We start from the raw sequence: 217,949 nt of genomic DNA, 5'->3' as shown, positions 1-217,949 counted from the left end.
TGGATTCCAACATATCCTTATCTCAACAAGTCTATCAGAGCCAGTTATTTCCTCCACTATTGGAAACAGACCTCTGTTTATTTAGTTGATCACTGGATGAAATAATTGGCTTGAGTCTGGGAGGCCCTGTTGTAGTCAACCAAGTATTTACTGAACATTTTATTTCTAGACTCTAGAGATATCCCTGTTCTCAAGGAGTGTACATTCCGAGGGCAGCAGGGGAAGATGACAAACAGTAAATACAGAATTTTATATGCTTTTAAGTGCTATAAAGAAAATTAAATAGGGTAATTAGTGTGTATAACTGGTAGTGGTGTTAGTGACAGTGGGGCTACTAATGCTACAATGTTCAGGGAATACATACCTCTCTGAGGAGATGGATGACATTTGAGATGTAACATGCAATAGAGAACATTGCAAATAGGAGCAATAACAAGTGTAAAGATCCTGGGAATCTCTGGTGTGTTTGGTCACAAGCTTGGTATGTTTAGACAGAAGGCCATTTTGACCAGAGTTTGGTGCTTGAGAAGGAAGGTGAAGAGGGATGAGATCAGAGAGGTAGGCAGTAGCCAGATTATATGGGACTTAATAGACCATGGCTAGGAGTTTGGATTTTATTCTGGTTCCAGTGGGAAGCTAGTGGAGGAGTTTAATCAAGGGAATTATATGACCAAATCCGTTATTTAGGAAGATTAGTCTAACTCAGAGTTTCTTAACCTCAGTACTACTGACATTTCAGGCTGAATAATTCTTTGTTGTAGGGGGATGTCCAGTGCATTGTAGAATGTTTAGTAACATCCCTGGCCTCTCCCCATTGATACTAGTAAAACCCTCCTCCCTAGTTGTGACAACCAAAAACGTCTCCAGACATTGCCAAATGTCCCTTTGGGGACAAAATTACTGCGCTGTCTGTACAAAACGTAGGTGTGTTTATTTTAATTTTATATGTGTATATATATATATATGTATGTGTGTATATATATATATATATATATATATATATATATATTTTTTTTTTTTTGCTGCCACACTGCTTGGCATGCAGAACTTCCCTGACCAGGGATTGAACCCACGCTCCCCTGCATTGGAAGCACAGTCTCAATCACTGGACCACCAGGGAAGTCCGGTATGTGTGTTTAAACACAGTGCAATATTCACATTAGGAGAAGCATAATGTCTCCTATTTTATGTGAACTCTGGAGCATATGATGACCTTCAGAGGTGTTTTGTTTTTGCTAAGTTCATGTGGTTGAATACAGGCAAGTTAAATACTCATGTGCTATGACTACTGGGTTTTTTTTTTTTTTTTTTTTGGCTGCGTTGGGTCTTTGTTGCTGCGCGCAGGCTTTCTCTGGTTGCGGTGAGTGGGGGCTACTCTGTTGCAGTGCGCAGATTTCTCATTGCGGTGGCTTCTCTTGTTGCGGAGCACGGGCTCTAGGCTCGTGGGCTCAGTAGTTGTGACTTGCAGGCTCTAGAGTGCAGGCTCAGTAGTTGTGGCACACGGGCTTAGTTGTTACGTGGCATGTGGAGTCTTCCCGGATCAGGGATCGAACCCATGTCCCCTGCATTGACAGGCAGATTCTTAACCACTGCGCCACCAGGGAAGCCCATGACTACTGTTAAATGTGTCACAGCAGACATCTATAAAAGGTTTTCTTGGGTGCAAAAAAGGGAGTCTACCCAAGGGAAGGTAAAGAAAAGAAGGTCAGGAAAAGCTTCTTGAGGCAGGAAGGAGATGGGTGATCTTTGAATTGAGTCTTAATAGATTCATAATTGTTAAAAGGCAGGCAGTGCTTTCTAGGCAGAGGCAGCATGAGGAAAGGGTCTCTGGCCCTGGAGGTCCTTGTATGTCAAGAAAGAAGGACAAATTGAAAGGATGAAGTGGGAAATCTAGTGGTATCTACCTGAATAGACTATCGGATATTTGGGCCTATAGCTCAGGAAAGTGGGCGGGAAATAGGAGGTTTGGAAAATAACCTCTCAAGCTGATAGTTAAGGCAGAGGGAAGGGTGGGGATGAGATCACCTAGGTAGTGATATAGAGCAAAGGAGTAAGGACAGGCTTCTTAGGGAATGCTTAAATTCCAGAGGTCTCCAGGCAGATTGGACAGAAAGGCCCAATATTTTCCAGACCGATTGGTGAGAGCTGGGGATGTAATGCTGGGTATCCAGAGTGTTGTGCAGTTTTGTTTAAATTTGGCAGTGACCTTTCTCAAGTACCTTCCACTTCACCCCTGTTTTAGGGCCAAGTATATCTTGCTTTTGCCACTTAAAAATTTAATCCACCCTATCCCACCCCCATGAGGAAGGTTTTGGGTAGAAAAGCATGTGGAGTAATAGGTTAATAGTTCTCAAACTTTAGTGTGCATAGAACCACGTGGAGGGCTTGTTAAAACAGATTGCTGGGCTTCATCTCTAGAATTTAATTCATTAGGTCTAAGGTGGAGCCCAATGAGTTGCATTTCTAACAAGTTACCAGGTAATGTGGTGGCTGCCAGTCTGGGGACCACAGTTTGAGAACCACTGTAAAAGGTAGCCAACTGGTTCTTTGCTCTGGAATATAAACTTTCTTAATGAGTTTAAGATACTGGTCTGGGCCCTTGAAATTGCCTCAAATGTTTAATGGTAGGGCTCTAGTGTGAGGGGAGCCTGGAATCACCTAACAACTCCCTTCTGGAGTGGTTTTGATTAGTGCATCTCCTGTTCCCGCTATCTAGGAGCCTCATAAATATTAATTCAATTCACAAGGGAATAATAAAAGACACCGTCTTTGTCCTCAGAAGATAGGGAGGACGGCACATCAGGCGGAGAGGCTGCCCCTGGCCTCCCAGTTTCGAGCCCTTCTTTGCCGCCCACCACTGAAGGGGCTTCGGGATTCCTCAGGACGGCTTCAACTTCCCAAATGGCTTGAGAGAGCCCAGAAGGAACTGTGATAAAACTGGCTGGTGCACCCGAAGAGAGCGTCTTCTCGCAGGTGGGGCGGCGAGGCGGGGCGGAAGGGAAAGCCGGAGCAGCGGCACCGACAGCCGCCTGGACTGGCCCTGTCGGCACCGCCCCCTGCGATCCTAACGGCCTCGGGCGGCGGCCCTCGGCGCCCCGCCCTTCCCGGGCCCGCCCCCGGCTCCATCTTGCCCGAGATCAGTTTGGGACGAGACGCTGCTCCACCGGGTCAGGTGAGGAACGGCGTACCCTACCGTTGCCACCCTTCGTCCCCCTCGGTCGCCTCGCCCCGGCCTGCTCTGAGGCCTGCCAGCCGGGAGAGGGCGGGGCCCCGCGTGTGTCCCCGAGCAGGGGGGCGCTGGAGGAGCCTGTGGGCCCCGGGAGTGGCCGGCGACTCGGTGTGCGCGTTTTGGGACCCGGGCTGCCTGGTGGGGGCGTTCGGGCGGGGGCGCATTAGGGCGGGATCGGCGAGGCGGCCGGGCAACGGGAAGTCTTGTTCGCCGGTCGTCTGTGCCCCTTGGCTGTCCGGAGGTCCGAGGGAGCTCACTGCCCGAGGGGCCTCCCGCGCAGGCAGGTGGACCACAGGTGGAGGGGTTGAGGCCAGAGGATGGCCCTGCTGAAACGACCCCAAGGAGGGCTGCGTAGGAAAACCGGTGAGCAGCACCGAAAGCTAGGTCCGGCTGGTGACTAGACTTCCTGGTGACACAGCAAATTTAGGGAAACTTGGGACGTTTGTACTTGCTTAGTGAACCTAGGACAGAATGCGGAAGCCTAAAACTGTACACTGGTTCAGGTTTATAATTCTTGGGAACTATTCAGGGAAGTGGCATTCCAGATTTGATTCCTAGTACCTTAGCAGCAGCAAACGTGCTGATTTGAGCCCAACCTGTGTGAACAATTCTACAGAAGATGGCTGATGTCTACCATAAAGTGACAGAAATGAAAAGAAGTCGTCCAACTGCCTTTAAACTCTCTAATTTCTGCCAGCTGGTGGGGAGCTGATCTGATAATCTGTCCTAATTAGATAATGAGTGTAATGAGTTACCTATCAGGCAGGGAAGGAGTTCAAGTACTAGACAGGGAGGTAGAAGAGAGAATTTTGACCACTGCAAAGTGAAGCCTCCTTTCAGTCCTCACTGGTGGTGACTGCCTACCCTGTCCATGCAGAGCCTAGTCGTGCCTCCAATTCTTTATTGAAGGGCCCTTGCTGACAGATTTAAATGGTCTTTCCCAATCAAGAGGCAGGTTTTGGAAAATTGTAGTATCTGCTGTTGGCCATCTTCATACACCCTTTCTATTTTGTATTTGTTTCATAAATTTGCAACAGCTGCCTCCTGTGTTCCTGGGCTTCATGCCATCTCTGAGACTTGAATAGTGAGACCCACCCCTTTTAGTAGTTGACTCACTGGGTGGAGATGGTTTGGAAAACCAAGAATGCTTTTCTAGTCTTTTAAAAGTAGTTGCTGACGGAGGATGTTGAAAAGGAAATAAAAGTTCTGGTTCATTGGTATAGTCTGATTATTCCTTGGGCAAAGTTGAGTAGTTTGTTGAGTCACCAAACTCGGGTTTGTTTCAGCTTTTTACAAAAGCTTTTTCAATCTGCGTTTTGAATAGATGATACATGCATAATTCCAAAAGGACACTTAGCCCTTTTTTTTTAGTACATTGAAAAATCTCCTTGTTATGCCCCAGCTCTCCTCTCCAGAGGCAGCAGTGGAGTACTGTTTCCTACTTTCTTGAGTATAGTTTCAGGGATATTCTTTCTATATACAAGCAAATAAATGTAATTTTTACACATTTGGTTGCAAATTATGTAGTTTTTCATCTTGCTTTTTTCCCACTTAATATGACTTAGAGTGGTTTCACATATGAGTAAAAAGAGAGCTGCTCATTTTTAATAGTTGCCTAACACTTCATTGTATGGCTATCCATAATCTGTTTTACCTGTTCCTTATTAATGGACTTTTAGATTGTTTTTAACCGTCTTTTTTTTTTTTTTGGCCATGCCACTTGGCCTGCGGAATCTTAGTTCCCTGACCAGGGATTGAACCCAGCCCATGGCAGTGAAAGCACTGAGTCCTCTCCACTGAACTGCCAGGGAATTCCCAACCTTTTTCTGTCACAAATAGTGTGTAATGAATAGCTTTGAACGTATATAATTTTGCATTTGTGTAAGTATTTTTATGAGGTACATCCTGGAAATAGAATTGCATTCTAGTCTTTTATATAATTATACTTCAAAATGTACCCAGATTCATTTTCTTAAAGTTGCTTTAAGTTTTCTCATGTACGGATAGTCTTTATCTTCATTCTGTTCAGAAACTCTTGTTGACGTAATTCCTCTAGTGCCTTTAAAGTTAAGATTTAATGTAGTAGCTAAAGGCTGTAGAAATAGGACTTTGTCACTGGAACAGTTCCTGAGATTTAGAAATTTAAACTGTTTTTGTAGTCTTTGGTGCTATAAAACTTGTTGCCTTTAAAATTATTATTGGGCTTCCCTGGTGGTGCAGTGGTTGAGAGTCTGCCTGCCAATGCAGGGTACACGGGTTCGTGCCCCGGTCCGGGAGGATCCCACATGCCACGGAGTGGCTGGGCCCGTGAGCCATGGCCGCTGAGTCTGTGCATCCAGAGCTTGTGCTCCGCAACGGGAGAGGCCACAACAGTGAGAGACCCGTGTACCAAAAAAATAATAATAATAATAAATAAAATAATTATTAATTTCTCCCATAAATTATTTTCAGACTTTTTCACTTTATTTTGACCCTGACCTCTTTTACCCTTGGTCCATCTGACTGTTCTTGGATGATATTGTTTCTCCTTTACTCCTTTTTTTTTTTTATCAACTGGGCTTGGGGAAGAAGATAGCAAAAAATGATTTAACGTCCTTTGCATCCAGGTCTTTGGATTCCAAATGACTGTTTTAAAACTGACTGGATCAGTTTTCTTATTTTCTTTCAACTTCGACTAAATATACGCCCATTCATTCTCAATTTAGCAAGTTTTTAGCTTCTATACTGTGCTTATGTCATAAGGAGCACTATAATAACTTAAATTTATTTTCTCATTTTCCTCCCCCCATCTCTGTATCAGCACCTAGGACAGTGCTTATTAAATAGTGGGCTTTTGTAAATGTTGAACTGGATTTGTTTGGGGTCCTTTATTAAAAAATTTTTTTATTGGAGTATAGTTGATTTACAATGTTGTGTTAATTTCAGGTGTATGGCAAAGAATCAGTTATACATATACATATATTGACACTTTTTTAGATTCTTTTCTCATACAGGCCATTACAGAGTATTGAGTAGAGTTTCCTGTGTTATAAAGTAGCTCCTTATTAGTTATCTGTTTTATATATAATAGTATGTATATGTCATTGTTTGGGGTCTTGATAAAAAAGAAATACAAATCATTTGTAGCTGTATTGGGGAGACGAGCCAAAACACATATTGAAAAATTTGGCAAATTAGGTGGTAGATTCAGAAATGCCAAAACATTCTGGTATCAAAATATCATTCACAGACCAGCAGCAATAGCATCACCTGGAAGCTTAGTTAGGAATACAGAATCTTGGGCTCCATCTCAGAACTACTGAATCAGTCTGCCTGCTAGACTCTTTTGAAAGAAGGTGTGTTTTGATTAAACCCTATGACAAAATATATCTTCAAAGGCCTTAATCCTTATAGGAAATTACAGAAGACATTTTTTATTGTTGTTGCAGAATGTCGTACCCGGGCTATCCCCCCACAGGCTACCCAGCTTTCCCTGGATATCCTGTAAGTATTGCCACTTATGATACTAAAATAGCTCATGTCCTTGGCACAGATCTTGTATAGAACTAGCCAGCCCATGACAGATCTTACAAATATGCTAGAGCAGGGGTCATAAATTCAAATGGCCAGAAGTACTGAGTAGAGTTCATGAGTGAAGGCAGGTGTTGTGGGGAACTACAGGGACTTGGCTCACCTGAGGAAAGGCAGCAGTTAGTCAGGTTAAGCCGCATGTGTCCATGCAGGGAGGCTGACCCAGTGTTGCTGGATAATTCCATATCTTCAAGTAAAGCCAACAATCTGGATTTTATGTGAAATTGCCCAATTTTTAAAATTGGGAAATGAATATTTTAAAATGTTAAATGCTGTATGATTCAGTACAACATGTAGGTAAGCTAAATCGATCCTATGAGTCACTGGGGTTTGTTGTTGTTGTTGTTTTTAAGTATTTATTTATTTTTGGCTGCGTTGGGTCTTCGTTGCTGTGCGTGGGCTTTCTCTAGTTGCAGAGATCAGGGGCTACTCTTTGTTGTGGTGCGTGGGCTTCTCATTATGGTGGCTTCTTTTGCTGCGGAGTGCGGGCTCTAGGCACGCCAACTTCAGTAGTTGTGGCGCACGGGCTTAGTTGCTCAGCGGCATGTGGGATCTCCCCGGACCAGGGATCGAACCCGTGTCCCCTGCATTGGCAGGCGGATTCTTAACCACTGTGCCACCAGGGAAGTCCTGAGTTACTGGTTTTTAATCTTTGTGTTAGAAGATTTAAAATAACTTAAGAGGGGGCTTAAGAGAAAGCCCTCGCACAGAAACGAACCCAACACAGCAAAAATAAATTAATTAATTAATAAACTCCTACCCCCAACATCTTTAAAAAAAAAAAACTTAAGAGGAGCTTGACTCATAGGTAACAAATTGCAGTGGATTAGAGGTCCCTGGATTAGTACTTCTGAGACTTTTAGTATTTAGAGTGCATGTTATAAATGTGCTACCAAGTTCTGCCTTGTTGATGTCTATACTATTCTGAGGACTAACCTCATAGCTGAGGCATAAGTAAGAATTGTGTTTCAATTTTATGCTCATAAGTATGCAGGGCTTCTTTCTAACTCTGGGAGAATAGAAAGAGGGGCCTATACAGATTAATGATAATGTGTATATTCTTATGTAAAGTGAATATATAGCTCTCCTGAATTTATCATTGAAGAGATGAGAATTATGAATATGTTCCCAGGTCCCTATGTACTAAACTAGACTCTGACCACCATTTCAGTCAATATCAGCTAATTGTTAAAACAGACAACCCTAACATCCCAATGACTTAAAGCAATAAAAACTTATTACTTGCTTACTTCAGTCTCCTGGAAGTCAGTGGTGGGGGTGGCCGGGGGAAGGGTGTGGTGGGGAGCTAGGAGGCTTTGTTCCATGTCGTCTTGCGGGTTCCCAGGCTCCTTCCATCCTCTAGTGCCTTGGTATATTGGCTCTACCATCCTCTAGTGCCTTGGAGTCCTCCACTGGATCTTCTGCTTCCAGCTGGCAGATGAAGGAAAAGAGAGGGGAAGAGAGAGCTTAGAGGATTGGGCAGAAAGTTAAGGGGACCAGGCTGGAAGTCGTGTATGTTACTTCTGTCCACATTCGTTTACCAGTATTCAGTCATATGGTCCTATTTAACTGTAACGGGGTCCTGGGAAATGTAGTCTAGTTTTGTGGCCTGGGAAAAAGTTTAGTGAACATGTAACAGTCTCTCCACACTTAGACATTGTGTGATCTGAACTGAGGTCCAAAATGTCACACCCAGTGTATGACTCAGGTCACCTTTTTTTTTTTTTCCCCCTGTTATGCACAGGTCCAGATGTGTTGCAAGAAAGCCATGAATTCTTCTCTTTAGGGTAGAGAGGCAAATCTTCCTATTATTTCCAGGTGCTAGGAAAATGAAGGAACTAATGAGCTTTGCTAGTTGTTCCTGAAGGCTTGAGGTTTGGAAAGAGCCTGGTTCTTACTCCCAAATAGAGAAACAGACCCTTCTTGCCTAACACAGGTAGATTTATATATAACTGAATTCTGACAAACAGGTGTCCTGAAAAACTAGTATACTGATAAACTAGTATGAGATACCAGGACTTCTAATGGGCTTTTTAATATGTAAAAGAATAAGCTAGACCTTAACAGTTATCTTTGTTTGTTTCCTTAGCTAGGTTCTATTTCTCGGTGATCACATTCATTTGAAAATTTTTCTGGTTTTTCAGCCTGCGGGTCAGGAGTCATCTTTTCCTCCTCCTGGTCAGTATTCTTATCCTAGTGGCTTTCCTCCAGTGGGAGGAGGTGCCTATCCACCAACACCAAGTAGTGGCTACCCAGGAGCTGGAGGCTACCCAGGAGCTGGAGGCTACCCTGCCCCTGGAGGCTATCCCAGTGCCCCACAGCCAGGGGGAGCTCCATCCTATCCTGGAGGTGAGTCCTGGGTTGTGGAATTAGTATAGCATTTTTTTTCTTCTCTCTTTAATCCTCTCGGTTCCTTCTTGTTTTGTACGAGGTCAGAGTTGCTCTTAGCCTACTTTCTACCTTAGACAGTAAGGACCTAGCTGGCAAGATAGAAGGATAAAGGTTCTCAGGAGGCATGAAAGCTGGGAGCAGTCTCCAAAATTCTGTTGTGAAAGGAATTAGAATAAATCTCATGGTAATAAAGGACCAATATATAATGGTTTGGTTGATAATTTGTAATCTTAAGAACTGATTAAGATATTTCATTTGGTATGATTGTGACCTTAGGACAGCTTTGTCCACAGTATGTAAAAAACCAAACCAACCAAGCAAACGAACAAAAATCTTAGCACTTTTGTATTATAAGTTATTAAGGCAGATGAATGAAGTAACCTTTTTTTTAAATTTATTTTTTAATGGGGAAGGATTTGTTGAGAAATTGAATTTAGACCAAAAGGGACTACTGCTATAGCATTAATAGTATATTTTCTTCTACTGTTTCTAAAGTTTTCACTTCAATCATGAGAACTGTCACTGTAGTTTGTTTCTTTTTTTCTCTTGTTCTTCCTCCAGGCCAAGGGTTTGGAGCCCCACCAAGTGGAGCAGGCTTTTCTGGCTATCCACAGGCACCCTCACAGTCTTATGGCGGGGGCCCATCCCAGGTCCCACTACCTGGTATGTACTAACTCTCCAGAGAAAAACAGTAGCTTGATATTTTGAATCTTGCAGTTGCTGTTGAAGGAACTTTGTAGTTTATGTTTGGGATCGTCTTTAGTAAACGTTTATACTAAATACTTCTTAGGTAGTATATGGTTTCATGAAGTGTATTAATTTGATGAAAAAGTTTAATCAGCAAGATGGTAATAAGGACCTATTTTTTCAATCAAAAAAATTTATCTGTCCTGAAGCCAAAAAGCAAAACCTTCAGGAACTTCTCTGCTCATTAGTATAGCACAAAGAAAACAACCCCCAGAACTATGTCCTGTCATCCTTTCCAGATGGAATCAGAATTTAATCTGGTTCAAGTGTTTTGTTCTTTTTTTAGAGTATTGTTTATAAAGAAATTATGTTAAATTATTTTAAAGAAATTAGGACATGGAATATTTTAAAAGGTCCTTGTGACCAAAGTTGGTTTTTGATTCAGTAAATTATAAAACTTAAAAATTATCCTAGTGAATAAATAGTGTGAATATTCTCATATGTTTCCATATTCATAATAAATCAGTGCTGTTTTGAAAAATTAAATCAGTTAAGACCTGATTGCTGTATTTTTTCTTAATATGTAGGTGGTTTTCCTGGGGGACCGATGCCTCCTCAGTACCCTGGAGGACAAGCTCCTTACCCTAGTCAGGTATTTTTTTTTTTCCTACCATTTAAATTTAGTCTGGGTAACTGGATAATGCTAAAGAAGGGCACTACTCCTTTGCTAACATTAGAGGTTTCCATGAAGCAGAGGAGATGGTCTAAAACAGTTCACTTAAGACTTTAATCTTTGCTTCTGTTAGACTCCATGCTCTTTGGTCCACCTGCTTTTAAGTACTGTCCTGATGACTTTAATAAGACAAACATAGGTCCCTTCTCACAGGTGATGACACCCATACTCTTTTTCATAGTGATTCACTTGGACTCTTGGCGTTGGTTTTAGTTCTTTTTCCTCCTCCCTTGCTGGCAGTATAACTATGAACTCAGGTGACTGGGTGGTTGATATTTCTGGCAGTGTTTTATGAAGTATGGTTTTGTTTTCCTTTTTTACCTTTATATCTTTCCACTCTTCTTTCAGATCAATACAGAATCCTTACCTTCCTATCCTGTTTTCTCTCCTGTTTCTGTGGATTATAGCAGTGAAGTGAGTAAGGTTTTTTAATGTTCACTAATCACTAGATCTCCTATATATGCCTTCATTTGTTTCTAATTTCTCCTGTATTTGTCTCTCACCACTTCTTTGAGGGCTCATTGTATCTGTTTTTATCTTTATGTCCCTGTAGTGCTTGGCAGGGCTTTAAATACAGTAGTCAATTAATGTCTGTTAAATTGATTTTTCAGGAGTCTCAGAAGGTCTCCCGTATATCAAATCTTTGCCCTATCTCAATATAGCTCCTTATTTTAATATTAAGTTTTATTCTTTAATTGACTTGTTAATTCTTTTATATCCTATGCAAGTTACTAGGAACATAAGCAGTTTTATGTTTACCTTATCTTGATTTTCTCATTTCATATTGTCTATTCATAAAGATCTAGCATTTTAAAGCTTTTTTTAGGCTGGGATTGGTAAGGGGTTACAGAATTGGAAGAAAAACAACTTAGCCATTTTCTGGCTTCCTTTCCAGATTTGAGGAATTTTTGAGCTCCAGAGAGGCCACACAGCTAGTGAAAGTCAAAGCTGAGACTAGATCCTAGCTCTTCTGCCTCTCAGACCAGTGGTCTCTGTTATACAGTGCTACTTTGCTGATACAGTAAATGATATTCCTCCAAAGCCCATAGTAAATTGCTTTCAATCCTTTTTTAAAAAAATTGTTGATTATTAATCATATTATAAATCTGTAGTTATTCTAATCATTTGTTATGAGAATTTTTATTTTATTTTAGTTTAAGCATGCATTTGCTTTTAAAGACATCATTTTATGACTGAATATAAAAGATTTTTAAACATAAAAACACTAAAAGTAAAACACACATACACATGCAGCTTATCTTGCATAACAATTACGACCCTAAATTGAAACCAGGAAGTTACAGAGCAGTAGATTTTGGGAGATGGAAAGTGGAATAGATGGAAGTGAAATAGACTACCTTGTGAGGGGTGAGCTCCCTGTCACTGAAAATCCCCTGATAGAAGTTGGTGTGTGTGTATGTGTGTGTGTGTGTGTGTGTGTACAGGAAGATGTAAAGAAAGTTTTTGTCTTGGGGCCAGGTGACCTCTCCTGATTGACCCAATTCTAATTCTATGGCAGTTTTTCAGCAGGAAGATTGGAATGAAATGGAAGGCAAAGGGTGGCACTTTTGGTGGCAGATAGTATGGGCTTTGCTGTACTGAGAAATCCTCTGTAGTTAGAGTTTTGACCTCAAGAATATAGACCCTGATTTCTTTGAGTTCAGTATAATGCCTGCAGAATGATAGTATTCTTGATGAAGATTCACTTCAAACTTAGACTTTCAACAAAGAATAAAACAAAACCATTTTTCCCTCCAGATGAAAAATGGAATAAGTCTTTTGGTGGTTGTTCGTTTTTAGAAACAAGAGGATGACAGAAAATGATAGTCGTCAAATAGTGCATGATGAGGGTTAGTTTCTCTTACTGTCTAGTTCAGTGTATTATAAACAGAAGCTTCTGCCCTGCTTAGGATTTTAGTGACAGTGGTTACATCAAAGAAAACTTTCATCAGTGCTTGATACATTAAGCCTCATGTAAAGGCAATATGTTGAAAAATTTTTTCTGCTTGAATATTTGCTACAAGTAGAATAATTTTAGTTTTTCCTTAAAACCAATATACAAATATTTCTTGTTAGTTCTCTGCTTACATTCCTGGCTTAGAAACTACTGAAGGATGATTGTTAGGGCTTATTGGTAGAAGAAAATGTTGGCGTGAGAGTAGAGATGAGTGGGAGGAATTACCGACCATAAAAATGTTTGTCGAAGGGTCTGGTCTCCTTCTCCCCAATCACTTTGCCCCTACAAAGGGGCATATTGGTTGGCATATTGCTGTTGCTGTATTCAATGGGTATAACTCGAAATACCGTTTCAGTTGCCTAGAAAGCAACTGAATCATTTTATGTTTTGAAATGATGTTGATTGCATCTTTAAATGATATTTTAGAGATACTTGGTTAAATAAAATATATTATTAAAATTAAATTTAAAAAAATGTGATGGGGGGACTTCCCTGGTGGCGCAGTGGTTAAGAATCCACCTGCCAATGCAGGGAACACGGGTTTGAGCCCTGGTCCGAGAGGATCCCACATGCCACAGAGCAACCAAGCCTGTGCGCTGCAACTACTGAGCCTGCGCTTTAGAGCCCGTGAGCCACTACTTCTGAGCCCGCGTGCCACAACTGCTGAAGCCCACGTATCTAGAGCGCATGCTCCATTAACAATAGAAGTCACCGCAGTGAGAAGCCTGCGCACCGCAACGAAGAGTAGCCCCTGCTTGCTGCAACTAGAGAAAGCCTGTGTGCAGCAACGAAGACCCAACACAGCCAAAAATAAATAAATTTAAAAAAAAAATGTGAAGGGATATCATCTTGCTGTATCCCATCTCTCTTAAACCCTGATTCGAATATTTTAAGAAAACTAATGAATTGTTTCATAGCTTTGTATTTAAAATTTTTTAAACTTAATTTTGTAATAATTTCAGACTTATAAAAAAGTTGTAAAAATTGTATACAGAATTCCTGTATACATACAGTTTACTCAGATTCTTACATAAATACAGTACAGGAAATAACAGTTTTATAATACTATTACCCAACCTTTAGACTTCATCAGTTGTCCCAGTAATGTCCTTCTGGTTCAGGATCAAATCCAGGATGAAACATTGCATTTGTTGTCATGTCTCTTAAGTTTCCTTTAATATGAAATAATTCTTCAGTCTTTGTTGTTAATCACCTTGATACATTGGAAGAATACTACCAGTTACTTTGTGAAATATTCCTTAATTTGTGTTTGTCTGATAAGTCCCCCTGATTAAATCTAGGTTATGCCATTTTGGCAGGAATACCACAGAAATGATGTCGTGTCCCTAGTGAATCATATCAGGAGGCACTAGTTGTTGATTTACCCCATTCCTGGTGATAATTGGTTTTGATCATTTGCTTCAGATGATGTCTGCTAGGTTTTCTGCTGTAATGTTACAAAGTATGCAAATATCTTGGTTCTCATTATACTTTTACCCACTGATTTTAGCATCCATTGATGATTCTTGCCTGAAACACTTAGTACTGTGGTCTTTGTCATATGGTGATTTTTAAATTTCTTTATAGATTTGTATTTAAAAACATATAGTCCTTGTTTTGCTTTCTGGTTTATTTCCTTATAAAATCGATGAAGAATATTGTAACTCCCAGAGTCTGTAGTCATCAATTTCATTTTCATGCTTTTCTTATTATAAAATGTTTTATGTCTAATAATCAGGGCCCGTACAGGAAATGAAGAGCTATTACCAAAAGTATATTGCTTGTTTGAAATCTCATTGGGCAAGTCTGGCTCTACCTCACTAAAGCCATTATTGTATTCTTTAAATAAAACACTGCCACTCGCACTACCCAGGGATCAATCTCTTTTTTGCCCTCCTGTTCTACCAAGAAGGAAACCAAGGCATGGAAAGATTGTGACTATCTTCACAAGCTTGACTCTCTTGTTTCCTGAAAGTTTGGTGTCTGGCTATCTTTTGGTGGGAGAAGGATAGTCTCTGTCTGTTCCAGAATGAGCCATGAAAATAAATATCCTTATCCTAAAACCTAAGTACTGGCTTCCATGCCTAAGAGTGATGATCAGAGAAGTCTTTTTTTATCCCCCCAATATTTATTTATTTATTTTGTCACACCAGGTCTTAGTTGCAGAAGGCAGGCTTCTTAGTTTCAGCTCACTGGCTCCTTAGTTGTAGCACATGGGCTCCTTAGTTGCGGCAGGTGGGCTCCTTAGTTGTGGCATTCAAACTCTTAGTTGCAGCATGCATGTGGGATCTAGTTCCCTGATGAGGAATCAAACCCGGGCCCCCTGCATTGGGAGTGTGGAGTCTTATCCACTTCGCCACCTGGGAAGTCCCATAATCGGAGAAGTCTTAAGTTGTCTTCCTGTAAGCAGAGAAACCGGAGTTGGCTTTTTTTTTTAAGTTAGTATTTTTTTTAATAAGATGTTGAACATTTTTTCATATTATTTTTCTTCCAGTTTTTTGAGACCCAATTGAAATATAACACTGTATTAGTTTTAGGTATACAACATGTTGATTTGGTATATGTATGTATTGTGAAATGATTACCACAATAACTGATTTGGATTTTATGCCTCTTGTTCTCAGCCTGCTTCGATGACTCAGGGAACTCAAGGAACAATCCAACCTGCTGCCAACTTCGATGCCATGAGAGATGCAGAAATTCTTCGTAAAGCAATGAAGGGTTTTGGTGAGGAAAACATATATTTGTCTCATTTACAATCAAATTCAAGTGATTGAATGTAGAGTAAAAATAAGCTTTATATCATAAACCAAGTTTATATGTGAGCCTGTGTGCACATTCCTCAATTTAATCTGGCACCAGACACCTTGTAAGCATCTAAAAGATGTCATCAAGGAGCACCCCACACAGACCTCATCCTTACTTAGACATGTATGGTTCTTTCAGGTACAGACGAACAGGCAATTGTAGACGTTGTGGCCAATCGTTCCAATGATCAAAGGCAAAAAATTAAAGCAGCTTTTAAGACCATGTATGGCAAGGTATGTTTTGTTTCCTTTTCAGGAGTGAGCATGAACAGTGGCCTTACGCCCTGCATTCTGTCAGGTTGGTTACCATCTTTTTACTCGTACTGGTGAGTACAAAGAAGAGCCAACAGATTTCAGAGACCCCAGGAGAGGTGTATTCAATATTTCTTTCTTTCTTTTTTCTTAAATAAATTTATTTATTTATCTGTGGCTGCGCTGGGTCTTCGTTGCGGCACGTGGGCTTCTCATTGTGGTGGCTTCTCGTGTTGCAGAGCATGGGCTTTAGGTACACGGGCTTTAGTAGTTGTGGCTCGTGGGCTCTACAGTGCAGGCTTGGTAGTTGTGGTGCACGGGCTTGGTTGCTTCACGGCATGTGGGATCCTCCTGGACCAGGGCTCGAACCTGTGTCCTCTGCATTGGCAGGCGGATTCTTAACCACTGCGCCACCAGGGAAGTCCCATCAATATTTATTTCTCTTAGAAGGCTTTCCAATTCTAGAGTAGTCCTTGATCTCACAGTCATACCTATTTACTATGTCTGGTAGGTGACACATGTTCAGTAAAAAGTAGATTATGACCACAATCCTGATCAGTAGCTTGGTTCTCAATCTGCTCCTTACAGTTGGATTCAAGGACTTCTTATGTAGCCCTTGCTTATTTTTGGTCCCTGGTATCATCTTTCACTCCTCTCCCTCCCTCTAAACATATCTTGTATTATGACTTTATAGAACTTCTTGCCATTCCCTGCACACATACTTCTGTGTTTGGTATATGTTGTTCTCTTGTCCTGGAACAACTTTTCCTTTTTTCCTGCATGGCAAACAAATTCTCCAGGATTTGTCTTGATTAAGCTACTTTGTGAAGTTTCTCTCATTGCTCTGGGCATAATTTGGCTGCTTCTTCCACTGTGGTCCCATAGCACTTTGTAAAACCTCTGCTGTAACTAATGTCACTGCCCGCTCCCCAAAACTGTGAGCTCCCATCAGGCAAACCATGTCATATTCATCTTTGTATTTATAGTACCAAGTACAGGAACACTAACAGATAGCCACTTAAATATTTGTTGAGTGGATGATCAGTGACTAAATCCAGCAAGATTCTGTGGCTGAAAGGTGTCATCGTTTCTTAAATATAAAGGGCAAGACTGGGTAGCATTGGTTTGCCATTTAGATAGGAATCCTAAACATTTTCCGATATCCTCTGAATCCAGTTTACTTTTCTCAGAATGGAAGTAGAGTTCCACTGGCTGGTCCCACCTCATCTTTTCTACCTTCCCTGCCCAACCCAAAATCCACTTCCTTAGTCTTAAGGCTGATTAAGTGACACAAACTCAAGTTTCTCTTAGGGTTCAACATCAGACTCACTTTTCTCGCAAAAGTATTTTCCACATTATGAATTTCTTTAGTTCACATGTGGTCTGTGCTTTGTTGTCCTGAATTTTCTCATACAGCACCTTTGAATTAAAACTAAATTCCCAGCCTATTTTCCTTACCCACAGCCACCTTTTCTCTTGACTTCTTATTAATAAAAATACTATTCCTCTAGCCTGCCTTGGAGTCTTCTTTGATGCCACACTCTTCTTTGTCAATTAATCAGTGAATATTGTTTCAGTGCCTACTGTATGCCAGGCACTGCTTTGTCCTAGCAACTGGTTATTGACTATGTCTTGTTGATCTAATCTGTAAAAGAGCTCTTTAAAAATGTGTCTTCTGTCTCCTTTTTTTCTTTCCACCACTCAAGTCCAAGCCTTTATTACTTCTTACCTAAATATTCCAGTAGCCTAAATTTCATTTATAGCCTCTGTCGTCATAGTCCGTACTGCCTGTTGATACTGCCTGTTATTGCTATATCAATGCCATTTTCTTACGTAAAAGTTTCCAGCAACTCCTCCCAACATGCAGAATCAAATCCACACTCTTTAGCTTGGTATTCAAGGTAATAATCCAAGCATGTAGTTACAACTTTGTTTTACTAATCTCTGAAAACATTACCCTCTAACAAAATTGGTTGTCTTGTTGTTCCATTGAACAAGCTTTGCTCATTCTTGCCTCTATACTGTTGATTCTCAATCTTAGCTGAGTATCATAACCTCTTTTCAAACTTAAAAACACACGCAGAATCTCTGGGTATTCATTCTTGACGTAAGTGTTGTTTGTGTTTTTTTTTTTAGAAAAATTCTGCAGATGATTTTAATGCATATAGCCAAGGCTGGGAACCACTTTTCTGTTCTTTGTTTGTGTTCTTCCTCCTTGCCTGAAATACCTTTCTTCTTTCTCTTTGCCTGCTAATTTTTACATATTCTTCAAGATCTGGACTAAAAGTTTTCTCTGAGCTCTCTAGCCCACTTTAACTTTTCCTATTTCAGCTTATTTCTGTGCTACTTACTCATCTCATGCTGGAGTACAGGCTGCTTTATATTAACTTTTTAAAAATGTTTATCTTATCTTTTCAAATAAGAACACGATGATGACAATTTCTATTTCCTCATAGAGTAAGAACAGTTTCTTATACTAAGTAAATATCTGTTTATCATTTTGTTAATTTGAATTATTCTTTGTTTCCTATACCTCTTATTTTGTACCTAGTGTAGTGGTGGAACTATAATAAATTTATTATTAAGTGTTTATTGATAGAATGAGTAAAATATATCTGCTTGAGTGTAATAAACTTAAATATTTATTCCTTAGTATATAATATTCAGAACAGCAATTGAGGCTTTCATATAGCAATTCAATTCCATTTTTTCATATTGTCCTTAAAAAATTTAAGCAAAACAAAATTTGGAGAGCACATATACTTAGTTTGTATTTGTAATTTAACAGGATTTAATCAAAGATCTTAAGTCAGAGTTAAGTGGAAATATGGAAGAACTGATCCTTGCCCTGTTCATGCCACCTACGTATTATGATGCCTGGAGTTTACAGAATGCAATGAAGGTACTATATGGCATTTACTTTGAGTATTTTATCCTATTTCAAATGTAAAGCCCCATAAATTTTGGCAGTTCTGAATTTATAGTGATAGCTAAATCAGTACATTATTTTATATCATCTGAATATATAGAGCTTTTCAGGTCTGGAGGCCAAAGAAATATTTGATGGAACAGTAAGATTTAACTACTTTCAGAAATTTCATGATTTGTTGTATAATTCTCCCTTTCTTCACTTCACATAGGGAGTAGGAACTCAGGAACGTGTATTGATTGAAATTTTATGCACAAGAACAAATCAGGAAATCAGAGAAATTGTCAGATGTTATCAATCAGAATTTGGACGAGACCTTGAAAAGGACATTAGGTCAGATACATCAGGGCATTTTGAACGTTTACTTGTATCCATGTGCCAGGTGAGTATAGCATGAAAGTTTGGGTGTTGGTGGAGGGAACATTTTTTACTGCCTATTGCCGGTGGCCATTCTTTATTCCTTTTAATATTTAGCCCCCTTGGAATCTTGACATCTTTAAGAGGGACAATGCAGAATCCACTGTACAGGTTTCTTTGTAGTCACTACTGAAATTTATTTCTGCAAATCTGGCCTTTGTAAGGAATCAGAAATTAACCTCTTTAAGGTTGTATGAAATCAGAAATCAACTTGAGGCTCTGTGTCTTAGAATGGCGATGAATCTGTACTTTTGAGCTTAGCATTGTACTGCCAGTTAAGTCGGACCATCAACTGAAGGTATGTAGGTCCGCCATGCAAGTGCTACAAGAGTGAGGACTGTGAGGAGAGCCAGAAATGCAGAAAATGTTTCAGCGTTCACAGTACTTAGTACTGTGGGTACTGTGCTTAGTACCCTCCTTGTTCTGATTCCCCAAATGTGCTGGAAAAGTGGCAGAAAATTCTCCAAATAGGGTATTTGGAATGATACTACAAATACACTTAGAATGAGATAATCAGGGTATATTTGAAAGAGATGAGGCAAAATACTAGCACACTGATTCAGTATCAGGAGTTGTTGGCTATCCTGCTAGTGCACAGGTTGGACAGTCTTGAAGATTCTAAAAGTAGAGGAGAGGCTCTTCACAGCAAAAGGAGGTAGTTGCAGAAAAGACAGTGTGCCAAAGTGCATGGGTATGGAAATGAGAAAAGAAAGCAAATGGATGGGAGGACATTGAATTTACCCACAACAGAGTAACAGAGCAGGGGAGTAGGTTAGCATGAAAAGAAAATCAGGACCAGAGAGTTAATGCTAAAAAATGATTATTAAGACTTTAATGAGGTGCTGAATATTTCTTTATGCAGGGTTCAAGGCCCAGCCATCTTTCAAAGTAAAGGTCCCTATTCCAGGGAGTGGCTTCCTAGGAAAATGGGACTGCATTGTGTGCTTGAATCCAAAGGCAATCATCTGGGGAGTTGTTCCTGAGCTCCTTTGCCTGTGCTGTGTTCAGTAGCCCATTTAGAATATGCTTCTACACATGCCTTGTGCCCAGTGCTCTTCAGGAGACAGTTTCTCACCTTCAAGGAACACCTTTCCATTTTGTTGCTCAGACAGACACTGAGACTCCAGAGGGCAGCCTTTCCTTTGTTTGGGTTTGTGTTTCTATTGATATTTTTGAGAGAAACCAACTACCCATCTAAGCTTTACTCTTGTTCAGGCCCAGGCCCTCCCTCTCTTCTTCCCAGTGAAGAGTTTGGTCTATAAATTGGTACAGGCTAGCAGTACTTGAGTTATTTATAACTTCTTCTAAAAGGCTCACATGTCATTTTCATGTATACATTCATAATAAATACGTGTATATTAATATTACACTTGGATGAATGAAAGGACGTTCATGAAACCTCCATATTATATACTCCCTCCTTTGACTTAAATTCCTTGAGGGGAGGGGCCCTGTCTTTCTTGTGTCCCCACCACTTAGCACATCCTGTTGTTTCTGTTCCTCTGGAGAACCCTGACTAATACAGCCTGGTACAAAGCAAGTGCTCCATACCTTACAGTTATATGGATGAATACAAAGCGGAACTCAGTATAATGCATATTGATCTTAAATCCCAGCTAAGCAGACTCATAATTTATTTGAGTGGTAGTTTATATCTCCTATTAGAGGAGGTCCTCAGCGTGGCTCAGAGGTCGCTTCATCATGAGAAATCTAAAGTTACTTCAGACCCTGGAGTTCAGGGATATCCAGCCTCCAGGAAACCTCAGTGCTTCTCTCTCCGAACTGAACAGGGGACGGTGCTTATTGGCTCAGAACATGAACCGATAGAAGTAGACCCTATCACAAGAGAAGTGAAAAATGAAATTCCTTTGGTGGCAGAAGGCTTTCTCCCGGAGGATAGAAGTGGCTGCATTGTTAGTGTTCAGGACTTGCTAGATCACGAGTGTGTGTGTGTGGCCACAGCCTCTGGAGGTGTCATACTTTGCAGTCTCAACACACACCATTCTGTTTCTCCTGGCCCAATTACCACCCTTCAAGCCACCTGCTCAGAGAAGCATTCTTGGACTCTCCTGGGCCATTTGTCATTCCCTGCTCTGAGCCCGCACTTAATTCCCAGAGACCTCAGTTATAACCCTAATCCCATTGTGGAGGCATCTTTTATCTCCTTAATGGGAGGAATGGAGTGGCCATAGTCACTTCCAGTCCTTGTGGTTTCTATCATGCCTAGTCTCTTAATACCTGTTAATAAATGTTTATTGAATAAAAACAAAAACAAAAACCCCAAAACTTCTAAACCAAGGACCAAACCCTGAAGAGTAAGTTTTTTAAGAACCCCTTTCTCTTGGTGTACCAAGAGAAAGCTTTTTAAAGTGAATGTTAATAAAATTTTCCACACTTTCAAAAATAAAACGTGTGTGTGATTTTTCATGGAAACCTTTTCTGATTTAATTTAGCTCTCAAAGCCCTGAAAACCTCTCATTTTAATATAACCTCATTAAACCATGGTCATATAAAATCCAAAGTTGGCAGTGTAATAAAGTACTAGTTACACTAGTATAGTTTCTTTGGAAATGAAAGATAAGTGTGACAAACTTTATGCATTAATTTTTAGTAAATTGTTCCTTTAAATCCAGAAGTGACTAGATTGGAAAAACTTTTTTTTTTCTTTTACAATTTTATTTTACTTTTTTGTCACATGGCATGCAGGATCTTTGTTCCCTGAGCAGGGATCGAACCCGTGTCCCTGTCATAGGGACCTGTCCCCTGCAGTGGAAGTGCAGAGTCTTAACCACCAGACCACCAGGAAGTCCCAGAAAAAAAATTTTTTTTTTTTTAATAGAACTTGTATCACCTTCTTCTAATTCCTGCCTTCCTCTTTTGCAGGGAAATCGCGATGAGAACCAGAATGTTAACCACCAGCTGGCTCAGGAAGATGCTCAGCGTCTCTATCAGGCTGGTGAGGGGAAATTAGGGACAGATGAATCTTGCTTTAACATGATTCTTGCCACAAGAAGCTTTCCTCAGCTGAAAGCTACCATGGAGGCCTATTGCAGGGTATGAGCTTTTCTTTTGAAGATTTGGCTTCTATTTTAAGGTGTGAAAATATTTTAACCACTATACTTTTTGTTTACAGATGGCTAATCGAGATTTGTTAAGCAGTGTCGGCCGTGAGTTTTCTGGAAGTGTTGAAAGTGGTTTGAAGACCATCTGTAAGATACTTTAGTGTTTTGCTTTGTTTTGTTTGTAAATGAGTGAGGCTTTGAATAGTTGTTCCCATTAAGTGGTGATTATTAATATAGCCTCCCTGGAATCTGCTTAGGCAGAGGCCAAGCTAACCCTCTGTTTTTATATGCAATTCTCTATGAATGGTTGGTGGTGTGATCAAATAGGATTGTTTTGAAATTATTTGGTCTTTATTCTCTATGCCCTTCTTGAGGACTATACAAAAATATATGATAGATTGTAGCATTTCCATTAAGGTGAATAGGAAAGCCCTAAGGAACTACGGAGTGCCACCACACAAAGCGTCATTTTGAGCTCTCCAAAACACCTTTCAAGTACTTAGCCCAATGAGACCCTTTTCCATTTGGAAATTAAAAACCCAGTTTTTGGTGTCCTGACATTCAGATGTTTAATGAAATGGAAATTTCATTCTCATGGAGAATATAATACTAAAGAGACTATTAGTAACACATTGATATTAGCAATTGAATATCTTACAAATACTACTATAGTAATTGTAGCTAACGTAATGATGTATAGTTAGTACATCTCTACCATCTGCAGGAAGAGACTTTGCTAATTTAATTTTCCTAAGAGAAAACATGTCAGATTTCTTATTATCATTCTCAAATCTTTGCTCAAATCTGTGATTTCTTTTTTTATATTGGAGTGTATCTTACATCCTTCTCTCAGTCAAATGATATATTTGACATCTAGAATTCAGATTTTAGTCATTATTCCTTTTAAGTAAGATATTACCAGGGCACAGTTGCTACAGATTTTCTCACTTTAACGGGGAAAATGTTAAGAAGCTAATGACTGCATCTATGGAGAGAAAATGGGATTTTTTGGCCAGAGGGAATCTTGTAGAATTGAAGGTAGCCTGTCTGATGCTGCTGGAAAGAAAGGTGGAGGCTGAGAAAAATCAAGGGGAGAATATCTTCAGCTCACCTCAGATTTCTGAGATGATTACATAGAAAATGATCAAAAGCATCTAGAAGTGATAGATGGTGTGTGCACACCTTTTTCAAGTCATTTCACGTCTGAAGCGTCTCTCACTTGCAGTGCAGTGTGCCCTGAACCGCCCTGCCTTCTTCGCTGAGAGGCTGTACCATTCTATGAAAGGTGCCGGCACAGATGACTCCACCCTGGTCAGGATTGTGGTCACTCGAAGTGAGGTGAGGCTTTCTCTGTTTGTCTGATCTTACTTGATTTTGAATGTTGATCCTTTTTTCTTAGCAATATTAAACACATTTTTTTCTTCTAGTTTTATTGAGATATAATTGACACTGTATAAGTTTATAATCGGCACTGTATAAGTTTAAGGTATACAGCATAGTGATTTGACTTATATACGTCATGAATATTTTCACAGTAAGTTTAGTGAACATCCATCATCTCATATAGATACAAGATTAAAGGAAGATGTTTTCCCTTGTGAAGAGAACTTTTAGGATGTAATCTCAACAACTTTCATATGTAATGTAAAGCAGTGTTAATTATATTTATCTCGTTGTACATTACATACCTAGTACTTACTTATCTTATAACTGCAAGTTTATACCTTTTGACTGTCTTTCTCCAATCTTCCCTCTCCAACCCCTCACCTCTGGTAACCACAAATCCGATCTCTTTTTGTATGAGTTTGTTCATTTTTGAAGTATAATTGGCCTATAACACTATGCTTATTTCTGTTATACAACATAGTGATTCGATATTTCTATACATTTCAAAAGGATCCCCATAATAAGTCTAGTTATGACATGTCACCTTACAAAGATATTACATAGTTATTGACTATATTCCCCACACTGTACATTTCATACCTGTGACTTACTTATTTTGCAACTGGAAGTTTGTACCTCTTACTTTCCCTCACCTATTTCTTTCCTTCCCCCAACCCCCTCCCTTCTGGCAATTACCTGTTTGTTCATTGTGTCTATAACTGTTTCTGTTTTGTTATGTTCATTCATTTGTTTTTTTACATTCCACATATAAGTAAAATTGTACAGTATTTGTCTTTCTCTGTCTGACTTAGAATGTTAATTTCTTAAAAGTTCCTTAGTTGGTTGTCAATCCCTCAGGACTGACATTAAGAAAGGGCTCTCTTTCTCACGGCTGGTAGCGATTGTATAAAGCACAGTGTTCACTTTCCTCATGCTGTGAGAGAGGCTTGCTTAAGTGAAACAGACCGCCAGGGAACTCCAGATGTTTATTTTTTGGTTTTCATTTTGCTTATGTAAAAAACTGTATGAGGGAGTTCCCTAGTGGTCTAGTGGTTAGGATTTGGCACTTTCACTGCCATGGCCTGGGTTCAGTCTCTGGTCAGGGAACTGAGATCCTGAAAGCCACGAGGTGCGGGGGGAAAAAAAAAGAACTGTATGAAAGACCTATGCAGATTAATCCCATTGGACATAAAAATTCTTAAAATTTAGCATACACTTTATTATGAAATAACTGTAAAAAATTTTATATTTATCTTTTTACCTAAATATAGCCTCAGATGTATTCCTTTCTTTGACTTTGTTTATTTAGTGGACTTCTTTTTAATCAAAAGAAAACATATGCTATGAAATTATATGAAAGAAGGTAAATCATTTTTTAAAAGAGAACCGTAATACAGTATTTGGAAAAACCTTCTTGTGTATTTGTTTTTAGACTTAAATTTTCTAAGCAGGATCCCTTTTTCTTTAATTATAATAAAATATACGTAACACAAGATTCCCATTTTAATCATTTTTAAGTGTACAGTTCAGTGACTTTAAGTACATTCACATTGTTGTGCAACCATCACCACCAAAACTTTTTCACCTTACAAAACTGAAAACTCATTAAACAATAATTCACCATTCTCCTTGCTCCCCAACTCCTGGCAACCACCATTCTGCTTTCTGTCCTATGTATTTGACTACTCTAGATACTTCATATAAGTGGAATCATACAGTATTTGTCCTTTTTAACATCTTCAAGGTTCATCCACATTGTAGCATGTGTCAGGATTTCCTTCTTTTCTAAGGCTGAATAATGTTCCATCGTATGCATACACAACTTTTTGTTTATTCATTCATCCGTCAATGGACACTTGGGTTGCTTCCACTTTTTGGCTGTTATGATTAATGTTGCTGTGAACATGGGTGTACAAATTTTGAGTCTCTGCTTTCACTTTTGTGTATACCCAGAAGTGGAATGGCTGTATTATATGGTAATTCTGTTTTTATTTTATTTTTTTGAGGAATTACCATACCATTTTCCCGTGGCAGCACCAGTTTACATTCCTACCAGCAATGTACAAGAGTTCCAACTTCTCCACATCCTTGCCAACACTTGTTATTTTCTGTGTTTTTGATAATAGCCATTCTATCAAATGGTTTTTAAATGACTAATATATTTGGAATAGTAGATGAAACTAGTATCACCCTTATTCAATATCTTTACAGAACAGTGAATCAGACATTCACTGGGTGACGCTAGTACTGGTATGAATGCTAGCTATAAAATGCCAGTCATCTGGTGTTTTTTCCCCTCTGCTTTGGTTATAATTAGGATCTTTTCACTATTAAAGAATAATTCTAATATCAGTTTTCTTTAACAGCTGTTTTCTAATATAAAAATATCATGTCTTGCATGCAGATTGATCTTGTACAAATAAAACAGATGTTCAGTCAGATGTATCAGAAGACCCTGAGCAAAAGGATTGCAAGTGATACGAGTGGAGATTACCGAAGGCTTCTTCTGGCCATTGTGGGCCAGTAGGAGAGATTTTTTTAAATGAGTGAAGCTATTCAGAGCTTATCCTTCAAAGCAATGACTGACCTGCATGCAGCAACATCAATCCTCACCTAACCAAAAGAGCTTTGTACTAAAGACTGTGTCAGGGTATTGTGCTTGGTTTGCACATGTGGTTATTGCCTTAATTCCAATGTTATTTTTTTCTCTATATACGATCAAGTAAAGCCATATCACAAATGATGAAGTAATAATGCAATGTTTGTAAAGCATAATTCTCACTGCTCTTATTCTAAATAGGATACCAAATTGAATAAAAGTCACAACAGTCTGTAATTCTGTGTAATAATATTGAATAAAAAAATTCAATATTGAATAAATTTGAATAAATATTGAATTTAAAAAAAACCCTTGCCTTCCATTGGACAGTTATAGTTGGTAATATGTCAAAACTGTATTATTTTTTTAAAAAATTCAGCTCTTTTGACCTAGAAGAGCAATTTGCATCTTACTTTACATAAATAGGTATTCTATATTCATAACACTAAACTTCCCACATAGAAAATAGTTTAGTATTGCCTGTAATAACTTTTAAAAGAGGGATTATGTGTTTATGTGCATAAAATATATAGCCTACTTTTACGTCTACTGAGACTACCTAGAGATCTTTATTGGCCCTTGATTTTTAAAAAAAATTTATGAAAGACTTTAATTTTAGTTGCAATTTAATCATGATTCAAGACAGTGAAGCTTGACACATAAGAGGTGCTGAATTAATGAATAAACGAGGCTTAAATCATCTTCCTGGGAGACTGAATACTAGCTCTTTGGAGAAGTAGTTCAGGGAGTCAGTGATTTCAAACCTGGCTTTATTCCCAGTACTGAGCAATTACTTATCGAGTATGTTGAGCATTACAGTAGGCTAGGGAAAGTATCAATACAAAGGAAGGAGGTTTGTAATCTAGTGGGGGGTTCTAAACAAAAATTAGGATACAAGGAAATTGTAAATGTTAGATTATAAATTCTGCTGAAGGTAATAACCCTATTTGTTCTTTGTGTTGAGCTCCCCGGTACAAAGCAGATATTTAATACAGATCTGGTGAATGATTGTACTAAAAATTGAGGGGGAGAATAGTAATTATCAATTATATTTCGATAAACATTTGTTTTGTGTAAGTACCAAGGGACATACATACAAGGTGGTATAAGACACAACTTTACTCTTAGAGAGATAGACCTATGTACAACTGTAGCGCAGGGCAAAAGCAAGATACATAGGTAGAAGGATCACTGGCTAAGATAGATTTTTTTTTTTTTTTTTTTTTTGCAGTACGTGGGCCTCTCACTGTTGTGGCCTCTCCCGTTGCGGAGCACAGGCTCTGGACGTGCAGGATCAGCGGCCATGGCTCACGGGCCTAGCCGCTCCACGGCATGTGGGATCTTCCCGGACAGGGGCACGAACCCGTGTCCCCTGCATCAGCAGGCGGACTCTCAACCACTGCGCCACCAGGGATGCCCTAAGATAGATTTTTGATATAGGTTTTGGAAAAGTAACAGTGATGGGATTTGGTAAAGGTGAGAAAGAGGGGTGTAAGGTACTAGGGAAAGATATGGGCTATATATTTTTAAACTTTTAAAAATTGAAGGCTTCCCTGGTGGTGCAGTGGTTAAGAGTCCGCCTGCCAATTCAGGGGACACAGGTTCAAGCCCCGGTCCGGGAGGATCCTGCGTGCCGTGGAGCAGCTCGGCCTGTGCGCCACAGCTGCTGAGCCTGTGCTCTAGAGCCCTCGAGCCACAGATGCTGAGCCCATGTGCCACAACTGCTGAAGTCTACACGCCTGGAGCCCATGTTCCGCAGCAGTAGAGGCCACCTTAATGGGAGGCCTGCGCACCGCAGTGAGGAGTAGACCCTGCTCGCTGCAAATAAAAAGAAAGTCCGCACACAGCAGTGAAGACCCAGCACAGACATAACTAATTAATTATTTTTAAAAATTGATATATAATTCATATATCATACGATTCATCCTTTTAAAGTGTACAATTCAGTCGTTTTTAGGATATTCATGCATTTGTGCAATAATCACCACAATCAATTTTTGAACATTTTCCTCACCCAAAAAGAAAACTTATACCCATTGGCAGTCATTCCCCCTTTCCCCTCCTCCTGCCCAGCCCCTGGGAATCACTAATCTACTTTCTGTCTCTCTGGATTTCCCTATTGGGGCTTTTCATATGAATGGAATCATACAATGCGTTGCCCTTTGTGTCTGGCTTCTTTGAATTAGCATACTGTTTTTAAGATTCACCTGTGTAGTAGCGTGAATCAATACTTCATTCTGATTTGTGGCTGGATAATCCATTGTTGGATATACATTTTGCTTGTCCATTTATCAATTGATGGACATTTGGGTTGTTTTCACCTATTGACCGTGATGAATAATGCTGCTATGAACATTCATGTACAAGTTTTTTCTGTGGACACATGTTTTCAATTCTCTTGGCTATAGTACTATGAGTGGAATTGCTGGTACATACAGTATTTTTATGTTTAACTTTTTTTTTTTGCTGCTCATTAGAACATTTATTTCTCAGAAAATAAGTTTAAGACAGTCATATTACAGTAAGTAAAACTAACTTCTGTATTCTTTACAAGCATAGATTTTTCTCTTTATTACCTCTCTTATACCATCTGTTACAAACAATTCTAGAAAGCAAATAAAGTCACTTTCTACAATAAATAGAGCATCGTGTGCTTCACAGCAGACGTGACTGAGACATAAGCCCCATGCCACAGCAGGACCTGAACCGTTTCCCGTTCTAAAAGAGCAGTTTTAAAAATGAGACTCAGAGAGAGACTGAAAGATTCAAAGAGGCTGAAAAAAAAAAAGGGAGAGAAAGAGACTAAGAAAGTGTTGGGGGGAAGAAAGAGACACACAGAGAGAGTATGTTTAACCTTTTGAAGATCTGCCAGACTATTTTCCACAGCAGCTGTATGCACCATTTTACGATCCTACCAGCAATGAAAGAGGCTTCCAATTGCTCCTCATTCTTATCAACACTATCATTGTCTATTTGAATATAGCCATCCTAGTGGATGTGAAGTGGCATCTCACGGCGGTTTTGATTTGCATTTCCCTAATGACTAACGAGCATATTTTCTTGAGCTTATTAGCCATTTGCATATCTTTGGAAAAATGTCTATTCAAATACCCATTTTTAAATTCGGGGAACTAGGATCCTGCAAGCCTTACAGCGAAAAAAAAAAGGTATGTGTGCACAAGGTAGGATAGTTATTTCAGCGCAGATTCACTCACAACCCTCACTGGGGAAAAAATCCAGAGATAAATGCCTTACTCAACAGTTGCATAGTTTTATTTTGAGAACTGTTATGACTTATAACACTGCAACTTAAAAAAATCTTTTTCTTAATTTTTATAATTTTAATATGTTTATTAGCAGAAATACAATTTGTTTTTAAATTTTGGCTCTGGTAATTGTATCCTAAGCAGAGTTTCCATGGGGAGTAGTGTGTGGGTGTGTGTATAGTTTAATAATTTCTTTTGAAATAGTTTCAAATGTATAGAAAAGTTGCCAGAACAGTACAAAGAACTTCCATGCTCCTATTTCCTCTTCACCCAGATTCTCATATAGTTAACATGTTGTTGGTTCATTGCTCACTCTTGAGTATGTGTGTGTGCGCATATATCCTTTGTTATTAGTCTTTTTCTGAAACTTTTGAGGGTTGAGAGAGCAAACTGCAGTCATGATGTCCCATCACTCCTAAACACTCCAGTTGGTATTTTCCCCCAAACAGGGACACTCTTCTACATAACAGCAAACAATCTTCCACACCAGGAAATCAGTATTGGTACAACACTACTACCCAATCTACTAAGCCCATTCAAATTTCGCCCACTATCCCAACAATGTTTCTTTTCCTTTCTGGGTCAACATGCTATACAGGAATAAGTATTGCATTTAGTTGTTGTGTATCTTCAGACTCCTTTAATCTGCAAGAGTTGCCAGTCTTTCATGGCCTTGACAGTTTTATTAAAGGGTACAGACCTTAGTTTCTACAGGACGGCTTACAACCAAGGTGCCTTGTTTGCAGGAGTACCACAAAATGATGTTTTGCTTTTCCCAGTGAGTCTCATCAGGAGGCACAAAATGTAGACTCCCTCCCGACACTGGTGATGTTAACCTTGATCACTTGGTCATGCTGGTTTCTTAAATTCACTGTTTTTCCCTTTGTAATTGATTAGTATTCCAAAATCATGCCAGTATCCTATTCCTCATCAAAACTCCACACACCAATCTTACCACTGAAGACTCATGTCTAAATCATCCACTTCTATAGTTGGTGCCAAATGGTAATTCTCTATTTCCATCATTTCCTCTCCATTATTGGGCTGGCATTCTACTGTTAGAAAGAGCTTTCCTTTCTCTTCATTTATTTATATCAATGTGAACTTGTGTATTCCTATTTTATTCAATGGATTGTAATCCATTATTATCATTGTTTATCTTGATCCTCAAATTGTCTGTGATTTGGCCAGGAGCCCCTTCAAGCTGGCTCTTAGCAGTGCAACATTTTAAAGTTGTATACTTCTAAGATTCATCCATGTTGTGAAGAGCTGTAGTTCATTCATTTTGACTCCTTTGTAATATGTGATATTGTGAATATATATCAGTGTATTCATCCACTCTTCCGTTTGAGTTGTTTCCAGGCTTTTGCCATTGTATTTTGCCATTCCAACTCTAAAGTAATGTTGAATTTCAAACGTATTAAATTTTTGCATTAACATCATATACTTTGAGTCTGTTTATTGTATAAATATTTAGCACTAGAAGCAGTGCGGTTTTGCATCCTCCCCAACAGTGTGTGAGACACAGGCTCCCTTTTAAAGTATTGTCTTATCTGCATTTTTCACGGAGAAAGGTTTAAATGACCTGTTTTCAAAACCGTTTAATAAAGGCTTTTATCTTTAAATAAATTTGCTTTTGGTTTTTCTCCTATTTATGGAGAGATACTGAAAGAAAGGGGTCGAAAAAGCAAACTCGAGAGGTGGAAATCTTTGTACTTAACCAACACTTATGCCAAGGGAAAGTGGCATCGGCGAAAACACAAGTGACCGCAAATACAGAGGCTGTCGCTGAGGAGCACGGTTTCCGGAACTCACCTTGCGCCCCGTCCCCCTTTCCCTCCCGGACAATGTTATCGCGAGTCTTGGGTTAAACTTGCGGTGATTGTGGAGACAAATTTCTCGCGAGATGTAATTGGTTGCTATAGTTGCAAAAAAACCACACCTCTGCGGCTAAGTCAGGTAAGTCTGCTCTTACTCCTTAGAAAACTGTCTCTTCCCGGCCTCCCCACCCCGGTCCTGCGGCCACACCGTGTTACCTCAGTTTCTTCTCCCTAAGCTTCGGCCAGGCTGAAACGCACACGCCGCATCCCTGCACTACTGTACTCCCGTACAGACTCGAACGCCACCGACCCCGCTACGCGCGGACGCTCTCGCCAAGCCCAGGCCTCCCACCCATAAGCCAGACTGAGACCCCACTTCCCACTTTGCGCCGAGATTCCCCTACAGTAAGCGCAGACTGCGCTCCTGTCCCCAGACCACTCCTAGTCACATCATCTCCTTCACCTAAACGATTTCTTTCTTTTTGTTTTTTGGGGTTTGTTTGTTTAAGCTATTTTTTGTTTTTCTAATTTTTTAAATTAAAAAAATTTTATTGGAGTATAGTTGATTTACAGTGTTGTGCATCTAACCATTTTCTAATCTGACTTTTCCCCTTCTTCTGAGCAGATGACAAGAAATGCGTGCCTTGTCAGCGGCAACAGGAGCCCCCACTTAACTGCCTTGACCATAACTTTTAACTAGCCAGATTTCTTGCACTCATTGTTCAACAGATATGCTGCTAATGCCTCTTGCGGGCAAGGCATAGTGCCAGACACTCGGGGACTGCAGAAATGTATGATAGATTACTTGTCTCTAAAGATATAATTAAGCATTCAAGAAACGTAGTGCTTATTAATAACACCATTTGTGCGGTGCTTCATAGGTTAAGCAGTTTTACTGTTTTAGTGGATATTTGCAACAAATGTGAAACAGGTCAGAAGTTATGTTATCTGTTTTATAGAAGGTGAGACTGAGGCTCAGAGAAGTTAAGCATTTGTCCAGGGTCAGGCTAGTGAAGGCGTAATTCACATGCTATTATTGAAAAGGAAAGGAGACTAATGTAAAAGATCATTTCAAATGTAAACTTGATAAGAAAGTTGTCAGGGCCACTTAGGCCCTTAATGAGCCTGGAGACATAACGTTGAGCAAGTGATCTGAGACTTGTAGGTAACAGGGAAAATGAGGGAGTTGCTAGAAAGATGCAGAATACTTATAAAGCTTGGAGACAGCAAGATATCTCTTTCTTTTTTCTACCACCAGTCCTAGACACACTTAGCATAGTAGAGCCGATGTAAATATTTGAATTGCATCAAGTTCCACTTTGAATTGAGTCAGAAAACATGACCTTTTTTTTTCCTTAACATATATCCAATTTATTTTTGAAGTTGTATCCTTAGTGTTGTAAAATAATTTGAAAATACCTTTGATTAAATAAGACATACATCAGGACTTTTTCCAGTGGACTAACATTCTGTGGGGCTGCCTCTTTCTTGTTATCAAAATATATTTTTCTAAAACTGAGAGGTTAAGTAATGCTTGAGGGGAGTTTTGCACATCACAAAGAAAAAAAAAGCTACCAAAAAACACTTTGAAGGAGGTGAGGGATGGGAGGTGGAGTGATGGCATTCCTACCCTCTTTGCCTTGTGATAATTTGTGCTTAATGGGTTAGTTACATGTATAAGAATCTTTTTAGCACTAACCAGCAGAATCATCCTTGTGACCAGGTCCCTAAGGCACTGCCTATCTGGCAACAAAGGTTGGAAAGTGCACAAAACAGTGCTGGACTAGGGCATTTCTCTAGGTTCTCCCCTGGTATTGGTTATGATGTAATGTGGATACTTTTGCAACTATGGTATATAAGGGGACAGGTTCGTTCATTATGTTCACAGAGATCAAAGAAGACCAGAGAGACTTTGCCCAGGTGCTGATATGGAGCAGGTGTCATCAACAGGCAGACCCGTGCAGATCACTGTGACAGATGGATATGACTTGGTAAAGTTATTTTTGGGAATCCTGGAAGTCCTTAGTTTATTCATTCTCCTTGAATGTACTTTTGTCTTTGGGCTCAGGTCTCCCTGTCAGTCTTCCAGTTGTGGCTTGGGGAAGATGTGTTGGGAACGTTAGCAGGAGGCATGGAGTTCTGCATTATTCTGTACCACCAAACCTCCTGGCTTTACATAGCAATGGCACTTCCTTCTCAGTGTTCCTTATTGTTAGTCTATAATCAGCAAGTCATATTAATGTGTAAAATATCTGGCAATTTGAATACTAAATTTAATGGGGGTGAAACAACTGGTTTTCATTTTCCTAGACAGCAGTTCCTTTCTCCTGAAAAGGATCTGAATTCCTCCAGAACTTCTCTTGTGATTAATTTCATTTGATGAATTTAAATAATAAAACTACAATATGATATAAGTATTAAAATTTACAAGAATAATGAAACGTCAAAATATTCATTCAGGGGCTTCCCTGGTGGCGCAGTGGTTGAGAGTCCGCCTGCCGATGCAGGGGACACGGGTTTGTGCCCCGGTCTGGGAAGATCCCACATGCCGTGGAGCGGCTGGGCCTGTGAGCCATGGCCGCTGAGCCTGCGCATCCAGAGCCTGTGCTCCGCAACGGGAGAGGCCACAACAGTGAGAGGCCCTTGTACCGCAAAAAAAAAAAAAAAAAAATTCATTCAGTACTATGAAGTCAAAAAGCTTATTCCAAAACAGGATGTAATAAATGACCTCTACTTTCTTTTAAAGGGTATATATAAAAATGTATATATAAATGTGTGTGCATATATATATATATATATATATATATATATACACACACACACACACACAGCAAAACACTAGAAAATATATTATTACAGGTAATGTCTTCCTATGTGCTTTCCTCACTTTTTCAAATCTTCCACAATTATATAATCATATAAACACAGTTACTGTTATTTTTCAAAGCTTCCAACTTAACGGCCTTTAAATAGAATGTTGCATTTAGCTACAACTAGATTTCTTTAATGACTTTCTACTTCCCCCGTTTGTATTTGTAACATAGCTTGTTAGGAAAACGTGCAAAATGCTATATAAAGTCAAAATGGGTTGCCAGATATGTAGGAAAATTCTCTATTTGAATATAATTGTAAAGTATTTTTCTGTCAACAGAAAGGTTTTAAAGGAGATACTCCAGTTACCTTTATCCGTGCAGAATTCAATCAGGTGGTTCTGGGAGACTCTGCAAAAATTGCTGTTTCTCCAGAAGGAACTGCAAAATACAACTTCACTTGCAGTTTTGAGTTCAATCCTGAAGGAGGAGTCACTTTACATGACCTCGCCCACAAACCTGTGTTCTGTAAGTGCTTGGGATTCTAAATATGTTAATTACATGTGTGATCAGGATATTGTGAGATATTTAGTAGCTGTTGTAGGGACAGATGAACACACCTTACCTTTTTAATCTGGGAATAACACAGTATACTTTGAGTCCCACCTGGTTCTGGCAGCTGTCACCATGACCTACTAATTTTAATCAGTTTGTATTGAAGACCTTTTGACACATAACTGAACTTTAAAAAAAAAATTTTTTTTTATTTTCCAAATTGACTTTATTTTTTCCAGCAGCTGATAGTAAAACATACATATGATCAAAAAAAAGAATATTTATACAATTTTGAAGAACAATAAGCAATAACATGAAGCAAACATGCTCTTTTATGGAAAAAACAGCCCCCAGTTTGAAACAAGACCAATCATATATAGATAATTTGATCTATTCATGTGTACAACTCATTTTAATTTCCCTAAAAAATATTATTTAATAACTTTTTAGTAACTAATCAATTCTTATTAACAGTCAAACAAGTAAGAATGTAGATAATGCTCAATTCAATCCATGGGCGTATATGAATAGACATATAACTGAAATTTGCAGCCTTCGTCTCCTAAGCTGATTTGTGAGCTTTTCCTTTGTATTCCTATATTTAAGGTTGCCAGATTTAGGGGAAAAAAACAAAACAAAGAAACAAAAAACCCAAAAACCAAATTTGGGACATACTTACACTAAAAAAATGATTTGTTGTTTATCTGAAATTCAAATTTAATTTGGCATCTTGTATTTTACCTGGCAGCCCTATCTGTACTTCTGTATATTCACCAAACTGTATAGCAATTATTAATTCGCCTCCCTTGTTAGAGGAGACACTTTTTGAAATCAGGGCTGTATCTTATTTATTTCAGAATTTCTAGTGCTTAGAAATATCTGGGATAGAAAGGGGCTCAAAAAATGTTTGTTGAATGAATGAATGGATAAATAGATGGATAGTTTCTGTATTCACACTTTTACAGTTTCTAACTACATAATATTATCTCTGAAATACTTTGTTCCTAAACCTGTATTCTAGGCTATTTTTTTGTTTGTTTTAACCCATACTCTTTTTTATTTTTTGGTAGTGTGGTTTTTAAAAATTTATTTATTTAATTTATTTTTTATTGAAGTATAGTTGATTTACAGTGTTGTGCTAATTTCTGCTGTACAGCAAAGTGGCTCAGTTATACACATACATACATTCTTTTTTAATATTCTTTTCCATTACGGTTTATCCCAGGGGATTGGATATAGTTCCTTGTGCTATACAGTAGAACCTTGTTGTTTATCCATTTTAAATCTGATAGTTTGCACCTACTAACCCTAAACTCCCAGTCCATCCCTCTCCCTCACCCCTCCACCTTGGCAAGCACAAGTCTGTTCTCTATATCTGTGAATCTGTTTCTGTTTTGTAGATAGGTTCATTTGTGCCATATTTTATTTATTTATTTTTGTTTTGTTTTGTCTTTTTATTATTAACATTAGTAACCTCGAGATATGTTTAAATTAGAATTGTCATTTTGAATGTTCACATTAAGATATACTGTAATTTGACTTATGAGGACTTTTTTTTAATTAAAAAAATTATTTTATTGGAGTATGGTTGGGTTACAATTTTGTGTTAGTTTCTGCTGTACAGCAAAGTGAGTCAGTTATACATACACATATATCCACTTTTTTTTCTGCCATATTTTAGATTCTACATATAAGTGATATCATATGGTATTTGTCTTTCTCTTTCTGACTTACTTTACTTAGTATGATAATCTCTGGTTACATCCATGTTGCTGCAAATGGCATTATTTCATTCTTTTTTATGTCTGAGAAGTATTCCATTGTATATGTGTACCATATCTTCTTTATCCATTCATATGTTGATGGACATTTAGGTTGTTTCCATGTCTTGGCTATTGTGAATAGTGCTGCTATTAACATAGGGGTTCATGTATCTTTTTGAATTATAGTTTTGTCCGGGTATATGCCCAGGAGTGGGATTGCTGGATCATATGGTAGTTCTATTTTTAGTTTTATGAGGAATCTCCATACTGTTTTCCATAGTGGCTGCACCAAGTTACATTCCCACCAACAGTTTGGGAAGGTTCCCTTTTCTCCACACCCTCTCCAGTATTTGTTATTTGTAGACTTTTGACGATGGCCATTTTGACTGGTGTGAGGTGGTACCTCATTGTAGTTTTGATTTGTATTTCTCTAATAATTAGTGATGTTGAGCATCTTTTCATGTGCCTACTGACCATCTGTATGTCTTTGGAGAAATGTTTATTAAGGTCTTCTGCCCATTTTTCTATTGGGTTGTTTGCTTTTTTGTTGTTCAGTTGTATGAACTGTCTGTATATTTTGGAGATTAAGCCCTTGTTGGTTGCATCATTTGCAAATCTTTTCTCTCATTCTGTAGGTTGTCTTTTCTTTTTTTTTCTTTTTCTTTTCTTAATATTTATTTATTTATTTTAATTTTTTTAAAAAATATTTATTTATTTATTTTTGGCTGTGTTGGGCCTTTGTTGCTGCACATGGGCTTTCTCTAGTTGTGGTGAGCGGGGGCTACTCTTTGTTGCGGTGCGCAGGCTTCTCATTGCTGTGGCTTCTCTTGTTGCAGAGTATGGGCTCTAGGCGCATGGGCTCAGTAGTTCTGACTCATGGGCTCTAGAGCGCAGGCTCAGTAGTTGTGGCGCACAGGCTTGGTTGCTCCGCGGCATGTGGGATCTTCCCAGACCAGGGCTTGAACCCTTATCCCCTGCATTGGCAGGTGGATTCTTAACCACTGTGCCACCAGGGAAGTCCCAATCTTTATTTATTTATTTATTTAATTTTTGGCTGTGTCAGGTCTTAGTTGCGGTACACAGGATCTCTGTTGCAGCATGTAGGCTCTTTCGTTGTGGTGCACGGGCTTCTCTCTAATTGTGGCTCGTGTGCTCAGTAGTTGTGACACACGGGCTTAGTTGTCCCCCAGCATGTGGGATCTTAGTTCCCCAACCAGGGATTGAACCGACATCCCCTGCATTGGAAGGTGGATTCTTAACCACTGGACCACCAGGGAAGTCTCTCTCTCTTTTTTTTTAATGGTTTCCTTTGCTATGCAAAAGCTTGTAAGGGTGATTAGGTCCCATTTCTTTATTTTTGTTCTTATTTCTATTCCCTTGGGAGACTGACCAAAGAAAACATTGGTACAATTTATGTCAGAGAATGTTTTGCCTATGCTTTCTTATAGGAGTTTTATGGTGTCTTGTCTTATGTTTAAGTCTTTAAGGCGTTTTGAATTTATTTTTGTGCTGCTGTGAGTATGTGTTATAACTTCATTGATTTAATGCAGCTGTCTTAACTTTCCCAGCACGACTTGCTGAAGAGACTTTCTTTTTCCCATTGTATATTCTTGCCTCCTTTGTCGAAGATTAATTGACCATAGGTGTGTGGATTTATTTCTGAGCTCTCTATTCTGTTCCATTGATGTGTATGTCTGTTTTTTGTACCAATACCATGCTGTTTTGGTTACTGTAGCTTTGTGGTATTGTCTGAAGTCTGATAGAGTTATGCCTCCTACTTTGTTTTTTTCCTTAGTATTGCTTTGGCAATTCTGGGTCTTTTATGGTTCCATATAAATTTTTGGATCATTTGTTCTAGTTCTGTGAAAAATGTCTTGGGTAATTTGATAGGGATTGCATTAAATCTGTAGATTGCTTTGGGTAGTATTGCCATTTTAACTATTAATTCTTCCAGTCCAAGAGCATGGGATATCTATTTCTTTGAATCATCTTTAATTTCCTCTATTAATGTTTTATAGTTCTCAGCACATAAGTCTTTCACCTCTTTGGTCAGTTTATTCCTAGGTATTATTTTTTTTGGTGCGATTTTAAAAAGCTTTTTTTTTTTTTTTTTTCTTTTTTGGCCGCACCAAGTGGCTTGTGGGATTTTAGTTCCCCAACCATGGATGGATTGAAACCAGGCCCTCTGTAGTGAGAGCATGGAGTCCTAAGCACTGGACCACCAGGGAATTCCCAAAGGTATTGTTTTTTTACATTCCCTTTCTGATATTTCATTGTTAGTGTAAAGAAGTGCAGCCGATTTCTGAATGTTTATCTTGTATCTTGCTGCTTTGCTGAATTTATTAGATCTAGTAGTTTTTGCGTGGAGTTCTTAGGGTTTTCTATATATAGTATCATGTCATCTGCATATAGGGACAGTTTTACCTCTTCCCTTCCAATTTGGATACCTTTTATTCCTTTTTCTTGTCTGATTGCTGTGGCTAGGACTTCCAATACTATGTTGAATAGAAGTAGTAAGAGTGGGCATCCTTGTCTTGTTCCAAATTTTAATGGGAAGTCTTTCAGCTTTTCACCGTTGAGTATTATATTGGCTGTGGGTTTGTCATAATGGCTTTTATTATGTTGAGATATATTCCCTGTATACCTACTTTGGTAAGAGTTTTTATCGTGAATGGATTAGGTGCATATATGTTGACGAGTGTAAAATCCTCTTCTTGTATTCATCCTTTTACCATTATATAATATCCTTCTTTATCTTTCTTTATGGCCTTTATTTTAAAATCTATTTTGTCTGATATGAATATTTCAGCTCCTGCTTTCTTGTCATTTCTGTTTGCATGAAACATCTTTTTCCATCCCCTCACTTTCAACCTGTGTGTGTCCTTTGCCCTAAGGTGTGTCTCTTGTAGGCAGCATATTGTAGGCTCTTGTTTTTTTAATCCAGTCTGCCACTCTTTGTCTTTTGATTGGAGCATTCAGTCCATTGACATTTAAGGTAATTATTGATACATATGTATTTATTGCCATTTAAAAAAATAAATTTATTTATTTATTTTTGGCTGTGTTGGGTCTTCGTTGCTGGGCACAGGCTTTCTCTAGTTGCGGCGAGTGGGGGCTACTCTTTGTTGCAGCGCGCAGGCTTCTCATTGCGGTGCCTTCTCTTGTTGCAGAGCACAGACTGTAGGCTTGCAGGCTTCAGTAGTGGTGGCATGTCGGCTCAGTAGTTGTGGCTTAAAGGCTCTAGAACGCAGGCTCAGCTGTTGTGGCGCATGGGCTTAGTTGCTCCGCGGCATGTGGGATCTTCCTGGACCAGGGCTCGAACCCATGTCCCCTGCATTGGCATGCGGATTCTTAACCACCGTGCCACCAGGGAAGTCCTTTATTGCCATTTTAAACCTTGTTTTCCAGTTGATTCTATGTTTCTTTTTTGTTCCTTTTTCTTTTAGTTTTTCTTTTTGTGGTTTGATGATTTCCTTTTATTTTATGCTTGTGTTCTCTTCTTTTTGGGTTTAGTAATCTATTGTATATTTTTGATTTGTGGTTGCCCTGCTTTTCAAGTATGGTAACCTCTTCCTATATCTGCTTGCTTTAGACTGATAGTCATATAGGTTCAAACACATTCTAAAAAAAAGAATCTACATTTTCTTACCCTCCTTTCCCACATTTTAGGATTTTGATGTCCTTTTTTACATCTTCATGTTTATCCTTTTTCTGTTCCTTGTGTTTTTCATCACTTTCACAAATAAGTTTTTTTTTTCTTTTTGATCTGTATACTGACTAATTTAAGTGATTTACTTTCCAACTGTAAACTGTGATTTCCTCCTTCCTATATCTTCTTGTTTCTTTTCTATTTAGGGAAGACCTTTCAATATTTCTTTTAGGATAGGTTTAGTATTGCTGTATTCTTTTAGTTTTTGCTTGTCTGAGAAATTCTTTATTTCCCCTCCTATTCTGAATGATAATCTTGCTGGGTAGAGTATTCTAGGTTGCAGATTTTTCCCTTTCAAAACTTTGAATATATTTTGCCACTCTCTTCTGACCTGCAGCGTTTCTGTAGAGAAATCAGCTGATAGCCTTATGGGAGTTCCCTTGTAATTAACTATTTGTTTTTCTCTTGCTGCCTTTAGAATGCTCTCTTTATCTTTAACTTTTGCCATTTTTATTAGAATATGTCTTGGTGTAGGTCGGTTTGGGTTCATCTTGTTTCGGACCCTCTGTGCTTCTTGTATCTAGATATCTGTTTCCTTCTTTAGATTTGGGATTTTTTCAGCCATAATTTCTTCAAATACATTTTCAATACCCTTTTCTCTTTCTTCTCCTTCTGGAATACCTATTATGCATAGATAGGCATTCTTTATATTATCCCATAGGTCTCTTATATTGCTTTCTTTTTTTTTTCATTTGGTTTTCTCTCTGCTGTTTTGATTGGGTAATTTCCATTATTCTATCTTCCAGATCCCTTATTCTTTCTTCTGCATTATTCATTCTGCTATTCATTGCCTTTAGCTCAGCTTTTGTCTTGGCAAATGAATTTTCTAATTTTTCTTGGCTCCTCCTTGTAATTTCTAGTTCCTTTTTACCGTAATCTGCGTTTCTGCCAATAGCCTTTCTTAATACTTTCAGTATTTTCATTACCTTTTTGAACTCAGTGTCTTAGACTGAAGAGGTCTGTTTCCTTGTTTGTTTCTTCTGGGGAATTCTCTTGGTCTTTTAACTGGGAGTCAAAGAAGCAATTTAACTGCTTCTTCATTTTGCTTATATTTCTCTTACTCTGTGAGTTTAGGAGAAATGGTTATCTACTCTCGTCTTGGAGGGCTATTTATATGTGGGAATGTCCCTGCATAGCTTGTGTGGGTTAAATATATTTTTGGCACGAGGGCTGTTTTTGGTTTGGATGCTTGCTGTCTCTTTCCACAGTTTGTGCTGGCCGTTATCCCCTTGATAGTGGGTGTGCGGGTGCGCAGCCTGAGCACACTCCCAGGAAGGCAGCGGTTGGGGCAGCGGTTGATGCCCAGTTGTGGGACCCTTGGTAGTGGCAGCAGTCTGCGCCCACCTCTGGAGTCCGAGATGGCAGTGGCGGCTCGTACCTGCCCCTGGAGCTCAGGTAGGCAGTGCCTTGCCACCTGAGAGTGTGTGTGGAGAAAGAAACTCCTATGGAGGTCCCGCCTCTCTCCTCTCGCACCCCCAACAATGGCGTCTTGCCTCTCTCGTGGGCCCAGGCTTCTTCCTGTACTCCCTTGATTGAGGCACACCACACCCTAGCCCCCTCAGGCTGTCTGCACGCAGCCAACCCCAGTCCTCTCCCCTGGTCCGACCTCCAAAGCCTGAGCCCCAGCACCCAGCCCCCGCTCACCTCAGTGGACAAGCGTATCAGGCTGGCGAGTGCCGGGTGGTGACACCAACCATCTGTGCAGGTTTCTCTCTGCTTTGCCCTCTGCAAATCCGGTTGCTGCACTCTCCTCTGAGGCTCTAAAGCTCCCCCTCTGTTCTGGCTGATCTCCCCACCAGTGAGGTGACTTCCCAACGTGTGGAAACTTTCCCTCTTTCACAGCTCCCTCCTGGGGGCGCAGGTCCCATCCTGATTCCTTTCTCTCTTTTTTTTTCTCTTTTCTTTTGTTCTCCAAGTTATGTGGAGATTTTCTTGCCCTTTTGGAAGTCTGAGGTCTTCTGCCAGCATTCAGTAGATGTTCTGTGAGAATCATTCCACATGTAGATGTATTTTTGATGTATTTGTGGCAGAAGGTGAGCTCCCCATCCTATTCCTCTGCAATCTTGATCCAATTGATGACCCATACTTGTTATTTTTTGTTTTTATTATTTTTTAGTGGCACATCTCCTAAGGTGCGTGCGAAAACCCACAGATTCCAAGATCCCAAACCCGGAGAGGTGGACCTGAGAATCTATACAGTATTCTAGAGCAATGCTTTCCAGACCTTTCTTTCCATAACAGTCACCTGAGAGAAAGTAATCTGGGAGAAAATAATCTTCAGGGTCCAACCCCATACCACTAAATTCACAATTGCCATGGGAAGAGCCTAGGTAGCTGTACCTTGGGAAAAAAATGTCTCAGGTGATTACTGGGAAACACTGTTCAAGAGCAGTGATTCCTAGCTCTGGCATAGGTGGGAATCAGTCAACCACGGAGGCATCCATCTGACCTGCACTCTTTTATCCCACCCACTCTCTTCTACTTCTTTCTTCTTTCTTCTGTGCTTCTCTGTCACCCCAAGTAATAGTTGTATCTCAATTGCCTTCTTCCCTAGCATACTGGATAGGAAAGGCAATACTGGACCCTTATTTTAAGCATGTCACTGAACTCGTGAGAAAGAAATGGTAGTTCCTTTGTTCCAGAAACAAAACAGAAACTGAAACCTGGAACTCTTGAACAGCTGCCGTTGGTGTGTGGTGGTGTGGAGGGAGAGGGCAGTATTCTAAAACCCAGGGGCTTGGATTTTAATGCTCTTACAGAGACAGAGACTTGGGCTGCTGTAGATGGGAAGTTGAGAGTGAGACCACCTACCTTGTCGTAAGCCGAGACTCTCAAAAAGATTGGACTAGAAAAAAAGTTGACTCACCATCATATCTGTCTAGGTGCTGGGTAGACAAAAAAAATTTCTCTAAGAATTAGTAATCATAGAGTTATGTTGATCATTAAATAATATGTATTTTCTTAAAACATGCAAGGAACATTTGTATAATAAAAGCTGGCCACTTACCAGGCCACAAAGCAAGTCCTGCCATATACCAAAGAATCAATAGCATACAGACAAAGCTTTCTGACCAAAATACAACAGTCAAAAAAATAAGAAATAATAAATATATAGCAAAAATTATTATGAATAATTCATGAGACAAAGAAGAAATCATAATAAAAACTGCAAAGCAGTTAGAATCAAGTCAACAGTAAAACACCAAATACCAAAACTGTGGGATATAGCTAACGTAGTGCTTAGAGATACATTTGTAATCTTAAGTACAGTCATTAGAAATCAAGAAGAATTTTTTTTTTTTTTTGCTGTACGCGGGCCTCTCACTGTTGTGGCCTCTCCCATTGCTGAGCACAGGCTCCGGACGCGCAGGCTCAGTGGTCATGGCTCATGGGTCTAGCCGCTCCGGGGCATGTGGGATCTTCCTGGACTGGGGCACAAACCCGTGTCCCCTGCATCGTCAGGTGGACTCTCAACCACTGTGCCACCAGGGAAGCCCATCAAGAAGAATTTTAAACAGAACTTCTGCCTCCAAGAAGATGGACTAGATATACTTTCCTCTATTCCTCTCAGAGCTATAAACCCTGGACATTATTTATATAACAGACTCTGAAAGGTAGAGAGAAGAAAGAAATGAGACTTGAGGAAAGACAGTATGAGTTCCTTGGGTTTTCTTTTCGCCTCATCTATCCCAAACTGTATGCTGAAGAAGCCAGCAGCCTGGAAACAAAAATGGGTACAGATCAAACCAACCAACCACCAACAAAAGTGCTCTCTCTAATCAAAAGACCAGGAAAGGGGGCAGCCTAGCATGACAGAAAACATTTAGACAGAAACTGCTCTACTCCAGTCAAATGCCCAGAAAAAAAAACTGTGGCCCCACCCATACCCAAGCCAAGTGGGGAACCTAGGCTTACACACGCACAAAGCTGAAATAACATGCCTCAACACCCTACTTGAGTGGTGTCAGAGAAGACCAAGTAGGAAGCCAGGACTTTTGTGCTCTATGGTAATGACCCCCCTCTCTCAACATGTGTTTTTTGTTTTTTGTTATTTTCCCTTTGGCCATGCCACGCAGCTTGTGGGATCTTAGTTCCCTGACCGGGGATTGAACCTGTGCCCAGGCAGTGAAAGCACCAAGTCCTAACCACTGGACTGCCAAGGAATTCCCTCAACATGTGGTTTTTTTTTTTTTTTTTTTTTTTTCCACATGTGGTTTTAATGGAGACCACACAGGGAGCCAGGGCTTCTGCCCCAATCTGACAGTAATGAGGTGCTCCTCCACTCCCCACTGGCGTGTGTCAAACGGGGTCTAGTGTAAAATCAAAACTCACCATCACCTAGTGGTAATGCATCTACACCCACTATAGTATCAGTAGAGAACAAGTAAGGAATCAGAACCCCCATTTTCCCTCAGCAGTACGGAGGAGCTGCCCCACTCAGGTATTAATGGAGATTGAGTGGGGAACCTAGACTTCTATCTCCACCTGAAAATAATGAGGCATTGCCTCTCCCCTTCCTGTGTAGGAGCGGTGTCAAAAAATGCCAGCAAAAAAGAAGGTTTAAGTATGATTCAGATTTTCATAGCATAATATAAAAATTCCAGGTTTCATTTGAAAATCACTCATTATACTAAGAACTAGAAGATCTCAAACTGAATTAAACAAATAATCAGTAGATGGTAACACCAAGATGATAGATATGTTAGCATTATTAGACAAAGATTTTAAAGAAGCCATGATAAAAATGCTTCAATGAGCAATTGTAAACATGTTGGAAACAAATGAAAAAACAATAGATAGACTCATAGGGGAAATAGAAAGTCTCAGTAAGAAATAGAAGATATAAAGAAGAATCTAGTAGAAATTTTAGAACTGAAAAATATATTAACTGCTATGAAAAGCTCAGTGAATGGGCTCAACAGCAGAATGGAGGAAAAAGGGGAAAGAATCAGTGAACTGGAAGATAGAACAATAGAAATTACTCAATCTGAGTAATGTAGAAGAAATAGACTAAAAGAATATGAACAGAACTTCAGAGTCCTGTGGGACTATGCCAAAAGATTTAACAGTGTTATTGGAGTATCAGAAGGAGAGAAGAAAGAGAGTGAGGCTCGAAAAATATTCAAAGAAGTTAAGCCTGAAAACTCCCCAAATTTGGCTAGAGACATAAACCTACAGATTCAGGAAGCTGAGCAAAGTCCCAACAGGATAAACCCAAAAGAAATCTGTACTAAGGAACACCATAGTAAAACTTCTGAAAACTGAAGACACAGAAAAAAAAAATTGAAAGCAGGAGAAAACAACTACAATGGTATCAGTTTCTCATCAGAAAACATGGAGGCCCAAAGGAAATGGAACAATATTTACAAAGTGGTAAAAGAACTGCTCACCTAGAATGGAATACCTAAATAAAAGATATGAAGTGGAAATCAAGATATTCTCAAATGAAAGAAAACTAAGAATTTGTCACCAGAAGACCTACCCTAAAAGAATGATTGAAGGAAGTTCTCTGAACAGAAAGGGAGTGATAAAAGAAAGAACCTAGAAACATCAGGAAAGAAGAAAGAATATGGTAAGCAAAAATTTGGACAGATAAAATAAGCTTTCCTTCTCCTTGAGTTTTCTAAATTGTGTTTCACACTTGAAACAAAGCATAACACTATCTGATGTGGTTCTGTATATTGAGAAAGTATTTTTGGCAATTATAAACAGGGAGGGCAAGGGACATAAAGGGAGGTAAGGTTTCTATACTTCATTCAAACTAGTGAAATGATGACATCAGTAGATTGTAATAAATAGTATATATATAATGCAATACCTATAGCAATGACTAGAACATCTATACAAAGAGATATATTCAAAAGTATTATAGATAAATAAAAATGGAATTCTAAAGAATGCTCAGGTAATCCAGAGAAAGGCTGAGAAAAGAAAACAGAGAAATGAAAAAGAGGGGCCAAACAAAACCCAGCAGACTTAAGCCCTAATATATTAATAATTACATTAAATATATCAAGACACAGAGATTACAAATTCGATAAAGAAATACACTATATACAAGAAACTCAAAATATAACCATATGGTAAGGTAAAAAGTAAAAGAATAGAGAAAGATATATCTACATAAATATAAAACTACAAAACACTGCTGAAGGAAATTAAAGATGACACAAATAAATTGAAACATATCACATGTTCATGGATCGGAAGATTTAATATTGTTAAAATGTTAGCACTTCTCCAAGTGATCTACAGATTCAGTGCAATCCCTATAAAAATTCCAAAGACATTTTTTTGCAGAAATAAAAAAAAAACCCTTTCTATAATTCATATGAAATCTTAAGAGACCCCAAATATCCAAAACAGTCTTAAAAAAGAACAAAGTTGGGGGTCTCATACTTTGTTTTCAAAACCTACTACAAAGCTACAGTAATCAAAACAGGGTGATATTGACAGAAACAGAGACATACAGAACAGTGGAATAGAATAGAGAGCTGAGGAATAAACCCTAACATATATGGTCAAATGATTTTTGACAAGGATGCCAAGACCATTCAATAGGGAGGGTAAGTCTTTTCAACTAGTAGTGCTAGGAAAACTGGATATCCACATGCAAAAGAATGAAGTTGGACTCTTACCTAACACCACATTCAAAACTTAATGCAAAAATGGATCAAGGACCTAAATGTAAGTTCTAAAACAATAAAGCACTTAGAAAAAAACATAGGTCAAAACTTCATCATATTAGATTTCTCATTGACTCTTGGATAGGATAGCAAAGGCACAGGTAACAAAATACAAAAATGGACAAATTGAACTTCATCAAAATTTAAAACTTTGGGGCATCAAAAGACACTATCCACAGAGTATAAAGACAACCCACAGAATGTGAGAAAATATTTACAAATCATATATCTGATAGGGGGTTAATATCCAGAATATATAGAGAACTCCTAAAATTCAATACCAAAAATACCCCAAACAACCTAATTCAAAAATGGGAAAAGGATTTGAATAGACTTTTTTCCAAAGATGATCTACAAATGGCCAGTAAACACATGAAAAAATAGTCAACATCACTAATTAGGGAAATGCTAACCAAAAATATGAGATACAATCTCATACCCATTAAGATGGCTTCTGTCAAAGAAACAGAAAACAAGTGTTGGCAAGGATGTAGACACATCGGAACCATTGTGTACTTTTGGTGGGACTGTAAAATGGTGTGGTTACTGTAGGAACTGGTGGTTCCTCAAAAAATTAAGAATAGAATGACCGTATGATCCAGCAATTTCACTTCTGGCAATATATACAAAAGAATTGAAAGGGTCTCAAAGAGATATATGTACACTTATGTTCATAGGAGCATTATTCACAAAAGGTAAAATGTGGAAGCAATCCACATGTCCATTGACAGATGAATGGATAAGCAAAATGTGGTATATACGTACAGTAGAATATTGTTCAGCTGTGAAAGGAAGGGAAGTGTGACATATGCTATACCGTGGATGAACTTTGAGAACATTATGTTAAGTGAAATAAGCCAGTCATGAAAAGACAAGTACTGTATGATTTCACTTATATGAGGTACCTAGAGTAGTCAAATGCATAGGGATAGAAAGTATCCTGGTGATTTCCAGGGGGAGGGGAAAATGGGGAGTTATTGTTGAACAGGTATAAAATTTCTGTTTTAGAAGGTGAAGAGTTATGGAGATGGATAGCTGTGATGGTGGCACAAAAATGTGAATATACTTAGTACCACTGGACTGATACTTAAAAATGGTTAGGATGATCAACTTTATGTAATGTGTATTTTAAAACAATTTTAAAAAGACATAAAAAAGAATATTCTGCCATTACTCATGAAAACTGATAAAATGGACAATTTAGAAAACCTAAAGAAATGGAAAACACATCAGTAGAGTGAAGGAGACTTAAGAGACACCAGCTAATCACAATGTGTGGACCTTATTTGGATCCTGATTCAAAGAAAATGCTGTTGAGAGGTATGAGGTGGAACAAAAGGAAAGGCATACCATATTAAACAGGAATGCTCAACATAACAAAGATGTCATTCTCCCTCAGTTTACCTATAAGTTTAACATGATCTCTATAAATCTGCCAACACTATTTTTTTAATTATAGAATGCTTACAGAAAGAAGTTTTTTTTTAAAAATTTATATTTTATTTATTTTTGGCTGCATTGGGTTCTCATTGCTGCACATGGGCTTTCTCTAATTGCTGCGAGCGGGGGCTAGTCTTTGCTGCGGTGTGCGTCCTTCTCATTGCAGTGGCTTCTCTTGTTGCGGGGCATGGGCTCTAGGCAAACGGGTTTCAGTAGTTGTGGCACACAGGCTGTAGAGCGCAGGCTCAGTAGTTGTGGCACACAGGCTTAGTTGCTCCGTGGCATGTGGTATCTTCCCGTACCAGGGATCGAACCCATGTCCCCTGCACTGGCAGGAGGATTCTTAACCACTGCACCACCAGGGAAGTGCCCAGAAAAAAGTTTTTAAAGTAAGAATAATCAGGAATTTCTGAAAAAGTTAATGAGGGATTATTAATCCTACACGAGAGTAAAACATAGTGTAAGACCATAATAAAACAATGAGGTGTTTGTGCATGCAGAGACTTACAGATTATTAGGACAGACTAGCAGGTCCAGAGATCGTCACCAGTACTTCTGGTAAGTTAGCATCTGATTAAGATGACATTTCACATCAGTAGGGAAAAAGGTGGTCTATGTAATCAATGGTGTAAGGACACCTGGGTAGCTCTCTGGAAAAAGATGTAACTAATATCTCAGAATTACACCAAAATAAATTCTAGGTGGATAAAAATGTGTACAAAGTTAAACCATGTAAGTAGGTACCATAAGAAATCATGGAATTAAAACAAATAAACATAGGGACTGGGGACTTCCCTGGTGGTCCAGTGGTTAAGAATCCTTCCAATGCAGGGGACATGGGTTTGTTCCCTGGTCGGGAACTAAGATCCCACATGCCACGGGGCAGCTAAGCCCGTGTGCTGCAACAACTGAGTCCACACACTCTAGAGACCACGTGCCACAGCTAGAGAGAAGCCCCCACGCCACAATGAAGATATTGCGTGCCGCAACGAAGACCCAATGCATCCAAATAAATAAATATTTTTTAAAAAAAGGAAAAAGGGACTTTCAGGTTCCTTCTTTATTTTATTTTATTTTTAAAATTTATTTATTTATTTATTTTTGGCTGCACTAAGTCTTCATTGCTGCACGTGGGCTTTCTCTAGTTGTGACGAGCGGGGTCTACTCTTAGTTGTGGTGCACGGGCTTCGTGTTGTGGTGGCTTCTCTTGTTGGAGAGTACAGGCTCTAGACGCTCAGGCTTCGGTAGTTGTGTCATGCGGGCTCAGTAGTTGTGGCTCACAGGCTCTAGAGTGCAGCCTCAGTGGTTGTGGCACATGGGCTTAGTTGCTCTGCGGCATATGGGATCTTCCCGGACCAGAGCTCGAACCCGTGTCCCCTGCATTGGCATGCGGATTCTTAACCACTGCACCACCAGGGAAGTCCCAGATGATGATTTTTAGTCTTTCCTAAAATTGATTGAGGGAGTCATGACCAGTAATTTCTTATACATGAAATAGAATAGAAAATACCTAAGGATTTTGAGCTAAGGATGAATATTACATGAAACTTTGTTATAATCATATGTATCAGTAAGTTTATACATATGTGTGTACATGATTATGATGTAAAAATCCTTTTTAAAAATAACTTGCATGCAAAAAGATTAATAAGTCACTGAGGAGGTCCAGTATCTTCCACTGGAAGTCACTAGTAATGGTGCCTTCTCAAGTTTCAAGTTCATTTCTCTTAACTTGAATTTCTCTGACAATGATTTGTTTGTTGCACCTTGGTTATCTGATGTGTGAGCTAGACATGTTCTCATTTTCTTTGTTTTGATTTTTCTAGTAACGATGACTGAAGTTTTACCAAAGGAAAAGAAACAGAAAGAGGAGAAGACCATGATTCTTGGTCAAGCTGTGGTGGACCTTCTTCCTTTACTGGAAGGTCAGATGTGTGATTTGCTCAAAAGCAGAAATAAACTTATTTCTCATAAAACTTAGTTCCAGAGAAGTGCAAAAATCAGCCTCAGTGAGTTTGAGGGATTCACTGAAAGATGAGCACAGTTATTTCTGCCTAACCCTTCCTTCTTTGGCTTGACTTGGCCTTCTTTTCGCAGGAGAGAGTTCGTTTGAAACGATGGTCCCATTGCACCCTGTGCCAGGCTCGCCCTTGGAAGCTCTTCGATCAGGTATTAAGGTAATTAGAGTTTTAACTCTTAACATATCAGCCTGATATTCAGTCAAGCCTGTCTGCTCTTAAGGTTAAATTTAGTTGAGTCCAATTCATCAGGCACCTTCTTTTCACAGGCACACATAGTGCTAGGTTCTGGGAAACAAAGATGAATAAGGAAACTCCTACTTTAGGAGTTCATAATCTACACATCAGAGGTTATGACCAGTGTGATTAAATGGTGGGTTGGGGCATATGGACACAGAGTAGGTATCTGTTACTTTGCCCAGGGGTAGATGCAGGGAAGGCTTAACCATGGAAATGCCTCTTTAACTATGACCTGTTGAATTAAATTAAATAGTATATGAATGCATCTAACACACTTTCTGGCATGGTAGCCTGCCTCTGGTCATTGGAGGAGGGGAAGCATGAATTGGTAGGCTGTGTTACTGGTTTGTGTTCTGGACTTTGTTTCCCAGTTCCTCCTGGGATCAGTAGCTTCTTGGGGCACTGCTTTTGCCACTCTTGTGCAAGTACACTCACTCTCAGCAGATACCACAGCTGTCTTCAGGTTTGCACAAGTAAGACCCAACTGCCCCAACTATTCTGAATGCAGTTCCTTACTTAACTGTTGATGTAAGCCCCTTCCTGATTCTTGTTGATTCTGACCTTCGAGCTGCCACAATCCACTCCTACATCTGCTGTGATTCTCTCCTCTTATTTTAGGATGTGATTGGTTTCTTCTAGGTTTTTTTGGTAGATCTGATTTAATTTGCTTTCTGTCTTTCAGTGATTCCTAAAAATGTGTAGTCCAGTGATGGCATTTCTTGTTTTCCAGGGCTATTGTAGCATTATTGTTTTATTGGATATAAAGATAATCATTTAATATCCTTCTGTCATTCCATGTGATTTGTGCTGGAAAGAGGTAGATATCTGGGCTCTATCTGCCTTCCTTGGTCCAGTGTCCCAGTCTATGTACTGTTGATTTCCCTTAGATCTTATAGAAGAAGAGAAGGGAAGGGCTCTAGCTTAGGGATAAGGTTCTCTTCTTGGATTTATCTCTAACTCATGGGACCTTAAAAAAGCTATTTGAATCCTCTGTATGGAAATAATTAAACCTGACCTTCTTACCTTGAGCAATGATGTGAGGTTCAAATGAGATAATGTGAAAAAAGGGAGGCCTCTAGCATTTTCAAATGTCTGCGTAATTTTATTCTTATACAGCAGTGCAGTCTTGAAGTTAAAGTATTTGTGGCGGAGCCCTTATTGACCACAGCCCAGATCTCAGGAGGCAATCTCCTGAAGGTCACATTGGAGGCTGCCTACTCTGTGCCTGAATCCTTCATTCCAATGGGGCTGCTGCAGAACTTCATGGTTGGTCTGCAAGTTCCATCAGCTGGAGAGGTAAAGACTTACAGCAAGATATTTATAGAGATTTAAACACTCATATGGTCATCTCTTCCTCACCTTCTAAGATTTCATTCAAAGCAGGCTCTGTTAATGGCTGAGATTTATTTTAGGCTCAAAAACATAAAGTTTACTTCTGTTTTATACATGCATGTTAATATTTATAGTTTACATGTTATATACATGTATATATATATACTACATATAATTTATATCAATACATACATATTTATGATGGAAAATATATAAAACATTTAAAATCTGACAATTTTAGATGTAGTATTTCTTTTTTTTTTTTTTGCGGTACGCGGGCCTCTCACTGTTGTGGCCCCTCCCAGTGCGGAGCACAGGCTCCGGACGCGCAGGCTCAGCGGCCATGGCTCACGGGCTCAGCCGCTCCTCGGCATGTGGGATCTTCCCGGACCAGGGCACGAACCCGTGTCCCCTGCAGTCAACCACTGCACCACCAGGGAAGCCCTGGATGTAGTATTTCTACACAGATTACTTTTATGCATATATTTTATATAATGTACTTTATTATACAAAACTTTCTTTTAATTCCAGGTTATTTTCTTAGTCCAGATTTCTATAGAATGCTTGTGTATGGGTCTTTTGAGGCTCTTGAGATTTCCAAATTGCTTGCTAAAAAAATGTAATTAGTTAATACTCTTACCTGCTTTATTGCCATTTTACATTTTTCGTATAGAAATCTCCAATTCTCCTTCACCATTTAACATTCCCACCTGCAGTACACAAGGGTTCCAATTTCTCCACATATACCAACACTTGTTATTTTCTGTTTTTTGATAATAGCTATCTTAATAGATGTGAAGTAGCATCTCCTTGTGTTTTTGATTTGCATCCCCCTGGTGACTAATGATGTTGAGCATCTTTTCATGTGCTTATTGGCCATTTGTATATCTTCTTTGGGGAAATGTCTATTCAAGTCCTTCGCCCATTTCTGAATTGGGTTGTTTGTCATTTTGTTGTTGGAGTTTTAGGAGTTCTCTCTATATTTTAGCTATTACTCCCTTATTAGATATGTGATTTGCAAATATTTTCTCCCATTCTATTGGTTGCCGTTTTTACTCTGGTTAGTATCTTTTTTTTTTTTTTTTTTTTTTTGCGGTACGCCGGCCTCTCACTGTTGTGGCCTCTCCCGTTGCGGAGCACAGGCTCCAGACGCGCAGGCTCAGCAGCCATGGCGCACGGGCCCAGCCGATCCGCAGCATGTGGGATCTTTCCGGACCGGGGCACAAACCCGTGTCCCCTGCATCGGCAGGCAGACTCTCAACCACTGTGCCACCAGGGAAGCCCAAGTTTAGTGTCTTTTTAAAATAATTAATTTATTTATTTGGCCGTGCCGTATCTTAGTTGCGGCACATAAATTCTTCGTTAGGTTGCCACATGTGAGATCTTTTAGTTGTGGCGTGTGGGATCTTTAGTTGCAGCATGTGGAATCTAGTTCCCTGGCCAGGGATCGAACCCCAGCCCCCTGAATTGGGAGCATGGAGTCTTAGCCACTGGACCACCAGGGAAGTCCCTGGTTAGTGTCTCTTGATACCCCAAAATTTTAAATTCTGATGAAGTTCAATTTGTCCATTTTTTTCTTTTGTTGTTGTAACCAAGAAATCATTGCCAAATCTGATGTCACAAGGCTTTTCCCCCTGTGTTTGTGTGTAAGAGTTTTATAGTTTTAGCTCTTATGTTTAGGCCTTTGCTCCATTTTGAGTTAATTTTTGTATATGGTGTTAGGTAAGAACCAACTACATTCTTTTGCACGTGAATAACTAGCACCTGCTTAGCACCATTTGTTGAAAAGACTGTCCTGTCCCTATTGAATGGTCTTTTGTTTTAAATAAATTTATTTATTTTATTTATTTATTTTTGACTGCATTGGGTCTTTGTTGCTGCACGTGGGCTTTCTCTAGTTGCGGTGAGTGGGGGCTACTCTTCATTGTGGTAAGCGAGCTTCTCATTGCAGTGGCTTCTCTTGTTGCGAGCATGCGCTCTAGGTGTGCAGGCTTCAGTATTGTGGCATGTGGGCTCAGTAGTTGTGGCACGTGGGCTCAGTAGTTGTGGCTCATGGTCTCTAGAGCGCAGGCTCAGTAGTTGTGGCACACGGGCTTAGTTGCTCTGCAGCATGTGGGATCTTCCCGGACCAGGGCTCTAACTTGTGTCCCCTGCATTGGCAGGCAGATTCTTAACTGCTGCGCCACCAGGGAAGCCCTGAGTGGTCTTGGCATCCTTAATTTTGACAATTTTTGCTGGCATTGGTTTTTTTGGGTTTTTTTAGAGGAGCAGATTTTCAAAGATTCTTACTCTGCTATTCTAGAAATGCCCCTCCTTCACAGAAGTTTTAAAACTTAACCCAAAGAACTAGAATAGTTGAGTTACAGGTTATGCCAATTTTACTTTTTATAAGAGGCTACAGAATTGCTTTCCATAGTTGTACAAATTTACACTTCCATCAACTATGTATAAGCATACCATTCTCTTCACAATGCTGTCAACACAATATTTTCAGACTTTGACTTTGCCCATCTACAGTTTAAAATAGTATCTCATTGTTTTAATGTGCATTTCACTTATTATTAATGATTTTTAGCATGTTTTTATTTAAATGTTGGATTTTTGAATTTCTCTTTCTATAAATTGTCTGTTTATAACTTTATCAATTTTCTATTGCAAGTATATTTTAGATAAATTACAGATATGAAAATGCCTATATTTTTAGCCCTTTGTCAGATTTGTTTATTTTTTAAAAGATAAGTTTTAAAAAGGTACATCATGACTCTCATATAAATATAAAATGACATAAAGTGTTTAAACCAGTTCAGAGGAGAATCTAGGGACTTCCCTGGTGGTCCAGTGGCTAAAGACTCTGTGCTCCCAATGCAGGGGACCCGGGTTCTATTCCTGGTCAGGAAAGTAGATCCCACATGTGGCAACTAAGAGTTTTCATGCCACAACTAAAGATCCCACATGCCACAGTGAAGATCCCACATGCTGCAACTAAGACTCAACCCAGCCAAATAAAGAAATAAAGAAATATTTTTGAAAAAGGAGAATCTGAACAAATGACCCATATATACAAGCAACTAGGAATCTTGAAATATATTTGCTAATAATTCAAAACTTATCAGCCATAGTGCAATGATCAATTATATCTCCACTGGACAAAATACATGTCCATATCTATGGACAAGAATAATTTGCATTATTATCAATTTTCTATAAATTATGGAATTATAAAATAGCAAGACAATGAAGGACACAGGCCCCTCTTTAGAAACAGATAATCACAGAAGGATCTGTTAGACAACACCTGGCATTCCATTGAAAAGACACTTCAGTAATCTTTTTTTGTCCACTTCAAAGTCTTTCACAAAATTTCCTGATACATGGTATTTATTTCTGTAGAAAGACTATCCCATTTTCTTCAAGAATGGAACTCTGAAGCTTGGAGGGGAAAGAGAACCTGTTCCTCGGCCCAAAAAATGGCCTATTGCCAACATTCTGGCTCCAGGAGCTAATAACATTCCTGATGCTTTCATTGTTGGTGGGCCCTATGAGGAAGAAGAAGGGGAACTCAACCATCCTGAGGTGAGAGAATTAGGCGGGTTTGGTGATAATCTCAGTGCACTGACATATGATAAAACATATGTTTACAGTTTGTAAATCACTGTAATTCATATACATCCATCACCTCTTAAAATAAAACAGGTGTATGTCAAAATAAAACAATTATCTATAAAGTTCTGATTAAAATATTTCCTGACTTCTTAAGTCCAACAAACAAAATCATTGATTTAATTCATATTTATTCTTTATTTTATTTGAAATTTATTTATTTATGAGTAGGTTATAATACAGTTACAGGTCAAAATAAAACATTAAGAGATATGCAGTTAAAGTCTCCCCCCTCCTCCATGTCTCTTCTTCCTAATTCCTTCCCAGATCATCACCCTGGTAGTTAACCTTTGTTATAGTTTCTTGTGTTTCCTTCTGGTTACATTTTTACACATATAAAAGCAAAAGTAAATAGTCAAAAGAAGACTCAGAAGCAAAAACATTTAGAAAAGTAAAGTTTCCTCGAAAAGGATGCAAGGGAGTCAGATTTCAGAAAGACTGGCTCAAAGACATCAGTGTAGTAAAAGTCAGGGATCAAATTGTTTTTCTTTAGGGAGTCCAGATTTATAGGAAGTATTCAAAGTCTTGCTGTTTTGAGATCTAGAACCTGTCAAGAAGACTCTGCTATTTTTGCTTTATCTCAAGAGTGAAATGTTTATTTATTTCTTTTTAATTGAGTATATATAAGTGCTTAATCATATTGGAAGTAGGGAAAATGTGTTTTTTCTTCACATACCCATACACACGTATACCTACACGTATTCTTTCCCTGTCATTTTTTTTTTCACAAATGGTGGCATACTCACACACTTCTGCAACTTGCTTTTTTCGCTTTATAGTGTATCTTGGAGATTTCTTCCACATTCTTTTTCTTTCTTTATTTGTACTTGTATAACAGAGCAGGACCCTATGGGACCTTCTGGGGACAGGCCTTTCCCCCAAATCCTCTGCTTTAGCTCCTCTCTGAAGTACCTAGATAATAATATTTGAGGCACATTTCCTGAGCTGTTTTACAGATGTGAAAACCCCCCACCAAATGGAAGATGACCATAAGCACATAGGCCCAGGCCTCCTGGAGCCTAAGTACTGAAAATGTTAACCCCTGTGACACCACCCTGTTCCCTCACCATCAGCCAATTAGAGAATTGTGCATGAGCTGATCACATACTTTGCGACCCCCCTGCCCCCCCCACACCGGGCTTTTAAAAATTTTTGCTGAAACTCTTCAGAAAGCTTGGGGTTTTTATGGCATGAGCCACCCGTATCCTTGCATGGCCCTGAAATAAACCTTTTTTTCTCTGCTCCAAACTCCAACGTTTTGGTTTGTTTGGCCTCGCTGTGCATTCGGCACACGAACTTGCGCTAACACTTGCTTTATGATATACTTTTTTTAAAGTATAGACATACTTTAACTTGCTTAACCAGTCTCCTGTTGGTGAACATTTCAGTTGTTGAAATTATTTTCTTCTTGTTCCTTCCCTTCCTCTTTCTTTCTTTCTTTCTCTTTCACTCTTCACATTTTTCTACAACCTATGTTTGTCAAGAGCATAGAAAATGCTGTAAACACATTTGCAAATGTATTTTGAATGAGCTGATAATCATTAGTGGAAACATTCAATAAAGTAATTTTACAATGAGTGGTTGAATTACTTTCAGTATCTGATTCTAAATATTTTAAATAGGGATAAGGCTAGCAATATTTTAAAAACATTGTGCAGTGTCTTTTCTCATCATTGTGATTACTAAAAATTCATGCTCTTCTTACATTAATGTTTTCATTTAGATCAGATATTTTATTTTAGATATTTAGATTTTATATTGCATTTTAATTTAGATAACTAGTTCTCAACCCTGGTTGCTCATCACAGTCACCTGGAAAGCTTTTAAAATAGTAACCATGGCCAAGCTCTAACCCAGATCAATTACATAAGAATTTACTTTTAAAATAATACCAATGCCCAGTTTTTGATTTTTTTTTTATCAGCTCCCAGATAATTCTAATATGCATCCACGGTTGAGAATCACTGATTAAGGTTATGTGAGTGAATATTTGGCAGTTAGTATTAGATTGATATAAGGATAATATAAGTATTTTATTTTATATACTGTATTAATAGTAAAGTACCCTAAAATTTAAGATGTGGTAGTATTTTCAGTAGTAGTCATACTTATAGTAGTATTAGTAGTAGTAATAAAAGTATTGTGACCAAATCCATTAAAAGAATGCCCCACAGATGGAGCAGGAGACAACCATGGCATACTGAGAGAGTAAAAGTCTCTGTCTTATGATTTTATAGGACAGGGAATTTAGGAACCAAGCAGAGTGCATAAAGAAAAGGATTACTTGGGACTTGGAAAGTCGCTGCTACCTTGATCCTCCTGCAGTGATCAGGTAGGAAGAGGGAGGGAATATGTCTAACCAACAGAGATGTAGGTGGGAAGAAATGTTACTTTTGTTTATTTATATTTGAGTTAAGGTGATCCTGAGGTTCTCTTCCACCACATCTGCTAATAGCAGGCTTCTAGTGATGGTAGCTTAACCATGGGGGATTCTTGTTTCGTTCAGAGCTGGTATGTGTGGTGGCTCTACAGTATTATTAGATATCCAGGCTCAATCTTCCTCTTTGCTCTACCTTCTTTAACATGTACGTTCCATCCACAAGGTTGTCTCATGGTTCAAGATGGCTATTGGAGCTCCAGCCTGCACTTTCACATTCCTGTCAGAATGTTGGAAGAGGGGAGTGCTTATGGATTAAAAAAGGACACATGCTGGCTGTATTAACCCCTCTTATAGAACCTTCCTGGAATCTGACAACCCCTGTTTACATCTCATTGGCCATCTCTCGATGCAAAAGAGGCTTAGGAAATAATGGTTTTGTTGGACACATTGTCACCCAGACTAGATCAGGATTTATATACTAAAGCAGAACATGACACAGTTTTGTGTGGGTAACTATCGGCCTCTGTCACAGTGACCTGGAGATTAGGGAGAGGTGAGAAATAGAGGATTATCAATATATGTATAATCTGAATGAAAATCTCTGTTTTTTTCAAATAATAGACTATTTTTTAGAACAGTTTTAGGATTACAGAAAAATTGATCAGATATTTCAGAGTTTCTATATACCCAATTTGACAGTAGTATATAATATTAATGTACATTGTTGGATTTGATTTGCTGATATGTTATTAAGGACACATTGTTACTATTATTACTTTGAACAGTTATCTATTTGACTAATTAAAAATAAGAAAAAAATTTTAATTTATTTTACTTTAATCTGTTTCATTCTCTGATTTTCTTCCTTTCTTTATGTAGATCCACGTTTCTGGCCCACATCATTTCCTTTTCTCTGAAGACTTTTAGCATTTCTTTTTTTTTTAATAGGCATTTAAAAAAATTAAATTTATTTGTTTTCATTTTTGGCTGTGTTGGGTCTTTGTTGTGTGTGCAGGCTTTCTCTAGTTGCGGCGAGTGGGGGCTACTCTTCATTGCAGTGCGTGGGCTTCTCATTGTCGTGGCTTCTCTTGCTGGGGAGCACGGGCTCTAGGCATGCGGGTTTCAGTAGTTGTGGCACGTGGCTCAATAGTTGTGGTGCACGGGCTTAGTTGCTCTGTGGCATGTGGGATCTTCCCAGACCAGGGCTCAAACCTGTGTCCCCTGCATCGGCAGGCGGACTTCCAACCACTGCGCCACCAGGGAAGCCCCCAACTTTTAGCATTTCTTGCATGGCAGGTCTACTGGCCACAAATTCCTTCCATTTTTGTTTGACTAAGAAAGTATTTTTCCTTCACCTTTGAAGGATAATTCCACTAGATACAGAATTCTAGGTTGGTGGTTTGTTTCTACACCACTCTCTTCTTGCTTGCATGATTTCTGAAAGGAAGCCCAATGTAATTCTTATCCTTATTCCTCCATAGGTGAGGTGTTTTTTTCTCTGACTTCTTCCAAGATTTTCTCTTTCTCTTTGGTTTTCTGCAGTTTGAGTATGATATACCTAGGTGTAGATTTTTTTTTTTGTATTTATTGTGCTTGGTGTTCTCTGAGCTTCCTAGATCTGTGGTATCTGCCATTAATTTGGTAAGATTTGTAGCCATTATGACTTAAGATATTTCTTTTGCTTCTTTCTCCCTTTCTTCACCTTCTGGTATTCCTGTTATACCTTTTGTAATTGTCCCACAGTTCTTAGATATTCTGTTGTGATTTTTAAATTTTTTTCCCCTTTCCATTTCAGTTTGGGAAGTTTTTATTGGCTCAGTGGCTTCAAGATCACTGAGTCTTTCCTCAGCTATGTCCAGTCTGTTGATAAGCCCATCAGAAGAATTGTTCCTTTTTTTTAGTGTTTTTGATTTCTAACATTTCCTTTTGATTCTTTCGTAGAATTTCCATCTCTTTGCTTACATTACCCATCTGTTCTTGCATTTTGTCTGCTTAATCCATTAGAGTTCTTAACATACTAATCATAGTTATTTAAAATTTTCTATCTGGTAATTTCAAAATCTGTGTCATATCTGAGTCTAGTTCATATGCTAGCCTTGTTTCTTCAGACTGTATTTTTTCTTGCCTTTTACCATTCCTTGTAGTTTTTTATTGAAAACTGGACATTATGTTTTGCGTAGTAAGAAATGTGGTAATTAGGTTTTTTACTGTGAGTTTTTATGTTAACCTGGCTAGGAGGTAGGCTGTGTTTAACACTTGCTGTAGCTGTAGATGCTAGAGGCTTCAGTGTCCTTTTGCTCCTTCTCTGTTGTCTTTGGTTTTGCTAAGAGCTCTTTCCTAAACAGGGTTTGTGTTTTGCAGATTCTCAGTTATAATTCACTGTTATTATACTGGATCCTGTTGATGTGTGGCGGTAAGGTGTTGGGGAAGGGAAGTGTTCTATAATCCTGTGATTAAATCTCAGTATTTTAATGGGTTTGAGCCCGTAGGTTGTGACTTCATAAGTGTGTAATAGTCTTTTTTTCTTCCTCTCTTCGTGTGAGACAGGAAGGCTAAATAGGACTGGAGTTGTCTAATTGCCCTTTCCCTGGGTCAGATAAAACTCTGGTGAAGTAGTTTCCCTTACAGAGCAGGCCTTTGTTATGGAGAATACTCTGGACATATTTTAATATGGTTACCTTTCCTTTCTCCCTGCCTAAGGCTATTCTCTTGCTTTCACAATGAGAGTCTGATGGAGCTCCTTGATTTAAAACCCAAGAACGTGTGGGGACCCCCTAAGACTGGGCACCCAGGAGTTTTTAACTCTCTGGTTAGTTCACTCTCAGCCTCCAACAATCTTTCAAAATTATCATTAAAGTGTTTCTACCAGTTACTGGCTCTAATGGCTTCTGATGCCTGTAAGCTGATCTCAGCTGTGATTCTCTGTACTTGCCTGTTTCTCTAAACTTCCAGGTGGCAATTTGCCCTGTGAACTTAATTCTTAGATGGATCTAAGAAAAGTCATTGATTTTCAGTTTGACCAGCTTTTTTCTTACATATGCCTTTATTTTTTTAATTAATTTATTTGTTTGGCTGCATTGGGTCTTAGTTGAGGCACGCAGGCTCTTTGTTGCGGCGTGTGGGCTTCTCTCTAGTTGTGGTGCGTGGGCTCAGTAGTTGCTGCGCACAGTCTCTCTAGTTGTGGCGCTAGGGCTCCAGAGTGCGCAGGCTCAGTAGTTGTGGCGCACGGGCTTAGTTGCCCTGTGGCATGTGGGATCTTAGTTCCTCCACCAGGGTTCGAACCCTCATCACCTGCATTGGAAGGTGAATTCTTAACCACTGGACCACCAGGGAAGTCCCTGACCAGCTCTTTTCTTGTTGTGAGGACAGGAGTGATAGCTTCCAAGCTCTTTATGTGTTTGAGCTGACAATGGAAGTCTTACTATGATTATTTTCACAGTAGAAATAAATGTACTTTATACTATTTGCATACTTGTCTGATTATTTCTTTAGAATAAATCACTAGAAGTGGAATTTGTGGGTCAAAGGCTATGAACATTTTAAAGACTTTTGATTCATGTTGTCAAACTGCTCTCAAAAATATACAATTTGCTTCTGCTAGCAGTATAGTAGAATTATTTTTGGAATTTTATTGCTATGAGAAGGTTTTTTTGTTTTGTTTTGTTTTTGCAGTACGCGGGCCTCTCACCGTCATGGCCCCTGCGGTTGCGGAGCACAGGCTCCGGACGCGCAGGCTCAGCGGCCATGGCTCACGGGCCCAGCCGCTCCGCGGCATGTGGGATCTTCCCGGACCGGGGCACGAACCCGTGTCCCCTGCATCGGCAGGCGGACTCTCAACCACTGCGCCACCAGGGAAGCCCTATGAGAAGGTTTTAAAAGCCCACACGCCTAATAAAAATTTTTACATATGTGTATTCCATTACTTTTTAAGAGAGGAATACTTCCTTTTGACCTAAATTATACTAACCCCATTTTTGCATGTAATGCTAATGGGCTGATTTTTGATCTGCAGTTTTCAGAAGCGAATTGCTGATTGTCGATTTTGGCCTGTAGAGATCACAAGGGTTCCTCTGGTTACTGTACCCAAAGGGAAATCTGCTAAATTTGAGAAGGTAAATTAGTTTACTTAAAAATATTTATATAAGAAATGCTGGGTCAGACCCAACCTGTTTTTCTGCTTCTAATTCTGATACCAAAGGAAAGTATGAACTGTGTGGCTGCTCCCTAGGGTGACCAGCTCATCCTGATTTGCTTAATAGTTTCTCGGTTTTAGTGCTGAAAGTCTCATATCCCAGGAAACTCCCTTGTTCCTGGCAAATCAGGATGACTGGTAACCCTAGTTCCCTATTGTCCACTAACAATTATTTAGGCTTTATTCTCAGTTATCCTGTTTTCCTCTAGCTCTTTATTATAGTTTTAACATGGGTAAAACCATGAAAAATAGCTTTTTTTTATGCTTTTCTTTTCTTTTTTTAAAAAAAATTATTTATTTAATTTATTTATTTTTGGCTGCATTGGGTCTTCGTTGCTGTGTGCGGGTTTTCTCTAGTTGCGGAAAGTGGGGGCTACTGTTTGTTGCAGTGTGCAGACTTCTCATTGCGGTGGCTTCTTTTGTTGCAGAGCATGGGCTCAGTAGCTGTGGCTCGCGGGCTCTAGAGCTCAGGCTCAGTAGTTGTGGCGCACGGGCTTCGTTGCTCCACGGCATGTGGGATCTTCCCGGACCAGGGCTCGAACCTGTGTCCCCTGCATTGGCAGGCAGATTCTTAACCACTGCACCACCAGGGAAGCCCCCAAATAACCTTTTAATACATCAAAAGTAGTTAAATATTGGCAATATGGTTCAACCTACTACATCTTTCTAAATTTATTTTAGACTTACCTACTTAAATTGTTTTAGCCCACTAATTAGAGTAATAGGATTCATAGGTGTACTACTATTCTGAAAAGATACAGCTTTGATGAGCCTAGAAAAGTTCTCTACTGTATTTTGTTTGTTTGTTTATGATAAAAATAAATGCATTTGTCCAAATGACTGTGTTTTCAGTTCATCCCACTTACTATGCCAACAGTTGCTTCCTATCATGCTGAAGAAGAAAACCATGGGAAATAGCCTAAGAAATGTCCCCTGCAAAAAGTCTTTTTTAAAACTTGAAATATAGTTGTTGCACAATATTATTAGTTTCAGGTGTACTACATAATGATTTGACACTTGCAAACATTATGAAGTGTTCACCATGATAAGTCTAGTAACCATCTGTCCCCAAAGTTATTACAATATTATTGACCACGTTCTTTATGCTGTATATTATATCTCTGTAACTTATTTGTTATATAACTGGTGGTTTGTACCTCTTAAGCTGCTTCACCTGTTTCTCCCACCCCTTCCAGCAACCACCCGTTTTTCTCTGTATCTCTGAGTCTGTTTTTGTTTTGTTTTAGTCTTTTTTTTTTTGATTCCATGTATAAGTGAGATGACATGGTATTAATCTTTCTCTGTCTGACTTATTTCACTTAACATAATACTGTCTAGATCTATCCATGTTGTCACAAATGGCAAGATTTCAATTTTTATGGCTAATATTCCATTGTGTGTATATATATATATACATACCACATCTTCATTTATCTTTTGATGGACAACTAGGTTGCTTCCATATCTATTTTAAGTAATGCTGCAGTGAACATTGGAGTGCATATATCTTTTCAAGTTCATGTTTTTGTTTTCTTTGGGTAAATGCCCCAAGGTGAAATTGCTAGATCATATGGCAGGTCTATTTATAATTTTCTGTGGAACCTCTGTAGTGTTTTCCATAGGATCTTACCAATTTACAATCCTACCAACAGTACATGAGGCTTCCTTTTTCTCCACATCCTCGCCAGTGCTTATCTGTTGTCTTTTGATGGTAGCTATTCTGACAGGTGTGAGGCGGTATTTCATTGTGGTTTTGATTTGCATTTCCCTGATTGTTAGTGATGTTGGGCATCTTTTCATGTGTCTGTTGGTTATCTGTATGCCTTCTTTGGAAAAATGTCTATTAAGGTCTTCTGCCTGTTTTTAAATCAAGTTGTTTGTTTTTTTTGATGTTGTATGAGTTCTTTGGATATTAACCCCTTTTTAGAAATATAGTTTGCAAATATTTTTTCCCATTCAGTATGTGGCCTTTTCATTTTGTTCGTAGTTTCTTTCACTGTGCAAAAACATTTATTATTTTTTAAAATATTTATTTATTTATTTAGGCTGCACTGGGTCTTAGTTGCAGCACATGGGATCTTCATTGCGGCATGTTTTAGTTTCTTTATGCAGGATTTTTAGTTGTGGCACATGGGCTTAGTTGCTCCGTGGCATGTGGGATCTTCCCAGACCAGGGATTGAACCCGTGTCCCCTGAATTGGCAGGTGGATTCTTAACCATTGCGCCACCAGGGAAATCCCAATGATGCATTTTAAAATGGGAATGTTTTCTTAATTTCTCTTTCTGCTAATTTGTTGTTAGTATATATAAATGCAACTTATTTCTGTATGTTAATTTTGTATCCTGCAAATTTATTGAATTCATTTATTCTAGTAGTTTTTGGATGGTGTCTTTAGGATTTTCTATATACAATATCGTGTTGTCTGCAGTGACAGTTTTACTTCCTCCTTTCCAGTTTTCCTTTTATTTCTTTTTGTTGTCTGATTGCTATGGCTAGGACTTCTAATACTATGTTGAATAAAAGTGGTAAGAGTGGGCATCCTTGGGACTTCCCTGGTGATGCAGTGGCTAAGAATCCGTCTGCCAATGCAGGGGACACGGGTTTGAGCCCTGGTCTGGGAAAATCCCACATGCCACAGAGCAACTAAGCCCGTGCGCCACAACTCCTGAACCTGTGCTCTAGAGCCTGCTAACCACAACTACTGAGCCTGCGTGCCACAACTACTGAAGCCCAAATGCCTAGAGCCCGTGCTCTGCAACAAGAGAAGCCACTGCAATGAGAAGCTGGCGCACCGCAACAAAGAGTAGCCCCTACTCGCTGCAACTAGAGAAATGCCCGTGCAGAGCAACGAAGACTCAATGCAGCCAAAAATAAATAAATAAATCAACAAATAAATAAAAATAAATGTTAAAAAAAAGAGAGTGGGCATCCTTGTCTTGTTCCCAATCTCAGAGGAAATGCTTTCAGCTTTTCACCTTTGAGTATGATGTTGGCTTTAGATTTGTCATATATGGCCTATATTATGTTGAGGTATGTTCTCTCTATACCCAGTTTGTTGAGAGTTTTTATCATAAATGGATGGTGAATTTTGTCAAATGCTTTTTATGCATCTATTGAGGTGATCATATAATTGTTATTCTTCAGTTTTGTTAATGTGGTATATCACATTGATTGATTTGTGGATATTAACCCATCCTTGCATCCCTGAGATAAATCCCACTTGATCATGGTGTACGATTCTTTTAATGTATTGTTGAATTCAGTTTGCTAATATTTTGTTGAGGAGTTTGGCATTTATGCTCATCAGGGATATTGGCCTGTAATTCTCTTTTCTTGTGATATCTTTGTCTGGTTTTGGTATCTTTGTAATATATAATATGTATTGGCTAACATTCCTTAGATTTCTAAAGCAATATAATGTTATCACATGAAGATAGGGCTTTTAATCTAATTTCTAATTATTGTTATAATCAGCTAAATCAAAGAGATTACTTTTTTTTTAAAGATTTTTTTTTGATGTGGACCATTTTTAACATCTTTATTGAATTTGTTACAATATTGCTTCTTTTTTTATGTTTTGGTTTTTTGGCCACTAGGCATGTGGGATCTTAGCTCCCCAACCAGGTATCGAACCCTCACCCCCTGCATTGGAAGGCGAAGTCTTAACCACTGGACCACCAGGGAAGTCCCTCAAAGAGATTACTTTTAACCTTGTAGAAATTAACTGTGTTTTCTTTCACTAAACTGATTTTTTTCTTTCACTAAACTTTCTTTCACTGATTTTTTTCCTTATAAAAGTTTTCTATGGCAAACCATACAACCATTAAAAATTATGTTAAAATATATTTACTGACATGTTCTTCATCTTTGTAATGAGAATTTAGATGAGATTAGGGTTGGCAAATACATGACAGCAGACTGTCAGTCATCCTCCTTCATCCATGGCAGATATTACTGATCAATCAAAGCATTCTTTTCTTTTGAACCCAAATAAGGACACAGAATCTTTCTCAACACAGTATTCTAAAACACCTCCACTAATTGGTTAGAACTTAAGCATAAATTAAATCGTATGTGTCGTCACTGATGCAGATGATTTGTAAGGCCCCTCTCATTCGTATGAATCTGTAAACTAAAGCTAAGGCCACAATCTGTTTTCTTTTAAGCTTTTGTTGTTATTACTGATTTTTGCAAAGCTTCACTTTTTTCTAAGAAGCAACATGGTGAAATTGACATTTTGGTTGAATATATATTATTAATTAGTTTGCATATGTGTTGATCCAACTATTATCTTTACTGTTCATAGTGTTAGTATACGTTATCTCAGAGATCATGGTGTTTTTAAACCCAATTATAAATAAATAGATAAATGAGCAGAGACCCAAAATGTCTACGTAACTGACCCAAATCAAGTAGCTCAGCTAGTCCTAAAGTCAGGTCTTTGAACTGCTAAGTCAGAGTTCCATACTTTAGCTACATTACTCTGTAGCATTAACAGCTCTCTGTTTTTATTCCTTTAGACTGATGATGAAGGTCGACTTTCATTTCATGGTGTGGCTTATGTTAATATGGTGCCATTGCTGTATCCAGGTGTGAAGAGAATTCGGGGAGCTTTTCATGTTTACCCTTACTTAGGTAGCACAGTCTATGAAAAGGTAAGAAAAATTTGAAGAGAAGGTATCATCCTAATTTATTCTTATGTATGTGTTTACCTACATCTTTAGCACACATAGCTTTGCAATTGATATTTGGAACCAGCTGGTATACTGGGATGTTAAATATGGAACCTTGAAGTCTTCTGCCCTTGAACCTTAAAAACTTTAGGATAATGAAATCCAAAAACTGGAAACAACCCAAATCTCCATCAATAGGTGAACAGAAAAACAAATTATATGGTATAGCCATACAATGGAATACTACTCAGCAATAAAAAGGAATGAGCTATTAACACGTGCAACATGGATGGATCTCAAATGCATTATGATAAATGAAAGAAACCAGACGAAAGAGAGTACATGCTGTATACTGCCAATGAAATACAATTATCAGAAAGTAGTGGCAGAAAGCAGATCAGTGGTTGCTTGGGGACAGGGATAGAGGGAAGAATGGACTACAAAAGAAATATGAGGTAAGTTTTAAGGATGATGGAAATACTGGTTATTCTAATTGCAGTAATGGCTTCACATGTGTATACACATGTCAAAATTGATCAAATTGTATACTTTAAATATGTAATTTATTATACAGGCATACCTCATTTTATTGCCCTTTGCTTTATTACTCTTCACAGATATTGCATTTTTTTTTACAAATTGAAGGTTTGCGGCAACCCTGAGATGATGAGCAAGTCTATGGGTGATATTTTTCCAACAGCATCTGCTCACTTTGTGTCTCTGTGTCGCATGTTGTTAATTCTCACAATATTTCAAACATTATCATTATTGTTATATTTGTTATTGTGATCTGGGATCTGTGTTGTCACTAGTGTAATCATTTTGACCTTTTTTAGCAATAAAGTATTTTTAAATTAAGATCTTTACTTTTTTTTTTTAATTTTTGGCTGCATTGAGTCTTCGCTGCTGTGTGCCAGCTTTCTCTAGTTGTGGCGAGCGGGGACTACTGTTCGTTGCGGCGGTGACTTCTCTTGTTGTGGAGCACAGGCTCTAGGCGCATGGGCTTCAGTAGTTGTGGCACGCAGGCTCAATAGTTGTGGCTCGCAGGCTCTAGAGCACAGCCTCAGTAGTTGTGGTACATGGGCTTAGTTGTTCATGGCATGTGGGATCTTCCCAGGCCAGGGCTCAAACCCATGTCCCCTGCATTGGCAGGTGGATTCTTAACCACCGTGCCACCAGGGAAGTCCCTGTACATTGTTTTTTAAGACACTGCTATTGTACACTTAATAGATTACAGTATAGTGTAAGCATAACTTTTATGTGTACTGGGAAACCAAGATAACCATTATTTGCTTTATTGCAGTTATTTGCTTTATTGAGGTGGTCTGGAACCAAACTTGTAATAACTCCAGAGTAAGCCTGTATTTCAACTTTACCTCAATAAAGTTGGAAAGAAAATCTTCCAAATAATGAAGTATTGTGTGTTAAGTATGCAAAAACTTAAATATATGTACTGATTAATGAGCTATAATATAGTTCTTACAATTTTCAGATGTTAAAATGTTAAAATACACATTATTTATTTATTTATTTAAGCAAAAAATCAACTTTATCATGTTTCTTCTTAGGAGAAAGTGAGGCTTTGTAAAACACAACAGTAATAACAACAAAAACGTATTACTATTTTATCATTATTAGGACAAGTATTTCTCAATAACAGAGTCATGAAAGATCCATCAGCTATTTGAAAACCAACTGAGTCATAAACTCTATATAAGTATCCTTTGAATCAGAAATCAAACTTATAGGGATTTGTCTGAAATAAATCATTTAATAGGATCAAAACCCTCCTATTCATGAAAACTTTGGGGGATCAATAATAGCAAGACTAAAATTAAGATTAAATGTCTAATAATAGAGAAAGGATTAATAAATTATTGTAAATAAAAATGGTGGAATATGCATCCATTAAAAAGATAATCATTAATGTTTTGTAGATAGTTAAATGAAAAAAAGAAAGCAAAAATTTTACATATAGCATAGATCATGATAAATTCCAAGTGAGTTTATTAAAATAAGTTAAATGTGAAGTCTATAAAAATAGAAGTGTCTATTAATTAAAGATATGAATTAAGGGAAGACTTCCTGTGCTTGAAAACAAATCAAAGATATAAAAGATTTAGATTGCCAAAAAATAAAAATCTTCTATACATAGAAGAAACCATCATTAACAAAATTATAATGTAACTAAAAAATTGGGAAAAATATTTGAATACATATCAGAAGATGGCTACTATTTCTAAAATATAAAGCACTTTATTATATCAGTCATATCAAGATATTTTTGGTGAATCTGAGGGAAACAATATATTAATTGAAAGGTTATAGGCTTTGATGTCAGGCAGTTTCTAGACTGAATTCTGGAACTGTCAGACAGGCTGCCATTTACTGACTTTGGGCAAGTGACTAAATTTCTCTTAACTTTATTCATCAGTAAAATGGAGACACTGCTTGTTTCCTAGAATTGTTTTACATATTAAATGAGATAAAATATGTAAAGAACTAGGGATATAGTTGACACACAAACATTTTTGCCTGTTACTTTTATTATACCCATATGAAGGAGAATATTGTGCATATATTAAAAATTATTCTCATGAAAACTTTGAAAACAGACGATGCATGTGATAGTCTGTTAAATGAAAAAGGATATAAAACTACATCCACTATGATCACAACTTTTTAAAAATATATAATCATAATTTTTTAAATATATGAAAAATACTGGGGAGGAAACATTTCTGGGTATGTCTGAGTGAGGAGGTTGTCAAATTTTCTCCCCCTAAAAGCAACTGTAAAGCTGGACAAATTGACAAAATGCCATTTCAGTGCTCTGGAAATTGACCAAAGGCATCAACAAACTGAGAAGTATTCATGCATGAAAAACAATGGCATTTGAGGCATTCTTGCCTAGATCTGCTCCTAAACCACCTCCCCCTACCTCTTCTTTAATTTAGCTTAATCAGTGAGGTGGTTCTTCTAGGGCAGGATGGGCTGTGAGGGCCAGCAACTTTGCTGCCACAGAGAGGGCTCACAACATTTGGAGCAGTGGGTGAAGGACCCATGGCTGACAATGTCGTTGGTTGAAATGGAGATCTTGGTGGAGAGCAACCAACATATTGTAATGAGAGTCCTAGGAGAAAAGAGAAAGAGGCAGAAGTTATGTATATAAAAATAATGTCTGAAAATGTCCCCTATTTGATAAAAACATTAATCTACATGCCTAAGAAGTTCAGAGAATTCCAGGTGGGAAAAGCATATGGAGGTCTATAGTATACACATTATAGTGAACTATTGAAAGAAAAAGAAAATTGTGAATTCAACAGGAGAAAAATGATTCATCACTTACAGGGGAGCACCAACATGGTTAACAGTTGATTTTTCATCCGAAACAATGGAATCCTGAAGGCAATGGAAACACGGATTCAAAGTGTTGAATGAAAACGCTATCAACCAGAAATGAAGGTGAAATAAACACATCCATGGATAAACAAGTATTGAAAGAATCTGTTGCTAATAAACCTGTCTTGCCAGGATTACTAAAGTATGTCCTTCAGCTTGAAAGAATATAAACCAAATGATAAATTGAATCCACAAGAAGAAATGAACACTAGAAATGGTTAAATGTAAGTAAGTATAAAAGATTTTAGAAATATATGTTTTTCTCATTTTTGCTCTTAATTTCTTTGAAAGATGTGATTATATAAAGCATTAGTTTTATTATTGGGTTTGTAACATACATAGATGTAATTTATATTATAATAGTAGCATAAAGGAAAGAGGATAGAATGGAGCTATAGCACAGTAAAGTTTATATATTTTATCAGAATTAAATTAGTCTCAGTGTGAAATAGATTGTGATTAGTTCAGATGCATATTGTAATCTCTAAAGCAACCACTAAGAAAAGCGTGTGTGTGTGTATGTGTGTGTTTGTGTACATATACCATATGCATATACTCAAGTATATATATATTTAACATTAAAACAAGACACTTAAAGAAGGAAGAGAGGAACAAAAAAGACAAGATAAATAGAAAAGAAATAGCAAAATGTCAAATAATAAATGTAAATATTTCAACAATAACATTATATGTGAGTAGTCTAAGCACCCCAATGAAAGAGATTATGAGACTGGATTTTAAAAAAATCAAGATTTGAGAAAGATAAATATTATATCACTTATGTAGAATCTAAAAAATAATACAAATGAATCTATATACAAAACAGAAACAGACTCACAGACATAGAAAATAACTTAACGGTTACCAAAGGGGAAAGAAAGTGGGGGGAGGGATAAATTAGGAGTATGGGATTAACTGACATGAACTACTATACATAAAATAGATGAGCAACAAGGATTTACTTCAGAGCACAGGGAATTGTTTTCAATATCTTGTAATAACCTCTAATAGAAAATAATCTGAAAAACATATATAACTGAGTCACTTTTCTGTACACCTGAAACTGACACAATATGGTAATTGAACTAATACTTCAATTTAAAAAAATCAAGATTCAATGATATGCTGTCTATAGCAAATACATTTTGGTTCAGACACACATAAGTTGAAGTAAAAGGATGGAAAAGATATACTATGCAAATAGAAAGCATGATGGAGCTGAGTAGCTATATTTATATCAGACAAAATAGACTTCAAGATGAGTAATATTACTAAAGACATAGAGTGGCATGTCATAATAATTAAAGGGTCAATTAATCAGAAAGATAGGATTTATAAATTATTATATATAATGTGTAAATTATAAGTGAATACACACAACAGAACCTCATAATACATGAAGCCAAACCCAACAGAATTGAAAGGAGTAATAGACAATTTGACAGTAACATTTAGAAATTTCAATATTCCACTCTCAATACTTGGCAGAACAACTATATAGAAAATCTGTGTTAAACATAAACTTACCATACAACCCAGAAAATCATTCCTAGGAACCTACCCAAGAGAACTGAAAACCTGCATTTACACGAAGACATGTACATGAATGTTCATAGCAGCATTATTCATAATAGCTAAAAACTCACAACAGTCCAAATGCCCACAACTGGTGAATCAATAAACAAATTGTGGCGTATCTATATTAGGGAATACTATTTAGCAGTAAAAAAGGAATGAACTACAATTAATGTAATATGCCAAAATCATTGAATTTTTTTTTCCTGGAGCAAAACTGGAATAATTTACTTCCTTGTCTCTGTTGGACCTGCTGCTGAAACAGAACCTGCTTTCACCCTTGTTGGTGGCCTGTTCCATTCTGACACTTGGTTAGATATTGCCCAGTGAATTCCATTTTAATCTTCATGGGCTAGCAATCTATAGTACCCCTAGCCTAAACAGAGAATATCCAAAATTATAAATATTTCATTGTGTTTCAACCAAGCAGAAAAACATCCTCAGGAAGGTGCTGCTTAGGCCTGTAAATCAGATTTTTTTTTCCCAAATCACTGAATTTTGACTACACTTTAAACGGGTGAATTGTATGGAATGTTAATTTTATCTCAGTAAAGCTGTTTTAAAAAAAGAATGAACTGGGCTTCCCTGGTGGCACAGTGGTTGAGAGTCCGCCTGCGGATGCAAGGGACACGGGTTCGTGCCCCGGTCCGGGAAGATCCCACATGCCACGGAGCGGCTGGGCCCGTGAGCCATGGCTGCTGAGCCTGCGCGTCCGGAGCCTGTGCTCAGCAACAGGAGAGGCCACAACAGTGAGAGGCCCGCGTACTGCAAAAAAAAGAAAAAAAAAAGAAAAAAAGTGAACTCTGAAGGCTTTGCAGATGTGATTGGTGCCCTGTGGCACCCTGACTCCTGCGAAGCTGTGAATCCTACTCAATTCCGAGGTGTCTTCCAGAAATATGTTCCCTCCTTCTCTGGATACAGCCAGCAGGATGCCCAAGAGTTTCTGAAGCTCCTCATGGAGCTGCTACACTTCGAAATCAACTGACGAGGCCGCCGGGCTCCACCAGTTCTGGCCAATAGTCCAGCTCCCTACCCACCCTGCTGCGGAGGGGCTCTGCTAGAACCTGAGTTAAGCGGTGACAACTGAGCCAACCTAATGGGAAGCTTACCTCGAGCGAGAGGACAGCAAGATTGTGGACTTGTTTGTGGGCCAGTTGAAAAGTTGTCTCAAGTGCCAGGCCTGTGGGTATCACTCCACGACCTCCGAGGTTTTTTGTGACCTGTTCCTGCCCATCCCCAAGAAAGGATTTGCTGGGGGCAAGGTGTCTCTGCGGGATAGCTTCAGCCTTTTCACCAGGGAAGAAGAGCTAGGATCGGAGAATGCTCCAGTGTGTGACCGGTGTTGGCAGAAAACACGAAGTACCCTTTCAACACCCTTAAGCCCCCAGGCTCCCCATTTACCTCAGAGATGTCTATTTTTGTGTCTTTTTAATCAGGGAGGGGGGAGGGGGTGGTTGTACCTCCCATTATTTTTTTTATTAAAAAATACCCTTCCACCTGGAGGCTCCCTTGTCTCCCGGCCCCATATACAGAGCTCCCCAGGCCCCTGCCCGTGTACAGCCCCCAGACCCTTTACAGTCTCACTATATTTTGTGAATAAATTTATTAAGAAAAAAAAAGTGAACTACTGATACATGCTATAATATGGATGAACCTCAAAAACACGCTGAATGAAAGGGAGACACAAATGACTACATATTGTATAATACCACTTACATGTAAAGTTCTCTCTTCCAGAGATGTTAAAATTTGCAAAAGTTTGCATCTTAGAATATATGAAATACAGCAATTACTGTAGAGGTGGTAAGATTGTGAGTGATATTTACTATTTATAATTTTTCTTTAATATTGTTGGACTGTCTTTTAGGTTTATTGAGGTATAATTGACATACAATAAATTGCATATATGTACAGTGTATAATTTAAAACTTTTGACATAGGTTTGCATCTGTGAAACTATCACCACCATCAAGATAATGAAAATATCCATTATCCTCATCTGTTAACCTTCTCTCCCACCTCTGTCCACTCCTCCCCTCTTTTGTTTTTTGTTTTTTTTGGTCTTGTTTCTTTCACTTAGCATAAATTACATTTAGATTCATCCATGTTGTTTAATTTAAAAATTATTTTAAGATTCTTTTCCAGTTATTTATCTATAGTTTGAATATTCCCATACAAATTTTTACTTTAAACTTGCACTATTCTTCAAATTATAATTGATAGGCCAGTAGTATTTAGACAGATGATATTTCCTGTACAGAAATAAATTCTACCACTTAAAGTTAATCTGAAATTATGTGTCAAAGTTTAAAAGCTTTCTGGTAATAAGTTATGAGACACCAAATCAAGCCAGGTTGAAAGTTCTCTTATTAATTTAAAAAACAGGGTAGGCAGCTATGTTTCTGTGATGGTTTCACCTGTTCAACAAGTACGACAAGGCAATTGTTTTTTGCTTCTCCTATCCATCTCTGATTGTACCATATTGAAATTGTCTAGAAAACTAAATGATATTAATGAATAATGTGGGTTTTTACTGAGTTTGTTTCATTTGCCTGTGAGTCATTACATTTTTTTGTTTCTTTCTTTCTTTTCAGACCAAGTGTTCATTTAGCTTGTTCCGGGATACTGGCCATCATTTGATTCAGAATAATAAAATAGGAGGAATTAATTCTCCAGTGTCCAAACCAGTTATTTCTAAGAACCTGAAAGAAGAGAAAACAGTCAAAGAAAAGGATATGGAAGCAAGGTCTAGGCCTGGGGATGTGGTAGGTTGTTGAGAAGGTGATGATTTTGCTGGTTTTGTTACATTCCAGAGGCTTGCACTGATTTCTCATTTGGTGAATTGCCTCAGTTTAGCTTGCGTTTTGATGCAACATAATGGTCCTTGCTTCTGCTATTGTGGAGACCATGTAAGAATTGAATTTTTTTTTTTTAGAAGTCAAAGAACCAGCTTTATTAATTTCTGGACAAGCTCCCCAAAGTGGAGGACTTGAGAGGGCTAGATGAATTTTTTTAATAATTAAAAAAAATTATTATTTTAAAAAATATTTATTTATTTGGCTGTGTCAGGTCTTCATTGCAGCATGTGGGATCTTTTTTTTTTCTTTAGTTGCAACATGTGGAATTTTTAGTTGCGGCATGTGGGATCTTTCAGTTGCAGCATACAGGATCTTTAGTTGCAGCACATGAACTCATAGTTGCGGCATGTGGGATCTAGTTCCCTGACCAGGGATCAAACCCGGGACCCCTGCATAGGGAGCGCAGAGCCTTAGCCACTGGATCACCAGGGAAGTTCCAAGAATTGAATTTAATTTTTTAAAATTAATTAATTAATTTATTTATTTTGGCTGCGTTGGGTCTTCGTTGCTGCACCTGGGCGTTCTCTAATTGCAGCGAGCGGGGGCTACTCTTTGTTGTGTTGCGTGGACTTCTCATCGTGGTGGCTTCTCTTGTTGTGGAGCATAGGCTCTAGGCACGCAGGCTTCGGTAATTGTGGCTCGTGGGCTCTAAAAGGTAGGGTCAGTAGTTGTGGCACACGGGCTAAGTTGCTCCACGGCATGTGGTATCTTCCCAGACCAGGGCTCGAACCCATGTCCCCTGCATTGGCAGGCAGATTCTTAACCACTGAGCCACCAGGGAAGTCCCAAGAATTGAATTTTTGAGGTGTGCTTATTTTCTTTCAGCAAGCACCTAGTATAAAATCTCAGAGCTCAGATACTCCTTTGGAAGTTGAACCCTCTCTTTGCAACAATCCAGAAGGACAGGTAACTATGCATGAAGAGTTTGAAAATTAAATTTAAATTCATCAGTCCTTTACTGAGCAAGATAGTATGATACAGTGGAAAATGCTCAGGAAAATGCTCGTTATCTGAGTAACCATCCCATATTTGCCACGACTAGTTTATGACCTTGGGTAAAATTCTTTGTCTTGTTGAGACTCTCTAAAAGGAGTGGATACCAGATTAATTTCAAGGTCCTTTCTAGCACTAAAAATTTATGTCTTTTATTAATTATGCTATATTAAGCACTATGAGAGATGCAAAGATGCATCATCTGCAGCATTTATTTGTTTGCCCTCAGGACACTCAACACTCTGGTGGGCAAAACAGACTGGTACATAACTAACTGTAAGAATCTTGATGAATGCTGTAGTAGAGGTACAAATGAAAGTGCTATGTGGCCTCAGAGGAGTCAGATGGGGCAGTCTCAGAAGACTTCAGGAAGAGGTGGTATCGAAGCTAAGTAGTGAAAGATAAAGAGAGCCCTTTGCCAAATGAATTTCAGGAGAAGAATTTCAGGGCCAGAGAACAGCTTGAGTCAAGGCACGAAGAAGGTAGCAGAATTCAGGGTACATCAATTAATTCAGTGTATGGTATAGAGAAATGAAAGTAATGGTTCTAGAAAGAGGTGATAAAGAGGACAGAGACTGAGTTGAGTTTTAGAAAGACTTTGAAAGGCTTGCTAGAAAGTTTGGGCTTCATTGTATAGATGATGAGAGACTGTTAAGCCTTATCATAGAGACTCACACTGAAGTTTTTTAAGTCACGTAGAAAAAATACCTCATGAGTGTTTCAGAGCAGTACTCTTGCCAGGATATGGAAGAAAGAGGTTGAAGTTGTGGTAGGATCTTCAGATGTCAGTTTATAGGTTTTATTTACAGTACAGATGAGTGTTGATGACAGTTTAATCTAGGGAAGGGATTGTAGTAAAGAAAGTAAAAAACCTGTGGAGGCAGGGTGTGGAATTTGAAAGCTTTGGGGTGTTGAGGAAGAAAAGTTAAAGATAACTCAGGTTTCAAGCCTCACTTTCTGGAAAGATGACAGAATCATTAAGAGAAAAGTAAAAATAGAGATGGATATAGGGGAAATGATAAGTTCAGTTTTGGACATGTTGTATTGATAGTTAGGATGCTGGCAAGAATCTGTGTAGAAATGTCCATGAGGTTGAAGTTGATCGATGGCGCTTAAGAGGGTGTGGGTGGGAATGTCAGACGGTTATGAGGTTATTTCTTCATGACTCCTGAAAGGTTTGGTAGAAGAAAGAATTGCATTCACTTGAAACAATTCCAAGAACAGTATCGAACAAATTAAACAAGACTTCAGCTGGGGTAGAAGTTTCCAAGATTAAAATTGAAAACCTTTTTCTGCAAGAGATAACCAGTGTTACTATTTCTCTTTCCAGTTATTTTTCTATGTAAAAAATGTTTTAAGTCAGAATCACACTATATATAGTTATATACACAATTTTCTCACTTATTATATTGTGAGCATTATCTTATGTTACTAAAATTTTTTCATAAATATCTGTTTTTCTGGAAAGAATAAATTAGAGAAAAATGTCTTTACAGCAATATGTAGAAGCAGGGACATACATTGTGTTGGAGATTGAGCTGGACAAAGCCTTGGTTCCAAAGCGAATGCCGGAGGAACTAGCCAGAAGGTGTGTAGCAATGGTTCTCATACTTGCTTTGCAAGACAGTTTAGATATAAATAAAAGTAAGTCATTTTGTCCACATAAATGTAATTTTTCTTGGGCTAAGCAGCAGACAGTTTTCTGTTTTTATTTTTTCAGATAAGTTTCTTTTGTTTTCTTGTTATAAAAGCAGTATGTTGCCAATTACAAAAAAAATTGAGAATTTCAAGATAGGCAAGGAAAAAAAAATCAACAAGAAAGTATCTAAAAATACCCAGATTTCTTTCTACTCACCCAGTGATAACCACTTTTAACACCTTGGTACTTATCCTTCTGGAGTTATTGTAAAGTCCCTATATTATACACACACACACACACACACACACACACACACACACACACACACACACACGCACCCTTGTCACATGTAAATATATGTAATTTTTTAGAACTATTTTTATATTGTACCACAGTGCTTTGATTGTGTTTCTAGGAAGTTATCCATTTCATCAAGATTATCCAGTTTGTTGATGTGTAATTATTCATAGCATTCCTTTATATCCTTTTTATCTCTATAAAATGGGGAGTAATGTCTCCATATACATTCTCAATCCCTCTGCATTTCCTCCAACTCTCATGCCATTTCCCCACCAACACCCTGCACCCCAGTCCTAAGCAATCACTTATCTACTTTTTTGTCTGTATGGATTTGCCAACTCTGAGACATTTCATATAAATGGAATCATACCATATGTGGTCTTCATTGACTGACTTCTTTTATCTAACATAGTGCTGTCAAGATTCATCCAAACTGTAGCATGTATCAGTACTTCATTTCCTTATTGTTGAGTGGTATTTTATTCTATGAATATACCACATTTTGTTTTTCTATTCTTCAGTTGATGGACATTTGGGCAACTTATTCTTATTATAGAGGTCTATAATGATTGTATTAAAATGGAAGTCAATTCATGTGACTCCTCTGTTCAGAAACTACCAGCAACTCCCCATCACACTCTGAGTAAAAGTCAAAGGCTTTACAGTGGCCTACAAGGGCCTACATATTCTGCATATATTTTGTCCTCATTTTTTTTGGTCCAGCCAAACTGACCTCTCACTATTCCTCACACATGCCAGACACACTCTTGCACCAAGGCTTTTACACTTGTTGCTTGCTTTGCCTATAATTTCCTTACCCCAGGTACCTACATGACTTGTTTCCTCACTTCCATCAGGTCATACTCAAGTACTGTCATCTCACTGAGTCTTTCCCTGGTGAAATATGCTCCCCAACTCCACCACCCCCAGCCCCCAACATAGTCTATCTGCCTTCTTGCACTATTCTTCTCTATGGCACATATCACTAACCAATTTATGTTATTTATTGTCTATTTTCCCCGACTAAAATGTAAGCACCATGAGGGCAAGAATTTTTGTCTGCTCTGTTTAATGCTCTATCCCCAGCACCTAGAAAAGTGCCTGATGGGTAATAGGCACTCAGTATATATTTTGAATAAGTGAATAACGTTGTCTCTGGAGAGGAAACTGGGTGGCTGGACAACAAGGTTGGAAGGAGACAATTTACTGTATATTGTTTCATACGTCTTAAGTTTTGAATCATGTGGATATATTATCTATTACAATAAATAAAATTAAAATTAGGAATTATGAGCAAGGTATAAAATTACTTAGGACCTATTCTCACTTTTTTTTTTCTGGCCGTTCCATGCAGCTTGCAGTGTCTTAGTTCCCCAACCAGGGATTGAACCCATGCCACTGCAGCGAAAGCCCCAAGTCTTAAGCACTGGACCGCCAGGGGATTCCCCCATACACAGGACCTATTAAAGAAAAATTGAATTTGTGAATTTTTTTGTAAACTTCAAGGCAGTGTAGTATACCTCAGTAGGAATGTGAAACTATAAGAAGAAAGAGCTATAACTTAATTTCCTTTAGGTTCTTGTAAGAGCTCATGAAAATGGAAGGTAGAGGTTTTGGCATAAGTAGTTTGACTGTGATAAAATATATTTTCTTATTCACCATAAAGTTTGATATCATTACTGTAGTTTAATGCAGTCTTATAAATTATGACCAAGAGTACACATTTTGTCCTGTTGGAAAGGAAAGAAAAGCTTTCACTTGCCTGTACCATTTATATTTCCAAAACTTTGTGCTTTCAGAGACTCTACTGAGTACATATAAAGTCGTTAACACCCATCTCTTTCTAACCCCTGAGTCCAGCAGCTTGTGTACAACAGTTTAAAAAAATGTGTAAGGGTAAAGCCAGGGCTCAAATTAGCCAGAAGTGCAACTTAGCTACTTTCCAGCTAGCTGCTTAGTGGCTTTCTTCTTGTCTAGTCCACAGCCATACACTGTTCTGAGGTTCACGTCGAGGTTCTTACATGAAAGAATAGCTCAGTGCTCAAGTGTGATGGGCAACTGACCTTAGATCTCCCTCGCCTAGACCTTAAGAGGTGGGAAATAAAAGAACATAAATCTGAATGTAATAAAGTTTTGTTTTGTTTTTTTCTGATACAGGGTCAAGGAAATGATACCTCCAAGGCCGCCTCTTACCCGTCGGACGGGAGGAGCTCAGAAGGCAAGTACAAAAGCCAAGGTGAAACTCTAAGATGTTGAGTACACCCATGTGAAAATAATGCATGGGCTCTTCAGTATGTTTTCCAGAAGGGGTGAGAAATTGTAGCTTCACATATTTTCCTTCCTGCTTCTATTTGTGACCAGTGGCATTCAGTGAAGAGTATACAGTGTTTAATCTTTGGCTGATGGTTTCTGAGCTGGGAAGAAAAGGGCAATTTATACCTAAAGTATTATTGAATGTAAAGCCCAATCCAGTTTCAGACTTCCATTCCACGTCTTGACCTCTTTGAGGCCTCTTTACCAGACATTTTGTATTTTTCTAGGCGGTGAGTGACTACCACATGCAGATCAAGAACATTTCTAGAGCCATTCTGAATGAGTATCACAGGATGTTTGGAAAACAGGCAGTCAAAGTGGGGAGTGATCTGGATAGTGAAACCCTGGAGGAGCAGAAGTGCCAGCTCAACTATGAACTTAATTGCTCTGGAAAATACTTTGCTTTCAAAGAACAACTCAAGGTAAATATTAATTTATTTAATGATTCCATGGATTTTTATGAAGCATCTTCTCTACATACCTAGTTATTTTTTCTCTGGTTATGTTCAGCTGTGCTCTACCTTTCTTGCTGTTGGTGCAAAGAGCTATGTTCTCTAGGATAGAATGTCTGGAGACATCCTTCCACTCCTGTAGAGGCTTGGAATGGTTCAGTATCTGTCCTGAGTGTAAGCTTTTAAGAAACTAATTCTTCACTTGAAGTAGGCCAGATTTGGGGCCAGATTTCGTGTTGCACTAGCAGGCAGAAACTCTGTACCTGGTATTGATTCCATGACTAATTATCTCTGTCTCCCATTACAAACCTTTTCCTAGTCCATAGAATCACTAAGATTTGAGAAATATTTACTTAATAATAATTTCCCAAATAATAATGGCTAACATTTATTGAGTATTTGTTGTATACCAGACAAATTTTTAAATGCTTCATACTTTACTAATTTAATCCTCACAACAACCCTATGAGATAGGTACCCCCATTTTACAGGTGGAGAATTGCAACATTAGTTGGTTAAATAATTTGCCCAAGATCACAGAGCTAGTAAAGGTCAAAGACGGGATGTCTTTGGTCACCCCGTCAAAGGTCAAAGGTCAAATTCAGGCAGTCTGGCTCCAGACTCACATTCTCATCTGCTACACTGCACTGCCTCTCTATGTACATTTACTATGTGCCCTATACTATACCAAACAGATACGAAGAAAGCACGTGGAAGTAACAAAGGGAAAAACAGCTGATATCCATGGAGGCAAGAGGCTATTCTCAGGTGGCATAGTCACATCTGAGTTGTGTCTCAAGTGACCTTACCACTCTGAGCCTCAATTCTTTGCCTAACAATGAGGGAGGATATTAATATGATCACATGGGGTCATTATTAGAATTAAATAAGATAATGCATGGAAAGTGCTTAGTACAAAGCCTGGCAATAATGTTAACTTAGGGGAGAAAAAAGAAGATGCTGTCCTGGCTATAGCAATGTTATTTGTACAACATTTTAAATTTCATCGCCTGTTATTTCTCTTTGGCTTCTCAATCATCTTCTGAAGTAAGATAGGAATACCAGGAGTACATATCCATTTAACAAATGAGGAAACTGAAGTACCAAGTGTAAAATAATTTATGAGGTTGCACAGTGGCAGGATTAGAACCAGGATTCCATTCTCCAAACTCTCAAATCAGGCCTTTCTCCTTTTCTCCCTTGAATCATGTGGCCACCATGAGAAATGTAATGCATAAACATAATGCTAAGGTTTTTTTTGCTTTATGGCTCTCTTCACAAAGTATGAATCCTGCATTGACCATATTGGTGATGATGGTGATGAGTCTGTCATACAGAGTGAAGTAAGTCAGAAAGAGAAAGACAAATACCGTATGCTAACACATACATATGGAATTTAAGAAAAAAAAATGTCATGAAGAACCTAGGGGTAAGACAGGAATAAAGACACAGACCTACTGGAGAATGGACTGGAGGATATGGGGAGGGGGAAGGGTGAGCTGTGACAAAGCGAGAGAGAGGCATGGACATATATACACTACCAAACATAAAGTAGAAATCTAGTGGGAAGCAGCCGCATAGCACAGAGACATCAGCTCGGTGCTTTGTGACCGCCTGGAGGGGTGGGATAGGGAGGGTGGGAGGGAGGGAGATGCAAGAGGGAAGAGATATGAGAACATATGTATATGTATAACTGATTCACTTTGTTATAAAGCAGAAACTAACACACCATTGTAAAGCAATTATACCCCAATAAAGATGTTAAAAAAAAAATGCACACACACACACACAAAAAAGAAAAGCCATGTGGAGTATGTTGATTGGGGGAAAATCAGAGAACCAATAGTCTAGCAGTCACCAGGGAAAATCAATCACCTCCTGGAGTTCTGATGAGCCTTAGATCAGAAACTCAAGGGAGGCCTGTGCTGTTAGCATGGTGCTAGACTGCGTTATCAGATGGTGATATGTGTCTCTTGCAGCATGCTGTGGTAAAGATTGTGAGAGAGAAGTACTTGAAGACAACAGCATTTGAAAGCCAAGAGGAGCTGCAGAAATTTATTAGTGAGCTCTACGTTTTCTTGGTGGATCAGATGCATGTGGCCTTAAATCAAGTAGGTGCTTCAGAGCTAAAAACCCTTCCTTTTCTCTGTAGGTCATCAGGGTCTCCTCTCAATGATTCCTTCCTTTCTTGCTTCTTTTCTTCCTTAATTCCACAAACATTTTTTGGGGTGTCTGCTCTGTGCTAGGCATTGAAAACACAAAGATGAATAAGAAACTGCCTAAGTTATAAGACTAATTTTAGGGCAAATAAGGGGATATCCTCTTTTAACTTCATAGAAATATTAATTTCATAACTCATAAATTTGATGGATAAAAAATAAATAAAATCAGCTATGTAAATTGTGGAAAAAAATTATCATTCTATTTATTCTGTGAATGTGTGCAGTTCTCAACTTTTTCTTCAAGACTGACAATCAAAACAAAGAAAAACTATGAGTTTTCAGATATTATACTTGAATGACAATGACACTTCATATATGCCTTTTCTATCTGACTGGTCTCCTCCCACTTGTCTGTTTATATTTGTACATCGTACATCTTGCCTTCATTTGCTCATTTTTTGTGTATGCAGTTGTGGTTTGTTTGAAAACAAAGACAAAATCAAAGTGTTTTTGTCCCCCTGGTAGTCTGTAACCAGCTGTGCATCCTCAAAGCCTCTATTCTTTTTTTTGTTAAAGGAAAGGGTGGATTTTTTTTTTTTTTTGGCCTCGTTGGGGCTTCGTTGATGTGCAAGGGCTTTCTCTAGTTGCAGTGAGTGGGGGCTACTCTTCATTGCAGTGCGCGGGCTTTTCATTGCAGTGGCTTCTCTTGCTGTGGAGCACGGGCTCTAGGCATGTGGGCTTCAGTAGTTGCAGCACACGGGCTCAGTAGTTGCGTCATGCGGGCCTTCGAGTGCACATGCTTCAGTAGTTGCGGCGCGTGGGCCCAGTAGTCGTGACATGCAGGCTCTAGGGCGCATGGGCTCAGTAATTGTGGCTCGCCGGCTCTAGAGCACAGGCTCAGTAGTTGTGGTGCACAGGCTTAGTTGATCTGCGGCATGTAGGATCTTCCTGGACCAGGGATCGAATCTGTGTCCCCTGCATTGGCAGGCGGATTCTTAACCGCACTGTGCCACCAGGGAAGTCCCTCAAAGTCTCTATTCTATTTGTTCTTTCCTTCACTGTTTTTTTCTTCTCGGCCACCGTCACTTTTTCTTTTACCTGTTCAGCCTTCCTGAAAGAGGTAGGAGTGTCCAGTATCCTAGGGTTAAGAGAACAATCCTGCACAGATGATTTGGATGATTTGATTTGGAAAGCAATTGAGAACTGAGCATGAGATGGTAATTACTGTTGCCTTATGTCCCCAAGGAGCCCCTGTCTAGTAGAGGAGAGAGGCACAAAATACAAATAACTGCAGTAGAGTGAGGTAAGTGCTGTGACAAAGGTGTGTCCGTGGTAGAGCAGGTTAGGGGATGCCTAAAGAAAGTATCAACTTCACCCTGAGATCCACAGAGGAGCTGTGACTCGACCTGGGCCTTGAAGGCTAAAAAGAAGCTCACCAGGTAGATGTTTTAGAGCATTTGAGTCATAGAGAACATCATAAAGGCTTAGAAGCTTGGAAGAATATGGCATGTACAGAAACTGCATATAGTTCAGGAGCAGAGGTTGAAGTGGTTGAGTGACAGAGAAAATGGCGATGAAGCCAGGGATCAGTTCCTGGTAGGGGAGCTAGGAGCGTGGATGGAGGCCTTATATGCCACACAAAGAAGTTTTGGCTTTTTCCCTTATTAGCAGTTAGATGCAATAAATTTAATTATTTTATACTGGGAAATAATATGATTAGATTTACATTTTACAAAAAGCACTCTGATAGCAGTTAGAGGTGGTGAACTGGTGATGTTAACCAGTTAGAGGTTAGAGGTGGTGAACTGGTGATGTTAACTGGTTATTACATACTAAGGAGGAAAAGAGAGCAAAGATTCTTAAGTTTAAGTCTCAGTGACTGGGTAGTTGGCAATACCATTGACTAGGACAAGAAATACAACATAAGCAAATTTGGTGGAAGGCAAGTGATGTTGAATTCAGTTTTAAACATTGACTCTTGTGGGGTTTTGCTCAAGAGAGAGATCTGGGCTAGAGATTAGATTTGGGAGCCTTGAGTATATAGATGCTAGTCAAACTGTGGTCATAGATGAAGCTGCCAAGAAAAGCACGAGTAGAGAGAAAAGCAAGCTGGTGGCAAAACCCTAGGAAACACCAACATTTAAGGGATGGATGAGTAAAAGAATTAATAAAGGAGGCAAGTAAATTGTTGAAAAGGCAAAAGACCCAGAAGACAGTGGTATTTCAGGATCTAAGGGAAGAAAATTTTAAGAAGAAAAAATGGTCACCATTGTCAAATACTCTGAGGAGTTCAAGAAAAACAAGATCTGGGGTAGGGGGAGGGGAGATTGGAGAAAGGAGGTCAAAAGGTACAAATTTCCAATTACAAGATAAATAAGTACTAGGGAGGTAATGTACAGTATGAGGACTATAGTTAACACTGCTGTGTGGTATATATGAAAACTGTTGAGAGTAAATCCTGAGTTCTCATTACAAGGACAAATTTTTTTTTCTTTTTTTGCTTTCTCTTTTTATTGTATCTATATGAGATGATGAACGCTAACTAAACTTTCTGCAGTAGTAATTTCACAATATATGTTAAGTCAATATATGCGTATACAGTGATATATGTCAGTTATATCTTGATAAACCTGGGGAAAAAAGAAAAAAATCTGAAAGGTTTTTATTGGATTTGGCAATAAGGAGGTTGTTGTTACCTTTACAGAGCAGTTTCATTGGGCTAATGATGTGGATTCAAATGATAATGAATTGAAGAGTAAATGAGTGATTAGGAAGCAGGTGGAATATTAATTCAGGAAGTTGGAAGATGAAGGGAAGAAGTAGGAAAGCAGTAGCTAGAAATTAGAGATTTTCTTTTTTTTTTTTTGCCGTACACGGGCCTCTCACTGTTGTGGCCTCTCCCGTTGCGGAGCACAGGCTCCAGACGCGCAGGCTCAGCGGCCATGGCTCACGGGCCCAGCCGCTCCGCGGCATGTGGGATCTTCCCAGACCGGGGCACGAACCCGTGTCCCCTGTATTGGCAGGCGGACTCTCAACCAATGCGCAACCAGGGAAGCCCGAGACTTTCTTTTTAAGATGGAAAAGTCTTTAGAACATCCACAGGTTTAGGAAGAGTCAGCAGACTGGGAGAAGTTGAAAAGAAACAATTCAGGTGTAGGATTCAAAAGCTGAGGGGTTTTTTGCCTAATGATTTCTATTTCTTCTGTGAAGTAACGCCTTTACTGAAAGTGAAGGGGTAAGAGTTGAATGAAAAGCTTGAAGAAAATTTAGATACTGCACAGCATTATGAAAAATGTTGCTGAACAAGGACAAATACATAGATTGCTGAGAGCATTAAAGGCCTTCAGCTAAAGCTGCATGCGGTTTTCTTCAGGATCAGTTAGCAGCTCCTGTCTAAGAATGAAGAAATCCGATTGTAGGATTGTTTTAATTTGGGAGTTTTCCGGGCAAGTGCAGGAAAAGGACAAGGATGCCCAGAACTTGAGTGTGCTGGTGAGAGAGTAGTATGAGTAGAAATCATGAGGTCCAGGCTTATGCATTTGGGAAATGATCAGCATATTGGAAGTCAGAGAGGAGTTTTAAGGGGACTAAATGACAAGAAGGGAGAAGGCTTGTAATGTGGGTTTGGGGAGTGGATATTAGAGGTATAATATTTCTGGTTTGGGCATGGCAGTGTGTTGCTGTAGGAATTTGGAGGTCAAAGTCACCAAAATTAAAAAGAACAGAGGCATTAATCAATGATCAAAAGCTTACTTTGGCCCATCTCAAATTTAGCTTTACTCTTCACATTCCTTAGTAACTCTACTTGTTCAAGTCAGTGGTATTATTTTTATTTGTAGTTAAAGAATTTGGTGGGGTGGGGGGGGGTCTTCCCTGGCCATAGCGTCTGGCCCAAGAGATTACTTGTTATTACCAGACTTGCTTTCCTATCTGGGTATATAGGATATATTATTTTTCCTTCTACCTTTCTGGCTATTTCTAAAATGTCTCCTTTGTAGAATCTATCTGTCTATATATCCCACTGAAAACGTAGATGTAGCTGCCAAAGATTTACCCTGGGCTCATGTTTTCTTGATGTTTAAAGACTCTAGCTAGTTCTTGCCAACCCTTTTCATGTCATGACACCTAAAAAATGATAATATTTGTCTGTACACTAGAGAAAGTGAAAGAAGCTGTTTGAGGTTAGAAGTGACTTAGGGATTCTGGCTGCCCTAAGGGTTGAAGAGAGCAGTTGTGCCCTGAATAATTTTTTACTCACTTCCATGAGCTTAGACTGTTGGTACTCAGGTACCTGAGATTCTACTTCACCCTTGATATTCATCCTTTGGTTCACTCTCACTCTCTTAGTGTATTGGCAAGACTGTACGAAACCTCAATATCATTTTTGACATCATGACTAGAGTCTCACATTTGGTTTATTCTTATAAAACTTCTCTACTTGTAATTGCTTCATTTTGTCTGCCTAACATCTTGATGATGACAAGGCCATGCCAGATGATGTCCAAGGCACTCCTTCAACCATTTATACCAGCAGTGAACAGCTTCGACTCTTTGCATTTGAAGCAGAAGTCAATGAGAACTATGAAATGGCAACAGTGTACTATGAAGAGGTAATTAAACATCTTTCTGGTGGTTGTCATTACTGCTATTTGTACAATATGGGTATGATAAATAGTAGTTTCTGATTGTTTAAAATCCAACCTTATTGGTGAAAGGATAGACACATAGATCAATAAAACAGAGCCCAAATATAGGTGCACACAAATAAGGCCATTATATTTTCAACAAAGTTGTTTACAAATTCAATGCAGAAAGGATAGTCTTTTCAAAAAATTGTGTTAGAACAGTTGGTTATCCATATGCAGAAAATGAACCTCGAGAGGCAGAGATCAAGATGACAAAGTAAGAGGGCATGGAACTCACCTCCCCACCACGAACACATTAAAAATACATCTACATGTAGAACAATTCTCAGTGAAAACTAACTGGAAACTGGCAGAAGGACTCCTGTACAACCAAGGCTCTGAGAAAGATACACACACAATTGAGTAGAAGGGGAAGAAAAGTAGAAGGGGAGATCTGGTTAGGATCTGTGCCCCTCGGAGGGGACTCAGAGGAAAGGGGAGATTGCACTGGTGTATACCCACACTGGGGAGTAAGTAGGTCAAGCCACAGACTGGGTATCCCAGTCCTGGGTTCCTATGCAGAGGAGACAAGCCACCTTGGCTGGTTGGAGGACTGCTGGAATGGATAAAAAGGCTGGAGAAGCCTGGACTCCGCTCCTGAGGGGTGCAAGCGTCCTGGCTTGCCCTTGAGGCAAGGCAGAGATAGGTCTGCCCTACTGGCTGCCAGGTTTCCCATGGCTGCCTCACCATGCATCTGGGCCCAGGCCAAGCCAATGTTCCAGCCCCACTTAGACCATGCCACAGCAGCATTGGATCTGGGGACCACAACCAGGGAAAAGACTCGACCCTGGGTTGCATCTGAGAAGAGCCACTGATGCCTACACAGGCAGTGCATTGGACCTCTGTATGCACATGGGCCCCAGTTGCTTCATGACACCCCTCCTCTGGTGCAAAGGTTTTGGTGTGGGGAGAGGGGAAAATGTGTACTTAATGGGAACATAGCCAGCTGGAGGAAAAATCAAATCCAATGTTGTGAAGCTATTGCCCTGTTTTCTTCTCAGAGTTTTATAGTTTTAGGTCTTACATTTAGGTTTTTGATTCATTTGAGTTATTTTTGGTATATGGTATTAGGTAAGGGTCCAACTTCAATCTTTGCATGTGGATATCCAGTTTTCTTAGCACAGTTTGCTTAAAAGACTGTCCTTTCCCTATTGAGTGGTCTTGTCACCTTTGTCAAAAGTGATTTATTTCTGGGCTCTCTGTTCTATTCCCTTGGTCTCTATGTCTGTCTTTATACCAGTATCAGGCTGATTACTATAGCTTTATAAGTTTTGAAATCAGGAAGTGTGGGTCTTCCAGTTTTGCTCTTTTTTAAGATTGCTTTGGATATTCAGGGTCCCTTAAGATTCCATATGAACTTTAGAATGGGCTTTTATATTTCTGCAAAACACAGCATTGGAATTTTGATAGATATTGCATTGAATCTGTAAATTGCTTTGGACTGTATGATATCTTAACAATATTAAGTCTTGCAATCTGTGAACATGGAATGTATTTCCATTTGTTTATGTCTTCTTTAATTTCTTTCAGCAATGTTTTATAGTTTTAACTCATTATGAGTTGCTTTTATTATTACGTATTTGTGGATAAGCTTATGTTTGCATTCTCAAGACTGTGACAGAAATGATTATATGTAAATCTTTAAAATGAAATATAAAATGAACCTTTTGGTTCCCAAGTAATTGGATGAGCGTATGATGACCAGAACACTGACACTAGGAAGCAATGAGTTGAGGATTCGTTTTTTACATTATTTCATCAAATATTTATTGACCACATACTATAAGCCAGAGAAGTGACTGTTCTAGGCATTTGGACTGTTCTATGACTTCTTAGTCATAGTTTCTACTTTCATAGAGCTTATAGTATTTATGGAGTGCTTACTGTGTGATGTTGTGTGCATAAAGAATATGACATAGCATCACAATAACCTTGGTCCTCCTGATGTTTCATGTGATAGAGGTTGGTTCGTGAGCCCCAGAACCTGGAGCACTGGCTGGACTACGGTGCCTTCTGCCTCCTAACTGAAGACAATATCAAAGCACAAGAGTGTTTTCGGAAAGCCCTTTCCCTGAACCAGAATCATATCCACAGGTATGGTTGGAAGGGAGATAAGGAATGAGTAGGAGCAGATAAGCTTCTATATGAAATTGTCTTGGTTCCATGACTGTGACATGGGACCATGTTGTTAATCATGTTGGTGGTCTCTTCTCAGCTTGTTGCTGTGTGGTGTCCTGGCTGTCCTGATGGAGAACTATGAACAGGCAGAAATTTTCTTTGAAGATGCTACTTGCTTGGAGCCAACTAATGTTGTAGCCTGGACTTTACTTGGTTTGATATTTTCCTGTGATATGAATGTGTTTTCTTTCATTAGAAGATTTTCCCTTTCTCTTTCCACTCTTAAATGGCTCATTGTGTAGTTCTTAAACTTTAGTAAAAGTGTGGGAAATTTAAGTGAAATGTTGTCATTCTTCAGTATATGATGGTGGGAAATTAGTCACATTTATTTCAACATCTTTTTTTCTTCAGGCTTGTACTATGAAATTCAAAACAATGATATTCGAATGGAAATGGCATTTCATGAAGCCTTCAAACAGCTTCAGGCACGAGTGCTTCAGACACCAGTTACAAAGCAGAGGAGCACCGGTACTGTGGAGTATGTTGAAGAAGGAGGGAAAGACGACTCCTGTTTAGGCCCTTGGGGAATAACCAGTGGTTCTTCTACAGCAGCAGTCAAGGTGGAAGTCCCAGCAGGTAGGACCAGGGAGATGATGAGTGGCTATTGGAAAAAATTACTGGCCTTATGAGTATGACCTGGCACATAGTAGGTACTCAGTAAATAGCTGTTAAATGAATGAGAAGGTGGAGTTTTGAGTTGTTCCAGGGATACCAGGAAAGAGTCCTTCTAAGTGTTTCCTCATTCATGTGACAGAAAGTTGGAAGCTTCTACTTGTTGCTATTCAGTTTTTTGAGACTTAGAGAATTTACTGTCTCTGTGTATCCCTAAAAGGGGTATCATTTTAGCTGAGTAAATTTCATTCTTTTTCCCCTCACTCTCTTCCTCAGTATGTAAGGTCCCATTCTTGTGATTGTTAAATTTATTTGTTTATTTATACACTGTATTTTTTTCCTGTTCTTCATTGACATTCTCCTTTCCTCCACTTTAGGAAATCAGTCATTCTAATGTGTTTAATGTGTGTATTTTTGTTTATGTGTTTCTTCCATATGTTATTTTGTTTATAAGTTATTGTACATTGTTATTTTGTGAACATGTATTTTCAACAGTTTGAGGTATAATGGACATTTCATAAACTGCACATATTTAATGTATAATTTGATGTTTTGACATATGAACACACCCATGGAAACATCACCACAATCAAGATAATGAACATATCCCAAATCCCCAAAACTTCCCTTGTGCCCATTTGTAATCTCTTTCTCTTGCTCCTATTTCCAGATAACCACCAATCAACTTTCTATCACTATAGATGAGTTTGCTTATTCTATCACTATAAATGAGTTTGCATATTCTAGAATTTTAGAATTAAACAGAATCACACAGTATATACTCTTTTTTGTCTGACTTCTTCCATTAAGCCTAATTATTTTGAGTTTCAAACATGTTGTTGCCCATATCAGTAGTTCGTCATTTTTTATTTCTAAATAGTATCCTGATGTACAGAGATACCACGGTATGTTTATTTAGTCACCTGTTGATATATATTTGGGTTGTTTCTAGTTTGGGACTATTAAAATAAAGCTGCTATGGATATTTGTGTACAAGTCTTTGTATAGACATATACTTTCATTATCTTGGGTAAATACTTAGAAGTTGAATAGCTGGGACCCTGGGTTATCTAACAGTATGTTTTTTATTTTCTAACTATTTGGGGGTTTTTCCAGATGTCTTTGTTTTTTATTTCTAATTTAATTTCATTGTGATTAGAAAATGTGCTTTGCATGATTTGAATCCTTTTAAATTTATTTGGACTTGTTTTATGGTCTAGTGTTTGATCTGTCTTGATCCCATATACACTTGAAAAGAGTGTGTATTCTGCTGTCATTGAGTGGAGTGCTCTATAAGTAGGTTTAATTAGTTGATTGTGTTGTTCAACTCTCCAAATGCTTTGTAGTTTTGTGCCTTTGAAGTTTTGTTTAAATAGTTCTTGCCTCAAGTCACATTTTCTTCAATTAACTTTATAATATTAGTTTTACATTTAGATCATTTTTAAAATTTATTTTTATTATTTTATTTATTTATTTTTGGCCGCCTTGGGTCCTCGTTGCTGTACGTGGGCTTTCTCTAGTAGCAGTGAGCGGTACTCTTCATTGCAGCATGCGGGCTTCTTATTGTGGTGGCTTCTCTTGTTGCGGAGCACGGGCTGTAGGTGTGTGGGCTTCAGTAGTTGTGGCACGCGGCCTCAGTAGTTATGGCTCACGGGCTCTAGAGCGCAGGCTCAGTAGTTGTGGCACACAGGCTTAGTTGCTCTGTGGCATGTGGGATCTTCCCAGACCAGGTCTCAAACCTGTGTTCCCTGCATTGGCAGGCGGGTTCTTAACCACTACGCCACCAGGGAAGTCCCTACTTAGATCTTTAATCTATCAGGATTCCATCTTTGACTGTGATGCAAGGTAGGCATCAAATTTTATTTTTCTCCACATATAGATCTAGTTTTCTCAAAACCATCTATTAAACCATCATCTTTTATCCTTTGATTTAAGGTATATATGTCTCTGAGCTCTCTGTTCTGTCTCATTTGTCTGATATTAAAACAATATCACACTCTTTATTGCTGTGGTGTTATAGTATGCCTTCGTATCTGACATATGAGGTTCTCCCATTTACTTGCCTTTTTTATACCTGACTTACCTATTCATGAATGTTTATTCATCTGTATGAATTTTATAGTGAGTTTATCAAGTACATTAAAAATCCAGTTGGAAATTTTATTTGGACTGTATTGAATTTATAGATAAATTTAGGGCTAATTAACATCTGCATATTATTAAACCATTCCATCCAGGTGTGTGGAGGATCTCTCCATTTACTCTGGTCATCTTCTGGGTTCTTTATTAAAGTTATAACATTTTTTTCCAGTGAGGCCCTGTTTAAGTAATTCATAGATATTTTATAGATTCCATTGCTATCATAATAGTATCTTATTTTAATTATGTTTTCTAGTTGGTTATTGCTGTATTTTTTAGTGTATGCTGTTGATTTTCTACATTTTAGATTTTAGTGTATACTATTGTTTTTTAGATTGAACTTGTATATGACAATCTTGTTTGACTCTTATTGATTCAAGTAGATTATTAATTCTGTTATTTTTTTCCAGAATATGATTATCATATCATCTGCCAATAATGACAGTGTTACGTTTTCCTCCCAATCCTCATACTACTCATGTCTTTTTATTATCTACAATAATATGTTGTATATTAGTTGTGTTGTTCAGCATTGTCTTCTTTCCTGTCTTAAGGGGAATGAGTTTAAAGTTTGTCTATTAAATGTAAAATATGCTGTAAGCTTTTTCTGAAAAACCTTTACAGAATTAAGGAGGATCTCTTCTATTCTTAATTTCCAAAGAGTTTTTTTCATTAATAGGTGTTGATCTTTATCAAATTCTTTTTCTGCATCAGTTGAAAAAAATAATTTTCTCCTTTTATCTATTAATACAGTGAACAACATTGACAGATTTCTTTTATATTGAACAATTCTTGCAATAATTGGAAATCCTACTTGATCATAATGTATTAGTTTTTAATATACCTTTGGATTTGAATAACTAATGCTTTATTTTGGATCTTTGCATCTATGTTCATAAATGAAATAGACGGTAATTTTCTTTTGTCGTCTATTTTTTTTTTTTTTTTTTTTTGCGGTACGTGGGCCTCTCACTGTTTCCGGAGCACAGGCTCCGGATGCACAGGCTCAGCAGCCATGGCTCACGGGCCCAGCTGCTCCGCGGCATGTGGGATCTTCCCGGACCGGGGCACGAACCCATGTCCCCTGCACTGGCAGGCGGACTCTAAACCACTGCGCCACCAGGGAAGCCCCCTGTCATCTATTTTTATAATCAAGATTATTTGACACCTTTCCTTTGCTCTTCTGTATCAACTTATATATGATACAGTTGATTTTGACTTAAACATTTGGCAGAACTCAACCATAAAACAACTGGGACCTGGGGTTTTTGGCAAAGGAGGTATTGACTATCATTTCATTTTCTTAATCTTTAAGAATTTGCATTCTGTATTTCTTATTGTGTTATTCATGGTATTTTATACTTTTTAGAGTTCATCAATTTCATCTAGTTTTAAAAATTTATTAGAATATGATTTTTCATATTAATCTTTTATTTTTAAATACACTTCATTTTTTAGAGCAGTTTTAGGTTCACAGCAAGATTAAAAGGAAAGTATAGAGATTTCACATATACTTCTTGCCTCCACACATGCATAGTCTTTCTGCCCCATTATCACCATGCCTGGTGACATATGATATGCAGTATCTTAAAAGCTTATGTGCCATCTGTATATCTTCTTTGGTGAGATGTATGTTAAGGTCTTTGGCCACTTTTTAATCAAGTCCTTTATATTCTTATTGTTAGTTTTAAGAGTTCTTTGTATATTTTGACTAAGTCTTTTATCAGATGTGTCTTTTGCAAACATTTTCTCCCAGTCCTATGGCTTGTCTTCTCATTCTCTTCACATTGTCCTTTGCAGAGCCTGAGTTTTTAGTTTCAGTGAAGTCCAGCTTGTCAATTCCTTCTTTCATGGGTCATGCCTTTGGTGTTCTATCTAAATAGCCATACTCAATGTCATCTAGGTTTTCTCTTATGTTATCTTCTAGGAGTTTTATAGTTTTTGCATTTTACACTTAGTTCTGTGATCCTTTTTTTTTTTTTTGTGGTATGCAGGCCTCTCACTGTTGTGGCCTCTCCCGTTGCGGAGCACAGGCTCCGGACGCGCAGGCTCAGCGGCCATGGCTCACGGGCCCAGCCGCTCCGCGGCATGTGGGATCCTCCCGGACTGGGGCACGAACCCGTGTCCCCTGCATCTGCAAGCGGACTCTCAACCACTGCACCACCAGGGAAGCCCTGTGATCCATTTTGAGTTAATTTTTGTGATGTTATGATGTCTGTGTTTAGATTCATTTTTTTGCATGTAGATGTCCAATTGTTCCACTGCTATTTGCTGAAAAGTCTATCTTTGCTCAATTGTATTACCTTTGTTTTTTTGTCAAAGATTAGTTTATATTAATGTGGGTCTATTTCTGGGCTCCCTATTCTGTTCCACCAATCTATTTGTCTATTCTTTTGGCAGTACCACACTGTCTTGATTATTGAAGCTTTATAGTGTGTCTTGAAGTCAGGTAGGGTCAGTTCTCCAACTTTGTTCTCCTTAAATATTATGTTAGCTGTTCTGTGTCTTTTGCCTCTCCATATAAACTTTAGAATCAGTTTTTTGATATCCACAGAATAACTTTCTGGGACTTTGATTGGGATTGCATTGAATCCATAGATCAAATTGGGAAGAACTGACATCCTGATGATAGTGAATCTTCCTATCCATTAACATGAACTATCTCTCCATTTATTTAGTTCTTTTTTGATTTAGTTCATCATAGATTGTAGTTTTCCTTATACAGAACTTGTATATATTTTGTCAGATTTATACCTAAGTTTTTCATTTTTTGGATGCCAATATAGATAGTGTTGTGCTTAAATTTCAAATTGCACTTATTTGTTGCTGGTATATAGATTAACTTTTATATATTAACCTTGTATCCTGCAATTTTGCTATAATTGCTTATTAGTTCCAGGAGTATTTTTGGTCACTTCTTTTGGACTTTCTACATAGACAATCATATCTTTTGCAAACAAAGACAGTTGTATTTATTCCTTCTCAATTTGTATTCCTTCCTTCCCAATTTGTATTTCTTTTATTTCTTTTTCTTGTCTTGTTGCATAGCCAGGACTTACAGTATAATGTATGATGTTGAAAAGCAGTGGTGAGAAGGGACATCCTTCCCTTGTTTCTGACCTTGTGGGAAAACTTCAAGTTTCTTACCACTAAGTATGATGATAGCTATAGTTTTTTGTAGATATTCTTAATCAAGTCCAGGAAGTTTCCCTCAATTCCTAGTTTACTGAGAGTTTTTATCTTGAAGAGGCGTTAGATTTTGTCAAATGCTTTTTCTGCATCTATTGATATGATCATATGATTTTCTTCTTTAGCCTGTTGATATTCTGGATTACATTAGTCAGTCTTTGAAAGTTCAACCAGCCTTGCATACCTACGTTAAATCCTATTTGGCCATGGTGTATAATTCTTTTATATATTGTTGAATTTGATTTGCTAATATTTTGTTGACAATTTTTGAATCTATATTCATGAGAGATAATAGTCTGTAGTTTTCTTGTCTTGTAAAGTCTTTGTCTGGTTTTGGTATTAGGAAAATGTTGGCCTCATAGAATGACTTAGGAAGTATTCCTTCTGCTTCTGTCCTCTTAAAGATATTGTATAGAAATGGTGTAATCTCTTATTTAAATGTTTGGGAGAATTCACCAGTGAACCCATCTGACCCTTGTATTTTCTGTATTGGAAGGTTATTAATTACTGATTCAGTATATTTAACAGATATAGTCCTATTCAGATTGTCTGTTTCTCCTTGTGTAAGTTTTGGAAGATTATGTTTTTTAGGAAGTTGGTCCATTTCATCTAGGTTATTAAATTTGTGGGCACATAAGTGTTCATAATATTCCTTTACTATCTTTTTAAAATATTTATTTATTTATTTGGCTGCATTGGGTCTTCATTGCTGCACGTGGGCTTTCTCTAGTTGCGGCGAGTGGGGGCTACTCTTTGTTGCTGTGTGTGGGCCTCTCATTGAAGTGGCTTCTCTTGTTGCAGAGCATGGGCGCTAGGTGCGTGCACTTCAGTAGTGTGGCACGAGGGTTCAGTAGTTGTGGCTCGTGGGCTGTAGAGTGCAGGATCAGTAGTTGTGGCACACAGGCTTAGTTGTTCCGCGGCATGTGGGATCTTCCTGGACCAGGGCTCGAACCCGTGTCCCCTGCATTGGCAGGTGGATTCTTAACCACTGCACCACCAGGGAAGCCCTTTACTATCTTTTTAATGTCCATGGGATCTGTAGTGATGTCTCTTCTTTCATTTCTGATATTAGTAATATGTCCTCTTTTTCTTTCTTTCTTTTTTTTTTTTTAGTTAGCCTGGCTAACGACTTAATGATTTTATTGATCTTTTCAAAGAGCCAACTTTTGGTTTCATTAATCTTCTCTATTAATTTTCAATTTTAATTTTATTGATTTCTGCTTATATAGTTATCATATCTTTTCTTTTAACTTTGTATTTAATGAAAAATTCTCAACAAAATATTAGCAAACCGAATCCAACAACACGTAAAAAAAGATCATACAGTATGACCAAGTTTATCCCAAGTTCACAAGGACGGTTCAACATATGCAAATCAATCAATGTGATACACCACATCAACAAAAGAAAAGACAAAAACTACATGATCATCTCAATAGATGCAGAAAAAGCATTTGACAAAATTCAACATCCATTCATGATAAAAAGTCTTACCAAAGTAGGTATACAGGGAACATATCTCAACATAATAAAAGCTATTTATAACAAACGCACAGCTAATATAATACTCAACGGTGAAAAGCTAAAAGCCTTCCCACTAAAATCTGGAACAAGACAAGGATACCCACTCTTACCCCTTCTATTCAACATGGTATTGGAAGTCCTAGCCACAGCAATCAGACAAGAAAAAGAAATAAAAGGTATCCAGATTGTAAGAGGTATAATTGTCATTATATGCACATGACATGATACTATATGGAGAAAACCCTAAAGATTTCACACAAAAACTTCTAGAACTGATAAACAAATTTAGCAAGGTAGCAGGATACAAGATTGACATACAGAAATCTGTTGCATTTCTTTACACTAGCAATGAAATATCAGAAAGGGAAAGTCAAAACAAAACAAAACAAAAAACAATCCTTTTAAAATCGTATCCAAAAAAGAAAACAAAACAAAATACATAGGAATAAACCTGACCAAGGAGGTGAGAGACTTATCTACTGAGAACTATAAAAAACTGATAAAGGCAACTGAAGATGATTCAAAGAAGTGGAAAGATTGCTTATCTCCACTTTTTTTAGTTCTTTTACTGAGGTTATGTCTTGTTCTTTCATTGGTAACATATTCATCTGTCTCTTCATTTTGCCCAATTCTCTGTTTATTTCTGTGTGGTAGGGAGGTAAGTTGGTTACACTTCCCAATCTTGAAGAAATGGCCTTATGTAGGAGATGTCCAATGGGGCCCAGCAGGGCACTCGATTCTCGTCACCAGAGTTATGTGCTCTAGAGGTATCCTGTATGTAGGCTGCATGCATTCTTCTTTTGTGGCAAGGTGAACTAATGTGGGCATGCTGGTAGGCGTAGCTGGGCCCTGGCCCAGTTGTCTGTGAGGCAGTGCCTCATGTGGTGGCTGAGGGCCCAATGGAGGGCACAGTAGGCTTCCTGTGTGGTTGGCTGTGCAGCCCTGGCAGGAATTGGGGCTGGTGCTGGCCCACTGGTGGGCTAGGCTGTATCCCTGTGCAGCTGTCTGTGAGCTCCAGGAGGGCTCATGGCTTGTGCCAACCCCCTGGTGGGTGGGTTCAGTCCCCAGTGGTAGTAAGCTAGCGGGAGGATTCTAAAATGGCACTTGCCAGTACCAGTGTTATCATGGTAGAATGATCCCCAAATGGCTGTCAACAGTGTCTCCATCCCCAGAGGGAGTACCAGTTGCCTCCTGCCATCCAATAGGCTCTCCAAGATCAGCAAGTGGGTCTGACCCAGGCTTCTTTCAAACTACTGCCTCTGCACTGGGACTGGGAGCATGAGAGATTTTGTGCGCTCCCTTTAAAATTGGAGTCTCTATTTCCTGTAGTCCTTCAGCTCTCCTGATCCTAAGTGCCAGTCCTTCCTGGTTCAGGATCCCTAGTTTGAGGAGCCTGATATAGGACTATGACCCCTCACTCCTTGGGGAGGACCTCTATGATTGTGATATTCCTCTTGTATGTTGGTCACCAACCTGAGGGTGTGGGTCCTGACTATACCATGTCCCTGTCCCCCCTACCATCTCACTGTGGTTCCTTTTTTAAGTCTTTGGTGTGGAAAATATTTTCTTCTAGTCTCCGTGTCATTTTCGTAGATAGTTGTTCTGTAAGTGGTTGTAATTTTGGTGTGTCCATGGGAAGCAGTGAGTTCAGGGTCTTCCTACTCTGCCATTTTGGCCACCTCTCCAGTTTCATTTTTTTCATTAAGATCATCACTTCTCAATGATCAGTCTGCATATTTAACCATTCTCTTTTCTTGAAATACATGTTGGATTAACTCCATCTCCAATAGTTTGGGTTTCCTTTGATTGCTTCACTTTCTTGTCATACCCATTAGATGTAATCATTTCCCAGTAATACTGTCGTACTTTCTAGGAGCTCACCTACCCTCACAGTTTCTATTTTCACTTCTGATAACTGTCAGATTTCTATCTTTTTTTTAATATAATTTTTATTTATTTATTTATTTTTGGCTGTGTTGGGTCTTTCTCCAGTTGCGGCGAGCGGGGGCCACTCTTCATCGCGGTGCGTGGGCCTCTTACTGTCGCGGCCTCTCTTATTGCGGAGCACAAGCTCCAGATGCGCAGGCTCAGTAGTTGTGGCTCACGGGCCTAGTTGCTCCACGGCATGTGGGATCTTCCCAGACCAGGGTTGGAACCCGTGTCCCCTGCATTGGCAGGCAGATTCTCAACCACTGCGCCACCAGGGAAGCCCCAGATTTCTATCTTTAACCTTGACATCCCTCCAGAATCCAGCAGTTGGATTTTTCCACTAGTTAACTCATCTCCTCATATCTCAAACTGACTCTACATCATTATATTACGCACCCAAGCTCATGATCTCAGAGTCATCCCTGCTGCTTCTTGCTTGCTTGCCTGAGCTTCCCCCGATCCCAATATCAAGTTGATTTCCCAGACCATTTGGTTTTCTTTCAAAATGCTCCCTACATCTTCCTTTTATATTTACACTACTCTCCATTACCAATATCCAGAATGTTATAACAGCCTTATTACAGACTTCTTTGTCTCCATCAACATTTTTTTTCTCCTTGCTGCATAGTACTGCTAGAGTAATCTTCATAAAATCCCACTTTCATCCTCTGATTTTTCTGCTCAAAACTCTTCATTGTAAACCTCTTCTTTTTCCTACAGAAGAAAACTCCTAGCATTCAAATATCAATACAGTCTAGCCCCCAACCTACCTTTCCTTAATTTTTACTATGCAATCCTCAATACCCATAAAAATAATTACCTTGCTACTTCCATGCTTTAGCCCCTACCTCTCTACCTATCCAACTTCTACCTATTTTTCAAAGCCATATCTTTTTCTCTAGCTGAGAGTGACCTCTTCTGATTCAGAACCAGCTGGCACTGATCATTTCCTAACCAGCATTGCTTTTTATTTTTATTCCTAAAACATTTGTTTATGTGAGAGGCAGCTTGGAATGTTTAAGAGCTTCAGCAAATTTTTTAACTTTTCTGTGGTTCACTTTGTTTAATGGAGCATAATAAGTATATCTCATAGTGTTGTGAAAAATAAATAAGATTGTACATTACAATCCTTAATATAATACCTGGCATATAGCCATGTTCATATATAACTACTTATGATGATGGTGATTTTTTTTTTTTCGGTACGCGGGCCTCTCACTGCCGTGGCCTCTCCCATTGCGGAGCACAGGCTCCGGACGCGCAGGCTCAGCGGCCATGGCTCACGGGCCCAGCTGCTCCGCAGCATGTGGGATCTTCCCGGACCGGGGCACGAACCCATGTCCCCTGCATCGGCAGGCGGACTCTCAACCACTGCGCCACCAGGGAAGCCCGATGATGTGATTTTTGAACAGTGAAATAAAATAGAATTCCTGTTCTTAAAGGGTTTTAATATTATCTAAATATTAATCTTCTCCTCTGGATTCTTGAGATTCTAGGCTTAGCATATAGCTTTTGTAATAGGTATTTGTTTGACACTATCATGACTTGGGCTGGCAGAAGGGTTCAACTGGGGGGTCATAGTGGCAGGAGCTGTGCTGTCTGTTTAGCTTGCACTCTAAATTATTCAGAAATATAAAAAATCTGCAAAACAAGTCTTTCCATGCAATATTTAGGGGTTATGTTTCCTATGCTTTGGAAATTAATTGTATTTATCTCCTGTAATAACCTTTTAATATACAATGTAGGAAGGTAGGTTTTTATCTCATTAAAATATAATCTTTTTAGGACTAGGAGCTCCATTATCCATTCTAGATGAATTTCTTGATGAATCCTCTAACCTGCAGTCTGAGTCACATGAACCCATTTTGTCTGTACAGTCTCAGGATCCAACTACCAGCCAAAAACCATCCAACACATTTATGAAGGAGATACCATCAAAAAAAGGTAATTAGAATAAAGATTTCCACTTGGACGAAGGGGATAAACAAACTAGACAATGTTGAAAACTCTTTTGCTGACCAAAATGGCAATCTTAACTTGTTTGAAGTTGATTAGTTTATCTGTAATATTGTCTAAATTCCTTCATGTGAGGCTAGACTCTGAAATCCAGTCTCAGTAATGCAACTCTTTCTGTAGAGGATTTACATTTAGCTCAGAGAAGTAGCCAACTATAGACCTATGATTTTCTGGCAATGAATTTTCATTTTTACAGTATCTAAAGATTCAAAGTATCTACAAATCTGTTTCACATTCAGGAAGATCTGAATACTTTTTTTTTTTAAAAAAAAGCTTTTATTCATTCAGCTTGCATTTGGAACCACCAGTAGAATAACCTCAAGAACCTTTAAGATCTCCTTGGGGGCCATTGCTGTAGAATAATCTATTGCTTTCAAGATTATAATTTCTCTCATATATTAGAGTAGAATACTCTCCCTGCTATGTGTCTGAGCTTCTGAATTTTTCCTTTATATCTAATTGTCTATTATTTTAATATCATATTTTCAGAAGCATCAGAATGTCAAGAGTCATCTACTTGTCTGCATCCCACCCTTTATAGTGTTTCCCAAACTCCTGCCACCATCTTCATGGAGACCATACGCTTCTTGATGAAGGTCAATGCTGTGCAGGTCAGAATATTTGAAAAAGGGCAAGTAGAGGGAAAGATTTTAATGAACTACTTATTCTGTCATAGTGATGTCTTCGCAAGCTTAACTGTGTATGATGCAGAAATCAAACATGCTTTGAGAGCACACTATAGACACAATGGAATAAACATTCAAACATGAACTACTCTCTGCAGAGAGCATCAGGAGACCTCACTGCACGTCTGCTCCCTATAGAATACCAGCAAAGCAAAATCAGACTCTGAGTCATATGTAGCCTGATGTTACTTTATTGTGGGAACTCATGTTATGTGAGTGTTGGGGGTTCACAGGAGCCTAAGCACACCCTTCTTCCCTTCCAGGTTCTGAACCAATTGGAAACAGATACACAGTGCTATATGGGGGGATAAAAATACTAATTTTTTATTGATATAACTGGGATGGATATGTGACTGGTCCCAGATTTGATTTACCCATGCAGTCACAGGTGGAACAGCTGGAGAATTGCTGTCTCCTCTCAGAGAAAAAGAGCATCCTGTAAGGTCTACCTACCACATAGGAAATGAGAAACATATCCATGAAGTGAGCAGTAAGAGAGAGAGCAAGATCCAGGAGGCAAGAGATTTGGCCCTCAACCTATAGAGTGCATGTGCCACTTGAGGGTGGGCAACTCAAGACAGGGCAAGAATTATGAACTAGGTGGGAGTGGGCCATGTTAAACAGGAGGCTTTAATATACTAACCTTTCACAATAGAGAAATAGTCTCTCTGTCTCCCTAATTAAATAAATCACTTTTCCCCCATGTCCAAGAGTCAGTATGCAGGTAGAGGGAACAGCTGCAGAGCCTCCCCGTCAGTATTTTCTTAAGAAGGTTTCATTATTAGTGGAGGTTTCTATATTATAGGCTGAGATGAGAACAAAGGGAGAAGAAGGGTTTCCCCTCTTCTTAGCAAGTACATATGACTTTGTCAAATTTGCAGGCCTTATATCATATTAAAAACAAAGTATAGCCCAAAGTATAAAACTGGTGAACATAACAAATGCTTGAGAGTGTGTCAGAAACAGACATTTATGTTTCTAAGATCCTGAGTCTAGAATTTTAGAAAGGGAGGTTTTGCCTCACTCTAAGTTTCCGTATAAATACAAATGCCTGAAAACGTTACCTCGTATGAAAATGGGGTGGTTGATGAAATGCTTTTGTCTGCTACACAATAGGCTAAAACTCATCTAGTATGACCAGCAAGACCAGAATTATACAGTACTGTAGATAATTCACTTGGAAATGTTACTACATGAATAGCTGGTAATGGAACCATGATATACTGAATGTTTATAATTCACCTCTAACCTTTTGAAATTGATAATCATTTCATTCTATAATATGTTTCTTATTATTTATTATCAGAGACATAATCTTCAACCATGAGAGCTATGGAATTGACACCATACAGTCATTTACATGTTTCTTATAATCTGAGTTTTCCTTGCAGTATGTACACAGAGTGCTTGCACATGAGTTATTATGCCCTCATGGAGGCCCCAGCTGTGAGTATTACTTGGTGCTGGCCCAGACACACCTACTCAAGAAGGATTTTGCTAAAGCAGAGGAATACCTTCAACAAGCAGCTCAGATGGACTACCTGGTAATAACTTTTGCTAGAGTGTCTTAAGTTTAGTTTGGAGAAGGGACAAGTAGGCCTTCTTAAAGGTGGTGATGCCATATCACAGGTAGATTTCTGGTTACCAGAGGTGGGGGTCATCAGCTGTCAGTAAACTCATTTATCTAATTTCCTTCCATTTGTTTTTCTTAATCAATCATGACTTTTACAAAGGACAGAGAAAGGATAAGGACAGCTCTTTAGCAGACACTTTATCTATTTCAAGTTTCCTGAACTTCTACTTTCTCATTGTGAACATCATCATGGTTATGCATGAATATTTTTCTTAATATTTTCCCCAAAGACAAAATGGCTTTGAAGAATGCAAGAAAAAAATGAGAGGGCAGTGCTAGAACAGTATCTCCCAGTGCAACTGAATGGCCCTCTTTCTAATTTGCAAAAGAACATGGACTTCGTCTAAATTTAAATGTTAAACAAAGATCATTAATGTACTTTTAAATACCACCTCATCCCATGTACTACTTGTTCTTCACTTTCTTAGAACCCTAACGTCTGGGGCGTGAAAGGCCATCTCTATTTTCTGAGTGGAAATCATGCTGAGGCCAAGGCATGCTATGAGCGAACCATTAGTTTTGTAGTGGATGCTTCTGAGATGCACTTCATCTTCCTGCGACTGGGGCAGATATATCTGGAAGAGAAAGAGGTGAGGAAGAGAGATGGGGAGTAACTATGTAAATCAGGTCATTGTCTGGGACCTGATTACAGTTCAAGCATTAACATCCATCTTTGTGGAGTAAGAATAGTAATATGATGATGACACTTTTACATCCAAAGGTAAAGTGACTTGCCCAACATCAGATAACCAGTAATTAATAGAAGTAGGATTCAAATCCAGGCAGCCTAATACTAGAGTCTGTGGTTTTAACCATTATGATACTAAAAAAGTTGTTAAGAACTCAGTAAGTGTTATTTTAGCTATTATTTTAGCTTTCTTTTATTAAAAGTGTAGAAGCATTCTTAGCTTGACTTAACTAACAGAAAGGTACCACTCTGGTCGGGGATGTTGATAATGGGAGAGGCTATGCATGTGTGGGGACAGTGGGTAAATGGAAAATCTCTGTTCTTTCCTCTCAATTTTGCTGTGAACATAAAACTTCTCTTAAAAAGTTGTCTTAAAAAATATATATATTTTTTAAATATATATAAAATATATTTAAATATATATATATATAAACATATATATACATAATCCAAGGACTCATCTAACTTAGATTGGTGTGGAGTACAATTACAGAAGCCTCATGGTTATCCTAGAAATGCAGTGTTTGAAGCTTCCAGATCAATAGCTTAGTGGTGCTTTCTTTCTACAGTACGAAAAGGCGAAGAAAACCTACCTGCAAGTCTGTAAGAGATCGCCTTCATGCCTTACCTGGCTAGGACTGGGAATCGCCTGTTATAAGGTAAGAGGATCAGGTCTTGAGACTAGCCTGTGCATACAGCTGACCTTGACTCCTTGGCCTTACACGCATCCTGGGAGTTTGGATGGTGGTAGGAAGGCTATCAGGGCAGTCTTCTCTAATGAAAAGTTGCTCTTCAAAGCTGTTCAGTAAACTGAAGGTCAATCTGAACTACAAAAATAAAACATTCTTTAAAAATCCCACAAAAACTGAAGCATGAAGCTATATAATAAAAAATTTCATGTTATTTGGTACATAAGCTTGTAATTTTATTATGTTATCTGGAAGAGAAAAGTGATATGGGATATAAAGAATCTACTCAATTAAATTAAAGAAACTAATTGATACTTATTAGGCTCTGTGTCCCTTCTATATGTGGGAGGAGTTGCTACAGCTTCTGGTAGATCTTTTGTTCCACTGCCCCTATAAACTCTTTAGTCACCCTTCCCTCCTTTCCTCTAATCTTTGAAAGACGCATGCATTCTTCTGTTCTTGTCTAACTTCTTCATGTGTATTCTTGATTCTATCCCTCTCCTTTTCTCCTATTCCCTCACTTTCTTAATATTTTCTTTCTCTTTGATTTACATTTTTAAGTTTTCCTTCCCAATCAGCTCTTTCCCTGTACTTTTCCCCTTCTTATTAAACAATAACAACAGTAACAACCTCCCTGGTTGTTACCCTTAACCAAAAGAATTGTTTACATTCCTTGTCTCCTATTCCTCATTGCTGTTTTTTTAACCATAAAGGTAAAATATGATAGTTATAGAAATTTGGATAATACAAAATATGAAGAAAACATAAAAGTATCCATAATCCCCACCACTCAGTGATAACCACTATTAACATTTGAATGCATTTTCCTCCAGTCTTTTTTCGTATGTATATGAAAGTAATTTTTTTTTAAGTTCTTTTGTTTATTTATTTATTATTTTTGGCTGCATTGGGTCTTCGTTAATGCATGCGGGCTTTCTCTAGTTGTGGTGAGCGGGGGCTACTCTTCGTTGCAGTGCGCGGGCTTCTCATTGCAGTGGCTTCTCTTATTGTGGAGCACGGGCTCTGGGCACGTGGGCTTCAGTACTTGTGGGACTCGGGCTCTGTAGTTGTGGCTTATGGGCTCTAGAATGCAGGCTCAGTAGTTGTGGCGCATGGGCTTAGTTGCTCTGCGGCATGTGCGATCTTCCCGGACCAGGGCTTGAACCCGCGTCCCCTGCATTGGCAGGCGGATTCCCAGCTACTGCGTCACCAGGGAAGCCCTGAAAGTAATTTTAATGTATAAAATTGTAAATAATATATTTACTTCTTTGGAATCTTTTTTTCTACTTAACAGTATAGCATTGGTACTTTCTCGCATAATCAAATAGTCTAAAACATAAATTTTGATAACTGCATGGTATTCCCTGGTTTGGATGCATAAGTAAGGTTATCATGTAATTTATCATACAAACCAGGACACTTCTGAGAATGAAAAGGGTGATATTAATAATTACACTGGGACACAGGTAGTGTCCCAGGCCAACCAGGACACATGATCACTTATATAGAAGCCATATGCCCCCACTCCACCTTCCCAGAAAGGATGTAAAACATCTGTAGCTGTTAGAAACCTAACAGCACTTTCAAAAGAACAAGAAACCAACAGTACAAACTACTCAGCATAAATCATACTTCTATTTGTTTTAAGTAGCATAAAAAATATTTTCATTGATACAGAAACTCAAAAAAACTTGGGTTAAGTCCCACTGCTAAGGTATCCAAGTAATCTCTGCCCCTCAGTCAATGTTTTAGTCATGCTATACCTATGTGTGGATATACCATATCTATTTGACCAACCACTTATTGGACATGTCATTAGTTTCTACATCTATATATTATAAATAAAGCAAAAATAAACATTCTTAAGACATAAATCTCTGTGCTTAATTCTGTTATTTCCTTAGGATACATTCATAAAGAATGTAGAAAAATTTTTAAGTATAGTGTCAACTCACTTTCTAGAAAGGCTGTAAACTGATGTATATTCTGCCAGGTGTGAGAGTCCATTTTACTGTTAAGTCATCAACAATGGGCACTATCATTTTCCAATTTGATATATATCCTAATTTACATTTTCATCACTAATGAAGTTGAAATCATGTGAATTATCTGTTCCTTTCCCAGGTACCATTTATCCTTCAATTCCTTGCAATTAGGTGTATACCCCTTAACACTTTGCTGAAACTTCTCTGATGGGGGCCCCCTATAACATCCTAATTGCCAAATGCAATAGACCCTCCGATGAAGTCTCTGTGGCACTTAACCCTGCTGACTGCCTCCTTCTTGAAACCCTCTCTTCCCTTGACTTCCACAATATTGCATTCACATCCTTCCAGTTCCACGCCTTCCTCTCTGGTGTCCTTCTCAGCCTTTTTTTGCTGGCTCCTAGTCTTTTGCCCATCATAATTGTTGGGTCCTCCTGGGTTCTATAGCCAGCTCTTCTCCTGTCACCTTACTTCTTCTCCCTAAGAAATATCATCTACCCCAGTGGTCTTAACTACCAATTGTGCCCCAATGAATCCTAAAGCTTCAGTTCATAACACTTTTCATGTTCTGACCCTTATATCAAACAATGTAATAGACAGCTCTATTTGATGGTCCCCCAGACACCTCAAAATGTACATATCCAAAATATAACCTAACTTATCTCAGAAGGATTCTCACATTCCTTAAGCCTGTACCTTCTCCTGTATTCCCTGTCTTAGTAAATGGGACTATAATGAATCCAGTCAACCAAGCCAGAAACTTAATAACTATCCTAGTCTAATTCTATTACTTTTAATTAGGCATCAAATATCCTATTGATTTTGTCTCCTAAATGTCTGTTGAGTCTACTGTCTCCTCTCCATCTGTGTTTTTACTGCTCTAATTCAAGCCTCATCCCTTCTTTACCTGCTAGGGTGTTCTCCTGTCCTCCCTCAATTCATCTCCTGCATTGTTACCAAAGTGGTCTTTAAAATATGCAAATACAAGGTTACTTCCCTATTTAAACTCCTCAGTGACTACCCCTTATTTCAGAATAATATTCAGATTTTTTTTGAATGATCTGGTCTCTTCCTAACTCCTTGGTCTTATCACTTCCTTTGTTTTCTGTCTTTTCTCTCTTCTCTCTCTCGCTTTCTCTCTGTCTCTCCCTTCCCTCCCTTCTCCAGCCACACAAGCATATTAAGAGTTTCCTGAGCATGCCATGCTCTCTGAAGCCTCTGTGCCTCTGTATATGAAGTTCCTCTTACCTGGAATGCCTTGAAGTATAGCTAACAAACTCCTATTTATCCTTCAGGATTGACTTCAGCAGTGTTTCTTCTCTGAAGCCATCCCTTAGTCTTGGGGTACAATTATTCCTCTTTTCCTTTGTCCCTCCACTAGATTATTTATGTATATATATATATACATGTATATATATATGCTTTTATTATAGAAATGCTTATTTTCTATCAGAACTCTTTATGTGTTTGAGTTTTCATTTTGTCTTAATTTTTTACATATCTGTCAGTGAATTCTTTGGGCAAAAGTTGTATTTTTTCTTTTTATTCTAAGTATCTAGCATACTGCCTGACACAGAGTAAAATAAATCCTTAGCAAATATAGGTTGATTAAATTATGAATCAATATCTCTGAGACATTTAAAGTGTGGACCAAGGTATGGGCATTGCCGAAAGGCCATTCTTCATATTGTCTTGGGCCTAGAAACCAGTTATTTTATTTTCTAAAACATGAAAAATGAAGAATGATTTTACTGGGGAGAGAGAGGTATCTTATCCTTTCCTTAGGTGGCCTTTTGGAAGATTTTACAAAACAGACTCACAGTATTAGGGAGCAGCAATGATATCCATTGTGCCCAGAGCTCAGGGAATGCCCTAGAATCTCTGAATGTTGTATTGATTGCTCAAGATTGTGCTGTCAATAACTAATATTAGGGGAAAGAGAAGCTTTCTAAACAATAGTATTTTGATGGGCTAATAGGACTTTAACTTAAGAAAGGGATGTACAATGTAAAACTACAAATCTATCTGACAGCCCACTGTGTATGGGGAAATCACTGAATGAGGCACACATGATAGTGAATACTTCTGGTTTTCCAACCCTGGCACCTGAAGTTCTATGGTTCATGGATGCCCTGATGGGCCTGCTATAGAGAGAAGGAAGAAGAGAGGGGTGTAACTCGAGAGTCCAGCAGGCAGGGCTCCAGATTCCTGTACCTGACTTTCTAATCAGAGCAGTTCTACTTTTAACTCATTCATATATTGGAACACCACCACATATGATTTTGTTTGAAGAAAGAGTTCTGTTGCTAAAAATTTTTTTTCTGTTGCTAAAAATTTTTTAAGTTGAAAATTATTAGTATGGGTCACATATATCAATATTATTTGGACATAGCATTTTCAGCTAAACAGATTCCAGCTGGCTTAAGTGAAAACTACTTTGACTTAACAAATCACATTATCTTCTTTTTCTATCAAGCTGGATGAGCTCACAGAGGCTGAGGATGCTCTCTCTGAAGCCAATGCACTGAACAACTACAATGCTGAAGTATGGGCATATCTGGCCCTGGTCTGCCTGAAAGTGAGTGATTATTATCCTTACACAATGCTCTTGTAGAGCAGAGGGGTGAGGGACCAAGTAAAGAAAGAGATAGCGGGAAGGCCACCAATGCATGATAGTAGAGGTTTGATGAGCTTCAGATGTGGTCATTATACTGATGTTGAAGGAGAGTTCATGTCTGGGAAGCCTCTACTTAGGATGTGCTTGAAAATCATATACTTAGGTGTGTTTGTCTGGAAAGGAGATTCTAAAAATGGGAGTGAGGCATTTGGGTTTGGTGGTCTCAGGTGAGTGGTAATGGGGTGGATTGGGGTTGACCGTCAGTGGGGGTTTCAGATGGGGTGGGCTCCCTGTGGTACTTTTGAGCTGCTCAGCAGGCCTCAGCCCAGACCACACAAACTAAGCCCAGCCCAGTGTGTGCCCTGACTCAAGATGAAGGAGCATGTACAGATCAGATCTTGGTCTGGGGTTGCAGTTAGGAGATGTGCAAGGGCTGTGCAGTGGGATGGCAGATTAGACTTGGGGAAGGTGAGAGATTCTCCTTCTGCCCTCCTCAGCACCACTCTGCCTGCCTTCACTCTCATGTTTAGGACCTCAAGTCTGGGATTGTATAGTCATCCTATTTATGCTCTGGATCTACAAAAATGTCATATATGGTCTAGAAAACTATATAAGAATCTAATGATAAAAAGAAAGGCAAAGTAGACTATAAGGGTGTAGCCATAAATGAATTACCAACAATAGGAACAACAGAAATCTGATAGACTGAAGTTATTTTCCCAAAAGATCCCATCATTTAAAAAATGCACCTGATGCTATGAAGCATCTTCTTTGTAATTGTCTCTAAGATTTTTCTTTGAGACCAGAATTCAGACAGATGGTTTAGCTATTCAGACACATAGTTTAGATATTTACCTGATACTAATCAGGAAAGACATGGTATTTATATTTAAAATGTATTTAATTATATTTAATGACCTGAGTTCCTTTTTCATTAAAGTTGTTTTCCTTTTAAAAAAATTTAAAATGGGAGTGATATTGTATCAGAATGTAACAAGGTCAAAGACCAGCAAAGGAGATACTCTACAAGTGTTTCTGAATCATTCCATCCTGTTGAACTGCTGGCTGAGGGTGCTTATCCTTGAAATAGATGGGAAATTGTGTGTGTGTGTGTAATTGTGGGAATTTGTGATAGTTGCTTTACCTATAGAAAGTAACCCTCCCATAATTAAAATAACTTGCTTCAATAACTTGCACATTAGCCTAAGATTCAGATTGGGAATAAAGAGAGTGGCCCTCAGTTTTCCATTGGCCAATACAACACAGAACTGACAGGGAATATTGTGATTATAAGAGAAACTAACAGAATAAAAATTACTGGACTTTCTCTTTGGAGTAAATATCAATATGAGAAATACCTGAGTTCTTACCCCAGCTGTGCCACAACTAGCTGTGGTATACTGGGGAAGTTACTTAAACTTGCTGGGCTTCAGTTTCTTCATCTTTAAACTAAAAGGGTCAAAATGGAAGATTTTAATACACTTCTCTCAGAAACTGCTAGATCAAATAGGGAAAAAATTAAGGATGTGTAAGATTTGAATAAAACAACAAGGTTGAGCTCAAACAATAATTATATAGCCCTGTACTTAATCACAGAATACATATTCTTTTGAAGCACAAGTGAATTATTCATAAAGGTTGACCATATGCTAGACCACAAAGAGAGCTTCAATGAATACATGTAGATCACACTTCAGTAAAATTATAAATCAACAACTAAAAGATAGGGCAAAAGACTCACATACATTTGTAAACTTAAAAAGATGTTTCTAATTAATTCATAGATCAAAAAGAAAATCATATACAATTTCTTTTGGTAGGTAGAGTTCTAAAGATGACCTCCCCCAAGATTATTTCCTGAAACACTAATATACCACAAAACAAGTCCCAGCAAATTTAAGAGGATAGAAATTATATCAAACATTTTTTCCAACCACAGTGGTATGAAACTAGAAATCAACTATAGAAAGAAAAATGGGAAAAAGAATAAACACATGTAGAATAAACAGCATGCTACTAAAAAAGCAATGGGTCAATGATGAAATCAAAGAGGAATTCAGAAAATACCTCGAGATAAATGAAAATGGAAACACAACTTTCCAAAATCTATGGGACGAAGCAAAAGCAGTTCTAAGAGGGAATTTCATAGCAATATAGGCCTTCCTCAAGAAACAAGAAAAGTCTCAAATAAACAACCAAACCTACCACCTAAAAGAATTAGAAAGAGAAGAACAAACAAAGCCCAAAGTCAGTGGAAGGAAGGAATTAATAAAGATTAGAGAGAGCAGTAGCACCACATCTCCTCAGACTATGGCCTCAGACCCATGCTTTCACCTCCCCCCCGCACCCCCGCCCAAAGGAGTACCTATCCCTTTGTCCCATGCCTGGGAGTAGCGTGAACTTCTTGCCTGCGGACTATAAAGACTAACTAGTTTGAAAATGGGAAAACTAGAACCAGCAGATTCTTCTCAAAACACCAGTCTATTATTTCAGAAGAGTTAATTTCAGAAGGAACCTGGGTCAGGCTTGATAAAACAACTGACAGGGATCTTACTGGTAAAACAAGAACTTGGGAAACTGTGAGGTGGACAACTAGGAAAGGACAGTCTGCTGATGGTGTGGCCGGTTATCCCAGTGCTTCAAAGAACACTTCATTATGAATGTATCATTCTGGTAAAGCAGTTCTGACCACCACTGGGAGGCTACTGCTTAGAATTCCCTGTGGTCTCATTGATGACAGCGAAAGCCTAGAAGCAGCTGCTCTTTGGGAGCTAGAGGAAGAAACTGGCTATAAAGGAGATGTTGCTGAATGTTCTCCAGCTGTATGTATGGATCCAGGTTTGTCAAATTGTACCACACACATCATGACCGTAACTATCAATGGAGATGATGCTGAAAACCTTAGGCCTGAGCCAAAGCCAGGAGTTGGAGAATTTGTGGAAGTAATTTCCTTACCAAAGAATGACCTGCTGAAGAGACTTGATGCTCTGGTAGCTGATGAACATCTGACAGTAGACGCTAGGTCTATTCCTATGCTCTGGCATTGAAACGTGCAAAGATGAAGCCATTTGAAGTGCCCTTCCTGAAGTTTTAAGGCCAAAGGACAGCGGCCATGTTTTTGTAAAAAGAACCACCAGACCCCCTTCACTAAGACTTTGTATTCAGCTTAGTTTTAATGTAGATTTGAAATGAGCTTTTTCATAAAATAAAAGCAACACCAAATGCAAAAAAAAAAGATCAGAGATGAAATAAATAAAATAGAGATAAAAAATAATAGAAAAAAATCAATGAAACCTAGAGTTGGTTTTTTGAAAAGATAAACAAAATTGATAAACCTTTAGCCAGGCTTACCAAGAAGAAAAGAGAGAGGACCCAAATAAACAAAATAAGAATGAAAAAGGAGAAATAACAACTGATACCACAGAGATACAAAAAATCATAAGAGGATAGTATGGACAGTTATATGCCAACAAACTGGACAAACTAGAAGAAATGGGCAAATTTCTAGAAACATACAACCTGCCAACACTGAGTCCAGATGGAATAGACAATCTGAACAGACTGATAACTAGAATTGAAATTGAATTTGTAATTTAAAAATCTCCCAGCAATGAATTGGGAGATTGGGATTGACATATATACACTAATATGTATAAAATAGATAACTAATAAGAACCTGCTGTATAAAAAATAAAATAAAATTCAAAAATTAAAAAAAAAACTCCCAGCAAATAAAAGTCCAGGACCAGACAGCTTCACAAGGGAATTCTACAAAATAAATAAAGAAGAACTAATACCTATCCTTCTCAAACTATTCCAAAAAATTTAAGAGATCAGAACACTCCCAAATTCATTCTGTGAGGCCACCATTTACCCTGAGATCAAAACTAGACAAAGACATTGCAAAAAAAGAAATTACAGGCCAGTATCTTTGATGAATATAGGTGGAAATGTCATCAACAAAATATTAGCAAACCAAATCCACCAATGTATAAAAAGGATCATACACCACCATCAAGTTGGATTTATTCCAAGGTCACAAGGATGGTTCAACTTTTGCAAATCAATCAATGTAATATACCAAATTAACAAAAGGAAGGTTAAAACTCCCAAGATAATCTCAATAGTTGCAGAAAAATCATTTGACAAAAGTAAACATCCATTCATGATAAAAACTCTCATCAAAGTGGGTATAGAGGGACTATATCTCAACATAATAAAGGCCATTTATGACAAACCCACAGCCAACATCATACTCATTGGTGAAAAGCTAAAAGTCTTCCTGCTAAATTCAGGAATAAGGCAAGGATTCTCACTCTTGCCACTTCTTTTTTTTTTTTTAATTGATGTATAGTTGATTTACAGTGTTGCGTTGTTTTCTGGTGTACAGCAAAGTGATTCTTTTTCATAATCTTTTCCATTGTAGTTTATTACAAAATATTGAATATAGTTCCCTGTGTTATACAGGAGGACATTGTTGTTTATCTATTTTATATATAGTAGTGTGTATCTGCTAATCCCTCACCCACACCTTTCCTTTTGGTAATCATAAGTTTGTTTTCTATGTCGGTGAGTCTGTTTTGTAAATAAGTTCATTTCTACAATTTTTTAGATTCCACATATAAGTGATATCATATGATATTTGTCTTTCTCTGTCTGATTTACTTCACTTAGTATGATAACCTTGGGGTTCATCCATGTTGCTGCAAATGGCATCATTTCATTTTTTTATGGCTGAGTAATATTCCATTGGAGATAGATAGATAGATAGATATCACATCTTCTTTATCCATTCATCTGTTGACAGACATTTAGGTTGCTTCTGTGTCTTGGCTACTATAAATAGTACTGCTATGAACATTGGGGTGCATGTATCTTTTCAAATTAGAGTTTTCTCCAGATATATGCCCAGAAGTCGGATTGCTGGGTCATATGGTAACAAGGTATGCTGAAACTACTGATGAATGCTTAAGGAGGAAGAAGATATTTACATAGTCTCAAGTATTTCACAACAAGATATTTATTAATTACAAGGGGGAACACAGTAATGCCATAGTAGAAAAACCTGGCAGATAACAATCTAAACAAATAATCAAGGTTACCATCACCATTATTGGGATAAACAGCATGTGCCTCCTAATATAGAACGCACTGAGGGCAACACAACAGTGTTTTTGAGGTATTCCTGCTAAAAGTTCATAACCTGATATAATCATAAAGATACATCAAACACTAATTGAGGAATATTTTATAAAATTACTGCCCTATAATGTTGAGAAATTCCAATATCATGAAACAAAAAGAATCAAGAACTACTCCCAATTAAAAGAAACTGAAGACATGAATACTGAGTAAAAGGCATGGATTTTCTTTTGCTATAAAAGATATTACTGGGGCATTTGGAAAAATCTGAATGAAGTCTACAGATTAGATAATAGTATTATATTTGTACTAATCTCATGATTTTGATAATTGCACTGTGCTTATGTAAGAGAATGTCCTTGGTTTTAGGAAACACATACTAAAGTCTAAAATTGCATCATGTTTGCAATTTACTCTCAAATGGTTCAGGAAAAGTTAAAATATATACTTATGTATCATGTACACATGTATATATGTGTGCATGTGTGTATATACAGAGAGGAGAGAACTATTCTTGTAACTTTAATCTGAAATTATGTCAAAATTTAAAAGATAATTCATTAAGATAACATAAATTAATACTACGCTACACACCCATTAGAATGGCTTAAATCGAAAAGACTGGCAATTTTTTTTTTTAATTTTTTAAATTTAATTTTATTTACTTTTGGCTTCATTGGGTCCTTGTTGCTGCGCGTGAGCTTTCTCTAGTTGCAGTGAGCAGGGGCCACTCTTCGCTGCGGTGCGTGGGCCCCCCACTGCGGTGGCCTCCCCTGCTGCGGAGCACGGGCTCCAGGCGCACAGGCCTCAGTAATTGTGGCCCGTGGGCTCAGTAGTTGTGGTGCATGGGCCCAGTCGCTCCGCGGCATATGGGATCCTCCCGGACCAGGGCTCGAACCCGTGTCCCCCGCACCGGCAGGCAGACTCCCAACCACTGTGCCACCAGGGAAGCCCAAGACTGGCAATTATTGACAGGGATGTGGAGAAACCGGAATCCTTATACATTGCTGGCGGGATTGCATATTAGTACACCACTTTGGAAAACAGTTTCGCAGATTCTTAAAAAGTTAAATACATACTTACCATATATCCCAGCAATTCCACTTCTTGGTATCTAGTCAAGAAAAGTGAAAACATATGTCTACACAAAGATTTCTCTATTTCATTACAGCATTTAATAATCGGTAAAGACTGGAAACATTCCAAATGACACATCAGTGAATGGATAAACAAAATATGGTATATTTATACAATGGAATACTATTAAGCAATAAAAATGAAATTCTGATTCATGCAACAATATGGATGAACCTCAAAAATATTATGCTAATTAAGAGAAGGCACAAAAGACTGTATATTATATGATACCATTTATATGAAATTAGGAAAATTATAGAGATGAAAATAGATCAGTGATTCTAGGGCCAAGGGTTGGAATGGGGATTGACTGAAAACAGGCACGAAGAAACTTTTGGGGAGTAATAGAAACCTTCTAAAACTGGATTGTGGTGATGGTTGCACAGTTGAACCTTAAAATTAGTGAATTTTATGGTACATATATCATACCTCAATAAATCTATTTTTAAAAGATTAAACAGGGTGTCCCTGGTGGCGCAGTGGTTGAGAGTCCGCCTGCCGATGCAGGGGACACAGGTTCGTGCCCCGGTCCGGGAAGATCCCACATGCCGCGGAGCGGCTGGGCCCATGAGCCATGGCCGCTGAGCCTGCGTGTCTGGAGCCTGTGCTCTGCAACGGGAGAGGCCCGCATACCGCAAAAAAAAAAAAAAAAAAAAATTAAACATCCCACCAAAATGAGGAATAAATGGAGTGACTGTTCAATAAATAGTGGTGGAGTCATTGGCTATCCATATGAAAAAAAAAGTCATTACTTCACCCCCCCACCCCACCCCCCACACACACTATTCCAGCTGGTTTAAAGGTCTGAATCCTAAAACTTTAGACTCTTTAGAAGAAAATATGGAGGATACCTCTTTGCCCTTGGGTGTGCATGGTTTCCTTATGACTATAAAAGCACAAGACAAAGATAAAAATATCAATAAATTAGCAGCTTTTAAATTGGAAATTCATGTACAACAAAAGGCACTAAAATAAAGCTTAAGGACTTTATTATAAATACTTGCAGCATTTATAACTAATAAAGGATTAATATCCAGAATATATAAATATTTCCTACAATAAGAAAAAAACCCTACACACAATCTGATTGAAAAATGGTCACAGGATAGGAATATATAATTTGCTGAAGTGGAAATTGTAAAAGTCAATAAATATATGAAAAGAAGTTCTGCTTCACTAGTAACCATGAAAATGCAATTTATAATTATGTGACAGAAGTTCACACCCATAAGATTGGGAAAAATTAGTTTGATATTACCAACATTGATAAGGATTGTCCTAATTGCTAGTGGATGTTAAGTGGTACAACTACTTTGAAGTGCAATATGGCGTTATTTAGTCACATTCATATCTACAACTTAGCAATTTTATATATAGATACATTACTAAGGAAAATAGCAGAAAACATGAACAAGGATGTTTACTGCAGCATTTTACATAATAACAAAACAAAAAAATTCTTTTTCAAAATTTTGCCTGTTCTGGATCCTTCCATCCTTTGGGTCTCTGCCTCCCTATGACAGAAGTGAAACAAAAGTAATAATGATAGGAAAGGAAGATGTACTGGAAAATGCCCCTGGAATTCAGTGAACTTCAGGTAGGAACACTTGAAAGTTTAAATATTTTAGGAAAGTCTTTACGGTAATGAAGTCTTCTGTGAACTAGTAAAAATTTACCATGGACTAGCACTAATCAGAGAATTGGACTTGATATTCTCTAAATTCCCTTCTAACCTGAACAGTCTGTGGTTCTCATATTTATGTATTTAAAATTTCTGAAGTGACTCTTAATACTGCAGCTAATTTGTTATGCACAAGCTTATGAAATATACTAGTGAAATCATATTATTCTCATTTAAGTCCTACATGATTACTTCATACAAGAAATAACTAGGAGAAGTAGTGTTCTCACCTCATATCCAGATCTTCATGGAAGTAATTGCAGTATCTGCTTTTTCTAATGCATACAGACAGGATGAATTGTAGTAGTTAAAAACCTGGACTCTGGAGCCAAGCTGCATTGTTCTAAAACCTGGCTCTTCCACTTATTAGCTTCATAACCCTGGCAAGTTATTTATCCTCTCTGTGCCCAGGTTTCTCTATCTGTAAACTGGGAACTATAGATACTAGTGGCATGTAAATATCAATAGTATATTGATACAATATAAATATAAATAATAGTGTTATGTATGAAAGTAAAGCACTTAAAAAATGTAAACTACAAAGCAAGCACTATGTAAGTGTTAGCTGTTATTAACAGAATAGCTTCAATCCTCAGAGTAACAAATGACTCATGGTGCTTTCAGGAAAAAAAAAAAGAGAGGCCAAGTTGTCTTTAAGCTTTTTGAAATGAAGGAGGGGTATATATATTATATATATATGAGCATCTGCTTTTCCCTACCATCTTTCATTTTCCTGCTTCCCCCTTTGAATTCAGAGGTTCTTAACTAAGAAGGTATAAATCCACTGCTTATGTACTTTCCCTTCATAATATTTATGATATGTCCTCATCACCAGGCGGTGCTCTTTTTTTCAGGCTGGACGGCAACTGGAAGCTGAGCAGGCCTACAAGTACACGATGAAGGTATGATGCAGATACCTCTGCTGTTCATACTGTACTGAGGTTGGTAAACTGGAGGGAAGGTGCTGGCTTAATTCAGGACTTGACTTTACAGCATTTCATGATATGAATATTTTTCTAGAGGATTTTCTTACCATCTTTGGCCATTATCATGGGGCTGCTGGGTTTGGAATAAAAACCCGCATATTACCATGCGGGATCTTTTGTTAACCTCCCTGGGCCTCATTTTCCTCACATATAAAATGAAGGTGTTGCTCTAGTCCAGGGGTCAGCAAACTTTTTCTGTAAAGGGCAAAACAGGAAATATTTTAGGCTTTGTGGGCTACATGGTTTCTATTGTAACTACTACTCTGCCCTTGTAGTGCAAAAACAGCTATAGACAATACACCAACTAATGAGCATGGCTGCATTTCAAATAAAATTTTACTTACAAAATAGGCAGCAGGCTGGATTTGGCTCATGAGCAATTGCTTGCCAACCCCTGGTCTAGTCTATCAGTTATGATTGCAAGTAATTTGACTTGGAAGACAGTGGCTTAAACAAATTAGGAGTTTTATTTTTCTCATCTAATGAAAAGTCCAGAATTGGTACCACAGTGTCATCAGAGACCCAACCTCTTTCTTTCTGCTTCACCAATCATAGCATGCAGTTTCCATCCCTCATAATTGCAAGACAGCCATTGTAGGTACAGCTATCATATCCATGTTTCAGGCACAATAAAGAACAAGGCAGGGAAAGGACAAAGGGACCATGCTAGCTATTTCACCTCCCTTTAAAGAGATATGACTTTACCTTACATTTCATTGGCAACAACTGAAATTACCCCTAGCTGCAAGGGAAGCAAGAAATGTGGCTTTTTAGTTGGTTACATTGCTGCCCTGTAAAGAAATGATTTTGTTAGTAAAAGAAGGGAGAGTGGGTTTTCAGTAGGCAACTAGATGTGTCTACTACACATCTAGATTTTAAAATTAAAGTCTAATGTCTTTGATTCCTGTGTCTTTCATACCTTTCTCTCACTTGCCAAATAGGAACATTATTCATTAGTTAAGATATATTGGGTGATAAGGTAAACAGTTTTAAAAATAAACTTTAAGTTATTTTACAAAAACATACACAAATTGTGAGTGTTCATACCACGTGATGAATTTTCATAAAGTGAACACATCCATGTAACCAGCACGATGTTTTGAGGTCTTTTTAATGGAGTTATTGTGAAATAGAGAATATAGGAAGAGTCAATTCCATCCTGAGGAACTATGTTCTTTAGCTGTGGTTCTGCAAAAGAGGGGTCTCCACATAGGTATATCAGGTATGACATGTGTCCTTCCCTTCCTCCTCTCATGCAGCTGAAATTGAAAGATGAGAGTCTGCTTGCAGAGATCCACATGGTACAGGAGACAGTTGGCTTTGGAAATCCATCTTTCTGACATCCTTCCACCTGAAGAATTTTCTGTATGGGACACTGAGCTCCTTTCCTTCCCAGAGAAATTATACCCTGGATGTTTCACCATATGAGGGCTTGGGATAAAGAAAAAAGGATCTTCAGCACAAACTGAAACCCATTCACTTATTTCCATTGGCTATCTTACTGGATGTCTATGTTACTGGATGTTTTAGTGGTTGACAGTAAACTGGATGGCAATAAAAAAATCTAAATAAGAGATTCAGAATTCATCAGTTAAGGTATACTGAGGTATATATAAGAATATAACTCTGTGTGTGTGTGTGTGTGTGTATAAGTAAGGTATAGTAGCTTCATTATTAGGGTTTCCGGTGAAAGCTTATCAGGATCACTCCTGAAAGAGGTCAACTGCTAAGGTCGTTGGCCAGGTTCACTTACTGGAACTTGGGAATTAAGGCATCATTTCTAAGGTGGGCGGAAAGGAAGAATGCTGTGCTGGGTCACTGCATTAGAGCAAAGAGCATATGAGTTGGCCAGATCCTTTGGATCCAACAGTGAACAGAGAAGCTTAATAGACTGGTCTTTGCTGAAGGTATCTTCATGGATCTAAATCGCAAGGGCTCCATGAAGAGTCCATTACCCTATAACAGATGCAAAACTCCTCACAACGGAGGCCATTTATTCTAGGGCTAGAGATGACAAAGGAACCATACCTCACCCCTGTCCTCCGGATCAGTTTACAGCAAAACCAGAAATAAAGGCTCCCCTCCTTCATTTTTTAAAGGAGGCGGTTGAGAGAATAGGAGGGAGGTAGAGCAGGAGGGAAGGTGAGAGGCATATTAGTAAACACAGAACGGTAAAATCAACTCTACATTCATTTATAGTCCTTCTACTCTCAGTCCTAACACTACCTCCTTTATGAAGTCTTCCTGAGGCACAAAGGAATTATCAGGTTCACCTTCTCTTCCGCTCACTCCAGGACTGTGTACTGACCACCCCTAGTTACTCTGGTGTAACCTCACCATCTCCCCTACCAGACTGTCAATCTTCCTGGGAGCAGGGACAGCGCATCTTTGCGTTCTCGGCAGCTCGCCTTGGCCCTAACTGGTGCTCGGAAAGTTTGCTGGAAGGATGGATTTGTGGAGCACTTTAGCACTTCTTAGCCGCTCCCAGGACTGTCCACTACTCCTCCCTCTGGCAGGAACCCAAAGGCCAGTGAGGGCCGGGAGACCCCACAGGGCTCTTCTCGCACTTATCCGGCCCCAAACTGTAGCTCCCCTCCTTTGCGGCAGTTGAGGTACGTTAGGTTCCACTGTGTTGCGTTACGGGAAGTGTAGGGGCGAAAAGCGGAAGAGGCGGGGCGAGTGGGCCGTTCGCTTCCGGCACCGAGGCGCCCGGCCTGGGGTCGCGGAGCTTGGAGGCCGGCTATTCCTCAACGCTGACCTTTCCCGGCTGTCCTCCGCGCCACCGAGGCGGTAGAGCGGATCCGCGCGGGAGGCGAGAAGCTCCGAGGCGTCGCAGCTGGTGCACAGGCCCCGGCGCCTGCCGGCTGCGCTATGGTCCAGCTCAGTGAGTGATGGGGGCCCCGGGAGACCTTAAAGGCGGTCGCCGGGGGTAGGGGGCGTGCGGGACTGGGTGGAGCGGCGCTCTCGTAGACGAGCTAGAGGCAACCAGTACCTGAAACTGCACACTTTTGACCCTCTCCTCAGTGGTTTTCTTGTTTTGTTTTTAAGTTTTCGCGGAAACCCTATGAGATAAACGGCATCAGTTTTATAAATGAGGCAGCTGGACTCCGACATGGTCCAGAGCCAGTGTTGAGTGCGTTGGGGGATGGCTGGAGTGCATAAGAGGAGTTTCACAAAGAAACGGTATCTAAGTCAGATTGACAAGAATTGGTTGGAAGTAAGGACCTTTCAGTGGAGGAAGGGGACTCATTTCATCTATCTCATTTTGTCGGTTTTGTGCCCTCGATTCTTGTGTCTTAACCACTTATTTGTCTACAGGTACTCTGCTCTGCAAGGCCTACCATGGAGGCCACTTAACTATCCGCCTTACCCTGGGTGGCTGTACCAACCGGCCTTTCTACCGCATCGTGGCTGCTCACAACAAGTGCCCCAGGGATGGCCGTTTCGTGGAGCAGCTGGGCTCCTATGATCCACTGCCCAACAGTCATGGAGAGAAAATCGTTGCTCTCAACCTGGACCGGATCCGGCATTGGATTGGCTGTGGAGCCCACCTCTCTAAGCCTGTGGAAAAGCTTCTCGGTAACTCAGCTCTAGCCTTACCTCTCTGAGGGGATTTTAAATTGAAATCAGCTCCAAGATGATGGGAATTAAGAACGATTTTCATTATCTCCAGGCTAATCAGGACTGGAGTGAGAACTGAAATTGATCTGATTGCCATTTTGAATCTGGAGATTCCTTTTGTAGACTCCTTTATGAGACTTTCTGGATGACTGAGATATTATGCTAAAAAATGGGAACGGTGTGTCTTGAATGGCTATCTGTCAGTTCTTTTTTGTTTCCAAGTAAGGAAAATAGTGTTAGGAAGTAGACAACATCCACTGTGACCTTGCAGTAAACGGAAGGAAGTGAGTTGGGGGAAGAGATAAAACATTTTGTTGAGTGAGGAACTTGATTTGAATCTATGTTCTAGATCAGGTCTCTGTTAGACCTCAGTTCAGTGATGCTGAGTTCCCAGGGAAACATTAGCTTGTATTGTTATAATGAATGAAAATACTGTTACTTTTAGGTCTTTCTGGCTTTTTCCCTCTGCATCCGATGGTGATCACAAATGCTGAGAGGCTGCGACGGAAACGGGCACGAGAAGTCCTCTTAGCGGCTCAGAAAACAGATACAGAGGCTACAGAAACAAAAGCAAACTGACTTCAGTGATCATAGCACTGGGAACAAGGTCGAAGTCCTCTTAAAATATTTGTGCAGATCTCTTAGTTTTATTATATTTAGAGGTCAATAAATGGAATTTTTTTAAGTCATCCATGGTATTCTGGCCTGACCTGAACAGGGCCCAGGGAGAGGTTTGTTCTTGACTGACATAAAGCTGGGTATAGGTACTAATTAGCTTTTTCAGCCTTCATCTGGGGAAAGACAGTGGCTGTGGGGTGGATTGGACTCTGGGTCTCTTGGACAACTTTACAGCCTGCTACCTTCCAGGACTTCCCTGTGTTTCAAAGTCCCCAACCAGCATGTCTGTGTCCTATCCAACTAATTCCTACTTTAGTCATTTATGGTCATCCCACCAGCTCAGGAACACAGTTACTTCACTTACTGTTTTTGTAATTGCAGATTTACATTGTCTTGTAAATGCAAAATTTCAGATTTACAAAGGTAGGTTTGTTATGAGCTTTTAGGCTCTAACAACCTGCTTTTTAGGAATAAGTGGAAGAAAGATAATATTGTAAAGTACCCACATACATTTTAGGCCTTTTCCGTGCAAGGTTATTTGTGAGAATTATAAGATATCATGAAATTAAGTAGGATTATCTCGTTTATAGGAGTGGAAGCTGAAGTTCAGCAGTAGAAACTTGCCCAAGGCCACATAGTTTTAATATTGGGCAGAGCTAAGAGTCAGACCCCAATGTTCCTACCTGGAGAGCCCTTTCCAACATGTCGTATTGTCTGTAGCCGGGGAAATGAGCTAAGATGAGGGGCTTTACAAAAATCCATTTAAAAAGTCAGTGACAGAATCAGGTTTAGGTATCATGATTTTGTAATACAGATGACTGGTTGTGTCCCCCAAAACCCAAATAGCACATACTCTGTTCCACCAGAAGTGCAGCAGGATTAGATGGTTTCAGTGCACATTGGATAATACAGATTTCATAATCTGACATAAAACTAAAACATAGGAGATTTATAGAGGAGATTCTATAGCGCTATCAATGTACCAAACTATTTTATTCTCTGGGTTTTATATTCTGAGAACAGTTACCAGCCATCTCAAAATCTGAGGTCATCAAGGCTCTCCCAGGGTTGTCACTGGTTGGCTTCCACTTACTTTGGGGCGACTTTAAAGGCACAGCAGGCAGAGAGCAACTGACTTTACCTGGGTTTGATCTTGGAACTAGGAAAGAGAAATGTTTTGAAAACCATTTCAAAGTTTAAAAGATAATAATCTACCCTGGAGAGTTTGAGGTCTTTGGAGAAGCTTTAATTGGTAGAGCAGAGGAGAATGTAATTCTGGAAAGTATTGTCCAGTGAGGGGAACTGATGTGAAATGGGTATTTTGAGCCACTGAGTTTCTTCCAGCTCACGTATTCACTTTGTGCCCTGGTCTATCTTTTGTCTAAGATCTATATACGCAAACTTCCTATGTGAGCTCATCCTCTCCCTGATTTCCAAAGTTTTCTCTAGCCCTAGCCTTGCTTTGGATTTCCAGGCCCAGATTTTTCACCAAGTCTTGAATGATTGCATCAGCCTGTCTTGCTACCCACTCAAGTCCAGCATGCTCAAACCCAGGACTGCACTTGAGAAGGCTTTTGCTTCCAAAGTTTAGGTTTTAATAAGATGAGCATTTGGACCATGTTATCTCCAGCAAAGTGGAAGGTGATTTAGGAGCTGGAAGGTGAATGGAAATGATTCTGTAATAAATGTCAAATCTAGAAGTTCTATCAAAGAATTTTTAAAAGACCAGTATTTTGTCTTTTTGTTTAATGTAGGGTTTTTAAATTGCAGGGCTCAAGGGAAAGTCCCTACCCAGCGGTCCCAACCTGTAGGTTGCAAAATTATTTGGGCCTCAGAGCTGTATGTACTCTTGTCAGATCATCTTTGGAAAAGAACAAATCTGTTTAATCTTCAGGTTAAATTTAAACCATGTGAAATTGCCAAATGCCGATGATACCCTGTAAAAGCAAAAAGAAAACAGTGCATAGGTTCAGCCTAATATAAACGTTCCTTATATTGTTGCATAAACTGAGCTAGGACGTTGGGGAAAAGGTAGATGCGAGATTTCCAGAGCATCGGGAGGAGGGCCGCGGAGGAGAGGGCGTGGTGGAAGGAGGTCCCGGCGCTAGAGGAAACCGGGGACGCCGGCTCCACTCTCCGCCTCAATTCTGGCCAACGCAAGCTTGGCCACACCCCCCTTTGCAACCGCCGTAAAGTGTGGTGTCGTGGCCCCGCCCATTTCGGCGCCTCTTGTGGCGCCGGCGCCCTGGGCTTTTTGCGCGGGAAAAGGGTGTCGCCCACGTCTGCTCAGCGTCACTGGAGTCAGGCTTATTTCGCTGAGGTCGCCGCCGGCTGCGCACCGCTGCCGGCCATGGGGCTTCTGGAGCTGTGCGAGGAAGTGTTCGGCACCGCCGACCTTTACCAAGTGTTGGGCGTGCGGCGCGAGGCCTCAGACGGCGATGTCCGACGCGGCTATCACAAGGTGTCCCTCCAGGTGCACCCGGACCGGGTGGGCGAGGGCGACAAGGAGGACGCCACCCGCCGCTTCCAGGTGCGCTAGACCCCGGTCCGCCGGTTGCCCGGGCTTTTCTCCGTCTTCTGGCCGCCCGACCCCGCCCAGGTGGAGTGAGCCGAACCCGGCCTGGCGTTTTCTAATCTTTATTTCTCGCGGCGCGGTTTCAGTGAGAGGCGCAGGGTTGATTTTTGGATGCTCTTTCCCGCAGATCCTTGGGAAGGTCTATTCCGTTCTGAGTGACAAAGATCAGAGAGCAGTGTACGATGAGCAGGGAACAGTGGACGAGGATTCTGATGTGCTCAGCCAAGATCGGGACTGGGAGGCCTATTGGAGATTACTGTTTAAAAAGGTAAAGAACTCTGGAGATTTCCTTGTGACTGTTTTCATCATTCATTCAACAAACGTTTATTGAATGCCTCTAAGGCCTTGCATTTTGTGTTGTGTAAGAATGAGGAATTTTATTTGGCCTCGAAATATCAATAAACACACACATACACACCGGCGTTCCTCAGGCGATACCTATCTACTTATCGATCTTTGAAGAAGGGAAGACATATCTCACTGTTAGTTTGAACCGTGTGTGTGTATCCATAACACATGCACCTACATACACACACACACACACACACACACACACACTCTTACTGAAATGGGTCTTTAATTTTCCGTTGATGTAAAGTGCTTGTAGTGAAATGGGGGCATTTGATTTTTTACAAGATGTGCTTTATTTTACATATTCCGATGTAAGTCCTGAAACTTTTCCTAGCTTGGAAACTTCACTTAAATTTTCCTGGTCTGTAGCTTAGCAGTTGTAAAGGTTGGATTAGGGAGAACTCTGGAAAATCTTTGGCATAGAAACTTTGGTTCCTTGCAACAATTTCAACTCAAGTAACTGAGTTGAGGAGAAGCATTTCAACACCTAAATATACTTTTTACTAGTATTTCTTTTATTTAAAATAAAATTCTCAAAGTTAAAGCATATGCCTCTCATTTGTTCAGATATCTCTAGAAGACATTCAGGCTTTTGAGAAGACATACAAAGGTTCAGAAGAAGAGCTGGCTGATATTAAACAGGCCTATCTGGACTTCAAGGGTGACATGGATCAGATCATGGAGTCTGTGCTGTGTGTACAGTACACAGAGGAACCCAGGATAAGGAACATTATTCAACAAGCCATTGATGCCAGAGAGGTCCCGCCCTATAATGCCTTTGTCAAAGAAGCAAAGCAAAAGATGAATGCAAGGAAAAGGAGGGTAAGATTTTGAATGCTGTTTATATCTTGACTGCTTCCAAAAAGAATTTGAGGATATTTACAATAATGAAAATACATACAAGACTGCTGAAATAAAGACTAGGTTTAACTTGATTTGTAGTTTTCATCTAATAAAATGAGCAGATCAGCTCATTAAGAGAACCTTTTTTTCTACTGTGTTGTGCTCAAGAGGATTTTACTGCATGGATTACTTAGATAATATCATTTTAAAGTACCACTGAAATATTCTTCATATGGGCCAATTCTTGTAACCTTGCTGAGGCATTCCTGAGGAGATAAAATAATGGAGTCCAGATACACAGGCTAGACAGTGATTCTCACTTGGTTAAGGCGTGGCGGGGAGGGTGACAGAGGCTGTCCCTTTAAAACTGTGTCTTGTTAATTCAGATTCCTTTGTTCTTGCCAGATTGATTCTTGAGTTGGACCCAGAATATACATTTTTTTAAACAAACAATTTAGTTTATTTTGATAACAGTGTCTTTCCAAACACACTCTGAGGTACACTTTTGTGGAGTATCAAGGACTGTGGCTTGTGTGTCCTTTATACCCATATTAAACTGTGGAGTTGGTGAGGGTAAGGATGATGGCAGGGGAAAGGAGCTTAAGGATATCTGGGGTTCAGGGAGGGAGTGGATCCAAGGTAACAAACATCTGTGCCTCTGGTCTTTTGGTATTAAAAGGCACATTGCCTCAACCTGGCTTTCATAATGGGAGCTCCACGGAGAGCAAACAGTGTAAGACTGTAGCTCTTTGGTGGGTACTTTACTTTGTATGGCTGAAATGGGGGTGGAGGTAGGTCTGCAGCTTTTAGGTAAAGAGACAGGAGAAACCTGACACCTGTGCTGAGTTGAGAGAAGTGGAATGTGTCAAGATCATCATTTTGGCTCATAGGCTACATCTGTCTAGATTCAAGCTGACAGTTTATCTTAAGTTGGTAATCATTTTTTAGGTGAAACTGAGCACAGCTGTATTCAGTAATAGGCTATTAGCTTGAGAAACTTCCCTAGAGTTTGGGGGAGCGGGGCGGGAGGCTGGAATACTTTTGAGTGAGACTCCCACAAACTTGGAGAGGGGAATACAGTATTAAAAGAAATAAATTGAATACAGGGACTGAAAGTAGACAATGGAAACTGTGTCTCTTTATTGGAATAACAGGGTCCTAATGTATCATAACTCTCAGTATTAATAGTATTCATTGCTACTTAGAAAATTCACTGGGGGTTGGGGCCTCTTATAGTCTTACTTGTTGCCCTGAAGGAAAGAATGAACTTATTAACCTTTCCCAAGGTATTCTTGTGGTATTTTGGAATCAGTGCCCTAGTAACATTTGGCAAGAGGAGGTGGCTTTGAAATCCGGTAAAGAAAGGTTAAAACTGAATGTTAGAGTTTATCCTAACTACTCAGGGGAAATTTTAAACCAGGGTTGCTCTCAAGGCTGCCCCAAGTCACATGTAGTAAATTGGGTTTCCAGAGGAGGAATCTGAGGTGCCTATATCCTGGCAGAATTTTGAGGGCATCCTTGGCTAAGTGACCTTTCTTAGCTCTTCTGGCATTTTGGTTTCCTTCCTGTCACCATGTGGTTTATGAAACCAAATTACCTGCTTACCCCTAGCAAATACAAATGGGGAGCAGTCAGAAATGCTTATTGGAATCAGAGGATCTACTGCTTGATGTCAGCAATGCTGCCTTTTAGTGAGTGTCATATTTATGCAATTTTATCCTTTTAATTTATATAATCTTCAAATTGAAGGAGTCTTAAATTTGCTTTGGGGAAAGAGGGTGTATTTTTAGTATTTGCTAGATTGCCATAGCATCTCACATGAGTTTCTGTTTTAGGCTCAGGAAGAGGCTAAAGAAGCAGAAATGAGCAGGAAGGAGTTGGGGCTTGATGAAGGAGTGGATAACTTGAAAGCACTCATTCAGGTAAACCTGGCAGGTTGTCTGTGAAGGTTGCCACCACTTCTTTCATGTTCTGATTCTTACTGCTAATATTTTCTTTGGAGTGTATGTACAGTATTGTGGGCATTTTGTTTTCTTCTTTTAAGACATTCAGGTACCATACAGTCATCCTTTTAAATTGTACAGTTCAATGGTTTTTAGTATATTTATTAGGTTTTACAATCATCAGCAGTAATTCCAGAACATTTTCATCACCCTAAACAGAAACCCCTTATCCATTAGCAGTCACTCCCCATTCTCCCTTTCCACCAGCCCCTGGAAGCTGCTAAGTACTTTTATCTCTGTGGACAGTCTTGTGTTTTGAAAGCTTGTGTTTTAACTTCTCAAACAGAGCAGACAAAAGGATCGGCAAAAGGAAATGGACAATTTTCTGGCTCAGATGGAAGCAAAGTACTGCAAACCTTCCAAACGAGGGGGGAAAAAAACAACTCTCAAGAAAGAAAAGAAATAATGGAATTTTCTCTTCAAAACTCCTTAGGTGTTAATTGATGCCATCGTAGGCAAGGTGCCGTCAAGATTTGAAGACAAAAGTTAACCCTTGAGAAAAGTTATCTTTCAAGCCTAAATGATTCAGCTCAACTACATAAACCAAACAGAATCTCTCAACCTGATGTTAGTATATCCTGGAAACACCATGACATTCTGTGAGGTCCTCCTATGAAGGAATTTGGTGGTGATCATTGAGGGAGCGGAAGGGTATATGCTTCCTGACAGCACTCTTCTATGGGTCTTCTGTACAAGGAACTGTACCTATAATGCAGATCTATCCCTACCACATTTAGCAGTTGTCATTTTGTCACACAGGAGTGAGCTGCAGGGTATTTAAAGGTGTGTGTTTATTAGAACAGGTACTTTACCTAGCCTTCAACACACTTGCTGGACATCTGTCTTCCAAATACTTGCCAATTTACTTTCAGTCTTTTTTTTTTTTTTTTTTTTTTTTTGTGGTATGCGGGCCTCTCACTGTTGTGGCCTTTCCCGTTGCAGAGCACAGGCTCCGGACGCGCAGGCTCAGTGGCCATGGCTCACGGGCCTAGCTGCTCCGCGGCATGTGGTATCTTCCCGGACCGGGGCATGAACCCATGTCCCCTGCATCGGCAGGCGGACTCTCAACCACTGCGCCACCAGGGAAACCCCTGCTTTCTTAATGTTCTTGCATAGACCCTCTCCTTTTTGTTTTACAACTAAGTTTTGCACTCTTTGCTTGAGGTTTATAGGAGAAACAGGTGTTCAGATAACTTCAAGCATCTTACATGATTAAATAAACAAGTAAAAAAATGACTGTTAAGTTCCAGGAGCTTTTTAAATGATCCCAGTGTGATCATTTAAAAGATGATCTAGAAACGATATGAATGGTGCTTAGGATAAAGAAGAGAGAAGAAAAGTAGTCGTAGTCAGCATTGTAGCAGATAGCCTGGTTTAAGTTGCCTCAAGAGATGTTGTAGTCCTGCCTGTAACTGCTGAATGTCCTTAAGTCACTGAGCTTGTCTGAACTTCTTTCCTCTATAAAAGAGTAAGGGAGCTGGGCTAAATGACTTGTTAGAGGCTCCTTCTGACTCTTAACTTTAACCTTGAAAGGCAAGCCGTCTTGATCCAGTGGCTTGTTATTATGTACTCCTGGTATTGATTTGTGAGAATGGTACAGAGATTTTCACTTATATTTAGTTGAATTGGTATGAACTCATTAGAATATATGGAAATTTTTTAGGGACTGTTCAACTTAAAATCTCTGATTTGTAAGCTAATATATTCAATACCATATACATAAAACAAGCCTTCTGTTACTGAGATTTATGTATCATGATTTATCTGGGGTAAGCCCATGACACGTTTTCAGTTTGTGATTATAAACAGGTTAAAAAATACTCTTTAATTGCATCAAAAATACAATTTTAATGCAGGTTGTTTGAAGCATCCGTCTTCATGTGATAGCATTAGATAAGTGCGAAATAATAAAATTACCCCAATTGAATTGATCAACTCTGAAGATTAACAGTAAGATCTAAAACCAGTATGATCATCAAAATTAAAATTCAGTGAAATTTAAATAAAATAAATGTAAGCCATAGTTAAAACCATTGTTAATGAGTGCACTCAGGAAAGGTCCATGTGAAAATTGGAAGAATGTCCAAGTTCTCTTCCTTTGCTCTTAGGATATGTTTATACTGGACTAATTTGCAGGGTTTCTGAAATTTTAAGAAGTTGTGTCTTGCTGGCTCACTAATAGAAATATTCTATAAATTTTTAAATTGCCTTTCTTAGATCTGCAGGAGAAAATCGGCAAGGTGAGTTTAATATTTGGAAATAAATACGACCACTAAAGTACTTTAAGAAGAAAAGAAGCATAACCTGATGTCAAGCAGGTGTTGTGAGGTTGAGTCGTCCTATGTGAAAAAAAAATCCATTATGGTTTATTACATAGGTTACTTTACACCAGTGCTCAACATTTATGTCTTTAGTTACTCACCCCTGCCATATCTGTCTGCCTATGGAATTGGACATCTAAAGAGAAAACTTTAGGAACGACTCACCTGTTTGATGAGTAGCTCAGATTTTTGACAGCACTGTCTCCTAAAAATCACGTAAAAGTGAGTACACCTGTCCAAAAATTAACGCAAGCAGAAGTATTCCGAAGCCAGTGATAATGTTATCAAACAATTTCCTACTTTTTGTGTATGTATAGTCTGATAGAATCCTGTAATAATTGAACTGATCATTGTTAACAGACAATATGAACAGTGATTTGGAGGATATTACTCTTTTGTTACATCTTTGGGTACAAATTTTACTGTCCAGTGAAATGGTTAACTTATGCTGAAAGAAGACAGTAACTGGAGATAGAAGCAGTACCCATGTAATCTTTGGCTGATACTGTTCTCAGTCTGTTGTACCAAAATAACTCTTCATGAAGATAGTTTCAAGTTGTCTCCTGCTTACAAGCTCTGCATCACGAGATGACTGAACACTGATTTGTGAAATCTTCCCACATGTTCCCTGCAGCATGAGGCAGGTTCTTCTCACTTGCCCTATGGTCCCTGCCTGGTTCTAGTGATAGGTCCACCTCTGTTTTGAGATTTTGTAGATCCATGTAACTGAGGACCTGTCAGACAAAGATGACATCATAGAGTAACATTAGTAGACATTCTAGATTTGATTGTCTCAAGTTCATGTACGGGCTTTTTTGCTCCAGTTATCAGTTAGACTTTAAATTTGGAGCCTGTGACTAGTAAAGTATATATTTACCAAGGCAATAAAAATCATGTTTGTGTATTTTATAATGTAAAAATAAAGAAACAAAATCTATATTTAGATATGAAAGCAGTAACCTAATTTTAGAAAATAGCCACTAATTTAAAAGGACTTACCTAAATATTATACTAGTTATACTTGACCGGCAGCATGGCCAAATGTAATAACTAGCTCAGAGGCAGCAGTGCTTCTCTGAGAACTGATCCAAGAACCGAATCCACTGAAAGCATTCAAAGACTACCAAATGATGCTACTAGGAACTGAACTAAAAGAATTCACTTGGATTACAGAGAAGGTTTGAGGCAGATTACTTTTTAATGTACTTGCTGATTAATCTGATTATTAACAGGAAACATTTCAACTGCCCAATAGTTCTAAATTTCACCTATAACATAAGGAGAAAATGACCCTGATGGTGAGACCATTATAGGAAGAATTAAGACATCCTTAAATTTTCTCTCATCACTCACATGAAAATAGAAACTATAGAATATAACTTAGAAGACAAAAAAGTTAATGGGATAGAATCAGACTCCTTGTGTCTTGACATTGTGAATTTCTTTTCTTACCTTGGCCTAGCAGCTTAACTGACCAGATCAGTTTAATCCATAGCAATATGGGGTTTGCCAAGTAATAAAATCCATGCAGTGTTTGAATGTTACGAAAATGACTTATTTGGCTTAAATTTTTTAGATTAAAAAAAAAAGTAGTTTGCCGGAATGGCAAGAGGTTAATTTTTATATGAGAAAACAGATCTGGAACTTTCTGGCTTTGAGCAGTGGAGTTCTGTAATTTTTTTATTATATCCCATATTCCAAAATGAATTTGAGGTAATTTACAAAGATGTAGGAAAACAAAATGTAATAAAATCTGGAGGAAGGAAAAATAAACATGGAAAACAGCAGGGTCTTAACCACATAGTAGTAAAATAAAAGCCATGGCCCGACCTGTTCCTGCAGATCCCCTACCAGGTCGGGCCTGATGAGGATGCTCAGTAGTACATGAACGACGATACTGTGTGTCCGGCTGAAAAAGAGAGAAGATGAGACACTTCTTACGATGTGACTTCTCCCAGAGGATAATGTGTTACTTGGTAGGAGGGAAAACCTTGAAGTTGGACAGCAATGTAATCGACATCATCTGACATTCTGAGGGACAAGTTGGCTAAGTGTACTCTTACGTTCCAAGTAAGAAAAATCCCAAGCCAGAAGCCCACAGAGCCATTGTTAACTTGTAAAAATTTCAAGTTCTACAACTTTATTAATATGTCTTTAAGAAAATCTTAGCATTTATAAATAATCCGTATGGTTTAATATTTCTAAATACTTAAAATTGGCTGTGAAGGGAATTTTTATCTGATTTCCATTGCCTGCTGTTTAAAACAACAGAACCAGAACCTTTTCAGCAACATTGAAACACCCATGACTACTTCCATGCTTGAAATGTGACTCTCAATATGGAACTCAAACATTTCAAAATTATCTCAAGGGATTTAAAGATTTTAAGATACAACTAAAATACCTAAATGCAGATATTAAAAAAAGCTATCAATACCATCCCACTGGTACTTCTAGAATTAAAACGTCCCTCTCAGTTTCCTGTCAGCACTGGTATTAAGAGATTTGAGATTTTTTTTTTTTCTTTCCTGATGAAGCCCCATGTTTTCTATCAGGGATCAGCAAACTTTTTTTTGTGTAGAGGGCAAGATAGTAAACGTTTTATGTTTTGTGGTACATACTGTCAGTGGAACTCCTCAGTTCTGCTGTTACAGTAGGAAAGCAGCCACAGACAGTGAATGAGCGTGGTGGCTCTGCTCTAAGAAAACTTTATTTACAAAAACAGGCAGTAAGCCGAACAGCCCAGGAACTAGGACAGAGGAAAGAAAAGATTCTTCCCTAGGACCTGCAGAGGGAACATGGCTCTGCTGACACCTTGATTTTGGACTTAATAGGCTCTGGAATTGAGAGAATAAATTTCTATTGTTTTAAGCCACCCAGTTTGTGGTAATTTGTTATAGCAGCCCTAGGAAACTAGTACAATGTCCCATTCATTTACTACTCTCACCACTCTTCTAATGGAGGAAGAATCGTACAGTGCTTTAGGCTGATACAGTTTTAAGGGTTATGAGTTGAGATAAGTGTGTTGCAAATACCACTGTCTTGAAAACTGGTATAGGATGTGGGTTCCTGGTGCCTGGTTCCTGGGCCATAAGTGTAGCCCCAGTCACTTCCTAGGCTCTCCAAGCCCTCTTGCACAAAGCAAACGAGGTGGGGCTGAGCTCCTGGCTTACAATTTTGGGCAAGGTGCATGATCTCCAGTCTCCCAATCAGGTTTTTTTCTATTGTTTAAAAGTAAAAGGGCTAGTAAATGTACATTAAGTGGTAAGGCATTGTCAGCATTTCAAACACCAATTAACTAAGAACCCCCAAAAGTCTTAACTCGCACATCCACCAGTCCACATACATAATCTGATACCATTTTTTGTGTAATTCCCTAAGAGCAGTGTTAGAGAATGAAGTTAATGCTAATCTGATACACACTGGGGTTTAACATTTTGCTTATTCTCAGAAATAGCTAAACTTTAAATTGCTTAGAATTTGCAATTTATGTATAAGTTAAAAGAATGAGTGACAGAGACCAGTTAGAGTTTCAACAAAATATACTTAAAACTTAAAAATATTATTTTTATTAGAACCTCATCTTTTATTCTTAGAGTTTGATTAAGCCACCATGTAAAGCCTTAAGTCTGCCAAACTATTTTTTTCCCCTTTCCTCAACTATCAAGACCATAGAGGAAGTATGTCACTCTACCAGAAATGACTGAGTTGTGTTGGGCCTGGAGAAAAAGTCTGGTAAAAGGAGCCTCTCGTGGGGCTGCTGATGGTTAGGCTCATCCACCGCTGCACTTCGAGCTCGACTGGAATCGCCATGGGTTTTCTGCAGAAGAGATAAAAATTACAGAAACAGTTAATTCGTAGTGGAGCTGTGCATGTCCTTTATCAACCCTAACAGGTATGGTCACTGCAGGCCAAGCAGCTCCAATGCCATCGTTATGAATCAGAATTCAGTGTGTACTTTTGACAAAATATAGTGTTAAGTCAAGACCAGAGCACAGACCCTGCAGAATTACTGACCCTGAGGTTTTACAAGCACATTGAAAGGCAATAGGAAAGACATACCGTTTGCCTTTGTGGCCCCACAGTACTCAAGTGTTCCACTTCAGCTGTGCCAATAGGTGGCAGCAGATTATTTCGACTCAGGGGCAGTGGTGAGGGAGAGGAGAGTGAGTCGGCCGCCACTGGGCTGCAGATCCCATCAGCAGAAACCAAGACATGAAAGCATAAAGTTATAACAATATAAGCAAACTGATTAGAATCAAATAAATTGAGCAGATGAGTTTAATTTCATGCACAGAAAGCTTTAAGCTGCCTACATTTTTAAGTGAAGAGATCTCAATGAAAGGATTTTGGAGAATTAAAGTTTTGGGTTTCCTTCATAGTATTTTCTTATTGTTGAAACTTCATCCTGAGCATACAGCAGAAGTTGACCCTTTCTCCCACAGAGAACTGGAATAAAACAATTTTCCCTATATTGTGTTGTATTTCTCTGACAGTTACGGATTTGTAATTTCACATCTGATGGAACTCACAGTTCTGGGCTTTCTGGTTGTCCTTCTCACTAAAAACTATAATTTCCAGGTAAAGTTCCTAAACTTATTTCCTTCCATGGGATTTGGAGCAGTTTGCAGTATTACTCATGCCCAAGATAGTAATTAAAAGCTGAATGATACTTTTCATGTCCCAGAAAAAACAAAGCAGCTTACTTTTCCACTTTGAAAAAAGCACTGTCAGAGGGATGAGAGATTAATTATACATCAAGACCACTCATACTCAAATGAATGTATAGCTATATCAGTATAGATATAGGTATATCAACAAAATAGAGAGCAGCTGAGAACCTTGGTGTCCTAACAAAGATTTTTGGTGGTTTTGGACACCTCTTTTAGTAAGTCTATTGGGATAAATTGTAACAAGAAATTGAAAAGTCAAAATCAAGAAGTGTTGGGAGAGAAGTATAGTGACGTCCTAGATTTAGAGGCTGAATTCAAAACACAGTTATGGTGTTGTCATCTCACACCCTTGTTCTTAGTCTTAGAAATTAACTATCCTAAGATGTTTTGTAAGTCAACAACTAATGAAAGAATTTTATTTTAAAGACTTGGCTTGGTATTTTTTGCACAGTGAGGCTCAGAGTGTCTAGTGAATGAAAGGTGGGAAAAGGGAAGAGAACATGTTTAGTGTTACTTCCTAAGACGTGCCAAGGGACATATTTCCTGGTGTATAAGCATCTACTTATCTGAGGTTTTAAAGTTTTCATTGTCAATGGAATAGGTAGATCCTAATGGTCAGAAAAATATTAAAGGAGAATTAACTATTATTTGGGGAAGAATTTCACTGAGGATGTTCCCACTAAGGAAAATGTTTTAATAAAATACATATGTCTTTTATTCCTTTGGTGAGTTCTACTGAAGTATTCTAGCCAACATTTTATTTGTAGAAATATAAATCTTTAGCTAAATCAATAGGAAGATCCAGTATATCTATATTTCATTCAAATTTAACTCCATTTTTTCTGTATTAGATTTACACCAGTGTGCAGTTCATCATAAGAATATGTAATGATTACTGTTTAGGCATATATTTCAATCTTAGATTTAAATTCATTCTCTATGTAAAATTCTTCATTAGTTTTACCATAGATTCCAGATATTCTGCTTTTGAAACCTACACTCGGGATCCTCTGAGTATTTCTTCCATAGGTCTTGGTGTTCCAGCGCGTGAATGGCTTGTGCTGATGGGATGAAGGGTACGTGGTGGGGGATTGCGTCTCCTGGCGGACTGCACTGTATATGACAGAAATGATGTACTAAGCTCCAGGGCTCGATTTGGCCAATTTCGAGTTGAAAGGATGGTACTGGACCCAGGCCTCATAAGTAGCTTGTCATCAAGATCTCTAGTGTCCAAATATCAGAAACCCACAGTGAGATCAAGATTGCTCTGTACAGGGAGACAGAACTCAAAAGGTAAAAAGCCTTAGACTATAAAATACATTCAAGGGAGAAAAAAGCAAAAAGAGAAAACAATAAATAACCTAGTTTTAGAAGTTACATAATCTAGCTCAGGCATGAGAATGTGTACCTAAAAGAAGGACATCATTTCAGTCTTACACATAATTTACTAGAATGGAGACTTGGAAAAGCAAGTCCATTTTTCACCTGCCATCACAGTCACTTCTTCAGTTACTGATAAAGACTAACCTGTAGGGTACCGACTCCAAAGTGCTTCCCAAAAGTTTACCTCAGGGTCTGTGCTTCCTACCATGTTTGAAGCATTCTTTTGTGCTGAAGGAATGTCACCAGAAAGACTTAGTTGAAAGGCCAATATTGCTGCTTAGTAGTGGTGTGGCACTAGTGTGGCTCCCACTGCAGAGATTAAAATGCTGAGCTAGCTGGAGCCTACAGGGATAGGGGGTTCCTTGGAAAGCTGGGAACAGGCAAAGGGTCCAGAGCTTTGTACAGCCCAGGGCAGTAGATCCCCATTTGCATAAACAACTGTGAAATATAACACTTTCCTGTAAGTACTCTGATAAAATACCATGCTCAACAGTTCAGTAGCTTAAACTCTGCCTTGTAGATTCAGCGGCTTTGTTTTTGTGTTTTAAGCAGATGAGAGAATGTTTGATTCTATTGTAAGGCACCTAAGAGATAGTATTTACACTGTGATGTGGAGGGGAAGTGAAAGAATAAAGCTCTGCCATGTGCTCTTGGCTTTCAGCAAGTTCCTCAATCTTTCAGGCCACTTTGGTGTCCTCTAGTGCAAAATATGCCTCAGGGTTTGGAGAACTTTGAAGGAAAAATGCCCATCACAGAATAGGGCTAAACCTTGAGCATTACTCATATGAGATCTTTCTGATCTTCCTAACCATTCACTTAAGCCTTTTCTTTACACAACCTACTGCTTTCTAATTACAGGGGTTTAGGCCTTAGCTGCTCTTTGTTCATCTTTATTCTTCCTCTGGACTATTCATTCATAACTGGATTTATCACCTCCACACTTCTAGATCAGCCTTCAAATCTGACCTTCTACATGGCCCATCATTGTAAACTCAACACACCCTAAGCTCATTTTCCCCCTGCCAAACAAGCTTTCCTTGAGCTTGAAATCTGAGTTGACTTTGATTCCTGTATTTTTATAGAATGTGATTTCTTTTGCAATATCTCCTAAAATATTTCATTCCTTTTTTTAGTCTTGCTACAACTTGAGAACAGACCCATAGCAGCCTGAACTCCTGCATTAGACTCCTTACTTTCATTTCCTCCTGCATCAATCCAATCTGTGTCCTACTGCTGTGAAATCTATCTTTCAGATTCCTGTTTTAAATATATGTGCTCCCCAGCTGGACTCACACATTGCTCACGTGGGAATGTAAAATGGTACAATTCCTTTGGAAAATTGTATGGCAGTTTATTATAAAGTTAAGCATACACTTAACCTATTCTGTAACACTTTCACTTCTAGATACTGAAAAATGAGACCATAGGTCCACAAAAAAGACATGTGCAAGAATATTTATAGTGCCTTTTATACATAACAGCCCCAACCTGGAAAATAGCCCAAGTGTTCATTAACGGAAGAATGGATAAACAAATTGTGGTGTACTATTACAATAGAATACTACTTGGCAATAAAAGAGAATCACATGCAACAACATGGATGGATCTCAAAAACATGACATTCAAAACCCTCCATAGTCTGGTCCCAAAGTTCTTTAATTTCATAGTGTCTTCTTTCCCACTAATCACACCATGGTCTATTTTAGTTGTAGAAGATTGTCAGTGGTCTTTGATCAGAACATTAAAATTCTAACCTATTGCTTCCTATCCTACTACAGCAAAAATGGTCGGCTTTCTCTTCTAAATATTTGTATTTTCCTGTTTCCAAACCTTTTTCCACACCATTCCTCCTGCCTAGAATAGCCTTGCTGCTCTTCTCTGCTTATCCAAACTTCTGTCTTTCAAGGACACGTTCAAAACCTACACTTACCCACCAAAATGCTTCCCTTCTTTGGGACTACCATAGTGCTCACACTGAGTACACAAACTTCGCCCTCAGTCACAGGAATGCCCTGTATGGTTAGGTCTCTTTTTACCTTTGTGCCTTCTCAACAGTTATTTTATCAGCTCCTTGAAGGTGGAGACCATTTTCCTTATATGTTTTTACTCCCCAGATGTCTCTGGTTGCTTGGTACGTACTCAATACATGCATGTTGATTGACTGACTTTGCTTTCCTTTTATTTCTCAGTGATCTACTTAAACTCTATAGTCTTAAAGTTTTATACTTCTTACAGGAGCTTGTCCATTAGGGAGAGATTTCTTGGCTGTAGAGGCATCCCATGAACCAAGAGACCATTCACATTTGGCTGATGACCACTTGCTGCTTGACAGAGACTCATCTACATATCAAAAGAAGGTGTTACTCATTGGTTGGTGAAGATAGCAGCTTGGTTTCCCAACTTTGCCAGAAGTTAGTATTTCCAAATTAGGTCATTTATACATTTTTCTCCTATGCCTTAACTTTTGTAAATCTTGGTCAGTACCCCAGCTGGAGCCCCAAGTCCACTGTCAAGATGACAAGATCAGAGTGCTTTCCTCTCCATTTCTAAATGGGGAAGCCTGGTCAACTTAGATGAAAGCAATTAATAGTCACTCTCATAGGGGAGAGAGGACCTTTATTATTATTATTTACATTATACTAGAAAACAAAATATGGAACAAAAATGGGGAGAATAGGGGTAAATGCTATCTCTTTTACCATCACATAATCCTGTGCTCTGCACCAACTAATGCTTTCTCCTTCACTACACCTGGAGCAGTCAGCTCTCAAAAATAACGTAAATTCTGAAGACTTTATTAGAAGGAGTTAATTGTATTTTAATGTTAGCAGGATTTAATCTTAACTGCCACCGCCACCTTAGTGTCCTGTTTATTTTCTCTCTCAGTCAGTTAGGTGCCCTTTCTGGCCAGCTCCTTCTCTGCCACAGTATGCATTTTCCTCCTACTTTGTCTTAAGAATGTTTGGATTATTGCTTCTCCTTCCTTTGGTCATTAACAACCAGAACTGTGTACATTAACTTTTCAGGGCTTAGGCTACCTAGGTCATAACCAGGCCAGTTCAACATGTAGAAGTATTTTATTACCATCATAGGAATATTAGATTATTACCTAGGTCATACTCCAGTGTGATAAGGTATGGGCCTTACTGAGTTTATTTTTATTTACTTTTTTTTATTGAAGTAGAGTTGATGTACATATTATATAAGTTACAGGTGTGTACAGTATAGTGATTCACAAGCTGAGTTTACTTTTAAATAACCCTTTTTAAAATATAGCTACACAATATCTGGCCAGTACACCAACAAAGCAAATACTAGATGTGGTACTAAACCCAGGCTCGATGAGCATGGGCCAAGGATGAGAATCCTTTTTCTTTTTATCCCTCCCCTGCTCCCACACTTTTTTTGCTACAAGTAACACTGGGAAGCTATCATTGTAAGAACTGGGATTACATAAATCATTACACGTGGATGAGACCAGGCTTATCAACCTTCTGCAAGAAATGGCCATTTTTATATGCTTGTCTACAGACTTATTTGAAACCATTTTCTCCTCCCTTTGATTTGCCTTTTACATCTGGTTATGATTAGTAAACATCCAAAAAGCAAAAATGTCAACAGATTCAAATATTAAAAATAAAACAAAAACCAGGTAGTCTGAGATAAGAGAAAAAAGAGGGAAGAAGTCAAAAAGAAATTCAAAGGACAGAATGTTAAGGCCATAGAAGATCTGATATTGGTCCCTCTTTTCATATTTTTCATTTTTTCCAAAGCAGACTTAAGTTGACCGTATAGTTGAGTCTAGATTGCACAGCTTATAGATGACTTTTCAAAAGAGCTGATTGAGAATTACTTATCAACTCTAATTTTCTATTAATTTTTTAACAGGTTAAATTTTTTTTAATTGTGGTAGAATATACATAGCATAATATTACTGTGTTAACCATTTTCACATGTACAATTCATTGACATGAGTGCATTCGCTGCTATTTTTTAAACTGAAATTAAACTTATCTTTGCAAAGAGTCACTGGATTACTGTGATAAACACATAACTTTACTGGAAAAGAGTCATAGTGATACAATTAAGGCAAATAACTGAGCAAACTTCGTCTACAAGAACAGTCCTAGGTTCTCCAGTACATTCCCCTGTGTGACTTACCGGATTTGAGGTGATGGACAGCACCTTAGACTGTGGCACTCGAGGTAAGACCAAAGGTTGTGGTGCATTCAGCACACAGGGGCTTTCTGAAGCTGGTCTGGTGATTGCAACATTACTGTCATCATCTGAGCAAAGGAATAGAATCTATTATCCATGAATATCTTCAGACCCACAACAACAGTACTGTGAAAAAAAATGTTTCATGAGAATTCATAATCTCAAGATAGGCTTCACAGCTTTGCAGCCCAGTTTCATACCACCTGCACAGTTCAAAAAAACGCTTTAAACCATGAATTTATTTTAAAGTGTTTCCCAGGCTGGTGATTCCTGTTTGTACCTGGCATAAGGAAAAGCAAAGATTACTAGAGCAAAGCTGTCTAATAGAACATTTGGAGATTGAAGGAAATGTTCTACATATGCACTGTCCAGTATAGTGGCCTCTAGCCACATGTGGCTATAGAGCATTTAAAATATGGCTAGTGTGGGATCTAATCAAACTTACAAGCTTTTGCACAGCAAAGGAAACCATAAACAAAACGAAAAGACAACCTACAGAATGGGAGAAAATATTTGCAAATGATGCAACCAAAAAGGGCTTAGTTTCCAAAATATACAAACAGCTCATACAACTCAACAACAAAACCCTATCCAAAAATGGGCAGAAGACCTAAACAGACATTTACCGAAGAAGACATACAGATGGCCATGAAAAAGATGTGAAAAGATGCTCAACACTGCTAATTATTAGAGAAATGCAAATCAAAACTACAATGAGGTACCACCTCACACCAGTCAGAATGGCCATCATTAAAAAGTCTACAGGGGGCTTCGCTGGTAGTGCAGTGGGTAAGAATCTGTCTGCCAATGCAGGGGACATGGGTTTGAGCGCTGTTCTGGGAAGATCCCACATGCAGAGCAACTAAGCCCATGCACCACAACTACTGAGCCTGTGCTCTAGAGCCTGTGCACCACAACTACTGGGCCCACATGCCACAACTACTGAAGCCCACGCACCTAGAGCCTGTGCTCTGCAACAAGAGAAGCCACTGCAATGAGAAGCCTGCGCACCACAATGAAGAGTAGCCCCCGCTTACCGCAAGTAGAGAAAGCCCGCGTGCAGCAACAAAGACCCAATGCAGCCAAAAATAAAATAAATTTATTTTTTTTAAAAAGACTACAAATAACAAATGCTGGAGAGGATGTGGAGAAAAGAGAACCCTCCTACACTGTTGGTGGGAATGTAAGTTGGTGTGGCCACTGGAAAACAGTATCAAGGTTCCTCAGAAAACTAAAAACAGAATTACCATATGATCCAGCAGTCCCACTCCTGGGCATATATCTGGACAAAACTATAATTGAAAAAGATGCCCCTATGTTCATAGCAGCACTATTCACAATGGCCAAGACACGGAAACAACCGAAATGTCCATTAACAGATGAATGGATAAAGAAAACATGGTATATATTATATATACAACGGAATACTACTCCTCTGTAAAAAAGAATGAAATAATGCCATTTGCAGCAACACGGGTGCAACTAGAGATTATCATACTAAGTGAAGTAAGTCAGAAAGAGAAAGACAAATACCATATGATATCACTTATTCGTGGAATCTAAAAATGTGACACAAATGAACCTTTGTGATTCTGTGAAACAGAATCATGGACATAGAGAACAGACTGGTGGTCACCGGGGGGAGGGCACTGGGGGAGGGATGGAGTGAGAGGTTGGGGTGAGCAGATGTAAGCTTTTATATATAGAATGGATAAACAACAAGGTCCTACTGTATAGCACAGAGAACTATATTCAATATCCTATGATAAATCACAATGGAAAAGAATATTTAAAAAAGAATGTACATATGTATATAACTGAATCACTGCTGTACAGCAGAAATTAACACATTGTAAATCAACTATACTTAAGTAAAAAAAAATAAAATTTGGCTGGTGTGATTGAGAACAATTTAAATTTTACCTAATTGTAATTAATTAAAATTTAAATAGCCACACACAACTAGTGAAACCTCATGCCCATTACCACTGCCAGTTTTTGTAAATAAAGCTGTAAGAGTAATTTGCTTATTCTCATTACTGTATAGTACTCCATCATATGAATATATCACGTTCTGCTGTTGAGGGATGTTTGGGTAGTTTCCAGTTTATGTTTTCCAGTATATAATGCTGTCATGGATATTCTTATATATGTCCTTGGGGAAGATGTATACTGAGTATATAGTAGTATACGCAGCCACATCCACTCATATACACATTGTTTATGGCTGCTTTCAAGGGCAGAGTTGAGTAGTTGCAACAGAGACTGGATGGCTGGCAAAGACTAAAACATTTACCATCTGGCTCTTTATACACAAAGTTTGCTGATCCCTATTTTAGGTCAATCAACCCACTAAACCAGTCAGAGACCTTCCAGCTCCATTATAAGATCATTGTCTTTTTTTCAAACTTTAAGTTTCAAAATCACAATAGTTATACAATGAAATAACCTAAATTTATGGATGCATGGAAAAATAAACTAAAAGGATATTAATTCATAGCCTAACATTGGTAAAATTGTGAAAGGTAAAATGAAAGTTTTCTCTGAAAACTTTCAGTGGTTGATACTGAAAACTGAAGTAATTCCTTTATTACCAGGATTTATTATTATTGGGGTTTGGATATGTCTCTGGACTTTATCTGTCCTGTATCTCCCAAAACTTAACCTCACATAATATGAAGCAGTTTGTTTTGAAAGGGTCTTAGACCTACTCTTCTCCAATACCAGCTTTAAAAGGGAACTTAAACATGCATACAACAGAGTGGCTTTTAAAAAAAAAAAACTCACATGGACAGTATCAACTGTGGCAAACATGTGGAGCAACTGGAATGCTCATACAATACTGGAGAAAGTGTAAATAGATGCATCCACTTTGGAAAAAAATTTGGCAGTAACCACTGAAGTGGGAATAGCATATCCTATGACCTAGCAGTGCCACTGTTATGTACCCACTACATATGTTCACCAAAAGACATATACAAGAATGTTTATAACAGCACTATATGCCAGCAGACATAAACTGGAAACTACCTAAATGTCCATCAACAGTACAATGTGATATATTTATACAATAAAATACTATATAACAATGAAAATGAACTATTGTTACACTCAAAACAGTTGAATCTAACAGTGTTGAGTTTAAGAAGCCAAATGCAGAAGGGCACATACTATATGAATCCATTCTTAAAAGTTTTAAAACAGGCAAAACTAATCTGTGGTGCTGTAACTCAGGATAGGTTTACTTTTGGGGGGTAGGAGTTTAGTAACATGAAAGGGGCTTCTGAAGTGTTGGTAATGTTCTGTTCTTGATATGAGCATTGGTCATACAAGTCGACTCAGTTTTTAAAAATTAATCAAGGGCTTCCCTGGTGGCACAGTGGTTGAGAGTCTGCCTGCCGATGCAGGGGACATGGGTTCGTGCCCCAGTCTGGGAAGATCCCACGTACCGCGGAGTGGCTAGGCCTGTGAGCCATGGCCGCTGAGCCTACGCATCCGGAGCCTGTGCTCCGCAACGGGAGAGGCCACAACAGTGAGACGCCCGCGTACCGCAAAAAAAAAAAAAAAAAAAATTAATCAAGCTTGATGTAAATTTATTTTGCAATATTCTATATAGATATGCTTTATATTTTTTAAATATATTTTTAAAATTTATTTTGGCTGCACCAGGTCTTAGTTGTGGCACATGGGATCTTAGTTGCGACATGCGGACTTCTTGGTTGTGGCATGTAGACTCTTAGTTGTGGCATGTATGCGGGTTCTAGTTCCCTGACCAGGTATCGAACCTGGGCCCCCTGCATTGGGAGCATGGAATCTTACCCTCTGGACCACCAGGGAAGTCTCTCCCCTAGATACACTTTAATAGAAGTGTTTTTTTTAATGTATTTCCTGGACTTGTGCTTCCAGCCAAGATGGAGCAACAGGGACTGGCTTTACCCTCCTGCTTAAAACAACCAATAAATCCGTGAAACAACAGCTTTTAAGACACTGGGCATCAGGTAATGAAAGACAGTGAACCATGAGATAGTAAACAAATGATGCTAGCTCTGCAACTGCCTTGAAAGAGTTTCCAAGACATGACACAAAGAGGGAGAACAAAGGCAGATCCTGGTGGACTCCCTGATTTGAAAGTCCAGAGAGACCAAGACTGCTAGGGTTCATAGGACAGAGTATCAGAGAAGAAAAATGCACAGAAAGGGAACCCAGGATATCTGTAGAGTGTGGGGTGTCCTTTGAGTACTCAAAGGAGTATTGAACACTGCATGTATGAGAAAAAACCACCTGAGGCTAGGAAAGAGAACCAACTGAAAGAATTAGAGGGAATAGTGCCTGCTGCTCACATGGGACCAGGAACAGTGCCTGGTTCTTCCAGCCATACTAGAAAAACTCATAATTAATGGGGCATTGGGCAGAGTACTTAGGACAATTTTGCCTCAGTATCTGGGGGATAATTAGTTGGACTGGATGACCTGTCTATAACAAATCATAAAAGCAAGACCAGAAGAGATCAAATTTTTTCCAAGTAACTTAAGTGCATCCCAGGAAAAACCGAAGAAGATACATACAAAAAAAAAAAAAAAAAAAACTCCCAATAAGATAAAATTCACCATGTCTGGCACCCAAAGAATACCATGCAGGAAAATACAACTCACAATGAGAAGAATATCAATCATTGAAACCAACCCAGAATTCACACATATGTTTGAGTTATCCCACTTTTTCAAAAACAGACATGGAAGATATAAAATTCACCTAAATCATACTTCACAGAAAACAATGAGTAGAAAAATACACTGGATGAGCTTAACAGCAGATTCACCATTGTAAAAGAAAATATTAATGAACTTGAAGGCACAATAGGAAACATCCAAATTGAAATACACAGAGAAGAAAATTCTTTAATTAAAGCATCACATTTGAGGGATCAGTAAGCAAATGGACTAATATATTTGAGTAACTGGTGTCCTAAGGGATGGTGGGCACCAGAAGAAATATCTGAAGAAATAATGGCTGAAAACTTTACAAACAATGAAGACAATAAACCCACAGATCCAAGAAGCTCAACAAACTCCATGCAGAAGTAACATGAAGAAAATTACATCAAGGCACATCATAATCAAATTGCTCAAAACGAGTGAAAATGAGAAAAATCTTAAAAGCAGCCAAAGAAAAAATACATGAACGCAGGAACAAAGAAAAGGATGACATCAGATTTCTTGTGCAAGTGAGAAGACGGTGGACAACATCTTTAAAGTATGAAGAAGGAAATCCAAAAGAGGGGATATATGTATATGTATAGCTGATTCACTTTGCTGTATGTACAGTAGAAACTAACACAATATTGTAAAGCAACTATACTCCAATAAAATAAAATAGGTAACCAACAAGGACCTACTGTATAGCACAGGGAACTCTGCTCAATACTCTAATAACCTAAATGGGAAAAGAATTTGAAAAAAAGGAAATACATGTATATGTATAACTGAATCACTATGCTGTACACCTGAAACTAACACAACATTGTTAACCAACTATACTCCAATATGATAAAAATTTTTTAAAAAAATAAACGAGATACACTGAATGTTAAAAAAAAAAAGGTACCAAGAGAAAAAGTGTCCACCTAAAATTCAGTACACCACACAACTATCTTGCAGAAATGAAAGAAAAATAAGGAAATTTTCATATATCAAAAGAAAGCATTTCTCACCAACAGACTCACATACAAAAAGTTTTAGAGGACATCTCTCAGGTTGCAAGAATTAAAAAAAAATTTTTTAATGAGATAAAATTTGCATAACATGAGTCACCATTTTTAACCATTTTACAGTATACAATTAAGTGGTTTTTAGTATATTCATGATTTTCTGTAACCACCACCACTATCTAATTTCAGAAAATTTCCATCACTCCAAAAAGAAACCCCATACCTCCCAATGCACCTCTTCCTCCATCCCCTGGCAATCATTAAACTACTTTCTCTATGGACCTGCCTGTTCTGGAAATTTCACCTTAATGGAATCATACAATATGTGGCCCTTTATGTATGTCTTCTTTCGTTTAACGTAATATTTTCAAGGGTCACCCATGTTTTAAGATGCTTCATTACTTAATTCCTTTCTTTAAAAAATAATTTATTTATTTTTGGCTGCGTTGGGTCTTCGTTGCTGTGCGCGGCCTTTCTCTAGTTGTGGTGAGCAGGCTTCTCATTGCGGTGGCTTCTTGTTGCAGAGCACGGGCTCTAGGCACATGGGCTTCAGTAGTTGTGGCATGTGGGCTTCAGTAGCTGTGGCTCAAGGGCTCTAGAGCGCAGGCTCAGTAGTTGTGGCGCAGGGGCTTAGTTGCTCCGTGGCATGTGGGATCTTCCCAGACCAGGGATCGAACCCATGTCCCCTGCATTGGCAGGCAGATTCTTAACCACTGTGCCACCAGGGAAGTCCCTTAATTCCTTCTAATATATGAATAATACTCCATTGCATGATGTATTAGTTACTCAACCTGCCATAAAATATGACAGACTGGATGGCTTAAATAACAGAAATCTATTTTCTCACAGTTCTGGAGGCTGGAAGTCCATGATCAAGGTGCTGTCAGGGTTGGTTTATAGTGTGATCTCTCTTCCTGGCTCCTATGCAGCTGCCTTTTCCCTCTGTCCTTGCCTGACTCCTTCTCTTTACACACACAGAAATAGAGAGCTGTGATGTCTCTTCCTCTTCTTACAAGGATACCAACCCTATAGGATTAGGGTCCCACCCTTCTGACTCAATTAACATTAATTACCTCCCTAAAGGCCCTATTTCCAAACCTAGTCACATTGGGGGTTAGGGCTTCCACATATGGATTTTGAGGGGGACACAATTCAGTCCATAACACATGGATATACCAAATTTTGTTTTGAATACCAAATTTTGTTTATCCGTTCATCAGTTGATGGATGTCTAGGTTGGTTCCACTTTTTTTAAAAAATAAATTTTTTTACTTATTTATTTTTGGCTGCATTGGGTCTTCATTGCTGTGAGTGGGCTTTCTCTAGTTGTGGCGAGCAGGGCTACTCTTCGTTGCAGTGCGCAGGCTTCTCATTGCGGTGGCTTCTCTTGTCGTGGAGCACAGGCTCTAGGTACATGGGCTTCAGTAGTTGTGGCATGCGGCCTCAGTAGTTGTGGCTTGCAGGCTCTAAGGCTCAGGCTCAGTAGTTGTGGTGCCTGGGCTTAGTTGCTCTGCGGCACGTGGGATCTTCCCAGACCAGGGCTCAAATCCGTGTCCCCTGCATTGGCAGGCAGATTCTTAACCACTGCGCCACCAGGGAAGTCCTGGTTCCACTTTTTGACTATTATGACTAATGCTGCTATGAACATTCATGCCAGGGTTTTGTGTGGATATATTTCATTTCTCTTGATTATATAACTTTGAGTGGAATTGCTAGGTCATATGGTAATTTTATGTTTAACTTTTTGAGGAACTGCCAAACTGTTTCCACAGTGGCTGTACCACTTTACATTCCCACCAGCAATTTATGAGGGTTCCAGTTTCACAACCTCATGAACAGTTGTTATTGTCCTTTTCTTTTTTTAAAAAAAATACAGCCATCCTAGTGGGTTTGAAGTGGTGTCTCATTGTGGTTTTGGTTTTGATTTGATTTCCCTAATGAATAATGATGTTGAACATCTTTTCATGTGCTTATTGGCTATTTGTATATCTTCTTTGGAGAAATGTCTGTTTGAGTTATTTGCCCATTTTTAAAAAAATAAATTTATTTATTTATTTTTGGCTGCATTGGGTCTTCGTTGCTGCGCACAGGCTTTCTCTAGTTGCAACAAGTGGGGGCTACTCTTTGTTGTGGTGTGTGGGCTTCTCATTGTGGTGGCTTCTCTTGTTGCAGAGCATGGGCTCTAGGCATGTGGGCTTCAGTAGCTGTGGCTTGTGGGCTCTAGAGCGCAGGCTGTTGTGGCGCATGGGTTTAGTTGCTCTGCGGTATCTGGGATCTTCCTGGACTGGGGCTCGAACCCGTGTCCCCTGCTTTGGTAGGCGGATCCTTAACTGTGCCACCAGGGAAGCCCTATTTTCCCATTTTTAAATTGGGTTGTTTTTTCTTTTGTTTTTGAGTTGTAGATCTTATAGACTGTGAGTACTAGATTCTTATCAGGTGTATGATTTACGTACACTTCCTCCCATTCTGTAGGCGGTCTTTTCAGTTTCTTGATAATGTCCTTTGATACACCCTAAAGTTTTTTATTTTGATGGAGTCCAGTTTATTTATTTTTTCTTTTGTTGTTTGTGGTCTTGGTGTCATATCTCAGAATCCACTGCCAAATCCAAGCTCATGAAGATTTACTCCAATGTTTTCTTCTAAGTTTTATAGTTTTAGCTCTTAAATGTGTACCTTCAATCCACTTCAAGTTGATATTTTGTATATGGTGTGAAGTAAGAGTCTAACTTCATTCTTTACCATGTGGCTATCCAGTTGTGCCAGCACAATTTCTTTTTTTTTTCCTATCTGAATTTGTTTTTGATTGACATATAGTTGATTTACAATATTCTGTAAGTTTCAGTTGTACAACATAGTGATTCACAATTTTAAAAGGTTATACCCCATTTATAGTTATTATAAAATATTGGCTATATTCCCTGCCAGTACCATTTCTTAAAGAGACTATTCTTCCCCCATTGAATGGTCTTGGCACCCCTGTTGAAAATCAGTTGGCCATAGATGTGTGGATTTATTTCTGGACTTTTGATTCTATTCCTTGGATCAGTATGTGTTCTTATGCCAGTACCACACTGTTTTGATTACTGTAGCTTTGTACTATGTTTTAAAACCAAGAAGTATGAATCCTCCAAATTTGTTCTTTTTCAATATTGTTTTGGATATTCAGGATACCTTGCATTTCTGTATGAATTTCAGGATCATTTCTACAAAAAAGGCAGTTAGAATTATGATAAGGTTATACTCAATCTGTAGATGTATTTAGGGAGTATTGCCATCTTAACGATATTTAGTCTTCCAATCCATAAAGAGGGTGTCTTTCTATTTCTTTAGGTCTTCTCTATTTTCTTTCAATAATATTTTGTAGTATTCAGCATACAAGTCTTACACTTCCTTGGTTCAGTTTATTCCTAAGTATTTTATTCTTTTTGATGCTATTATAAATGAGTTGTTTCCTTAATTTCATTTTTGATTGTTCATGGGTAGAAGCTAGAAGAACTTTGAGAAGCATGATAGAGAAGACATAAATTACCTTGAACAGACTTAGTAGGAATCTGGATTTGGAGGAAGCTGTAGGGGAGGGCTCAGAAGGAAATGAGGAACATGTTATTAGAAACTGGAAGTAGGGAGATGCTTGTTATTTTGTGGCAGAGAGCTTAGTGAAATGGTCTCCTGTGGTCACATGGAAAGCAGAACTTTTAAGTGATGATCTTGGTTGTATAGCTAAGGAGGTTTCCAGTCAAAGTGTTGAAGGTGAGGCCTGATTTTTTTCTTGCTGCTTATAATCAAACACGAGATGAGAGAGATAAATTGAGGGAAAAACTATTAAACATAAAGAAACCAGGACTTGATGATTTTGAAAATTCTCAATCTCTCTAGATGGCAAAAGATTCTAAATAAAGGAAGGCTATCAGACCCCCAAAATTCTACTGGCAGGAAGCAGCCTAATAAAATTACTTAGCTACAAACATGTGCTATGTTTCATGAAAAAGGAAGGATGACTCAGAGGTCAAAACCAAGAGCTCAGAGGGTAGAGCAGAAAGCTGAGAGGATTATTTCCAGGCCTTAATTAAAACTTAATGAAGGAACTCCCAGTATTTTCACAGCTGGATTTCAGAATTGCTGTGGACCCTTTTTTACTCTCACCTCCCTGACCCCAGCCTTTTAACTGGAGTGTCTATAATGGTTATCTTTTTCCTGGCCCACTATTGTATGTTGGGTGTGTTGGGGTCAAATAACTTGTCTCTAGGAGTAGAATGGCTGGATTATATAGTTAGATGTTTATATACCTGTGTATATAAGCTTTAGTTTCATAGGTTTATAGATGGAAAGGAATTGTGCCCCAGTAATTTCACTTCCTGTATTACATCCAGGAACTTCATTCATACCAGGACCTGATTCAAAGTCTTTGGAGCTGATGCTGTAATAGATGATTCTCTTGGAAACCTTTGAAGGGAGTTGAATGTACTTTGCCTGTGGGAGCATATGAATCACTAAGGGCCAGTGGGAAGACTAGTGGACAAATTCCAAGGTGCACCCCCCACCCCCCCACCATGATTCTCAGCTGTTGATGTTCACACCTTCGTTTAAACCCCTCCCTTTGAGCATGGGCAGGACCTGTGACTTGCTTCAGATCAAAAGATGATGGTAAAAGTGATGGGATGTCACCCCCATGATTATGTTATATAAGTTTCTGTCTTGCTAGCAGATTAGCTCTCAGTCTTTCTTGCTGGCTTTGGAGAAATAAGCTGCCATGACTGCTACAGCTACAAGAAACTGGATGCTTCCAAAAACACACAAAAGGGGAAGTGGATCCTTTCCTAGTTGAGCCTCTACATGAGAACCCAGCCTTAGCCAACACCTTGATTGCAGCCTTGTGTGATCTTAAGTAAATGACTAGCTGGCTGTTCCTGGACTTCTGACCCACAAGTCTGTGAGATAATAAATGTGTGTTGTTTGAAGCTGCTAAGTTTGTGATAATTTTTGTGCAACATAGAAAATCAATACAGACAGTTCTTAAGAAGTTAAATATACATTTAACCATATAATTCAACGATTTCACTTGAAGAAATCTACCCAAGAGAAAAGGAAATATGTGTCAAAATTCTTGTACATTAGTGTTCATAACAGCATTAATAGTCCAAAAATGAAAACAATCCAAATGTCCATCAACAGATAAATGGATAAACAAGTTGTGGAACAATGGAATACAACTCAACAATAAAAGGAATAAATTACTGACACACACAGTGACATGGATGACTGTCAAAATGATCACACTGAGGGAAAGAAGCCGACAAAAGAAGAGTAAATACTACATGATACCATTTAAGCAGATAACTTGTCATTTGGGGATGGTGGGTCAGGTAGGGGCAGGAGGGAGGGATTACAAGGTTATTAACTTTGAGGGTAATGGATATATTCACTGTATTGATTGTCTCATGGTTTCATGGCTGTATACATAGGTCAATTTATCAGATAATACACTTGAAATATGATTGGTTTATTGTATATCAATTCTTCAATAAAGCAGTTTTTTAAATGTATTTGCACATGTTTTTTCTCACAAATAATTATATTCAAAGAGAAAGCACAATCTCTATCTAGTCATCATAGAGTAGGCCTTGTTACTTATGCACTCATTCCCAGATACTTTCCAAATATCTGTTAGTTTCTATGAGAAATACAAATATGATTCTTTAGTACTAATGAACATATAATTTAATAGACTGGTTACGGTTTGGAAAGCATAAACAATTATTTTTTTATATTGTTTTCACAAAGAGCCTTACCAGAAGCAAATCCCTCCCAGTGACTACGTGTCAGCTGCTCCATACAGCTTAGGACCTTGCTCCACACATCGTCAAACACATAAGCAAGGACATCCTCTTTCATGCAGTAAAATGGAGCAATAGGTGGGTACCCTAATTTCTGTTTCTCTGTAGCTGCTTCTGATTTCTTTCCATGAAACCCCTCTTCCCTGTTAACAGAAGCAAGAAGGAAAGACTTCATGGTTATTCTTCACTGGGTGTTCACCACTGTCTTTTGGCTGCTTAGGAGTGTGATTTATGCTCCTCCCCGCCACCACCCCCTTCCTCCCCGCATATATAGCACAGGTATTAAATAGGCTTGTGAACTAAGGGAGTTTTCAACAGAGGAGACTCTGCATTTCCCTTTTTACATCCATCCCACCCCACCCCCCTACTCTGCCAAAAAAATAGAACAAGAAAAAGAAGACAGAATCATTGTACTTTTTTAAGCTTTAAATAGATGGGCATTTAAAATTGATCAACAAGCAACCTATGACAATTAAGCACACAAAAATACTCTTTTTGTTGTAACTGGGTAACATTTAGATTAATATTAACTTGACACATTTAACGATGCGCATATAACTGTGATTATGCTGCATAATTATTTGAGGCAATGATTCATTAGGGAAGTAGTCCACATAGATTATTAAAATTAGTATACTTTTACTAATCCAAATAAACATTTGGTAATTGGCTGTAAAGGAAAAAGAGGGAAGCCCAACAGCACAGGAAAGTACTCTGAGACTCTTCTGGAGACTGTGTATCTATAATCCAGAAACTTCCAGTTAGGCAAGTCTGTCTCTTCTCTGGCAATGAGTGCCAGTAGCCCCAGATTTCTGGGGGAAGAAAATTTGGCTGATGGATGTGTTTATCTATGACAGATGTATTATAAACTAAGACAAAGCAAATTCTGGAACTGGCTTGGGTGGAGAGAAGTACCTTTACAGTGAAAGTTACTCCTGGGGCAACAAAGTGCTCAAGAATGAAATAGGAAACTGTAGGCAGGTAAGAAGGATGCTAAGAGATTTAAGCAGGGCAGCCAGACTCCCTTTGCTTCTCCTTTCCCAAGGAAGAGCTAGCCTGGCATTAAGTGGCAGAGGAGGCTGATTAGCATTAAATGTATTTCAATTTATATTTCTTTTTAGAGGAGATAACATAAGTCATATGATAAAAATTCATATTGTATAGAAGGAAATATATGTATGTAGTGAAAAATAAGTCTCCTACATCTCTGTCCCCCAGTCCCCATTCTCAGAAGCAAACACGTAGGTCCAGAGAGATAGTTACATTATACACTGTACTGCACCTCACTCTTCTGTCAGTGTATCTTGTCCATGATCCCTATCAATGTATATAAATCTGCCTCTTTTAAAAAATAACTGCAACAAACAAACAAACAAAATTAACTGCAGAGTATTCCATTGGATATACCATAATATATCTAACTAGACAGTTATTGATCAACTAACCTTTGCTTTTATAATCAATACTGCAATTAATACCCTTCTACAGATATTCCTCAACTTACATATTGGGTTACAGCCCAATGAACTTATGAAAATATCATGTCAAGAATGCATTTAATAGGCCTAACCTATTGAACATTATAGCTTAGCGTAGCCCACCTTAAATGTGCTCATAACACTTACATTAGCCTACAGCTAAGCAAAATTATCTAACGCAAAAATTATTTTATAATAAAGTGTTGAATATCTCATGTAATTTATTGTATACTCTACTGAAAGCGAAAAGCAATGGTTGTATGGTTTTAAGTATATTGGTTGTTTACCCTCATGATTGTGTGGCTGACTGGGAGCCACAGCTTGCTGCCGCTGCCCAGCATCCCGAGAGAGTATCATACTGCATATCGCCAGCCAAGGGAAAAAAAATCAAAATTCAAAGTACAGTTGCTACTGAATATGTATCACTTTTGTACCATCGCAAAATCAAGGAATCATAAGTCAACTCATCTTAAGTTGGGAACAATATGTATGTACTTCTTTGGCTACATGGATATTATATCTGTAGGATAAATTCCTATAAATAGAATTATTGAGTCAAAGGGTATGTGCATTTCAATTTAAAGAGGTGGTATACATAGGATCCAGAAAGTATACTCTCGGGCATTTATCCCAGAGACATAAAAATTTTTGTTCATATAAAAATCTGTGCGTGAATGTTCATAGCAGCTTTATTAATAATAGCCAAAAGCTAGAAATAGCCCAGGTGTCCTTCCACAGGTGCACAAACTGTGGTACATCCATACCATGGAACGTGCTGACAATAAAGAAGAATAAATTTTTGATAAACCTAAGTAAATAAATAAATAAATAAATAGGTGGTATAATTCTCCAGTAGTGAAAGAATATGCCTCTTTTCTCATTCAAGGAATTATTAACCTCCTTTATCTTTTGTTCTTTGATAGTCTGACATGTAAAAGAATACTCATTATAGTTTTAATTTGTATCTCTAATTGTGAATGAATTCCATTTCATATATTTAAAATCCATCTTCTTATAATGTGAACTATTCATGTTCTTTGTTTCATCTTTAATCTTTTCCTTACTGATATACATATTAAGGAAATTAAGCCTCTGTCTATGCATGAACTGCAAATATTTTTGCCAGTTTGTCATTTGTCTTTTGACTCTATGAATTTTTTCTATGCAGAAATACTATTTTATGTAGTTTTTTAAAGAATTTCTTAAATGACTTGTAGATTTTGTGCTATGGTTAGAAAGACCTTCCCTATTCCCAAGTTATTTAAAAAAAAAATCTTTCATATCTCATTTTCTTCCAAACTTACATGATTTCATTCATCACATCTCAATATCTCAGTGATATCTCTAAAGACAAGACTGCCTTTCTAAAAATCTTCCATTTTACCTGAAAATTAATTTCGGTTTACTATCAGGAAAGGGGAAGAGATGCCCCAGGGACACCTATGAGCCATGAACATCACATTTTAAATTAGTTAAATCTGCTGTATTTTTTATAAGCTAAAATGAAGGGAAAAGACCTTTGAGGAAAAAGGAAGAGAAAATATGGATAATTTGACTCAGGCCAGATGAAGTGAAAGGGAAGGGGGCAATCTCTGCAAAACCAAAACAGCATACTTATGATTCCCTTGGAACAATGAGCTAGCTCAACGGTGTTATGTTTGGAAATCTGGGTTGTGTTTACCTGACCCTAGGACTGTATACCTTGAGCATGTAGTAAACATGGCTCAGTAGGAAATATGGGAAGAAGTCCAGAATCATGTGACACTAACTAGACCTAACCACAGCCTCACAGCCTAAAATGAAATTCTCACTTCTAGATGTACTACTGTGACTATCAATTCTGAGCTTTTAAAGGCTTAGAGGAATAATTTAAGAGTTTAATATATCAGAAAAGTAGCATGGAATAGTGAGGAGAGCACTGGATTTAGAATCAGATGAATAAAGTTTTCATGAGTTACTGGTGATACTTTACAAAGAGGAAAATCAAATTATGTGGAGAAAAAATTCATTTAAAAAATGTTTAATCTCAGGAAGAGGCAAATGACGTGTGTAGGAAGAAAATATACAAGGAAGACTGGTATGTGAAAGCAATAGGAATTTATATCAACTAAGTACATGACACTGGATAACTGAGAACTAATAGAAAAGAAATAAACAGACATCAACTTAATTATAGGTAGTATTGGTAGTATACTTTAGAAAAAATAGATATTAACAACAAAATAGCAGGGGAGTAAAAAGTTTAAAAGACATAATACTCACATATCTGTGTGGTCGAATGCTAGGTATTCCTCTATTATTCCTTCCGAGAAGATTATACAGTCTTCCTCTTCTCTTTCCATAGAACACAAGCTAGGGGATTTGGCAATGGAAGATGCTTTAGGAGCATATGAAGATGAAAAATGTAACTTCTTTCCCCTAATACCAAATCTGGAAGAGGAAAAATATTAATTATGTTCAACATAAACAGTTCTCAAAGGAACTCATTCGTACAAGTTTCAGCTCAAGGTCCCTTGCCCTAGTGACACCTTCCTGGGCTACTCTAAACCTTAATACCTGTTATTTCTCAGAACAGGAATAAATAAATACTAGCCATAGACCCACTCTGCTTAGGTATATTATGCACTATTGAATACTGCTTGCTATCTTTTCAGATGCAACAGCTATGGCTATAAAATATTTTTAAAAATCTAATAATATTTACATTCATAATTAGCTCTTTAAAGTACCTCAGGAGGTTATATGCTTATTTCAATAACTCCGTCATTGTTCAAAATGTATACTCCTAAAGGGCAAGTATCTTCCCTTACTTCTATTTAAATTTCTCATCCTACCCAGGTATTCAACGAATATATGATGACGCCTTCACTTCAGCAGGTTTAGTTTGGAGAAAGTCAGTCAAATCTGAGCAGTACAATTTTTTAAATGGCTCTCAGTTTAACCAAATATTAAATATAACCAATGTATGCTTTGTGTTATTCTTTATACCTTTCTGTACCTTAAGTATTTTTTAAACAATGAAAAAAGAATAAACCTATGGCACTTTTCAGCAAGGCTAGTGGGAAAATCTTTTTGGAAGACATTTTGGAAATATGTATTAGAAACCTTAAAACAGAAATACACTTTGATTCAGTGGTTTCATTTGTAGGGGATTTCCTTCGAGGATATGACCTATAAGATTTAGCTATAAAAATTATCATCACAGAACTGCTTATAATTGCTAAAATTCAAAACTGGCCCAACTGTTTCAAAATATAGGATAGGGGATTGGTTGTTTAAATAATGGTATATTCATGCAGTGGAATTCTATGAGGTTACTAAATTAATGTTGGGGGACAAAATGGAAGATTCCCATAATAAAATGGTAATTATAAAAAGATTATAAAATATGTACAGTAATTTCAAAAAACTCTATACATATGTGGCAGAGAACGCTAGGTGCCCCCAATATCGATTCTCCCTGCCTCTCCTAATACATCATGCCAATTTAATTCAGGAGAGCAATACACGCACCTCAAAGATGACATTTCCCACCACCTTGCAGCCAGATGTGACCAATGAGATATGAGCAGAATTGTTATGTGGGACTCTGGGGAGGCTGTTTAAAGAGAACTGGGTTAGCTTTAAGGGGTGCCCTTTTGCCCTTCTGCCTTTCCTGCTACCTGGAAAGTGAATGTCATGTTTGGAACTCTATCAGCTGTCTTGGACCACCAAGAAAAACCCCAAAACTCAGGAAAAGTATCCTGGGCTAGCACAATGTAGCAGAAAGATGAAATGAGTCTAGGACCCTGAAAACACCATACTACCACTGTACTATCTTTAGATACCCTTCCTCCAGACTTCTTTTAAAAGAGAAATTTCTCTGTTATGTAAGCCGTTAAATAAGGTGTATTGTTCATAGGAAGTGGTTGGAAGGGTATTAGGCCAGACTGTGAAGTACTTTGTTAACTTTGGCTAATTGATAGCAATGGAATTGAAGTTTTTAAGAAGGGGAATGACAGCATCCTTGCTTTAAAAGATCACTATGGTGGTGATGAAGAGGATAATGTGGTTAGGAGGCTAGTGCAAAAGATGAAACAAGAGCTGGTAAGCTGATGAGAGCCTGGACCATGGCAGGAGGCATGGGGGACAGAGAGACAATAAGAGATGGGAAAACAATTTGAAGAACAAATATATCAAAACCAGCTGGTATTATCGTTTATAAAAGTCTCTAAACTTGAGACTTTAGGTTTTTTAAGTCTCTGTTCTGAAATTCTAAACAGTGATACCCAAAATCTAGTCAACAGATTTATGGCAATCCATGACAAAATTTTTACGGATCCACATCAAAATGAGCAAAATAAGAACAATGCTCAGTAAGACTACAAAATGCCCTTTCTTGAAAAGGACTGTCCTTATTTTGAGACATGCTTTTTTGTGTTAATATGTCATTTCTTTTATAAAACAGTGGTGTTAGTATTTTTTTTCAACATGACAACATGACAAAATTAAAAGCTGTCAAACCCATGTCAAACACTGCACTCCCAGCATTCCTTATGTTATTGTGCTACTGTATCGTTCCATTTGTATTACTAACCAATCATTTTTTAGTCAGTGGTAACTAATGGAATTACTTGCTCTGAAAAAAAAATAGGCTTTTCTAACAAAGTATAGGCCTTTTTGTCAGTTAAAAAAATTTTCAGTTAGATGAGAAGGAAAAGTGTTCCCATTTCCCCTAAAGCTGCAGCAAAGAACAGATAGTATTCTACATCATAAAGCTGTCTTTGCAAATGTTGTTTCTAACAAAGGGATCTTTTAAATCATCAGACTTCAGAGATTACCATGTCTGGAAAATAACCTTTAACTTCTAAAATGTTTGTAATTCTCTTACTTACTAAAAAAATAACAGTGGTCTTATCTAATAATGTATTGCCCTGATAGTAATATTTAAGTTCAGATCTGTTTTCTTGTGAGCGGAAAGAAATCATTGCCACTTTATTCTTCTCCCACATGCATGGAGGATAAAATGACTTTGCTGGGTTTCTTATTTAAACAAAGAGTTTAATTGGGAGCCAGCCCTCAGGTGTAGGCCTTAGGAGGCAGAATTCTGCAGCCTTCATGGAGGTGATCACTGCAAGGCCCTCCAGGTTGGCTAGGAGGAACAAGTGGCCAAGAGCTCTCTCCTTCCTGACTAGGATCTGAAAAGTACAATTAACCACTCTCAACTCCATTTCAGACCAACTTATCTTCCAGTGGACCTCTAGCGATGATCAAAATAGAGGAAAGTTACATGAAGTTGTGATCTCATGATGCCAAAAGGAAGAAAATATAACTTAGTACACTAGGAAAGGAAATATGATTGTGGATGGCCCTACCAGTAGAAAAACGGAAAGAGAACATCTCCATGGTTTTGGAGAGCTTCAGAAAGCTCTTTATGTCTGAAAAAGTCTGATTTGTAATTAGCTTGACTGGGCTCTTGCATTTAGGACAGTTGTAAAAAAAAAAAAATCAAAGAAAATGAAAGCAAAAGCTATAATTTGTAATGAGTGACATGAGGGAGGTGGGCTTAGGAGAAACCATACCATGTCACTTTAATGATTTTTTAAAAACTGTGGTGAACAATATAAGATTAAATACACCATCATAAGCATTTAAAACCATACAATTCAACAGTGTTAAGTATGTTCACATTATTGTTCAACAGATCTCTTGAACTTTCTTATATTGCAAAACTGAAACTCTGATATCCATTAAACACTCATTGCCCCTTCCCCTTCCTCCCCTCCCTTTGGCAACTCCGCTTGTACTTTCTGTTTCTATGATTTGACTACTTTAGATACTAAAGATGGCTGGAATCATATTGTATTTGTCCTTTTGTGACGGGCTTATTTCACTTAGCATAATATCTTTGAGGTTCATCCCTATTGTAGCATGTGACAGGATTTCCTTCTGTAATATTCCATCGTATGTATATACCACATTTTCTTTCTTTTTATTGTATTTTATTTATTTATTTTTGGTTGCGTTGGGTCTTTGTTCTGTGCACAGGCTTTCTCTAGTTGTGGCGAGCCAGGGCTACTCTTCATGGCGGTGCATGGGCTTCTCATTGCAGTGGCTTCTCTTGTTGCAGAACACAGGCTCTAGGCGCATGGGCCTCAGTAGTTGTAGCATGTAGGCTCAGTAGTTGTGGCTCGTTGGCTCTAGAGCGCAGGCTCAGTAGTTGTGGCGCACGGGCTTAGTTGCTCCACAGCACGTGTCCCCTGCATTGGCAGGCAGATTCTTAACCACTGTGCCACCAGGGAAGCCCCCCTTTGTCCATTTATTAATTGGGTTATTTTTGTTGTTGTTGTTGAATTGTAGAAGTTCCTCATATATTCTAGATACTAGCTCCTTATCAGACATGCAATTTGCAAATATTCTCCCCCATGCCATAAGTTGCCTTTTCACTCTGATGATTGTTTCTGTTGACGCACAGAAAATTTAGAGTTTGATGTAGTCCCATCTGTCTATTTTTGCTTTTTGTTGCCTAAGCTTTTGGTGTTCTATCCAATAAATCATTGCCAAATCCAATATCCTGAAGCTTTTCCCCTGTGTTTTATTCTAGGAGTTTTAATAGTTTTAGGTCTTCCATTTAGGTCTATAAAATCCATTTTGAGTTAATTTCTGTATATGGTATAAGGGTCCCACTTCATTCTTTTGCATTCTTTCCCCAGCACCATTTGTTGAAGAGACTGTCCTTTCGCATTGTGTAGTCTTGGCGCCCTTGCTGAAAATTATTTACTCATATACGCAGAGGTTTATTTCTGAGCTCTCCATTCTTTAATGATTTTTTAAGGGTTATAATTCTGCATATAGTCATATACTTTAGCAACTTATTAGATATTATAGTTAATTTTTGTTGAGGTATGTATTTAAAGTAAGGGTAGGTAAGCCCCTTAAGCTAACTTGAAGCAGATGACTGCATAGTTTCTTTTCAAATGGAAATGTCCTCAGACTCATCTTCTTCATGGTCCTTTTCTGGGCTGTGTTTTCTCCTTATGCTGCCACCATCTTCTATTGTTATAAAGTTCCTGGAATTCCATTTTGACCTAGACACTAATTCGTCTTGATTGATAACATTGTTTTGCCACCATAATATCAATTAATTCATTTTCATGGAGTTTGTTTTCATATAAATATGATTTAGTAAAAAAAAAATAAGTTGATGCTAACCATGTTCTACGCATTGTACGAGGTGTTAGAGATACAAAAAGGAAGAGACTGTATTTTTGTGTTGTTTATTATACTACTCTCCTCTGGCCCAAGAACTCCTCAAGAATGGAAGCTGGACCGAATACCTTGTTTAGTACATTTGAGATTTGAAAGAAATCCAGTGTGGGAGGATTAATGAATGAGAGAGAGAGTGACAGAAGATAAAGGTAGAGATGTAGGCTGGGGCCAGCTTATGATATAATTTTAGATTTGTATCTTAAATTCACTGGGAAGCTATTGAAGATTTTTAAGTGGGGACAGAAAGGATTAACACTGAACTTTAAAAGGAGAATCTGATGTAATGTGGAGGGGCAAGAATGGATATAATTTGAAATGTTATTTTTGTAGAAAGTAGATGATCAACCTCATATTTTATGGAAAACTGATTTGTTAAACTGAAAAATATCAAAATGAATTCTTGACACATTTTTTCACACCACTTATTACAAAAAGTGGCAGAATTGCAGCATCATCACCAACTTACATACCCTCACTACCCAAATTTTGTTCTCAAATACTAGTAGCCTCTCAAAGGAATCAGATTTCCTTGAATTTCAGCTGATACCATGCCTTAAAGGAAGAAACAATTTTTTTCCAGGATGGGCCTGGAGCATCCTATTGTAACCAGAAAACAAGGAAACATTCAAGACAAAAACAAAGGAACTAGCTTGACATGGCCAAGTTGTAACAATTTGAGCATCAATAATAATTATGGTTAATTAAAATATATAAATATTTTGAAACGCAATGAGTTCATTAATGGTACTCAAGATAGAAAGTATCAAGTATGGACAAAGTGGTAGTGATAGGAAAATAAATATGGATTATATTTAATTTGTTATTATTTTCAATAAGTAGTGACGTGCTAATATAGCTGAATAACTTGTTTCATTTAAATATATGTCTGTATATAAAGTATAGATAGGTAATTGTTTCATCTGTATAGTAAAGAAAGGTAATTATTGAAAACTGTAAGTCAAATAATCCAGAAAAGCAGAACGAAAAATAAGAAGCACCAAGCAGCAGTGGTGGTAGCAAGTAAAAAGGAAAGAAAGGTTGCCTGTACTAAGTTGCAGAATGATGATTTAGCCAGATGTCCTAAAAAAGGAGGAGCTAACTGCTCAGATTTGTTCCTTATTTCTTTGGAATCTCTAAATGGAACTGCTATTTATAGTTATAAAATAATAAGGCATATATAAAGTTTATACTAATAGATCAGGTAAATATATCTTAATAGCAGGACATAAGTTATGTAATTTTGGTCAGTGAGAATTAAAGGATACATCATTTCTGTGGGAGACATTAGTTTGTAAAAGTCTGACCTTTATATAAAAGGAGTAAACTTAAAAAGGCTTATTGATGTAATACATGAGGTTTAAATTTAGAAAGAAAGCTCAGCCTAGTGACCAGAAGCTTGAGCTTAAATCACTTTGAAAGAAGTAAACAAATCCCATTCTCTGACCAAAAATCAGTTAGTTGATAACCCAGATCTCATAACCTTAACTGACCTAAGACAATAATGTTTTACTTTGTGGTCTGATGAAATTACTACAAGCCCCAAAAGGCATCAAAAGAAAGTATTACTACAACTCTTAGAAGGTATCAGTATAAGTAAAATTACAGTCTTAGGAAAAAGTAAAGGAATTTATTTATTTACTTATTTATTTATTTGGCTGTGCTGGGTCTTAGTTGTGGCACATGGGATCTTTAGTTGCGGCATGCGGGCTTCTTAGTTGCAGCATGCGGACTCTTAGTTGCAGCATGCATGCAGGATCTAGTTCCCCAACCAGGGATTGAACCCAGGCCCCCTGTATTGGGAGCACAGAGTCTTATCCATTGGACCACCAGGGAATTCCCAATATTTTTAAAAAGTAAAAATAAAAATAAAGAGTTTGAGGTGTTAAAGAATTAGCCATTTTAGCTAGTGTACTAATTACCCATTTTAAGCTGATAAACTAATACCAGTTTAACTTCTATAAAGAAATTAAGTTTTAATTAGTATTATATGTTTAAGAAAATGACTTTTCAGAATTTTTTTCAAAAAATTTTAAAGTCTGTTTCTTAGATCCCTGAATTTCTTTAAACCAGTCTATCTACACATTTATTCCAAGAGGGAAGTGCCTAGATTTATAGATGGACGTAGATATATATGAATCTGAATAACCCTTAAATCCTAGAGAATGTCTTACTTTTGAACAAAAAACTAAGTAACAGAATTCTAATATGCATAAAGACTATGGTCAATCTTACAGAATTTGCTGTGCTTTACTAAATACCAATAAATAGGAAGTATTTTAATCCCTTAGTATAACTGGTAGAATATAATACTTGCACATTAGAATACATAAGTACTTACATATTAGAATACTTACATAGTAGAATCTCTTTCTTGAGACATTGTTGCCTCATGTGAAGCTGAAACAGCAGAAGGGGATCTAGGATACAGTCCATAACCTTCACTTGGAGTGATTATCTGCCTACCCAGAATCCTTCAAAGTGAAGAACATAAAGAGATAATTAAGCACCTTCACCTGGCATACATACAAAATGTAGGTATTTTTGGAACAAATTTGATGGCTCTACATAGAAGTCTAGTACATACTTAGTCCGTTACTGATTTAGAATGATTCTTGAGAGAAATGTGAATCCAGAGCCTTTTTAAAGGTATATCTCTCTCCTATACAATGGAGATAGAAAGGATAAAGCTTTTCCACCCCACTGAAAAAAATCCAAGGGAACTGGGCAAACATTTGTAATTTTCCCTCCATCCCCTATAGCAATCTTCATTAAATTTGCCAAAGTGGGTGAAAGCCAGGCCAAATTAGTGAAAACTGAATTATATTCTTAAGAACATGAAGCTTTATAAATTTTAAGTATGTGTAGTAAGTGCACTAATGCGGTTTCTAAGGAAAGCTTCCTAATAGCCTATGTTTGCTTTCAAGTATACATGCATAAGAATTTACTTATAGACAACAGTGTAATCAAATACATTTTCTGACCCTCTTGTTCAAAAGCAAGGCTGTTTGGACAGCCATAGTACACAGATCACAGTTACTGGTATAGAAGTTGTTTTTACTTGATTAGGACAATATAGGTAGTTATGAAAACTCTGAGAAACTTCCATCAACATGAGTTTTCTGTCATCTGAGGCTTTATACCACATTGCCTCATTTATATAAATCTATGCCCATAGAGATTTCAGAATACAAGCTTTCTTGGAAATCTGCTCTTCAAATTTTAGTATTAGCCATGAATATACAAGGGCTCCAATACCTGAGGTGAGGAAAGCTACATGTCCACTGTTGGCACTCTTCTTGTAGACTTTTAATATGTACACTCAACTTCTGCTCATACAAGAGCTCGTCAATGGCTGTGAACATTGCGTGGACTTTTTCAGTGGCATTTTGATCAAGTTCCTAAAAGAAATTATCACCCCAAAATATTTAGATGAGCTTCAATCTCTGTTAATAATCATAAAGGTTGAAAGCAATCAGATTCTGTTTTATTTTCAATATTTAGTCCACTTGTGTGAAAGAAAAGTTAAGTTAGTGAGTTTTGGGATCTTACAATATTCAGATGGCCTCCCTATTCCTATTTAAAGAAAATTTGTGGAAATATCTACGTTTTTAAAGTAACATTTTCTTCATCAAAAATATCCAGAAAAGTATAAAGAAAGATAAAAATTACCAATAATTCTACCACTCAAAGATAATGATTGTTAATTTTATTATAGTTGCTTGGTTCCAGTATTCTTTTTAGAGCGTAAGGTAGACAGTCAATCCCATATATATATTACTTTGTAGTCTGCATTTTTCACCTGACAGTTTACATTAAATCTTTGCCCTATAATTTATCCTTTTGCAGCAGCCAAAAGGATGGCTATAAAATGTGAATCTGATCATGTTATCTGATTCTCTGCTTACTCTCTACTTCATCTGTTTTTATGTTCCCTTTTACATTCTGATGGAAGAAAAGTTACACCTTTTTTTCTTTTTGCGGTACGCGGGCCTCTCACTGTTGTAGCCTCTCCCATTGCGGAACACAGGCTCCGGACGTGCAGGCTCAGCGGCCATGGCTCACGGGCCCAGCCGCTCCGCAGCATGTGGGATCTTCCCAGACCGAGGCACGAACCCATGTCCCCTGCATCGGCAGGCGGACTCTCAACCACTGCACCACCAGGGAAGCCCCTAGGTGATTTTCTTAGTTCTCTCATTCAATTCACTACTATTCTGTTTCACTGGGTCCAGTTTACATATAGTAGTTATGTCCAGTTATCTACTCAGATATTTCAAATGCTATTCATGTCTAAGATTTTAAACTGAATTTTCATATCTGTCTTTTCTTAAATTAAAATCTCTACCTGCTTTGTTTTAAAACCTCCAATAATTTTAATGGATGCTATCTTATCCCTTAACTCTTTGAGTATTTAGAAAGTTTAATAAACCTTATTGAGGAATAGTTTACATACAATAACATTTCAAGTATCTACAGCACAATGACATTTGACAAAGGTATTCACCCAAGTAACCACCATTGTTTTCCAGATGTAGAAGAACATTTCTGATACCCCAGAATGTTCCCTCATACCCCTGTGCAACTGAAGTTTCCTGTTCCCCATGTCATGAAACCATTGATCTGATTTATAGCACTATAAATTAGTTTTGTCTGTTACAGAACTTCATATAACCAGGATCATGCAGGATGTACTTTTTTGTGTTTTGCATTATATACATATATCAAATTATTACTCTGTATACCTAAAAGTAATGCAATGTTATATGTCAACTATATCTCGATTTTTAAAAAGAAAAAAGAAAAGGAGAAAAAAAGACATGAGATACATTGTGAGGATAAAATACACAAAACTTGATGACGGATTCAGTGAGAGAGGTGGAATGTTTTTCAGCAGAATGTTTTTGAGGTTCACCGATGTTGTTGCATGTGTTAGTATTCATTACATTACATTCACTACATAGTATTGCGTTGTAAGAATATGCCACGATTTGTTTATCCATTCTCCTGTTGAGGGACATTTGCATTATTTACAATATTTTTTATTATGAGTAAATATATGAACATTCATGCACAAATCTTTTTCTGGACATATATTTTTATTTCTCTCAGATAAATACCTAGCAGTAGAATTACTGGTCTTATAATGAGTGGATGTTTAATGTTAAAATAAACTACTAAAACTATATCACAGAATAAATGTACAGGTTAGCACTCCCACAAGAAATGTGTGAGCATTAAATATGCTCCACATCCTGGCTAATACTAGGTATTGTCAGTCTTTTTAGTTTTAGCTATTTTAGTGAGTGTGTATCATGACCGTTTTAAATTTGCATTTCCTTGATGATAATGATATTGAGCATCTTTCTATATGCTACTTGGCCATTCATATGTTTTCTTTTACAGAGTGTCCAAGCTTTTTGCTCATTTGTTTTCAACTGGTCTATTTATCTCCTTCATATGGAGTTTTAAGTTTTGGATGCAAGACCTTTGTCAGATATATGTATTGCAAATATTCTCTCCCAGTCTGTGGCTTGTTCTTTCATTTTCTTGATAGTGTATTTGGGAGCACAAAAGATTTTAATTTTGATGGAGTCAAATTTATCCATTTTTTTAGGCTTGTGCTTTTGTTGTGTCATATCTATGAATTCGTTGCCTAATCCAGAGTCTTGCAGGTTTTCTCATACGTTTTCTTCTAAAAGAATGACAGGGGCTTCCCTGGTGGTGCAATGGTTAGGAATCCGCCTGCCAATGCAGGGGACACGGGTTCGAGCCCTGGTTTGGGAAGATCCCACATGCTGCAGAGCAGCTAGGCCCCTGCACCACAACTACTGAGCCTGCGCTCTAGAGCCCGCGTGCCTAGAGCCGGTGCTCCGTGACGAGAGAGGCCACCGCAATGAGAGGCCACCGCAATGAGAGGCCCGCACACGGCAATGAAGAGTAGCCCCTGCTCACCGCAACTAAAAAAGAAAGCCCACGCGCAGCAACAAAGACCCAACACAGCCAAAAATAAATTAATTAATTAAAAAAAAATAGAATGACAGTTTTTGCACTTACATTTAAATTTATAATTAATTTGAGTAAGTTTTCTGTATGATGTAAGGTAAGGGTCTGAATTCATCCAATTTGCATATGGATATCCAATTGTCCCAGCAACATTTATTGGAAAAAATATCCTTTCCCTGTTGAATTGTCATCACTAAAAGTCAATTGACCATAAATATGAGTTTATTTCTAGATTCTCTATTCTGTGCCATTGAATTATAGGCCTATCCTTATGCCATTACCATACTGTTTTGATTACTGTACCATTAAGTTTGAAATGTGATAGAGTAAGTTCTCTGTCTTCTTTTATAAATTAATTAATGTACTTTATTATTTATTTTTGGCTGAGTTGGGTCTTTGTTGCTGTGTGCAGGCTTTCTCTAGTTGTGGCGAGCGGGGGCTACTCTTCATTGTGGTGCGCGGGCTTCTCATTGTGGTGGCTTCTCGTTTCAGAGCATGGGCTCTAGGCACGCGGGCTTCAGTAGTTGTGGCTCGCGGGCTCAGTAGTTGTGGCGCACGGGCTTAGTTGCTCTGTGGCATGTGGGATCTTCCCAGACCAGGGCTCGAACCCGTGTCCCCTGCATTGGCAGGCGGATTCTTAACCACTGCACCACCAGGGAAGTCCATGTCTTCTTTTTCAAAATTGTTTTGACTAATCTGGGTCTTTTGCAATTCCATGTCAATATGGATCAGCTTATCAGTTTCTACAAAAAGCCTGATGGGATTTGAATAGGGAATGCATTGGATATATAGATCAATTTGGGGAGAAATGCCATCTCAGTATTTAGTTGTCCAATCCATGAACATGGAATGTCTCTTATTTGTTTATATTTCATTTTTCTCAGCAATGTTTTAAATTTTTCAGTGTATAAGTCTTGTTCTCCTTTCATTAAGTTTATCCCTAACAATTTTTTGTTCTTTGTGAATTGAATTTATTTTTAATTTTCACTTTCAGATTATACATTACTAATGTGTAGAAATACAATAGGTTTTAAAAATTTAGATACAATTCCCATACGATGAAATTCATCCTTTGAAAGTGTAAAATTTAGTGGTTTTAGTGTATTCCCAGTGGTTTGTAGCATATGCACAGTTGTGCAACCATCACAACTATCTAATTCTAGAACATTTTCACCCCAAAAGAAACCCTGGCTCCATTAGCCATCACTCTCCATTCCTCTCTCTGCCCAGCCCCTGCCCACTACTGATCTACTTTCTGTCTCTATAGATTTGCTCCTCTGGATATTTCATATGTATGAAACCATGTAACATGTGGCCTTTTGTATCTGGCTTCTTTTACTTAGCATGTTTTCAAGGTTCATCCATAGTGTAGCATGTATTAGTATTTCTTTCCTTTTTATAGCTGAATAATATTACATTACATAAATATACCACATTTACAATTGATTTTTGTAAATTGATCTGATATACTGTGACCGTCCTGAACTCATTTCTTAGTTCTAGTAGATGGAGTTGGGGTGGGGGCGGAGGGAAAATTTTAGGATTTTCTACATCATGTCATCTGTGAATGAAGATAGTTTAACTTATTCCTTTCCACTGTGGATGGCTTTTACTTCCTTATTTTGGTCTATTGCACTGACTAGAACCTCCAATACAATGCTGAATAAAGGTGGCAAGAATGGACATCTTTATCTTGTTCTGATCTGAAGAGGAAAATATTCAGTCTTTTCCCATTACATACACTATTAGCTTTAGGTGCCTTTTGTCAGGTTGATGAAGTTCCCTTTTATTTTCTAGTTTTGTGAGAGTTTTTATCATGAGTGGGTGTTGGATTTTATCATATGCTTTTTCAAAGTGTCTATTGAGATAATCATGTCAGTTTTTCACATTACTATAATGTATTAATTTAATTTTCTGATGTTGAACCAGCTGTGCATTCGTGGATAAATCCCACTCAGGGTAAATAATCCCTTTATGTTGCTAAATTAGGTTTGCTAATAATTTAAAGTTTTTTGTATAATTTCAAGAGGAATATTAATGTGTAGTTTTCTCTTCATGTGATGCCTTTGTCTGACTATGGTGTTATAGGATGGCCTCATAGGATGATTTAGGAACCATTCCCTCTTTTCTGAAAGATTGGTATTATTTCTTCTTTAAATATTTAAGCATATATAGAAATACAGTTGACGTTTTTATACTGACCTTGTATCTTGTGGCCTTGTTAAACTCATGTATTGGTGCTAAGCAGTTCTGTTTGTTCATTTTGTGAATTCCTGAGAATTTTTTACATACAGAATTCTTTTCTTCTGGTGTCTTTGTCTGGCTTTGGTATCAGGGTAATATTAGCTTCACTGAATGAGTTGGGAAGTGTCTCTTCCTCTATTTTCTGAAAGGGTTTATGAAAGATGGTTATTATTTATTCTTTGAATATTTGGTAGAATTTACCAGTAAAGCCATCTGTGCCTGGGCTTTTCTTTGTAGGAAGATTTTAAATTACTTATTTAATTTCTTTAATTAATATATATCTGTATGGATTATTAATGTCTTTTTGAGTCAGTTTGGTAATTGTATCTTCCTAGAAATTTACCTGTTATATCTAAGTTATCTAATTTCTTGACATGAAGCTGCTTATTATATTTCCCTAGTCCTTTTACTTTCTGTAAGGTCAACAGTTATGTCCTCACTTTTATTTCTAATCTTGTTCATTTATGTCGTCTTTTTTCTTGGTCAAAGTAGCTAAAGACTTATCAATTTTGTTGACTCTTCAAAGAACTTTGACTTTATTGAGTTTCTCTATTGTTTTTCTGTTTCCTGTTTCATTAATTTCTACTCTCATCTGTATTATTTTATTTCCTTCTTTCTGCTTCCTTTGGATTTAATTTGGTCTATTTTAGTTTCTTAAGGTGGAAGCTTATGTTGTTGATTCAGTATGCTCCATTTTTCCGTAGGCACTTTTGTTCTGTTGAGGTATAATTGACATACAACATTATGTTAGTTTCATAACATAATGATTCAATATTTGTATATTTGGTGCATTGATCTCCATAGCACATCACCATACATAGTTACAGAAGTTTTTTCCTTATGATGAGAATTTTTAAGATCTTTTCTCTTAGCAACTCTCAAATATGTAATACAGTATTATTAACTATAGTCACCATGCTGTACATTACATCCCCATGATTTATTTATTTTATAACTGGAAGTTTGTACCTTTTGACATGCTTCACCCATTTCACCCAACCCCGCAACACCACCTCCGTCATCACCAATCTGTTCCGTGTCTATAAGCTTGATTTCTTTTTCTATAGGTATTTAAAGCTGTAAGTTTCCCTCTAAGCACCACTTTAGTTATGTCTTATAAATTTTGATATTCTGCTTTTCCATTTTCATTCAATTGAAAATATTTTCTAACTTCCCTTGTAGATTGTTCTTTAACCCATCAGTTATTTAAAAGAACAGTGTTTAATTTTCAAATACTTGGGGATATCCCAAATTTATATCCATTGTTGATTTCTAACTTAATTCCAACATGGTTGGAGAACATACCTAGTACAATTTCAATCCTTTTAGATTTATGAAACTTGTTTTTTGTATGCTTGAAGATTATATATTCTGCTGTCATTGGATAGAATCAATTAGGTCAAGTTGGTTGATAGCACCGTTCAAGTCTTCAATATCCTTGCTGATCTTCTGTTTAGTTGTTCTATCAAGTATTGAGAGTGGGGTATTGAAGTCTCCAGCTACAACTGTTATGTTTCCCATTTCTCTTTTAAATTCTGTAGTTTGCTTCATATGCTTTAAGGCTTCGTTGTTAGATGTGTATACATTTATAACTACTTTATTTTCCTAAAGAATTGGCCTTTTTATCATTATGGAGATGTCCTTTTGTTTCTAGTAGTATTTTATGTCTTAAAGTTTACTTTGTGTTCAAATTCAAGCAGTTTTTAATGGCTGCCTTGGCTCTTAATTTCTGTGCCGTGGCATCTCCTTTGTATTTGTGTGCTGACTCATAGTCAGCCATTTGTGTGTGCATAGTTTGGGCCCTCTCTGGTCTCTCCTGCATGGATATGTGGAGAGTTTATTAGGGCCTCCTACGACTTATTTCCCAGACCTCCTTAATAAATTTCTGGATAGTCTGCCAATCCATTTTTTGCCCTAGCTAGTATTGAAACCTCAGACTATCTGAGCCACTGTTTTTCCTTGTTCATATGCTACCGAATGTGCTACTGTTGTTGACAATGCTATTGAACTTAGAGTTCATCCAAGTTCCATTCCAAATCTATTGAGCCCTCTCTGGTGGTGAAGCTGCTAGTTTTCATAGTTTGTCCCTTTAAAGTTGAACAGACTCTTATTGTTCCTAACTCAAAGTTCTATTGATTTTCATGAATAACTGCTACTCCATTTGCTGTGTACCTTTAGTCAATTTTCAGAATCCTGAAATGATTGCTTTAGACAATTATATCCAGTTTATTGTTGCTTTTGGGGAAGATTTGTCAAGCTACTCACTCTGCCACACTATTTAGAAGTCCCATCTCATAATTTTCTTTTATTATATTGTCTTTGTCAGGTTTTGGCATCAATATTATGCTGACCCATAAAGTGAATTGAAAATGCTCCTGTTTTGGGGAAAAGTTTGTGTGACTGTTATTTCTTCCACAAATGTATGTTCTTCCACCTAAGCCTAGAGCTTTCTCTGTGAGAGTTGCTTGATTTAGTTTAAGAGTTTTACAACTATTCAGATTTTTGAGGAATTTGTCCATTTCATCTGAGTTATGGAATTTATTGGCATAAAATTGTATATATTATTCTGTTAATATTCTTTTAATGTCTGTAGAATTTGTAGTGACATCTCTTTCATTCCTGATATTTGTAATTTGCATTTTATTGCTTTTCCTTGACTAGTATCACTAGAGGGCTTATTAATTATTAATCTTTCCAAAGAATCAACTCTTGGACTTGTTCATTTTCTCTTTTATTTACCTATTTTCTATTTGATTAATTATGCTTTTAATTCTTTCATTCTACTTTGGATTTAATTTACTCTTCTTTCCTAGCATCTTAAGGTAGAAACTTAGTTACTCATTTTAAAGCTTTCTTCTTTTTCTAAAATAGGTATTTAAAGGTATAAATGTCTTTATAAGAACTACTTTAGCTGCATCCGTAAATTTGAATTTTTTTTTTTTTTTTTTGCGGTACACGAGCCTCTCACTGTTGTTGCCTCTCCCATTGCAGAGCACAGGCTCTGGACACGCAGGCTCAGCGGCCATGGCTCACGGACCCAGCCGCTCCGCGGCATGTGGGATCTTCCTGGACTGGGGCACAAACCTGTGTCCCCTGCATCAGCAGGCGGACTGTCAAGCACTGCGCCACCAGGGAAGCCCAGATTTAATCTTTTGAACAATACTGATATATTTTATGGCCCACCATACAGTCTGTCCTTGTCAACGTTCCATATGTTCTTGAGAAGGATATGTACTCTGCATTTGTTCAGTATAGCATAAGATCTTTTATGTTTTTACTGATTTTCTAATTGTTTTATTAATAACTAAAATCTCTAACAATAATTGTGGATTCACCTAGTCCTCTCTTTAGTTTCATCAGTGTTTCTTCATACATTTTGAACTCAATTAGATGTTTACTTATTTAGAATTGTTACATCTTCCTGGTATACGTTGTTATGGACTGAATTGTGTCCTCCTCAAATTCATATGCTGAAGCCCTAATCTGCAACATGATTCTATTTGGAGATAAAGCCTTTAAGCCGGAAATTAAGGTAAAATGAGGTCATAAGGGTGGAGCACTAATCTGATAGGATTAGTGTTCTTATAAGAAGAGGAAGAGACACCAGAGATCTCTCTACCTGTGCCTGTGCCCAGGAGAAAGGTCATGTGAGGAGACAGTAAGCCAGGAAGAGTGGCCTCAATCTGTCAATGGACACTTAGGTTGCTTCCATGTCCTGGCTATTGTAAATAGTGCTGCAATGAACATTGTAGTACATGTCTCTATTTGAATTATGGTTTGCTCAGGGTATATGCCTGGTAGTGGGATTGCTGGGTCATATGGTAATTCTATTTTTAGTTTTTTTAAGGAACCTCCATACTGTTCTCCATAGTGGCTGTATCAGTTTACATTCCCACCAACACTGCAAGAGGGTTCCCTTTTCTCCACACCCTCTCCAGCATTTATTGTTTATAGATTTTTTGATGACGGCCATTCTGACTGGTGTGAGGTGATACCTCGTTGTGGTTTTGATTTGCATTTCTCTAATGATTAGTGATGTTCAGCATCCTTTCATGTGTTTGTTGGCAATCTGTATATCTTCTTTGGAGAAATGTCTATTTAGGTCTTCTGCCCATTTTTTAATTGGGTTGTTTGTTTTTTTGATATTGAGCTGCATGAGCTGCTTGTAAATTTTGGAGATTAATCCTTTGTCAGTTGCTTCATTTGCAAATAGTTTCTCCCATTCTGAGAGTTGTCTTTTGGTCTTGTTTATGGTTTCCTTGCTATGCAAAAGCTTTTAAGTTTCATTAGGTCCCACTTGTTTATTTTTGGTTTTATTTACATTTCTCAAGGAGTTGGGTCAAAAAGGATCTTGCTGTGATGTATGTTATAGAGTGTTCTGCCCAAGTTTTCCTCTAAGAGTTTTATAGTGTCTGGCCTTACATTTAGGTCTTCAATCCATTTTGAGTTTATTTTTGTGTATGGTGTTAGGGGTGTTCTAATTTCATTCTTTTACATGTAGCTGTCCAGTTTTCCCAGCACCACTTATTGAAGAGGCTGTCTTTTCTCCATTGTATACTCTTGCCTCCTTTATCAAAAACAAGGTGACCATATGTGCGTGGGTTTATCTCTGGGCTTTCTATCCTGTTCCATTGATCTATATTTCTGTATTTGTGCCAGTACCATACTGTCTTGATTACTGTAGCTTTGTAGTATAGCCTGAAGTCAGGAAGCCTGATTCCTCCAGCTCCGTTTTTCTTTCTCAAGATTGCTTTGGCTATTCGGGGTCTTTTGTGTTTCCATACAAATTGTGAAAGTTTTTGTTCTAGTTCTGTGAAAAATGCCATTGGTAGTTTGATAGGGATTGCATTGAATCTGTAGATTGCTTTGGGTAGTATAGTCATTTTCACAATGTTGATTCTTCCAATCCAAGAACATGGTATATTTCTCCATCTGTTTACATCATCTTTGATTTCTTTCATCAGTGTTTTATAGTTTTCTGAGTACAAGTCTTTTGCCTCCTTAGGTATGTTTATTCCTAGGTATCTTATTCTTTTTGTTGCAATGGTAAATGGGATTGTTTCCTTAGTTTCTCTTGCTGATTTTTCGTCATTAGTGTATAGGAATGCAAGCATTTTTTCTTAAAGTTTTTTTTTTTGGCTGCATGGCATATAGGCTCTTAGTTCCCTGACCAGGGGTCGAACCCATGCCTCCTGCAGTAGAAGTGTGGAGCGTTAACCACTGGACTGCCAGGGATGTCCCCAAACTGCCTTTTTTTTTTTTTGGCTGCGCTGGGTCTTCATTGCTGCGTGCAGGCTTTTCTCTAGTTGTGGCGAGCGGGGGCTACTCTTCCTTGTGGTGTGCGGTCTTCTTGTTGCGGTGGCTTCTTTTGTTGCAGAGCATGGGCTCTAGGTGCACAGGCTTCAGTAGTTTCAGCACGCGGGCTCAGTAGTTGTGGGTAGCAGCTCTAGAGCACAGGCTCAGTAGTTGTGGCACATGGGCTTAGTTGCTCCACAGCATGTGGGATCTTCCCAGACCAGGGCTCGAACCTATGTCCCCTGCATTGGCAGGAGGATTCTTAACCACTGTGCCACCAGGGAAGCCCCCAAACTGCCTTTTTATCCGTAAAAAATATTCCTCTTTCCTAGTAATCAACTCTGTGTCTTGAAGTTTATTTTGTCTCATATTAATATAAGCCTATTGTGTGCACAGTATAACTTTCTCTGTCCTTTTAATTTCAATCTGTGTCTTTGTATTTAGAGTTCGTCTCTTCCATATAGTATATAGTTGAGTCTTGTTTTTTTTTTGAATCCATTCTGTGTTTTATCCATTTTTTATCCATTCCATTTTTTTTGTTTTAATTATTGACATGGTTGGGTTGTAGTCTACCATCTTGCTGTTTCTTTTCCATTTGTCCCTTTTTTTGCAGGGGGGGAGCCTTTCTTCTTTTCCTTTCCTGTCTTATTCTAGGTTAATCAAATATTTGTTAGTATTCCATTTTATTTCCCCTATTGGCATCTTAGCTTATTCTTCTTATAATTTTTTAATGCTTGCTCTAGGGCTAATAATGTGCATTCTTAACCTATCAGAGTCTAGTTAGTCAATATTTTACCACTTCACACCTCCCTCTTCATACTTCCCACTTGTCTTGATACCTGACACTTCACAAATGTAATAATCGTATAACAGTATAATTCCATTTATATTCACCCATCCTTTGAGCTATGTTTGTCTCAGCTTTTACTTCTACAAATATAAACTCCATCTTGCACATGTTTTGCTTTATTCAGTCAGTTATCCTTTAGAGAAATCACTAAAAAATATAGACTTTGTATTTACCCACCTATTTAGTTTCTGGTGTTCTTTATCTCCCTGTGTCCTAAAGATTCCAACTGCTTCATCTGCCCTGAACTCTGATCTCTGTTACTCAGCAAAATGGGACCACTGTGCTTTGTTTGGACTCTATCTTACAATTCCATAGTCAGAAAATTATTCCCAGGCAGGGAGCCAGGGTAAACAGGGGCCTGCCTACCTTATGAGTTTCTTTTCTCTTAGGGATTATCGATATGGGCTGCCTGTTAACCAATGCCTCAAGAGACAGTCAACATGGAGTTTCAGAGCCAAAACAGAATAAGGAAGGCATCAACCTGGGAAGGCAGCCTGTTATAAGATATTGGAACCTAAGCACAGTAATGACGGCGTCTGTGTAGGAAGACAGCCTGTTGTATGATAGGAGCCTAAGAGAGGTAAAGAGAACATCTAAGCAGTTTTTCTGACCCTGAGCAGTGTGAGAGGGGTGTTCTAATTACTTTGGCAGTGTACCAGATTACTCCAAAACTGAATGGCTCAAAATAGCAATAATCATGTATTATCTTTGCAGGTTTACATGTGTCTGGAATTTACATAGCTCACAGCAGGAATGGTTTGTCTCTTCTCCACAGCATCTGGGATATCAGTTGAAAAGCTCAAAGGCTTAGAGCTGAAAGCATCTGAGTGTTCATTCACTCAAATATCTAGCAATTGATGCTGGCTTTCAGCTGGGGGCTTCAGTTTCTCTCTATATGGGCTTTTCCATGTGGTTTGAACTTCCTCACAACATAGTGGCTGAATTCCAAGGTCAAGCATCCAGAGAGAGAGAAACAGAAAGAGGCAGGCAGAAGCTGTGTTGCTTTCTAACCTAAAAAATCATGCAGCATCACTTTCACTGCATTCTACTGATTAAGGCAGTTAAATAGTCCATTCAGGTTCAAAGGGAAAGAACATAGAGCCTATCTCTTCAGTGGAGGAATATCAGTATCTTGTAATAAGGGCATGTCAGATGGATGTATATTGGCATGACTTTTGAAAATATAATCTGCCACAGTGGGTGTTTGCATGGGGAGCAGGTTGTTGCAGGGTGATGGAGCACAAGTGAGATGAGGAGGATGTCCTTGCGGGAGAGCAGCCAGCTTATAATGTTGGAACAACAATGGAGAAGAAAGTTACCATGTGGGGAGTCGGCAGCCCCACACAGGGTGATAGCCCAAGCAGCCTGAGGAAGGTGCCTATTCGGAGGCAAGGACAACATTGGGTGTCTGACTCTGAGTGGGATGAGGAGATCATTCATTGGGTGCGAGAATGCAAGGGTCAGTGACTCAGCACAGGGTGTTGAAACATATGTGGAGTGAGAAGAGCATTTACAGAGGTTAAGAGGCAGTGGATTAGTGGGGAACTGGTTATGTTCAGGGGGACTAATCAAATAAGTAAATATATTAAGAATAACGGAAGCCACGTTTATCACTGTCAGAGAAAGAAGTTACAAATTAGAAAAGGAAAAAACTAGAATGAACCTTGTCATTTCACAGTGGGATAGGAGGAGTACTTATATTCCCTAGTTCTGTCCACTGGGAGGGTTTGGGAATAAGTGACACCTAAAAAGCAATGAGCACGCTTAGCACCCAAATCTTTGTTTCTAAACATGGCATAAAAGGAACCAGGGCTTCTTAAAGAATTGGCTGATTCCAGGGTTGGGGCAAAGAAAGTACAAAATAAGCCTGGATATCTTGTGCCAGAAAGTAAGGAAATATTTAAAGAAGGATGGGAACATGTCAAAATGGCAGAGAAGCAGCTTGCAGGGAATTCTGTGGGCCAAATCTGGGACAATTGGAACTTCAAGATAAATAATGATGTATTATATATTATAACTAACAGAACAAAATAGGAATCCTTGAGTCTACACTGATGTAAATCATAAATTGAAAGTCTGAGGAGGAACAGGATAGTAGGTACATAATTTCAATGTACCGCCCCGTAAAATACTTTTTTTTTAATATCTTTATTGGAGTATAATTGCTTTACAATGGTGTTTTAGTTTCTGCTTTATAACAAAGTGAATCAGCTATATGTATACATATATCCCCAATAAAATGCTTTCAAATGCAAAGGAAAATCACCTTAATTAAGCGATCAAAGTGAACAACATTAATAATGGGACAAATGGAATTATGTGCCACCTAATAGAATGCAATGAGAAAAACAAGCTCATTTCTGTTGTATCATAGACTCAAGAACTGTTCCAGATTGAGGGAGACTAAAGAGACTTGACAATGTGATATTAACTTTTGCTATAAAGGATATCATTGGGACAACTAGTGAAACTTTAATGGGATCTATGGATTAGGTGGTAGCAATATATCAGTGTTAATTTCCTGAATTTGATTCTTGCCCTCTAGTAATGTAGTGTGTCCTTGCTTGAAGGAAATATACACTAAAATATTTGGTGCAAGGGAGTATCATGTCAGTAACTTACTCTCAAACCATTCAGGAAAAAAACAGTTGGCCTCCATATTCATGGGTTTGTAAATGTAAAACACATTTATATTGTATTAGGTATTATAAGCAATCTAGAAAGGATTTAAAGTGTACAGAAGGATATGCGTAGGTAATATGCAAATACTGCATGCACCATTTTATGTGAGACTTGAGCATCCCTGGATTTTGGTATCCACAGGGGGTCCTGGAACCAATCCCTCATGGATACCAAGGGAAAACTGTTCTTTTTACTATACTTACAACTTTTTTGTAAGTTTGAGGTTGTTTCCAAGTTATTAAGAAAACACAATGTGCAGTAATTGCAACTTTGATCACAAAACTTGAATTTGATTAAGACACAATCCATTACTAATAATGGATTTCACAGGAATTACCTACTCTGACATACATGTGAAATCTGCAATGAAATGTTTGTGTAATACAAGGAAAATATCAACATTATTTATATACTAACCAGGAACCTTGAAAACAATCACAATTATAGCTATAAGTTTCAAAGAGAAATGTATTCTTCAAAATGTTGAACATAGAGTTTTTATATGACCTAGAAATTCCACTCCTAGGTGTATACCTAAGAATATTCAAAACATGTCCACAGAAAAACTTGTACACAAGTGTTCATTGTAGCATTATTCATAATAGCAAAAAAGTGAAACAATCCAAATGTCCATCATCTGATGAATAAACAAAATTGGTATATCCATGCAATTAAATTATATTCATTAATAAAAAAGAAGTACTGACACACGCTGTAACATGGATAAAATGTGAACATATGCTAGGTGAAATAAGCCAGACACAATAGGTGATATACTGTATGATTCATTTATATGAAATATCAGAATAGGCAAATCCATACAGACAGAAAGCAGATTAGTGGTTGCCAGGGGCTGGGTGGAGAGAGAAATGGAGAGTAATTGCTAATGGAGACAGAGTTTCTTCTTGGGGTGATGAAAATGATAGGATGGTTGCACGACTCTGTGAATATACTGCAAATCACTTAATTGTTCACTTTAAAAGAGTGAATTTTATGTATGTGACTATCACAGTAAAAAAAAGTAAAAATAATAAATCCAATGAAAGTCTAATCTAGTATTAAACAGATGAGAAATCTATTAAAACATTTAAATGAAATATCAAAAGTTAAACACATGACAAAGAATATAAATTTCTGCCAGAAGCCAACATTAGCCTAGAACTCAGTTCCCTTAGAAAACATGAACTCTGGGACTTCCCTGGTGGTGCAGTGGTTAAGGATCCGCCTGCCAATCCAGGGGACATGGGTTCGAGCCCTGGTCCAGGAGGATCCTACATGCTGCGAAGCAACTAAGCCCATGCACCACAACTACTGAGCCCGTGTGCCACAACTACTGAAGCCCGCACACCTAGAGCCCGTGCTCCACAACAAGAGAAACCACTGCAATGAGGAGCCCACACACCACAACGAAGAGTAGCCCCCCCTCACCGCAACTAGAGAAAGCCCACGCACAGCAACGAAGACCCAACACAGCCAAAAATAAATAAATTAATTTAAAAAAACAAAACAAAACATGAACTCTACACCTATATACCAGCAACAAATAGATTAAAAATATGATTTTTAATATACCATGCAAGGTACCTAGGAATAAATCTTCAACAAATGTATATTACTTTTATGGATAAAATTATAAAAATGTATTGAAAGACATTAAAGAAATGGATAATAAATGGAAAGATTTATATATCAAATTCATTATTAGGAAAACTCACTATCATAAAGATAGCAGTCTTCCCCAAATTGTCCTATGCAATTTAATAATCAGATTCTAACATACATAAAAAAGGTTGGCCAAGACAATTATCAATAATGTAGTAAGACTTCCCTATCACCTATTATAGATTATTATAAAGCTATAGTTTAATGAAAACCAGTTGTATTGGGCTTCCCTGGTGGCGCAGTGGTTGAGAGTCCACCTGACGATGCAGGGGACACGGGTTCGTGCCCCGGTTCAGGAAGATTCCACATGCCGCGGAGCGGCTGGGCCCGTGAGCCATGGCCGCTGAGCCTGCGCGTCCGGAGCCTGTGCTCCGCAACGGGAGAGGCCACAACAGTGAGAGGCCCGCGTACCGCAAAAAAACAAACAAACAAAAAAAGCCAGTTGTATTCGCATGAGTTTAGAATAGAACAGTTTAGAGAGCCCAGGAACAGACCATTTCATATTTTAAAACTTAATCTATAACAGAGGTAACATAGCAAATCAATGGAGAAAGGATGCAACAGTACTCTCCGGAAATAATGCTACCTTTTATGGAAGAAGCTGGAAATATATATGTGCATTTTTAGTGATCACAATGACTAGAGGTTGCTACAGGTATTTAATAGGCAGGGATCATTAATACTAAACATCCTGCTATACATGGGACATTGCTGTACAACAGCCATATCCAAAATGCCAAAAATGCCCTTGCTTAGAAATCCTGAACTAGTCAGTAAATGGTGCTGAAACAATTCATTATCCATATGGAAAAATTAAAATTATGTTCCTGCTATATACCATATACAAAAAACTATTCCGGGGGATTAAAGACCTAAGCGTGGGAATTGTGAAAGTTACAAAAGCCACAGACCAGGAAAAGATATTTGCAATACATTTAACAAAGAATGAGTGTATCAGTGATTAATTGCATTTAGTTACTACTAATAAAAACAACAGTGACTTAAACAAGATAAAAGTTTAATTTCTCTCTCAAAAAAATTAAATCTAGGGGTAGGCATTAAAAGCGATATGGTGCCTCCATGGTTATCAAGGACTCAGTTTCTTCTATCATTTCCATCCTCAGTGATGCTTTATGGTCCAAGATGGCTGCTTTACCTTTAGCCATAGTTCCATGTTCCAGGCAGGAATTAGGAGAATTCCTAATTAGGAATTTTCCTAATTAGGAATTAGGAATTTTCCAGAATTTTTTCTCAAAAACACGGCATTCCAGAAAGCCCCATCTCCTGACTTATTGTACAATTCATTACCTACCTCTACCTGTAACAGAGGTTGGTAAATAAATTTTCAACTGGGTACAATACCAAAAGTTCTATAGTTGTACAGGGAGAGTGGACATTATATAACTATTTAGAACAGGGGTCAGCAAACTATGACCAGTGGGACAAATCCAGCCCACAGCCTATTTTGTAAATAAAATTTACTGGAACATTGTCATGCCCATGTATTTATACACTGCTTATGGCTGCCTTCTCAGTGAGAGTTGAGGGTCCTGACAGAGTCTGCAGAGCCTGAAATATTTACTATCTAGCCCTTTACACAAAAAGTACACCCACCACCCCTAATCTAAAAGACAAAGAGGTACCAGGGGTTAAGAATCCGCCTGCCAATACAGGGGACACAGGTTTGAGCCCTGGTCCGGGAAGATCCCACATGCAGTGGAGCAACTAAGCCCGTGCGCCACAACTACTGAGCCTGCGCTCTAGAGCCCACAAGCCACAGCTACTGAGCCCTTGTGCCACAACTACTGAGCCCTCATGCCACAACTACTGAAGGCTGCACGCCTAGAGGCCGTGCTCCACAACAGAAGCCACTGCAATGAGAAGCCCGCGCACCACAACAACGAGTAGCCCCCACTCACTGCAACTAGAGAAAGCTCGCGCACAGCAACGAAGGCCCAACACAGCCAAAATATAAATAATAAAAAATAAGTTAAAATAAATTTAAAAATAAAGACAAAGAACTCCTACTAATTAATATGAAAATGATAAATAAAATAATAAATGAGTATGAAAATATTAATAGGCAATTCACAGACTACAAATATGTGCAACATCATGTATGAACTTTTCAAACAGTTCTAGGCAAAAGAAGCCAGATATAAAAAATACATACTGTAGGATTCCATTTATATGAAGGGCAAGAACAAGTAAACCTGATGATAGAGGTCAGAACAGTAGTTATCTTTGGGGTTGGGAGAGGGCATCTAGGAGCCTTGTGGGATGCTGATTGTCTATATCTTGATCTGTGTACTGTTTTCACACATACACACATACACACACACACACACACACACACACGCACACCCAATATGTAAGTTATGCAGTTTTCTGTAAGGTGTGCAACTTTTCTTTTCTAATCAACCCCATTGCATCAGATACCTTTAAATAAAAAAAACTAAAACTCTGGCAAAGATGAAAAAGTTTGATAATTCACTGTTTTGGTCAAGAGTGTAAGAAAATAGGCCCTTTCATATGTTCCTGGTGAGATTGCAGATTGTCATAACTTTTACAGAGGTCAATTTGGTAACAACTTTCAAAATTACAAAAGCATGTATCTTTTGAGCAGCATTCAACCTCTAGAAACTTATCCTCAGATATGTTCATATATATGTAAAATAATATATGTACAGAGTCATAAATGCAGCACTTTTTTGTAATAGCAATGGCTATGCAGCCATCAAAGAACAAAGCAGTTAGTTTTTAAATAATATATATATTTGAATATACTATAATATATATAATATACTATAATGTAATATATTCTTCAAAATATATTGATAGTGTTAAGTGGAAAAACAAATAGCCCTGGATAGAGTGTATGATGACAAGCTTTATGTAAAAATTAAAATGTACAAAGTTAGCAAAGGAATCAATTAAATTTGTAAATAGAGAATCCCTGTCTGGTTCCTTGCTGTAACTGAAACAGCTTTAGTGTTTTGCCATTTAAACTGATATTTAACTGACAAATAGTCATTATCAAGTTTCAAGGGTTTCCTTCCCTATCTAATTGAAAATTTTTATAAGGAATGGTTTCTGAATTTTATCAAGTATCTTTTTAACATCTATTGGCTTGATCATATTTTTTCCTTTAATTCACTGATGTTAAACATATTAATACATTTACAGATATTGACCCATCTTTGTATTCCTAGAATAAACCTTATTTGATTATTTAAAAAAAAATCAATCCGAAGTAGATAAAACTAAAATAGAATAGAACTGGGTTAGATATTTTTATGATTGTTGACTATAAAACTTTAAATAATAGATATAATTAGAATAAAAAAGGAAAGTCTTCCTTCACATCATTATAATAACTTTGTTAATTTTTTTAAGACTTTTTTTTTTTTTAATGTGGACCATTTTTAAAGTCTTTATTGAACTTCTTACAACACTGTCTCTGTTTTATGTTTTGGTTTTTTGGCCCCGAGGCATGTGGGATCCTAGTTCCCCGACCAGGGATCGAACCCACACCCCCTACATTGGAAGGCGAAGTCTCAACCACTGGACCACCAGGGAAGTCCCCAACTTTGTTAATTTTAAAACAATATTTTAAAAGAAATAAACCTAAGAATATAAACGTCAGCATGATTATAAATATATTTGGCAAAGTAGTAGGCCATTAGTTAAATTGGGGGGAAAACTGTATTCCTATATACCAGTGATAACTCAAAAACACCTAAGTTCAAAAGCAAGGAAAATGTATAATTAAATACTAAGTTCAATTTTAATATCAGTTGTATCTTACAACAAGAGATTTACTCAAAATAAATAATGAAATGATAAAGCGGATTAAATTAAAGGAAGATCTAAGTAAACTATATTTCTAGGTAGAATACTAAGTTCAGTTAAGGTACAAAATGACTGAAATGTGTTTATAAAGCGATTAGTACAGAGCCTAGCACCTATTAAATATTCAATAAATTTTAGTTCTCCCTGCACCTAATTTAATATAATGTTGTAATACAATATCAATTAAATCCCTCATGAATATTTTATAAAATTTCATACAAGGGAAAATAAAATTTATCTGAAAGAGCAAAGAGGACACAAATACTAAATAATACATGTTTTTTAATGAACACTAATAGATTTTCCAAGATTTTTAAAATATCATGAAAACCCTAAGATATTAAGTCAAATGTAGAAAAATTGTTCAAACAAAGTAGGTTCTACAGTAAAAGAACTTAATTATCCTCACACCATATACTATTTTAAAAGTCTGGTGAGTTAAAAAGTTAAACACGCAAAATTCTATTAAAAAGCTATGAAGAAGAATATTATAATATTCCATCTTTCTAAAGATAAAATCCTGACTAGCAAAGAAATTAAGGTCAAAAGTAAAATGGTTATATTTGAATTTTTTTAAAAAAATCTGTTACACAATAAGTACCAAAAGGAAAGAAGGGAAATGGGAAACATTTGTATGACATTCATAACTTATAAAGAGATACTAATTAAAATATAGAGATAACTGATTGAAATATATAGTCAGTACACTAAAACCTCAAAATAAGTCATCAAATTAATTAAATCATTACGTAAGGATAAAATTTAAATTCTTTACCATGGCCTACAATGCCTTACAAGATCTAGTGCTGCCTACCTCTCCAGTCTCATTAGCGCTTTCTCCCCTGGTACACCATCCTTCAACCACCCTGACCTTTTTCCAGTTCCAAGAACATACCAAACACTTTCCCTTGGAAACATGAAGATCTCTTCCTCTTTAGGGCCTTTGCAGATGCTGCTGGTTACCTGCTGGAAGCTCTTTTCCTCATTCTTCACGTGGTTAACTCTTCAGTCTTCAAGTCTCAGATCTACCCTACATGATACCCTACCTAAAGTGAATCCCCCTTATAGTGTTCTATTTCAGCTCCCTGTTGTCTTCCTTAGAGTACTTATGACTTTTTATAGTTATTTTGTTCATTTGCTTTTGTCAATCTCCCTCATTAGACTATTGAATCATGTAAATCTCATTCACCCCATATTCCCAAATACAGTGTCTGACAACAAATGCGTTCAATAAATATTTGTTGAATAAATAAAAACTGAAAACCCAAGTATCAGATAATAATGAAATTACTAAATTATGATATAATATATTAAAACAAGGAAATGCTATATAACTATATATAACTATTCAAATTGACAAGTATGGAAGTAGTAAAAGAAAATGTCTATATGAAATAATGGTGAATGAAGAAGCAGATCAGGATGCACATATATCATACAACTATGTAAGGCAACTATATATACATCCAACTTAAAATGACTAGAAAATAACTCATAGTGACAAAAAGGTTGTAACAATTAGCAGGCTTTTTGTAAAGAAAGCAGGTTGCTAACAATAATATTGTATAAAGTCAGTATTGTGGAAGAGTGCTTACAAAATAACAGTAAGTGAGAAAACAGAGCATAGTATTGTATGTACACCATGACTATAGCTAGGCCAAATTAAATATAGATTGAAAGAGGATACAGAAATAAAAATACCTATTGCATCAAGGTGAGAAACATGCATAAAATTTGTTTTTTAAATTTTCTTTTAAGGTTGTTGGTCTTTTAAAAATAATACTTATAATGGCAGATAGTCATGAATGAATAAATAAATAAATCTCATTATCTCAACACCCAATTAATAAAGGAGTAACATTTTAGGTAAATATCTTTAGTCTTTTTTTCTAGTATATATAAGCAAAAATATCTGTAAAATAAAATTAGAACTACACTATACATTTATTTATTTATTTATTTATTTTTTGTGGTAAGCGGGCCTCTCACTGTTGTGGCCTCTCCTGTTGCGGAGCACAGGCTCCGGACATGCAGGCTCAGCGGCCATGGCTCACGGGCCTAGCCGCTCCAGGGCATGTGGGATCTTCCCAGACCAGGGCACGAACCCGTGTCCCCTGCCTTGGCAGGCGGACTCTCAACCACTGCGCCACCAGGGAAGCCCTATACATTTATTTTTAACGTGCTTTTTCTCATTTAGTAATATAAACATTTTCCCAGTCTATATGGCTTGGTAATAAACTTTCAAAAACATTTTAAACAACAAGGTAATATTAGTAGTGGAGAGACACACTAGTGGACTGAGCACAGCAGAAGGAGTAGATCCAGAGCTCAGATCCATACCAACATGCAAGTGTTTAAGCCAAACACTAAGCATCTCTAAGGATCAACTACTACATCCATAAAACAGAGCAATACTGAAAGAGGGTGAAGCTGATGCTTCTTTACAGCTATTTTAAAGAGTAAATAAACAATGTAGGAGGGACTTCCCTGGTGGTCCAGTGGTTAAGACTTCGGGCTTCCACTGCAGGGGGCACAGGTTCGATCCCTGGTTGGGGAACTAAGGTCCCGCACGCCACGCGGCACGGCCAAATAAAATAAAATAAAGTTAAAAATAAACAGTGTAGGAGAGGGAAGGCATGAAATATACTGACCAAACTGACAAATGCTAACTCCCAGAACAGTCTCCCAAGCAATCCATCAGACCAATAACATAAAACTCACACCATATCCCCAGGAGAAGTCCGAGCTGCCTTCAGTAGAGATCCCTGTGCCTGTATAACTTGGAAAAGCAGACCTTGAATTCCCAGTGTCAGCTGATGTAAAAGGTGATTCTTGTGTGATGTCAGACTCACTAAATGCACAATTTGGAAGGAGAAGAGAAAACAGAAAAATTCTTATATTTCCTCAAGTTTCTGCAGCATTAACTACTCAGCAATCTATTAGGTGATAAGCATGTGTAGAAATATATCCACAGAGGTAAAAATAAATGAAGGACTTGAAATGTAAGCATCATAGTAAAGTCGGATCTAATTCCTACAGAATTGATGGCAGCCATTCTAAATAATTCTAGTCTTAGTTTACAATGAATACTTTAACATTCCACTTATAATAGCTACCCTTGAGAACTAAAGACATTTCAGAAACGTCTAGGAATTCACATAGAATAGTATGTGAACTTGTATGGCACTTTTAGTTTACCAAGCACTTTCACAGATATTAACCCCATTTTATCCTCACAATCACCTGGTGATGCAGAACTCAACCCCTTTTTTAAGACAAAGAATCTGAGATTTAGTACTAGGTGTTGAAACTAGGTTTTATGACTGTAATTATTCTATGATACCACATTGCTTCTCAGAACCCTCTGTGAAGTTACCGTATCCTCTATTTCTTAAAATAATAACTGCAGCTAATATTTACTCAGCATTTACTGTATTTTATCTCATTTATATTCAGAACACCCTTTAAGAGATACTATTACCAGGTAAGTAACTTGCCCACTATTATTCAGCTAATAGATGACAAAACCAGGATTAAAAATCAGATCTGTTTGGGTTCCTCCTGAGTCTCTGTTTTTAACTACTTCATAATACTGCTTTTCAAAGGTTATAAAAATAAGTGTGTTTCCATTAGCTGTTCCAGAATGAAAGTTGAATGGTATTGAAAAAGTGTGATAAAAATTCTTGTTTTCTTTCATTAGTACAAGGCTTGATACCAATCCTAAGGCAAAAAAACAAAACTTTTGCCATTATCAAGTGCAATAAGCAAACAAGTACAATTTTTGTTATTACCTTTGGGAACTTATGTCGTTTTCATGGCTGTCATTGGTAGAGGAAATTGCATCCAGCTGCTCTGGAAGGGGATGATGATTAAGAGGATGTTTTGTTATTCCTTTCCTGTGAAAGAGAAAAACAAAGTTATATTTCCTGTAAAGAAAAAATACATACTTTTCAGTAACTTGATCTACAAGTTCGTCACCTACTTCTTGCTGTTCTGGAACTGCACTGTACAATACAGTAGCCATTAATCACTAGCAGTTAAAATGTGGTCAGTTGGAAATGAGATGCACTTTAAGTGTAAAACACATAGGATTTCGAAGTCTTAGTACAACAAGAATGTACAATGTATCATTAATTATTTTATCTTGATTACATGTTAAAATGATAATATTCTGGATATATTTGGGTTAAACAAAATATATTCTTAAAATTAATTTCACTGCAAATTGAAAATATAATAAGGTATAACCACACACCTATTAGAACAGCTAAGATAAAATATGGTGATAACACTAAACGCAGATAAGGATATGGAGAAACTGGATTTCTCATACATTGCTGGTAGGAATGTAAAATGGTGCAGCCACTCTGGAATAATTTCAGTTTCTTATAAAACTAAACACATGTGTTTATCATGAGACCTAGCCATTGCACTCTTGGGCATTGATCCCAGAGAAATGAAAATTTATGTTCACACAAAAATCTGTACACAAACGTTCACAGCAGCTTTATTTATAATTGAAAAAGGTTGGAACAACTGAAATGTTCTTTGACAGCTGAATAGTTAAACTTTGGTATATCTACACAATGGAATATGATTTAGCATAAAAAAGGAGTGAACTGATACATGCAACAACTTGGATGGATTTCAAGGGCATCATACTTTGTGAAAAAAGCCAATCTCAAAAGGTTACATATACTATATGATTCCATTTATATTACATTCACAAATGACAAAACTATAGAGTTGGAGAAAAGATTAGTGGTTCCAGGGTGTGAAGAAAGGAATGGATGTGACTGTAAAGGCATATATAAGGATGTTTCCTGGTGGTGATGGAACAGCTCTGTATCTCTATTGTATTGGTAGTTACATATATCAATAAATGAGACCAAATTGCATAGAACTATATATACATATATACAAAGGAGTGGATATAAAAACTGATGAAAACTGAATAAGGTTTATAGTCTAGTTAACAGTACTGTACCAATGTCAGTTTCCTGGCTTTGAAATTATATGATAGTTACGTAAATTGTCATCATTGGGGGAATCTGGGTGAAGGGTTCATGAGACTTTGTACTATTTTTGTAACTTCCTGTGAGTCCATAATTATTTCAAAATAAAAAGGTAAAAAAGTTAATTTCACCTGTTTCTACTATTTTTTTAATGTGACTACCTGAAAAATTTAAATTATATATGTGTTTTGTATTATATTTCTATAGGACAGTACTGTTCTAGAGAGTTCAACATGTGCATTAGAATAAACTATGGGGTCAATTATTATATGTTCCAGTCCTAATCATCCACAATAGACTTTCCTTCCCCACAAAATTCTGTAGTCAAATAACATGATAGGTTAAACAAAGTTACACAGGTTTCTTTACAAGAGGTCTTCCCAGGGCTTTTAATATGCAAATGTATATTATAAATCTAATACTCTCGTTTCACAGGAAAGGAAAGTGAGGCACAGAGGGATTAAGTAACCTGCTTAAGGTCATATGGCTAGTAAGTAATGGAGCCAGGATTCAAATCCAAGTAGTTTGTTTGAGGCTTCTCAGAGCAAATGAATAGTTTGAGATTTTAGTAAATTGTACCATTTTTGTATATAAAGACCTAGTCAGCAGAGCTTGTACTTTAAACTATTTCTCAAATGGTGGGCATGGATTTGTGTAGAGCTATTTGTACTTCTCTCATTCAATGATTTTACAACCAAAAGCTTGTCTTTGAGACAGTGGCGGGGATCAGAAATGTGGATTCCAGCTATGAAATAGAAACTTAAAACATATTTTAGTCTGTCAGAGAAATTTGGTTATCAAGTGACAATTAGATAATACCAAAGAAATATTAAATTTGATCATAGCTTTGTGGTTACATAAGAAAATGTGTATAATTTTTAGAAATGCATATTGAAGTATATGGGGTGAAATGATAGTGTCTGGGGTTTTCCTTCCTTATTTCACAGATGACAGACAGGCTGAAAAAAATATATAGATGAAAGATGAAGCAAATATATTAAAATTTTGATAACTGTTTAATGTAGGTGATGGGTAGGTCATTATATTATTCACTATACATTTATGCTTGAGATTTACCATTTTTAAAATGTTAAGCTGTATATTTTATCCCAACCTCTTTTCAATATCTATAATTTGGAACTATTAGGGAGAAAACTAAAATTACTTCTTCAAAGCAAATTATCATTATAACACCTAAAGTAAAAATTACTTTTAATATACTGTTAGTTAGGGCTTCCCTGGTGGCGCAGTAGTTGAGAGTCCGCCTGCCGATGCAGGGGACACGGGTTCGTGCCCCGGTCAGGGAAGATCCCACATGCCGCGAAGCGGCTGGGCCCGTGAGCCATGGCCGCTGAGCCTGCGTGTCCGGAGCCTGTGCTCCGCAACAGGAGAGGCCACAACAGTGAGAGGCCCGTGTATTGAGAAAAAAAAAAAAATATATATATATATATATATATATATACTGTTATTTAGATGCATATAATCTTCATTATCATCATTATTCACGTTATTCTGACACTTCTAGAGAATCATCTTTTGGGAGAGTTATCTTTAGGGAGTATCAAGTCAACAATAGAGAACAAGTAACATAACCATACTGGGTCAATAATTCTGGCCCAATAAGTGCTATCAACAATTTTTTCCATAAATGATATTTTTTTCACTCTCAGAATGGTCAGAATTAATTATAAAAGCAGATTTTTGCCTAAGCCCTGTTCCCTTTATTGGTAAATGACTTTCTTCTTCCTATTTGCTAAAAAGCCTATTAACTGAACTGCTTCTGTGTCCTATCCTATTATTTAGTAGATAATAAGCTTCTGAAAGGCAAGGAAAGATCATAGACTGATTTTGTTTGTATGGCTATTGTACCAAGCAAAGATGGGAAGGGACAAGGAAATTACCATTTACCGAGGACCTACTATGTGTCAAGCCCTATGCCATCACTTTAGATATGCTTTTAGATAAGGTCTTATTCCTATATTACAGAAATGAAGGCTCAAAGATTTAGTAATTTGCCTAAAATTAACAAGGCTACAGAAGAGTCTAAACAGAAACCCAGATGTGACTAAAGATACCATGCCTGTTAATTGCCCTGTATAGTTAATATTTAATTAATAAATGTATGGTTGCTAAAATTACATAGTTTAGTGGAGGAAAAATATTGGTATTTGGGGTTGAAAAACCCAAGCTCAAAACCTATTGGTTATATAATCTTAAGATGTGTACCTTTCTGATATTTTCATCTGCTGAAAAACTAAAGATAATCATACCCATCTTACAGAGTTGTTAAGAGAATCAAAATGTGAAAATCTTTTTGAAAGTGTAAAGCATTAATAAATGAATGACATTATCATTACATTATAACACTTCACTAGGGGTGGGAGGTGGGTCTTTAAGCGGGAAATATTTGCTGTCTAAAGTCTCAAAAGCAAAACTGATCCTTAAGGATTCTGACACTAAATTGCAGAGGCGCAGAGGCAGTATGTGTAATGGTTATGACCACAAGCTTCAAAAACAGATTGACAACAGGTTCGTACTTCAGCTCCACCACCACCCTCTAGCTGTGTGATCTTTGGCATGCTACAGTCTTTAAGTCTGGGATCTTTATCTGTAGAAAGGGCAAAATAATAGTTCCTATCTGGTGTCCTTATTGACACGATTAAGTGAGCTAATGCATGCATGTAAGCAGCTTTGCACTGTGCTTGGCACTAGACGTATTCAACTTCATTGTAGCACTCAGCTATTAATAGCTTCACGAGTTGTCAATGGTCATTGACACTGGGGCACGAAGCACTGCGGAAACTACAAAATGCCTTAGGAAACCCAGTCCCCGAGCTCAAGAAGTGCAACCCAAGAGGGCCAAGTCCTGGGACAGCACAGGTAACACGCCCTTAGCTGGAGATGGAGGTAGAAGGGGCAACGTCCGGCAAGGCTGGGAGGAGAGAATTCCGAAGAAAATTTTCTTTCCCTCGCCCTGGGAAAGGAAAAAGGAGCAAGGGACTGGTCAGGGAGGGTCCGCAAAGCGCCTGCGGCCCGCCTCGGTGTGGGCCGGGCTGGGGTGGCTGAGCAGTCCACTCACAGCTCCAAGTTCTGTGGCACCGCCTTCCGAGTGTATCTGGAGATCATCCTCCTCTTCCTCCTCAGCCGCGGCCGGGGCGGGCAAGCCAGGTTGGGGGCCTCTGGCCTGGCCCTCCCGCCGGCTCCGGTTCGGCTCCCTCCCGCCACCTTCTGGCCCCGTCACGCCCCGTCTCTTAGACTCCGGGCCGTCACTCCCACAGGATCCCCACCTCCCTAGTCTTCCGCCCTCCTTGCTTCCCCGTGGAGCCGGAAGTGACGAAGGCACACGGGCACCCACCTAATGCTCTCGCCGACGCGCAACAGGGGCGACGCCCGGGGTTCCGAGGCTGAGCCGGTTTCTGACTTTCAGAGTTTCTGCTGTCTTCTGGTCCCAGACGAGCGTGTGGACCCAGTCTGAGCCAGGCTTTGGCTGCTACTGGCAGCTCCCGACCAGCTCACGTGATAGGAGAGGCGGCTGAGGAAAGGTGCCACAGCAGAGACTTGCCGGAGAGGCCCAGGCCCTAGAACCGTAAGCGGAATTGGCTTCATTTTGTTGGATGAAGGAGAGCGCCTAGTCTGAGTAAAAAGCTCTAGACTCCCAAGTCAGGCCTCTGCTGCTTGGTTGCTTCTCTTGCTGTGCTCCCGGTGTCTCATATGTACAGTGTGGAATTAGCCTGAGTGATCTCAAAGCCCCTTCTAGTGTTTTCTCATATGTACAGTGTGGAGTCAGCCTGAGTGATCTCAAAGCCCCTTATAGTCCTCGGGTGGGTAGTTAGCATCTGTCTACCAGGGTTAAAAGGCCAAATGATGATTTGAACAGAAAGTAGCGAATGAGTGTCTGGATAGAAGATGCAAGTTCCTCTCGACCTCGTTTTACTACTCCGTTAGAAAAACAAGTCTAAAAATCGAATTGCAGCCGTAAAGTGGATAATCCAAAACAGTGTCTTCCTTTACCAAGCCTCACCTGGAAGCAATAGTGAGCTAGTACTTTTGTTTGTAAGGGGAACCCTTAGAAAATAGTTATTTACCACCTCCTAATATACCAGAGCTATACCCTTTGAGACCTGAGAAGGGGGAAAATTTAGGATAGATAGTTGTAGGATCAAGAGCCATGGGCAGATTATTTGGGGGTGAAATGATAGGGCATGAATGTTTTGTAGTTTTGAATTCCTCTATGCCATACAACGGGAGAGATTTTATTCTGCAGAGTAAGGGAGATTGCTTTTCAGAAAATTTAAATAATAGAAATTTAAACGAGGTACGGATTATAGAGACGATACAGTAACAGCCTTAATCTACAATTAAGGAAAAAGCCCCAGGAAGAAAGTGAAATGCCCAGAATAACACAACTGGGACTACTGGTAGAACTGGGACTTGTGATAGTGTTTCAAAAGATGTTATTTCAGTGTTTCTAAAAGTGTGTTATACACACCACTGCTAGTGCAAGGGCAAACAGTTTTTATTTTATTCTTACATACTTATTAGTTTGGGAATGTGGTATTGGATTTCCATTTATTGTATTATATCAAAAGTTCCTTTAATGTAATCGTAAGTATAACAATGTCATTAAAAGTATGTTAAATAAATGTTATTATAGTTGGTATGTGGTCAAGGCAAAAATCATGACGATGGTATGTGGATAACTGAATTTTGGGAAACAACATTAATGGAATTGCCTAGCATAGTTCAGGGAATGGGATATTACTTCTACATTATTCTATACGGTTTATATTATTGAAACTTTAAATGTAGCTTTCAAAGAAGAATGGAGGAAAATATGAAGTTTGCTACAGTGGAAGACACTGTAGAATACCACCTGTTCCTGATACCAGATGAACCAAGGGACCCAGAAGAACACAGAGAGATTCTTCAAAAGTACATTGAGAAGATAATGACCCAGTTTGCACCTATGCTGGTCCCCTATATCTGGCAGAATCAGCCTTTCAATCTCAAATATAAACCTGGGAAAGGTAAGGCTATTTTGCTTATTTTGCTTTGATATGTGTGACTTTTAATGTCATTCTGGCAACAGTGATGTATAATAGTCCATAGTTCATTCAGTGTTAGGAGATTTTTTTTTAATTAATTAATTTATTTATTTTTGGCTGTGTTGGGTCTTTGTTGTTGCGTGTGGGCTTTCTCTAGTTGCAGCGAGCGGGGGCTACTGTTTATTGAGGTGTGCGGGCTTCTCATTGCGGTGGCTTCTCGTTGTGGAGCATGGGCTCTAGGTGCGTGGGCTTCGGTAGCTGTGGCATGCGGGCTCAGTAGTTGTGGCTTCTGGGCTCTGGAGTGCAAGCTCAGTAGTTGTGGCGCACAGGCTTAGTTGCTCCACGGCATGTGGGATCTTCCCAGACCAGGAATTGAACCCGTGTCCCCTGCATTGGCGGGCAGATTCTTAACCACTGTGCCACCAGGGAAACCCTGTCAGGAGATTTATATCCTGAGCTTTTTATGGTGTTTGCCTCTATTCAGTTAAGCCCTTGAACTTAAAAAAAATTTTTTTTAATTCATGTTGATGAATGCTTTCTAATACTCATTATCTTAGGAACTAATATATATTCAACATTATTAAGCCATGGCTCTTCTTTTGAACTTTAATTACTATGCCATAATGTATCTAGGTACCTATACTAAACAGGTTCAGGCATCTGGCTTCCTTAACCATAGTTCTTTTAGCTGTTACTCTGTATTCCTCAGTCTTGATAGTATGTTTACTAGGCTGCCTTTCACATAGTTGTTTTGGTAAGGATCTAAGAGTGGCTCTGCTTGGCTTATAAAGAGAAATAATTGAGCTAAATGACCATTATTTGCCACTTGGAAGCATTTTGAGGTTCCTTCACTGCTTCCCTGTATTGTCAGTGCTTGAGATCTGACCTCTGGCCAAATGTGGTACTTTGTCCTGTCATTTCTTATAACTTTACTAAAATGAATCATGGATAGGTGACCAAGGCTCTACTCATGCAGTGACTTCTGTGGGGTCTTATTTCAGATCAGGAGCGTGGCATCTTGTGATACCATCATTCTGGCTCTCAATTTAGTGCTTATCTGTTTCCTTTTGGCTAGCAGTTGCCAAATGCAAAACGTTAATTTTATTAAACACCTATTCACTGAAACACGTGATATTTATTGGCAAGAACACTGTCCCATTAGCACAGCCAAAACCAATTCCCTACCTTTTTTCTAGAAAATCTTTTTACACAGTGTTTTCTTGTCTTGCTTAATGGGATTGCTAGCCACCTAGTTATCAAGCTTGTTAGTAATTCAGAATCATCCTCAACTCCTCACTTCACCATGTTCAGTCAGGCACTAAATCCTAGTGTGATTACTCCTAAAATATGACCCCTCTCTACATCTGTTTGGCTACAGTCTAGGCCCCCTTGATCTCTTCATCTGGAAGACTACAGTAGCCACCTAACTAACCTCTCTGGTTCCAGTGTCTGCAGTTCCTGACCCTGTTGCCAGTTACCTTTGTAAAACACAAATTTGATCATGTCACTCTCCTGCCTAACATCCTTCAGCAGTTCCTCATTGCTTCTGGATGAAATTCAAATTGAAGTTTAATATGTAAGGTAGATAAAAATAGACACCCTAACTGGAGCTTCTATACTTGATGAAACGGGAAATCTGGAGTAGGGAGAAGAGTTGGTTGGACAGTTCTTCCCACCTGTTTGGGGATTCTTTTTGCCATGGTAGCTCTTGAGACACTCCGCACTACACTTGTTTGACCTTCATTCTGTTAATATGGTATATTACATTGGTTGGTTTTCTTGTGTCAAATCATCCTTACATTCCAGGAATAAATCCCACTGGGTCATGGTGTACAATCCTTTCAATGTGTTGTTGAATTCAGTTTGCTAGTGTTTTGTTGAGGATTTCTGCATCATTATTCATCAGGGGTATTGGTCTGTAGTTTTCTTGTATTGCCTTTGTCTGACTTTAGTATTAGGGTAATGCTGGCCTCATAAAATGAGTTTGGGAATGTTTCCTCCTCTTCAGTTTTTTGGTAAGAGTTTGAGGAGGATTGATGTTAATTCTTCTTTAAATGTGTGGTAGAATTCTCCAGTGAAGTCATCTAGTCCTGGGCTTTTCTTTGTGCAGAAGTTTCTGATTACTAATTCAATTTCCTTACTAGTTATAGATCTGTTCAGATTTTCTATTTCTGCACAATCCAGTCTTGATAATTTGTGTGTTTCCAGGAATTTATGCATTTCTTCTAAGTTATCCAGTTTGCTGATGTACAATTGTTCATAGTATTCTCTTACGGTCCTCTTTATTTCTGTGGCATAGGTTGTAATATCCCCTCTTTCATTTCTGATTTTAGTTATTTGAGTCTTTTCTCTTTTTTCTTAGTTAATCTAACTAAAGTTTTGTCAGTTTTGTTGATCTTTTAAACAAACCAACTCTGTTTAATTGATTTTTTAAATATTGTTTTTCTATTCTCTATTTCATTTATCTCTGCTCTAATCTTCATTATTTCCTTCCTTTAGCTTTGAGTTTAGTTTTCTCTTCTTTTTCTAGTTTCTTAAGGTATAAAGTTAGGTTGTTGATTTGACATCTTTTATAACTATAAGCTTCCTCTTAGCACTGCTTTCACTGCATCACATCTTTGTGGCATGTTGTGTTTTTGTTTTCATTTGTCTCAAGATATTGTCTAATTTCCCTTGTGATTTCTTCTTTGACCCATTGGCTGTCTGAGTGTCTTGTTTAAGTTCTACATATTTTTGGATAATGCAGTTGTTTGAAAATTTCTGCTGATATTCCCAGAACCACGCTATTGTCTGTCATGCCTCTGTGTTTTTGCACATGCACATGTCCTCTCTTTCTGGAAAACCTACTTCTGGTCATTCCTCCAGAGGAGTATAGCTCAGATATCACATACTTTATGCTCACATAGCCCTCAGTGTATACCTCTGTTCTTCATCTTGTTTTGTGATGCTTGGTTGTCTATCTCCTGTTGTCTAGACCCTAAGCTCCTCAAGAATAAGCTTCTTGTATCTTGTTCAGGATTGCAACCCCAGCTCCCAGTATAGTACCTGGAGCATAGCCAGTCAATAAATGTTTGTTTAATTGAATGATTACTTGTACTTTTATTTGCACTGGTATATTTATTTGGTTATATGATTGCTTTTCTCTTGTTTTTAGGAGGTGTTCCTGCTCATATATTTGGCATGACAAAGTTTGGAGATAACATTGAGGATGAATGGTTTATTGTTTATATAGTAAAGCAAATTACAAAGGAATTTCCAGAGTTAGTAGCAAGGTATTATAGCTTTATTAATAATTCTAAAGGAATTCTATTATTGAAAATGACTACATTTTTATCCATTTAGTAGTATTTTTTTTTCCATTTAGTAGTATTTTTTTCTGTAGTCTGGTGGAAATTGTACAAACTTGGGATGTAGATTTTAAACGTGACTTCTGTATTTTCTTCCTTTTCTCTTGTGACTTCCTTTTCTTGAAGAAGAATTAAAGAATCATTTGAGAGTTCAACTTCAAAAAAATTTCAAACAAAACCTGCTTATTTTAGATTTTCTCTTTTTCTTCTTGTTATGAAAGAACAAATACACATGGTAAATAAAATTCAAACAATACAAAAGGGTGTACTGCTCTGACTTCCCAAAAGTAATCACCGTCAAATTTCTTGTGTCTTTAAAAAAAGAAATTCATCTCAGATATGCATATTTCACAGATTTCTTTACTGTGTCTTCCTCTATTAGACTATAGCTATATTTTATGAGAAATCATATACAGAAGAAATTTAAAGATAAATCAGTGTGCAATTTTATGGACAGGAAGCAAAGTAGACGATAGTGCATTCTAATTCAGTTTTAAAAATAGGAATGGATAATTATCTGTAATTCCCAAGTTTTGCCAGCAGAGGGCGCTCCACCCATTTAACATATGTCCTAGTTTTCCTCATCGGCCCCCAAATTCTGGTCTTCTATCCACCCAGTCTTTTCCCCAGCAGAACAAGAAGAAAAAAAGAACAACAATTTTGGAAACTTGTTATTATATCAAAATTTCGGGCATACATAAAAGTAGAGAGATGGGTACCTTCATGTACCCATCACCCAGCTTCAGTAATTATCAACTCCTGGTGATTCTTATTTCATTTACTTCCTTCCCCACTCCCCCATCACATAGCAAGATTATTTTAAAGCAGATCTCCAGTATTATGCCATTTGATTTTTAAATACTTCAGGATGTAAATCTAAGAGATAACAAACACTACTGTTACCATACCTACAAATACATAGCAATAATTTTTTAATGAATGATAGAATTTTAAATGAACAGACACAAAAATAGTAGTTTCTATCTTTACTAGGATAATAAGAAGGGGGCAATACCTTTCATGTGCTGATTCTGATTTTTATACATGTAATGATGGTTCATACCTACACACTAGGCCCCTAAAGCTCTTTAATAGGCATCTACTGTCTTGTCGGGGTTTTTTTAAAAATTAGAAAAAGGAAGAAGTTTTTCCTGTATGTCTCTGCCAGATTAATATTCCTAAAGTAGAGCTCGAACCATTTTACTACGCTACTCTAAAACCTTTCATTCATTTTGTCTATAAAATTCAACTCATTCTCATTGATTCTGCCAACATTTAAAGCTCTTCACAAAATTATATAACTGTGCTTTTCTAGTCTTGTTCTTTACTCGTTGTCATTCTTCAAATATCTACCTTAACTTTGCTACCTCCATGATTTTGCTTATGCTCTTCTCTCTCCCAAGAACATCTCTCCTTTTCTCCGTATATTGTTATCTCCACCCATTAAAAGTTAAAAAAAATCTAGAACAGTATATATGATATGCTACCTTTTGTGCAACAAGAGAAGAAAGAATTTATATTCCTATTGGATGGATTACACATAAGCAAACTCTAGAAGGATAAACAAGAAATAACAATGGTGGAGGGGTTGTGCATATAGATACAAAAGCAGGAAGGAGACTTTTTCATTGTATAACTTTTTATGTATTTTTTTAAAGTTTTAACCATGTGACTGTATTATCTATTCAGAAATTTAAATTTTTTAAAAGTCATGCAAATGAGGCAAAACAAAATTATCTTTCAAGGTCCAGTAATACCTCCTCCATAAAGGTTTTCCTAATCTTGGCTATACGTGATTTTTTTTCTTTTGAAACCCCATAGTACTTTATATATTTTCCATATTTTTTTCTATTGTTATTTATTTATGTACTTATTTTTCTCTCCTTGTCACCCTCACCTAAGGAATTCCTCCTTACAATCTTAGAGTCTCCTTCAGTGCTTAGTGGTATCTTAAACATTTTGCTTAATTATAGAAATCTACATATGGTACATACTCATATATTTACTAAGATGAAGGAGAAAATGTATTAGAACAAATTTGTTTGATTATTAGCAAATATGTGCTTTTTTGAATATAAAGTTAGAAATTCTTTTGCATTAGGATTGAAGACAATGACGGTGAATTCTTGTTAATAGAAGCTGCTGACTTTCTCCCTAAATGGTTGGATCCTGATAATAGTGCCAATAGGGTAAGTATATCCAAGTTTGGAAAATCTACAGAGGTGAAATCACGTTGCAACATTTTCATATGCACCGAGAGTTTGTCACTGCCTGGTATGAAAATTAAAACATCATTTTGCAGGTGTTTTTCCATCATGGGGAGTTGTGCATTATTCCTGCACCAAAGAAACCTGGAGCAGTATCCTGGTTACCGACCACACTCCAAACAATCTCGCAAGCACTGAATATAATCTCAACACACCCAGAAAAAATTTTGGCTTCAGAATCTATACGAGCTGCTGTGAATAGACGCATCAGAGGGTAAGAAAAATAACACTTTCACTGCTAGTCAAGGAGCCTTTTGATTTCATGTCGCTCAAGTCTTCTGTTCAATCTGGAATTTCTTTCACCTAAATTAATGCTAATTTTCATGCTGTCTTCATCCCTCGTGAAATTGACCAACAAATTAAACTTACGTGTTTTAAAATCAGGAAACAGATGTATCTTTTAATTTCCATTTAAAAGTGTCATAGGCCCAATAGTTTTGCATTTATTTACCTTAGATATTATGGCTAAGTATTATGTAGATCCATAGATAGAAATTTTCAGACCTTTAGAAATGGAAACCTAAGTGAGCACAATTGTGTTCAGGCTTTTTCTGTGGTTCTTGGAGTATATATGGGATTCTTTGACCTAGGTGGAGCACCTTAGGCTCTATTCAGAAGAGAATACCTTAGTCTAATAACATACTAATTCAGCCATTCAAATGTGAGTGCCTATTAAATGTTTAGCACCATTCAGGTCTTAACAGTATTAAACATTTCTTTTAGCTTCGCTTCAGTACACTTTGTACCATTTTTTAGGAGAATAAATTCTGATTTTATTTTTTATTGGGCCACCTTAATCCCTTTTCTTTATTTTCCATTTCTTCCCACTTTTTCTGTCTCTCTTCCTTCTTGTAGTCTTTAGTATATACAGTATCTTTTTTTTAAATTAATTAATTTTTTTGGCCGCGCGGCTTGCAGGATCTTAGTTCCACGACTAGGGATTGATCCTGGGCCGCTGGCAGTGAAAGTGCCAAATCCTAACCACTGGACTGCCAGGGAATTCCCTACAGTATCTTTATCTTCACCTCTCTTGTCACTTTTTCCATCTCACTCTTGGTGAACCAAGACAAGATAAAATGTTAAGGGGGAAGTAAATGGTATAAGAATCCTGGATGTTTACATATCATAAAATAAAAATAATTATGTTACCTGTCACAGATACCCAGAAAAAATTAAAGCCTCCCTTCATCAAGCACACTGCTTCCTTCCAGCTGGCATTGTAGCAGTGCTAAAGCAGCGCCCCAGATTAGTGGCTGCAGGAGTCCAGGCATTTTACCTGCGGGACCCCATTGACCTGCGAGCCTGTCGTATATTCAAGACATTCTTGCCTGAAACACGAATAATGACTTCGGTAAGCTAGTTCTCTTGGTCATTTAGTTTCTCTCACTGGAAATAAAATTGAACATTATTTAATTGTTCACTAGAAAAAAATTGGAAATATTCTGTTTCCTCATAGCAAGTTAATATACATTTTTAAATTTTTTCTTTTCTCCTATCCGGGGGAGGAAGATTGTAAGAGACCTGACTCCTTATTTTATATTTCAATGTTCCCTAGCTATTTCTGACCATATTTTCCCTATTTGAGTAGTTATATCCTCTTAACAATAAAACATTTCATTTCTTCCAGAGAATTAAGAATTATTCTATATCATCCACCCACCAAAATTGCTGTGTAGTGTAACTAATGATTTGAATTACCTTAGTGATAACTAAATATAGACAAGTGAAGGTAAATTTTATGGGTATATGAATTATATCTCCGTAAAGCTGTTACTAAAAAATATAGGCAGTAAATAGGTTGGATCTTCTTTGCATTTATATGAATATGAAGCTCATAAATGAAGTTACTATGAAGTTATTATTAACTATGAAATTATATTCAAATTTTTAATTTCAGGAAAAGACTCACATATTTTGTGCCCCAATGTCCAGGTCACTTTCACTAAATGTCTATATGCACAGTTGGTGCAACAAAGGTTTGTGCCAGACCTGCGGAGTGGATACAGGCTGCCTCCTCCATCTCATCCCCAATACCGAGCCCACGAATTGGGCATGAAGTTGGTAATGTTAAACCAGAAAATTTTATTTTCTTCCTTTATGTCAAAGGGCTCTTAAGAGAGTAATGACAGAGCTTAGAAATCTAGATATATACCCTATTAATGTGAGAATGTAGTAAAATGTAGCATTTCAAATAAGAAGGAAAAGTGGATTCTTCAGTAAGTGATGATAAAACTGTGAAGCCATCTGAAAAATTAAAGTTGATTACCTCACGCCTATGCCAAAATAAATTCCAGTTGGACCAAATATTTAAATGAAAAAAATGAAACCATAAAATTTGAAAGAAAAACATAGGAAAACTTTGAAAATCTGAGTAGGAAAGGCCTTTCTAAGCACGACTTGAAACTAGAAACTATGAAAGAAAAGATTGATAAATTGGATAATATAAAAATTAAGCGGGCTTCCCTGGTGGCGCAGTGGTTGAGAGTCCGCCTGCCGATATAGGGAACACGGGTTCGTGCCCCGGTCCGGGAAGATCCCACATGCTGCGGAGTGACTGGGCCTGTGAGCTATGGCCGCTGAGCCTGCGCATCCGGAGCCTGTGCTCCACAACGGGAGAGGCCACAACAGTGAGAGGCCCGTGTACCACAAAAAAAAAAAAAAAAAAAAAGCATTTCTGTATGAAAAAAACATAAATATAGTCAAAAGATAGTAAACTTGGTGAAAGTGTAAAATATATTTGCTATTTATTTAAATTTATTTTACTTTTGGCTGCATTGGGTCTTCATTGCTGTGTGCAGGCTTTCTCTAGTTGTGGCGAGCAGGGGCTACTGTTCGTTGCGGTGCATGGACTTCTCATCGTGGTGGCTTCTCTTGCTGCAGAGCGCGGGCTGTAGGTGTGCAGGCTTCAGTGGTTGTGGCACACGGGCTTCAGTAGTTGTGGCATACGGGCTTCAGTAGTTGTGGTGCGTGGGCTTCAGTAGTTGTGGCTTGCGGGCTCTAGAGCCAGGCTTAGTAGTCGTGGCACATGGGCTTATTTGCTCTGCAGCATGTGGGATCTTTCTGGACCAGGGCTCAAACCCGTGTCCCCTGCATTGGCAGACAGATTCTTAACCACTGTACCACCAGGGAAGCCCTATATTTGCAGTTTAAATGACAAAGAGGAAAAAAACTAGTAAATGACAAAAGTTGATTTATCTAATATATAGCATTCCCACAATTCAATATAAAAAAATAGTACTAATCAATCAAAAAATCATCAGAAACCATTAACAGTCCACAGGAAATACGAATGATTTTTATGAAAAATGTTGACACTTGCTCATAATAAAAGAAATGCAGTTTAAAGCTACAAAATAGTATTTTTCACCATTTGATTGGCAAGTACCTATAAGTTTGATAATACATACTGGGTTTGTAAAAATACATAAAGAGGTACCCTCAAACATTATCGATAGGAATATAAGTTGAATCAGTCTCTTAGAACAGTTTGTCACTTTCCATAACATTTAAAATGCACAAACCCTTCTCAGCATTTTCACTTCCAGAAATCTATCCTCCATATATTTTACTTGTGCACAAAGACGTACGAGGATACTCATGAAAGCATTGTTTATAGTAGCAGAAGATTGGAAACTACCGAAATGTCTGTTAGTAGAGGAGTAGTTGGATAAATTATGGTCTGTCCATGAAGTGGGATGGATAAATTTATATATGCTCATATGAAATGATCTCTAAGGTATATCACTAAGTGAAAAGCAGGGTTCAGAGCAGTGTGTATGTTGCCATTTAGTAATAAAAGGGATGGAGTAGGAGGATGGACATATGCAGACACACACATATCTGCTTGAGTGCATAGATTACTTCTGAAAGGATATGTAAGGAATTGGTGACAGTTTTCTCTAGAGTGATCAGGGAAGCCCCCTATTAGAATTATTTTGCCATGTGCATTTATTATATTTTTTAGCCAAAGGACTCTTAAAATGAAGTGGTTCCCTCCGTTTACTATGCCTGAGACTATGTTTAATTCATTTATAATTCTGTTAGACAAGAAACCTTTTGCAAGCCTTTTTTCTGTGAATTTTATTTTATTTTTATACAGCAGGTTCTTATTATCTGTTTTAAACATATTAGTGTATACATGTCAATCCCAATCTCCCAATTCATCCCACCACCACCCCCCACTTACCCCCCGCCCCCCACTTTCCCCCCTTGGTGTCCATACGTTTCTTCTCTACATCTGTGTCTCTATTTCTGCCTCGCAAGCCTTTTTTAAGCAAACAAGAAATAAGTTTAAATTTCTAGTTTTTTAATTAGTGAGAAAAGAAATCTCTTTGAAGAGAATAAGAATCTTTGTTTTGTATTATTTGCTTCCCCTTTATAATTTTTAATCTGTAGAGATTAAGAAACTTGGAAATAAAGTCAGATTTTTTTTTCCTAAAATTCAGAAAGTGTTTTAAATGTCCACATACCCATGTGTCCAATCACCTAGTTCTTGAGTGTGGTTAAATGGAAAGAAATTAACCTAATAATAAAAATTCTATCTTTTCCATCTAGGCTCATGGATTTGAGATCTTATGCTCCAAATGTAGCCCACATTTTTCTGATGCCAAGAAATCTCTTGTGACTACCTCACCGCTCTGGGCTGGCTTCCTTGAAAGTCTGAAAAAGAATGATTACTTTAAGGTAGGACTTGCAATGCATTTTTTAAATTGGACAATCCAGGGTAAGTCAAGCCAGTGAATTAAAGTTCTATGTCCATATTTAATGTGTGACATAATTGTAGGAACTAGAGTTGAAAGGCACCATTCTAGCTTGGTGGTAATGAGGGAGTGTCTATAAACTGTTTCCAATATTTTAGAAAAAATAATAACATCTATATAAAGTGATAAAAGTTATTATTTGTATCAGATGAACAACTTGCACAAATCTATAAAGCAAACATGAAGACACCAAATAGAAAAGTTAGCAGAGACATGGATTAAAAATTTACCTGACCTAAATGGGAAGGAAATCCAAAAAAGAGGGGATACGTGTATACGTATGGCTGATTCACTTTGCTGTACAGCAGAAACTGACACAGCAGTGTAAAGCAGCTATACTCCAAAAAAAAAAAAAAATTGCAAAAAGACAACTACTAAATTTCTCTTAAAATATTCACTCTTGGGCTTTCCTGGTGGCGCAGTGGTTGAGAGTCCGCCTGCCGATGCAGGGAACACAGGTTCGTGCCCCGGTCCGGGAAGATCCCACATGCCGCGGAGCGGCTGGACCCGTGAGCCATGGCCGCTGAGCCTGCGCGTCCGGAGCCTGTGCTCCGCAACGGGAGAGGCCACAACAGTGAGAGGCCCGCGTACTGAAAAAAAAATTCACTCTCACAAGTAGTAAAGATAACCATATTAACATAATAATAAAGACTGTTTTTCACATATGTAAAAAGGATATGAATGATATTCAGTGCTGTTGAGAATATAGTGAAAATAATACACCTATACATTGCTGATAACATCGTAATAGTTAGAACCTTAACTGGGAAGTAATTTGATAGTGTATTCCAAGAACTATAGAAAGGTTCAAACTTGGAACCTTCAATTTAAATCATCTACTTTGGGCTTCCCTGGTGGTACAGTGGTTCAGAATCCACTTACCAATGCAGAGGACACGGGTTTGAGTCCTGGTCCGGGAGGATCCCACATGCCACGGAGCAACTAAGCCGGTGTGCGACAACTACTGAGTCTGTGCTCTAGATCCCACGAGCCACAACTACCAAGCCCGCGCACCTAGAGCCCATGCTCCACAAGAGAGGCCACCACAATGAGAAGCCCGCACAGCAACAAAGACCCAATGCAACCAAAAATAAATAATAAATTAATTAATTAATTAAAAGAAATAAATCATCTACTTTAAGGAAACATCCAAGAAGTAGAAAAGTCCTTAAGAATATGATGATTTTAAAGACTGTGTGGTGGTATGGAAAACTGCTTATATTATAGTATATTTTTTAAAGAATATAAAATATTAAGTATGAATGCCACCATAAACATGCATGTGAAAGATAGAAATGGTAGTTAAGGTGGGATTATGCTACTTTTTGGCTCAATTTGTACTTTGCTTTATAAATTAATTACTAGTTAATCAATTATTTCTTAATAATGAGTTAAATAATAGAAAATGATAGAAAACCTTCCAAATTGGAAAGAGGCCCTTAATGGTGAAAAGGATGAGGGACCACTACATTTAACCTAGTCCCTTTTTTGAAGAAACTGGAGCCCAAACAGGTACATCAGTGACAAAACAGGGACTAGGACTCAGGCCTCATGATTTTTGAACAATATATTATATCGTACACTGCCTCCCTGAAAGTTGCTGGTGAGCAGGTTATTTTAATGATACCATATATATAATGTTCTGATGGGCATTATTATTTTTTTAGGGACTGATGAAAGGTTCTGCTCAGTACCAGGAAAGGCTAGAAATGGCAAAGAACTACTTCCAACTCTCCATAAACCGGCCAGAAAGGTGAGTTTATCGCTACCTGAAGAGATTGATTACTTGCCAGAAGTTAAGGAGTTTCTTACTCTTGAGATAGTTGCAGATGTTGGAGTTTCCATATTTAAACAGTTAATGGCCAGGCTCATGACTACTGAAGGAGCAGGGGTTAGGGAGAGGAAGTGTTGTTACAGAAGTTTGCTGGCACTGGCAGCTGTCACCACCATCACCGTCATCATCATCATCATCATCATCATATAATGGCTAACGTTTATTGAGTACTTACAAAGCATAGGCCACTAACTTGTTTAATCCCCCTTAAAGCCCTATGAAATAGGTACAATTATTATTTTCCCTATTTACAGCTCAGAAGCCGAGGCCAAGAGAGATTAAATAATTTGCCAAAGGTTACACAGCTAATAAAGTGACAGACCTAGGATTTAAACTCAGGCAGTCTAGTATTGAGCCATGTGCTTAATTCCTATGGGAGTTCTGGGCTGTGTTTAGATTTTTTTAGGTGGATCTGAAACGCAGGATGAAGCAGGCGTTCACCTTCCAAATCAAATCTCATTCTAACCTGCCATACATTTTCTGGGGGAAGAAAGAAATGAACACAGGGTTGGAAGGAAATGGCTCCCCTTTAAAATTTTATAAAATTGAGTTTCAGTTCTGGTAATGGTGGAGTAACATATCAGAATAACCCTGTGCTAATTACAATGATAAACCCTGGACAGAATATAAAAAACAATTATTTGAAGACAGTGGGAAACAACAAAAGCAGGCAAAAATCAGAGGGAATAGGATCATTGAAAGAAGAAAATCACATTTGTCTGACTTGTCGCTTGAGGGTACTTCTAGTCAGTGTGGCTCAAGGAAATTGGAGCTCCTGCAGAAGGTCTTATTGAGCTGAAGAATCAAAGGTCAGAATTTGAATATTGGAAAAAGTTCAGTTTATGTTTGCAAAATTGAATTTGAGATACTTAAAGCTATTAAATAACATGAAAGAAATAAAGGTATTAAATAACATGAAAGAAATAACTTTGTATATGTTATGGTTTAAAAGGTCCTGAGTTGTGTGTGGGTGTGGTTTTTGTTTTGTCATTGGGCTTTTTTTTTTTTTTTTTTTTTTTTTGGTCAAACCAATGTGGTTTTGAACCCCAGTCATTTTGCCAGCATCTCAAACATCACATATTTGTGTAATAAAATGTTCTTTGAAGACTGCATGAAGCAAAGTTGATGCTGAGAGAACTCCAACCTCAGTGTCTGTGAGGTGGTAATGACTTTACAGCAGTCTTTACTCTTTTTTAAGTGTCTAGGGGTGCCTTTGTCCCATTCCCGTCAGTTTTATCTCAGTAATTGGAAAAGATGATGCCTTCTTAGGGTATCCTTTAAGAAAACTTGGGAAAGAAAGTAAAGGAGGTGGCCCTCATAGTTAGGAGAATCTCCCCCTATGATGATCCCTGTCTCCTCTAGGAGACCACTCCCCTTGTTGAAAAGTGTTACCTGATAGTCTTAGGTTGAAGAGAAGTTAAGAAATGAGGGAGACTCACATGTAGGAGAGTTAGGGCTTCTCCCACAAAATAAGATAGATTGATGGTTGGGTAGTTCTTTTTAAATATAATAAAGTTTTTTGTTGTTATAAAAGTAACATATTCATTCATTACAGCAAATACAGAAAGATGTAAGAAGGAAAAAATTTATATCATGAGTAAACCACTATTATTATTCCAATCTACTGCCTTCCAGGATTTTTTTCCCCATAACCGGTTGATTTTTTAAACATTTTTTATACTATATAGAAATCTTGTATCCTGTTCATAATTTTTACTCGTTACGATCTTACATTTTCCATGACCTTAAAAAGTTTTGATAAGCATAGTTTTAAATAACCACACAGCATTTTAGCAAATGGACCATAATTTACTTATTGCAAATAGCTTAAATATCCAACATTTTAATGAGTGTTGCAGGAGAGGCTCCCATTCACCAAACCAGGATAACTTCTAAACAGTTTGAAACCAAACTCACATCTCCCTCCAGACCTCTTCTTTACTTCCCAATGTTCTTTTTTATTAGCTGAATTAATATCATAGACTGTTTCCTACTGTCTTTTAATAGTACCACCATCCTCCTTATCACCCAGACCTCCTCTCTCTCCTTGGATCCAGTCCTTAGATCCTGTCTACTATTATCTTGTGTCTTGCATTCTTTTTCCTTACTGCCCAGCTAGCTACTCTACTTACTTTAATTCTTGAACTATGGCTACACCTAAACTTGTTTCTCAACCTCTAGAGACTCTTCTCTTCCAATTCAACCATTAGAGCCAGGAGAATCTGCTTGAAGTACGTCTTTAATCATGTTACTCCCGTCTCCTAAAAATTATTAGAGATTGTAATAGTGAAAAATTACAAACAATCTAAGTGTCCATCAATAGTAGATAAATGAATTGCAGTGTATTTACATGATGGCCTACTTCCATTAGTTAATCAGAGATTAGCTAAATATCCATAAATCTAATTCAGGATTTCTCAACCTTGACACTGTTGACACTTTGGACCACTTAATTCTTTGCTGTGGGGGACTGTCCTGTGCATTAGTATGAGGTGAAGCAACATCCCTGGCCTCTACCCAGTAAATTCCAGTAGGACTGGCTCCCCTCTCCCCACCAATTGTGACAGCCAAAAATGTCACCAGACATTGCCAGATTGTCCCCAGTTGAGAACCACTGGTCTAAATGAATAGATTTCAGAAACATAATGTTGAGGGAAAAAAGCAAGTTGTAAATTTGTAAAATACGGGTGCTATGCATATAAATTGTAAAAATACACAAAATATCATGTATTATGTATAGATACATGTATCTATATTCACTCAATAAATACTTATTATCTCCTATGTGCCAGGCCCTATTCCAGGCACTGGGAATGCAGCAAGTGAACCCAAAGTCTCCCTGCCCTTATGGAGCTTATATACTAGTGTAGGAGAAAGACGGTAAACCATTATATGATGTTAGATGGTAATGAGTACTTTGAAGAAAAAGCAGCGTTTGGGGGGAGAGATATAAGGGCTGCTCTTCTAGATAGGTTGGCCAAGGAGTTTTTCTTTCAGAAGAGATCTAGGGAAGTGAGGGAATGAGGCAGACAGGTATTTGAGGGAATAACATTTCAGGTAAAGAGAACAAAACAGTAAATACAACAAATAGTACACACACACTCTCTCTGTCTCTGTCTCGATCTCTATCTCTCTGTCTCTCTGTCTCACACACACACTCAGTGGCCCAGGAGGATTCTTGTGAGAGCAATCACCTTTGGGTAGCAGAGAAATGGATTGGAACTGGGAGTGTTGATCATCAAAGGAAACTAACTTTATCTATCATATTTTTTTGTAAGTACACGCACATATTACTAGTTTGGTTTTTATGTTAAATGTATAAATGTAATCATATAATTAGACTAGAGATAAGTATAACAATATTATAATTCTGGGTGGTAGAGATATGGGCATTTATTGTATTACCTTTTCAACTTGTCTATATTATTTAAATCTCATAAAACAAAAATTAAAAATAACAAAGAAGCCATCAGTGATCACCCACTCTTTATTTCATTGAGTCTAAACTTAGCCATTTCACGCTTGCTGTGCTGTCATCCCAGCCCATCTATTCAGCCTCGGATTCCACCCTTAAGCCAAACTGAACCCCATTTGCTCTCTGAACATGTTCCTCACTTCCCTGCCTCTATACAAATGCTCATTTATCCCCTTGCATAGTTTCTCTACCCTATCTTACCTGTCAGAATCCTCTTGATTCTTTAAGGCCTAACTCAACTTCTTCCATTATCTCTCTCTTTTTTTTTTAAACTTCTCTGCCTCCACCCCAGTGAATAATTACCTTCTCCTATGACTCTTGTTTTGTTTGTTTTTATTTGTTTTTAATTTTGGCTGTGGTGGGTCTTCGTTGCTGCGCACGGGCTTTCTCTAGTTGTGGCAAGTGGGGGCTACTCTTCGTTGCGGTGCATGGGCTTCTCATTGTCGTGGCTTCTCTTGTTGTGGAGCACAGGCTCTAGGCGTGTGGGCTTCAGTAGTTGTAGCACTCAGACTCAGTAGTTATTGGCACGTAGGCTCAGTAGTTGTGGCTTGCGGGCTCTAGAGCACAGGCTCAGTAGTTGTGGCGCATGGGCTTAGTTGCTCCGCAGCATGTGGGATCTTCCTGGGCCAGGGATCGAACCTGTGTTCCCCTCACTGGCTGGCGGACTCTTAACCACTGCACCACCAGGGAATCCCTCCTATGATTCTTTGTATTGATAGCATTTGCTATTCGTCTGTGACTTTGTATGTTTGTAATTTATTATGATTATTTGTATATTTCTTTTCTCTCTCCTAGTAATATTTACATATTATGGAGTAGGGATAGTTTCCTGTTACCCACATGAGTTAGCAGGGTGTGCAAATGTTTATTAAATGAATGCAAGTCCATTATGTAACTTGATTTGCTCCATTATAAATAGTTCAGACAGGGTTCCATGAACTTATATAACAAATCACATCACCATCACAAAATAACTCACTCATCATGTAAATAATCTGTGTGTATTTCATTATCAGTTTATAGTAGGAGGAGCACAAAATAGTATCAGAAGACTTGATTTCAAGCCTTTGCTCTGTCCAACTAAATGACCTTGCAAAACTTATAGAAATTCACTGGGCTCTGGTTTTCTCATTTGTAAAACAGGATTATTACCTCCTCATAATAGTAAGTAGAAGGCTAAATGTGAAAGTGTATTTGAGGACTTCCCTGGTGGGGAAGTCAATCTAATAATAAAGAAAATGTATTTGAAGTGCTAGCCTAGCATTTAATATATGATAGATTAATTTTTGTTTTGTTTATTTTTTGGCTGCATTGGGTCTTTGCTGCTGCGCGCAGGCTTTCTCTAGTGGCGGCAAGCGGGGGCTACTCTTCCTTGCAGTGCGCGTGCTTCTCATTGCGGTGGCTTCTCTTGTCGTGGAGCACAGGTTCTAGGCGCACGGGCTTCAGTAGTCATGGCACGCGGGCTCAGTAGTTGTGGCTTGCGGACTCTAGAGTGCAGCCTCAGTAGTTGTGGCGCACAGGCTTAGTTGCTCCGCGGCATGTGGGATCTTCCCGGACCCATGTCCCCTGCATTGGCAGGCGGATTCTTAACCACTGTGCCACCAGGGAAGCCCTGACAGATTAAATTTTGTTCATACTTTATGCATGTTAGATTAATTTTTGTTCATATTTTCTTCTGGGTTTTCTTTTCCTCGTATATATGATATATATAAATCGAAAGAGTGATAGTAAATCATCAGCTTCATGATAGTGTTCCATGGAGCCTGCTGCAGATCCAAAGGGGAAGGCAGAATGGGCAGGTCTCTGAGCCTCCAGCGTCCATTTCAATCAAAGCAGTCTTTCAGGTTTTTTTTTTTTTTTTAGCTTTACTGAGGTATAATTGACAGAATTACAAAATTATAAGATATTTAAAGTGTCATCGTAGTGATTTGATATACCTATTCATTATGGAAAGATTCCCACCACCGAGTTAATTAATAAATTCATCACCTCACATATTTATTTATTATTATTATTTTTTTTGGCTGCATTGGGTCTTCGTTGCTGTGCGCAGGCTTTCTCTAGTTGCAGCGAGCGGGGTCTACTCTTCGTTGCAGTGCGCGGGCTTCTCATTGCAGTGGCTTCTCTTGTTGTGGAGCATGGGCTCTAGGCGCACAGGCTTCAGTAGTTGTGGCTCACAGGCTCGGTGGTTGTGGCTCACGGGCTCTAAAGCACAGGCTCAGTAGTTGTGGCTCATGGGCTTAGTTGCTCCGTGGCATGTGGGATCTCCCCGGACCAGGGCTCAAACCCATGTCCCCTGTGCTGGCAGGTGGATTCTTAACCACTGCGCCACCAGGGAAGCCCCACATATTTATTTTTTGTGTATGTGTGTGAGAATAATTTTTGCTCTCTTAGCAGATTTCAATTATGTAATACTGTGTTATCAACGCTAGTAACCATGTTTTACATTAGATCCTATGACTGTATTTATCTTATAGCTGAAAGTTTGTCTTTTTACCAGCCTCTGCTTATATCCCTCATCCCAAGTCCCTGACAACCACTTTTTTATTCTGTTTCCATGAGTTTGACTTTTCTTTTAGATTCCACATATAAGTGATACCATGCAGTATTTTACTTTCTCTGTCTAGCTTATTGCATTTAGCCTAATGCCTTTAGGGTACATCCATGTTGTTGCAAATGGCAGGATTTCTTTCTTTCTCATGGCTGAATAATATTCCATTGTGTGTATGTAATCACTATCTATCTGTCTATTTATTCACATCTTTATCCATTTATCTGTTGATGGACACTTGTTTCCAATCTTAGCTATTGTGAATAATGCTGCAGGGAATACGGGTGTGCAGACATCTCTTTGAGATCCTGTTTTCATTTTCTTTGGATAAATACCCAGAAGTGGGATTGCTGGGTCATATGGTGGCTGTGTTTTTAATTTTTTGAGGAACCTCCATACTGTATTCCATAGTGGCTGTATCAGTTTGCATTCCCACCAACAGTGCACAAGGGTTCCCTTTCATCCACATTCTTTCTTTTTTTTGGCCACACCACGTGGCATGTGGGATCTTCCCCGACCAGGGATCTATCCCATGCCCCCTGCATTGGGAGCGTGGAATCTTAACCACTGGACCACCAGGGAGTCCCCTTTTCTCCACATTCTTGCCAACACATGATCTCTCTTGTCTTTTTGATGATAGCCGTTCTGACAGGTGTGAAGTAGTATCTCATTGTGGTTTTTATTTGCATTTCCCTGATGATTAGTTGATGTTGAGCACCTTTTCTTGTCTTGTATGTCTTCTTTGGAAAAATGTCTGTTCAGTTCCTCTGCCTATTTTTAAATCAGATTGCTTGGGAGGTTTTTTGCTGTTATGAGTTCTTTATATATTTTAGATATTAACCCTGTATCATATGTTTGGTTAGTGAATATTTTCTCCCATTCTGTAGGTTGCCTTTTCATTTTGTTGATGATTTCTTTTCCTGTACAAAGCAATTTTTCTTTTTTTTGGCTGCATCACCCAGCTTGTGGGATCTTAGTTCCCTGATCAGGGATTGAACCCGCGGCAGCGAAAGTGCCAAGTGCAACCACTGGACCACCAGGGAACTCCCCAGAGCAGTTTTTCTTTGAGCACTTTTATATTTTAGAGTTTCTGGTGGAATTTTGAGAAAAAGGATTCTGTGTCCTAAACAAATGTTTAAAAACAAATTAAACTAGATAATCCCTTCCAACTTTAAAATACTCTGTTTTCGTGATTATTATTCTAAGCTCTCATTAAATACCCATGTCTTTGATTTTTTATAGCTCTCATGCTATGAGCCCAGGTGAAGAAATCTTAACGTTATTACAGACAATACCATTTGATATAGAAGAGCTTAAGAAAGAAGAAGCTAATCTTCCCCCAGAAAATGGTGAGTGATGGACCAGGATAGAGCAGAGGGGTTAGAGAGAATTGAAACATTCCACTAAGTCTCAGAGGGTCCTTTCCCGAGAGTACCTGTCATGTGAGTATAGTATGGCAGTGTCATGCTTCTTTTTCAGATGACCAGTGGTTAGATCTCTCACCAGATCAGCTGGACCAGCTGCTGCAGGAAGCTGCTGGTAAAAAAGAACCAGAGCCCGTTTCCAAGGGGCAGGAGGAGAACTATGACTTAACTCAAGTCTCAGAGAGCATGAAAGCTTTCATATCCAAAGTCTCAACCCACAAAGGAGCAGAGCTGCCTCGGTAATTTGTGTTAAAGTATAAATATCTAAATGGTTATAGCCTATATGTTGACATCATCCAGTCATTGCCAGTTCTCTCTCTCTTTCTTTTCCTTTTTCTTTGTTTAAATTTTTTTTTTAAATAAATGATTTTTACTGCTTTGTTTTCCTCTTTTGGTGCCTAGTACTATGATAACTTACTTATCTGGAGTCAGATTTCTAGTAACCCGATCCCTTATGATCCTTGAAGTAAGCCAAAGAGACCACTCAGCAGATGTAAAGGCCACCACCCCAGAGCTGTGCAGGGCAACCATGTACTTTATTCTTTAGATTTTTACTCAGAATTTTACGGACTCCTAACTTCTAGTTCTCATCAAGCTCAGACTTCTGATCTCCCACCCTCAAGCAGATTGGAAGCTTCAGACTCAAAAGAGGAGGATAAAAGTGTTTATCAGAGGAAGAAATAATAACAGAAGAAATGAGATGTTACATTTGGCAAGTAATAGGGAAAAAAGGTAGATAGAATTGTTACTTGCACAGCAAATATCTCTTCATTAATGTTGATGCTCGTTAGCCTCATGAGAAGATTAAAGTTTATGTTTAGTATTCTCTCTTTGAGAAAGCAGAGATAAGGGAAGGTTTGTTCTTACTTATTTTTAAAAACTTGGTTCTTAAAAAAGATAAACTTTATTTAAGCCTTTTTTTTTTTTTTGTGGTACGCGGGCCTCTCACTGTTGTGGCCTCTCAACCACTGTACCACCAGGGAAGCCCAGATAAACTTTATTTAAATGAACTTGGATAAATAACAACTTCTGCTAATGTTAGATATATTTTATGGGAGGTGGAGGGTGGGTAGATCCCTAAATCAGCGTAAATTAAATATGCATAATCAAAGTGCAGTTTTTACTTTTATTTCATCAATCTTTCCCATTTCTGTTGCCCTGTCAGTAAGCATAAGTTTTAAAATTGAAACTACAGTTTTCCTTTCTGTGCCTCTTTTGAGAGTATATATCTGGAGTGTTCCTAAGAATGGCACCAGTTTAGAAAAAGTTTCAAAGAGTTTTGTTTGGGATAAATTGTCTTTTTCCTTTAATCTTACAGAGAACATTCTGAGGCTCCAGTCACTTTTGATGCAGATTCTTTTCTTAATTATTTTGATAAGATCTTAGGTGAGTTACAGTGTGATGTTTATTTTCATTTTGCAAGTGTAAGTAGTATAGCAATTGCTAGAGCATTGGAGCATTGGATCTCATTTGCTTTTTTTTTTTTTTTTAATGATTTTGAGTTGCTTTCAACCATTAATTATTGCCCTATTGAATGATTTTGCAGAGGATGCTTTGCTTAGTGCCTGACATAGCTGTTCATTAAATCTTTGTTGAATGAATGAATGCTGTGTGTTTAGATAGGGTTTTACATGGGCTCCTGTATTACACTGGTTTTTTTTCTCTTTTAGACATACTGCACATATACACTAATAATAAAAACACAAATAGCCTAGTTTTAAAAAAAATCAACAAAGGATATAAACAGGCTTTGAAGAATAAATATAATCAATAAATATAAACAGGCCTTGAAGAATAAATATAATCAATAAATATTTGAAAATAGTTAACTGTTTCTAGTAAGCAAGTAAATACACAATAAAAATAAGAACTTTTTTTTTGCCCATCATATTGGCAAAAATTTAAAAGATTGATAATAGCCAGTTTTCTCAAGAGTTGGAGAAATGAGCACTGTCAAACTGTGGGAGTAGAAGTGTAAGTTGTCTTTTCTCAAGGCAGTTTGGTACTCCAGAATGTTCATAAACTTTGACTTAGCTATTTCACTTCCAGGAATTTAATTTATGAAAAAGTTATATATGCTAAGATGGTGATTGCAACATTGTAGTAGCAAAAATTGGATTATAGTTCAGTTTTACAAAAAAAAAAGTAGAAAAGCAAACCATAGTTCAATATGTATATATATAACAAATGTGTTTTATATATATGTACATATACACACACACACAGAATTGCATAAATAAAGGTCTGGGTACCCACTGAACTGTGAAAAGATCTTTAACTCTGGGAAGAGAGTGAAGTGTGAGACAATTCTGCATAACTTGAATGTTTACATCAAAATGTATTCCTGGATTATGTAGTTTTTAAATTTTTTTAAGTAAAAAATTTTAATTAATTGAATTCACATTAAAAAGAAAAAGCTGAATCTTTCAGCTCAGGCTGTGTACTTTTCTGCAAGTGTTTGCCAGCAGTACCATTTTCTGGAGGGGATTTTTCTGAAGTAGTTTGCCTAATATTTGCTCTTTTTTGATAACATTTTAGATAACATTCTAATTCTTTTGAGATGTGTAATCACTCCAAAAAAATTTAATGAGTGGCTCTTTCTGTGTTGGGGTCTATGTAGGTTCAAGGCCCCATGACTCAGACTCTGATGAACTGGATGAGGAAGACTCTGAATGTTTAGATAGTGATGATGACTTGGATCTTAAAACACAGGAGCCTGGGGAAGAAGCATCTGTAAAAGGAACTCTTGCTGATCTCAAGTCATACATGGCCCAGATGGACCAGGAACTCGCACATACCAGCATTGGCAAAAGTTTCACCACCCAGAAGCAAATGGTATGTGTGTGTTCAACCTCTTTCCCTTTTGAGTCTAGTACAAAGGATAGCTAAAACCATATTTTATCTTAGTTTTTCTTTTCTTTTTTTCTATTTGATTCATGATAATTTTCTGTGATGAATTTTTAATTTGAATAAATAAGAATGCTAATTTTTTCCTAACACTGGTAGGCTGACGGATTACTGATTTTCTTAAACATAAGCTTGACTATATTACTTATTCTATGTTATCTATCAGGATTTTTTTTTAAAGTCATGTGATATGTTCAAATTAGTATGTGGTTGCATATTTCTATTAATAGCTTAAATTGATTTTAAAAAAAGAGAAGGGATATTAAATATCCAAGTAATTTTCAAGTCTTAATAGTGTTTGTTTTTTATGTTTCCTGTATTTAGAGCCAAATTTAGAATTTATCTTCCACTCATGTTTTTATCCTAGTTTTTATACCAGCACTGTCTAACCACAGATAGAAAGAGAATGGACCCTGGAGTCTCATGGGCGGGGTTTGAAATCCAGCTCAGCTATCCACTGTGAATGTATCCATTAACCAATAATCTTCATGTCATAGAATGAACGTGAGAACCAAATGAGACAACAGTAAAACCCATAATGAGCCCTTAATTAATGTCATTCCCCTTGCTTTGATCATCTTAACCACATTTAAAACTAATCACTTTTAGTATTGCCAAAACCTACTAGAAACCATACATTAGGTTTTAATGTGAATATGAACCACCTGAAGATCTTGTTAAAATATAGATTTTGGTTAAGTATGTCTAGGGTGGGCCTGAGATTTTATATTTCTAACAAGTTCCCAAGTGATGGATGTGCTGCTGGTCCATGGACCACACTTTGGGTAGCAAAGATATAAAAATCTATAGATCAAGCTGCAATCTCTCAAATTCTTTCCTCAGCCTGTGAAATCAGAGGCTCAAGTACCAATTCACAGTCTCTGTGGTTGGATCCCACAAGGCCTCAGGTTTTTTGTTTGTTTGTTTTTTTATTTATTTATTTTTTTTTTGTGGTACACGGGCCTCTCACTGCTGTGGCCTCTCCCGCTGCGGAGCACAGGCTCCGGACGCGCAGGCGCAGCGGCCGTGGCTCACTGGCCCAGCTGCTCCACGGCATGTGGGATCCTCCCAGACCTGGGCATGAACCCGTGTCCCCTGCATCGGCAGGTGGACTGTCAACCACTGCGCCACCAGGGAAGCCCAGGCCTCAGGTTTTTAATTTTGTTTTCTCATTGGGGTGGGGATTGTGGGTAGGGAAGAAATCTCACTTCTTTCACGTAGAGAAAATGTAGATTCTTTTTTTTTTAATGTTCATTTTTCTGTTTATTTCTTTTAAAACTCTTAGGCAAGCTATAAAGTTACCTCCTTAATTCTGGTTATCTCCCTTGGGCTATTTCAAAATCGGGAAGAAATCCATTTAATCTGCAGAAACTTATCCTAGGAAGAAGTGTGTTTTAATCTTCAGAACCAAATTTTAATATGTGTGTTCAATTACATAGTTTATTATTAGACTTCATTTTTATTTTCTATCAAGGGAATTTCCTTTCTAATATGGAAATCAATTTTACATTGTTGCTTACTTAGCTTTTTAATGTAACTACCATCCAACCTAATAGCATATTGTACCATGATTTTCTTTTCCCTCCATGAACAAGGAGCCTCTATCCCAGACTGCCAGTAACAATTCAGAGGAGGAAGATTCTGGTGCAGGAGGATCTGTTATGACACCAGTGGATATAGACCTGAACCTGGTTTCAAACATACTGGAATCCTATAGTTCCCAAGCTGGACTGGCAGGACCTGCTTCCAACCTTTTACAAAGCATGGGTGTGCAGCTGCCTGACAGTGCTGATCACGGACCCATAAGTAAGCCAACAAAAGATTAGCCAGCAAACCTAGCCTCTGTTTTTTCTTCTTAAATAAATATTGAGTCTGTCTATGCTCATTTCTAGTTTTGATTACACATTTAGTAAAAATGTTTTCTTCATTTTAAGTTCACAGATTAACTTCTCCTCTGTGAGCCCCAAATGTTGCCCTCTCTGCACAAGTCTTTATGATCTCAACTCTGGGATGCACACAAGGTTTTGAAATCAGCAGAAGAGAGAGAATCAAGCCCTTGAGATAAGATGTACACTCCATGTTTAGAACATTA

At 38.1% G+C, this 217,949-nt stretch overlaps 6 protein-coding genes and 1 pseudogene across 24 annotated transcripts; 6 read left to right on the top strand and 1 right to left on the bottom strand.

Moving 5' to 3' along the window:
- The first annotated feature begins 3,067 nt into the window (after positions 1–3,067).
- Positions 3,068–30,727, top strand: ANXA7 (annexin A7). Of its 2 annotated transcripts, XM_033434117.2 has the most exons (14): positions 3,068–3,172; positions 6,658–6,712; positions 8,944–9,148; positions 9,752–9,853; positions 10,465–10,529; positions 10,959–11,024; positions 15,192–15,294; positions 15,514–15,608; positions 18,415–18,528; positions 18,767–18,937; positions 21,856–22,026; positions 22,106–22,181; positions 23,260–23,372; positions 25,825–30,727. In XM_033434117.2, the coding sequence occupies exons 2-14, from the start codon at positions 6,659–6,661 to the stop codon at positions 25,945–25,947; spliced, it is 1,458 nt and encodes a 485-aa protein (XP_033290008.1). In that variant the 5' UTR covers positions 3,068–3,172; position 6,658; the 3' UTR covers positions 25,948–30,727. The 2 variants fall into 2 exon arrangements, with proteins under 2 accessions (XP_033290008.1, XP_033290007.1); XM_033434116.2 differs by lacking the exons at positions 3,068–3,172; positions 10,959–11,024.
- Positions 30,728–31,186: 459 nt separating this feature from the next.
- Positions 31,187–119,348, top strand: CFAP70 (cilia and flagella associated protein 70). 8 transcript variants are annotated; one of them, XM_049697270.1, is made up of 28 exons: positions 31,187–31,244; positions 32,994–33,096; positions 34,257–34,443; positions 49,895–49,993; positions 50,166–50,245; positions 51,443–51,622; positions 55,049–55,231; positions 57,556–57,650; positions 61,711–61,810; positions 66,412–66,546; positions 74,136–74,306; positions 75,225–75,305; positions 76,889–76,980; positions 79,489–79,549; positions 79,872–80,066; positions 82,076–82,207; positions 86,743–86,868; positions 88,904–89,037; positions 89,159–89,274; positions 89,473–89,697; positions 100,300–100,458; positions 101,020–101,141; positions 102,608–102,760; positions 103,278–103,439; positions 104,107–104,196; positions 108,688–108,789; positions 117,643–117,690; positions 119,034–119,348. In XM_049697270.1, the coding sequence occupies exons 2-28, from the start codon at positions 33,034–33,036 to the stop codon at positions 119,112–119,114; spliced, it is 3,372 nt and encodes a 1,123-aa protein (XP_049553227.1). In that variant the 5' UTR covers positions 31,187–31,244; positions 32,994–33,033; the 3' UTR covers positions 119,115–119,348. The 8 variants fall into 8 exon arrangements, with proteins under 8 accessions (XP_049553227.1, XP_049553232.1, XP_049553229.1 ...); XM_049697275.1 differs by lacking the exon at positions 34,257–34,443 and having other exon boundaries at positions 31,230–31,244; XM_049697269.1 differs by lacking the exon at positions 31,187–31,244 and having other exon boundaries at positions 31,279–33,096.
- LOC125961108 (ADP-sugar pyrophosphatase-like) lies at positions 108,824–112,056 on the top strand (annotated as a pseudogene).
- Positions 119,349–120,477: 1,129 nt separating the features above from the next.
- MRPS16 (mitochondrial ribosomal protein S16) lies at positions 120,478–122,077 on the top strand. The gene is made up of 3 exons (XM_004273126.4): positions 120,478–120,658; positions 121,093–121,353; positions 121,841–122,077. The coding sequence occupies exons 1-3, from the start codon at positions 120,646–120,648 to the stop codon at positions 121,972–121,974; spliced, it is 408 nt and encodes a 135-aa protein (XP_004273174.1). The 5' UTR covers positions 120,478–120,645; the 3' UTR covers positions 121,975–122,077.
- A 107-nt stretch (positions 122,078–122,184) lies between these two features.
- DNAJC9 (DnaJ heat shock protein family (Hsp40) member C9) lies at positions 122,185–156,297 on the top strand. 4 transcript variants are annotated; one of them, XM_033434131.2, is made up of 5 exons: positions 122,185–124,543; positions 124,716–124,856; positions 125,507–125,761; positions 127,618–127,704; positions 156,238–156,297. In XM_033434131.2, exons 1-5 carry the CDS (start codon positions 124,049–124,051, stop codon positions 156,280–156,282), a joined length of 1,023 nt encoding a protein of 340 aa, XP_033290022.1. In that variant the 5' UTR covers positions 122,185–124,048; the 3' UTR covers positions 156,283–156,297. The 4 variants fall into 4 exon arrangements, with proteins under 4 accessions (XP_033290022.1, XP_033290021.1, XP_033290020.1 ...); XM_033434130.2 differs by lacking the exon at positions 156,238–156,297 and adding an exon at positions 150,458–151,630; XM_033434129.2 differs by lacking the exon at positions 156,238–156,297 and adding an exon at positions 130,200–144,982.
- Positions 128,568–191,547, bottom strand: FAM149B1 (family with sequence similarity 149 member B1). 8 transcript variants are annotated; one of them, XM_004273128.4, is made up of 14 exons: positions 191,327–191,546; positions 187,024–187,128; positions 185,954–186,083; positions 163,903–164,045; positions 163,002–163,118; positions 155,662–155,829; positions 151,877–152,064; positions 140,324–140,448; positions 138,396–138,502; positions 135,778–136,002; positions 134,169–134,292; positions 133,801–133,926; positions 131,937–132,015; positions 128,568–130,840 (listed from the first exon to the last, which is right to left on the bottom strand). In XM_004273128.4, exons 1-14 carry the CDS (start codon positions 191,371–191,373, stop codon positions 130,767–130,769), a joined length of 1,758 nt encoding a protein of 585 aa, XP_004273176.1. In that variant the 5' UTR covers positions 191,374–191,546; the 3' UTR covers positions 128,568–130,766. The 8 variants fall into 8 exon arrangements, with proteins under 8 accessions (XP_004273176.1, XP_033290015.1, XP_033290017.1 ...); XM_033434124.2 differs by lacking the exon at positions 138,396–138,502 and having other exon boundaries at positions 135,744–135,892; positions 191,327–191,547; XM_033434126.2 differs by lacking the exon at positions 135,778–136,002 and having other exon boundaries at positions 191,327–191,545.
- Positions 191,548–191,596: 49 nt separating this feature from the next.
- ECD (ecdysoneless cell cycle regulator) lies at positions 191,597–217,734 on the top strand. Its single transcript, XM_012534212.3, has 14 exons — positions 191,597–191,833; positions 193,057–193,274; positions 196,447–196,564; positions 198,741–198,828; positions 198,942–199,120; positions 200,065–200,257; positions 200,839–200,967; positions 203,461–203,589; positions 205,334–205,419; positions 212,769–212,875; positions 213,006–213,189; positions 214,269–214,336; positions 215,571–215,785; positions 217,453–217,734. Exons 2-14 carry the CDS (start codon positions 193,070–193,072, stop codon positions 217,681–217,683), a joined length of 1,932 nt encoding a protein of 643 aa, XP_012389666.2. The 5' UTR covers positions 191,597–191,833; positions 193,057–193,069; the 3' UTR covers positions 217,684–217,734.
- Positions 217,735–217,949: the final 215 nt, after the last annotated feature.

Source organism: Orcinus orca, chromosome 14 (assembly GCF_937001465.1).
Source record: "Orcinus orca chromosome 14, mOrcOrc1.1, whole genome shotgun sequence".
In the NCBI taxonomy this organism is placed as follows: domain Eukaryota; kingdom Metazoa; phylum Chordata; class Mammalia; order Artiodactyla; family Delphinidae; genus Orcinus; species Orcinus orca.
Note: the sequence above shows the minus strand (reverse complement) of the source record. Positions and strands in the feature narration are given on the sequence as shown.

Excerpts from the sequence above, each read along its gene's own strand:
- CFAP70 (XM_049697270.1), top strand. The coding sequence starts at position 33,034 with ATGGAGCAGGTGTCATCAACAGGCAGACCCGTGCAGATCACTGTGACA. Across the intron at positions 79,550-79,871 it reads GGACGGGAGGAGCTCAGAAG|GCGGTGAGTGACTACCACAT; the intron begins GCAAGTACAAAA and ends GTATTTTTCTAG. Across the intron at positions 100,459-101,019 it reads GGAGATACCATCAAAAAAAG|AAGCATCAGAATGTCAAGAG; the intron begins GTAATTAGAATA and ends TCATATTTTCAG.
- MRPS16 (XM_004273126.4), top strand. Across the intron at positions 121,354-121,840 it reads GCCTGTGGAAAAGCTTCTCG|GTCTTTCTGGCTTTTTCCCT; the intron begins GTAACTCAGCTC and ends TGTTACTTTTAG.
- FAM149B1 (XM_004273128.4), bottom strand. The coding sequence starts at position 191,373 with ATGATCTCCAGATACACTCGGAAGGCGGTGCCACAGAACTTGGAGCT. Across the intron at positions 186,084-187,023 it reads AACGACATAAGTTCCCAAAG|TGAGTCTGACATCACACAAG; the intron begins GTAATAACAAAA and ends TTGTGCATTTAG. Across the intron at positions 163,119-163,902 it reads TGTAGCTTTCCTCACCTCAG|GATTCTGGGTAGGCAGATAA; the intron begins GTATTGGAGCCC and ends TTCACTTTGAAG.
- ECD (XM_012534212.3), top strand. The coding sequence starts at position 193,070 with ATGGAGGAAAATATGAAGTTTGCTACAGTGGAAGACACTGTAGAATAC. Across the intron at positions 196,565-198,740 it reads TTTCCAGAGTTAGTAGCAAG|GATTGAAGACAATGACGGTG; the intron begins GTATTATAGCTT and ends CTTTTGCATTAG. Across the intron at positions 213,190-214,268 it reads AAAGGAGCAGAGCTGCCTCG|AGAACATTCTGAGGCTCCAG; the intron begins GTAATTTGTGTT and ends TTAATCTTACAG.
- DNAJC9 (XM_004273127.3), top strand. The coding sequence starts at position 124,049 with ATGCGAGATTTCCAGAGCATCGGGAGGAGGGCCGCGGAGGAGAGGGCG. Across the intron at positions 124,544-124,715 it reads ACGCCACCCGCCGCTTCCAG|ATCCTTGGGAAGGTCTATTC; the intron begins GTGCGCTAGACC and ends TCTTTCCCGCAG. Across the intron at positions 127,705-128,071 it reads ACTTGAAAGCACTCATTCAG|AGCAGACAAAAGGATCGGCA; the intron begins GTAAACCTGGCA and ends CTTCTCAAACAG.
- ANXA7 (XM_033434117.2), top strand. The coding sequence starts at position 6,659 with ATGTCGTACCCGGGCTATCCCCCCACAGGCTACCCAGCTTTCCCTGGA. Across the intron at positions 18,529-18,766 it reads GTTTACAGAATGCAATGAAG|GGAGTAGGAACTCAGGAACG; the intron begins GTACTATATGGC and ends CACTTCACATAG. Across the intron at positions 18,938-21,855 it reads TACTTGTATCCATGTGCCAG|GGAAATCGCGATGAGAACCA; the intron begins GTGAGTATAGCA and ends CCTCTTTTGCAG.